The sequence below is a fragment of the Nerophis lumbriciformis genome, linkage group LG24 (assembly GCF_033978685.3).
Source record: "Nerophis lumbriciformis linkage group LG24, RoL_Nlum_v2.1, whole genome shotgun sequence".
In the NCBI taxonomy this organism is placed as follows: domain Eukaryota; kingdom Metazoa; phylum Chordata; class Actinopteri; order Syngnathiformes; family Syngnathidae; genus Nerophis; species Nerophis lumbriciformis.
The window spans coordinates 17,607,363-17,860,000 of NC_084571.2; the positions used below are offsets into that span (position 1 = coordinate 17,607,363).

General features: G+C 42.2%; 8 protein-coding genes across 23 annotated transcripts in view; 6 read left to right on the forward strand and 2 right to left on the reverse strand.

The window, feature by feature from the left end:
* The window catches only part of srp54 (signal recognition particle 54), an 11,705-nt gene extending 1,506 nt beyond the window's left edge, over positions 1-10,199 (reverse strand). Inside the window, exons 1-11 of one of the 2 annotated variants that reach the window (XM_061981713.1) lie at positions 10,071-10,199; positions 8,839-8,873; positions 8,682-8,780; positions 8,527-8,618; positions 8,380-8,464; positions 8,214-8,318; positions 8,087-8,153; positions 7,974-8,031; positions 422-572; positions 205-353; positions 48-148 (exon numbers count right to left, since the gene is read on the reverse strand). In XM_061981713.1, coding sequence (XP_061837697.1) covers positions 48-148; positions 205-353; positions 422-572; positions 7,974-8,031; positions 8,087-8,153; positions 8,214-8,318; positions 8,380-8,464; positions 8,527-8,618; positions 8,682-8,759 — 886 coding nt within the window. In that variant the 5' untranslated portion in view covers positions 8,760-8,780; positions 8,839-8,873; positions 10,071-10,199. The remainder of the gene's footprint in view (positions 1-47; positions 149-204; positions 354-421; positions 573-7,973; positions 8,032-8,086; positions 8,154-8,213; positions 8,319-8,379; positions 8,465-8,526; positions 8,619-8,681; positions 8,781-8,838; positions 8,874-10,070) is intronic. The other variant, XM_061981714.1, reaches the window with a different exon arrangement.
* An 885-nt stretch (positions 10,200-11,084) lies between these two features.
* On the forward strand, positions 11,085-28,785 carry lrrc57 (leucine rich repeat containing 57). The gene is made up of 6 exons (XM_061981727.1): positions 11,085-11,248; positions 17,388-17,492; positions 17,558-17,693; positions 17,763-18,031; positions 19,105-19,290; positions 28,399-28,785. The coding sequence occupies exons 2-6, from the start codon at positions 17,409-17,411 to the stop codon at positions 28,438-28,440; spliced, it is 717 nt and encodes a 238-aa protein (XP_061837711.1). The 5' UTR covers positions 11,085-11,248; positions 17,388-17,408; the 3' UTR covers positions 28,441-28,785.
* A 269-nt stretch (positions 28,786-29,054) lies between these two features.
* Positions 29,055-43,510, forward strand: tyro3 (TYRO3 protein tyrosine kinase). 4 transcript variants are annotated; one of them, XM_061981722.2, is made up of 19 exons: positions 29,055-29,194; positions 29,287-29,470; positions 29,613-29,713; positions 30,119-30,289; positions 30,348-30,434; positions 30,491-30,606; positions 30,683-30,953; positions 32,235-32,377; positions 34,713-34,851; positions 34,909-35,029; positions 35,089-35,180; positions 35,249-35,344; positions 35,407-35,487; positions 35,573-35,665; positions 35,730-35,851; positions 37,052-37,161; positions 37,243-37,402; positions 37,521-37,657; positions 42,678-43,510. In XM_061981722.2, the coding sequence occupies exons 1-19, from the start codon at positions 29,074-29,076 to the stop codon at positions 43,045-43,047; spliced, it is 2,715 nt and encodes a 904-aa protein (XP_061837706.2). In that variant the 5' UTR covers positions 29,055-29,073; the 3' UTR covers positions 43,048-43,510. The 4 variants fall into 4 exon arrangements, with proteins under 4 accessions (XP_061837706.2, XP_061837708.2, XP_061837709.2 ...); XM_061981724.2 differs by having other exon boundaries at positions 42,696-43,510; XM_061981725.2 differs by having other exon boundaries at positions 42,662-42,810.
* Positions 43,511-48,571: 5,061 nt separating this feature from the next.
* mgaa (MAX dimerization protein MGA a) lies at positions 48,572-95,750 on the forward strand. Of its 7 annotated transcripts, XM_061981720.2 has the most exons (26): positions 48,572-48,728; positions 49,437-50,543; positions 53,851-55,208; positions 55,299-55,516; positions 56,957-57,065; positions 57,159-57,248; positions 57,315-57,473; positions 66,774-66,896; positions 66,973-67,604; positions 73,084-73,357; positions 73,436-73,575; positions 73,643-73,705; positions 73,769-73,829; positions 73,903-74,156; positions 74,220-74,483; positions 74,552-74,723; positions 74,782-74,880; positions 74,940-75,161; positions 76,350-76,831; positions 76,889-77,011; positions 77,072-77,183; positions 77,514-77,631; positions 80,223-80,292; positions 80,362-80,437; positions 92,795-92,947; positions 94,997-95,750. In XM_061981720.2, exons 2-26 carry the CDS (start codon positions 49,510-49,512, stop codon positions 95,458-95,460), a joined length of 6,870 nt encoding a protein of 2,289 aa, XP_061837704.2. In that variant the 5' UTR covers positions 48,572-48,728; positions 49,437-49,509; the 3' UTR covers positions 95,461-95,750. The 7 variants fall into 7 exon arrangements, with proteins under 7 accessions (XP_061837704.2, XP_061837699.2, XP_061837703.2 ...); XM_061981715.2 differs by having other exon boundaries at positions 53,851-55,516; XM_061981719.2 differs by having other exon boundaries at positions 53,851-55,516; positions 74,582-74,723.
* A 1,672-nt stretch (positions 95,751-97,422) lies between these two features.
* mapkbp1 (mitogen-activated protein kinase binding protein 1) lies at positions 97,423-107,993 on the forward strand. Of its 3 annotated transcripts, XM_061981729.2 has the most exons (32): positions 97,427-97,503; positions 97,582-97,799; positions 98,699-98,790; positions 99,711-99,773; positions 99,829-99,886; positions 99,952-100,122; positions 100,179-100,316; positions 100,377-100,559; positions 100,628-100,788; positions 100,857-101,046; positions 101,106-101,249; positions 101,312-101,484; positions 102,236-102,327; positions 102,401-102,526; positions 102,605-102,675; positions 102,814-102,935; positions 102,991-103,066; positions 103,125-103,236; positions 103,410-103,473; positions 103,573-103,698; positions 103,770-103,861; positions 103,927-103,964; positions 104,996-105,112; positions 105,199-105,294; positions 105,367-105,479; positions 105,964-106,088; positions 106,157-106,282; positions 106,347-106,428; positions 106,491-106,702; positions 106,780-107,316; positions 107,497-107,582; positions 107,644-107,993. In XM_061981729.2, the coding sequence occupies exons 2-32, from the start codon at positions 97,698-97,700 to the stop codon at positions 107,872-107,874; spliced, it is 4,119 nt and encodes a 1,372-aa protein (XP_061837713.2). In that variant the 5' UTR covers positions 97,427-97,503; positions 97,582-97,697; the 3' UTR covers positions 107,875-107,993. The 3 variants fall into 3 exon arrangements, 2 of the variants coding, with proteins under 2 accessions (XP_061837712.2, XP_061837713.2); XR_009817503.2 differs by having other exon boundaries at positions 97,423-97,799; positions 106,780-107,408; positions 107,644-107,788; XM_061981728.2 differs by having other exon boundaries at positions 97,425-97,799.
* Positions 107,994-111,969: 3,976 nt separating this feature from the next.
* Positions 111,970-157,202, forward strand: mapk1 (mitogen-activated protein kinase 1). 2 transcript variants are annotated; one of them, XM_061981731.2, is made up of 9 exons: positions 111,985-112,412; positions 140,674-140,856; positions 140,926-141,115; positions 141,182-141,298; positions 141,378-141,492; positions 148,320-148,451; positions 151,529-151,638; positions 151,704-151,835; positions 156,980-157,202. In XM_061981731.2, the coding sequence occupies exons 1-8, from the start codon at positions 112,282-112,284 to the stop codon at positions 151,818-151,820; spliced, it is 1,095 nt and encodes a 364-aa protein (XP_061837715.1). In that variant the 5' UTR covers positions 111,985-112,281; the 3' UTR covers positions 151,821-151,835; positions 156,980-157,202. The 2 variants fall into 2 exon arrangements, with proteins under 2 accessions (XP_061837714.1, XP_061837715.1); XM_061981730.2 differs by having other exon boundaries at positions 111,970-112,412; positions 140,926-141,298.
* Positions 157,203-161,818: 4,616 nt separating this feature from the next.
* On the forward strand, positions 161,819-180,354 carry LOC133620327 (protein yippee-like 1). Of its 2 annotated transcripts, none has more exons than XM_061981734.2 (5): positions 161,819-161,945; positions 172,737-173,041; positions 177,040-177,083; positions 177,424-177,532; positions 179,738-180,354. In XM_061981734.2, the coding sequence occupies exons 2-5, from the start codon at positions 172,925-172,927 to the stop codon at positions 179,825-179,827; spliced, it is 360 nt and encodes a 119-aa protein (XP_061837718.1). In that variant the 5' UTR covers positions 161,819-161,945; positions 172,737-172,924; the 3' UTR covers positions 179,828-180,354. The 2 variants fall into 2 exon arrangements, with proteins under 2 accessions (XP_061837718.1, XP_061837717.1); XM_061981733.2 differs by lacking the exon at positions 161,819-161,945 and adding an exon at positions 162,106-162,933.
* A 5,343-nt stretch (positions 180,355-185,697) lies between these two features.
* ppil2 (peptidylprolyl isomerase (cyclophilin)-like 2) lies at positions 185,698-243,019 on the reverse strand. 2 transcript variants are annotated; one of them, XM_061981735.2, is made up of 21 exons: positions 242,857-243,019; positions 242,288-242,468; positions 242,005-242,054; positions 239,492-239,537; positions 238,858-238,920; positions 238,469-238,520; positions 238,350-238,401; positions 236,587-236,678; positions 236,264-236,353; positions 236,127-236,202; positions 235,908-236,068; positions 230,109-230,184; positions 226,198-226,304; positions 220,022-220,111; positions 219,840-219,873; positions 218,679-218,796; positions 215,971-216,027; positions 209,292-209,364; positions 208,734-208,796; positions 186,384-186,514; positions 185,698-185,827 (listed from the first exon to the last, which is right to left on the reverse strand). In XM_061981735.2, exons 2-21 carry the CDS (start codon positions 242,317-242,319, stop codon positions 185,743-185,745), a joined length of 1,548 nt encoding a protein of 515 aa, XP_061837719.1. In that variant the 5' UTR covers positions 242,320-242,468; positions 242,857-243,019; the 3' UTR covers positions 185,698-185,742. The 2 variants fall into 2 exon arrangements, with proteins under 2 accessions (XP_061837719.1, XP_061837720.1); XM_061981736.2 differs by having other exon boundaries at positions 242,288-242,471; positions 242,857-242,985.
* Between the last annotated feature and the right edge of the window lie 9,619 nt (positions 243,020-252,638).

Genomic DNA, 252,638 nt, shown 5'->3' on the forward strand with positions numbered 1-252,638 from the left:
AGAAAGTGAGGTCATGTGTTTGCATTGGTGAGCAGCAGGTGGCGTACCAAGAAGTTTACTGATGAAGGGCTGCGTCTTGAAGGGCTCGAAGTCATCGATGTGCTCGCCTGTTCCGATGAAGATGATTGGACTCCTGGTCGCCGCCACCCTGAAACGCAAGGCGGGTCAGATGTACGCCCATCATCCACCTGAGAGCAATCTTACGCGCTCAAAGCTCCGCCTCCTTTGGCGTGGCCGTCTAGCTTGGTGATGATGACCGACGCCACGTCCACTTTGTCTTTGAAGGCTTTGGCCTGCGATTCACAGGCCTGACCGATGGAGGCGTCCATCACGTAGACGATGTTGTCTGGTTGCTATGGAAACCCCTACAGCGTCATCCCAGGCAGAATCCAGTCAGAGGACGATGCGTTCAAGTACTCACCACAGCATTGGACACTTGCAACATCTCTTCAAACAGAGAGTCTTCCTGTTTGTGTCTCCCACTTGTGTCCACGATGATGATTTCAAAGTTCTCTCCTTTGAATTTCTCCACCCCCTCTGCTGCAATCACCACTGGGTCCATCTCCGTGTAACTAGTACACAACATAACCATGTAACTAGTACACAACATATATACATCACCATGTAACTAGTACACAACATATATACATCTCCGTGTAACTAGTACACAACATATATAAATCTCCGTGTAACTAGTACACAACATATATACATCTCAGTGTAACTAGTACACAACATATATACATCACCATGTAACTAGTACACAACATATATACATCTCTGTGTAACTAGTACACAACATATATACATCACCATGTAACTAGTACACAACATATATACATCTCTGTGTAACTAGTACACAACATATATACATGACCATGTAACTAGTACACAACATATATACATTTCTGTGTAACTAGTACACAACATATATACATCACAATGTACACAACATATATACATGACCATGTAACTCGTACACAACATATATACATCTCTGTGTAACTAGTACACAACATATACCGGTATACATAACATTGTACACAACATATATACATCACCATGTAACTAGTACACAACATTCTGTATATACATCACAATGTACACTACATATATACATCACCATGTAACTAGTACACAACTTCTCCACTCCCTCTGCTGCAATCACCACTGGGTCCATCTCCGTGTAACTAGTACACAACATATATACATCTCCGTGTAACTAGTACACAACATAAATACATCACCATGTATACAACATATATACATCCCCATGTAACTAGCACACAACTTCTCCACCCCCTCTGTTGCAATCACCACTGGGTCCATCTCTGTAACTAGTACACAACACAACCATGTAACTAGCACACAACATATATACATCACCATGTACACCTCATCTGCTGCAATCACCACTGGGTCCATCTCTGTGTAATTAGTACACAACATGACCATGTAACTAATACACAACATATATACATCACCATGTAACTAGTACACAACACATATACATCACCATGTACTAGGGGTGTAACGGTACACAAAAATTTCGGTTCGGTACGTACCTCGGTTTAGAGGTCACGGTTCGGTTCATTTTCGGTACAGTAAGAAAACAACAAAATATCAATTTTTGGGTTATCTATTTACCAAATTTGCAAAATCTTCCACCAAAAATATTTTTCTTAATGGAATATTTGATGTGAAGTTAATGGAACCTTGGATAGGTCAATAATTCATAATAACATTGATTTTGATTCAATATTATGTTTTGAACAATGACAGTTTGAAAGACAAAAAAAAAGAGCTTTGTTTTATTAGTCAACATTGCAACTTTTTCTAAATTACATTTAAACTTTAAGCTTTTTTATTTCACTTTTGTTATGTTTTTGTTTATTTTAATAGTATTTTTAGAATGTGCCGTGGGCCTTTAAAACATTAGCTGTGGGCCGCAAATGGCCTCCGGGGCACACTTTTGACACCCCAGCTATAGATAATAAATAATTAAATCTGATAAATCTATGGATAAAAAGCAGAGCCTGGCGACGCATGCGCGTTTATCATAACTCTCTCTGTCTCTTCCCCTCCCTCACCAATGCTGCTGCACGCACAATTTGTTTTGTTTTTAACCCCTTCTTAACCCTGAACGTACATTGAAAATACACGCAACCCTAACTCAAAATGCCGGACATTTGAGGCATTTAAGAAACTCCGTCCTGACAGCTCCGCAAAAGAGGACATGTCCGGTGATAAGAGGACATATGTTCAGTCTATCATAGCCCGTTAGCGGCATGCTAGCAGCTAACGGGCTACGATAGACTGACGTGTGTTGTGCCTCGGTGTGCAGTTTACACAACGTGCGTTACGCTACTTAATATGTCCGTGTGGAAACTCGTTCGGTTCACCTCCGAACCGAACCGGAATCCCGGTACCGAAACGGTTCAATACAAATACACGTACCGTTACACCCCTACCAGGTACACAACATATATACACCACCATGTGACTAGTACACAACATAACCATGTAACTAATACACAACATATATACATCACCATGTAACTAGTACACAACATATATACATCACCATGTAACTAGTACACACCATATATACATCTCGGTGTAACTAGTACACAACATATATACATCTCCGTGTAACTAGTACACAACATATATACATCTCCGTGTAACTAGTACAAAACATATATACATCACCATGTAACTAGTACACACCATATATACATCTCCGTGTAACTAGTACACACCATATATACATCTCCGTGTAACTAGTACACACCATATATACATCTCCGTGTAACTAGTACACAACATATATACATCTCCGTGTAACTAGTACACAACATATATACATCTCTGTGTAACTAGTACACACCATATATAAATCTCTGTGTAACTAGTACACACCATATATACATCTCTGTGTAACTAGTACACAACATATATACTACCATGAATTGATTAACCTGGACCCTGACTTAAACAAGTTGAAAAACGTATTCGGGTGTTACCATTTAGTGGTCAATTGTACGGAATATGTACTGTACTGTGCAATCTACTAATAAAAAGTTTCAATCAATCTCTGTGTAACTAGTACACAACATATATACATCTCTGTGTAACTACAAACCCCGTTTCCATATGAGTTGGGAAATTGTGTTGGATGTAAATATAAACGGAATACAATGATTTGCAAATCCTTTTCAACCCATATTCAATTGAATGCACTACAAAGACAAGATAATTGATGTTCAAACTCATAAACTTTTTTTTTTTTTTTGCAAATAATAAACTTAGAATTTCATGGCTGCAACACGTGCCAAAGTAGATGGGAAAGGGCATGTTCACCACTGTGTTACATGGCCTTTCCTTTTAACAACACTTAGTAAACGTTTGGGAACTGAGGAGACACATTTTTTAAGCTTCTCAGGTGGAATTATTTCCCATTCTTGCTTGATGTACAGCTTAAGTTGTTCAACAGTCCGGGGTCTCCGTTGTGGTATTTTAGGCTTCATAATGCGCCACACATTTTCAATGGGAGACAGGTCTGGACTACAGGCAGGCCAGTCTAGTACCCGCACTCTTTTACTATGAAGCCACGTTGATGTAACACGTGGCTTGGCATTGTCTTGCTGAAATAAGCAGGGGCGTCCATGGTAACATTGCTTGGATGGCAACATATGTTGCTCCAAAACCTGTATGTACCTTTCAGCATTAATGGCGCCTTCACAGATGTGTAAGTTACCCATGTCTTGGGCACTAATACACCCCCATAGTATCACAGATGCTGGCTTTTCAACTTTGCGCCTAGAACCATCCGGATGGTTCTTTTCCTCTTTGGTCCGGAGGACACGACGTCCACAGTTTCCAAAAACAATTTGAAATGTGGACTCATCAAACTACAGAACACTTTTCCACTTTGTATCAGTCCATCTTAGATGAGCTCAGGTCCAGCGAAGCCGACGGCGTTTCTGGGTGTTGTTGATAAACGGTTTTCGCCTTGCATAGGAGTTTTAACTTGCACTTACAGATGTAGCGACCGACTGTAGTTACTGACAGTGGGTTTCTGAAGTGTTCCTGAGCCCATGTGGTGATATCCTTTAAACACTGATGTCGCTTGTTGATGCAGTACAGCCTGAGGGATCGAATGTCACAGACTTAGCTGCTTACGTGCAGTGATTTCTCCAGATTCTCTGAACCCTTTGATGATATTACGGACCGCAGGTGGTGAAATCCCTAAATTCCTTGCAATAGCTGGTTGAGAAAGGTTTTTCTTAAACTGTTCAACAATTTGCTCACGCATTTGTTGACAAAGTGGTGACCCTCGCCCCATCCTTGTTTGTGAATGACTGAGCATTTCATAGAATCTACTTTTATACACAATCATGGCACCCACCTGTTCCCAATTTGCCTGTTCACCTGTGAGGTGTTCCAAATAAGTGTTTGATGAACATTCCTCAACTTTATCAGTATTTATTGCCACCTTTCCCAACTTCTTTGTCACGTGTTGCTGGCATCAAATTCTAAAGTTAATGATTATTTGCAACAACAAAAAAATGTTTATCAGTTTAAACATCAAATATGTTGTCTTTGTAGCATATTCAACTGAATATGGGTTGAAAATGATTTGCAAATCATTGTATTCCGCTTATATTTACATCTAACACAATTTCCCAACTCATATGGAAACAGGGTTTGTACTACAAAGAATATATACATCACCATGTAACTAATACACAACATCAACATATACAAATCACCATGATTCTAGTACACAACATATGTACATCTCCATGTAACTAGTACACAACATATATACATCTCTGTGTAACTAGTACGCAACATACAGTATATACATCTCTGTGTAACTAGTACGCAACATATATACATCACCATGTAACTAGTACACAACATCAACATATATACATCACCATGTAACTAGTACACAACATCAACATATATACATCACCATGTAACTAATATACAACATAATATATACATCACCATGTACCTAATACACAACAACATAATATATACATCCACATGTAACTATCCATCCATCCATTTTCTACCGCTTATTCCCTTCGGGGTCGCGGGGGCTGGAGCCTATCTCAGCTACAATCGGGCGGAAGGCAGGGTACACCCTGGACAAGTCGCCACCTCATCGCAGGGCCAACACAGATACAGACAACATTCACACTCACATTCACACACTAGGGCCAATTTAGTGTTGCCAATCAACCTATCCCCAGGTGCATGTCTTTGGAGGTGGGAGGAAGTCGGAGTACCCGGAGGGAACCCACGAAGTCACGGGGAGGACATGCAAACTCCACACAGAAAGATCCCGAGCCCGGGATTGAACTCAGGACTACTCAGGACCTTCGTATTGTGAGGCACATGCACTAACCCCTCTCCCACCCTACATGTAACTAATACACAACAATATATACATCAGCATGTAACTAATACACAACAATATAATATATACATCAGCATGTAACTAATACACAACAATATAATATATACATCAACATGTAACTAATACACAACAATATAATATATACATCTACATGTAACTAATACACAGCAACATAATATATACATCACCATGTAACTAATACACAACAATATATACATCCTATGTAACTAATACACAACATCAACATATATACATCACCATAGCTGAGATAGGCTCCAGCGCCCCCCGCGACCCCGAAGGGAATAAGCGGTAGAAAATGGATGGATGGATGGATGTAACTATTATACAACATCATAATACTGTATATACATCACCATGTAACTAATACACAACAATATAATATATACATCCACATGTAACTAATACACAACAATATAATATATACATCTACATGTAACTAATACACAACCATATAATATATACATCTCCATGTAACTAATACACAACAACAGCATATATACATCTACATGTAACTAGTACACAACATCAACATCATTATATATACACAAATGACTAAATGTCAGGAACCTGAACACAACACCTATGACTACACAGCAGGAACCTGAACGCAGAACACATGACTAGAGGCCAGGTACCTGAACGCAACACCTATGACTACACGGCAGGAACCTGAACGCAGCACACATGACTAGAGGGCAGGAACCTGAACGCAGCACACATGACTAGAGGGCAGGAACCTGTACGCAACACCTATGACTACACGGCAGGAACCTGAACGCAGTACACATGACTAGACGGCAGGAACCTGAACGCAGCACACATGACTAGACGGCAGGAACCTGAACGCAACACACATGACTAAAGGGAAGGAACCTGAACGCAACACACATGACTGGACGGTAGGAACCTGAACGCAGCACACACGACTAGAGGGAAGGAACCTGAATGAAACACCTATGACTACACGTCAGGAAACTGAATGCAGCACACCTGACGAGACGGCAGGAACCTAAAGGCAGCACACCTGACTAGAGGGCAGGAACCTGAATGCAGAACACCTGACTAGATGGCAGGAACCCAAAGGCAGCACACCTGACTAGAGGGCAGGAACCTGAACGCAGCACACATGACTAGAGGGCAGGAACCTGAACACAACACACATGACTAGATGGCAAGAACCTGAACGCAACACCTATGACTACACGGCAGGAACCTGAAGGCAGCACACATGACTAGAGGGCAGGAACCTGAAGGTAGCACACATGACTAGAGGGCAGGAACCCGAACACAACACACATGACTAGTTGGCAGGAACCTGAACGCAACACACATGACTAAAGGGCAGGAACCTGAACGCAGCACACATGACTAGAGGGCAGGAACCTGAACACAACACCTATGACTACACGGCAGGAACCTGAAGGCAGCACACATGACTAGAGGGCAGGAACCTGAAAACAGCACACATGACTAGAGGGCAGGAATCTGAAGGCAGCACACATGACTACAGGGCAGGAACCTGAAGGCAGCACACATGACTAGAGGACAGGAACCTGAAGGCAGCACACATGAGTAGAGGGCAGGAACCTGAAGACAGCACACATGACTAGAGGGCAGGAATCTGAAGGCAGCACACATGACTACAGGGCAGGAACCTGAAGGCAGCACATATGACTAGAGGGCAGGAATCTGAAGGCAGCACACATGACTAGAGGGCAGGAACCCGAACACAACACACATGACTAGTTGGCAGGAACCTGAACGTAACACACATGACTAGAGGGCAGGAACCTGAACGCAGCACACATGACTAGAGGGCAGGAACCTGAACGCAGCACACATGACTAGAGGGCAGGAACCTGAACACAACACCTATGACTACACGGCAGGAACCTGAAGGCAGCACACATGACTAGAGGGCAGGAACCTGAAAACAGCACACATGACTAGAGGGCAGGAATCTGAAGGCAGCACACATGACTACAGGGCAGGAACCTGAAGGCAGCACACATGACTAGAGGACAGGAACCTGAAGGCAGCACACATGAGTAGAGGGCAGGAACCTGAAGACAGCACACATGACTAGAGGGCAGGAATCTGAAGGCAGCACACATGACTAGAGGGCAGGAACCTGAAGGCAGCACATATGACTAGAGGGCAGGAATCTGAAGGCAGCACACATGACTAGAGGGCAGGAACCTGAAGGCAGCACACATGACTAGAGGGCAGGAACCTGAAGGCAGCACACATGACTAGAGGACAGGAACCTGAAGGCAGCACACATGAGTAGAGGGCAGGAACCTGAAGACAGCACACATGACTAGAGGGCAGGAATCTGAAGGCAGCACACATGACTAGAGGGCAGGAACCTGAAGGCAGCACACATGACTAGAGGGCAGGAATCTGAAGGCAGCACACATGACTAGAGGGCAGGAACCTGAAGGCAGCACACATGACTAGAGGGCAGGAACCTGAAGGCAGCACACATGACTAGAGGACAGGAACCTGAAGGCAGTACCTGCCATAGAACGGGATCCTGGCTTTGGTGGCGTTCTGTTTGAGCTGATCAAAGGCACCTGCAGACAACAGAGTTAGCAAGCATCCAGGTGTGTGTTACCTGCTGAGGTGTACCTGCTCTGAAGGTGTCAGCGCAGATCAAGCAGGTCTTCCAGCCTTTTCTCTGGTAGTAGTAGGCCAGCTGCATGGCGGACATCAATCAGTATGACGGTGTTGTTACGGTTGTGATGACGGGGCTCACCTTGGAGCAGGTGGTGGTTTTGCCGCTGCCCTGCAGACCCACAAACATGATGACGTTGTTCTTTCCTTTGACGGGGGTCCACGCCTTCACGCCGGGATCCACCAGCTAGGATGAGAGAAAAACAACAAGTGGGACTCGGGGAGGACTTTTGGCTCCCAGGTCAGACCTTGACCAGCTCCTTGAAGACGGAGTGCTGGATCATCCTCCTCTTGTTCAGACCCGACGCCATCTCCTCCAGGTCTATGGCTGCCCTGCGGGGACAAGCAGAGCGTTGCACGGTCCGAGGTTTCCGGTGGTCTTGGTGCGCACTCACTTGACGTTCTCCCTCAGCTGCTTGACCAGCTTGATGTTGACGTCGGCCTCCAGCAGGGCGGCGCACACCTCCTTCAACATGGCGTTGAGGACCTGATGGAAAAAAGGTCCTGTTAGGCAAGACCACGCCCCCTTGAGGAAGAAGTGTGGCGCTACCTCTTCATTGATGATGGTGGCATTGCTGAGCGACCTCAGCGCCGAGGTGATCTTGCGACCCAGATCCGCTAAGACCATGATGATGTCGTAGAACTTTCACTGTTGAGCACAAATGTCAGCACGTCCGGTTTGGAAGTTGTGGACGTCAATAACTCACATGTGGGCAGTACAGACCCCCCCTGGAGTCAGTTCCTGTTGGAATAATACAACACTTGTCACCATGGCAACAGCAGTGACGCTTAATGTTTGATAGCCTTATCAGTACTGATCAATGTAGTGTGCATGCTCAGTGACGCACCTCTACTCTTTTCACTTGACTTTTTTTTTGATTGATTGAAACTTTTAATAGTAGATTGCACAGTACAGTACATATTCCGTACAATTGATGACTAAATGGTAACACCCGAATAAGTTTTTCAAACTTGTTTAAGTCGGGGTCCATGTTAATCAATTCATGGTACAAATATATACTATCAGCATAATACAGTCATCACACAAGTTAATCATCAGAGTATATACATTGAATTATTTACATTATTTACAATCCGGGAGGTGGCATGCGGAGGGGGTTGGGACGGGAGGTTAGGTTGGATTGCTATCAGCATACTTCAGTCATCAACAATGATATCATCTGAGAAATGGACATTGTAACAGTGTAGGTCTCACTTGGTAGGATATGTACAGCGAGCGGTGAACATAGTGAGCTCAGAAAGCATAAGAACAAGTATATACATTTGATTATTTACAATCCGGGGAGGTGGGATGTGGTGGGGGGAGGGTGTTAGTCTAGGGTTGTAGTTGCCTGGAGGTGTTCTTTTAGTGCGCTTTTGAAGGAGGATAGAGATGCACTTTCTTTTACACCTGTTGAGAGTGCATTCCATATTGATGTGGCATAGAAGGAGAAGGAGTTAAGACCTTTGTTAGATCGGAATCTGGGTTTGACGTGGTTTGTGGTTTGTGGCGCCCCCCCTGGTGTTGTGGTTATGGCGGTCATTTACGTTCTGGAAGTAGTTTGACATGTACTTCGATATCAGGGAGGTGTAGCTGATTTTATAGACAAGGCTCAGTGCAAGTTGTTTTGCTCTGTCCTCCACCATGAGCCATCCCACTTTGACGTGGAACAGATTTACTACACAATATCAAACCTTGGCCCTCCAGGCACTTGATAACGACCGCTATAAATCGCTCAAGTCTATCAATCTGTAGAGTTTGACACGTTAATGATTCAAAGAGTTTGTAAACAAATCAATAGCTAACCATGCTAACATTAGCCTGTCGTTTGCTGCGCTCGAGTGCAACAAAGGTAAAAATAATGTGATTAAAGACACAGTGGTACGCGCCTTTAATTATTTAACGCCAATTTAAAGCACATAAAATGTTTCCACTTACCGAATCTCAGCGAGTTGAGCCCAAGTCGCAGTTGCTAATAAAATCTAGCCGTCATCAATCCATTCACCGGAAGTCGTATTTTGCTTCCGGGTGGCAGATTTTAAAGCTCACAATTCATCCACTGGAAGTTGTATTCTGCTTCCGGGTGGCAGACACGAACGTGCGCAGCACCGTAGTATGTTGCATGCAGCGCTAGATTGCACAGTTCCGTACATATTCCGTACATTTGACCACTAAATGGTAACACCCGAAGCTTTTCAACTTGTTTAAGTCGGGGTCCACGTAAATCAATTCATGGTATTATCTGTTGTTTTTTCTCAGAAACTCTATTATAACTTTTTACAAATTACATATTTAAAGAACAACATTTTCATAACGTGCTAACGAGTACGAACAGTAGTTTTTAAAAATGTGTTAATGAACAACCAACATATATCCACAATGTACATAAAAGTCAAGGCACTTTCAACGATTTTACATCCATTAGGTTGAGAAAATTATGACAGTAACAGCATGTCAAGGAAATAAAATAAAAGCAAATACAAATAATATTAAGCCCTGTGATGAGATGGCGACTTGTCCAGGGTGTACCCCGCCTTCCGCCCGAATGCAGCTGAGATGGGCTCCAACACCCCCAAGACACCGAACGGGACCAGCGGTACAAAATGGATGGATGGAATAAATTATATGCTAAAATACAAAATTCAGAAAGACAAAAAAAAAGGCTAATTTAAATCACTTAAAACAATGTTCAATAACGATATCAAATTTAAGGGCTTGTGTACTTTTCCAAGATTTAATTTATCATTTGAAACCATTAAGCCAATTAGAAAATGAAGGTTTTACTTTCAGAAATCGACATGTATGTATAAAAATTGTGCTTGTAGCATAATAATGTTGACAAAAAATGATATGTTGCCATCATTTGTAAATATGCCAAATGTGATCTCTTCTATTGTGAATGGGGAGTACGAACAGTAGGTGGTGGTGTGCTTTCCCATGTCATGGCAAACCAAAACGAAGAAGAACCGTCGCCGTGACGTCACTTCCGGGTATTTCCAGTCTGCACAACACTTGGGCGGCTCGCTTCTCTGAGCTCTTCTGAATCTTCTCAGCTTTTCCCCAGGAGCGTCACACGTTTTGTCGGCGCGGTGAAAACTGTGGGACCGCTTAGCAAGGTAACTATTGTGCTAATGTTAGCTGACATTATTAGCTCGACTTATGCCAGATAAATAGAACCACGATCAAGTTAAGTGCACCTCGTTGTAGAAATGTCACACGACTCCAACTCTACTCTTTCGCTTTTGTAATGACGACCGATATTAAACAAGCTAACATGGCTAGGAACTAATAGCGCCTCCCAGCTGGACGGTGACGTCACTCCATGACGTCAGCCCTCACGTGCCGTGTGATGACAGTACGACTTATTGTACTCTCCAGAATGAATACAATTCTCAAATGAATAATAGGAATATAGACTGACTGATACATTTTGTGTATGTCAATATTGTTCTATTGAATATTTCAGTTTTGCTTTATAGCTGAAAGAACAGAGTGAGTGAGGAGGAAAAACGTGACAAAAATATTGTCATTCCATTTTTATCAGAAGAACTTTGAACCAACACAACACCTCAGGGAGAAACTACTCCTTTGACAACAAAGTCTTCAGGTCTAGACTCAGATGTCTACCTGCACCTCAGGGAGAAACTACCACTTTGAAAACAAAGTCTTCAGGGCTAGACTCAGATGTCTACCTGCACCTCAGGGAGAAACTACTCCTTTGACAACAAAGTTTTCAGGTCTAGACTCAGATGTCTACCTGCACCTCAGGGAGAAACTACCACTTTGAAAACAAAGTATTCAGGGCTAGACTCAGATGTCTACCTGCACCTCAGGGAGAAACTACTCCTTTGACAACAAAGTCTTCAGGTCTAGACTCAGATGTGTACCTGCACCTCAGGGAGAAACTACTACTTTGAAAACAAAGTCTTCAGGTCTAGACTCAGATGTCTACCTGCGCCTCAGGGAGAAACTACTTCTTTGAAAACAAAGTCTTCAGGTCTAGATTCAGATGTCTACCTGTACCTCAGGGAGAAACTACTCTTTTGACAACAAAGTCTTCAGGTCTAGACTCAGATGTCTACCTGCACCTCAGGGAGAAACTACTCCTTTGACAACAAAGTTTTCAGGTCTAGACTCAGATGTCTACCCGCACCTCAGGGAGAAACTACCACTTTGAAAACAAAGTCTTCAGGGCTACACTCAGATGTCTACCTGCACCTCAGGGAGAAACCACTCCTTTGACAACAAAGTCTTCAGGTCTAGACTCAGATGTCTACCTGCACCTCAGGGAGAAACTACTTCTTTGAAAACAAAGTCTTCAGGTCTAGACTCAGATGTCTACCTGTACCTCAGGGAGAAACTACTCCTTTGACAACAAAGTCTTCAGGTCTAGACTCAGATGTCTACCTGCACCTCAGGGAGAAACTACTACTTTGACAACAAAGTCTTCAGGTCTAGACTCAGATGTCTACCTGCACCTCAGGGAGAAACTACCACTTTGAAAACAAAGTCTTCAGGGCTAGACTCAGATGTCTACCTGCACCTCAGGGAGAAACTACTCCTTTGACAACAAAGTTTTCAGGTCTAGACTCAGATGTCTACCTGCACCTCAGGGAGAAACTACCACTTTGAAAACAAAGTATTCAGGGCTAGACTCAGATGTCTACCTGCACCTCAGGGAGAAACTACTCCTTTGACAACAAAGTCTTCAGGTCTAGACTCAGATGTGTACCTGCACCTCAGGGAGAAACTACTACTTTGAAAACAAAGTCTTCAGGTCTAGACTCAGATGTCTACCTGCGCCTCAGGGAGAAACTACTTCTTTGAAAACAAAGTCTTCAGGTCTAGATTCAGCTGTCTACCTGTACCTCAGGGAGAAACTACTCTTTTGACAACAAAGTCTTCAGGTCTAGACTCAGATGTCTACCTGCACCTCAGGGAGAAACTACTCCTTTGACAACAAAGTTTTCAGGTCTAGACTCAGATGTCTACCCGCACCTCAGGGAGAAACTACCACTTTGAAAACAAAGTCTTCAGGGCTACACTCAGATGTCTACCTGCACCTCAGGGAGAAACCACTCCTTTGACAACAAAGTCTTCAGGTCTAGACTCAGATGTCTACCTGCACCTCAGGGAGAAACTACTTCTTTGAAAACAAAGTCTTCAGGTCTAGACTCAGATGTCTACCTGTACCTCAGGGAGAAACTACTCCTTTGACAACAAAGTCTTCAGGTCTAGACTCAGATGTCTACCTGCACCTCAGGGAGAAACTACTACCTTGAACAACAAAGTTTTCAGGTCTAGACTCAGATGTCTACCTGCACCTCAGGGAGAAACTACTCCTTTGACAACAAAGTCTTCAGGTCTAGACTCAGATGTCTACCTGCACCTCAGGGAGAAACTACTACTTTGACAACAAAGTCTTCAGGTCTAGACTCAGATGTCTACCTGCACCTCAGGAAGAAACTACTCCTTTGACAACAAAGTCTTCAGGTCTAGACTCAGATGTCTACCTGCACCTCAGGGAGAAACTACTCCTTTGACAACAAAGTCTTCAGGTCTAGACTCAGATGTCTACCTGCACCTCAGGGAGAAACTACTACTTTGAAAACAAAATCTTCAGGTCTAGACTCAAATGTCTACCTGCACCTCAGGGAGAAACTACTACTTTGACAACAAAGTCTTCAGGTCTAGACTCAGATGTCTACCTGCACCTCAGGAAGAAACTACTCCTTTGACAACAAAGTCTTCAGGTCTAGACTCAGATGTCTACCTGCGCCTCAGGGAGAAACTACTTCTTTGAAAACAAAGTCTTCAGGTCTAGATTCAGATGTCTACCTGTACCTCAAGGAGAAACTACTCCTTTGACAACAAAGTCTTCAGGTCTAGACTCAGATGTCTACCTGCACCTCAGGGAGAAACTACTACCTTGAACAACAAAGTTTTCAGGTCTAGACTCAGATGTCTACCTGCACCTCAGGAAGAAACTACTCCTTTGACAACAAAGTCTTCAGGTCTAGACTCAGATGTCTACCTGCGCCTCAGGGAGAAACTACTCCTTTGACAACAAAGTCTTCAGGTCTAGACTCAGATGTCTACCTGCACCTCAGGGAGAAACTACTACTTTGACAACAAAGTCTTCAGGTCTAGACTCAGATGTCTACCTGCACCTCAGGAAGAAACTACTCCTTTGACAACAAAGTCTTCAGGTCTAGACTGAGATGTCTACCTGCACCTCAGGGAGAAACTACTCCTTTGACAACAAAGTCTTCAGGTCTAGACTCAGATGTCTACCTGCACCTCAGGGAGAAACTACTACTTTGAAAACAAAATCTTCAGGTCTAGACTCAAATGTCTACCTGCACCTCAGGGAGAAACTACTACTTTGACAACAAAGTCTTCAGGTCTAGACTCAGATGTCTACCTGCACCTCAGGAAGAAACTACTCCTTTGACAACAAAGTCTTCAGGTCTAGACTCAGATGTCTACCTGCACCTCAGGGAGAAACTACTCCTTTGACAACAACGTTTTCAGGTCTAGACTCAGATGTCTACCTGCACCTCAGGGAGAAACAACACTCCTTTGACAACAAAGTCTTCAGGTCTAGACTCAGATGTCTACCAGCACCTCAGGGAGAAACTACTCCTTTGACAACAAAGTCTTCAGGCCTAGACTCAGATGTCTACTTGCACCTCAGGGAGAAACTACTCCTTTGACAACAAAGTCTTCAGGTCTAGACTCAGATGTCTACCTGCACCTCAGGGAGAAACTACTACTTTGAAAACAAAGTCTTCAGGTCTAGACTCAGATGTCTACCTGCACCTCAGGGAGAAACTACTCCTTTGACAACAAAGTCTCCAGGTCTAGACTCAGATGTCTACCTGCACCTCAGGGAGAAACTACTCCTTTGACAACAAAATCTTCAGGTCTAGACTCAGATGTCTACCTGCACCTTAGGGAGAAACAGTACTCAAACATGTACAGATTGTGGACAGGGAGGACAGATGGTACCAAAGAGGAGTGAGGGAAGCCATGTACGTCAAGATTAAAAAAACATCCCCGAACAGAAGAGATAGTCAGTCTTCCACATACAACACTGTCCTTTCAACCATTCCTAAAAGACTCTGCAATTTAGCCTCCAGCAAATAAGAGTTAGAAACAGTCTGCTCACAGAAGGTGAGCAGAATGACATTTGTTTACATCTGAATGGAATGTTTACATGGGGGATTCTGACTATTTTGGACTTGTAGTAGTGGATCCACAGTGATGGTTCTGCCACACAATACTTTAATACTAACCAGGGGGGGTTCTCACTACCACAGGGCGAAACAATCTAAGTCTAAGACTAGATCTGACCAATCTAGGTCTAAGACTAGAACTGACCAATCTAGGTCTAAGACTAAATGTGACCGATCTAAGTCTAAAACTAGATGTGACCAATCTAAGTCGAAGACTAGACGTGACCAGTCAAAGACTAGACGTGACCAATCTAAGTATAAGACTAGACGTGATCAATCTAAGTCTAAGACTAGACGTGACCAATCTAATTCAAAGACTGGATCTGAACAATCTAAGTCTAAAACTAGACGTGACCAATCTAAGTCTAAGACTAGGCGTGACCAATCCAAGTCTAAGACTAGATGTGACCAATCTAAGTCTAAGACGAGATGTGACCAATCTAAGTCTAAGAAGAGATGTGACCAATCTAAGTCTAAGACTAGATCTGACCAGTCTAAGACTAGATGTGAACAATCTAAGTCTAAGACTAGATGTGACTGATCTAAGTATAAGACTAGATGTGACCAGTCTAAGACTAGATGTGACCAGTCTAAGACTAGATGTGACCAATCTAAGTCTAAGACTAGATCGAACCGATCTAAGTCTAAGACTAGAACTGACCGATCTAAGTCTAAGACTAGATCTGACCAATCTAAGTCTAAGACTAGATCTGACCAAACTAAGTCTAAGACTAGATCTGACCATACTATGTCTAAGACTAGATCTGACCAATCTAAGTCTAAGACTAGCTCTGACCAGTCTAAGACTAGATGTGACCAATCTAAGTCTAAGACTAGATGTGACCAATCTAAGTCTAAGACTAGATGTGACCAATCTAAGTCTAAGACTATGTCTGACCAATCTAAGTCTAAGACTAGGTCTAACCAATCTAAGTCTAAGACTAGATCTGACCGATCTAAGTCTATGACTAGATCTGCCCGATCTAAGTCTAACACTAGATCTGACAGATCTAAGTCTAAGACTAGATCTGACCGAGCTAAGTCTAAGACTAGACGTGACTAATCTAAGTCTCAGACTAGACGTGACCAATCTAAGTCTAACACTAGATGTGACCAATCTAAGTCTAAGACAAGATGTGACCAATCTAAGTCTAAGACTAGATCTGACCAATCTAAGTCTAAGACTCGATCTGACCAATCTAAGTATAAGACTAGATCTGACCAATCTAAGTCCAAGACTAGATGTGACCAATCTAAGTCCAAGACTAGATCTGAACAATTTAAGTCTAAGACTAGATCTGACCAATCGAAGTCTAAGACTAGATCTGACCAGGCTATGTCTAAGACCAGATCTGACCGATCTAAGTCTAAGACTAGATGTGACCGATCTAAGTCTAAGACTAGACGTGACCAATCCAAGTCTAAGACTAAACGTGACCAATCCAAGTCTAAGACTAGACGTGATCAATCCAAGTCTAAGACTAGACGTGACCAGTCTGAGACTAGACGTGACCAATCTAAGTCTAAAACTAGACGTGACCAATCTAAGTCTAAGACTAGATGTGACCAATCTAAGTCTAAAACTAGATGTGACCAATCTATGTCTAAGACGAGATGTGACCAATCTAAGTCTAAAACGAGATGATATTTATTCGTGGAGCAGTCTCTCATTGGTCACACAAAGACACGCCCTCTTCCTCACACTTGTCCAATCAGAAAGGGTTGCATTTTAATTTTCCTGAGGGAACTCTCCTGAAGGAATCAATAAAGTATCTATCTATCTATCTATGAACATGGAGCGTGATCCGCAGGGACCCAGGATGTCATAGTCATGGACTGACGATTGGTTGATTGATTGATTGATTGATTGATTGATCGATTGATCCGCAGGGACCCAGGATGTCATAGTCATGGACTGACATGATTGATTGATTGATTGATTGATCGGCAGTGACCCAGGATGTCATAGTCATGGACTGACATGATTGATTGATTGATTGATTGATTGATTGATCAGGACTAGGGTTTTGGCGTCCAGATGGGGAACAGCGCGCTCAAGTCCCACCTGGAGATGTCCCAGAAGACGGGAGTGTTCCAACTGACTGGACGAAGCCTTCAGGAGGTGAGAGAACTTCAGAGAACGTAGTGGAAATGTCAAGTCTTGATTTGGGTCTTTGTGGACTTCAGTTTCCTGAGGAGCTTCAACGGCTCACCTCCAACCTGAGAACTCTTGACCTGTCAGACAACAAACTGGAATCACTTCCCCCTTTCATAGGAAACTTTGCACAGCTCAGAAGTTTGACACTCAACTCCAACCGACTGGGTCAGTCACTACCTCTTTGTGGTGTGGAACCATGGTCCGCCTTATGGTCCATGTGTTGTTTGTCCCCAGGTGGACTTCCCACCGAGATTGGGAATCTGAAGAAACTGGAGACTCTGAGTCTCAGCACCAACCGGATCCAGCAGCTGCCTCCAACCCTGGACCACCTCAAAGCCCTGCGGACCCTCATTCTGGCAGGGAACCGTATTTCGGAGTTCCCCAAGGGACTGGGGGGCCTGAGACAGCTGGACCTGCTAGATTTGTCCCGCAACCAAATTCAGAGTGTCCCATCATACGTGTCGGAGCTGCAGGCCATTGAAATCAACCTCAACCAGAATCAGGTACCAGTGCCACACCATCCAATCAGTCCAAGCTCAACCAGAACCAATCAAGCCACTTGGGTACTGGTCTAGTTCAGAGTTAGTCCGGAACACCAGTTTCACTTCCATTGTCCTCAAATCACATACACAAGGTGGTTCTAGTCACAAAAGGGAGAAGCAGGTAGCACACAATGAAGTCAAGAACCACAAGCAGTTAGCACACCATGAAGTCCAGAACCACACGCAGGTAGCACACAAGGAACTCCAGAACGACAAGCAGGTAGCACACCATGAAGTCCAGAACCACAAGCAGGTAGCACACAATGAAGTCCAGAACCACAAACAGGTAGCACACCATGAAGTCCAGAACCACAAGCAGGTAGCACGCAATGAAGTCCAGAACCACAAGCAGGTAGCACACCATGAAGTCCAGAACCACAAGCAGGTAGCACACAATGAAGTCCATCACAACCAGAACCACAAGCAGGTAGCATACCATGAAGTCCAGAACCACAAGCAGGTAGCACACCATAAAGTCCAGAACCACAAACAGGTAGCACACCATGAAGTCCAGAACCACAAGCAGGTAGCACACCATGAAGTCCAGAACCACAAGCAGGTAGCACACCATGAAGTCCAGAACCACAAGCAGGTAGCACACAATGAAGTCCAGAACCACAAGCAGGTAGCACACCATGAAGTCCAGAACCACAAGCAGGTAGCACACCATGAAGTCCAGAACCACAAGCAGGTAGCACACAATGAAGTCCATCACAACCAGAACCACAAGCAGGTAGCATACCATGAAGTCCAGAACCACAAGCAGGTAGCACACCATGAAGTCCAGAACCACAAGCAAGTAGCACACCATGAAGTCCAAAACCACAAGCAGGTAGCACACCATGAAGTCCAGAACCACGAGCAGGTAGCACACCATGAAGTCCAGAACCACAAGCAGGTAGCACACCATTAAGTCCAGAACCACAAGCAGGTAAGCACATCATTAAGTCCAGAACCACAAGCAGGAAGCACACCATGAAGTCCAGAACCACAAGTCAAGTGTTTCAGTTCTTGGGGTGTTGCTGGTCTTTCAGATCTCAGTGGTGGCAGAAGAAGTGTCGCGATGTCCTCGTCTTAAAGTCCTGCGAGTGGAAGAAAACTGTCTGGACTTGTCCTCCATTCCTTTGTCCATCCTCAGCCAGTCCCACGTGTCTCTCTTCTCTGTGGAGGGAAACCTCTTTGAGGTCAAGAGTCTGCGGGACCTGGACGGATACGACAAGGTGCTAATGTGCTAGTTAGGCTAACAAATATGGCAGATACCACAAGGTGATAATGTGATAGCTAAGCTAACAAATATTACGTATACCACAAGGTGCTAATGGGATAGCTAGGCTAACAAATATGGCAGATACCACAAGTTGCTGATGTGATAGCTAGGCTAACAAATATTACGTATACTACAAGGTGCTAATGTGATAGCTAAGCTAACAAATATGGCAGATACCACAAGGTGCTAATGTGATAGCTAGGCTAAGAAATATTACGTATACTACAAGGTGCTAATGTGATAGCTAGGCGAACAAATATTACGTATACCACAAGGTGCTAATGTGATAGCTAAGCTAACAAATATTACGCATACCACAAGGTGCTAATGTGATAGCTAGGCTAAGAAATATTACGTATACTACAAGGTGCTAATGCGCTAGCTAGGCGGACAAATATTACAAATACCACAAGGTGCTAATGTGATAGCTAGGCTAACAAATATTACGTATACCACAAGGTGCTAATGTGCTAGCTAGGCTAACAAATATTACATATACCACAAGGTGCTAATGTGACAGCTAGGCTAACAAATATTACGCATACCACAAGGTGCTAATGTGATAGTTAGGCTAACAAATATTACGTATACTACAAGGTGCTAATGTGATAGCTAATCTAACAAATATTACGTATACTACAAGGTGCTAATGTGATAGCTAGGCTAACAAATATTACATATACCACAAGGTGCTAATGTGACAGCTAGGCTAACAAATATTACGCATACCACAAGGTGCTAATGTGATAGTTAGGCTAACAAATATTACGTATACTACAAGGTGCTAATGTGATAGCTAATCTAACAAATATTACGTATACTACAAGGTGCTAATGTGATAGCTAGGCTAACAAATATTACAAATACCACAAGGTGCTAATGTGATAGCTAGGCTAACAAATATTACGTATACCACAAGGTGCTAATGTGATAGCTAGGCTAACAAATATTACAAATACCACAAGGTGCTAATTTGATAGCTAGGCTAACAAATATTACGTACACTACAAGGTGCTAATGCGCTAGCTAGGCGGACAAATATTACAAATACCACAAGGTGCTAATGTGATAGCTAGGCTAACAAATATTACACATACTACAAGGTGCTAATGTGATAGCTAGGCTAACAAATATTACGTGTACCACAAGGTGCTATTGTGATAGCTAGTCTGACAAATATTACAAATACGACAAGGGGCGAATAATTCCGGATTAGGGTTAGATTATAGGTTAGCTAATTTTCTAGCTAGGCTAGTAATTATTATATATAGCTAGAAATGTTGATGGGCCTGCTATCTGTGCTGTGAACGTTTGGTCTAGGGTTGATTGAAGCTAAAAAGCTGGTATAAGTGTTAACATAAAATGAGTTAGCGTCTTATAAGTTGGCGCCAAGATTCAAAAGCCATAAATTAAAAGACTAGCGTAAAGTGTTAGCATGCTAACACATGTTAGCATAAATTGAGTTAATATACTTGTAAGATGCCACCAAGTTTCAAACCCCATAAGTTAAAATGCGAGCATAAATTGTTAGCATGTTAACATCGGATACGTTAACATACTTCTAAGATGGTGCCAAGTATCAAAAGCTAAGATTTGTAGGTTTAAATCAAATGAGCAATAATGCTGGCATAAACGTTAGCAGATAAGTTAGCATATTTCTAAGATGGCACTGTCACGCCAAATTTCTTCCCCCTACAAAAACCTCTCCACCCCCATTTACTTCAGGGGTCATTTCCTCTTACGTCATTGACAGCGATCGATAACACTTCGGCTTTGACACAGGACAGCAGCACACACAATATTGTAGTGAAATGGTTTCAACAATAATGTTGATTTAAAGTACAGACATTTAACAGTATTATATTATTAATTAATATTAGTGAAATGGTTTCAACAATAATGTTGATTTAAAGTACAGACATTTAACAGTGTTATATATTAATTAATATTTTTTGCACATTACCACGAAGACAGAAGTTCCCAGCAGCGGCCCTAACACTCCGCCTGAAATTTTCCCTAACCCTCCGCCTGGAATTTTTCAAAGCCTGCTAGTGTTTGACATAAGTCCCCTGGGAAAGATAAAGACAAATGTCATTCAGTGACACCACCATTTTCAGGAGATTTGGATTCTATCGATCGCTGTCAATGACGTAAGAGGAAATGACGTAAGTAAGAGGAAATGACGTAAGAGGAAATGACCCCGGAAGTAAATGGGGGGGGGAAGGTTTTTGTAGGGGGAAGACATTTGGCGTGACAGCGCCAAGTATCAAAAGCCATGATTTTTAGGTTTAAATCAATTTAGCTATAATGCTGGCATACCTTAGCATACTTCTCAGATGGCGCTAAGTTTCAAAGTTATAATGCTAGCATAAAACATTAGCATGTTAATGTACTTCAAAGTATCAAAAGCTATGATTTTTAAGTTTGAATTAAATTACAAATAATGCTAGCATGAAATGTTAGCATGCTCAAGTTGACATGTAAACAATAGAGAAGTAAGCATTTGTCTAAGATGGTGCGAAGAATCAATTCCAAATCCATTGTTTTTATGTTTAAAGGAATACAATTGGTTCAAATCCAAGGATAAAATGTTAGCATGCTAACGTAGGAAAAGTTGGCACACTTCAAAGATGGCACCAATGATCAAAATCCATAGTTTTTTTGTTTAAACAAATACAATTAGTTCAAATCCTAGCATAAAACGTTAGCATGCTAACATGGGAAAGTTGGCACACTCTAAGATGTTTTTAGGTGTAATGTCATTGTGGGGACAGTATTGTCACACAGTATTATTCCAAAAAGTACACAAGTACAAGTACTACTGTAGTACATCATGGTGTGACAGGATGTCTTCTCTCCGAGGTACATGGAGTATTATTATTATTATGGGCCTGCAAGCAGCCCATATTGTTATTGCTCATACTTCAAGCTTTATTATGGGACTGCTGCAAGGCCAGCAGCCCATATTGTTATTGCTCATACTTCAAACTTTATTATGGGACTGCTGCAAGGCCAGCAGCCCATATTGTTATTGCTCATACTTCAAACTTTATTATGGGACTGCTGCAAGGCCAGCAGCCCATTCACTGCTAAACAGCAGTGAATGGGCTGCTTCCATGCAACCAGGCCCATATTGTTATTGCTCATACTTCAAACTTTATTATTCAACTTCTTGTTCCGCACGTTTCTCTTACCGCCACTACGAGATGAACCGGCCAAAGCACCCCCACATGTGTTATACCGTCGGAAAGGTCTCGTTCGCGCCAATGGCAGAAATTTAAATTGGGAACATTTCGTGTTACCATGGCAACGCTATTAACAAAAATACAACAACACCTTTTGTTTAATACAGGATGAACCGGCCAACGAACCGCCACATATGTTACACCGTTGGAAAGGTCTCGTTTGCGCCGATAGGCGTATCTTCAATTGGGCACATTTCAAGTTACCATGGTGACGCTATTCAAGAATAAACAAAAAAGTGGGCCAATTGAATAAGAACGTACCTTTATAATGGGTAATTTTCCAGCACATCTGCGAGATGACCTCCTCTCGTAGCTCAGCCATTCTTTCACGTAGCTCAGTGCTTAACGTCTCATTTTGTTCACACACTTGTCTACTCTAACCCTGGCTAAAAAGTTTTAATGTCCATTGTTTGGTTTTGGCTGGATGGCCATCGGAGTAAGGCGAGCGCCATCGGCTCAGCCTTTCCCTATTAAAGCGGATGGCTCACACTCTAATTTACTAGAGGCTGTAAACCCAGAATATTTGCTTTTTTTTGGGTGAACAAACTGTCGTCACGGCGACATTTTTTATGCCACTGTCATGTGTTTCGGTGAAGACGTTGACACACTTGTCCTCTCTCAGAAAATGTCACTTTTATGGAGCTCATGTGTCCCATGTGGCTTCTGCTGGGCCTCAAAGCCAAGAAAGTCAGCTAAATCTCTTATCGAGTCCTGATGTTAAAATTTCAGAACCAAACAACACAAAAATTCTTATTTTCCTACTCACTCTAACTCGGCCATTTCTCCACTTATCGGAAATCTGAGAACACCGGAACGTTCCTCAAAGCCTTGAGGCGCTCACGGTTTTTACGAAAAGTGGATAGCTCTAAGCGTTTGCCCACAAGCAGACATTGTTCGGCATGAAGTTTTTCTACAAATCCTCCATTACTTCCTGTCATTGCGTAATAGTAGCAGCCTCATCAAATTACATGAATTCCTTTGATGTCACGTAACAGCCCCTCCCCTCAGGTATCTTAGTCTGTTACAGTGTTAACAGATCATTTCATGTTACCATGGCAACACTATTCACCACAAAAAAACACCTTTTGTCTACTACGAGACTAAACGGCTAACGAACCCCCACATATGTTATACCGTCGGAAAGGTCTTGTTCGTGCCGACAGGCGTATCATAAATTGGGAACATTTCCTGTTACCATGGCGACGCTATTCACAAACAAAAACATGGGGTTAACAGTTCAATGGGCACACAACATCACTACACCAACAAATACTCCATCCATCCATCCATCTTCTTCCGCTTGGTATTTGTTCTTACCCAGTCATGTGCTAGCTTCTTAACGTTAGCCTGCTAGTATGCTAACATTAGCATGGCTACGTTTCCAGCTAATATTACACTTTTTTTGTGTAATTCTGCAGCCATACACCTTAGAGCAGGGGTCGGCAACCCGCGGCTCCGGAGCCGCATGCGGCTCTTTGATCACTCTGATGCGGCTCAGCTGCATATTTGCCGACCCCCCCCGATTTTCCCGGGAGACTTCCGGATTTCAGTGCCTCTCGCAGAAAACTCCCGGGATTAATATTCTCCGATTTTCACCCTTACAATAATAATAAGGGCGTGCCATGATGGTACAGCATTTAGCGCCCTCTACAATCTGTATAAACAGCGTGCCAGCCCAGCCTCTTGTTATATGCATCTGCTGCCTGCACACGTAAATGACAGCAAGGCATACTTGGTCAACAGCCACACAGGTTACACTGACCGTGGCCATATAAAACAACTTTAACACTCTTACTAATAATGCGCCACACTTTGAACCAAAACCAAACAAGAATGACAAACACATTTCGGGAGAACATCTGCACATTAACACAACAGAACAAATACCCAGAATCCCATGCAGCCCTGACTCTTCCGGGCTACATTATACACCCCTGCTACCACCAAACCCCGCACCCACCCCAACCCTGCTCCCTCACACATCACGCCTTTCTGCGCGCTCTCTGTGTACTCCTGGCATCTCTCCTCGCGCTCTCATGTTTCTTTTTGGCACTTTGGGGGCGGGTATGCTTAGACGGCCCCTCCTTTTTGGCACTTTGGGGGCGGGTATGCTTAGACGGCCCCTCCTTTCTGATTGGCTGTGAGCATTTTTCATATGACCAATCATTCTCCAGCGTAGCAACGTTGTATCCATCTTACCTCGGACAGCTAGCCTCAATCATTACATTGATGGCAATGGTACATGTACTAATTAAATTACCATAACTTGCTCGATTTTCGACCAATTAACAAACGGTTTGCCTTGTTACAAATCTTATTACATGTAGATATGACATAGGATGCTGTACCTGTTGAAATTAACTCTTTCGCTTTAAAAAAATATATACTTAATTGTGCAACATAGTTGTGTAGGGTCAGTGTTAGTCAGTTCTCTGATTATTTTAAACTGTTTCAGAATACATTATTAAAAGCTATTTTTAACATTTTAAAAACAAAATTCAAAGATTATTTCATTAATTTTATGGCTGAATCAAAAGAAATTCCATAAATTAGAAAACAAATGTTCAAGAAGAAGTGAAAATATAAAATAATGTTATGGTTGGATGTTATTACTGGTGGACCAGTTCTGGCTGAAAGATGTGATTATGGTGTTTGTTGTCTTATTATTTATTTGGGTCACATTTTGTATTACCCTGTATTGTGTTTATGTGGTATGAGATAACCTTCATCAGCGCGCAACATTTTTTTAATCCACTTCTTCCTCCGTAAATCTTGATACATATTGACGATGACCCGCCCTGCTATACTTCTGATTGGCTCTGAGCATTTGTCAGCATTTTTCGCCTGACCAATCAGAAAGAAGGGGCCGTCTAAGCATACCCGCCCCCAAAGTGCCAAAAAGAAACATGAGAGCGCGAGGAGAGATGCCAGGAGTACACAGAGAGCGCGCAGAAAGGCGTCGCGCGCGCGCAGAAAGGCACCGCACGCGCGCAAAAAGGCACCGCACGCGCGCAAAAAGGCACCGTGCGCGCACAGAAAGGCACCGCGCTCGCGCAAAAAGGCACCACGCGCGCGCAAAGGGGTGTCGCGCGCGCGCACGAAGTGGAGAATCAGCGCGCGATAACAGATTTTATGCGCTCGGATTTTTGGCACTAATGTGACGCCATAGTGGGCCGCGTGTCTGAGACCCTTGGTTAATACATAGCACGAAGCAAAAAAAAAACTTTGTATTCAGTGTTATTTCATTTTAAATTTCAAAAGATTTTTGTGGCTCCCATTGTTTTCTTTATTTTGTGAAACTGGTCAAAATGGCTCTTTGACTGGTAAAGGTTGCCGACCACTGCATTAGAGTAATATAACTTGTAATGTGACACACGCTAACATCAAAGTGCTAACTTTTTGTTTGCAAATTTTACAATTTTTTTTGTCTAATTCCGCAGCCATACACCTTACACTCATATAACTTGGTATTTGAAACATGCTAACTGTATGCATGATTACGTTAGCATGCTATCATTAACGTGCTCGCTTTTTGAGCTAATTTTGAATGAGCTAGTTTTGCAACTGTTTAGCCCAGAGTCATACAACTTGGTACGTGACACTTGTTAACTTTTAGCATGCTAGCATACTTGTGAGAACATTAGCATGCTAGCTTTTTTTGCTAGCGTATCTCATATTAGCATGCTAATGTTTTATGCTAGCTTATTTGCTACATTCTATGTCCATACTAACAAATACTGCATTTAGGTATTTCTTCTTTACCCAGTCATTTGCTAGCTTCTTAACGTTAGCATGCTAGTATGCTAACATTAGCAGTAGATCGTTCCCAGCTAATATAACACTTTTTTGTATATTTCCGTATCCATACACCTTAGAGTAATATAACTTGGAATGTGACACATGTTAAGAGTTAGCATTTTAGCACGCTAATATCAAAGTGCTAACTTTTTTTTGGGGCGGTATAGCTCGGTTGGTAGAGCGGCCGTGCCAGCAACTTGAGGGTTGCAGGTTCGATCCCCGCTTCCGCCATCCTAGTCACTGCCGTTGTGTCCTTGGGCAAGACACTTTACCCACCTGCTCCCAGTGCCACCCACACTGGTTTAAATGTAACTTAGATATTGGGTTTCACTATGTAAAGCGCTTTGAGTCACTAGAGAAAAGCGCTATATAAATATAATTCACTTCACTAATTCACTTCATTATGTCTTCTCTCCTCAGTACATGGAGTATTATTATTATTATTAGTATGTCTTCTCCTCAGTACATGGAGTATTATTATTATTATTATTATTATTATGTCTTCTCTCAGTACATGGAGTATTATTATTATTATGCCTTCTCCTCAGTACATGGAGTATTATTATTATTATTATGTCTTCTCCTCAGTACATGGAGTATTATTATTATTATTATGTCTTCTCCTCAGTACATGTAGTATTATTATTATTATTATGATGATGTCTTCTCTCCTCAGTAGATGGAGTGTTATTATTATTATCATTAGGATGATGATGATGTCTTATCTCCTCAGTACAAGGAGTGTTATTATTATAATTATTATTATGATGTCTTCTCTCCTCAGTACATGGAGTATTATTATTATTATTATTATTATTATGTCTTCTCTCCTCAGTACATGGAGTATTATTATTATTATTATGTCTTCTCCCCTCAGTACATGGAGTATTATTATTATTATGATGATGTCTTCTCTCCTCAGTACATGGAGTATTATTATTATGATGTCTTCTCTCCTCAGTACATGGAGTATTATTATTATTATTATTATTATGATGTCTTCTCTCCTCAGTACATGGAGTATTATTATTATTATTATTATCATCTCTTCTCCTCAGTACATGGAGTATTATTATTATTATTATTATGTCTTCTCTCCTCAGTACATGGAGTATTATTATTATTATGATGTCTTCTCCCCTCAGTACATGGAGTATTATTATTATTATGATGATGTCTTCTCTCCTCAGTACATGGAGTATTATTATTATGATGTCTTCTCTCCTCAGTACATGGAGTATTATTATTATTATTATTATTATTATTATTATGTCTTCTCTCCTCAGTACATGGAGTATTATTATTATTATTATTATCATCTCTTCTCCTCAGTACATGGAGTATTATTATTATTATTATTATTATGTCTTCTCTCCTCAGTACATGGAGTATTATTATTATTATGATGTCTTCTCTCCTCAGTACATGTAGTATTATTATTATTAAGATGTCTTCTCTCCTCAGTACATGGAGTATTATTATTATTATTATTATTATGTCTTCTCTCCTCAGTACATGGAGTATTATTATTATTATTATGTCTTCTCAGTACATGGAGTATTATTATTATTATTATTATGTCTTCTCAGTACATGGAGTATTATTATTATTATGTCTTCTCTCCTCAGTACATGGAGTATTATTATTATTATTATGATGATGATGTCTTCTCTCCTCAGTACATGGTATTATTATTATTATTATTATCATTATGATGATGTCTTCTCTCCTCAGTACGTGGAGTGTTATTATTATTATGATGATGTTTTCTCTCCTCAGTACATGGAGTATTATTATTATTATTATGATGTCTTCTCTCCTCAGTACATGGAGTATTATTATTATTATTATTATGTCCTCTCAGTATATGGAGCATTATTATTATTTTTGTCTTCTCAGTACATGGAGTATCATTATTATTTTTGTCTTCTCAGTACATGGAGTATTATTATTATTATGATGTCTTCTCTCCTCAGTACATGGAGTATTATTATTATGATGATGTCTTCTCTCCTCAGTACATGGAGCGTTTCACCGCCAACAGGAAGAAGTTTGCCTGAAAGCCACTTCCTGAGGACACAAGTGGGCGGGGCCAATGTTTTCCCAGCAGAAAGGAAACACTTAGACGTGTCATCAGCTGACCTGTCATGGCGGCCCACGTTGCCATAGCGATGCGCTTGTTGCAGCCGGCAAAAACAGGAAGTGAAGCGAGCAGCGATTAGACACTTCATGTGGAAGATGATGTCATCATGTGACGCCAATGACGTGAGAATGGAAGTAAGCCCCTCCCCTCCCCTCCCACGTGCTGGCTTTGTCTCCACTGTCAAGCTAGCCACATTAATAAATGAACTTTCGAAATAAAAGCATACATTTGAAGGAATAAAGTAGTTTATCTCCGACATAAAGGTTATTGCAAGTATTGTGTAGTTATTTTGGATATGAATATTAATGCATGAAACAAAGTATTTTATTCAACATGTGACAAAGTTTGAATAAACGTCAGTTATGATCCAAAGCATTTTGTTTTGAAGGCGCTGAATCGCGCATCCGGTGTGGTGTGACGTCATCAATCTCGGCAAACACTTGCCTGCTCTCGGAGTTGGTTGAAGTTTCTTCGAAGTAGCAACCTTTTGTTTTTCTTGCTTTTGCCTTTTTTGGACGGCCGAAAGTCGGAGCCCAGCAGGCGCGTGCACATGCGCGTGTTCCAAGTGCTCTTTGTCCCCCGCGCGCGACCTGCACGGAACAACAACAACAACATGCTCGCGCGCGTGCTGGTCCTGGTTCTGCTCGGCTCGGACGGCTTGTGTGCCGGCGGTGAGTCCAAATGCTCTTTGACCTGATTTCATGTGAAGTCATGGTCAGCTGTGAGCATGCGCACTGGAGTAAGTCAAGTGTCCGTCGGTCAGGTGTGACGTTCACCAAGCATCCCGCCAACCAGACGGTGTCGCAAGGCCACGGCGTGCGTGTGGGCTGCGCCGTGGAAGGTGTGGAGGAACCGGAAGTGGTGTGGATGAAGGACGGCCAGCAGCTGCTGGGCAGCGACCAGATGTTCATCTCGCTGGGAGACCAGCACTGGGAGACCTTCCACAGGTGTGTAGCAGCAAGTCATGTGACCACCTTCCACAGGTGTGTAGCGGCAAGTCATGTGACCACGGCCCACAATCCTTTGTGTAAGCTGCACTGATCCCACTGGAATCCAGGCGCACATGACCAGGTCTGTTGTCCCTTCCAGCCTGAAGGCGGTCCAGCAGCAGGATGCGGGTCAGTACTGGTGTGAGGTGGACTTCCACGGCACCACCTTCTCCTCCCAGCGGGCCTGGATCACAGTGGAAGGTGAGTGGGGGGAGGTGGTCACTTCCTGCTTAGTGAGTGGGGGGGGTGGTCACTTCCTGTTTAGTGCGTGGGGGGAGGTCGTCACTTCCTGTTTAGTGTGTGGGGGAGGTGGTCATTTCCTGCTAAGTGAGTGGGGGAGGTGGTCACTTCCCGCTAAGTGAGTGGGGGAGGTGGTCACTTCCTGTTCAGTGAGTGGGGGGAGGTGGTCACTTCCTGTTTAGTGAGTGGGGGAGGTGGTCACTTCCTGTTTAGTGAGTGAGGGGAGGTGGTCACTTCCTGTTTAGTGAGTGGGGGGAGGTGTTCACTTCCTGCTAAGTGAGTGGGGGGAGGTGTTCACTTCCTGTTTAGTGAGTGAGGGGAGGTGGTCACTTCCTGTTTAGTGAGCGCCGCCATCTTTGTCCTCAGGCGTCCCACACTTCATCCTGGAGCCCCAGGACGTGTCCACACGGCCCCACACGCCCTTCAACCTCAGCTGCGGCGCCGTGGGCCCGCCCGAGCCTGTGGAGGTTCTGTGGTGGCTGGGGGGGGTTCGCCAGGCCGAGGCCAGACCGTCCCCGTCCGTCCTGGTGGTCCCAGGTGAGAGCTCACCTGCCAAGTAGCTGTGGTGAGGACTCAGGTGTTGTGTGACCGCCAGGTGTCAACAACACCCTCAAGTTCTACTGCGAGGCCAAGAACGCACGCGGGATCTCCGTGTCCAGAACCGGGACTGTCTTCATCAAAGGTGAGTGGTCCTGGTCACACTTGACCTTCTCTGTCTAACACTAGCATGCTTGGCAGTGTTGCCCTCAGCTCCTGTTGGACTCACAGTGGACCTGACCCCGGCCAAAGAGGTAATGTTGTCATGGCAACCAGGATTCACTGGTCATTCCCAGCTGTCCACCTGTGTCATACAGGTAACGCACACACACACACGGATGCACTCGCGCACACACACAAAGGTTCCATGGACTTATGACTCCTCCTACACAGCTGCTATGGCGTGCTCCCAGGAGGCGGGACTTTCTGGACGAGGAGGTTGTGGTTGCTCCTCAGCGACACGAGGAGGTTGTGGTTGCTCCTCAGCGACACGAGGAGGTTGTGGTTGCTCCTCAGCGGCACGAGGAGGTTGTGGTTCCTCCTCACCAACATGTCCTCTCTGGACTCCGCCATCACGCCAACTACAGCGTGAGAGTTTCCTGTGTTAACGAGTTGGGGGCGTCGCCCTTCTCTTCCTGGACGCACTTCCTCACACCTGAGTCAGGTAAATATTCATTTGTGACCTCACAATAACATTGGTTGTAATTAAATTATACAGTATCGCTCCAGCATTACTACAGTATTGCTACAGTATCATGACAGTGTCACTACAGTATCATGACAGTGTCACTCAATGTCAATCAATCAATGTTTATTTATATAGCCCTAAATCACAAGTGTCTCAAAGGGCTGCACAAGCCACAACGACATCCTCGGTACAGAGCCCACATAAGGGCAAGCAAAAACTCACCCCAGTGGGACGTCAATGTGAATGACTATGAGAAACCTTGGAGAGGACCGCATATGTGTCGCTACAGTGTCACTAGTGTCCTTACAGTATCGCTCCAGTATTACTACAGTATCACTCCAATATCGCTCCAGCATTACTACAGTGTCTCTACAGTATCGCTCCAGTATTAATAGTGTCTCTACAGTATCGCTCCAGTATTACTAGTGTCTCTACAGTATCACCCCAGTATTACTACAGTGTCTCTACAGTGTCCCTACAGTATCGCTACAGTGTCTCTACCGTATCGCTGCAGTGTCACTACAGTGTCTCTACAGTATCGCTGCAGAGTCACTACAGTGTCTCTGCACAATGCTGTAGTGACACTGCAGCGATACTCCAGCGACACTGTAGTGACAGTGCAGCAATACTGTAGTGATACTGTAGAGACACTGCAGCGATACTGTAGACACTGCAGCGATACTGCAGCCTCTATACAGTATCGCTGCAGTGTCTCTACAGTATCAATACAGTATTGCTGCAGTGTCTACTGCATTGCGGCAGTGTCACTTCAGTATCGCTGCAGTGTCACAACAGTGTCGCTGCAGTATCGCTCCAGTATTAATAGTGTTTCTACAGTATCGCTCCAGTATTACTACAGTGTCTCTACAGTATTACTACAGTGTCACTGCAGTATCGCTACAGTGTCCTTACAGCATCGATGCAGTATCACTAGTGTTGCTGCAGTGTCACTACAGTATCGCTGCAGTGTCACTACAGTATTGCTGCAGTGTCACTACAGTGTCGCTGCAGTGTCACTACAGTGTCGCTGCAGTATCGCTGCAGTGTCACTACAGTATCGCTGCAGTGTCACAACAGTGTCGCTGCAGTGTCGCTGCAGTGTCGCTGCAGTATCGCTACAGTGTCGCTGCAGTGTCATTGCAGTGTCACTACAGTATCGCTGCAATGTCACTACAGTATCGCTGCAATGTTGCTGCAGTTTCACTACAGTATCGCTACAGTGTCGCAACAGTGTCACATGATCTTTTGTCTCAGCAGTGCCCACCACAGCACCCAGGAACCTGACCTTTGACCTCTCTGAGAAGCAGCTGACCCTGAGGTGGGCGGGGCTGGAGGAGGCGGAGCTTCAGGGTGAGCTGCTGGCCTACAAGGTGCAATGGACGGTGGGAGGAGAGCGACAGGTGAGGACCTTGCTGCGGAGGCTGGATGAGGTCTCATGCAGCACCTTGCTGAGGGGGCCGAATGAAGTCTCATGTAGCACCTTGCTGCGTGGGCTGGATGAGGTCTCATGCAGCACCTTGCTGCGTGGGCTGGATGAGGTCTCATGCAGCACCTTGCTGCATGGGCTGGATGAGGTCTCATGCAGCACCTGGCTGCGGGAGCTGGATGAGGTCTCATGAAGCACCTTGCTGCGGGGGCTGGATGAGGTCTCATGCAGCACCTTGCTGAGGGGGCCGAATGAAGTCTCATGTAGCACCTTGCTGCGTGGGCTGGATGAGGTCTCATGCAGCACCTTGCTGCGTGGGCTGGATGAGATCTCATGCAGCACCTTGCTGCGTGGGCTGGATGAGGTCTCATGCAGCACCTTGCTGCGTGGGCTGGATGAGGTCTCATGCAGCACCTGGCTGCGGGAGCTGGATGAGGTCTCATGAAGCACCTTGCTGCGGGGGCTGGATGAGGTCTCATGCAGCACCTGGCTGCGGGAGCTGGATGAGGTCTCATGAAGCACCTTGCTGCGGGGGCTGGATGAGGTCTCATGCAGCACCTTGCTGCGGGGGCTGGATGAGGTCTCATGCAGCACCTTGCTGCGTGGGCTGGATGAGGTCTCATGCAGCACCTGGCTGCGGGGGCCGGATGAGGTCTCATGCAGCACCTGGCTGCGGGGGCCGGATGAAGTCTCATGTAGCACCTTGCTGCGGGAGCTGGATGAGGTCTCATGAAGCACCTTGCTGCGGGGGATGGATGAGGTCTCATGCAGCACCTGGCTGCGGGGGCCGGATGAGGTCTCATGCAGCACCTGGCTGCGGGGGCCGGATGAAGTCTCATGTAGCACCATGCTGCGGGAGCTGGATGAGGTCTCATGAAGCACCTTGCTGCGGGGGCTGGATGAGGTCTCATGCAGCACCTGGCTGCGGGGGCTGGATGAGGTCTCATGCAGCACCTGGCTGCGGGGGCCGGATGAGGTCTCATGTAGCACCTTGCTGCGGGAGCTGGATGAGATCTCATGAAGCACCTTGCTGCGGGGGCTGGATGAGGTCTCATGCAGCACCTGGCTGCGGGGGCCGGATGAGGTTTCCTGTAACACCTCGCTGCGGGGGCTGGAAGAGGTCTCATGCAGCACCTTGCTGCGGGAGCTGGATGAGGTCTCATGCAGCACCTTACTGCGGGAGCTGGAGGAGGTCCCGTATAGCACCTTGCTGTGGGGGCTGGAGGAGATCTCGTCTAGCACCTTGCTGCGGGGGCCGGATGAGGTCTCATGCAGCACCTTGCTGCGGGGGCTGGAGGAGGTCCCATGTAGCACCTTGCTGCGGGAGCTGGATGAGGTCTCATGCAGCACCTTGCTGCGGGGGCTGGATGAGGTCTCATGCAGCACCTTGCTGCGTGGGCTGGATGAGGTCTCATGCAGCACCTGGCTGCGGGGGCCGGATGAGGTCTCATGCAGCACCTGGCTGCGGGGGCCGGATGAAGTCTCATGTAGCACCTTGCTGCGGGAGCTGGATGAGGTCTCATGAAGCACCTTGCTGCGGGGGATGGATGAGGTCTCATGCAGCACCTGGCTGCGGGGGCCGGATGAGGTCTCATGCAGCACCTGGCTGCGGGGGCCGGATGAAGTCTCATGTAGCACCTTGCTGCGGGAGCTGGATGAGGTCTCATGAAGCACCTGGCTGCGGGGGCCGGATGAGGTCTCATGCAGCACCTGGCTGCGGGGGCCGGATGAGGTCTCATGTAGCACCTTGCTGCGGGAGCTGGATGAGATCTCATGAAGCACCTTGCTGCGGGAGATGGATGAGGTCTCATGCAGCACCTGGCTGCGGGGGCCGGATGAGGTTTCCTGTAACACCTCGCTACGGGGGCTGGAAGAGGTCTCATGCAGCACCTTGCTGCGGGAGCTGGATGAGGTCTCATGCAGCACCTTGCTGCGGGAGCTGGAGGAGGTCCCGTATAGCACCTTGCTGTGGGGGCTGGAGGAGATCTCGTCTAGCACCTTGCTGCGGGGGCCGGATGAGGTCTCATGCAGCACCTTGCTGCGGGGGCTGGAGGAGGTCCCATGTAGCACCTTGCTGCGGGAGATGGATGAGGTCTCATGCAGCACCTTGCTGCGGGGGCTGGAGGAGGTCCCATGTAGCACTTTGCTGCGGGAGCTGGATGAGGTCTCATGCAGCACCTTGCTGTGGGGGCTGGAGGAGGTCTCGTGTAGCACCAGTCTTGCAGCGGGGGCTGGAGGAAGTCTTGTGTAGCACCTTGTTGTGGGGGCTGGAGGAGGTCTCATGTAGCACCAGCATGTCTTTGTTCCAGGAGCCTCTGCTGTTTAAGGACACCTGGGCTCACCTGTCCGGGGGCGGGCGTTTCTTTAACGCCTCGGTCCAGGTGTCAGCCTGCACGCTGATCGGATGTGGACCCTGGAGCCCCTTGGTTGTGGTGCTTCCTTCTGCAGGTAAGCGGTGAGCTGCTAACTGAGCGCCAGAGAAGACGTTAAAGACGGCGTCTGTAGGTGTTGGCGTGCAGCGGAACCACCTTTGGGTAGGCGTGCTCTTTGGACTGCTGGCGCTGAGCGTGCTGGCGCTGCTCTTCTCCGTGTTTGCTCGGCGGCGAGGGAAGGAGACACACTTTGGGTAGGAGAAGTCATAGAGCCTTCCCGGCAGCGGCCTGTCACCACTTTGTCTATCCTCAGGCGGGTTTTCCAGCCAGATAGAACCGACGCTTCCGTGTCCTTCACGGCCGCTCGCTCCTTCAACAGGAACGCTGGCGACATGCAGTCCACACGTGAGTCCGTAGGCTGCTACCACCTATCCGCCGAGATCCTGACCTGTGTGCACCGTGTCTCCCTCTAGTGGACACTCTGGGCATCAGCCAGGACCTGAAGAACAAACTGAAGGATGTTCTGATCCCAGAGAGGCAGCTGGTACTCGGTCACATGCTGGGAAAAGGTAACTTCCTGTGTTCAGGTGGTCCCTGACAAGAGCTTACGCAGGCCTTTACCTGCGTGCAGGTGAGTTCGGCTCCGTGCGTGAAGCCTTGCTGAAGGCGGACCACTCACCGGCCCAGAAGGTGGCAGTCAAAGTTCTGAAATGTGAGCAAATGTCCCCAGACCATGTATAGACAAGAGAGCGGAGCTAGTCTTGTTTGTGCCTCACTGTGTTTGTGGGCGTGTCCAGCCGACATCACCTCGTCAAGTGACATCGAGCAGTGTCTGAAGGAGGCGGCCCACATGAAGGACTTCCACCACGCCAACGTCATCCAGCTCATCGGTGACCTGCACGCTCTTTGGATCAAAGGTCAACAAGTTGATTGACCGCTCCTTTGATCCATCAGGAGTCAGCCTGCAGCCACGTCCTGGTCAACGTTTGCCCATCCCCATGGTGGTCCTCCCCTTCATGAAGCATGGAGACCTGCACACCTTCTTGCTCCTGTCCAGGCTGGGAGATCAGCCATTTGTAATACTTCGACCTTCACCACCTCCATCGCTTTGACCTTCACTACTTCCAACACTTTGACATTCACAACCTCCAACGCTTTGACCTTCACTACCTCCAACGCTTTGACCTTCACTACCTCCAACGCTTTGACTTTCACCACCTCCAACGCTTTGACTTTCACCACCTCCAACGCTTTGACTTTCACCACCTCCAACGCTTTGACCTTCACCACCTCCATCGCTTTGACCTTCACCACCTCCAACACTTTGACTTTCACCACCTCCAACGCTTTGACCTTCACCACCTCCAACGCTTTGACCTTCACAACCTCCAACGCTTTGACCTTCACCACCTCCAACACTTTGACTTTCACCACCTCCAACGCTTTGACCTTCACCACTTCCAACACTTTGACATTCACAACCTCCAACGCTTTGACCTTCACCACCTCCAACCATTTGACCTTCACCACTTCCAACACTTTGACCTTCACCACCTCCAACGCTTTGACCTTCACCACCTCCAACGCTTTGACCTTCACGACCTCCAATGCTTTGACCTTCACGACCTCCAACGCTTTGACCTTCACAACCTCCAACACTTTGACCTTCACTCCCTCAAACGTTTTGACCTTCATGACCTCCAACCATTTGACCTTCACTACCTCCAACCATTTGACCTTCACACCCTCCAATGCATTGACCTTCATGACCTCCAAGGCTTTGACCTTCACTACCTCCAATGCTTTGACCTTCACTCCCTCCAAAGCTTTGACCTTTATGACCTCCAACACTAACATTGACCTTCACTCCCTCCAAGGATTTGACTTTCATGACCTCTAACAGTAACATTGACCTTCACTCCCTCCAACGCTTTGACCTTTATGACCTGGAAGGCTTTGACCTTCATGACCTCCAACACTTTGACTTTCACTCCCTCCAACGCTTTGACCTTCATGACCTCCAAGGCTTTGAACTTCACTCCCTTTAACGCTTTGACCTTCATGACCTCCAATGCTTTGACCTTCATGACCTGGAAGGCTTTTACCTTCACTCCCTCCAACACTTTGACCTTCATGACCTCCAAGGCTTTGACCTTCACTCCCTTTAATGCTTTGACCTTCATTCCCTCCAAGGTTTTGACCTTCATGACCTCCAACACTAACATTGACCTTCACTCCCTCCAACACTGAGTCACTGAAGGTGTTGTGACCCACAGGACTTGTCCCTCCAAGTCCTGGTCCAGTTCATGGTGGACGTGTGTCGGGGGATGGACTACCTGAGCAGGAGGAACATCATCCACAGAGACCTGGCCGCTCGCAACTGCATGTCAGACATCTTGTCTTCCTGCTCTGTCCTCTCACAGGAAATACACTCCTTCTAATGTGTGTGTGTGTGTGTGTGTGTCAGGCTGGATGAGAAGATGGTGGTGTGTGTGGCAGACTTTGGTCTGTCCAAGAAGATCTACACAGGAGATTACTACAGACAAGGATCACTTTCTAAACTTCCAGTCAAATGGATCGCTTTGGAGAGTCTGGCTGACAACGTCTACACAACACAGAGTGATGTGGTACACACACACACACACTTTTTGTGACATCACTTCCTGTGCTCAGCAGTTCTTCGCTCTCTCAATCCATCACATTGAAATTTGTGTGTGTGTGTGTGTGTGTGTGTGTGTGTGTCAGTGGGCATTTGGTGTGACCATGTGGGAAATTATGACCCGGGGTCAGACTCCATATCCAGGCGTAGACAACTCTGAGATCTACGAGTATTTGATCCGAGGAGATCGTCTGAAGAAACCTGCTGAATGTAGACAAGACATGTGAGTCACACTCCAACACATCATGTGTGTCACACCTCAACACATCATGTGAGTCACACTCCAAAACATCATGTGAGTCACACTCCAACACATCATGTGTGTCACACTCCAACACATCATGTGTGTCACACTCCAACACATCATGTGTCACACTCCACATATGTCACTGTAGTTGTCATGTCACTCAGTTATGACATAATGTACTTACTGTAGTTGTCATGTGACTCAGTTATGACAATGTACTTACTGTAGTTGTCATGTGACTCAGTTATGACATAATGTACTTACTGTAGTTGTCATGTGACTCAGTTATGACATAATGTACTTACTGTAGTTGTCATGTGACTCAGTTATGACATAATGTACTTACTGTAGTTGTCATGTGACACAGCTATGACACCATGTACTTACTGTAGTTGTCATGTGACTCAGTTATGAATCATCTACTTACTGTAGTTGTCATGTGACTGTTATGACATGTATTTACTGTAGCTGTCATGTGACACAGCTATGACATCATGTACTTACTGTAGCTGTCATTTGACACAGCTATGACATCATGTACTTACTGTAGCTGTCATGTGACACAGTTATGACATGTACTTACTGTAATTGTCTTGTGACTCAGTTATGACATGTACTCACTGTAGTTGTCATGTGACACAACTACGACATGTACTCACTGTAGTTGTCGTGTGACACAGCTACGACATCATGTACTTTCTGTAGCTGTCATGTGACATAGTTATGACATCATGTACTTACTGTAGCTGTCATGTGACACTGCTATGTGTCACATAGGGCAGTGGTCCCCAACCTTTTTGTAACTGCAGACCGGTCAACGCTTGAAAATTTGTCCCACGGACAGCTATGACATCATGTACTTACTGTAGCTGTCATGTGATACAGCTATGACATCATGTACTCACTATAGCTGTCATGTGACTCAGTTATGACATCATGTACTTACTGTAACTGTCGTGTGATACAGCTATGACATCATGTACTCACTATAGCTGTCATGTGACTCAGTTATGACATGTACTTACTGTAGATGTCTTGTGACTCAGTTATGACATCATGTACTTACTGTAGTTGTCTTGTGACACAGCTATGACATGTACTTACTGTAGCTGTCATGTGACAAAGCTATGACATGTACTCACTGTAGCTGTCATGTGACACAACTATGACATCATGTACTCACTGTAGTTGTGATGTGACTCAGTTATGACATGTACTCACTGTAGCTGTCATGTGAAACAGCTATGACATCATGTACTCACTGTAGTTGCCATGTGAAACAGTTATGACATCATGTACTCACTGTAGCAGTCATGTGAAACAGCTATGACATCATGTACTCACTGTAGTTGTCATGTGACACAGCTATGACATCATGTACTCACTGTAGTTGTCATGTGACACAGCTATGACATCATGTACTTACTGTAGTTGTCATGTGATTCAGTTATGACATCATGTATTCACTGTAGTTGTGATGTGACACAGCTATGACATCATGTACTCACTGTAGTTGTCATGTGACACAGCTATGACATCATGTACTTACTGTAGTTGTCATGTGACTCAGCTATGACATGTACTCACTGTAGCTGTCATGTGACACAGCTATGACATTATGTACTTACTGTAGCTGTCATGTGACACAGCTATGACATCATGTACTTACTGTAGCTGTCATGTGACACAGCTGTGACATCATGTACTTACTGTAGCATTCATGTGACATAGCTATGACATCATGTACTCACTGTAGCTGTCATGTGACACAGCTATGACATCATTTACTCACTGTAGTTGTCATGTGACACAGCTATGACATGTACTCACTGTAGTTGTGATGTGACACAGCTATGACATGATGTACTCACTGTAGTTGTCATGTGACACAGCTATGACATGTACTTACTGTAGCTGTCATGTGACACAGCTTTGACATCATGTACTCATTGTAGCTGTCATGTGACTCAGTTATGACATGTACTTACTGTATTTGTCAGCTATGACATCATGTACTCACTGTAGCTGTCATGTGATACAGCTATGACAGCATGTACTTATTGTAGCTGTCATGTGATACAGCTATGACATCATGTACTCACTGTAGTTGTCATGTGACACAGCTATGACATGTACTCACTGTAGCTGTCATGTGACACAGCTATGACATCATTTACTCACTGTAGTTGTCATGTGACACAGCTATGACATGTACTCACTGTAGTTGTGATGTGACACAGCTATGACATGATATACTCACTGTAGTTGTCATGTGACACAGCTATGACATGTACTTACTGTAGCTGTCAGTTATGACATCATGTACTCACTGTAGCTGTCATGTGATACAGCTATGACAGCATGTACTTACTGTAGTTGTCATGTGACTCAGTTATGACATCATGTACTCACTGTACCAATGATTGTCACACTTACACACTTTGTGTGGCAAAATTATTCTCTGCATTTGACCCATCACCCTTGATCACCCCCTGGGAGGTGAGGGGAGCAGCGGGCAGCAGCGGTGGCCGCGCCCAGGAATCATTTTTGGTGATTTAACCCCCCAATTCCAACTCTTGATGCTGAGTGCCAAGCAGGGAGGTAATGGGTCCCATTTGTATAGTCTTTGTTATGACTCAACCTACCAATCTCAGGGCGGACACTCTAACCACTAGGCCTGACACAGCTATGACATCTTGTAGTCACTGTAGTTGTCATGTGACACAGTTATGACATCATGTACTCACTGTACTTATCATGTGACAGCTATGACATCATGTAGTCACTGTAGTTGTCATGTGACACAGCTGACATGTACTCACTGTAGTTGTCATGTGACACAGCTATGACATGTACTCACTGTAGTTGTCATGTGGCACAGCTATGACATCATGTACTCAGTCATGTGACACAGCTATGACATCATGTACTTACTGTAGTTGTCATGTGACTCAGCTATGACATGTACTCACTGTAGCTGTCATGTGACACAGCTATTACATCATGTACTTACTGTAGCTGTTATGTGACATAGCTATGACATGTACTCACTGTAGCTGTCATGTGTGACACAGCTATGACATGTACTCACTGTAGCTGTCATGTGACACAGCTATGCCATCATGTACTTACTGTAGTTGTCAGCTATGACATCATATACTCACTGTAGCTGTCATGAGACACAGATATGACATGTACTTACTGTAGCTGTCATGTGACACAGCTATGACATCATGTACTTACTGTAGCTGTCATGTGACATAGCTATGACATGTACTCACTGTAGCTGTCATGTGACACAGCTATGACATGTACTCACTGTAGCTGTCATGTGACACAGCTATGCCATGTACTTACTGTAGTTGTCAGCTATGACATCATATACTCACTGTAGCTGTCATGAGACACAGATATGACATGTACTTACTGTAGCTGTCATGTGACACAGCTACGACATCATGTACTTACTGTAGCTGTCATGTGACACAGCTATGACATCATGTGACTCAGTTATGACATCATGTACTCACTGTAGCTGTCATGTGATACAGCTATGACATGTACTCACTGTAGCTGTCATGTGACACAGCTATGACATAATGTACTCACTGTAGTTGTCATGTGACACAGCTATGACATGTACTCACTGTAGCTGTCATGTGACACAGCTATGACATAATGTACTCACTGTAGTTGTCATGTGACACAGCTATGACATGTACTCACTGTAGCTGTCATGTGACACAGCTATGACGTCATGTACTTACTGTAGCTGTCAAGTGACACAGCTATGACATCATGTACTCATTGTAGCTGTCATGTGACTCAGTTATGACATAATGTACTTACTGTAGTTGTCATGTGACACAGCTATGACATGTACTCACTGTAGCTGTCATGTGACACAGCTATGACATAATGTACTCACTGTAGTTGTCATGTGACACAGCTATGACATGTACTCACTGTAGCTGTCATGTGACACAGCTATGACGTCATGTACTTACTGTAGCTGTCAAGTGACACAGCTATGACATCATGTACTCATTGTAGCTGTCATGTGACTCAGTTATGACATAATGTACTTACTGTAGTTGTCATGTGACACAGCTATGACATGTACTCACTGTAGCTGTCATGTGACACAGCTATGACATAATGTACTCACTGTAGTTGTCATGTGACACAGCTATGACATGTATATATATATATATATATATATATATATATATATACCTACTCAGTGGCCTAGTGGTTAGAGTGTCCGCCCTGAGATCGGTAGGTTGTGAGTTCAAATCCCGGCCGAGTCATACCAAAGACTATAAAAATGGGACCCATTACCTCCCTGCTTGGCACTCAGCATCAAGGGTTGGAATTGGGGGTTAAATCACCAAAATGATTCCCGGGCGCGGCCACCGCTGCTGCCCACTGCTCCCCTCACCTCCCAGGGGGTGATCAAGGGTGATGGGTCAAATGCAGAGAATAATCTCGCCACACCTAGTGTGTGTGTGACAATCATTGGTACTTTAACTTTTACATGTACTCACTGTAGTTATGTGACACAGCTATGACATCATGTACTTACTGTAGCTGTCATGTGACACAGCTATGACATGTACTCATTGTTGCTGTAATGTGACTCAGTTATGACATCATATTCTTACTGTAGTTGTCAGCTATGACATCTCGTACTCACTGTAGCTGTCATGTGATACAGCTATGACAGCATGTACTTACTGTAGCTGTCATGTGACACAGCTATGACATGTACTCACTGTAGTTATGATGTGACACAGCTATGACATCATGTACTCATTGTAGTTATCATGTGACACAGCTATGACATTATGTACTTACTGTAGTTGTCATGTGACTGTTATGACATCATGTACTTACTGTAGCTGTCATGTGACACAGCTATAACAGCATGTACTTACTGTAGCTGTCATGTGACACCGCTATGACATGTACTCACTGTAGCTGTCATATGACACAGCTATGACATCATGCACAGCTGCTGGAGTCCAGTCCCCAAGTGCCGGCCCACTTTCCAACGCCTGGCGGTCCTGCTGGAGACACTGCGACTGGGCCTGTCCCCTTCTGAGCCTCCAGAGGACTTCTTCCATTATGTCAACGTGGAGGCGGAGCAAAAAGAGGGAGGTGGGGACCAGGACCCGCAGAAGGAGAACAGGTGCAGCGTTCCTTGGCGGCGTGGCGTGAAGGAGGGCGAGCGGGAGGAGGACTGGATGATGGCGGGGTCTGGCGCTGCGCTGGCCATCGCAGGAGGAGACTATAGGTACATGCAGGACCCCTGTGGGGGCGGGGCTGGACTGGAGGAGGACGACGACGTGGTTATTCACGTGTAAACGCACCCGGTTGGACCTGAGGTCAGCTGACAGGATGAACTTTGACCTGGATTGAGTTGTGACAACTTGTAGCTAGCATGCTAAATGCTCACGCTAACAGGAACGACTGTGTGAGCGCCCCGAATGAAAAAGCAGGAAGGACTTTCATTGTGAAGGCTGCTGCTAACACTGCTAACTGCTACATGCTAAGTGCTAGCATAAGAACAAACCTTTCTATCATAACACAACATTGATCAATTTGAAATAAACTGTCCATAAATTAGCTTGCTGCTACCATATGGACAACTCGCTTACCAAGTTAGCTTACGTTGTTATTGCTTGTGCTATTTATGCTAACTAAAGTCATGCTAGCACTTGTTGGCTGCATTTCATGCTACCCCGACGGCGATGTTAAGCTAGCAGTCCATGCTAACATACGCTAGAGAAGCTACATTTAAAGATTGATGACATAACAGTGTCAAGCCTTTTTGTCCCAACTACTACACATGTAGTACTACTATACTACACATGTAGTATTACTATACTACACATGTAGTACTACTATACTACACATGTAGTATTACTATACTACACATGTAGTACTACTATACTACACATGTAGTACTACTATACTACACATGTAGTACTACTATGACTACTACACATGTAGTACTACTATGTGACTACTACATATGTAGTACTCCTATACTACACATGTAGTACTACTATATGACTACTACACATGTAGTACTACTATATTACACATGTAGTACTACTATACTACACATGTAGTACTACTATACTACACATGTAGTACTACTATATGACTACTACACATGTAGTACTACTATACTACACATGTAGTACTACTATATGACTACTACACATGTAGTGCTACTATATGACTACTACACATGTAGTACTACTATACTACACATGTAGTACTACTATATGACTACCACACATGTAGTACCGCATAGATAGTAGTACTACTATTCAGACCAGGGAAATGTTACTCATGTAACTCTGGTGGTGTAGTAATAATAAAGTAGATGTAGTGTAGACATAGTACATGTAATAATAAAGTAGATGTAGTGTAGACATAGTACATGTAATAATAAAGTAGATGTAGTGTAGACATAGTACATGTAGTAATAAAGTAGATGTAGTGTAGACATAGTACATGTAATAATAAAGTAGTTGTAGTGTAGACATAGTACATGTAACAATAAAGTAGATGTAGTGTAGACATAGTACATGTAACAACAAAGTAGATGTAGTGTAGACATAGTACATGTAATAATAAAGTAGTTGTAGTGAAGACATAGTACATGTAATAAAAAAGTAGACATAGTACATGTAATAATAAAGTAGATGTAGTGGCCTAGTGGTTAGAGTGTCCGCCCTGAGATCGGTAGGTTGTGAGTTCATAGCCCGGCCGAGTCATACCAAAGACTATAAAAATGGGACCCATTACCTCCCTGCTTGGCACTCAGCATCAAGGGTTGGAATTGGGGGTTAAATCACCAAAAATGATTCCCGGGCGCGGCACCGCTGCTGCCCACTGCTCCCCTCACCTCCCAGGGGGTGAGCAAAGGGGATGGGTCAAATGCAGAGGACAAATTTCACCACACCTAGTGTGTGCGTGACAATCATTGGTACTTTAACTTTAACTTTAGTGTAGACATAGTACATGTAATAATAAAGTAGATGTAGTGAAGACATAGTACATGTAATAATAAAGTAGACATAGTACATGTAATAATAAAGTAGATGTAGCGGGAATCTTATCAAGGAGCTGTTTGCAATATTAGGTCCATCAGTGCTAAATAAATGATAAATAATGATAAATGGGTTGTACTTGTATAGCGCTTTTCTACCTTCAAGGTACTCAAAGCGCTTTGACACTACTTCCACATTTACCCATTCACACACACATTCACACACTGATGGAGGGAGCTGCCATGCAAGGCGCTAACCAGCACCCATCAGGAGCAAGGGTGAAGTGTCTTGCTCAGGACACAACGGACATGACGAGGTTGGTACTAGGTGGGGATTGAACCGGGGACCCTTGGGTTGCGCACGGCCACTCTTCCACTGCGCCACGCCATCCCTAAATATTATAAACTTATCACTTTCCTCTGGCACTGTTCCCCTAGCATTCAAAAAAGTGGTTATTCATCCTCTGCTCAAAAGACCTAACCTCGATCCTTACCTCATGGTAAACTACCGACCGGTGTCCTACCTTCCGTTTATTTCGAAAATCCTTGAAAAAATAGTTGCACAGCAGCTAAATGAACACTTAGCGTCTAACAATCTCTGTGAACCCTTTCAATCCAGTTTCAGGGCAAATCACTACAGAGACAGCCCTCGCAAAAATGACTAATGATCTATTGCTAACGATGGATTCTGATGCGTCATCTATGTTGCTGCTTCTTGATCTTAGCGCTGCTTTCGATACCGTCGATCATAACATTTTATTAGAGCGTATCAAAACATGTATTGGTATGTCAGACTTAGCCTTGTCTTGGTTTAACTCTTATCTTACTGACAGGATGCAGTGCGTCTCCCATAACAATGTGACCTCGGACTATGTTAAGGTAACGTGTGGAGTTCCCCAGGGTTCGGTTCTTGGCCCTGCACTCTTCAGCATTTACATGCTGCCGCTAGGCAACATCATACGCAAATACGGTGTTAGCTTTCACTGTTATGCTGATAACACCCAACTCTACATGCCCCTAAAGCTGACCAACACGCCGGATTGTAGTCAGCTGGAGGCGTGTCTTAATGAAATTAAACAATGGATGTCCGCTAAATTTTTGCAACTCAGCGCTAAGAAAACGGAAATGCTGATTATCGGTCCTGCTAGACACCGACATTTATTCATTAATACCACCTTAACATTTGACAATCAAACAATTACACAAGGCGACTCGGTAAAGAATCTGGGTATTATCTTCGACCCAACTCTCTCGTTTGAGTCACACATCAAGAGTGTTACTAAAACGGCCTTCTTTCATCTCCGTAATATCGCTAAAATTTGTTCCATTTTGTCCACTAGCAACGCTGAGATCATTATTCATACGTTCGTTACGTCTCGTCTCGATTACTGTAACGTATTATTTTCTTGTCTCCCTATGTCTAGCATTAAAATATTACAGTTGGTACAAAATGCGGCTGCTAGACTTTTGACAAGAACAAGAAAGTTTGATCATATTACGCCTATACTGTATATACCTTTATTTATATATATATATATATACCTATACTGGCTCACCTGCACTGGCTTCCTGTGCACTTAAGATGTGACCTTAAGGTTTTACTACTTAGGTATAAAATACTACACGGTCTTGCTCCATCCTATCTTGCTGATTGTATTGTACCATATGTCCCGGCAAGAAATCTGCGTTCAAAGAACTCCGGCTTATTAGCGTACTTGCCAACTTTGAGACCTCCGAATTCGGGAGATGTAGCATCCCGGAAGAGTTAGTGCTGCAAGGGGCTCTGGGTATTTGTTCTGTTGTGTTACAGTGCGGATGTTCTCCCGAAATGTGTTTGTCATTCTTGTTTGGTGTGGTTTCACAGTGTGTCGCATATTTGTAACAGTGTTAAAGTTGTTTATACGGCCACCCTCAGTGTGACTGTATGGCTGTTGATCAAGTATGCATTGCATTGACTAAGTGTGTGTGAAAGCCGCATATATTATGTGACTGGGCAGGCTTGCTGTTTGTATGGAGGAAAAGCGGACGTGACGACTGTTTGTAGAGGACGCTAAAGGCAGTGCCTTTAAGGCACGCCCCCAATATTGTTGTCCGGATGGATATCGGGAGAAATTCGGGGGAATGGTTGCCATGGGAGATTTTCGGCAGGGGCACTGAAATTCAGGAGTCTCCCGGGAAAATCGGGAGGGTTGGCAAGTATGCTTATTAGTGATTCCCAGAGCCCAAAAAAAGTCTGAGGGCTATAGAGCGTTTTCTATTCGGGCTCCAGTAATCTGGAATGCCCTCCCGGTAACAGTTAAGAGATGCTACCTCAGTAGAAGCATTTAAGTCCCATCTTAAAACTCATTTGTATGCTCTAGCCTTTAAATAGACCCCCCTTTTAGGCCAGTTGATCTGCCGTTTCTTTTCTTTTCTGCTCTTCCCCCCTCTCCCTCGTGTGTGTGTGTGTGGGGGGGGGGGCACAGGTTCTGTGGCCACGGATGAAGTGCTGGCTGTCCAGTCGGGACCCGGGGTGGACCGCTTGCCTGTGCATCAGTTGGGGACATCTCTGCGCTGCTGACCTGTCTCCGCTCGGGATAGTCCCCTGCTGGCCCCACTATGGACTGGACTCTCACTATTATGTTAGATCCACTATGGACTGGACTCTCACAATATTATGCTAGATCCACTCGACGTCCATGGCACCGGTCGCCCTGGGGGAGGGGGGTCACCTACATCTGCGGTCCTCTCCAAGGTTTCTTATTGTCATCCCACTGGGTTGAGTTTTTCCTTGCCCTGATGTGGGATCTGAACCGAGGATGTCGTTGTGGCTTGTGCAACCCTTTGAGACACTTGTGATTTAGGGCTATATAAATAAACATTGATTGATTGTGTAGACATGGTACATGTAATAATAAAGTAGCCATAGTACATGTAATAATAAAGTAGATGTAGTGTAGACATAGTACATGTAAAAATAAAGTAGATGTAGTGTAGACATAGTACATGTAATAATAAAGTAGATGTATTGTAGATATAGTACATGTAACAATAAAGTAGATGTAGTGTAGACATAGTACATGTAATAATAAAGTAGATGTAGTGTAGACATAGTACATGTAATAATAAAGTACATGTAGTGTAGACATAGTACATGTAATAATAAAGTAGATTGTAGTGTAGACATAGTACATGTAATAATAAAGTAGATGTATTGTAGATATAGTACATGTAACAATAAAGTAGATGTAGTGTAGACATAGTACATGTAATAATAAAGTAGATGTAGTGTACACATAGTACATGTAATTATAAAGTACATGTAGTGTAGACATAGTACATGTAATAATAAAGAACATGTAGTGTAGACATAGTATTATGTCTACACTACACTAGTAGTACATAGTAGTAGACATAATACATAAATGGCTGCACAAGTGTGTGTTCATTTCATAGACGTAACATGAACAAAAGAATGACCATTGTGCATTTACAAATCAAACAGGTCACACATGATGATGCAATATGCAGGTAATAAAGAAGCTTCTAGCAGGGTCGTAGACGCCATGTTGTTTGTGAGTGCTAGTACTTGTGGAAGAAGATACTTTATTATGTACAGTAAATATGGATAGAGTTGTTTGAGTAGCCAATAATATCAACAGTTTGCGTGACACACGCACACACCTTAGTCGTCAGGGCCGACGAAGAAGAAGAAGAAGACGGCAGGTGACGGCCAGGTGCGCTCCTGGACGTCGTCTAACTTTTGCTTGTCGACTCGCGGGCGGATGGCGGCGCCAAGATGGCGGCGGCGGAGGCTGCGCAGTACTAATTGAAAAAGGGCCGTGAACGCGCACGAGGCGTGACGTCATCGAACACGCGGGTTGCTAGCCGCGCTTGGACACAAGCAAGATGTCGACGAGGCGCCAATGACGGCGAACAAGCGCTAGCGTTCAGTTTGACGCGACATCGTCCAGACGCTAGAAGCCTTTAGCAGTGCCGGAGGTAATCCGCGTGACGTCATCAAACACGTGGTCGCTCGGACTGGGATTTAGTCCAAGGTTCTTCTTCAGGCCGTGCTAGCTAGCTAGTTAGCTAGCTAACTAGCTGTTGAGTTCAAAGAAGAAAGTCTTGGTTGTCAAGCAGCATATTGACTTGCATATGTTAGCATATGACTGATTATTGACTTGCATATGCTAGCATATGACTGATTATTGACTTGCATATGCTAGCATGTTAGCATATGATTGATTATTGACTTGCATATGTTAGCATATGACTGATTATTGACTTGCATATGCTAGCAGGTAATTCTTTTGACTACACACTTCTCTTCTTACTGAGTAACAGTTTACTGTCAAGCATCTTTGGCGTCAAAACAAGGCGTGTTACATGTTTACTTCAAATGTTTACATCGAAAGCCATGCAGTCACCGGCGTAAATTAGCGTCAAACTGAAGGATCTTTATAGAAAAATATTATTTTGTCTAGTTAATGTAACTCTGAAAGTAAGGAAGTATGGTTAACATGCGTTGATCTGCAAAGAATTGTTAGTCTTCCGGTTGGTTAGAACATGTAACAATCTTAGTTTGATGCTAGCATGCGACTTTGCTAATATGTAAGCATATTAGCGTGTTGTGTTGTATTAGCTTCCTGCTCATTGTCCAAGTGCAGAGCAAAACATCAAGGAGGTAAATATTGTTTCCCCCCACAGGTGATGTACTTGGCCCTGGTATGATGTACAAAAAGCTAAATGGTTCCATCCCTTAGATGTGTGCGATGCGTCCATGGCCTCTAGGACTCAGAAGAACGTGATGGTGTTTGATGGCGGCGTGGTGACCAGCCCTGCAGCCGCTCTTGCCGCAGACCATCTGCCCAATCACTTTGGTCAGGCGAGCCAAGGCAAACACGGGTCACACGGACGCCACAAGGAGACAGGAATAATGGTCCAAGCCGACGTTCAGCCCAAAGCATCCAGCTGGAAGCCCAGTGGATCATCCGCCATGAACGTGCTTAAGTGTGACCTCCTGGCACCCGACAGCACCTGCCGAGGCATCAGAGTGACTTTGGACAACAACAATATGTGGAACGAGTTCTTCAGGTGTAAAACAGAGATGATTGTCACCAAACAAGGCAGCAGGATGTTTCCATATTGTCGTTTCCGCATCTCAGGCTTGCAGCCGTCCAAGAAGTATGTTTTGATGATGGACGTTCAGCCTTTAGACCGTAGTCATTACACATGGACCGGCACCAGCTGGCAGGTGGCCGGAAAGGCAGAAAATCATGTCACAAGTCTGCCATTTTCACATCCCGAGTCACCTTCAACGGGTCAACAGTGGATGCAGAATCCGGTTTCTTTTTACAAACTGAAGCTTACGAGCAACACGGCCGACAAAGAGAGCAATACCATACTACACCTGATGCATCGCTACATACCACGCCTCCACGTGGTCCAAACGGAGAAAGCTGCTAAAGACATTAAACTAAACACCTCCAATGTTGCTACCTTCACTTTCCAACAAACAGAGTTCATGGCTGTTACTGCATACCAGAACTCCCAGTTTGTTCAGCTGAAAGTGGACTACAACCCATTCGCCAAAGGACTAAAGGAGGATCCTGTCAAGTCATGGGGCCTGAAGCTGAAATCCCACCAAGATGGAGTTGCAAAAACCAGTGAACAGCAACCTTTGAAGAAAAACTTGAAATCTTTGCTTGCAAATCATAAAAACAGAAGCTCGCTGGAGCCCAAGCATTCAGAGGCGACTTTAGTCCAAAAAGTTTCTTCTGGATTTGGACCCAAAGGTGTGAAGGACATGTCTTGGTAAGAGCTTCTTTACTCAGCATGTACATTTTGGGGTTTCTGTTAATTAAAGGTACCAATTAGAGTAGTGTGTGTTTCCATCAACATACTTTGTGTTTCTGCTTTGGAATTGCTTCGGTCTTGTTCTTTCTCCTGTTTGAGTGTTGTTGCACACCTTCATGTTCCAGTGGCTCATGGGTATTACATTTGCCAACCTCGGTGTGTTTAATCATGGGAAAGCTTATTTTGCTTAGGTTGCACTGATGTAGGTCAATGCCTGATAGAACTGTTAGCGCAGAAAGCAAATGTTGTCACAAAGAAGCATACATTACAATATTCCAACATCAGAGCTTCTGTCCTCAAAGCAAAGAAGTCCTGGGTAACAGAGAAATTGAGGATGTGGACTGTGCCAACAGTGCATCAGTCACTACGTTTCCATACACGCAATTAGTCTGATTTCTCAAATAGTTAGTTTTTTTGTATTGTTCACAGCGATGTGTGAAGTCCCAGTTGTCCATGCACACTCTCTAATACGACTACCGTATTTTCCGCACTATAAGGCGCACCGGATTATTAGCCGCACCTTCTATGAATTACATATTTCATAATTTTGTCCACCAATAAGCCGCCCCGGACTATAAGCCGCGCCTACGCTGCGCTAAAGTGAATGTCAAAAAAACGCTGCGCTAAAGTGAATGTCAAAAAAACAGTCAGATAGTTCAGTCAAACTTTAATAATATATTGAAAACCAGCGTTCTAACAACTCTGTCCCAAAATGTACGCAAATGTGCAATCACAAACATAGTAAAATTCAAAATGGTGTAGAGCAATAAATAGCAACATAATGTTGCTCGAACGTTAATGTCACAACACACAAAATAAACATAGCGCTCACCTTCTGAAGTTATTCTTCATTCGTAAATCCTTCGAATTCTTCGTCTTCGGTGTCCGAATTGAAAAGTTGCGCAAGCGTGGGATCCAAAAATGGCCGGCTCCGCCTCGTCGAAGTCATCGGATTCAGTGTCGCTGTTGTTGTGCAGCAGTTCTGTGAATCCTGCCTTCCGGAAAGCTCGGACCACAGTTGTGACCGAAACTATCTGCCCAGGCATTTACGATCCACTGGCAGATGTTGGCGTATGTCGACCGGCGCTATCTGCCCGTCTTAGTGAAGGTGTGTTCGCCTTCGGAGCTGTGTGAAAAAAGCCACCCGGCCTCTTCGCGTAAACTTCCCTTAACCACTCGCTCATCTTTTCTTCATCCATCCATCCCTTCGAGTTAGCTTTTATGATGACGCCGGCTGGAAAGGTCTCTTTTGGCAAGGTCTTCCTTTTGAATATCACCATGGGTGGAAGTTAGCATGGCAAGCTAGAACCACAGTGAAGGATGACTTCTCATTCCCTGTGGTGCGAATATTCACCGTACGTGCTCCCGTTCCACAGTGCGGTTCACAGGAATATCAGTTGCTGTGAAATACGGTAGTAATCCGTGTGCGGATGGAGGGATTGCGTCTTTTTATGAACCGGATCCTTGTCGCGTAGTAGGAGCCATTTTGTGGTCTTTACAGATGTAAACAGGAAATGAAACGTACGGTGATATCCGCGCGTTTTTTCTTCTTCTTCCGGGGGCGGGTGAAGCGCTTCCTGTTCTATGGGGGCGGGTGCTTTCCTTGGCGGTTGCTTGCGTAGAAGAAGAAGCGCTTCCTGTTCTACCGGGAAAAAAGATGGCGGCTGTTTACCGAAGTTGCGAGACCGAAACTTTATGAAAATGAATCGTAATAAAGCGCACCGGGTTATAAGGCGCACTGTCAGCTTTTGAGAAAAATTGTGGTTTTTAGGTGCGCCTTATAGTGCGGAAAATACGGTACTGGTCTTACTTCCTTTCAGCGCAGATAAATGTGTTGCTTCTCCGCTTGACCTATAGCGTCACACCAGCCAATTGCTCCTTACAAATCAACAGTTTAACTACTGTACCGGATGATGTTGATGTTGTGGTTTGTGCAGCCCTTTGAGGCATTTGTGATTACTGGCTATATAAATAGACTTTGATTGATTGATGTAATATTGACACAAATTAGATATATTACGTTTCTAATGACTATGCTGATGTTAAATAGCAGACAGCATCAAGAAGTGATCTTAGATTGCGCTACTACCAAGAAGGTCTTGGACCAGATGCAGGTCCGAAGCAATGACAGACCAACAAGAGTGAGTTTTTTTGAAGGAATTTTCGGACAGAGAATCATGGAAACAAAACTTCTGAATGTCTCAGAGTTCATTCATAAGGCTCTGTGGGTTGATGGAAGGGAAAGACCTGATAATGTTCCGGATGAAGGTTGTTATTGTTCTGGACTATCTTGTGCCCCGGCCGATACTGTTCCAGATAAAGGTTGTTATTGTTCTGGACTATCTTGCCAGTTGTGTGGAATATAGACTTGTTGCTAATCACTTTGGAGTGCACAAATACAGCGCGAAGAGGTTTGTGTACTTTATTATTTGCCTTGTAATATACCAGCTTCATTCTCTTTCATCTCCTTTGTATTTCGTTCAGGAGTCAGAATGAAGCCAGCTTTCTACGTTTCCTTGAGTACCTTCTTAAATAAATCTGTTTCTTTTTTCTACCATCGATGGACTTCAAAATGTTATGTTTTTTTCATTTGTCAAGCAATCTCCTCCATTACAAATGTTGTTTTGATTGAATGGCATCCGCTTCCGGTTTGTATCCCGTGTGTAGAGATCGGTACATGCGCGATACGAAGGGTCCCCTGCGGCGAAACACGCCCACTCGAGAGATCTGGTTTTCAGTCGCATAATCCAGGTGTGTTAGTCCGATATTTCACAACCGAACACGATTCAATTAAGGTGTTTCGTTGGGTTGTAGGATGCTTATTCAGAGCCAAACTATTTGAGAAATTGGACTAATTTAGTGCATGGACATGTACTGAGTCTTAGAAGTCTTTATTTGACAGTTATTCCAAAGAGGTCTCAAAAGACAATAAACCGTGTCAGGAAGCCATGAGTTGTCTTTACAAAGCGTTGGTGAAGACTCTGACCAAGGTTCTCCAACTGCAACACATTCGGAACAACAGCTTGGAGTATAACTTTTTTGTTCCGAAAAAGTCCACAATATGAAGTGATTGTTGATGCTTAGTTGAACATTTTGAAAAGTATTGTTGACTACTCTGATCGGCAGATGTGGAGGGATCAGGCAGGGTGATGCATTCCTGATCTCCTTAGTGTATTTAAAATGGGACTTAAAACAGTGGTCCTCTTTGTTCTTGTTATCTTGTAAAGTCTGAATGAATCACAAGTCGCTCTGTTGTTTCCTTCAGCAGCGACCCACAGCCAGCGCAGAAGTTAATTGCTGATCTCATTCGGGATGTTCATGTTCCCTTGAAAAGTTGTACTGTGGATTTGTCGGGTGCCTCACAAACATTTGAGCAAACCAAAACCGGAACCACACCAGGCAAGGGCTGCAGCAAATATGTTCCCAAAGCTGATAGGAAGACCATCCAATCGTGTGAGGAGATTTCACCACAGGAAAAGAGTGACACTTGCTCTGACAAAATCAGAACTGAAGTTGTTTCAGAGGGGCATAAATGTCCGTCCCAAGTGGGGCTAAATCAAAGTGTTAAACGTCCGGCACCGCTTACTCTGCCAGCCTTGGCTCTGTTTCTGAAACAACATTCAACTAAGACCAAGAAAGTCAAGAGCAGACTGGATTCCTCTCCCAGCCAAGCTCTTACTGAAGTCATAACAGGAACAGACGCAGCTTCTGCAAATCCACCTAGCATTGCTAGTAAGCCGAAGCCCAACAAACAGGATTTGACCACAAGCGAAGCAGACCAAATTACTGGGATTGTCCCAGAAAAAGTGATAGAATCCTTTCAACAGCCCTCCAGTCCCAGTCTGACATTTCAGGACACAGTGGTCTCTCCAGGAGCAAAAGAATCAATATATATTGACGGTGTTCTGGAAAGCTGTGCGCCAGAACCCAGAGTGTTGGAGGAAACAGAAGTATTAGCCAATGTTGAGCAGCCGCTGAGTAAAAACGGGGTTTTTAGTTGTTCATCTCTTACTACCTCATCTTCATCTTCCATGGTGTCGCCCCTGTTTGACACGTCAGTAGCACATGTTCCGCACGCCCTGTCCTTGGAGCCCAAGTCCGTCGGCCTACTTCCTGACTCACCCTGTTCACCCTTTGGCTTTGAACCTTTGTCTCCTGCAAGTTCACCTGAGACATTACCCCCTCTACCAGACTCCTTTACATTAGACCTGGACTCTGCCCCCTCTGAGTCTCCTGAGAGGTTGCCAGTCAGAGAGCATTCTTGTCCGTCTGTCTTTAAATGGCACACGGTGTTGCCTCCATCGGAGCCCTATGTGAACTCTCCATTCACAGAGTTCCGGCCCACATCACCGACTCTTTCACTGGAGTCGTCTTTGCTGCCTTCTGAAACTCCAACAAACATTTCATCCCAGCCTCCGTCAAACCCTCGAGACCCGACGACTCCTACTGACCTTCAGTCCCAGCCTTCTGTTGACTCACAGACTCTTACCCATTCTGATTCCCCAATTGTTCACACGCTTTCATTTCAAGAAAGCGAACAGCCCCTACCTTTCCCGGGAGAACTGTCACCCCTTGTCCTTCCGTTGGCTCTGTCTCCAACATTCTCCTCTTTGGATGGAGAAGGTTTGTCACCCACACCTTCAATTGCAGATCTTGTGCACTTTTTTTCCACCAATGATCACCTTGGAATGGGGATTGACTTTCCAAGCACAGATTCTCTGACACCTCCCTGCCCGCCTGATGCTTCAGGAGAGACCAACAGCCGCCAACCTCATCATTCTCCTAAAGAATTGAAGTGCAAGAAGAGGTCAAGACAGCAAAAACTTGCCAAGTCTGACTTGGATCAGAAGATAGACGACTTGGCCTACACAACCATGCAACCTAACCTGGAAGAAGTGGAGGAACAACTCTTTATCTCCTTCACATCCAAGGTATGGACTGCATTCACTCGTCCATGTTAGATGGTTTAGACTCTCTGACTACCTGGGGTTTTATACTCCCGACCTAATCTACCACCCTATTTTGGCTTGCCAGACCTGTGCATGTGAAAATGTAACCATGAAGCAAAAACACACGGAATTGGAATGCACATACAGTACAGGCATGTGATTGGACAGCCTCAACTTAGGGGTTTAATTGGTAGGCATGCCAGAAAAGATCCGTTCACATCTGTGTTGTGATTCTTATATTGCGCGATAATGAATGATTATAAGTTTTGAGGAATGGTTTTTGAAAACGTTTTTCAGTCCATCGCTGCGCGTACTTGCTGTGTACGTGCGTCTACGCCAGCCACCAAGAGTAGTTCTTTTTGCAAAAGGTTTTGTTATCATTTATATACCCAATATATTGCTTTGAATCAAGAATCATGTAGAATTCACAATCTGTTCTGATTTAAATCCTTAACCCAAAAATCGGAATCTATTAGTCAGTATGCTAGCTAGCTAGCTTTTTGGAAGTTATTTTTTTAGGTATACACCTCTGTGCCTTGATCCATGTTAACATTAGCATGCTAGCATTTTTCAGGTACAGTACACACTTCAGATTAATATATTTTGGTATTTGACGCATGTTACGGTTACACAACATAAACATGCTAGCCCTCAGTGTCATATATTTTGGTATTTCACTAATGCTAAATGTTAGCATTTAGCCCATATTTTTTGATAATTGACGCTATCTGGCCCGCGTGCTAACGGTTAACATTTTAGTTCGGCTTTGGCTCTTCAGCATTCACACGAAATTGCTACCTGGATGCCTTTTTGTAGTTCCTTATAAAATAATCTACATATTGGTTTTGAGAGTGAAAACTACCAAAAATGGCCCCCTGCATTCTTTGATTTGTTAGTCCGTGGCCCTCAGTGGAATAAGTTTGGGCACCCCTGATTTCGATAGTAAATATTGTATAAAATACTGCAGTAGAAACGAGTGCAGTAGTTTTATGAAGTAAGGTATTTACCTTGGAGAGTGGACTTCATCCAGCTGCTTCTCCATATTTTCATGAATAAATGTTTAGACTTTATTTAAAGATCTTTGGTTAGACTTGTTGTGCCTCAGTATGGTGCAGACTAGCAGTGCCATGCTCCAACCGCTTCACCCAATTAGCTAGCTGCACCTTTTGATGATTCCTTTTCTTAATGCAATAATTATCGGCCACTTCTTTCCTGTGCTTTTAAAAACAAACCTATGTCCATCTCTTGCTATAGGCTAAAGCTAATGCTAGCGAGTAAGAGTGGATGTTTTGGTCTTAGCTTCATATCTCCAAATACACTCTACTGAATTTTAGCAGGTGCTGTAAAAGTCCTGATTTGCAACAGCAGGAGGTGGCAGTCCATATCCAACATGCGGACTAAGAAAATAACTTTACGTTTCAGGAGGCCCTCCAACTTCACCTTGCAGATTGTGAAGACAAAGACACCAGCAGCTGTCCTATGGCGTCACCACAAGTCCAGCCGCCACAGCGGACTGAAGAACGCCTGGACGGTAAACTGCTGGAGCCCCTGGACCTGGGTCTAGTCTACCTGGTAGGTTTCAGTTTTTGGAGCACACGTTCATTTCCGGCCTCGGCTTTTTCAGAGGAGACAATCGCTACCTTTGAGGACGTCCTTGTAAGAGACATGAAGCTGATGAAGCACCAGCAGATCATCCACCCGGTGCTACAGGAGGGTTGGTATCAGAATCCTTGGGAAACCCCAAGCAAAGACCTGCTTTCATCACCTTTGTGTTGTTCAGTGGGACTGAAGATGAACATGCTGGATCCCACTCTGGCCATCGACCTGCAGTACTTGGGGGTCCGTCTTCCTCTCCCCCCGCCCGGAGCTTCTCAGGAGCCCCTAAGCCAAGATCTGCTGCCCTTACAAAGTCAGTCTCCCTCCGCCAGGGTTCAAAAAGGTATGGCCCCGTTTTCATCCAACTTTCAGAATTTCTGATTGGATCCTTTTCACTGAACCAGTGTGTATTACTGATTATTATTTCTATATATTAGATATATTATTGGTCATTTTGACCAGATACAGTATCTGCACCAGGGACACCAAAGTGGGGCCACCTTTATCATACTGACCTCTTTCAGGTCACATTGACTGTAAAAATAAATATATTTAATATTCATACTGACCTCTTTCAAGTCACATTAGACTGTAAAAATAAATATCATATTTAATATTCATACTGACCTCTTTAAAGTCACATTTTACTGTAAAAGTAAATATATTTAATATTCATACTGACATCTTTAAAGTCACATTGGACTGTAAAAATAAATATATTCATACCTGCCAACTACTCCGGTTTTCCCGTAATTAGTACGGTTTTCATCAACCTATTCCGGGTTACGGTTGCAGTGATAAAAAATACGGTTTTTCATTAATTAAATTTTTTTTTAATTTTTTTTTAAAGTTTTATTCACGAAATCGCGTAACAACAATGACAATCGACACTGCTTCCTAGGGCTGGGCGATAAAACAATAACAATATATATCGCGATAGACATGTGATCAATATCAATAGAAAATGGGGTCGATAGAACGTTCGATAATTTCACTGAGTTCTGTTAGAAAAAATAGGAAGAAATGCCGAGCCGGAACCGCACGGCATTCTGGGGGGTGTAGGCAGAGGAAGGGCTTTGGCCTCTCAACCTATCACGGCCGAGCCTGAACCGCAAGGCATTCTGGGAAATGCTAACAGGAAAAAAAAAAAAGCAACAACGGCGAGCTGACGACGAGGAGTGAAACAAAACGGGAATATGAGTGCGGCGGCACGAGAGGAAATTGTAAATAAAAAAGGAAACGTCACGTCACCAGTTTGGCAGTATTTTGGATTTTTTAAGTCCGATGCGAATCAGAGTAATACTGTCTGCAAACTTTGCAAGGTCGTCGTCCCGACCAAGTCTGGGGACACGACAAACTTATTTTACCACCTGAGCCGCTCTCACCCGCTGGAGTACAGCAGTAACAAACAACCACAACCATCTACATCAGCCGGTGCAAGTGGAACAGCACCGAAGCGGCAACAACAGACCACCATCGAGACATACTCGGCAGCAGTGCCATATGACAAAAATTCAAAACGTTATAAAGAAATAACGGATGCAGTGGTGGATCAATTAGCGAAGGACATGCTACCTACTTATATTTAAAATAAAATTATTTAAATTCAGCCTTTTTTCTCCTGGTCTTTATTTAGAATTTTTTTTTTTTTTAATCAATAATTATCGATATCGACTGATATGAAACACTTATATCGTGATACATTTTTTAGTCATATCGCCCAGCCCTACCAGTGCTTCCCGTAACTTCCTATCGAGCCATTCCGAATGCCATGCGCGAGGCTATTTATAGCACCGCTGCCAAGCCCGAGGCACCAGTTGCCATTGTTTCCAAACAAGCGAACGATCATGGAATCAGCCGGAGAAAAATCGCATACGAGTCTTAAACCGAAAAGGAAACTGCAGTCATTCCGTGAAGAATATTCAAAAGCCTATCCGGGAATAATTATCCGTTCCAAAAAGGGTGAAAACTACGCGAATTGCACCTTGTGCAGACAAGATGTTTCGATCGGACACGGAGGAATTAGCGATGTAAAAGACCACGTTGGGACAAAAAAACACAAGTCTAATGCCGTTGCTAGCGATACAAGTGGAAAACTTTCAACGTTTTTCGTCGCCCAAACAGATTCTTTGGATGTGATAAATGCCAAAGTTTTATTTACGGAGGCAATAATTGAGCAAACAAAAAGGTAATGACACCAATGTTATCTATTGGAATTGTTTAGTACTGTTATACTGTTAAAAGTGTTTATACTATTTATGCTTTCAAGTCCAAGTTGAAGAAATCTTGTTAAATGTTGACAGCATAACTACCAAAATACAGAAGTATGTCCTTAATATTTTTGCAGTGCTATTTCTGTTGAAAAGTTAAAATGATTACATTAGAGATGTGATGTGCCACTTTTCAAGTGTCTGATGGCTTAAATTAATTTTCATTAATTTTTCATATTTTGAATTCTTTTGAAAGGTTTACAAAAAAACTACATTTGAATTGTAATTCCATGCTATTGACAGGACTATTAATTTTAATGAAGTTAGCTTACCATGTTTACAGTATGATAATTGTGATAGAAATGTGAATTTTAGGCACAGAATATTTTTTACAATTGAACAAGGCAGTAGATTATACAAGCTTGGACAGAAAGTTAATAATGACACCAATTTTTTTTTTAATGGAATTGTTTAGTACTGTTTTACCATTTGTTTACTGTAAAAAGTGTTTATACTGTTTATACTTTCAATTAACAAATTGAAGTCTTGTGAAAGGTTGACAGGATAACTGGCATTAACTGTCAAAATAATTTCAAACTATTGAAGTTAGCTTACAGAATAAACATGTCAATCAACCCATATGATTTTTGCTGTAATATTTTTGTTTTGAAAAGTCACTGTGACTGATAGAAAAGTGATGGTTTTAGCAACATTTTAACCTGTCTGAATGCTAATAATCATTTTGCGTCGGGGGGCGAAGCCTGAACCACCCACCAGGACTTTGTCCTGGACCTACCGGGGCCTGCGGCCCCTGGACCCTGGCTACTAGGTTTTTCTGATTTCAAAAGTTGGCAGGTATGCCATTCCCATTCCCGGGGTGACCATTTGAGTCAGACTCCATTCTCGATTCAACACGATTCTCAATTCAACACGATTCTCGATTCAACACGGTTCTCGATTCAACACGATTCTCAATTCAACACAATTCTCAATTCAACACGATTCTCGATTCAAAGTAATTCTCGGTTCAAAGTGATTCTCAATTCAACACGATTCTTGATTCAAAGTGATTCTCGATTCAAAATGAATCTCGATTCTCAATTCAACACTGTTGTCAATTCAAAGTGATTCTCAATTCAACACAATTCTTGATTCAAAATGATTCTCAATTTAACACGGTTGTCAATTCAACATCGTTGTCAATTCAATGTGATTCTCGATTCAACGCAATTCTCAATTCAACACGAGTCTAGATTCAAAGTGATTCTCAATTCAACACGATTCTCGATTCAAAACGATTCTCAATTTAACACGGTTGTCAATTCAACACCGTTGTCAATTCAATGTGATTCTCAATTCAACATGATTCTCAATTCAATGTGATTCTCAATTCAACATGATTCTCAATTCAACACGGTTGTCAATTCAACACGGTTGTCAATTCAAAACGATTCTCAAGTCAACACGATTCTCGATTGAACACGATTCTCAATTCAACACGGTTGTCAATTCAAAGTGATTCTCAATTCAACACGATTCTCGATTCAACACGATTCTCAATTCAACACGGTTGTCAATTCAAAGTGATTCTCAATTCAACACGATTCTCGATTCAACACGATTCTCGATTCAACACCTTTGTCAATTGAATGTGATTCTCGATTCAACACGATTCTCGATTCAAAGTAATTCTCTATTCAACGCTGTTGTCTATTCAAAGTGATTCTCAATTCAACACGATTCTCAATTCAACACTGTTGTCAATTCAACACGATTCTCAATTCAACACGGTTGTCAATTCAAAGTGATTCTCAATTCAACACGATTCTCGATTCAAAGTGATTCTCAATTCAACCATCCATCCATCTTCTTCCGCTTATCCGAGGTCGGGTCGCGGGGGCAGCAGCCTAAGCAGGGAAGCCCAGACTTTCCTCTCCCCAGCCACTTCGTCCAGCTCTTCCCGGGGGATCCCGAGGCGTTCCCAGGCCAGCCGGGAGACATAGTCTGGGTCTTCCCCGTGGCCTCCTGCCGGTCGGACGTGCCCTAAACACCTCCCTAGGGAGGCGTTCGGGTGGCATCCTGACCAGATGCCCGAACCACCTCATCTGGCTCCTCTCGATGTGGAGGAGCAGCGGCTTTACTTTGAGCTCCCCCCGGATGACAGAGCTTCTCACCCTATCTCTAAGGGAGAGCCCCGCCACCCGGCGGAGGAAACTCATTTTGGCCGCTTGTACCCGTGATCTTGTCCTTTCGGTCATAACCCAAAGCTCATGACCATAGGTGAGGATGGGAACGTAGATCGACCGGTAAATTGAGAGCTTTGCCTTCCGGCTCAGCTCCTTCTTCACCACAACAAATCGATACAGCGTCCGCATTACTGAAGACGCCGCACCGATCCGCCTGTCGATCTCACGATCCACTCTTCCCTCACTCGTGAACAAGACTCCGAGGTACAAACACGGTTGTCAATTCAAAGGTATTCTCAATTCGACACGATTCTCAATTCAACACGATTCTCAATTCAACACGGTTGTCAATTCAACACGATTCTCAATTCAACACGATTCTCGATTCAAAGTGATTCTCAATTCAACACGGTTCTCAATTCAACACGGTTCTCGATTCAACACGATTCTCAATTCAAAGTGACTCTCAATTCAACACCATTCTCAATTCAACACAGCTGTCAATTCAACACCATTCTCAATTCAACACAGCTGTCAATTCAAAGTGATTCTCAATTCAACACGATTCTCAATTCAAAGTGATTCTCAATTCAACACCATTCAATTCAACACAGCTGTCAATTCAAAGTGATTCTCAATTCAACACGGTTGTCAATTCAAAGTGATTCTCAATTCAACATGATTCTCAATTCAACACGATTCTCAATTCAAAGTGATTCTCAATTCAACACGGTTGTCAATTCAACAAGATTCTCAATTCAACACAATTCTCAATTCAAAGTGATTCTCAATTCAACACGATTCTCAATTCAACACGGTTGTCAATTCAAAGTGATTCTCAATTCAACATGATTCTCAATTCAACACGATTATCAATTCAAAGTGATTCTCAATTCAAAGTGATTCTCAATTGAACACTGGTGTCAATTCAAAGTGATTCTCAATTCAACACGATTCTCAATTGGATTCACAGGAATTCTGGCAGTGTATTATTTGATGGAACTTTTCCAAACAGGTTGCAGATTAGAAAATATCCTTCTGGTTGCAAAGAGATGGCCTATAACCTCTTTTTAAAAATTGATTCTTAGAAATACAAAAAATATAATTTGAAAAATGTATTTTTATTTTTTTTATTAATTTTAAAAATGGGAAACCGGAATCAATAAGTATCGCAATTCAGATGCGAATGGAATTTTTTGTGCACCCCTCGTATGTATGTATGTACTGGTATGTACAAACCCCGTTTCCATATGAGTTGGGAAATTGTGTTAGATGTAAATATAAATGGAATACAATGATTTGCGAATCATTTTCAACTCATATTCAGTTGAATATGCTGCAAAGACAACATATTTGATGTTCAAACTGATAAACTTTTTTTTTTTTGCAAATAATCATTAATTTTAGAATTTGATGCCAGCAACACGTGACAAAGAAGTTGGGAAAGGTGGCAATAAATACTGATAAAGTTGAGGAATGCTCAGCAAACACTTATTTGGAACATCCCACAGGTGTGCAGGCTAATTGGGAACAGGTGGGTGCCATGATTGGGTATAAAAACAGCTTCCCAAAAAATGCTCAGTCTTTCACAAGAAAGGATGGGGCGAGGTACAACCCTTTGTCCACAACTGCGTGAGCAAATAGTCAAAGAGTTTAAGAACAACGTTTCTCAAAGTGCAATTGCAAGAAATTTAGGGATTTCAACATCTACGGTCCATAATATCATCAAAAGGTTCAGAGAATCTGGAGAAATCACTCCACGTAAGCGGCATGGCCGGAAACCAACATTGAATGACCGTGACCGTCGATCCCTCAGACGGCACTGTATCAAAAACCAACATCAATCTCTAAAGGATATCACCACATGGGCTCAGGAACACTTCAGAAAACCACTGTCACTAAATACAGTTTGTCGCTACATCTGTAAGTGCAAGTTAAAGCTCTACTATGCAAAGCGAAAGCCATTTATCAACAACGTCCAGAAACGCCGCCGGCTTCTCTGGGCCCGAGATCATCTAAGATGGACTCATGCAAAGTGGAAAAGTGTTATGTGGTCTGACGAGTCCACATTTCAAATTGTTTTTGGAAATATTCGACATTGTGTCATCCGGACCAAAGGGGAAGCGAACCATCCAAACTGTTATCGACGCAAAGTTGAAAAGCCAGCATCTGTGATGGTATGGGGGGGTATTAGTGCCCAAGGCATGGGTAACTTACACATCTGTGAAGGCACCATTAATGCTGAAAGGTACATACTGGTTTTGGAACAACATATGCTGCCATCTAAGCGGCGTCTTTTTCATGGACGCCGCTGCTTATTTCAGCAAGACAATGCCAAGCCACATTCAGCACGTGTTACAACAGCGTGGCTTCATAAAAAAGAGTGCGGGTACTTTCCTGGCCTGCCTGTAGTCCAGACCTGTCTCCCATCGAAAATGTGTGGCGCATTATGAAGTGTAAAATACGACAGCGGAGACCCCGGACTGTTGAACGACTGAAGGTCTACATAAAACAAGAATGGGAAAGAATTCCACTTTCAAAGCTTCAACAATTAGTTTCCTCAGCTCCCAATCGTTTATTGAGTGTTGTTAAAAGAAAAGGTGATGTAACACAGTGGTGAACATGCCCTTTCCCAACTACTTTGGCACATGTTGCAGCCATGAAATTCTAAGTTAATTATTATTTGCATAAAAAAATAAAGTTTATGAGTTTGAACATCAAATATCTTGTCTTTGTAGTGCATTCAACTGAATATGGGTTGAAAAGTATTTGCAAATCCTTGTATTCCGTTTATATTTACATCTAACACAATTTCCCAACTCATATGGAAACGGGGTTTGTATACTAATACTGGTATACTGTACAACCCTAGTCCCTATGCTTACATATTTGAGTGGTAAGTTGCTTTCTCGCTTCCTTGCTCCCTGTAAGTTTATTATAGATCATAAATCATGCATCTCCCCTGGACAGAGGAAGTCTGAGTAGGTATTCCGACAAGTTGGTACACTTTGACAGCCATTTGGGACCCGAAACTGGCGAGGACGACACAAAAAGACGCATGGTCCCCCCAGCCTCCCACCCCTTTGTGAGGATTGTGAGACATTCTCAACTAAATGGGAATTTATTACATACATACAAATTAATATATGTATGTATGTATGTATGCATATATGTATGTATGTATGCATATATATATGTATGTATGCATATATATATATGTATGTATGCATATATATATGTATGTATGCATATATATATATATATATGTATGCATATATATATGTATGTATGCATATATATATATATATATATATATATATATATATATATATATATATGTGTGTATGTATGTATGTGTATACCGTATTTTTCGGACTATAAGTCGCAGTTTTTTTCATAGTTTGGCCGGGCTCCAGTGCGACTTATATATGTTTTTTTTCCTTTTTTATTATGCATTTTGGGCAGGTGCGACTTATACTTCGGTGCGACTTATACTCCGAAAAATACGGTATATGTATGGATGCATGTATGTATATATATATGTATGTATGTATGTATGTATGTGTATACATGTATGTACGTATGTATATGTTTGTACAAAACTAGTGACGTTGCCACGTTGTGTAAATGGTAAATAAAAAGAGAATACAACAAATCCTTTTCAACTTATATTCAATTGAATAGACTGCAAAGACAAGATATTTCATGTTCACACTGAGAAACATATATATTTTTTGCAAATAATCATGAACTTAGAATTTAATGGCAGTAACACATTGCAAAAAAGGTATTTTTACCACTGTGTTACATGGCCTTTCCTTTTAACAACACTCAGTAAAGGAACTGAGAAGACATTTTTGAAGTGGAATTATTTCCCATTCTTGCTTGATGTACAGCTTAAGTTGTTAAACAGTCTCCCTTGTGATATTTTAGCCTTCATATTGCACCACACATTTTCAATGGGAGACAGGTCTGGACTACAGGCTGGCCAGTCTAGAAGCCACACAGTTGTAACACGTGACTTGGCATTGTCTTGCTGAAATAAGCAGGGGCGTCCATGAAAAAGACATTGCTTGGATGGCAACATATGTTGCTCCAAAAGCTGTATGTACCTTTCAGCATTAATGGGGCCTTCACAGATGTGGAAGTTACCCATGCCTTGGGCACTAATACACCCCCATACCATCACAGATGCTGCCTTTTACACTTTGCACCTAGAACTGGTTCTTTTCCTCTTTGGTCCGGAGGACACGATGTCCACAGTTTCTAAACACAATTTGAAATGTGGACTCATCAGACCACAGAACACTTTTTATACTTTGCATCAGTCCATCTTATTAGATGAGCTCGGGCCCAGCGAAGCGTTTCTGGGTGTTGTTGATAAATGACTTTGGCTTTACATAGTAGAGTTTTAACTTGCATTTACAGATGTAGCGACCATCTGTAGTTACTGACAGTGTTTTTCTGAAGTATTCCTGAGCCCATTTGGTGATATCCTTTGCACACTGATGTGGCTTTTTGATGCAGTACCACCTGAGGGATCCAAGGTGCGTAATATGGCTTACGTGCAGTGATTTCTCCAGATTCTCTGAACCTTTTGATGATATTACGGAGCGTTGATGGTGAAATCCTTAAATTCCTTGCAATAGCTGGTTGAGAAATGTTGTTCTTAAACAATATGCTCAGGCATTTGTTGACAAAGTGGTGACCCTAGCCCCGTCCTTGTTTGTGAATGACTGAGCATTTCATGGAAGCTGCTTTTATACCCAATCATGGCACCCACCTGTTCCCAATTAGCCTGTTCACGTGTGATGTTCCAAATAAGTCTTTCCTCAACTTTCTCAGTCTTTTTTGCCACTTGTGCCAGCTTTTTTGAAACATGTTACAGGCATCAAATTCCAAATGAGCTAATATTTGCAAAAAATAACGAAGTTTCTCAGTGTAAACATGAAATATCTTGTCTTTGCAGTCTATTCAATTGAATATAAGTTGAAAAGGATTTGCAAATCATTGTATTCTCTTTTTATTTACCGTTTACACAACGTGACAACTTCACTGCTTTTGGGGTTTGTATGTGTATACGTATGTATATATGAATGTATGTATGTATGTATGTATGAGGCTCAAGTTCTGCTTATTGGGTTAGGTGAGAATATTGCAGCCTGATGTCCACAGATGATAGTCTCTACTGAAGAAAGAACGAGTGTTTCTTGCATTAAAGAACAGTTGAATTTGTTGTGCTTGCAGGTGCTTCCACCTCATTCGTGTCCAGAACGGGGAAAACTACAGATCTGACCCAGATTAAAGGCTGGAGAGAGAAGTTCTCTTCCCCCGAGACTTCCACAGCTCCTCCAGCTTCCAACGACGAAGGTTCCAACTGGCCAGTCACATGACCACTTCCAATAGCTCTGTGGGGTTTCAGGGCTTTCATTTTGGGCTCTTGCAGGTCCGGCGGTGTGCGTGGCCCCGGAGCAGACCAAGAAGAACTTGTCTGCGTTCTGCAGCGACATGTTGGATCAGTACCTGGAGAGCGAGGCCAAGCTCATCCAGCAGTCTGCCAGCAGCTTCCCCGTAGAGCTGCCTCCAGTCTACCAGCTTCCTGCCGCCGGCAGCAGCAGCAACTACAACCTCAGCGCTGTTCTCAAGAAGCCCACCTCCGACCTCATCTCCGGGTTCATCCCGCCGTCCAAAAGAAGCAGAGTCCAGGGCAGGGAGCACAAAGCCACCAAGAAAGGAGAGCGGAAGCAGAAGAGTTCCAAAGTGGAAGCTGATCATCAAGCCACCCCGTCTCAGCCCCTCACAGAGACCAGTGACCCGGTCTCAGCCGCCCCTCTCCCTTCTGTCTTCCGGAGGAAAAGACTCCAATCTAAGACCTCCTCCCAGGCGGGGATGGCAGACATGCCCCCCCTGGAGTCTGACTCTGAAGTGGACGCTGCTGCTGCCCCCAGACCGTCTGTGACTCAAGGCTTGCTGAGGCAGAAAGACTTGGAGGATAGCGCCCAGTGGGCCGGTCGACCTCGCACTTTCATCACGGAGGAGCGAGCCGCCATCGCACTGACGTCCCTCTTCACCTTGATGGTAGGACCTCTCTTTAAAAGTATATTTCAACTAATTTTCAGCTTCTAAAACAGGGTGTCCAAAGTGCGACCTGGGGGCCATTTTTTAAAAGCCCAATTGTTAGCTTGCTAATATTAGCATGACAGTTTTTTTGGGGGGCAAATTTTGCAGGTACAGACTTTAGCATCAAATATTTTGTTACTTGATGAATGCTACTAGCTAGCGTGCTAACGTTAGTAGGCTAGCTTTTTTTTAGCTAATTTTATAGGTATACAGCAGAGTCCTATTATGTATGCTAACTTTAGCATGCAAGCATTTTTCTAACAAATATTTCAGGTTTACATCGCAAATTAATTAATTTTGGTACTTGACACGTTACAATTATTTATTTATATATATATATATATATTAGAGATGCGCGGTTTGCGGGCACAACCGCGGAGTCCGCGGATTATCCGCGAATCGGGCGGATTAAATTTTAAAAAATTAGATTTTATCAGCGGGTCGGGTCGGGCGATTGAAATTTAAAAAAATTAGATTTTAAATAGATTCAGGCGGGTGGCAGTTAAACCAATTCGGAAATATATATACATAGTTAAATGTTGTTACCCACATACGAAAAACGAGCAGGCACCTGCAGCATATGCCACAACAGAAGAAAAAAAAAAAAGAGATGGACACTTTTACGGAGCGGAGAAGGCCCCCGACGCCTCGCCGGGGTCCGGAACCGAGGCCCCTTCCCCCGAGAGGGCCCCACCGGGAGCCGTAGCTGAGGCGATCCGCGAGAAGGGCCCGACGCAAGTCCAGGGTCACCACCGCACCGACACCCCGCCTCGTCCGCCTTCGCCGCGGCCGGCGTCACGCGCAGCAGGTAAGCATCTTACCTGCCCGCCACCCCCGTGGCCGGGGGCTCGTAACAGGGGTCACTCCGCGCGCTCCGCCCGCGCAGCTTACCTGCCCGCCACCCCTGTTGCCGGAGGCGCGTAACAGGGGTCACTCCGCGCGCAGTGCGCTCACGAAAGGGGTGGGGCTCACCCTGGTTGATATAGACAGCAGCTAGGACGGTGGCCATGGAAGTTGGAACCCGCTAAGGAGTGTGTAACAACCCACCTGCCGAATCAACTAGCCCTGAAAATGGATGGCGCTGGAGCGTCGGGCCCATATACCCGGCTGTCGCCGGCAGCGAGACGCGCTTGGAGGTGCGCTCAGCGCGGCTCCCATATGATTGCGCACTGGTGTGCGTCTGGGTCGTGACAGCGTGGCACGCGAATGCTGCATTGGATCAGTCTCTTTTCTTTAACAGGCAAAAGCTTTATAACCTCACTAATGCCTTGCATCGTCTATATTAGATATATAACAACGGGCGGATGGCGGGCGGATGCGGTTCTGATCAAATGTTAGATCGAGTGGAGTGCGGATGGTTGACGACTTTCTGATGCGGTTGCGGATGAAATAATTGCCTATCCGCACATCTCTAATATATATATATATATATATATATATATATATATATACACACACACACACACACACACACACACACACACGTGTGTATATTATTAAACAGTGGTGGATGCTGGTCTCTCAAGGAGGGGAAGCTCGATTTCGGCCTACATCATAAAATGGGTTGGTTTATTTATACGTAAATTCTACCCTCCGTTCCTTTTTAAAAAAGTGATCTGTGACCCTGTCGTACAAAGTGTCCTCTCAATGGCCAGCAGAGCTAGGCTGCTTAAACGGCCTTGGCCCATGGTGTTGTGGGTGTAAGACTTGAGCAACTTTAAACAGGAGAAGCTCCTCTCTACACTTGCAGATGTAGCTCCAATCTTTGCCACTAATGACCATAGTTTGTACAGCCGTGTGCATTACAAATGTATGTTTGTTGTTCAATAAAAAAACAAAAAAACATTCAAATGATCTGCCTATAAGTGCAGCTTTTGGGACGAGCAATAGAAAATGGATGGATGGATGGATGCTACCTAGCTAGCTGGCTAGCTGGGACTGGCGCGAGGCTAGTGCGACGTGTGTCCGCCTGTGAGTGCTTTGAGACGGTGGAGGGGCTCAACAGACCACAGAATTTTCCTCCAGAAGGTCTTATCTTTGTCCATGTGATGTCAGATGGAACAAAAATGGAGCTGTTTGGCCACAGTACCCAGCAATATGTTTAGAGGAGAAAAGGTGAGGCCATTAATCCCAGGAATGCTCTGGGCCTGTTTTGCTGCCAATGGAACTGGTGCTTTAAATGGCACAATGAAAAAGGAGGATTACCTCCAAATTCTTCAGGACAACCTAAAATCCTCAGCCCGGAGGTTGGGTCTTGGGCACAGTTGGGTGTTCCAACAGGACAATGACCCCAAACACACCTCAAAAGTGGTAAATGAATGGCTAAATCAGGCTAGAATGAATGTTTTAGTATGGCCTTCCCAAAGTCCTGACTTAACTGTGTGGACAATGCTGAAGAAACAAGTCCATGTCAGAAAACCAACACATTTAGCTGAACTGCACCAATTTTGTCAAGAGGAGTGGTCAAAAATTCAAGCAGAAGCTTGTGGATGGCTATCAAAAGTGCCTTATTGCAGTGAAACTTGCCAAGGGATATGTAAGCAAATATTAACATTGCTATATGTATACTTTTGACCGAGCAGATATGCTCACATTTTCAGTAGACCCATAATACATTCATAAAAGAAGCAAACTTCATGAATGTTTTTTGTGACCAACAAGTATGTGCTCCAATCACTCTATCACAAAAAAATAAGAGTTGTAGAAATGATTGGAAACTCAAGACAGCCATGACATTGTTCTTTACAAGTGTATGTAAACTTTTGACCACGACTGTACATACCTGTACATATCTATATATGTATGTGTATATACATATATGTGTGTGTGTGTGTGTGTGTGTGCGTGTGTGTGTGTGTGTGCGTGTGTGTGTGTAAACATGTGCTGTACAGTATGTGTGCTTGGGTCCCTTTTTTAGGACGACTCATGCAAAAACTGGCAATAATGTCTGATTGAATGCTAAAAATGTGATGACAGACCAGCTCCAAAAAGGGAATGTAATTTTAGGTTGTTTTACTAAATGACACCCAGAATGTACATGAAGGTAAAGACTATGGGATTTACAATATTAAAACAATAAAGGATTGAATATATGAAGTAGGGCTGGGCTGGGCGATATGGCCTTTTATTAATTTGTGGATATGTTTAGGCCATGTCACAATACACCATATATATCTGGATATTTTGCCTTAGCCTTGAATGAACACTTGATGCATATAATCACAGCAGTATGATGATTCTATGTGTCTACATTAAAACATTCTTCTTCATACTGCATTAATATATGTTCATTTTAAACGTCCATGCAGAGAGGGAAATCACAACTAAGTCAATTTAGCAAAAGTGTATTTATTAAACAGTTATTAAGCAGTGGCACAAACATTCATGTCATTTCCAAAACAGAAAGTGCAGGATTGTCAAAGACATTTTAAAACAAGCTATTAGTGCACTTTTGTGCATGATGTCACTAAGATGACATATCAAAACAACATGCACTTTTTGTACAGAATGCCACTGCTATAGTTTAAAACAAATAAAGTGCACTTTTGTGCATGATGTCACACAAGATATTTCAATAACTGTCAAATAAAATTGAGCTGCATAATAGGAAATCAAATAGTGTATGTCCTTCGCTATGTGGTAGGTTCCTGCGGACGTTATCTCCTTCTGTTGTGGACTATTTTTTCATACGGTGTTGATGTGGAAATGATTGCTTGGGCATTTTGTTGATGTGAAGGCGAACGAAGATGTTGACATGCGGAGTTTCTTTTTTTAATTTTTTAATTTTATTTTTTTGTCCTGTCCAGCTTCTCAGGCAAATCATATAGTTGATGTAGATGCCCATATCGGCTGTTCAGATTTACTTTACAAAAGAGAAGTGTGGGATACTTCTCTTGTTGCCTTATTTGTATTTGAGTTTATTAAATGTATTTATATTATCATTTGGTGCAGCCGGGCCGGAGCAGGAGGGGATAGAAAGAGAAAAAAAGGAAGACAGAGGGGGAAGTCGTTGGGACAAGAGGGGGATAAGACAGAGAGACAAAAACAACAACAGCAAACACAACGATAACAACAATAGAGCAACATCAGCAAATAGGATATGTACAAATATGATGGTAAAAGTGATAGCAAAGAAGCAGTTAGTGAAATAAAGAATACAGAAATGACCATAAGCATTATTACACTACAAATGGATCAATACATATAGCAATAGAAATAGCGCTATTGATATTGAATAATAACAATTTACCTCTATTGTCAATAATACAATTGTTCAGATGCAACAATACATATATGTAATGATAACTAGAGATACAGAAAAATGGAGGGAAAGAAAGAGAAGCAACCTATATTGACCTTGTAGATTGTTATAGTAACAATAGGTTAAGCTTTGTCAGTGTGCCATGTGTTGCCCTGTTTCCCTTAGGGCGACAACGTTAATATATGTTTGATGCAGAGTTTCAAGCACTCCTTATGCTCTAGCGGGTGACTTTTCAAAAGCTACAAATTAGCAGTGCTGCTACTTTTTACAGCAAAGCTTTTGTCGCATACTTGACATATTACGGTTGTCTGTTCAACATCTTCCCGCTTGAAGCCAAACCACCGCCAGACGATGGACCCTGTGCTGTTTTTCTTGGGAATTAATTATTGTACCTTCATTTCTTACCAGATTGGCACCTTCTCTCTGTTGTATGACCACTCGCACCACCTGCCACTGCTAACTTTACCCATGCTGCTACCTCTCTGCTCGGTGAGGCCGTATGACGTTGCACGCGTGTATGTGACGTATGTAAGAAGGTGCGCTTGTTTTATGTCTCTGTGAGAAGGAGCGACAAGAAAGAGTGAGAAACGCCTGTAGTGTAATGCCCGCAGCTACAAACAATTGTGTGAGAACGTATACTCCAATACTCACCATATAGTAATTTTCTACATCGTACAGAGACAAACCCGCGATATATTCAGTATATTCCATATATCTCCCAACCCTAATATGAAGGTTGCTCCTCTTCTACTTCTCACATGGACATCTTTTTACAATCAAGTGCAACATAACAAACAAGGCGAAATATGATGACAAAAGATAAAAAGCCATCTAGAACCTGCAGAAGTTAGTTCCACATGACACCTGCTGCTCTGTGGAAACTAACCCCGCCCACTCTGCTTGCTGTTACTTTCAATGGTGAAGGTCTTGAGAAATGATTTAGAAAGGTCTGGTGGGCTGGATTGGAAATCTTCATTTGAGCAGGCACCTTTTTTCCCTTGAAGTAAGCTGGTTTGAAAAAAAGGTGTATGGGTGTGACATGTAGTTTAGTGACTGTCATGCAGATTGAAGTCCCAAAGCATGGACTTATGTGAACTCTCATCATGCTTGTTTCTTCATACATGCAGAGCTAGACCTGGTACCTGCTTCATATCTAAGATATGTTTTACTATGCAGGGTTTTGTCAGCGATAATCCCACGGCTCCCATCCGCCTGCCCCCCAGACCCACCACCCCCTGCTTCAACGACTTCTGCCGTCTGGGCTGCGTCTGCTCCAGCCTGGCCTACACGTCCCGCATCAGCCACTGCGGCCGGCCGCAGTGCATGCTGGGATGCAGCTGCCTCAAGCAGAAGGTGGTCCTGCTCAAGAACCTGGACGGCTCTGATTCCAGCCCCTCCCACCACGGCACCGGCAAGAGGAGAAAAAGGAAGCGGATGAAGATGGCCTACAGTAAGGCTATTTCCGTGTTAGGTGGTCTTCTCTAGTCATGTTGTCCAGTCATATTCCACTGTCTGCTTCCACTCGCAGTTCTGAAGGAAGCCGACAGCGTCTCCCAACCTGCTGAGCGGGTGCGGACTCTCTGGAAGATGGACAGCAGAGCCTTGGACCCGGAGCCCAGCCACATCCCGGAAGCTGCTAATCCGTCCTGCACTGGAATGTCTTCAAAGGTGCAAACAGGTCTCCTCCATTTTATTGGAGCTCAATTGTCACCTTGTTTTTGTTACGTTTTCTAAGGCGAGCAAGCCCGCTGGCAGCTGCGCCCGAGTGAGAAGATTTCTAGGAAAGACATTGCAGCAGGTCAGTAGCCAGTCACTTGTCCACCTCTCCAACCGTCCTGGTTCTGTCATGGTCTTCCTTCAGGAGCCTCCACCCGAAGCTGACAGGAGAACATTGCAGGGGAGAAAAAGCAAAGTGGCAGCAGGTGTGTGTTTTTACTTCAGTCTTACAAAGTCTCTTCAGGGATGGCCACTTTCACTCCTCTTTTCACACCCAAGCTGAGCCTGCTGCGACCCCCTCAAAGCCCTCCAGACGCCTGACCATCCTCACAGAGTGTGGCTGGAAGTTGGACGCCGACCGCGATTACGTGCTGAAGAAGCTGTGCGAGGCCATGGCCCGGCATAGCCTGGACAAACCCTTCTGGGCCAGGAAGTACCACATCTGTCCCATCAGTCAGACGGTGGAGGGGAGTGGCGCCGGACGCTGCATCCACTACAAAGTCCTCATCAGCAGAAGCAGCCATGCTCCGCAGGTTGGCAAGAAGCTCTCATGGGGTCTCTTCAGATCCCACATGATGACTCTCTTACCTCCTCAGGAGGACAACTCCACACTGGTGGTGGAGGAGGTGAAGGCTGGGCAGGGACCTGTGGAGGACTGGCAGAGGGCGCTGGTGGAGGAGGACCTGGTGGAAGACTTGCAGCGGGAAGTGAACAAAAGTGACCTGGAAGAGAAGGAGGTGCAGGTGTTGGAGAAGAGGAAGTCCAGCATCTGCATGGCTCTGCCTTTCCTCACAACAGCCTCCGCCGCCGGCTTCCTGTCAGCCAGCAAGAAGAAGCCGGGCCACAACAATTGTGTTCAGGTGAGCCCACTTGATGCCGAGTCAGCGCTAAGTGGAGTGATGAACTGATCAAAGACGTGTGCGTCCAGGTTAACGGAAAGTTGTATCCTCTGGCCAAGATCCAGCTGGGGGAGATGGGGGCGCTCCACCCCGCCAACCGCCTGGCGGCGTATGTGACGGGCCGCGTGCAGGCCAACAAGAAGCAGGAAGCTGACCCCAGTCAGTCTAAGCCCTGTGCCCCCACCCAGCCCCCACCCACAGGTGAAGACACTGCAGATGACATCACGCTCTGTTGGTGACCACATTGTGTGTGTTGCAGTGGCGCCCACCGTGACCATCATGACCACGGCCATCAACCCCCCCGTGGGATCCACTCAGGTCAGACCGCTGTCAGCAGGAAGCTCTGCCCCCCCCACAGGTAACGCAGGTGTGATTGTTGTGCACTTGGCTCGCCATGACTGTCAACCTTGTTTCCAGGCTTGGCGCCCCCCACCAATCCTCAGGTGGTGATGCTTACATACACCCCCTTCACACTCCCTGTCTTGCCCCCTCCCAAGAACCTGCGCTCCCCCTCCGTCAGGGTGGTTCTACGCCCAGTTCAATCCACTACAGGTGGACAATATTACTGCCGAGCGGATGGCAACCTGGTGCAGCTGATCCCAGTCAACCAGCTGAGACCCCCCACTGGGTTAGGGTTCGGTGAGTCACATGGCACCACATGGGGGAGGGGCTTCAAAGTGGCCAAGAGGGGTGTACAAACTGTTTCCACTGAACTAAAAACCAATACATTGTTTATTGTAACCATCAGGGCTCACCTCCATTTTGGTGAAGGTTAAAGGCCCCGGGGACCCAAAAGGGTCTCAGTATATAAGTTTAAAAAGTGTAAAACCATCCACAAATTTAAAAAAAACATTTGTTTTTAAAATAATTGTCTTCAATTTAAAAAAACGATACGCGGGTGTAAAAAACCTATTTTCTTAAATTTAAAAAAAAGTTTTTTATTCAATTAATAAAACAATTCGCAAGTTTAATAAAATTACTTGAATTAAAAATACGATTTGCTGTTAAAACAATTCACAAGCATAAAAATATTTTCTTCAATTAAAGACAAGATTGGCAAGCATAACAACAACAAAGTAATATTCCACAAGGACTTTTCCTCTCTCTGTCTCCCAACATAACACGCAGGCATGAAGAAATAACCAAGCAGGGGATAATCAAATAGATGTGGTAACGGTGCGGGGCGGTATAGCTCGGTTGGTAGAGTGGCCGTGCCAGCAACTTGAGGGTTCCAGGTTTGAGCCCCGCTTCCGCCATCCTAGTCACTGCTGTTGTGTCCTTGGGCAAGACACTTCACCCACCTGCTCCCAGTGCCACCCACACTGCTTAAAATGTAATTTAGATATTGGCTTTCACTTTGTAAAAGCGCTTTGAGTCACTAGAGAAAAGCGCTATATAAATATAATTCACTTCACCTCACAACTTACGAGTTGAGCTTGTTTCCCCTCTTTTCTGTCCACCAGTTTACTCCCCACCGAGCTTCTTTTTCTTTATTTTTAGCAGACGGCACTATGCGCAAATAACAGCAGCCTTAAATGGACTCAGCAGCACCACCTGTGAGTGCCACCTCCAGGTGCTCTGAGCGAGTGGAATGTTACTCCTGAAAATTTTTACTTGAATAAAGTTGTTTTTATATTTACAACGTGTTATTAATTGAAGAAAACATTTTTTTCTTTGCAGATCATTTATTTTACGAGCAGATCATAGTTTTTTTTACTTGCAAATGTTTGTTTAATTGAAGTAAATATACTTGCTCATCATTGGGTGTGAGTAAAAGATGTTTGTGGAGTTCTACCAATCACACTAAAACTGTATTTATGTCCTCAGGTTCCTCCTCGGTTCTTGTGGATTCTTCCCCTTTGCCCATGGCGAGTAGCAACGCCGGCGCTTTAGCGCCACCCAGCTCCGCTTCCAGCCAAAGCGGGACGTGCGCCATGAAGATTCTCCCCGTCACCTCCACAAGGGATCCCGTCCCACCTGCCAAGCCGCCCACGCCGCCAGCCCACAGCGTGACGCCGGGAACAAAGGCTGGCACTGTCCCTGAGGATTGTAAAGACGAAACCACTCCTTTGAGGTCCAAGGCCACACCTTCAGCCCCGCTAATTCACGCCGCAACCGAGCCCGCTCGGGGTCCGGTGAACCTGGACGTCATCTGCGTGGACGACGACATGGAGGCTGACCTGGGAGCCAAGTGCGGAATCCCGGAAATTCTCATTGATTCGTCCCCGGAAATTCTCATTGATTCGTCGAGCGGAGAGACGGAACACTCGTCTGACATGACGGAAGACTCCAGTGATGCCGATGAGAAGGTCAGGTTCCCTCACTTCCTGTCACATTCTATGGAAGCTCATGTCATGTTCCTGCAGAACCTCCTGGTCCAGGAGAGGAGGCGGCGGCACAGGATGTCGCCCTTTGACTTGCACATGGGCGCACTGAGGCGGGAAGTCCAAGTGGACGCCAACACGCCCACCAGCTTCACTCTGAAGAAGGTGAGTGCTTGATGTTGGATGCTGTTGGCAGCTTAAGAGCCATGGCCCACTTGGTTTCAGGCCCTCCACGTCATCCAGCAGCTCAGGACCAGTGAGACGCGTCTGAAGAGGAAGAAGAGGGTTCTGGAACGGAAAAGGGAACAGTTGTTGGACGTCATCCTTCCCCCAGCAGGTAGGAAGTTGTTGTACTTCCTGTGTGGTGTCGTGATGTCATCTGCGTCAGCTGTTGTACTTCCTGTGTGGCGCCGTGATGTCATCTGCTTCAACTGTTGTATTTCCTGTGTGGTGTCTTGATATCATCTGCATCAACTGTTGTACTTCCTGTGCGGCGTCGTGATGTCATCTGCTTCAACTGTTGTACTTCCTGTGTGGTGTTGTGATGTCATCTGCTTCAACTGTTGTACTTCCTGTGTAGTGTCGTGATGTCATCTGCTTCAACTGTTGTACTTCCTGTGTGGTGTCGTGATGTCATCTGCTTCAACTGTTGGTTCTTTGTCGACAGGTCACAGCCGCCATGTCAGTTCACCTGGGACAAGTTCATGCGGCCCGGAATCAGATTTGCCCAAATTGGTAGCACCGTACGTCACTGGAAAGAACGAACATGTGCCCAGAAATGCCGTGTAAGAAGTCTTTTTTTGGTAACCCAACAGGAAGAACAGATCATGTAACAACTAACATGTAACTAATATGTAACTACAATGTAGTAAACACAAAACTAACATGTAACTAATATTTAACTACCATGTAGAAAACACGAAACTAACACATAACTAATATTTAACTACCATGTAGCAAACACAGAACTAACATGTAACTAATATTTAACTACCATGTAGCAAACACGAAACTAACATGTAACTACCATGCAGCAAACACGAAACTAACATGTAACTAATATTTAACAACCATGTAGCAATCACGAAACTAAAATGTAACTAATATTTAACTACCATGTAGCAAACAGGAAACTGTCATGTAACTAATATTTAACTACCATGTAGCAAACATGAAACTAACATGTAACTAATATTTAACTACCATGTAGCAAACACGAAACTAACATGTCTCTGATATTTAACTACCATGTAGCAAACACGAAACTAACATGTAACTAATATTTAACTACCATTTAGCAAACACTAAACTAACGTAACTAATATGTAACTACCATGTAGCAAACACAAAACTACCATGTAGCAAACACAAAACTAACATGTAACTAATATGTAACTACCATGTAGCAAACACAAAACTAACATGTAACTAATATTTAACTACGATGTAGCAAACACAAACTAACATTTAACTAGTTTATAACTACCATGTAGCAAACACAAAACTAACATGTAACTACCATATAGCAAACACAAAACTAACATGTAACTACTATGTATCAAACACAACACTAACAGGTAACTACCATGTAGCAAACAAAACTAACATCTAACTACCATGTAGCAAACCCAAAACTGATATGTGACTTATATATAACTACCATGTTGCAAACACGAAACTAACATGTAACTAATATGTAACTACCATGTAGCAAACACAAAACTGACATGTAACTTGTATACAACTACCATGTAGCAAACATGAAACTAATATGTAACTACCATATAGCAAACATGAAACTAATATGTAACTACCAGATAGTAAACACAAAGCTAACATGTAACTAATATGTAACTACCATGTAGCAAACACAAAACTGACATGTAACTTGTATATAACTACCATGTAGAAAACATGAAACTAATATGTAACTACCAGGTAGCAAACACAAAGCTAGCATGTAACTAATATTTAACACAAACTAACATGTAACTAATACATAACTACCATGGAGCAAACACAAACTAACATGTAACTACCATGTAGCAAACACAAAACTAACATTTAACTAGTTTAACTACCATGTAGCAAACACAAAACTAACATGTAACTACCAAGTAGCAAACACAAAACTAACATGTAACTACCTTGTAGCAAACACAAAACTAACATGTAACTACCATGTAGCAAACACAAAACTAATATGTAACTACCATGTAGCAAACACAAAACTGACATGTAGCTTATATATATAACTACCATGTAGCAAACACTAAACTAACATTTTACTAATATGTAACTACCATGTAGCAAACATGAAACTAATATGTACTGTAACTACCATGTAGCAAACACAAAACTGACATGTAGCTTATATATATAACTACCATGTAGCAAACACAAAACTAACATGTTACTAATATGTAACTACCATGTAGCAAACATGAAACTAATATGTACTGTAACTACCATGTAGCAAACATGAAACTAATATGTAACTACCATGTAACAAACACAAAACTAACATGTAACTAATATGTAACTACAGTGTAGAAAACACGAAACTAATATGTAACTACCATGTAGCAAACATGTAACTAATATGTAACTTCCATGTAGCAAACACAAAACTAACATGTAACTAATATGTAACTACAGTGTAGAAAACACGAAACTAATATGTAACTACCATGTAGCAAACCCAAAACTAACTTGTAACTAATATGTAACTACCATGTAGCAAACACAAAACTAATATGTAACTACCATGTAGCAAACAAAACTAATATGTAACTACCATGTAGCAAACACAAAACTAACATGTAACTAATATGTAACTGCCATGTATAGAACGCGTACCTAACGGGTATAGAAAATATTAACATTTACAGAACATGTAACTAACATGTATACAACACGTAACTAAGACGTATAGAATATGTAACTAACACATATAGAACTCGTACCTAACGGGTATAGAACATGTAACTAACACGTTTAGAACACTTAACGAACGTGTATAGAACATGTAAATAACGCGTAAAGAACACATAACTAACAGGTATAGAACATGTAACTAACACGTATGGAACACATAACAGGTATAGAACGTGTAACTAACGCGTATAGAACACATAACTAACACGTATAGAACATGCAACTAACACGTATAGAACATGTGACTAACACGTATAGAACTCGTAACTAACATATAACTAACAGGTATAGAACATGTAACTAACAGGTATAGAACATGTAACAGGTATAGACTATGTAACTAACAGTTATAGTACACGTAACTAACAGGTATAGAACATGTAACTAACATAGGTAGAGTAAGAGGGGATGTAATTGTTGTGCTGACATCCAACAACAGGGCATCAAAGTCTGGGGGCGTGGTCAACAAAGTACCAGACCAGTGTGGACTGGGCCAACTGCACACTGCGGTAAAAAGCAAGAGGAAGTCACATGACATGCCTGGTGTGCTCCCACTGACCTGTCTTCTGCTTTTGCAGACTGCTAAGGATCTGGATTCTGAAGCCAGGACTGAAGGGGTCTGTGAGGACCTGCAGCCAGGACACCATCAGTCAGGTGACAGGATGTGACCAATCACTAATCACAAGCTAAGTCAGCTTGTGTCAGACTAATTCTAATAATAATAACAATAATTCTAATAATAACAATAATAATAGTAGTTAAAGCTACGAGCAGCGTTTAACGGGCCATCTTCTTTATTGTTTCCCTGGGTTCACATGAATTGGTAGGCACACATGATGTTCTTCTCCATGCCCTGACCACCACATAAAGATGTAAGAAGATCAGAGAATGTATAAGGAGATGATTTGTTGCATCACACCCAACACTCCACCTACCATTGAAACAATGACAGCCTGTGGAAGGAAGCCATGACTCTTAAAATGGAATCCCACCCACCATCAATATTTTAGCAAGATGGGTGCATGTATAAGGAAGGTTTGAAGTTATAATGTGCCACCACAAGATGGGTGCATGTATAAGGAAGGTTTGACGTTATAATGTTCCACCACAAGATGGGTGCATGTATAAGGAAGGTTTGAAGTTAGAATGTTCCATCACAAGATGGGTGCATGTATAAGGAAGGTATGAAGTTATAATGTTCCACCACAAGATGGGTGCATGTGTAAGGAAGGTTTGAAGTTACAATGTTCCACCACAAGATGGGTGCATGTATAAGGAAGGTATGAAGTTATAATGTTCCACCACAAGATGGGTGCATGTATAAGGAAGGTTTGAAGTTACAATGTTCCATCACAAGATGGGTGCATGTATAAGGAAGGTATGAAGTTATAATGTTCCACCACAAGATGGGTGCATGTATAAGGAAGGTATGAAGTTATAATGTTCCACCACAAGATGGGTGCATGTATAAGGAAGGTTTGAAGTTAGAATGTTCCACCACAAGATAGGTGCATGTATAAGGAAAGTTTGAAGTTAGAAAGTTCCACCACAAGATGAGTGCATGAATAAGGAAGGTATGAAGTTATAATGTTCCACCACAAGATGGGTGCATGTATAAGGAAGGTTTGAAGTTACAATGTTCCACCACAAAATGGGTGCATATATAAGGAAGGTATGAAGTTAGAATGTTCCACCACACGATGGGTGCATGTACGGTTTAAGGAAGGTATGAAGTTAGAATGTTCCACCACAAGATGGGTGCATGTATAAGGAAGGTATGAAGTTATAATGTTCCGGAAGGTTTGAAGTTATAATGTTCCACCACAAGATGGGTGCATGTATAAGGAAGGTATGAAGTTATAATGTTCCACCACAAGATGGGTGCATGTATAAGGAAGGTATGAAGTTATAATATTCCGGAAGGTTTGACGTTATAATGTTCCACCACAAGATGGGTGCATGTATAAGGAAGGTATGAAGTTATAATGTTCCGGAAGGTTTGAAGTTCTAATGTTCCACCACAAGATGGGTGCATGTATAAGGAAGGTATGAAGTTATATTCCGGAAGATTTGAGGTTATAATGTTCAACCACAAGATGGGTGCATGTATAAGGAAGGTATGTAGTTATAATATTCCACCACAAGATGGGTGCATGTATAAGGAAGGTTTGAAATTAGAATGTTCCACCACAAGATGGGTGCATGTATAAGGAAGGTTTGAAGTTCTAATGTTCCACCACAAGATGGGTGCATATATAAGGAAGGTATGAAGTTCTAATGTTCCACCACAAGATGGGTGCATGTATAAGGAAGGTATGAAGTTCTAATGTTCCGCCACAAGATGGGCGCATGTATAAGGAAGGTTTGAAGTTATAATGTTCCACCACAAGATGGGTGCATGTATAAGGAAGGTATGAAGTTATAATGTTCCACCACAAGATGGGTGCATGTATAAGGAAGGTATGAAGTTATAATGGTCCACCACAAGATGGGTGCATGTATAAGGAAGGTATGAAGTTATATTCCGGAAGGTTTGAAGTTATAATGTTCTACCACAAGATGGGTGCATGTTATAATGTTCCACCACAAGATGGGTGCATGTATAAGGAATGTTTGAAGTTATAATGTTCCACCACAAGATGGGTGCATGCATAAGGAAAGTTTGAAGTTATAATGTTCCACCACAAGATGGGTGCATATATAAGGAAGGTATGAAGTTATAATGTTCCACCACAAGATGGGTGCATATATAAGGAAGGTATGAAGTTATAATGTTCCACCACAAGATGGGTGCATATATAAGGAAGGTATGAAGTTCTAATGTTCCACCACAAGATGGGTGCATGTATAAGGAAGGTATGAAGTTTTAATGTTCCACCACAAGATGGGTGCATGTATAAGGAAGGTTTGAAGTTAGAATGTTTCACCACAAAATGGTTGCATAGAATGTTCCACCACACGATGGGTGCATGTACGGTATAAGGAAGGTATGAAGTTAGAATGTGCCACCACAAGATGGGTGCATGTATAAGGAAGGTATGAAGTTATAATATTCTGAAAGGTTTGACGTTATAATGTTCCACCACAAGATGGGTGCATGTATAAGGAAGGTATGAAGTTATAATGTTCCGGAAGGTTTGAAGTTATAATGTGCCACCACAAGATGGGTGCATGTATAAGGAAGGTTTGAAGTTATAATGTTCCACCACAAGATGGGTGCATGTATAAGGAAGGTATGAAGTTATAATGGTCCACCACAAGATGGGTGCATGTATAAGGAAGGTATGAAGTTATATTCCGGAAGGTTTGAAGTTATAATGTTCTACCACAAGATGGGTGCATGTATAAGGAAGGTATGTAGTTATAATGTTCCACCACAAGATGGGTGCATGTATAAGGAAGGTTTGAAGTTAGAATGTTCCACCACAAGATGGGTGCATGTATAAGGAAGGTATGAAGTTCTAATATTCCACCACAAGATGGTTGCATGTATAAGGAAGGTATGAAGTTCTAATGTTCCACCACAAGATGGGTGCATGTATAAGGAAGGTATGAAGTTCTAATGTTCCACCACAAGATGGGTGCATGTATAAGGAAGGTTTGAAGTTATAATGTTCCACTACAAGATGGGTACATGTATAAGGAAGGTATGAAGTTATATTCCGGAAGGTTTGAAGTTATAATGTTCTACCACAAGATGGTTGCATGTATAAGGAAGTATAATGTTCCACCACCAGATGGGTGCATGTATAAGGAAGGTATGAAGTTCTAATGTTCCACCACAAGATGGGTGCATGTATAAGGAAGGTTTGAAGTTAGAATGTTCCACCACAAAATGGGTGCATGTATAAGGAAGGTTTGAAGTTATAATGTTCCACCACAAAATGGGCATAGGTGGATTAATGAACGGGCCTACCGGGCCCAGGCCCAGGGGGCCAGGCCAACTTGGCCCCGCGGCCGCGACGCATGCAAAACTACTTTTGCAAAAATAATAATCTTAGGCCCCAAGGGGCCAGGCCAACTTGGCCCCGCGGCCATAATCCATAGAGGGTCAGAGGCCCCAAGGGGCCAGGTCAACTTGGCCCCGCGGCCGCGACCCACAGAGGGCCAGAGGCCCCAAGGGGCCAGGCCAACATGGCCCCGCGGCCATGATCCATAGACGGTCAGAGGCCCCAAGGGGCCAGGTCAACTTGGCCCCGCGGCCACGACCCACAGAGGGTCATAGGCCCCAAAGGGCCAGGCCAACTTGGCCCCGCGGCTGCGACCCACAGAAGGCCAGAGGCCCCAAGGGGCCAGGTCAACTTGGCCCCGCGGCCACGATCCATAGAGGGTAAGAGGCCCCAACGGGCCAGGTCAACTTGGCCCCGCGGCCGCGACCCACAGAGGGCCTGTGGCCCCAAGGGGTCAGGCCAACTTGGCCCCGCGGCCACGATCCATAGAGGGCCAGAGGCCCCGAGGGGTCATGCCAACTTGGCCCCGATCCATAGAGGGTCAGAGGCCCCAAGGGGCCAGGCCAACTTGGCCCCGCGGCCACGATCCACAGAGGGCCAGAGGCTCTCAATCATTATTATCAAAGCTAATTCTCAAATTGGATCACACAACCTCACTCACATATTCTTTATCAATTATTAAAGGTTGTTTCTGAATTTTGATCACAGAACTTAATGCAAATATTCTTGATTGATTGGCAAAGCTCATTCTCAAATTTTGATTACACAACCTTACTCTGACAAATTATCATTATCAAAAAGCTCTATCTCGAATTTGGATCACAGAATCTCACTCAAGTATTCTTAGCTGTGCCCCTCCCCCATCGAGTCTTTCATAAACCGGTCTGTTCTTTTAGAATCTCCTCATTTGGTACTTTGAACTCGTGAGTGACTGCTCAAAATTTGGTTTCCTTTCCTTCAGTTCAGACTCAGAGATAATTTGAAATCATTCCACAAGAAGTTTAACGCGCACACACACACGACACACACACACTTGAGTTGAGCATTACTTGGAAATTCTTATATTTTCCATTTTGCTGTTATTATCAGCATCTTCCCATTTTGTCCTTTTCTTTCAAAAAAGTTTACAGTCTGACATTTGTCACTGCTGTCAGTTAATAACTTTTTGGTCTTTGACCCATTTTGTCATTTTCTCGATTCGATCGTCACTGACCACTCTCTCCTGTCTGGCAGACATCGTTGCTGCCATCATAGCCAGCAAGCTGCCTGCAGATAGCAACATTTTGGTGTCCTTTGTGAAAATATTTAGAAAGTAGACAAAAGTACACAAAGTTGTACAACTATTATCTTTATGATCTTTTTTTTGTTTGTTTGTTTCTCTGTTACTGTGTGTGGCCAATTAAGCGACTTTTGGCCATACCTGGCTGGTGACATTTAGCGACTTTCTGGTTGTTGTTAAAATTAATAATAGCAACAGTTCTCTTCATCTTAATGCAATTTATTGTGTCTGTCTCTCCACATTTTGCCATTAGGTACTTTGAGCTCTTGTTGGTCAGTCACTCTAAGGTACATTGTTGCTGCCATCATAGCTAGCAAGCTGCCTGCAGATAGCGACATTTTGGTGTCCTTTGAGAAATATTAAGAAAGAAGACAAAAGTACAAGACATTGTACGATTACTATCTTTTTAAAAATTATTTGTTTCACTGTCAGTGTGATTGAGCGACTTTACCGCTAGATTTCGCGTCTTTTGGCCATACCTGGCTAGCGACTGAAAACATCATTTAGCGACTTTTTGGTTGTGAAGATAAGTGGTAAAAGCAGATCTGCCTGTTGGTCTTCCCACATTTTGCCATTTGGTACTTTGCACTCTTGTTGGTCACTCCAAGGCATTTGTCCCTGCCTTCAGCTAGTCACTTGGCTCTTTTGGAATTTATTTCACTGTAATTGGCTCTCTCTTTCTCCTCAGTACAAATCAGTCTGTTCCCTTGCCATTCATCACTGACCACTCCGCTCTCCTGTCTGTCAGACATTGTTGCTGCATGCAGATAGCTTGGGGTCCTTAGTGAAAATATCAGAAGAGAAAAGTACACAATTATCTTAATCATCTTTTTTTATTCACTGTCAGTCCTTCAGTGAGTCCCAGTGTGTTGGCGATTAAGCAACGTTGGCATTCGATTTAGAGACTTTTGGCCATACATGACTGGCGACTCAAAACGTCATCTAGTGACTTTCGCTGTCTGAGTTTAGCATTGATTGGAAATCTGTTATCAGTTCTTATAGAAATCAGCTGATTTCTGCTTTTGACTGTTAATGCTAGATTGCTAGTTTTGAAAATTGCATCACTCACACACACACACACACACACACACACACACACACACACACACATAGTTGGTTAAGCTGTTGTGATAGGCAAAGAGCCAATGTGCACAGAAAGAAGGGAAATATGGATCATAAACGTCTAAGTGGAGGAGCTAGAAAAAAAATTCAGCAAGAAAAGAAAAAAAAGGAATCAGTTTTACTTGAGAGTGTTCCAAATATCTCCAGCTTCTTCAGTACAAAGACATCTGCTGAAAGCAATTCTATAAATGCTACTGCAAATTCAGCTAAGGTTAGCAATGCACCTGAGCTAGCATGTAGCTCCCAAGATCCTGAGACCACTACAAGTGTACGCACTGAACCAAATGCTTCGGATGCTAATGATTCAACCAACTCAGCAGTAGCCAGTTGCTCGGATGAATGTGAGGTCACTGCACCTCTGGACAGCATAGAAAATGAGTTGAATCTTTCTTCAACACCATCTACAGTGACAGCTCTCCCTAGTGATCCCGCTAAATGGGCTGATACCCTCACTGAGTCAATGAAGGAAGTTCTTATTCAAAGAGGTGCAAAATCATTTCACAACCGTCACAGCCATTATCCAGCTTCTGTGAGGAACAGTGGGCTAGGAGGCAAAACCCGATGCCTAAACAATGAACATTTTACTTCACACCTGCTCAATGGACAACGAGTACAAAGAGAGTGGATGATGTACTCTCCCTCTACTGGTAATGTTTACTGCTTTGCATGCAAACTGTTTTCCCCAAAAACGCATTCTTTTGTGACAGGCTATTGTGATTGGAAACACTCAGAAAGATTTGGTGAACATGAGCGAAGTGCTGAGCACATAACCTGCATGCAAGCAGTCTTGAACCGCGCCACAGGTGCCACAGTTGATGCAGACCTGTTCAAACAGTTTCAGGCAGAGAGCAGCTATTGGAGGCAGGTGTTACAAAGAGTTGTTGCAGTCATTAAATTCCTTGCAGAAAGGGGCCTTGCATTTAGGGGTAAAAATGAATCGTTAGGGTCTCCTCTCAATGGGAACTACCTTGGTATTCTGGAGGTCCTGGCTGAATTTGATCCCTTTCTAAAGGATCACATCAGAAAGTTTGGGCAGATGGGTCGAGGTAATACCTCATATCTGTCCTCCACCATTTGTGAGGAATTCATTGAATTGATGGGTGCAAAAACCAAACAGGCTATAGCAGATGAACTGCAAGCAAGCAAATACTACTCTATCATTGTGGATTCAACCCCAGATTTATCTCATGTGGACCAATTGACATTCATATTCCGTTTTGTTAGCAAAGAGGGCAGTGTTGTTGAACGCTTTGTGGGTTTTGAGCCCATTACTAGCCATACAGGTAAAAGTTTGGCTAACTGTGTCATGTCTGTGTTGGAAAATCTAGGGTAACTTAGAGCTGTCAAATTGCAGGGGGCAGGCTTATGATAATGCTAGCAACATGTCAGGGAGGTATAATGGGTTGCAGGCTCACTTAAAGAAAAGCAACCCATTAATACACTATATTCCATGTGCAGCTCACTCTTTGAATTTGGTGGGAGTCAACAGCATTGCCAGATGTGGAAATGAAGTCTCTAAGTATTTTGACTTGATTCAGTCTATTTACAACTTCACAACTGCATCCACACACCGATGGGACAGGGTATTTGGCAATTCCAACATAGATCTCACACTTAAAGCTTTATCCAACACGCGTTGGAGTTGCCGTGCAGAATCTACCAAAGCACTGTGGCAGAACTACAGTAAAATAAGAGCAGCACTACAGGGTATTTCCACTGATGACACAGAGAAACGAGACACACAAACTGAAGCTGACAGTCTAGTGCGGAAGCTGGATTCACTTGAGATAGCCTTCATGGCAGGCTTTTGGGACACTGTTCTGTCCAGATTTCAGGCCACAAGTCTGCAACTTCAAAAAGCAGACATGGACCTTGGTACAGCAGTTAGATTGCTGGAATCTCTGTGCACCTTTGTTCTCTCCCAAAGAGATCTATTTGATCATTTTGAGCAGAAAGCCTTAAACATGTTGGGTGGCACCCCATCTTACAGGGCTGAACGGACGAAGAAACGTAAAAAGTTTGCTGATGAATCAGCATCCCCAGATGTTGTGCTTGAGGGAAGGCAGCTGTTTCAAATAGAGACATTTATTGCCTCTATTGATCAACTGAGTTCAAGCCTTAATCACCGTCTGGAGGCCTACAAACATCTGAACAATTTGTTCAGTGTCCTTTTCTCTTTGGATACAGAGTCCAATGCTTCAGTCCTTCACAAGGCCAAGATTCTCACTGAATCATACTCATCTGACCTCAATGAAAGTCTTGGACAGGAGCTTATACAGTTCAAATCTTTTATACAGCTCAACAACACTGATGAGGAGAGGACCCCTTCAGGACTGCTCAAAACAATAATACATTTTGGACTACAGCCTACGTTTCCTAATACATACACTGCGCTACAGATTTTTCTCACTCTACCGGTCAGTAACTGTGAGGGAGAACGCTCATTCTCTCTTTTGTCAAGAGTCAAAAATGAGCTGCGCACAAGAATGACTCAGAAAAGATTAAATGCGTTATCTCTAATGGCAATTGAGAGTGAGCTGACAAGAGAGTTGGACTTCAATGATGTGGTGGATGATTTTGCGAAATTGAAAGCACGAAAGAAACCCCTTGCTTAAAGGTGCACTGTGTAAGATTTTTAGGTTGTTATTTCCAGAATTCACCCATTCACTAATGTTAGGCTACCTGTTTTCATGAATACTTACCACCACCATAAAATTCTAAGTATCCATTATGACTGGGAGAATTGCACTTTCGCCATTTCTGGGAACTGTCTGTCACCTGGATTCTGAAGATAGGATTGACTTTAGGCAGAAGCTTGGTGCTTTCTCTGGCAAACTGAACCTCAAGCTTCATTCTCTGCAGCTTTGCATTCTTGTTCAGACTTTCATCGACAAGGAACTTTTCAACTTCCCCACTATCGTGAAGGGGCCACCAAAAGATTTCAGTGTGTCCAGCATGTCTAGTCTCTTCTTCTCCTGTCTTTGAGCCATCTCTTGTTTCTCGTCAGCCCAACTCTCGAATTTTGCCTTCATGAGTTTACTCCAGTTGAGTTCAACCTCTCTTTTTGCTTGTGCTGCTGCCTTGAAACCTCTGAAGCTCCTGGCTCTTCTGTAAAATTATTGACCTATTGACTGCGTTCAGTGTGCCCAACTTCTTCAGTCTGTAGTCCACCTTGCCACATTGTCTCTCCATCCCAATGTTGTGCACAGGGGTGCCATCAATGTTACTAGCCTGTTCACTGACAGGGTCCATTGGGAAGGTCTCCTCATGCATCCCATAGTCCATCCTCTGCCTGGCCAGGACAGTCTTCAGATGGGGCAGCATGAGATCTGTCAGCTGCTTCACTTCATCCAAGTATTCGGCAGCCACGTCTGACACTGAGTTCAGGACATGTCCAGTGCCTGTCCAGCCACTATAGCATTCTTGCTGTCTACATCCAGATCCACCATGAAACTCTGTAGCACTTGCTCCATCGTCATATCGGCCTCCGCCAACCGCATCACTTTATTCATGGCACTGCTGAAGCCCAGTGTAGTGTGGGTGCCACAAAAGATCTGCCCTGCTGGTTTTTCCAAGTTGTTCATCTCTGCCAACAGCTTTGAAAAGCCTTTGTTGTGCTCTGTGCTGTCAGTCATATGTGCATCTACAAGTTTATAAACATCCTCCACATTGACTCCTCTGACCGACGCCAGTATTTCGAACCCCATATCCACTTGCATTTCTATGTCCTCAGTGGTCTCTCGGTGAATGGGTAAGACAGGCAGAGGAAATGGGCTATCTTGACCTGCATGCAGCCCTTGTACCATGAACTGGCCTACACCTTTCTTTGTGGTGCTCTCCGATGCATGTGTTATCATTTTACCTTTCTCCTTCTCCTCCTCAAGCTTTCCCACAAAATAGATACAGACTTTGAGCCTCAATTTGCTGCACAGCTGCCGTTATGCCAAAGTGTTTTCCTAAGATATTATTTTATTTTTAATGATAGAAGGGAGGAAAAGGGGGCAAAATTCATGTCCAATTTAGTTTTTTGGGTGGGGTGGGGGGTTTATTTCATGATAGGTACCAACTTCCAATACATAATATCTCTCAAATGACCCAATGCACCATCACTGAAGTGGGCGTAATCATTTTCCAAAATTTTTATTTTTAGGCCATTTATCCCCTCCCCCTACCTGTGTCTGTGTGAAACCTGTGCTTGTCTGTGTGGTATACCTAATAGTGTGTGTGCAGTATGTGCACTCTTCTGTACAGTACAGTGTGCATGTCTGTTCACAGTATACAGTATTTCTTGCATAGTGCGTGCGTGTGTGTGCGCGTGCACGCGCGGGGTTGAGGGGCCAAGACCATGTCAGGCCCAGGGGCCCAAAATTTCTTAATCCGCCCCTGAAAATGGGTGCATGTATAAGGAAGGTTTGAAGTTATAATGTTCCACCACAAGATGGGTGCATGTATAAGGAAGGTTTGAAGTTAGAATGTTCCACCACAAAATGGGTGCATGTATAAGGAAGGTTTGAAGTTAGAATGTTCCACCACAAGATGGGTGCATGTATAAGGAAGGTTTGAAGTTAGAATGTTCCACCACAAGATGGGTGCATGTATAAGGAAGGTAAGAAGTTATAATGTTCCACCACAAGATGGGTGCATGTATAAGGAAGGTATGAAGTTATAATATTCCGTAGGGTTTGAAGTTATAATGTTCCACCACAAAATGGGTGCATGTATAAGGAAGGTATGAAGTTATAATGTTCCACCACAAGATGGGTGCATGTATAAGGAAGGTTTGAAGTTAGAATGTTCCACCACAAAATGGGTGCATGTATAAGGAAGGTTTGAAGTTAGAATGTTCCACCACAAAATGGGTGCATGTATAAGGAAGGTTTGAAGTTATAATGTTCCACCACAAGATGGGTGCATGTATAAGGAAGGTAAGAAGTTATAATGCTCCACCACAAGATGGGTGCATGTATAAAGAAGGTTTGAAGTTAGAATGTTCCACCACAAAATGGGTGCATGTATAAGGAAGGTTTGAAGTTATAATGTTCCACCACAAGATGGGTGCATGTATAAGGAAGGTTTGAAGTTATAATGTTCCACCACAAGATGGGTGCATGTATAAGGAAGGTATGAAGTTATAATATTCCGTAGGGTTTGAAGTTATAATGTTCCACCACAAAATGGGTGCATGTATAAGGAAGGTATGAAGTTATAATGTTCCACCACAAGATGGGTGCATGTATAAGGAAGGTATGAAGTTATAATGTTCCACCACAAGATGGGTGCATGTTTAAGGAAGGTATGAAGTTATATTGTTCCACCACAAGATGGGTGCATGTATAAGGAAGGTATGAAGTTAGAATGTTCCACCACAAGATGGGTGCATGTATAAGGAAGGTTTGAAGTTATAATATTCTGGAAGGTTTGAGGTTATAATGTTCCACCACAAGATGGGTGCATGTATAAGAAGGTATGAAGTTAGAATGTTCCACCACAAGATGGGTGCATGTATAAGGAAGGTTTGAAGCTATAATGTTCCACCACAAGATGGGTGCATGTATAAGGAAGGTATGAAGTTATAATATTCTGGAAGGTTTGAAGTTATAATGTTCCACCACAAGATGGGTGCATGTATAAGGAAGGTATAAAGTTAGAATGTTCCACCACAAGATGGGTGCATGTATAAGGAAGGTATGAAGTTATATTGTTCCACCACAAGGGGGCGATGGTAGTGTCTAGGCATGATGGGATCCCTAACGTCATTTTGGAAGAAGATCCCATCAGCTAAAGTGCAGAAATGACAGATTGGTGTGGAGCAATTAAGCTCCACTCACTGGGAGTAGATAGGAAGAGGTACTTCAAAGTGTCATCATCATTGTTTATACCAAATAAGATGTGGTAATAACGGTTAGTGTTTGGTGGCCATTATGGCGTGCAAGTGTTCACCACCACCTGCCGTGTCACTTGGCCTACTATGTCTTTAGGAGGACTTCCTTAAATCTACACCCCTTTTTTCCACCAAACATTGGCCAAAAACCACGCCCACCACTTATAGCGTAGGAAACATGTGTTGATCTCTCGTTTTAATCGCCACTCTTTGGGTCAAAGTCCAGAGGAGGTGTTCCTTAAAGTACCACCCCTTTTTGTCACCCAAAAATGGAAGGCCAAAACCAAGATGGACGACCTTCCTGAGACTTTTATGTGTGCCGTCATGATAGACGTCTCTGTGGAGGAGGGGCTCGTGAGGGGGTAGAACCAATTTTGACATTTTATTTTGAGGACCACAAAAATGTTAAATTTTTGTCCATACGTGTGGCGCCTGACAACATGGAGACCTTTCCTGCAGGTGAACAATGTGTCCACACCTTTAGAAGAAAGGTGCATCACCTTCTGCTGCTTGGGCCCCAATAATAATAATAACAGTATTAATATTATTAATAATAACTATATTGATATCAATAACATTTAGAAAAATAATATTAATAATGTTAATAATTGCAGTTTCAATTATAATAGCAATGTTAATATTAATAACAATATTCATAATAATATGAATAATAACATTAATATTATTAACATTAATAATAATAATATTCATATTAATAATGATTATGAGGGACTATTTAGAAGCAAGTAGTTTAGTGAGTCACACCTTTGTGCTTCCAGGTCCAAATGAGCGCAAATCAGCCAGTCATAAGCTTCACCATGAACAAGCTCCTCCCACTCCTTGTCGGCCCGCCTCCTCACCCGAGCATCATGTCCCCGCTGCCTCCAACCAGCCCAACATCTTGTGTCGCAGCAAGAGCCTCCCCTCGCCCGGTGAGACCCGCATGATTTGTGTGGCGTGGTGTACCGTGGCATGGTGTTCCATGGCATGGTGTACCGTGGCATGGTTTGGCGTGGTGTGCTGTGGCATGGCGTACCGTACCATGGCATGGTGTACCGTACCATGGCATGGTGTACTGTGGCATGGTGTACCGTACCACGGCATGGTGTACTGTGGCATGGTGTACCGTACCACGGCATGGTGTACTGTGGCATGGTGTACCGTACCATGGCATGGTGTACCAAGGTGTAGCGTGCTCTGAAACACTGACACGCCTTCCTGCCTCAGGTGACGCCGCAGCCCGCCAGGCCAGCACACCAAACAACCCTCTGTTTGTGGTGGCCACAACGTTGCCAGGGCAACCGGTCCTAATACAGCTGGCAGGACACATGGTGTCTTCTCCAGCAGATATCACTCTTTTTAAGTCTTGTCTTTCAGGCACATTATTATTATTAGAATATCATCATTATTATTACAATATCATTATTATTTTTATTGCAATATCATCATTATTATTATTACAATATCATCATCATTATTTTTGTTATCATTAGAATACCATCATTATTATTACAATATCATCATTATTATTACAATATCATTATTATATCATTATTATTAGTTATAATTACAATATCATCATTATTACAATATCATCGTTATTATTAGTTATTATAAGCAGTAGAAAATGGATGGATGGATGCATTATTAATATTATATCATTATTATTATCAGAATATCAGCATTATTATTATTAGAATATCAACATCATTATTATCAGAATATCATCACAATTATGAGAATTGACTTGATGAGGCTTGGTGAGAATTGATGGTGAGACTTGACGAGAATTGATGCTGACTTGATGAGAATTGAATATGTGACTTGATGATGAGAATTGATGAGAATTTATCATGGGAATTTATGAGACTTGATGACAATGAATAATGAGACTTGATGGTGAGAACTAATAAGACTTGATGAGAATTAATGATGAGACTTGATGAGAATTGATGCTGATACTTGATGAGAATTTATAATGAGACTTGATGGTGAGACTTAATGACTTTTGTTGAGACTTGAGAGTTAATTATGAGATTTGATGACTCTTGATGAGACTTGGTGAAACTTGATATGGCTTGATGAGACTTGATGTGAGACTTGATAATAATGAGACTTAATGATGAGAATTGATAAGTGATGAGAATAATGACACTTGATGATGAGAATTGATGAGACATTGATGATGTAAGTTGATGATGAAAGTTGATTGAGAATTGATGGTGAGAAATGAGAATTGATAAGAATTGATGGTGAGACTCGATGAGACTTGATGATGAGAAATGAGAATTGATGAGACTTGGTAAGACTTGGTGATGAGACTTGATGAGAATTGATGTGACTTAATGATGAGAAATGAGAATTGATGATGACATTTGATGTGACTTGATGAGAAATGGGAATTGATGAGACCTGATGATGACACTTGATGTGACTTGATGAGACCTGATGATGAGACTTGATGAGAATTGATGTGACTTCATGAGAAATAATTGATGAGACTTGAGACCTGATGATGTGACTTGATGAGAAAGGATAATTGATGAGACTTGATGAGAAATGAGACTTGATGAGACTTGAAGAGACTAGATGTGACTTGTTGATGAGAAATGAGAATTGATTATAAGACTTGATGGTGAGAAATGAGAATTGATGTGACTTGATGAGAAATTATAATTGATGATGAGACTAGATGTGACTTGATGAGAAATGAGACTTGATGATGAGACTAGATGTGACTTGATGAGAGTTGATGAGAAATAAAAATTGATGAGACTTGATAAGACTAGATGTGACTTGATGAGAAATGAGAATTGATGATGTGACTTGATGAGAGTTGATGATGAGAAATGAGAATTGATGATGAGACTGAATGTGACTTGATGATGAGAAATGAGAATTGATGATGAGATAAATGAGAAACAACAGATAAATGAAGCGTGATGGCATCCAAAAGTCTAAATAACGTTTGTTGTTTCCAGCTGACCACTCAAACAGCCTCGTCTACTTGGCTCCTCCCACAAACAAGCTACAGCCGCACACAGCCGAGGCCCAGCCTCCCGTTTCCATGGTGCTGTCTCTTAGCTCTGCCGGATCCCACCCGATCTCGGACAGCAAGCAGGAAGTGGCGTACCAGAAGGACGGCGGCGAGAGCGTCAACGAGATCCCCTCGCTTGAGAGCACCGCCGCCACGGACCAAACCTCGACGGTTGCCTACGAGGAGGTGGGGCTAAATGGCCACATGGCGTCTGACGAGAGCCTCAAAGGAGCCGTGTTGACTCCTCCCCCACTGTTGCACATGAAGGTGGGTGGGGCAAAGATGGAGGGCCCTCCTAACACAGTGATGTCATCAGGGCCAGGGGCGGAGCCACGGGGGGATGGGGTGTCATGGCGGCCAATGCCCAGGTTGGTTCCTCTGGGACTGAAAGGAGCCCCGCCCACCTGATTGCGTCATCACAGCAATGAGAAGATGACATCATCACAGCAATGAGATGACAGACAGGTGAGATGATGGCATCATCACGCAGGTGAGATGATGGCATCATCACGCAGGTGAGATGACGGCATCACCACACAGGTGAGATGACGTCATCATCACAAAGGTGAGATGACGTCCGCACACAGGTGAGATGACGTCATCATCACACAGGTGAGATGTGCTGGTTAGTTTGTTCTAAAGTTTTATTTTTCTACCTTGTAAATAATTATTTAAATAAAGTCTTCATTTGCATCAAATGGTTAGTTTTTCTGCAAAAAAAATCAAGTCTGTGATTGGTTCTTGAAAGGTGAATCAAATGTGATCAATTAGTAATCAATCAATTATCACTTTCTCTCTTTTGATTTCTGTAAATGTGATTTATTGTCAATTCTTGGTATGAGAAATATTTTATTTTCTCAAGTTGTCCTGTCAAAAACATTATTGATTAGATGTTGAAACATTATTATTGATCAGATGCTGTGTGGAGTTTGCATGTTCTCCTCGTGACTGTGTAGGTTCTACTCTGGCTTCCTCCCACCTCCAAAGACATGCACCTGTGGATAGGCTCCTCCCACTTCCAAAGACATGCACCTGTGGATAGGCTCCTCCCACCTTCAAAGCCATGCACCTGGGGATAGGTTGATAGACAACATTCACACACTAGGGCCCATTTAGTGATGAGGTGGTGACTTGTCCAGGGTGTATTCCGCCTTCCTTGTCCAGGGTGTACCCCGTCATTCCTTGTCCAGGGCGTACCCCGCCTTCCTTGTGCAGGGTGTACCCCGTCTTCCTTGGTCTTCCTTGTGCAGGGTGTACGCCGTCTTCCTTGGCCTTTCTTGTCCAGGGTGTACCCTGTCTTCCTTGGCCTTTCTTGTCCAGGGTGTACCCCGCCTTCTGCCCGAATGCAGCTGGGATAGGCTCCAGCACCCCCGCGACCCCGAAAGGGACACGCAATAGAAGATGGATGGATGGATGTTGAAATAATATTATTGATCAGATGTTGGACAAGAGACCAGCAGGTGGCAGCACTACATACAACAGACCAACAGGAGGCAGCACTACATACAGCAGACCAGCAGGTGGCAGCACTACATACAGCAGACCAGCAGGTGGCAGCACTACATACAGCAGGTGGCAACACTACACACAACAGACCAGCAGGTGGCAGCACTACATACAAGAGACCAGCAGGTGGCAGCACTACATACAAAAGATAATGTTTTCAACTTTAACTTTAGCAATACAACAATAACATGCATGCAGCCTCCTAACTCCTATACTGCTACTGAACAAAGATGTGATGCTAACAAAATGCTAGCTCAACGTGAAGGATAAGCTGCTAACGGTTCAAGTTGTCATCACACAGATAAAACACACATTTTTGCATTTTGGATGAACATAAATTGTAAACAGCACAAAATACAATTTTATGGCAATATTTTAATGACTATCAACCAGTTTGTGTATGTTTTAAAATCTAGCATGTATAATAAAAATCGAAAAACGGCCCAAATTGTGTTTTTTGATTTGCGTTTCAGAATTGGAAATAGAATGAACGGAAGGTACACGGACCAGTATCAAATATAAAAAGATAGACTTTCATTTTTATAAATAAAGTATCAAACATAAACGGTAGACTTTATTTTTTATAAATAAAGTACCAAATATAAAAGGTAAACTTTCATTTTTTAAATAAAGTATCAAATATAAAAGGTAAACTTTTCTTTGGATAGTAAAGCTGAATTTATTATTCCTCTTGTTGCTGTCGTGAGAACCTGAATAAAACAGGAAGTCGTTCGTCCCGTCAGCAAAGTAAAAGTGCAGAGTGTAATTGCAAATATTTATTTGAGACGAACACAAACAGGAAGTTACATATTAACCCGCAATGGAGAGAGGAGTGGACTTCAGAGCGAACCGACAACACAAACGTCACGACAAAGATCGTCCCAGTGCTAACTGTGACTTTACTTTGAAAGTCCCTGCCGGAAACGCGGGTGTCGTGGCCGCAGGGTAACCGAGACACTGCTTCTTCTGCTCCTTCTTCTTCTTCTCCTTCTTCTCCCAGCTAACCACCATGCGGACCCGCAGCCAACGACCGGAAGCGCTCTACCACACGTGCTGACGCCGCCGGTTCGGCTGAGCTGACGGCGGTTGGGCCGCAGTCGTCATGCGGGAGAAGGCTGCTCGCTAGCCGGGGAGCTAAGATGAGCACCGACGGAAGTGGCGCGATCAGCCGCCGCATCAAGAACCTGTCAATCAAGCTGAGGGGGCGGGGCCGAGACGCGCGTCAGCAGCTGGACGCCAAGGTGTGTCTGATTGTTTATTGTGTGCGTGCGCGCGCAGCTCAGGTGTGATAGGTAGCAAGGAGGCTAAACCTAACTGCTCACGTGACCAACAAGTCGTGGCATAGTCAACAATGATGACGTCATAGTTGATGTTGTGCTGACAACCAAGAGTACTTTCACAGCCGACAATGCTAACAACACGGCCGCACCTTCAACTCCTGCCTCGTCGATATCATTTCATTGTGAGACTCTTTGACATCAGCGATGCTAAAAGGACTATCTAATGCTAACTCGACCGCTATCAGCTAATAGTAGCGGTCACTCAATGCTAAGTGGAGAGCAACTCTCTTGATGCACTTCACCTTCAACCCCTGCCTCGTCGATAACGCATCGTTGTGAGACTCTGACGTGAGCGATGCTAAAAGATGAGAGATAGCAGGACAACTGAGAGCTAACTACACCGCTATCAGCTAATAGTATCCGATAAGGACGACAAGCAAGCAGAGGAACTTCCCTGAGATGGTTTCTCAGTTTGTGCAGAAATTCTTTGATTATGCAAAGCAGTTGTTGCTGGTCTCAGATGACCATGGAGGTGCACCTGCTGGATGTGGAGGTCCTGGGCTGGTGTGTTTACATGTGGTCTGCGGTTGTGAGGCCGGTTGGATGTACTGCCAAATCCTCTGAAAGGCCTTATGGTAGAGAAATGAACATTCAACAGCTGTGGTGGACATTCCTGCAGTCTGCACGCTCCCTCAGAACCTGGGACACCTGTGGCATCGTGCACACCTGTGCAACAATCCTGCTGTGTAATCAGCACCACCTGTGATCATGACTAGAAGCTAACCAGGACACGTGACATTTGTGACCATTGTGATGGAATGTTGGGAGCTGTCTTACAGGATTGGACTTCTCCCCTGCAGGTGACCCTGGAAAAGGTCCTGGGCATCACAGCACCTGGCAACCGAGCGCTGTCATGTGACCCTCGGACTGGACTATTGGCGTATCCCGCGGGGTGAGAAACTTGCATGCCATGTGACTTTTGTGGCAACATCTTTATCAATAACATTGATTGGTGGATCTATCAGAGGCCAGCCCCCGTAGACGGGTGAACTCTGGGGTCCGGTGCTGTGGTTGGCCAACAACCCAGGGCCATGTTTGATCGTTCAGTCTCAACTTGTACCCTAGACCTGTACCCTGGACAAGACTCACATTCACCTCAACTAGCCCCTCTGTCTCTGGAACCAAAGTCCTCCAGAGTAAAGTTGGCTATGGTTGAACTTCTTTTGATACGGTGCCACTTCTCAAACTGTGCCTGAAGTCCAGTTGCATATTCCCTAGGAATGACTCCTATTTTGTACCAGTCCAGAGATGTTAGCTCCTAAAGTGTCCTCTAACGTGTTAGCTTGTGAAACCTGTTAGCTTGTAACGTGTCCTCAAACTTGTTAACTTGTACACAGGTTAGCTTGTAAAGGGGCATTAAACTTGTTAACTTGTAAAACTTGTTAGCTTGTAAAACATGCTAGATTGTAAAGTGTCCTAAAACGTGTTAGCTTGTAAACATGTTAGCTTGTAAAACATGCCAGCTTGTAACACATGCTAGCTTGTAAAGAGGCATTAAACTTGTTAACTTGTTAGCTTGTAAAACATGCTAGCTTGTAAAACATGCTAGCTTGTAACACATGCTAGCTTGTAAAGTGTCCTAAAACATGTTAGCTTGTAAAACATGCTAGCTTGTAAAGTGTCCTAAAACATGCTAGCTTGTAAAACATGTTAGCTTGTAAAACATGCTAGCTTGTAAAGTGTCCTAAAACATGTTAGCTTGTAAAACATGCTAGCTTGTAAAGGGGCATTAAACCTGTTAGCTTGTAAAACATGTCAGCTTTTTGGGTGAGAACCAGTTGGACTCAATGAAAGGAGGGTCCTTGTGCACAGGTGTGTGGTGGTCCTGCTGCATCCTCGCAAGAACAAACAATTCCACATTTTCAACACGTGGAGGTAAGTCTATGGTGTGTCCCGCCGTTGCCACGGTTACCGACGTGTCGGCCCGCAGGAAGACCATCACCACGCTGGCGTTCTCCCCGGACGGCAAGCACGTGGTCACCGGCGAGGTGAGTGGCGTGATGTGTCCCCGTCCCCGTTTTTAGGCCCTCATGTGACACGTGGCGGTCCTCAGAGCGGCCACTTGCCAGCGGTGCGCGTGTGGGAGGTGGCGAGCGGTGCCCAGGTCACCAAGCTCCAGGAGCACAAATATGGCGTGGCCTGCGTGACCTTCTCCCCCAACGGCAAATATATCATCAGCGTGGGATACCAGCACGACATGATGGTCCACGTGTGGAACTGGAAGGTATCTGGCTCACATCACCTGTAGCCCAAGGTGTCTGACTTCCTGTGTGTGTGCAGAAAGACGTGGTGGTGGCCGCCAACAAGGTGTCCAGTAAGGTGACGGCCGTCTCCTTCTCACACGACAGCTCCTACTTTGTGACGGCAGGAAACCGTCACCTCAAGTTCTGGTACCTGGACCACAGTAAGACGTCCAAGGTGAGTCACGTCCGTGTCCGACAGGAAGTCACGTGACCATGTGAGCTTCCCCACACGTAGGTGAATGCCACCGTGCCTCTGCTGGGGCGTTCAGGGCTGCTGGGAGAACTCAGGAACAACTTCTTCTGTGACGTGGGCTGTGGGCGGGGCCAGCAGGCGTCCTTCACCTTCTGCATCACTACCTCGGGTCTGCTGGTCCAGTTCGACCAGCGCCGCCTGCTGGACAAGTGGGTGGAGCTCCGGGTGGGTCCCCTGTCCAAAGTGGATGAAGTTGTGTGAGGTTGTGTGACGCGGTACTGGTGCTTGTGTAGGCGGCACAGGCCACCTGTTTGTGCGTCACGGACCAGCTGATCTTCTGCGGCTGCTCCGACGGCGCCGTGCGCGCCTTCAGCCCCCTGACGCTGCACTTCATCTGCACTTTGCCCCGCCCACACTTCCTGGGCGTGGACGTTGCCGCAATGACCGACATCAGGTAACCCGCTCAGCCGTCCCACGGGGGAGGGACCTTGTCCCTCCGAGCTCATCCCGCTCTCCCCCCAGTCAGCTTTTCTCCTGCAGAGCGGATGCACGCTATCCCGACACGGTGGCCGTGACCTACGACCCCAGCAACCACTGGCTGTCGTGCATCTACAACGACCACAGCGTCTATGTGTGGGACGTGGGAGACCTCCGGCGGGTGGGCAAACTCTACTCGGCGCTCTACCACGCCTCGTGTGTGTGGAGTCTAGAGGTAAGGGTCTAAGGTCTTTGAGACCGCTGATGACTAGCACGTCCCCATCTGGCCTACAGGTGTTTCCCCAGGAGGGCGGGGTCACAGGAGCAGAAAAGCTGGTCTTGGCCCCGGGCTGCTTCCTGTCCTGCTCCTCGGACAACACCATCCGTGTGTGGACCGTAGACGGGCGCCACTCCATGCAGGCCAACATTTTGAGCCATGTAGGAACACGCACGTGCACGTGCACCAGTCTGCAAGTAACTCTGACCTCCGACCCCCTCAGGATCTACACACTGTCATCTATGTGGACACCAATGCGGCCAGCCTTCTGGACACGGACAGTGTCTCAGTCGCTGAGGGCCCACAGTGCGAGCAGAATCGCGGGGGAATCAGGACCTTGCGGATCAGTCCTGATGGGCGCCACCTGGCATCAGGAGATCGCATGGGTGTCCTCAGGTCTGTGACCACACCCCATAAAGAAGCAGGAAGTTCATCTTGTCATCTAATGTCTGTGTCTATACCTGTGTCCGTGTCCACGCCTGTGTTTGGTGTGGGTGTGTAACTACCTGTGTCTGTGCCTCTCCTTGGTGCACCTGTGTCTATACCTGTGTCCATGCCTGTGTCTGTGTGTGTCTCTGCCTCTACCTGGTGCACTTGTGTCCATGCATGTGTCTGGTGTGGGTGTGTAACTACCTGTGCCTGTGTGTGTCTGTGCGCCTGTGTCTATGCGTGTGTCTGTGCCTGTACATGGTGTGCCTGTGTCTATGCATGTGTCTGTGCCTGTACATGGTGTGCCTGTGTCTATGCGTGTGTCTGTGCCTCTACCTCTGCCTGTACATGGTGTGCCTGTGTCTATGCGTGTGTCTGTGCCACTACCTCTGCCTGTACATGGTGTGCCTGTGTCTTTGCCTCGTGTGGGTGTGTACCTGCCTGTGCGCTGTGTCTATGCGTGTGCCTCTGTCTGTACCTGTGCCTGTTACTGCGTGTCTGCCTATGCCTGTACCTCTACCTATGTCTGTACCTCTACCAATGCCTGCACCTCTACCTGTGCCTGTACCTCTACCTGTGCCTGTACCTATACCTCTACCTGTGCCGGGTGTGCCTCTACCTGTGTCGGGTGTCCCTCAACCTGTGCCGGGTGTGCCTGTACCTCTGCCTATGCCTGTACCTGTGCCTCTACTTGTGCCTGGGGCCATGCCCGTGTCAGGGTCCTGGACCTGCACGCCATGGAGGAGATCGTCAACGTTCAGGCGCATGACTCTGAGATTCTTAGTCTGGACTTCTCCCAGGCGGACACAGGTGAGTGTCAAGTGACCAAATCCAAGCCTGCGATTGGCCGATAGTAACCGTGTCACATGACCGCACCTGTCAGGCGTCAACTTTTTGGCCACGGCCGGTCGAGATCGCCTCATCCACGTGTTGGACGCGGCGGCGGACTACCGTCTGGTCCAAACGCTGGACGAACACTCCTCGTCCATCACCGCCGTCAGATTCGCCGGTCGGTGACTTCTGACCCTGCCAGCAGCCTCTCCTGTGTAAAGCGTGACATCATCACTTCCTGCTTCCTGCCTTGCAGCCAACGGGGGCAAAGTGCGACTGATCAGCTGCGGCGCGGACAAGAGCGTCTACTTCCGCAGCGGCCAGCAGGTGTGGTCCTCCCGCCAAGTTAGCACTTCCTGTTGCTAACCTTGTACTCCCCGGCCAAGTTAGCACTTTCTGTTGCTAACCTTGTACTCCCCGGCCAAGTTAGCATTTCCTGTTGCTAACCTTGGACTCCCCACGCAGACGGACCAAGGTCTGGAGTTCGCTCGGACGCACCACGTGGCGAGGAAGACCACGCTCTACGACATGGATGTGGAGCCCACCAGGAAATATGCCGCCATTGGCTGCCAGGACCGCAGCATCAGGTGAGACTCCGCCCCCTCTCTGAAGACCATGAGGATGAGGATGTCCGTCTTGCAGGATCTTCAACATCAGCAACAGCAAACAGAAGAAGATCTTCAAAGGCTCTCAGGGAGAAGATGGAACGCTCATCAAGGTGTGGCCTGTTGACATGGTAACAAACCAGGAAGTCTCATTCTCCGCCTCCTCTGCAGGTCACCATCGACCCCTCGGGTCTCTACATCGCCACTTCCTGTTCCGACAAGAGCATCAACATCTTCGACTTGTACTCCGGCCAGTCTGTGGCCACCGTCTTTGGACACTCGGGTGAGGCGCGCGCGCGTGTGTGTGTGTGTGTGTGTGTGTGTGTGTGTGTGTGTGTGTGTGTGTGTGTGTGTGTGTGTGTGTGTGTGTGTGTGTGTGTGTGTGTGTGTTTGGACACTCGGGTGGGTCCTGTGTGTGTGTTTTAACAGTCTGCTCTTTGTGTGTGTGTGTGTCAGAGGTGGTGACTGGCTTGAAGTTCAGCAACGACTGCACACGCCTCATCAGTGTGTCAGGAGACAGGTACGCTACACTGACCCTCATGTGGTCACACACCATGAGTCACACTTGTGTGTGTATGTGTGCGTGTGTGTGCATACATGTGTGTGTGTGTGTGTGTAGCTGCATCTTCGTGTGGCGTCTGAGCCCACAGATGACGCTGAAGATGCAGCAGCGGCTGGCTGACCTAAGACCCTCCCTCTCGGGTGGCGTGTCCCACAATGCACCTCAGCGGGCGGCAAGGTTCAGGTGAGGTAGATTACCGCCTGTGTGGTTCCCATGTAAACGGCGGATGACGTCATACGCTGTTGGCCCCGCAGGGAGGCGGAGTGTCCCCCCCATGCCATGTCTTCTGACAGCGAGGAGGAGGAGGAGGAGCCAGCGGGTCTCAGCAGGGTGGAGGAGGACGCAGGTGTGTTGCCATAGCAACGTGGAAAACAGTTGAAAGTTGAGGCAGTAACGGAACTTTGCTTGCAGCTGACACGTCACATGACAGGAAGTCAGGCTGCATGATGGTGAGTGACTTTTAACCCCACCAGTGCTATATTGACAGTATCTTTTTGTTAGCTTGTGGTGTTGTATATTGTTAGCATCTTTTTGTTAGCTTGTGGTGTTTTATATTGTTAGCATCTTTTTGTTAGCTTGTGGTGTTTTATATTGTTAGCATCTTTTTGTTAGCTTGTGGTGTTTTATATTGTTAGCATCTTTTTGTTAGCTTGTGGTGTTTTGTATTGTTAGCATATTTTTGTTAGCTTGTGGTGTTTTCTATTGTTAGCATCTTTTTGTTAGCTTGTGGTGTTTTATATTGTTAGCATATTTTTGTTAGCTTGTGGTGTTATATATTGTCAGCATCTTTTTGTTAGCTTGTGGTGTTATATATTCTTAGCATCTTTTGGTTAGCTTGTGGTGTTTTCTATTGTTAGCATCTTTTTGTTAGCTTGTGTTTTTTTTATAGTGTTAGCATCTTTTTGTTAGCTTGTGGTGTTTTATATTGTTAGCATCTTTTTGTTAGCTTGTGGTGTTATATATTGTTAGCATATTTTTGTTAGCTTGTGTTGTTTTATATTGTTAGCATATTTTTGGTAGCTTGTGGTGTTATATATTGTCAGCATCTTTTTGTTAGCTTGTGGTGTTATATATTGTTAGCATCTTTTTGTTAGCTTGAGGTGTTTTATATTGTTAGCATCTTTTTGTTAGCTTGTGGTGTTTTATATTGTTAGCGTCTTTTTGTTAGTTTGCAGTTTTAATATTGTTAGCATCTTTTTGTTAGCTTGTGGTGTTATATATTGTTAGCATCTTTTTGTTAGCTTGTGGTGTTTTATATTGTTAGCATCTTTTTGTTAGCTTGCGGTGTTTTATATTGTTAGCACCTTTTTGTTAGCTTGAGGTGTTTTATATTGTTAGCATCTTTTTGTTAGCTTGTCGTGTTTTATATTGTTAGCATCTTTTTGTTAGCTTGTGGTGTTTTCTATTGTTAGCATATTTTTGTTAGTTTGCTGTTTTAATATTGTTAGCATCTTTTTGTTAGCTTGCTATGTTTTTTCAGCCTCCTTCACAAGGACAACTCCCTCGGCGCCGCTGGTCCAGGAAGTCGGACGGCGCCAGCGATGTTCTGACAGTGAAGTCCATGTTGGACCTGAGACAACTGGACGCGGAGGCCGAGGTTGCGTCACACACTTCCATCCATCCATCCATACTTGCCAAAAAGGATTTCCTTAGTGAAATGTCCATCTGTCCCTCCTAATGAAGACGCTCTGCAGAGACGGCAGCCCGATGGGGACCTGGGTCTCAGGGGCGGGGCTTCACAAGACCAATCAGCTGAAAGGAAGTAGCATCAGTTTGCAGGTCAGTGGCTGAAACCGGTAACCCTGGTTCTGATTGGACCTTCAAGTTCTGACCCTGGTTCCACCCGCTCAGGTGGAGCATGTGGACGTAAGGACCAATCACAGACCGGACTTCATGTCCAAACAGAGCCCAGAGAAGGAAGAGACAGTGTTGTTTCCCGACCAGTGGGAGGAGAGCGTGAACAGGTAGACCGCCGTCCTCATGTCCTCCCGCCTGTCATGGCCATTACACGCTAGACTAAGTCCTCATGTCCTCCCGCCTGTCATGGCCATTACACGCTAGACTAAGTCCTCAGGTCCTCCCGCCTGTCATGGCCATTACACGCTAGACTAAGTCCTCATGTCCTCCCGCCTGTCATGGCCATTACACGCTAGACTAAGTCCTCAGGTCCTCCCGCCTGTCATGGCCATTGCACGCTAGACTAAGTCCTCAGTCCTCCCGCCTGTCATGGCCATTACACGCTTGACTAAGTCCTCATGTCCTCCCGCCTGTCATGGCCATTACACGCTAGACTAAGTCCTCATGTCCTCCCGCCTGTCATGGCCATTACACGCTAGACTAAGTCCTCAGGTCCTCCCGCCGGTCATGGCCATCACATGCTAGACTAAGTCCTCATGTCCTCCCGCCTGTCCTGGCCATTACACGCTAGACTAAGTCTGCTTTTTGCAGTGACTTTGAGGTGAAGGGGACGTGTAGTGTAGCTGCGGCTGGACAGCGGGACAAACCGAGTCCAGACAGTGGCTGCTCGCTAAGATTCAATTCCAGAACCTCAAGTCCATACCCGGGAGCAGAAGGTGTGGCCTCAGATCAGGACGTTGGCCCAGTACAGGTAAGTCAAGAAGTCTGTTTTGTCTCTCGTCAGACTCGGAACAGCTCAGTGAGGACGGCGACTCGCTGGACGATGAGGTGGACGCTGGACTCGTCCCTCAGACTCCGGACCAGGAAGCCTTCCTGAAGAAACACTTTGTCACGCTGGCCGACGTCGCAGGTGACGGGCGACTCTGCTCCGAGTCCAAAGGTGCACGTGACACATGTGTCTATTGTTTTGGCAGACGGACCGAGCAGAACCGCTCACAGCTCCAATGAAAGCCTCAGCATTTCGTCCAAGTTCCTCTCCCAGAACTCTGCTGCAAGGTACGAGCCGACCTCCTTTGGTTCTCCTTTCATTTGTGCTCCTGTCGGGTTCTGTTCCTCAGTCGGGCCGTACCTTGGTCTCAGACCGGGTCGGAAGCCAGGGAGAAGAAGTCCCGTCCTCTGGTCTCTGAGGTCCATCCTTTGAGGGACCAGAACAAGGACCAGAGTCAAAAGGAAAGTCGTCTTCTGGAGGATGAGGTGCAGGACCTCCACAGCAAGAAGGTGGTGGAGTCCAGAAAGGAAGTGGGCGTAGTCTTCCAGTCGGTGGAGCCAGGTAGCACCAGAACACACCCGCAGGCCCAAAGTGACGAATTGTGTTGTTTGTGTGTAAAAGGACTGGCTCTTTTTCAGACTGTGTCTCACCTTTGCCCTCTGGTCTGTGTGGAGGCGTGTCTCTTCAACGTCCCACTAGCCTCCCATCTGGCCCCCGCCGCCACTTCGCCTCTTCTCCCCACCAGGAAAGTGTTGCCATGACCACGCTCAGGAAGCCCTCCCCATGGGCAGGGGGGTCCCGCTCCTACATGAGCCCCACCACCAGCTCCATGGCCAAGATGTCCCGCTCCGTCTCGCTGGGCGACGCCCTGGACCGGGCCTCCTTGGACCCTTCGGTGGGGGCGACGGGGGCCGGGTTCTCCTGTCTGATTACCCCTCAAGCCACGCTCCCACAAGCGGCCCCCGCTCCAGTTCTAGTCAGCTGTCCTTTTTCCTCCCCGAGTTGGCAGGGAAACCAGCCCACCCCGCCCCCTCGCTTCCTCCACGCCCGTTTGCCAGCGGCGCCACTTCCCGACAAACCTTCCATCAAGACCGCCCCCACTGGGCCCCCTCTCGTCCCTGGCCCCACCCTGCTGGAGGAGGTTGGCGGCGGCACGAAGCCAAAGGACGACGCAGGTTTGGAACGTTCTACTTTTCCTCATCCCTTCATCCTGTCATCTTTCCGTCTGGCCTTCATCATTCCTCTTCTTCCTCTCTGTCACCGGCCGGTGAGACTCCTCCCCGTTTACCTTTCCGCCCTACCCACCTGTCACATGACCCGTGCGTATGGTCTGTTTGACTCCCCTCTCGCTGCAGACCGGCCAATGAGCGCGGAGGAGTGCCAGGCGCTGACCAATGAGCTGCTGAGCTGCTTCAAGCGAGCCACACACCTGTACAGGAAGGTACGCCCCTCAACTTCCTGTCCTGCTTTCTCAGCCACAATGACCACCTTGCTTCTCGCAGATGAGCGCCTCCTGTTCCGAAGACTCCACCCCCGAGCATAGTCACATGACGCAGCACCTATCAGAGGCCCTTCAGGCCATGAGGGCGGAGCTTGAGTCTCTGCCGCTGAGGTCCGGAGGGGGGCTTTTGGAGGCGGCGGGCCAAGAACGGACGGCGGCGCTGCTGGAGGAGTACTCGCTTCTGCTGCTTCAAGCGGTCAACAGGAAGCTCCGCCCCCTGGAGGACACCTAGACCCGCACCTTTTACACCTAACTTCCTGTGTGAAGAAGGCGCAAAAAACACTGTCTGCCGTTTGAACAAACTTAGGTGGAAACCGTTTTGAAATAAATGTGCTGCTTCCTGTTTACAAAGATTGTGTATTTGCAGGCACACACCTGCGCATGTTGAGGGTGATGGTGATGTCATCGCACACGTACAATTCTCAATTATTTACCAGTAACTCCACAAAAAGTAGGAGTATAACCTCCGTAGCCGCCATGTTTTGAAAGACGTCCAGGTTCAGACAAGAGCAATGATTGGTGTTAGCCCCGCCCACTGTCTTTAATATAATAGGAGTCACACGCTAGCACCACCTGCAGGGAGAGGCTTAGGGTGATCCAAAGTGTCTTTGGGGTAAATATAATTGAATGATTGAGGTGGTGCCTCACACCTACTGACCTGACATCCATGGATGGTGGACATGTCATGCAGGTAATCAGCTGCAGGTGTGGCACACCAACTTTTCACTGGAGTTACCCAAAAGGTGTCCTTGACACCCACCAAAAGTTTACTCAATACATCCAGTCGACGGTTTCCTTCTTCCTTGTCTTTTCCAGAAGATGGAGGTTTTGACTTGTGTGGTGACTGTCCTTCTGAAGTCACACTTGGGTGTGGTAGATCTTAACGATATCGTCTAGTTTGAGACCTTGGGTGTGGTAGATCTTAACGATATCGTCCAGTTTGAGACCTTGGGGGTGGATCTTAACAATATTGTCCAGTTTGAGACCTTGGGTGTGGTAGATCTTAACGATATCGTCCAGTTTGAGACCTTGGGTGTGATAGATCTTAACGATATCGTCCAGTTTGAGACCTTGGGTGTGGTAGATCTTAATGATATCGTCCAGTTTGAGACCTTGGGGGTAGATCTTAACAATATTGTCCAGTTTGAGACTTTGGGTGTGGTAGATCTTAACGATATCGTCCAGTTTGAGACCTTGGGTGTGGTAGATCTTAACGATATCGTCCAGTTTGAGACCTTGGGTGTGGTAGATCTTAATGATATCGTCCAGTTTGAGACTTTGGGTGTGGTAGATCTTAACGATATCGTCCAGTTTGAGACCTTGGGTGTGGTAGATCTTAACGATATCATCCAGTTTGAGACCGTGGGTGTGGTAGATCTTAACGATATCGCCCAGTTTGAGACTATGGGCACTGTGGTAGATCTTAACGATATCGTCCAGTTTGAGACCTTGGGTGTGGTAGATCTTAACGATGTCGTCCAGTTTGAGACCTTTGGTGTGGTACGTCTTAAAGATATCGTCCAGTTGGGTGAGCTTGGCGGGGAGATGTGACTTTCGTGAGGGAACCAAGTCTTTTGAACATCCATCCATCCATCCATCCATCCATTTTCTACCGCTTATTCCCTTTTGGGGTCGCGGGTGGCGCTGGAGCCTATCTCAGCTACAATCGGGCGGGAGGCGGGGTACACCCTGGACATGTCGCCACCTCAATGACAACCAATTGGCAGTTGCGAGTCATTTGTCTGAGAGCCTGTTGACACTGCAGTTTGTTCAGCAAGTCCTACCACATGAGGACCATAATAGATTTTATTCAGAAGATTTTGATGCAAGTCTTGTACTTGCAGCAGACTGGAAGTTCCTGCAGAAGATAACCTGGACAGTGGAGAAGATCATTGGCCACCCTCTGCCTTCCCTAAAGGACATTGCTCAATCTCGCTGCCTCGGCACAGCAAAGACAATCTGACTAGACACCTCTCACCCTGGTCAGCACATGTTCAACCTGCTGCCATCAGACATCGCACATCCTGGTCAGCACTTGTTTAACCTGCTGCCATCAGACATATCTAACCCTGGTCAGCACTTGTTCAACCTGCTGCCATCAGACATCTCTCACCCTGGTCAGCACTTGTTCAACCTGCTGCCATCAGACATATCTAACCCTGGTCAGCACTTGTTCAACCTGCTGCCATCAGACATCGCTCACCCTGGTCAGCACTTTTCAACCTGCTGCCATCAGACATTGCACATCCTGGTCAGCACTTGTTCAACCTGCTGCCATCAGACATATCTAACCCTAGTCAGAACTTGTTCAACCTGCTGCCATCAGACATCGCTCACCCTGGTCAGCACTTTTCAACCTGCTGCCATCAGACATATCTCACCCTGGTCAGCACTTGTTCAACCTGCTGCCATCAGACATCACTCACCCTGGTCAGCACTTTTCAACCTGCTGCCATCAGACAGCTGTAACTCTGGCCAGAACTTGTTCATCCTGCTGCCATCAGACATTTCTCACCCTGGTCAGCACCTGTTCAACCTGCTGCCATCAGACATCTCTAACCCTGGTCAGCACTTGTTCAACCTGCTACCATCAGACAGTTCTAACTCTGGTCAGCACTTGTTCAACCTGCTGCCATCAGACATCTCTAACCATGGTCATTACTTGTTCAACCTGCTGCCACCAGATGTTAAACCTGCTGCCATCAGACATCTCTCACCCTGGTCAGCACTTGTTCAACCTGCTGCCATCAGACATCTCTAACCCTGGTCAGCACTTGTTCAACCGGCTGCCATCAGACATCTCTAACCCTGGTCACTACTTGTTCAACCTGCTGCCATCAGACGTCTCTTACCCTGGTCAGCACTTGTTCAACCTGCTGCCATCAGACATCTGTAACCCTGGTCCGCACTGGTTCAACCTGCTGCCATCAGACATCTCTTACCCTTGTCAGCACTTATTCAACCTGCTGCCATCAGACATCTGTAACCCTGGTCAGCACTGGTTCAACCTGCTGCCATCAGACATCTCTAACCCTGGTCAGCACTTGTTCAACCTGCTGCCATCAGACATCTCTAACCCTGGTCAGTACTTGTTCAACCTGCTGCCATCAGTTGTTAAACCTGCTGCCATTAGACATCTCTAACCCTGGTCAGCACTTGTTCAACCTGCTGCCATCAGACATCTCTAACCCTGATCAGCACTTGTTCAACCTGCTGCCATCAGACCTCTCTAACCCTGGTCAGCACTTGTTCAACCTGCTGCCATCAGACATCTCTAACCCTGGTCAGCACTTTTCAACCTGCTGCCATCAGACATCTCTAACCGTGGTCATTACTTGTTCAACCTGCTGCCATCAGTTGTTAAACCTGCAGCCATCAGACATCTCTCACCCTGGTCAGCACTTGGTTCAACCGGCTGCCATCAGACATCTCTAACCCTGGTCAGCACTTGTTCAACCTGCTGCCATCAGACATCTCTAACCCTGGTCAGCACTTGTTCAACCGGCTGCCATCAGACATCTCTAACCTTGGTCACCACTTGTTCAACCTGCTGCCATCAGATGTCTCTCACCTTGGTCAGCACTTGTTCAAACTGCTGCCATCAGACAGCTTGATGATTCCAAAAAGGTAGATGTCTTCAATGTGCTCCACTGAAAGGATCTCCTGGCAAGAGTTAGTGGTGTGTCCAGCAACAAGTGTTCCATCGGGACGGGCAGGTTTCCCCCAACTTGAAATCTTGCCAGTTTCGTTGAGAGGGCAGATGATCAATTGTATTGTTTAGACTGCAGAGATCAGTGCAACAAGGAAGTGAAACAAGACAAAGGCAAGCATGGAGAGAGGAGGGGTGTGCGACCGCCTTTGCTTAGAGTCAAGAGAGAGAAAAAAGTGTAAAGTATCCAGTAACAAAGGTGTCCGCATTATTTAACTTGCTTTGTCAGGGTGTAACTTCATGTATTATTGAGGCCACTAGGTGTCCCCACAACACAAATTACTTCTACTTCAATCCATCATAATTAGTGTTTTCATATTGATCATTGGAATTTCATTTCTCTAACACTACAAAATAATAAATACTATGATTTGTGCTGATATAAATACTTTAATCAAAAGTTGGCACCCCTACTTGTATTGATGTTAAATGTGTTGTTTTGAAGTAAAGATAATTGATCAATTGATATGAAAACATGTTTGATTCCACATGCCTCAAACTACAATTGTACTTGTGGACACTTTGTGTCATCACAGGTTAAGAAGTCCCATTTGTAGTTGGAGTTAACACCTAATGTTTGCTCAAATGCCAAACACAAGTAAATATGTCCAAACACGAGCTTGTCGGTGATTAAAGCCAAATAAAAAGTGCAAGTTTGGTGAAGACGCAAAGCAGGAAAAAGAGGAAGAGAAAAGTGAAAGTGGATCACATGACCAGATGATTTCCTGCTGCCTGGCCGCCTCACAGCACCTCCTCCTCGGACTCACTGACTCGCTCTCACCGCAGACCTGCGCTGTCCCTTCCAAGCCGACCACCGCGGACTAAACTACTCCGCTGGCCGCCTCCCAGTCGTCCACCTCCTGGCCGACCACCGCGGACTAAACTACTCAAAAGTCGCCCGTTGTCCTGCCTTGTCCCCCGCTACTCACCATGGCCACAGCGGCTGGCAGCGGCCCCATCCCCGGCACGGGGACCGAGCTGGTCCGCGGACAGGCGTTCGACGTCGGGCCTCGCTACAGCAACCTGTCCTACATCGGGGAGGGAGCCTACGGGATGGTGTGGTAAGTGACGCCGGCCATCGCGCACCCCGCGGCCGCCAGACACCAACACACCTCCCGCTAGGACACTAGCTTAGCACGATAGCTTAGCAACATTGCTAGCAGTCGCGTACAAACCATCAATTATGTCGTTTATTTGACTGAAATAACGCAAATATCTCGTTTGTTTGACTGAAGTAACTCATATGTCGTTTATTTGACTGAAATAACCCAAATATGTCGTTTATTTGACTGAAACAACCCAAATATGTTGTTAATTTGACTGACATAATGTAAATATGTCATTTATTTGACTGAAATAACCCAAATATGTTGTTTATTTGACTGAAGTAACACAAATATGTTGTTTATTTGACTGAAATAACTCATGTCGTTAGTTGACTGAAATAACCCAAATATGCCGTTTATATGACTGAAATAACCCAAACATGTCATTTATTTGACTGAAACAACCCAAATATGTTGTTAATTTGACTGAAGCAACCCAAATATGTCGTTAATTTGACTGAAAGAACCCAAGTATGTTGTTTATTTGACTGAAGTAACACAAATATGTTGTTTATTTGACTGAAATAACGTAAATATTTTGTTTATTTGACTGAAATTACCCTAATATGTTGTTTATTTGACTGGCATAACGTAAATATGTTGCTTAAATAACTGAAACAACCAAAATATGTTGTTTATTTGACTGAAATAACGCAAATATATCGTTTTTGTGACTGAAATTATGTAAATATGTCGTTTATTTGACTGAAATAACCCAAATATGTCTTTTATTTGACTGAAATAATGCAAATATGTTGTTTTTTTGACTGAAATAACCCAAATATGTTATTTGACTGAAATAACGTAAATATGTTGTATATTTGACTGAAATAACCCAAATATGTTATTTGACTGAAATAACATAAACATGTTTATTTGACTGAGATGGCCTAAAAATGTTTATTTGACTGAAATAACGTAAATATTTTGTTCGACTGAAATAACCACATATGTTGTTTATTTGACTGAAACAACCCAAATATGTTGTTAATTTGACTGACATAATGTAAATATGTTGTTTATTTGACTGAAATAACCCAAAAATGTTGTTTATTTGACTGAAGTAACACAAATATGTTGTTTATTTGACTGAAATAACGTAAAAATGTTGTTAATTTGACTGAAATTACCCAAATATGTTGTTTATTTGACTGACATAACGTAAATATGTTGCTTAAATAACTGAAACAACCCAAATATGTTGTTTATTTGACTGAAATAACGCAAATATCTTGTTTTTTTTGACTGAAATTACGTAAATATGTTGTTTATTTGACTGAAATAACCCAAATATGTCTTTTATTTGACGGAAATAACGCAAATATGTTATTTGACTGAAATAACGTAAATATGTTCTTTATTTGACTGAAATAACGCAAATATCTCGTTTATTTGACTGAAATAACGTAAATATGCGATTAGGTGGCGACTTGTCTAGGGTGTACCCCGCCTTCCGCCCGATTGTAGCTGAGATAGCCTCCAGCGTCCCCCGCAATCCCGAAGGGAATAAGCGGTAGAAAATAGATGGATGGATGGATGTTGTTTATTTGACTGAAATAACCCAAATATGCAGTTTATTTGACTGAAATAAAGTAAATATGTTGTTTATTTGACTGAAATGGCCCAAATATGTTTGACTGAAATAACGTAAATATTAAGTTAAGTTAAAGTTAAAGTACCAATGATTGTCACACACACACTAGGCGTGGTGAAATTTGTCCTCTGCATTTGACCCATCCCCTTGATCACCCCCTGGGAGGTGAGGGGAGCAGTGGGCAGCAGCGGTGCCGCGCCCGGGAATCATTTTGGTGATTTAACCCCTAATGCCAAGCAGGGAGGTAATGGATCCCATTTTTATAGTCTTTGGTATGACTCGGCCGGGGTTTGAACTCACAACCTACCGATCTCAGGGCGGACACTCTAACCACTAGGCCACTGAGTACGGTAGGTTATATATAAATATGTTGTTCATTTGACTGAAATAACCACATATGTTGTTTATTTGACTGAAATAACCCAAATATGTTGTTTATTTGACTGAAGTATCCAAAAATGTGTTGTTTATTTGAGCTCAGTCACTAAATGAAGCCAAATTGTGATTTTATTCATCCCAACACATTTCCTTGTTGTTGACAAAGTGATTTAATGATTTTATTGCAGGAGCAAAAAGCAACACCTTGACTTCATTTCAACTAAAGTGACTTAATTTTTAGAAACAACTTTTATCTGCTGAAACCTTTCATCCAAACCACTTATTGCAGCTGTCAATGACGTCATAATAATCCATTTTGAGTTATTAACACATTAAAATGTGATTGTCAATGACGTCATAATAATCCACTTTGAGTTATTAACACATTAAAATGTGATTGATTGTCAATGACGTCTTAATAATCCACCTTGAGTTTTTGGCACATGAAAAAGTGATTGATTGGACATATAAAGACATTGTTAGGTTGTCATGTCCATCAAAAGGAAACATTTGTGTTGTCTTCAATATTTCCAGTAAATGTCTTGTGTTGTTTCTTGTCTTTGCACACCTGGGAAGCAAATACACATCTGTATGCTTTACACATGTGCTAACACCAATACACATCTGTATGCTTTACAAATGTGCTGCAGGTGTGTGTGTGTGTCTTTACGCTGGCAGGAAGTCTGCGTTTATGGCACAGGAAATGGTGCAAATAGAAATGGTGCAAATAGGTCAGTTCCCAGGTCGAACTGTGGTTGTGGAGTGTTTGAAACGTGTCATAAGCGTAAAAAGAAGTGAAGCAATGTGTACGTGCACTTTACCTCACTTCCTGTTTGTATTCTTCTTGGCATTGCACCTTGTTAGCTTATTTGCCTGTTTGAAAGACAAGAAGAGTTGGATGCTCACTGGAGTGAAGTTCTAGTTCCTAGAAACTTTTTTACTCTGTTTTCTCTAGGAGCACCTTTTACATTACATATTGTTATGAAATTGTCTGTTACTACATTATATATATACTTGCAGTGTGTATATTGTAAATATTACATATTATTATGAAGATGTCTGTTACTACATTATATAAATATATATATACTTGCAGTGTGTATATTGTACATATTACTTATTGTTATGAAGGTGTCTGTTACTACATGATGTATTTACTTGCAGTGTGTATATTGTACATATTACTCTTTGTTATGAAGGGGTCTGTTACTACATTATATATATACAAACCCCTGTTTCCATATGAGTTGGGAAATTCCATCCATCCATCCATCTTCTTCCGCTTATCCGAGGTCGGGTCGCGGGGTCAGCAGCCTAAGCAGGGAAGCCCAGACTTCCCTCTCCCCAGCCACTTCGTCCAGCTCCTCCCGGGGGATCCCGAGGCGTTCCCAGGCCAGCCGGGAGACATAGTCTTCCCAACGTGTCCTGGGTCTTCCCCGTGGCCTCCTACCGGTCGGACATGCCCTAAACACCTCCTTAGGGAGGCGCTCAGGTGGCATCCTGACCAGATGACCGAACCACCTCATCTGGCTCCTCTCGATGCGGAGGAGCAGCGGCTTTACTTTGAGCTCCCCCCGGATGACAGAGCTTCTCACCCTATCTCTAAGGGAGAGCCCCGCCACCCGGCGGAGGAAACTCATTTCGGCCGCTTGTACCCGTGATCTTGTCCTTTCGGTCATAACCCAAAGCTCATGACCATAGGTGAGGATGGGAACGTAGATCGACCGGTAAATTGAGAGCTTTGCCTTCCGGCTCAGCTCCTTCTTCACCACAACGGATCGATACAGCGTCCGCATTACTGAAGACGCCGCACCGATCCGCCTGTCGATCTCACGATCCACTCTTCCCTCACTCGTGAACAAGACTCCGAGGTACTTGAACTCCTCCACTTGGGGCAAGATCTCCTCCCCAACCCGGAGATGGCACTCCACCCTTTTCCGGGCGAGAACCATGGACTCGGACTTGGAGGTGCTGATTCTCATCCCAGTCGCTTCACACTCAGCTGCAAACCGATCCAGTGAGAGCTGAAGATCCTGGCCAGATGAAGCCATCAGGACCAAATCATCTGCAAAAAGCAGAGACCTAATCCTGAGTTGGGAAATTGTTAGATGTAAATATAAACGGAATACAATGATTTGCAAATCCTTTTCAACCCATATTCAATTGAATGCACTACAAAGACAAGATATTTGATGTTCAAACTCATAAACTTTATTTTTTTTTTGCAAATAATAATTAACTTAGAATTTCATGGCTGCAACACGTGCCAAAGTAGTTGGGAAAGGGCATGTTCACCACTGTGTTACATGGCCTTTCCTTTTAACAACACTCAGTAAACGTTTGGGAACTGAGGAGACACATTTTTTAAGCTTCTCAGGTGGAATTCTTTCCCATTCTTGCTTGATGTACAGCATAAGTTGTTGAACAGTCCGGGGGTCTCCGTTGTGGTATTTTAGGCTTCATAATGCGCCACACATTTTCAATGGGAGACAGGTCTGGACTACAGGCAGGCCAGTCTAGTACCTGCACTCTTTTACTATGAAGCCACGTTTATGTAACACGTGGCTTTGCATTGTCTTGCTGAAATAAGCAGGGGCGTCCATGGTAACGTTGCTTGGATGGCAACATATGTTGCTCCAAAACCTGTATGTACCTTTCAGCATTAATGGCGCCTTCACAGATGTGTAAGTTACCCCGTTTCCATATGAGTTGTGAAATTGTGTTAGATGTAAATATAAACGGAATACAATGATTTGCAAATCATTTTCAACCCTTATTCAGTTGAATATGCTACACAGACAACATATTTGATGTTCAAACTGATAAACTTTTTTTTTTTTGCAAATAATCATTAACTTTAGAATTTGATGCCAGCAACACATGACAAAGAAGTTGGGAAAGGTGGGAATAGATACTGATAAAGTTGAGGAATGCTCATCAAACACTTATTTGGAGCACCCCACAGGTGAACAGGCAAATTGGGAACAGGTGGGTGCCATGATTGGGTATAAAAGTAGATTCCATGAAATGCTCAGTCATTCACAAACAAGGATGGAGCGAGGGTCAACACTTTGTCAACAAATGTGTGAGCAAATTGTTGAACAGTTTAAGAAAAACCTTTCTCAACAAGCTATTGCAAGGAATTTAGGGATTTCACCATCTACGGTCCGTAATATCATCAAAGGGTTCAGAGAATCTGGAATAATCACTGCACGTAAGCAGCTAAGCCCGTGACCTTCGATCCCTCAGGCTGTACTGCATCAACAAGTGACATCAGTGTGAAAGGATATCACCACATGGGCTCAGGAACACTTCAGTAACCCACTGGCAGTAACTACAGTTGGTCGCTACATCTGTAAGTGCAAGTTAAAACTCTCCTATGCAAGGCGAAAATCGTTTATCAACAACACCCAGAAACGCAGTCGGCTTCGCTGGGCCTGAGCTCATCTAAGATGGACTGATACAAAGTGGAAAAGTGTTCTGTGGTCTGACGAGTCCACATTTCAAATTGTTTTTGGAAACTGTGGATGTCGTGTCCTCCGGACCAAAGAGGAAAAGAACCATCCGGATTGTTATAGGCGCAAAGTTGAAAAGCCAGCATCTGTGATGGTATGGGGGTGTATTAGTGCCCAAGACATGGGTAACTTACACATCTGTGAAGGCGCCATTAATGCTGAAAGGTACATACAGGTTTTGGAGCAACATATGTTGCCATCCAAGCAACGTTACCATGGACGCCCCTGCTTATTTCAGCAAGACAATGCCAAGCCACGTGTTACATCAACGTGGCTTCATAGTAAAAGAGTGCGGGTACTAGACTGGCCTGCCTGTAGTCCAGACCTGTCTCCCATTGAAAATGTGTGGCACATTATGAAGCCTAAAATACCACAACAGAGACCCCCGGACTGTTGAACAACTTAAGCTGTACATCAAGCAAGAATGGGAAAGAATTCCACCTGAGAAGCTTAAAAAATGTGTCTCCTCAGCTCCCAAACGTTTACTGAGTGTTGTTAAAAGGAAAGGCAATGTAACACAGTGGTGAACATGCCCTTTCCCAACTACTTTGGCATGTGTTGCAGCCATGAAATTCTAAGTTAATTATTATTTGCAAAAAGAAAATAAAGTTTAAGAGTTTGAACATCAAATATCTTGTCTTTGTAGTGCATTCAATTGAATATGGGTTGAAAAGGATTTGCAAATCATTGTATTCCGTTTATATTTACATCCAACACAATTTCCCAACTCATATGGAAACGGGGTTTGTAAGATAGTAGTATTGTAGTACTATCAGTGAAGTAGTAGGACTGTTGTGTAGTTCATGTAAGATAGTAGTATTGTAGTACTATCAGTGAAGTAGTAGTACTGTTGTGTAGTTCATGTAAGATATTAGTATTGTAGTACTATCACTGAAGTAGTAGTACTGTTGTGTAGTTCATGTAAGATATTAGTATTGTAGTACTATCAGTGAAGTAGTAGTACTGTTGTGTAGTTCATGTAAGATAGTAGTATTGTAGGACTATCAGTGAAGTAGTAGTACTGTTGTGTAGCTCATGTAAGATAGTAGGGCTGGGCGATATATGGAATATACTGGATATATTGCGGGTTTGTCTCTGTGCGATGTAGAAAAAGACTATATGTTGATATTGGACTATACCAGGGGTCGGCAACCTTTACCACTCAAAGAGCCATTTTGACCAGTTTTACAAATTAAAGAAAACAATGGGAGTCACAAAATTATTTTGAAATTTAAAATGAAATACAAAGTTTTTTTTTTTTGCTTTGTGCTATGTATAAACCAGGGGTCTCAGACACGCAGCCCGCACCTTAAAATGAAAATTGAATGTTAGTGTGGCCCGCAAGTTTTATATGAAAGGCGCTTGACAGCGTCATACTTGCCAACCCTCCCGATTTTTCCAGGCGACTACGAATTTCAGGGCAACTATTCTCTCGAACGTCTGCTGATTTTCACCCAAACAACATTAATAAGGGCGTGCCGTGATGGCACAGCATTTAACGCCCTTTACAACCTGTACATACAGCGTGCCGGCCCAGCCACACGTTGTATGAGGCTTCTGCAGACACACGTAAGTGACAGCAAGGCATACTTGGTCAACAGCCACACAGGTTACACTGACGGTGGCCGTATAAAACAACTTTAACACTCTTACTAATATGCGCCACACTGTGAATCCACACCAAACAAGAATGACAAACACATTTCGGGAGAACATCCGCACAGTAACACAACATAAACACAACAGAACAAATACCCAGAATCCCATGCAGCCCTAACTCTTCCGGGCTACATTATACACCCCAGCTACCACCAAACCCCACCCACCTCAACCGACGCACGGAGGGATGGGTGGGGGTGGGGTGGGGTGGGTGTTTAATCTAGCCCGGAAGAGTTAGGGCTGCATGGGATTCTGGGTATTTGTTCTGTTGTGTTTATGTTGTGTTACGGTGCAGATGTTCTCCCAAAATGTGTTTGTCATTCTTGTTTGGTTTTGGTTCACAGTGTGGCGCATATTAGTAAGAGTGTTAAAGTTGTTTATACGGCCACCGTCAGTGTAACCTGTGTGGCTGTTGACCAAGTATGCCTTGCTGTTACTTACGTGTGCAAGCAGAAGCTGCATACAACATGTGACTGGGCTGGCACGCTGTTTGTACAGGCTGTAGAGGGCGCTAAATGCTGTACCATCACGGCACGCCCTTAATATTATTGTTAGGGTGAAAATCGGAGAATATTTGCCCCGGAGAGAGGCACTGAAACCCGTAAGTCTCCCGGGAAAATCGGGAGGATCGGCAAGTATGCAGCTGAGCCGCATCAGAGTGATCAAAGAGCCGCATGCGGCTCCGGAGCCGCAGGTTGCCGACCCCTGGACTATACGTTCTCACACAGTTGTTTTTAGCTGCGGGCATTACACTACAGGCGTTTCTCACTCTTTCTTGTCTCGCCTTCTCACAGAGACGTAAAACAAGCGCACCTTCTTACATACTTCACATACTGTCGCACGTGCAACGTCATACGCCCTCACTGAGCAGAGAGGTAGCAGCATGCGTTAACTGTGATTCTAGTGGTAATACGAGAGAGAGATGGTGCGAATCTGGTAACAAATGAAGGAAGAATTAATTCCCAAGAAAAACAGCAGGGGGTCCATCGTCTGTCGGTGGTTTGGCTTCAAGCGGGAAGATGTTGAACAGACAACCGTAATATGTCAAGTATGCGGCAAAAGCGTTGCTACAAAAAGTAGCAGCACTACTAATTTGTAGCATCATTTGAAAAGTCACCCGCTAGAGAATGAGGAGTGCTTGAAACTCTGCATGTCAACATCTCCTTTCGGTGCCACACCCACAAAATGCCCAAGCAACCATTTCCACATCAACACCGTATGAAAGAAATAGTCCACAACAGAAGGAGATAACGTCCGCAGTAACCTACCACATAGCGAAGGACATACACTATTTGATTTCCTATTATGCAGCTCATTTTTATTTGACACTTATTGAAATATCTTGTGATATCATGCACAAAAGTGCATTTTATTTGTTTTAAACTATTGTAGTGGCGTTCTGTACAAAAAGTGCACTTTAGTGTTGTTTTGATATCGACATCCTCTGTACCGATGATGTCGTTGTGGCTTGTGCAGCCCTTTGAGACACTTGTGATTTAGGGCTATATAAATAAACATTGATTGATTGATTGATTGATATGTCATCTTAGTGACATCATGCACAAAAGTGCACTAATTGCTTGTTTTAAAATGTCTCTGACAATCTTGCACTTTCTGTTTTGAAATGACATGAATGTTTGTGCCACTGTTTAATAACTGTTTAATAAATACAGTTTTGCTAAATTGACTTAGTTGTGCATGAAAGTTTAAAAGTAGCATATATTAATGCAGTATGAAGAAGAATGTTTTAATGTATACACATAGAATCATCATATTGCTGTGATTACATGCATCAAGTGTTCATTCAAGGCTAAGGCAAAATAGCCAGATATATATGGTGTATCTCCACAGTGGCAAAGCTCCGGGGGTTGACGAGATCCGTCCAGAAATGCTGAAGGCTCTGGGTGTTGAGGGGCTGTCTTGGTTGATATGCCTTTACAACATTGTGTGGAAGTCTGGGACAGTGCCGAGGGAGTGGCAGACTGGGGTGGTGGTTCCCCTATTCAAAAAGGGGGACCAGAGGGTGTGTGCTAATTACAGGGGTATCACACTACTCAGCCTCCCTGGGAAAGTTTACGCCAAGGTACTGGAAAGGAGGGTCCGGCCGATAGTTGAACCTCAGATTCAAGAGGAGCAATGTGGATTCCGTCCTGGTCGTGGAACAACTGACCAGCTCTTTACTCTTGCGGGAATTCTGAAGAAGGCCTGGGAGTATGCCTATCCAGTCTACATGTGCTTTGTGGATTTGGAGAAGGCGTATGACCGGGTCCCGCGGGAGATCTTGTGGGAGGTGCTGAGGGAGTACGGGGTAAGGGGAACCCTGCTGAGGGCCATCCAATCTCTGTACAACCAAAGCGAGAGTTGTGTCCGGGTGCTTGGATGTAAGTCGGATCTGTTTCCAGTGGGGGTTGGTCTCCGCCAGGGCTGCGCTCTGTCACCTATCCTGTTTGTGATTTTCATGGACAGGATTTCTAGGCAGAGTCGTGACCATGGCGGAGAGGGTATACGTCTCTGGGGCTAAAGGTTGCGTCACCGCTGTTTGCAGATGATGTGGTCCTGATGGCACTTTCGGTTCGTGACCTTCAGCTCTCACTGGGTCGGTTCACAGCCGAGTGTTCAGCGGCTGGAATGAGGATCAGCATCTCCAAATCTGAGGCCATGGTTCTCAGCAGGAAACCGATGGTTTGTACAATCCAGGGAGAGAACGAGACTCTGTCCCAGGTGGAGGAGTTTAAGTATCTCGGGGTCTTGTTCATGAGTGAGGGAAAGATGGAGAAGGAAATCAACCGGATAATCGGAGCAGCTGGGGCAGTATTGCAGTCTCTGTGCCGCACTGTTGTGACGAAACGAGAGCTGAGCCAGAAGGCAAAGCTCTCGGTCTACCGAGCTATCTACATTCCTACTCTCACCTACGGTCATGAAGTGTGGGTCATGACCGAAAGAATAAGATCGCGGATACAAGCGGCCAAAATGAGTTTCCTCAGAAGGGTGGCTGGCATCTCCCTTAGAGATAGGGTGAGAAGTTCAGTCACCCGAGAGAGACTCGGAGTAGAGCTGCTGCTCCTTCGCTTGGAAAGGAACCAGCTTAGATGGTTCAGGCATCTCGTGCGGATGCCTCACGAGCGTCTCCCTAGGGAGGTCCTCGTTGCACGTCCCACAGGGAGGAGACCCCGCGCAGTCCAAGGACCAGATGGGGGGGATTACATCTCCTCTCTGGCCTGGGAACGCTTTGGGATTCCCCAGGAGGAAGTTGTTAATGTTGCTCTGGAGAGGGAAGTCTGGGGGTCTCTGCTGGAGCTGTTGTCCCCGCGACCTGATTCCGGATAAGTGGTTGAAGATGGATGGATGGATATGGTGTATCGTGACTTGACCTAAACATATCCACATATTAATAAAAGGCCATATCGCCCAGCCCAAAAGATAGCAGTATTGTAGTACTATCAGTGAAGTAGTAGTACTATAGTATAGTTCAGATGGTGTTGCATTCAAAGCCATGGCAGAGCGTCAGATTTTGCAAAGACGAAGACAGCCCCTTCCCCGACTGAGCGTGATGGAGGTCTTCTTCTGACCCTCCCCATTCTCTTGTGCGTCGTCACGACAACACGGCAGTTGCATAACACGGCGACGATGCCTTGTAATGCCGTCGCTGTGGAAACGTGGCCTCTCCGCCTCCTTTTCCACCTGCATCCCCAGTGCACCACCTTAACGCCTCCTCCCAGTTCTGTGACAAATATGGACCATACCTTCATTTGTCTTTGTCTGTGTGCGAAGCCCCGCTCCCAAGTGAATAATCATCAACATGACTGGAGGACGAGGGTCACATGGTACACGCAGAGTACCAACCAGCAGGAGCAGACAAGAAGGCCTGCTAGCTGCTAAACTAGCTTGTAAAAAAACAACTTTTTTTAGTGTGATTGATTCTTCATCTAAACGGAATGATGTGAGCATCCCAGCGAGAGTGAAACTATTACACTGTTGCTTTAGTATGGTTAGTTTGCATGTTTAGCAGCTAGCAATTCTCCTAATACTATAGTGTCACAATAAAGCTACATCCGTTTAGCACTTGGCTTCTAAAACTTATTGTCCATCCAATTTGTGTTCAGGCTCAAAAATATAAAGTCCTGGATTATCATTGTTCCCAAAGTAATCCTTGTTGTCTCTCACAAAGTCTGCTTGATTAGCATTGTTGTTGATGAGGAAGGGATCTGTGGTTCCTCCTCTACGCCCCACGATCACCTGACTGGCTTCCTCATTATCTCTCAAAATATCTCGGGAATCTCCGTGAGATTGATACTATTTTGATCATATCTATTTAGTGCATGAAAGAACGATTGATATGCTAACTTTAGCAGATGTGCACCCAAAATGTTGTCTTGGTAACTCCAAGTGCATGAAAGAACGATTGATATGCTAACTCAGTGGTTCTTAAGCTGGGTTCGATCGAACCCTAGGGGTTCGGTGAGTCGGGCTCAGGGGTTCGGCGGACGTCAATACACACCCGACTCATCGTGTAAATAAAAACTTTTCCCTATCGGCGTATTACGGATACGGCAACAGCAGAAGTCAGACTGATTTGCAGGTGTGTAATTTGTTGTGAGTTTATGTACTGTGTTGGTTTTGTTCTTTGAACAAGGTGATGTTCATGCACGGTTCATTTTGTGCACCAGTAAAAAAAACATGGTAACACTTTAGTATGGGGAACATATTCACCATTATTTAGTTGCTTATTAACATGCAAATTAGTAACATATTGGCTCTTAACTAGTCATTATTAGGTACTTATTAATGCCTTATTCGGCATGGTCTTATTTTAACCCTTACCCTCTAACCCTGGCCCTAACCCTCTAACCCTAACCAAATAACTCTAAATTAAGTCTTTGTTATTTAGAATATGTTCCCCTAGTGTCCAAAAAACTCTAAATTAAGTCTTTGTTACTTAGAATATGTTCCCTATACTAAAGTGTTACCAAAAACACATAACTTTGTCTTGAATTTGAATTTTTATTTTATTTTTTTCACTAAAGAAGGGTTCGGTGAATGCGCATATGAAACTGGTGGGGTTCCGTACCTCCAACAAGGTTAAGAACCACTGTGCTAACTTTAGCACATGTGCACCCAAAATGTTGTCTTGGTAGCTCCAAGTGCATGAAAGAACGATTGATATGTTAACTTTAGCACATGTGGACCCAAAATGTTGTCTTGGTAACTCCAAGTGCATGAAAGAACGATTGATATGCTAACTTTTGCACACATGGACCCAAAATGTTGTCTTGGTAACTCCAAGTGCATGAAAGAACGATTGGTATGCTAACTTTAGCACATGTGGACCCAAAATGTTGTCTTGGTAATTCCAAGTGAATGAAAGAACGATTGGTATGCTAACTTTAGCACATGTGGACCCAAAATGTTGTCTTGGTAATTCCAAGTGAATGAAAGAACGATTGGTATGCTAACTTTAGCACATATGAAAGAACGATTGATATGCTAACTTTAGCACATGTGGACCCGAAATGTTGTCTTGGTAATTCCAAGTGAATGAAAGAACGATTGGTATGCTAACTTTAGCACATGTGGACCCACAATGTTGTCTTGGTAATTCCAAGTGCATGAAAGAATGATTAATATGCTAACTTTAGCACATGTGGACCCAAAATTTTGTCTTGGTAACTCCACGTGAATGACAGAACGATTGGTATGCTAACTTTAGCACATGTGGACCCACAATGTTGTCTTGGTAACTCCAAGTGCATGAAAGAATGATACATTTTTTAACTTTAGCACATGTGGACCCAAAATGTTGTCTTGGTAACTCCAAGTGCATGAAAGAATGATTGATGTGCTAACTTTTGCACATGTGGACCCAAAATGTTGTCTTGGTAACTCCAAGTGCATGAAAGAACGATTGATCTGTTAACTTTAGCACATGTGGACCCAAAATGTTGTCTTGGTAACTCCAAGTGCATGAAAGAACGATTGATATGCTAACTTTTGCACACATGGACCCAAAATGTTGTCTTGGTAACTCCAAGTGCATGAAAGAACGATTGGTATTCTAACTTTAGCACATGTGGACCCAAAATGTTGTCTTGGTAATTCCAAGTGAATGAAAGAACGATTGGTATGCTAACTTTAGCACATGTGGACCCAAAATGTTGTCTTGGTAATTCCAAGTGAATGAAAGAACGATTGGTATGCTAACTTTAGCACATGTGGACCCGAAATGTTGTCTTGGTAATTCCAAGTGAATGAAAGAACGATTGATATGCTAACTTTAGCACATGTGGACCCAAAATTTTGTCTTGGTAACTCCACGTGAATAAAAGAACGATTGGTATGCTAACTTTAGCACATGTGGACCCACAATGTTGTCTTGGTAACTCCAAGTGTATGAAAGAATGATTAATTTTTTAACTTTAGCACATGTGGACCCAAAATATTGTCTTGGTAACTCCAAGTGCATGAAAGAATGATTGATGTGCTAACCTTTGCACATGTGTTCCCAAAATGTTGTCTTGGTAACTCCAAGGGCATAAAAGAACGATTGATATGCTAACTTTAGCACATGGGGAAGCTGACTACCAGTTTCCAGGAACCTGACTCACTTTTATTTCTACTCTTGCTGAACTAGTTGAGCCTGAAATAATGACGCACTGGGCTAGGTACTACTAATTGGTTGCCATAGCAACGAGGTGCACATGTGCCCTTTGCGCTCCTCTCCAAACAAAGCATGTTCATGTGGCGGTAAGATCTATGCTGCGTTCAAGTGACCTGGGAAGTTACAAGTCGGAGCCGAGTTGTGGGCGTTCCGGTTCCGATGTGGGAATCAAGATGTCCACATCCACAACTTATGTGAAAATAACCTTAACACACGAGTAGGAGCTAGCAAAGTGACTTCAGTCAAGTTACCATACATATAAACCTACAACACAGTCATGTTACCATACATATAAACCTACAACACAGTCATGTTACCATACATATAAACTTACAACACAGTCATGTTACCATACATATAAACCTACAACACAGTCATGTTACCATACATATAAACCTACAACACAGTCATGTTACCATACATATAAACCTACAACACAGTCATGTTACCATACATATAAACCTAAAACACAGTCATTTTACCATACATATAAACCTACAACACAGTCATGTTACCATATATATAAACCTACAACAAGGAATAGACATCATTGTTTACATCCAGAGCAGCCAGTGAGTAATCCAGTGTGTGTGATTTAGTGAGTGATCCAGTGTGTCATCAGCAGTGTTGGGTTAGTTACTGAAAAGCAGTAACTAGTTACAGTTACTAGTTACTTCATTTCAAAAGTAACTCAGTTACTAACTCAGTTACTTACACCAAAAAGTAATGCGTTACTGTGAAAAGTAACTATTTAGTTACTTTTTTTTTTTTTTTTTTTTTAAAGCTCCAGTTAATGCCCTTTTAGCCTTCATTTCAGTACTGTTATTGCACTGGAGAATAATACAATCTGTTGATCAACTTGACATGCATTTGCATCACTCAACTCTGCTAAGCCATGTGGTCTACATACAACACACAAAGACAAAGATATGTTACAAAGGCCAATTTGTTTCTCACCAGAACAAATTGACAAAACTATTTTAAATAGCTGCAACATAACATACATAAGTAACAAACAGCATAATAACAGCATAGCTGTAAAGCAAGAAAGGCACACACTACATACACAAAGTCTAACCAGGCATTTTCTTCCTCAAGTAATTCTGATACAAAATCATGTCTGAAGCCCAGAACACTCTACACATTTCCCCAGTTTTAGTTTAGAGATAAGGAAAGATTGGCCTGGCCCACTAGGATCCTTCTTTATGTTTGTGAACTTTATAGTCTATACATTTAGAGTGATGTGATAATCAAACACTCTAGAAGTCTAGAATGAAAGAGTATATAAGAGAATTGACAGCAATGTTCCCTCTCAGGAGCGCGCATGTGCAATTGCGCACTGCTCAAGCGTCCTCTGCGCACGGCAAATCTATGCCATGCACAAAATCAAATAAAAAAATAAGCGCATAATTTTCGACACGACACGGACACGACAGAGAAAACCGTTTTCGTCATCATTGTTCAAATATTGTAACGTCTGTCGAGACGCTTTGAGGACATGAATTCCATCCATCACTTTACTGAGCAAAACTCTTTACTGTCGGCCATAAACACATCACCAAAACATTAGTAAAAAAAATGATATCTAGCAAAACTGGTCATTTTCTGCAGTACAAACCAGACCAAAAGCAACTTTGTTATATCAACAGCAGCCGCTCGCTCTCTCACGTGCGCCAACACTTGCACATATGGCACTTAGCCAGTGATGCGTTTACAGCCACACAAAAAGTCGGACAACTCCAACACCACACATAAAGTGTCATTCCAGGTCGTTACACTATGATTTACCAATCAAATGTGTGCTTATTCTAGTGTCATTTATTAGGAATCTTAATTTATAAATATTAATCATTAAATGCTGTTAGTATATTAAATAAATACTAATAAAAATATATTTTTTACAAACAGGAAGTTGCAGGAATGTACACATGATCCCCTGCTTACATCTCATTGTGCAACATGTGAATGTTTTAATGGGAACTAAATGCAATGTCTGAAAGGGGTACAAATTATTTCCAAAGCAGGACCTCCACCCAGACAAACAATACAAGTACACAGTTCATGAAAAACAATATTTTTTGTTGTTGTCATTATAAGTGGGCCTAAACACTTATATTAGAAATGGAAATGACTGCTGTCATTTGATTCTAATAATAAGAGAATGTTGTCTGTCTATCTGTGTTGGCCCTGTGATGAGGTGGGGACTTGTCCAGGGTGTACCCTGCCTTCCGCCCGAATGCAGCTGAGATAGCGACCCCGAAAGGGACAAGCGGTAGAAAATGGATGGATGGATGGAGATGTAAGTTGTTATTTAGTGAGGTTTGGGACAGGTGTGCTGCTGGTGTAGCCACAGTGTGCACGTCTAAAGTTGCTCACATGGACTCCACTCAATGCTCAGGGACTTTTTGCATTTGCTCACACATGAACAATTAGAGGGAACATTGATTGACAGAGTGTGTACCTTCAGCGGTGAATGGTGGTGGTGGTGGAGGTGAAATGGCATCAGAGTCTCTGTCTCTCTTTACTAGCTTCGTCGAAGCATGTTGCTATGTAGCTTGTTTCAGCAGATTTGAATTGCTGTTTTGGGCAGTAGATGGCATCTTTGATCCAAAGCACAATTTACATTTAACTAAAATGTTATTTTCTTTGTGCTCGACAAAAGAAAAGTAGTGAAAATATCTCCATGTTAGCAAACTCGACTTCTGGCTCCGCCATGATCAGACACGCCTCCCCCCCCCTCGCTCCCCACACTCACACTCAGACACACCCACACAGAGCGCATGTCTCTCTCTCTTCTCCGGCTTGTGACACAAGAAGAATCAGAACGATGACAGAGTAGCGCTCCGATAAAACACACTTTATACTACATAAAAAGTAACGTAAAATAACGCGTTAGATTACTAGTTACCGCCGAAACTAACGTTACTTTGTAACGCGTTAGTCCCAACACTGGTCATCAGTGAGTGATCCAGTGAGTGATCCAGTCAGTCTATGAGTTGATCGGTTATCAGTCATGTTTTCTGCATGATTTTTATTCAAAGAGTAATACTGACAAGTTTGATCATTATTACTGTGTGGTTACATTCCTACACCCAGGGTCAGTGTGTGGTTACATTCCTACACCCAGGGTCAGTGTGTGGTTACATTCCTACATTTAGGGTCACTGTATGGTTACATTCCTACACCCAGGGTCAGTGTGTGGTTACATTCCTACACCCAGGGTCACTGTGTGGTTACATTCCTACACCCAGGGTCAGTGTGTGGTTACATTCCTATACCCAGGGTCAGTGTGTGGTTACATTCCTACACCCAGGGTCACTGTGTGGTTACATTCCTACACCCAGGGTCACTGTGTGGTTACATTCCTACACCCAGGGTCACTGTGTGGTTACATTCATACACCCAGGGTCAGTATGTGGTTACATTCCTACACCCAGAGTCACTGTGTGGTTACATTCCTACACCCAGGGTCACTGTGTGGTTACATTCCTACACCCAGGGTCAGTGTGTGGTTACATTCCTACACCCAGAGTCACTGTGTGGTTACATTCCTACACCCAGGGTCACTGTGTGGTTACATTCCTACACCCAGAGTCACTGTGTGGTTACATTCCTACATCCAGGGTCATTGTGTGGTTACATTCCTACACCCAGTGTCAGTGTGTGGTTACATTCCTACACCCAGTGTCAGTGTGTGGTTACATTCCTACATCCAGGGTCACTGTGTGGTTACATTCCTACACCCAGGGTCACTTTGTGGTTACATTCCTACACCCAGGGTCACTTTGTGGTTACATTCCTACACCCAGGGTCACTGTGTGGTTACATTCCTACACCCAGGGTCACTGTGTGGTTACATTCCTACACCCAGAGTCACTGTGTAGTTACATTCCTACACCCAGGGTCACTGTGTGGTTACATTCCTACACCCAGGGTCACTGTGTGGTTACATTCCTACACCCAGAGTCACTGTGTGGTTACATTCCTACACCCAGGGTCAGTGTGTGGTGACATTCCTACACCCAGGGTCAGTGTGTGGTTACATTCCTACACCCAGGGTTACTGTGTGGTTACATTCCTACACCCAGGATCACTGTGTGGTTACATTCCTACACCCACGGTGTCAAATATAATCACTGTGTGGTTACATTCCTACACCCACGGTGTCAAATATAGTCACTGTGTTGTTACATTCCTACACCCAGGGTGTCAAATATAGTCGCTGTGTGGTTACATTCCTACACCCACGGTGTCAAATATAGTCAGTGTGTGGTTACATTCCTACACCCAGGGTGTCACCATCTTTCTGAGTGGGCAACACTAATCCCGCCTGCTTTGCCTTCTTATTCTCTGGCAGAGCAGGTGTGTGTTGTTAGCAAGCATGTGTCATGTGGGTGTACATAATGAGGTGGTCTGATACACACTGTTGTGTGTCTAAACATTTTGTGTGTGATCCTTTATTTGTGTGCTCAAGATGGAGTGTTTGTGTTACACAACAGTCAGAGTCCACCATGCCTTTTCTTACAGGTCTGCCTCCACAACACACACACACACACACACACACACACACACACACACACACACACACACACACACACACACACACACACACACACACATAAAGGAAGGTCAGTCATATTTCCCTGGCAGAAGGCTGTTTACACTTCAGTCCCTGCCTCCCGTCGCTATAGCAACCATCTTCTTCTTCTCTCCCACAATGTGGGCGTCTTTCTGCCTTTGTCATCACATCTCTGCTCACTGACAAACCCCACAGTAGTACTGTGTGTGTGTGTGTGTGTGTGTGTGCGTGTGTGTGTGTGTGTGTGTGTGTGTGTGTTTTCTGGCAATGCTTACTTAAAGGCCTACTGAAATGCAATTTTCTTATTTAAACGGGGATAGCAGGTCCATTCTATGTGTCATACTTGATTATTTCCCGATATTACCATATTTTTGCTGAAAGGATTTAGTAGAGAACATCGATGATAAAGTTCGCAACTTTTGGTCGCTGATAAAAAAGCCTTGCCTGTACCGGAAATAGCAGACGAGTAGCGTGACGTCACAGGTTGTGGAGCTCCTCACATCTGCACATTGTTTACAATCATGGCCACCAGCAGCGAGAGTGATTCGGACCGAGAAAGCGACGATTTCCCCATTAATTTGAGCGAGGATGAAAGATTTGTGGATGAGGAAAGTGAGAGTGAAGGACTAGAGGGCAGTGGGAGCGATTCAGATAGAGAAGATGCTGTGAGAGGCGGGTGGGACCTGATATTCAGCTGGGAATGACTAAAACAGTAAATAAACACAAGACATATATATATACTCTATTAGCCACAACACAACCAGGCATATATTTAGTATGTCACAAATTAATACCGCATAACAAACACCTCCCCCCTCCCGTCCATATAACCCGCCAATACAACTCAAACACCTGCACAACACACTCAATCCCACAGCCCAAAGTACCGTTCACCTCCCCAAAGTTCATACAGCACATATACAGGTAAAAGCCAGTAAATTAGAATATTTTGAAAAACTTGATTTATTTCAGTAATTGCATTCAAAAGGTGTAACTTGTACATCATATTTATTCATTGCACACAGACTGATGCATTCAAATATTTATTTCATTTAATTTTGATGATTTGAAGTGGCAACAAATGAAAATCCAAAATTCCGTGTGTCACAAAATTAGAATATTGTGTAAGGATAATACAAAAAAGGGATTTTTAGAAATGTTGGCCAACTGAAAAGTATGAAAATGAAAAATATGAGCATGTACAATACTCAATACTTGGTTGGAGCTCCTTTTGCCTCAATTACTGCGTTAATGCGGCGTGGCATGAAGTCGATGAGTTTCTGGCACTGCTCAGGTGTTATGAGAGCCCAGGTTGCTCTGATAGTGGCCTTCAACTCTTCTGCGTTTTTGGGTCTGGCATTCTGCATCTTCCTTTTCACAATACCCCACAGATTTTCTATGGGGCTAAGGTCAGGGGAGTTGGCGGGCCAATTTAGAACAGAAATACCATGGTCCGTAAACCAGGCACGGGTAGATTTTGCGCTGTGTGCAGGCGCCAAGTCCTGTTGGAACTTGAAATCTCCATCTCCATAGAGCAGGTCAGCAGCAGGAAGCATGAAGTGCTCTAAAACTTGCTGGTAGACGGCTGCGTTGACCCTGAATCTCAGGAAACAGAGTGGACCGACACCAGCTGGACTGCTGCTTAGTGGTCCAAAGTCATGTTTTCTGACGAAAGCAAATTTTGCATTTCCTTTGGAAATCGAGGTCCCAGAGTCTGGAGGAAGACAGGAGAGGCACAGGATCCACGTTGCCTGAAGTCTAGTGTAAAGTTTCCACCATCAGTGATGGTTTGGGGTGCCATGTCATCTGCTGGTGTCGGTCCACTCTGTTTCCTGAGATTCAGGGTCAACGCAGCCGTCTACCAGCAAGTTTTAGAGCACTTCATGCTTCCTGCTGCTGACCTGCTCTATGGAGATGGAGATTTCAAGTTCCAACAGGACTTGGCGCCTGCACACAGCGCAAAATCTACCCGTGCCTGGTTTACGGACCATGGTATTTCTGTTCTAAATTGGCCCGCCAACTCCCCTGACCTTAGCCCCATAGAAAATCTGTGGGGTATTGTGAAAAGGAAGATGCAGAATGCCAGACCCAAAAACGCAGAAGAGTTGAAGGCCACTATCAGAGCAACCTGGGCTCTCATAACACCTGAGCAGTGCCAGAAACTCATCGACTCCATGCCACGCCGCATTAACGCAGTAATTGAGGCAAAAGGAGCTCCAACCAAGTATTGAGTATTGTACATGCTCATATTTTTCATTTTCATACTTTTCAGTTGGCCAACATTTCTAAAAATCCCTTTTTTGTATTAGCCTTAAGTAATATTCTAATTTTGTGACACACGGAATTTTGGATTTTCATTTGTTGCCACTTCAAATCATCAAAATTAAATGAAATAAACATTTGAATGCATCAGTCTGTGTGCAATGAATAAATATAATGTACAAGTTACACCTTTTGAATGCAATTACTGAAATAAATCAAGTTTTTCAAAATATTCTAATTTACTGGCTTTTACCTGTATTTCCCCAAAGTCCTCAAAGTTACGTACGTGACATGCACATAGCGGCACGCACGTACGGGCAAGCGATCAAATGTTTGGAAGCCGCAGCTGCATGCATACTCACAGTACCGCGTCTGCGTATCCAACTCAAAGTCCTCCTGGTAAGAGTCTCTGTTGTCCCAGTTCTCCACAGGCCAATGGTAAAGCTTGACTGTCATCTTCCGGGAATGTAAACAATGAAACACCGGCTGTGTTTGTGTTGCTGCAGTCGGCCGCAATACACAGCTTCCCACCTACAGCTTTCTTCTTTGCTGTCTCTATTGTTCATTGAACAAATTGCAAAAGATTCACCAACACAGATGTCCAGAATACTGTGGAATTTTGCGATGAAAACAGACGACTTAATAGCTGGCCACCATGCTGTCCCAAAATGTCCTCCACAAACCGTGACGTCACGCGCTGACGTCATCATACCGAGACGTTTTCAGCAGGATATTTCACGCGAAATTTAAAATTGCACTTTAGTAAGCTAACCGGCCGTATTGGCATGTGTTGCAATGTTAAGATTTCTTCATTGATATATAAACTATCAGACTGCGTGGTCGGTAGTAGTAGGTTTCAGTAGGCCTTTAATATATTCCATGGATGTACTTGAATATATTCCGTAGATGTACTTTAATATATTCCATAGATGTACTTTAATATATTCTATGGATGTACTTTAATATATTACATGGATGTACTTTAATATATTCCGTAGATGTACTTTAATATATTCCGTAGATGTGCTTTAATATATTCCATGGATGTACTTTAATATATTCCATGGATGTACTTTAATATATTCCATGGATGTACTTTAATATATTCCGTGGATGTACTTTAATATATTCCGTAGATGTACTTTAATATATTCCGTAGATGTACTTTAATATATTCCATGGATGTACTTTAATATATTCCATGGATGTACTTTAATATTGTCCATGTATGGACTTGAATTTATTCCATAGATGTACTTTAATATATTCCATGGATGTACTTTAATATATTCCATGGATGTACTTTAATATATTCCATAGATGTACTATATTCCATAGATGTACTTTAATATATTCCATGGATGTACTTTAATATATCCCATAGATGTACTTTAATATATTCCATAGATGTACTTTAATATATTCCATGGATGTACTTTAATATATTCCATAGATGTACTTTAATACATCCCAGATATACCTGCATGGATGTAGACACTTTTTTAAAGAAAAACATATTATGATAGCACATTATGCAAATGATACATTGATGTCATGGTGGCCACACCCCCACAGGTATCTTGGCAATGTCTGCAGATGAAAAAGATGATTAGTGATTAGCAGAGGTGGGACCAAGTCATTGTTTTGCAAGTCATAAGTAAGTCACAAGTCTTTGCCCTCAAGTCCCGAGTCAAGTCCCGAGTCAAAACAGGCAAGTACCGAGTCAAGTCCAAAGTCAAGACTGGAAAGTCTCAAGTCAAGTCCCAAGTCCTGCATTTTGAGTTTCGAGTCTTTTCAAGTCCTTTTAACCAAAGACTAATATATTTACACAGATTGTGTATGCCTTTAAAACGCTGTATTTATTTATTTGAACAAGTGTATTTGAAATTGCAGGAAAAAAATAGTGCTGACATTGCACTTCATAATAGCACTATTAACCAGTCATTTTAAGCATTTGACTCATTCCTTTACAGAATAAACACATTTGCAAAAACAAGTGCAACTGTACTTATTTGCACAAAAGTGTTAACATTGTTTTTCCATGGCATATTGGATTGTAACTAGTTCCACAGCAGTTTCTATCCTGTTCTTACCTCATCTCATTGATCTCATCTCATACTGTATGTGTGTTGATGTGTGCGTACACATGAAAAACATAACAAATACATGAACATAACAATGAACAGAGTTGTACTTTTTAGATGTCAGGGCCCTATGCAATATGTACACATATTCTTAATATAGTATACATTTTAACTGACCTTTATTTGACTATGTTTGTCTTTTTGTAGGTGGCTAAAATATGCGGTGCTGCTGACCGCCGTCTAACGTTACGTTACTGTGTGTGATACATTGACTAACGTAACGTTATGTATAGGTACCTCATGCAACCCTGCTTAAAAAAATTACTTGACAAAAAGTATGAATAAGGTAGCGAACTGCAGTGGACGCAACAGATTGCGTGTTTGCAATGACGTTATAACCATAGACGTCTTATAAGTAGACGCAGCATTGGCTGCTGTGACGCGAGAAATTCGGCCGCCATCTCGAAGTGGTGACGAGGAGCCGGCGAGCAGCCTAAATTGACAGGTAGAAAACAAAGATAGTGTTCAGCGTTTTCTTGCTCAAATAAGCGGACTGTTGAAAATAGGATTCGGGGGGTTACTTTTCACAAGTAAGATTTAACATTAACGTACCATTGGTTGAATTTTGTGAAAAGAATATTACCACAGAGTTGAGAAGGAGCAAAGATCTTCAATATTTGTATGTGAAAATCACAAAGAAATCTTCTGGGGGAGGATGACCCCCCTACAGGGGTTTGGTTTACAAACTTTCAGCCCCACCTAAAACAAAATTCACCGGCCGCCACTGATTATGATGCATTCTCATTTTAGGCAAAGTATAAGACAATACTTTCTTAACAGTATAATTGTAACCAGGAATAAGTCTTCAAGTAACAATATTTTATAATTGTAACCAGGAATAAGTCTTCAAGTAACAATATTCAAATACTAACATTGTTGGGTAAGACAGAATTTGGTTTTATTCTGAATCCAGTGAAACAGATTGGTGGTTTTAGCTGATATAAAGACTTTCAGCTGTTTATATATGTTTATGTTTAAGTATTTGGCAGACGCTTTTATCCAAAGCGACATACATAAAAAATACAAATAAAACAATCACTGTAAACATTATCATTTAAGGGAAGAATGTAATACAAAATATCAATACAAAGTGTCAAGACAGAATAAACTCTCTGCTGCTGCAGCAACAGAGATACAGTCTATAGATACTGTATATAGATATCTAATGTATCCATACATTGTTTATGTAGGATATACGCATGTACAAACCCCGTTTCTATATGAGTTGGGAAATTGTGTTAGATGTAAATATAAACGGAATACAATGATTTGCAAATCCTTTTCAACCCATATTCAATTGAATGCACTACAAAGACAAGATATTTGATGTTCAAACTCATAAACTTTTTTTTTTTTTGCAAATAATTAACTTAGAATTTCATGGCTGCAACACGTGTCAAAGTGGTTGGGAAAGAGCATGTTCACCACTGTGTTACATGGCCTTTCCTTTTAACAACACTCAATAAACGATTGGGAACTGAGGAAACTAGTTGTTGAAGCTTTGAAAGTGGAATTCTTTCCCATTCTTGTTTTATGTATAGCTTCAGTCGTTCAACAGTCCGGGGTCTCCGCTGTCATATTTTACGCTTCATAATGCGCCACACATTTTCGATGGGAGACAGGTCTGGACTGCAGGCAGGCCAGGGAAGTACCCGCACTCTTTTTACGAAGCCACGCTGTTGTAACACGTGCTGAATGTGGCTTGGCATTTTCTTGCTGAAATAAGCAGGGGCGTCCATGAAAAAGACGGCGTTTAGATGGCAGTATATGTTGTTCCAAAACCTGTATGTACCTTTCAGCATTAATGGTGCCTTCACAGATGTGTAAGTTACCCATGCCTTGGGCACTAATGCACCTCCATACCATCACAGATGCTGGCTTTTGAACTTTGCGTCGATAACAGTCTGGATGGTTCGCTTCCCCTTTGGTCCGGATGACACGATGTCGTATATTTCCCCAAAAAATTTGAAATGTGGACTCGTCAGACCACAGAACACTTTTCCACTTTGCATGAGTCCATCTTAGATGATCTCGGGCCCAGAGAAGCCGGCAGCGTTTCTGGATGTTGTTGATAAATGACTTTCGCTTTGCATAGTAGAGCTTTAACTTGCACTTACAGATGTAGCGACGAACTGTATTTAGTGACAGTGGTTTTCTGAAGTGTTCCTGAGCCCATGTGGTGATATCCTTTAGAGATTGATGTCGGTTTTTGATACAGTGCCGTCTAAGGGATCGAAGGTCACGGTCATTCAATGTTGGTTTCCGGCCATGCCGCTTACGTGGAGTGATTTCTCCAGATTCTCTGAACCTTTTGATGATATTATGGACCGTAGATGTTGAAATCCCTAAATTTCTTGCAATTGCAGTTTGAGAAACGTTGTTCTTAAACTGTTTGACTATTTGCTCACGCAGTTGTGGACAAAGGGGTGTACCTCGCCCCATCCTTTCTTGTGAAAGACTGAGCATTTTTTGGGAAGCTGTTTTTATACCCAATCATGGCACCCACCTGTTTCCAATTAGCCTGCACACCTGTGGGATGTTCCAAATAAGTGTTTGATGAGCATTCCTGAACTTTATCAGTATTTATTGCTACCTTTCCCAACTTCTTTGTCACGTGTTGCTAGGGATGATACTCGAAACCGATTTTCCCGGTTGTTCGATAAGAAAAGAACCGAGTCCTCAGACTCTAATCCCTTTTTGAGAACCGGTACCCGTTATCGAGACCACTATAGTAAAGAAAAACAGTTGGTTCTTTATTCGAATCCCTGGGAACTAATCCCGTCCCGACCAGAAATTACGTCACGTAGCTCAGTCATTAGGCGCAGGTAGGGAAAGCAGGAAAAACAGTGGACCGGAAAAAGCGCTCCAAGGTATAATAAAGTTAAAAACAAAAGGTATAATCCAATGAATAATTTTACTGAGAGATTTGAGCAGGGTACAAACACATGACGAACACTTTTACGACCAACCGGAAACCTAGTAACCAGGCTAGCAACGCACCTCCTTTACGGCAGCTGTCGCAACGTTCTTAAAGCAACCGCAGCACATACATATATTTACAACATATATGACATGATCTCCCTTTTTTAACTTTTGTTTTTTTTCCCTTGTAAACAAAACAAAATCACACTGTATATGTGTTGTCTGTCTAATTATAAATAATGCAGATGAGGCGTGTTGGCTGAGTTCTTGACGTTTACTTTCACAGCGTGCTCATAACCTCATTCTTAGCTGCCGGGTGGCAACATGCAACAACACTTTTCGCGGCTACCGCATGTTCGTCACTCCCGTTGCATGCTGGGTAGTGTAGTTGTTATATTTTCTAGCTCATGACATCACATCTTTCCCCCTATTAAGAAATAATGTTAACTCAATAAAGTGTATTTCTTTTTTTAGCTTTAACTTAATTTTTTAGCATTGTAACCACATTTGCAAGCAACTTTTCTCTTCATAGAATTTTCTTTCAATAAAGAAATAAAGTGCAAAAATGTCAAGCATCATATCAAACAGTTATGTCAAATAGCATCAGAAGTGCACTTTTTGGAGTGCTGTATTATTTTCAGTTTTGTGCCCAAGGGACTGATTTTATTTAACACTATATTATTATTTATACACCTATAGTGATCACAGAGACAGGTTGTTTTTGTGTTACTGTATATATTTGTTTTTCTGAAAAATACCACTTAATATACTTTGGGTAACAACAGTCAATATTTATTTATTTTATTTTATTTTTTTAGGGGGGTAACAGTCAATATTTATTGATTTATTAGATTAAACCAAATATTGTGTTTTTTTCCATATACAACAACCTATCTGGACTCGATAAGAGAATCGATAAGGAATCGGTTCGATAAGAGGATTCGATAATAGGCTAGAACTCGATAATTTCTTATCAAACATCATCCCTACGTGTTGCTGGCATCAAATTCTAAAGTTAATGATTATTTGCAAAAAAAAATTTTTTATCAGTTTGAACATCAAATATGTTGTCTTTGTAGCATATTCAACTGAATATGGGTTGAACATGATTTGCAAATCATTGTATTCCGTTTATATTTACATCTAACACAATTTCCCAACTCATATGGAAACGGGGTTTGTATATATAACCTAATCATATTGTTTCTTCAATTTAAAAATAGCTGACCGTTTTTTTCCCCCCTCTCTGGGATTATATTCCCAGTTTTGATCTCGGACGTCTGGTCACTTATAGCTAGAGATGATGTTTGATAAGAAATTATCGAGTTCGAGCTCATTATCGAATCCTCTTATTGAACCGATTCCTTATCAATTCTCTTATTGAATCCAGATAGGTTGTTGTATATGGAAAAAAACACAATATTTGGTTTAACAAAAGCTCACTTTTATTTTATAAAAATAAAATAAAAATAAAATAAATATTGACTGTTACCCCCCTAAAAAAAAAAAAATTAGGTATATTAAGTGGGATTTTTCAGGAAAAACAAATATATACAGTAACACAAAAACAACCTGTCTATGTGATCACTATAGGTGTATAAATAATATCCATCCATCCATTTTCTCCCGCTTATTCTCTTTGGGGTCGCGGGGGGCGCTGGAGCCTATCTCAGCTACAATTGGGCGGAAGGCGGGGTACACCCTGGACAAGTCGCCACCTCATCACAGGGCCAACACAGATAGACAGACAGCATTCACACTCACATTCACACACTAGGGCCAATTTAGTGTTGCCAATCAACCTATCCCCAGGTGCATGTCTTTGGAGGTGGGAGGAAGCCGGAGTACCCGGAGGGAACCCACGCAGTCACGGGGAGGACATGCAAACTCCACACAGAAAGATCCCGAGGCCGGGATTGAACTCACGACTACTCAGGACCTTCGTATTGTGAGGCAGACGCACTAACCCTTCTTCCACCGTGCTGCCCTATATATATATATATGTATAAATAATAATATAGTGTTAAATAAAATCAGTCTCTTGGCCACAAAACTGAAAATAATACAGCTCTCCAAAATGTGCACTTCTGCTGCTATTGGAACATACTAACTACACACACTATTACACTAAGAACACCACAGTCATCAATCAACAATTCTTCCCCCCTTACATGAGAGCGAAGCCTGGCATCCATCCATCCATCCATCTTTTTCCGCTTATCCGAGGTCCTTGTTTGTTTCCATGTGTGTGTGTATAGTCCTCCATGGTCCTTCAAAGATCCTTCTTTGTTTCCATGTGTGCGTGTATAGTCCTCCATGGTCCTTCTAAGATCCTTCTTTGTTTCCACGTGTGGGTGTATTGTCCTCCATGGTCCTTCTAAGGTCCTTGTTTGTTTCCATGTGTGCGTGTATAGTCCTCCATGGTCCTTCTAAGGTCCTTGTTTGTTTCCACGTGTGCGTGTATAGTCCTCCATGGTCCTTCTAAGGTCCTTGTCTGTGTCCCTCCAGCTCGGCCTACGAGCGCGACAAGAAGATCCGCGTGGCCATCAAGAAGATCAGCCCCTTCGAGCACCAGACCTACTGCCAGCGCACGCTGCGGGAGATCAAGATCCTGCTGCGCTTCAAACACGAGAACATCATCGGCATCAACGACATCATCCGCACGCCGACCATGGAGCAGATGAAGGACGTGTATCCTTGTTTGTAGGACCTGCTCTACTAGAGTCCGTGTATCAACTTTCTTTGACCCGCGCTCTGCAGCTACATAGTCCAGGACCTGATGGAGACAGACCTCTACAAGCTCCTGAAGACCCAGCACTTGAGCAATGATCACATCTGCTACTTCCTCTACCAGATCCTTCGAGGCCTCAAGTACATCCACTCCGCCAACGTCCTGCACCGGGACCTGAAGCCCTCCAACCTCCTGCTCAACACCACATGTGATCTCAAGGTCTTGCTAGTCGCTCGTTGCCGTGCTGCCACTTTCAGCTTCTCATCTGCCTTTTCTTTTCCTCAGATCTGTGACTTCGGTTTGGCTCGCGTGGCCGACCCGGACCACGACCACACCGGATTCCTAACGGAGTACGTGGCTACCCGCTGGTACCGAGCACCCGAAATCATGCTCAACTCCAAGGTGAGCTTCCTGTTCAAGATACCAGTCCTGATTGATCCCAGTTAGGAGTTCCTGAATGTTGCTGTGGGTTGACTTTCAGGGCTACACCAAGTCCATAGACATCTGGTCGGTGGGCTGCATCCTGGCAGAGATGTTGTCCAACAGGCCCATCTTTCCCGGGAAGCATTACTTGGACCAGCTCAACCACATTCTGGGTAATATTATCTTCATGCTAACTCCAAGACCTAACCATGCTCCTCCAGTAAGCTGACCAAAATAAGAACAGGAATCAATGACTCTGTTTCCATGTACTAAATTAGTATGATTTCACAAATAGTTGGGCTCTAAAGAAGCATCCTATAAGCCATGGAAACACCTTCATCCCATCAAGTTTGGCTTCTGAGAAGCCGGACTAACACATGTAGATGATTTCCAGTGGGGGTATCACCCGCAGGCAGAAGACCAGGCAATGAAATAGAAGGTCACATTTTGAAGGTCATCCATGGGGGAAAAGAAACAGATTTATTTAAGAAGGTAGCTAAGGAAATGGGGAATAGTGACTTCATCTCAAGGGAATAGGATTAAAATGAAAGAGAATGAAGCAGGTACATCACAAGTCAAAGTATCAAACTCTGTTGTCCACACAACTGCTCAGATGGTCCATCTGGAACAGTATCGCTCTTTAAAACAGCTGGCATCCATTTGTAAATGACTTCAATATACCCAAACATTTCATAAAGATCTGATATGACCATCAACAATATGATGTGTATCATCTACATCAACAATATGATGTGTATCATCTACATCAACAATATGATGTGTATCATCTACATCAACAATATGATGTGTATCATCTACATCAGCTAAATGATGTGTATCATCTACATCAACCATATAATGTGTATCATCTACATCAACAATATGATGTGTATCATCTACATCAACAATATGATGTGTATCATCTACATCAACAATATGATGTGTATCATCTACATCAACAATATCATGTGTATCATCTACATCAACAACATGATTTGTATCAACTGTATGATGTGTATCATCTACATCAACTATATGATGTGTATCATCTACATCAACATTATGATGTGTATCATCGACATCAACAATGTGATGTGTATCATCTACATCAACTATATGATGTGTATCATCTACATCAACAATATGATGTGTATCTACATCAACAATGTAATGTGAATCATCTACATCAACAATATTATGTGTATCATCTACATCAACTATATGATGTGTATCATCTACATCAACTACCGGTATATGATTTGTATCATCTACATCAACAATATGATGTGTATCATCTACATCAACAACATGATTTATTTAATATACCCAAACATTTCATAAAGATCTGATACGACCATCAACTGTATGATGTGTATCATCTACATCAGCTATATGATGTCTATCATCTACATCAACTATATGATGTGTATCATCTACATCAACAATATGATGTGTATCATCTACATCAACAATATCATGTGTATCATCTACATCAACAACATGATTTGTATCAACTATATGATGTGTATCATCTACATCAACAATATGATGTGTATCATCTACATCAGTGGTCCCCAACCTTTTTGCAGATGTGGACCGGTCAACGCTTGAAAATTTGTCCCGCGGACCGGGGGGGTGATTTTTTTTTTTTTTTTTTTTTTTAATAAAGAAATACAATCATGTGTGCTTACGGACTGTATCCCTGCAGACTGTATTGATATACATTGTTATATAGTGTATATATTGTGTATTTCTGTTGATTTAATTAAAAACTTTTTTTTTTTTTTTTTTTTTTTTTTTCCCTTGTGCGGCCCGGTGTTTGGGGACCACTGATCTACATCAACAATATGATGTGTATCATCTACATCAACAATGTGATGTGTATCATCTACATCAACTATATGATGTGTATCATCTACATCAACAATATGATGTGTATCTACATCAACAATGTAATGTGAATCATCTACATCAACAATATTATGTGTATCATCTACATCAACTATATGATGTGTATCATCTACATCAACTATATGATGTGTATCATCTACATCAACTATATGATTTGTATCTACATCAACAATATGATGTGTATCATCTACATCAACAACATGATTTGTATCATCTACATCAACTATATGATGTGTATCATCTACATCAACTATATGATTTGTATCATCTACATCAACAATATGATGTGTATCATCTACATCAACAACATGATTTGTATCTACATCAACTATATGATTTGTATCATCTACATCAACAATATGATGTGTATCTACATCAACAACATGATTTGTATCTACATCAACTATATGATGTGTATCATCTACATCAACTATATGATGTGTATCATCTACATCAACAATATGATGTGTATCATCTACATCAACAATATGATTTGTATAATAATATATAATCAAAGATGAAAAAAAGGTGATTTATAATTGAGTGGTAATGGAATTGTGAGGTATTCCCACCTCTGATTGTGTAGGTGGGTTACATGTGATTGTGTAGGTGGGTTGCATGTGATTGTGTAGGTGGGCTACATGTGATTGTGTAGGGGGGCTACATGTGATGGTGTAGGTGGGTTACATGTGATTGTGTAGGTGGTAGAGATGCGCGGTTTGCGGGCACAACCGCGGAGTCCGCGGATTATCCGCGAATCGGGCGGATTAAATTTAAAAAAAATTAGATTTTATCAGCGGGTCGGGTCGGGCGATTGAAATTTAAAAAAATTAGATTTTAAATAGATTCAGGCGGGTGGCAGTTAAACCAATTCGGAAATATATATACATAGTTAAATGTTGTTACCCACATACGAAAAACGAGCAGGCACCTGCAGCATATGCCACAACAGAAGAAAAAAAGAAAAAGAGATGGACACTTTTACGGAGCGGAGAAGGCCCCCGACGCCTCGCCGGGGTCCGGGACCGAGGCCCCTTCCCCCGAGAGGGCCCCACCGGGAGCCGTAGCTGAGGCGATCCGCGAGAAGGGCCCGACGCACGTCCAGGGTCACCACCGCGCCCACCGCACCGACACCCCGCCTCGTCCGCCTTCGCCGCGGCCGGCGTCACGCGCAGCAGGTAAGCCTCTTACCTGCCCGCCACCCCCGTGGCCGGGGGCTCGTAACAGGGGTCACTCCGCGCGCTCCGCCCGCGCAGCTTACCTGCCCGCCACCCCTGTTGCCGGGGGCGCGTAACAGGGGTCACTCCGCGCGCAGTGCGCTCACGAAAGGGGTGGGGCTCACCCTGGTTGATATAGACAGCAGCTAGGACGGTGGCCTTGGAAGTTGGAACCCGCTAAGGAGTGTGTAACAACCCACCTGCCGAATCAACTAGCCCTGAAAATGGATGGCGCTGGAGCGTCGGGCCCATATACCCGGCCGTCGCCGGCAGCGAGACGCGCTTGGAGGTGCGCTCAGCGCGGCTCCCATATGATTGCGCACTGGTGTGCGTCTGGGTCGTGACAGCGTGGCACGCGAATGCTGCATTGGATCAGTCTCTTTTCTTTAACAGGCAAAAGCTTTATAACCTCACTAATGCCTTGCATCGTCTATATTAGATATATAACAACGGGCGGGTGCGGGCGGATGGCGGGCGGATGGCGGGCGGATGCGGTTCTGATCAAATGTTAGATCGGGTGGATTGCGGATGGTTGACGACTTTCTGATGCGGTTGCGGATGAAATAATTGCCTATCCGCGCATCTCTAGTAGGTGGGTTACATGTGATTGTGTAGGTGGGCTACATGTGATGGTGTGGGTGGGCTACATGTGATTGTGTAGGTGGGCTACATGTGATTGTGTAGGTGGGCTACATGTGATAGTGTAGGTGGGCTACTGGTGATGGTGTGGGTGGGCTACATGTGATAGTGTAGGTGGGCTACATGTGATAGTGTGGGTGGGCTACATGTGATGGTGTGGGTGGGCTACATGTGATGGTGTGGCTGGGCTACATGTGATTGTGTAGGTTGGCTACATGTGATGGTGTGGGTGGGCTACATGTGATGGTGTGGGTGGGCTACATGTGATGGTGTAGGTGGGCTACATGTGATAGTGTAGATGGGCTACATGTGATGGTGTGGGTGGGCTACATGTGATGGTGTGGGTGGGCTACATGTGATTGTGTAGGTGGTCTACATGTGATGGTGTAGGTGGGCTACATGTGGGGGCTTGTCCAGGATTAATGTTAGTAACACTCTCCTGCGTCATTCTCCTTCCTCCGTCTTGATCCCGCCTTCCCATTCGCCAAAAGTGATCACCTCACCTGGCGCTGATTGGCCGATAGTCCAAATCGACACCTCAATCAATCAAAGTTGACTTGTATAGCCCTTTATTAAAAAACTAAATCTAATGGGAACAACCAGAAACCTTGGAAGGGACCGCAGATGTGCGGACCGGGGGGATGTGGACTAGATCTAGTTCGTAATGTGAGAGTCCAGTCCATAGTGGATCTAGTTTATAGTGTGAGAGTCCAGTCCATAGTGGATATAGTTAATATTGTGAGAGTCCAGTCCATAGTGGATCTAGTTAATAGTGTGAGAGTCCAGTCCATAGTGGATCTAATATAATAGTGTGAGAGTCCAGTCCATAGTGGATCTAGTTAATAGTGTGAGAGTCCAGTCTATAGTGGATCTAGTTAATAGTGTGAGAGTCCAGTCCATAGTGGATCTAGTTAATAGTGTGAGAGTCCAGTCCATAGTGGATCTAGTTACAGTAATAGTGTGAGAGTCCAGTCCATAGTGGGTCTAGTTAATAATGTGAGAGTCCAGTCCATAGTGGATCTAGTTAATAGTGTGAGTCCAGTCCATAGTGGATCTAGTTAGTAGTGTGAGAGTCCAGTCCATAGTGGATCTAAAATAATAGTGTGAGAGTCCAGTCCATAGTGGATCTAAAATAATAGTGTGAGAGTCCAGTCCATAGTGGATCTAAAATAATAGTGTGAGAGTCCAGTCCATAGTGGATCTAGTTAATAGTGTGAGAGTCCAGTCCATAGTGGGTCTAGTTAATAGTGTGAGAGTCCAGTCCATAGTGGATCTAAAATAATAGTGTGAGAGTCCAGTCCATAGTGGATCTAAAATAATAGTGTGAGAGTCCAGTCCATAGTGGATCTAAAATAATAGTGTGAGAGTCCAGTCCATAGTGGATCTAGTTAATAGTGTGAGAGTCCAGTCCATAGTGGGTCTAGTTAATAGTGTGAGAGTCCAGTCCATAGTGGATCTAGTTAATAGTGTGAGAGTCCAGTCCATAGTGGATCTAGTTAATGGTGTGAGAGTCCAGTTCATAGTGGATCTAGTTAATAGTGTGAGAGTCCAGTCTATAGTGGATCTAGTTAATAGTGTGAGAGTCCAGTCCATAGTGGATCTAGTTAATAGTGTGAGAGTCCAGTCCATAGTGGATCTAGTTACAGTAATAGTGTGAGAGTCCAGTCCATAGTGGGTCTAGTTAATAATGTGAGAGTCCAGTCCATAGTGGATCTAGTTAATAGTGTGAGTCCAGTCCATAGTGGATCTAGTTAGTAGTGTGAGAGTCCAGTCCATAGTGGATCTAAAATAATAGTGTGAGAGTCCAGTCCATAGTGGATCTAAAATAATAGTGTGAGAGTCCAGTCCATAGTGGATCTAAAATAATAGTGTGAGAGTCCAGTCCATAGTGGATCTAGTTAATAGTGTGAGAGTCCAGTCCATAGTGGGTCTAGTTAATAGTGTGAGAGTCCAGTCCATAGTGGATCTAAAATAATAGTGTGAGAGTCCAGTCCATAGTGGATCTAAAATAATAGTGTGAGAGTCCAGTCCATAGTGGATCTAAAATAATAGTGTGAGAGTCCAGTCCATAGTGGATCTAGTTAATAGTGTGAGAGTCCAGTCCATAGTGGGTCTAGTTAATAGTGTGAGAGTCCAGTCCATAGTGGATCTAGTTAATAGTGTGAGAGTCCAGTCCATAGTGGATCTAGTTAATGGTGTGAGAGTCCAGTTCATAGTGGATCTAGTTAATAGTGTGAGAGTCCAGTCCATTGTGGATCTAGTTAATAGTGTGAGAGTCCAGTCCATAGTGGATCTAGTTAATAGTGTGAGAGTCCAGTCCATAGTGGGTCTAGTTAATAGTGTGAGAGTCCAGTCCATAGTGGATCTAGTTAATAGTGTGAGAGTCCAGTCCATAGTGGATCTAACATAGTAGTGTCAGAGTCCAGTCCACAGTGGATCTAGTTAATAGTGTGAGAGTCCAGTCCATAGTGGATCTAACATAATAGTATGAGAGTCCAGTCCATAGTGGATCTAGTTAATAGTGTGAGAGTCCAGTCCATAGTGGATCTAGTTAATAGTGTGAGAGTCCAGTCCATACTGAGTCTAGTTAATAGTGTGAGTGTCCAGTCCATCGTGGATCTAGTTAATAGTGTGAGAGTCCAGTCCATAGTGGATCTAGTTAATAGTGAGAGAGTCCAGTCCATAGTGGGTCTAGTTAATAGTGTGAGAGTCCAGTCCATAGTGGATCTAGTTAATAGTGTGAAAGTCCAGTCCATAGTGGGACCAGCAGGAGATCATCTTGAGTGGAGACAAGTCAGCAGCGCAGAGACGTCACCAACTGATGCATAAGAAGTGGTACCTCCTGTGTCCTGACTTTGAACAGCTAGCGGGCATAAAAAGTGGTCAGTCCTGGGTCCTGACTTTGAACAGCTAGCACATCATCTGTGGGATAAGGAGAGGGGGGCAGAGCAGAAAAGAAAGACGGCAGATCAACTGATGTAAAAATGGGTGTATTTCAAGTACACAAATGAGTTTTAAGATGCTTCTACTGAGGTAGCATCTCTAACTGCTATTGCTAGAACATTCCAGAGTATCCAAACGTGTCCATTGAGACCAGAAGTAGTAGCTATGTTTTTGGCAATCTGAATACCTCCTGCTATGTCTTCTTATTCTCTGGCAGACTTGGGCCAAGCTCTGCCCAAATCAAGGTGTATTGTTGATGTATTTACGTGTCATGTGACTTTGCTCCTTAGGGATTCTGGGTTCTCCTTCTCAGGAGGATCTCAACTGCATCATCAACATCAAGGCCAGGAACTACCTGCTGTCACTTCCTGTTCGCTGCAAAGTGCCCTGGAACCGCCTCTTCCCCAACGCCGACACCAAAGGTCAGAACAAAAGCTGTAGTTGCTATGGTGACCAGCTACTGACATGACTGGTGTCATCTTTTCTTTCTTGGCTGGTGACCTCAGTCATTCCAGGAGTACAATCATCAACATCCTTTTGCTAGCTCAGTAGTAGTATGCTGCTCTCCAGTGGTGTGCCGTCAGGGCCAGCAAGACCTTCTCTGCTGGCCTAACATAACCACAAATCGTCATCATGATTAAAGATAAAAGTCATTTTTTATTGACTTTCCCTAAATATGTAAAAGTATTCATATTGTCTTCATGTCATATTATGCTCCTTCCAGTGCTGTTGTTTTTACTTTATAGAGTTTTTATCTAATCAGAATTCAGCTAGCTTATGTTGCCATGCTGTACCAAATCTGCCACAGGCCTTCAGATTTAACGATGTTGGCGTCTGTGCACTGTAAGTGAACACATACAGTGCACTGTAAGTGAACACATACAGTGCACTGTAAGTGAACACATACAGTGCACTGTAAGTGAACACATATAATGATACATACAGTGCACTGTAACTGAACACATACAGTGATACATACAGTGCACTGTAAGTGAACACATACAGTGATACATACAGTGCACTTTAAGTGGATGCATACAGTAATACATACAGTGCACTGTAAGTGAACACATACAGTGATACATACAGTGCACTGTAAGTGAACACATACAGTGATACATACAGTGCACTGTAAGTGAGCACATACAGTGCACTGTAAGTGAACACATACAGTGATACATACAGTGCACTGTAACTGAACACATACAGTGATACATACAGTGCACTGTAAGTGAACACATACAGTGATACATACAGTGCACTGTAAGTGAACACATACAGTGATACATACAGTGCACTGTAAGTGAACACATACAGTGATGCATACAGTGATACATACAGTGCACTGTAAGTGAACACATACTGTACAGTGCACTGTAAGTGAACACATACAGTGATACATAAAGTGCACTGTAAATGAACACATACAGTGATACATACAGTGAGCTGTAAGTGAACACATACAGTGATACATATGGTGCACTGTTAGTGAACAGGCACATACAGTTGATAGACAGTTGCAATAGCCAATCAGATCACACGTTGTTGTCAGTAAGGCCTTCTAGATGGCCTAAGGCAGATGTATATTGATGTTATGAGCCAGGTAAAATAAGAACTCCATCACCCAGCATGCTACAGTAGTGAAGAGCATGTGCAGTAGCCACGTTTAGGTTGTTTATGTAGACATGCCAGCAGCGGGATGTTTTTGATGAGCAGGCTGTGGAGTAAACTTGAAGAAGTCGGTCAACACGCCTGATCTGCATCTTTTATGATTAGACAAGACAACACATATATTTGCAAAGCCATTTTCAAGAAGGATATTTAAAGAGAAACTACATCTTGTCAGAACATGTCGGCCAACCCCGGAAGCTAGCTCAGCTGTCCATGAAATGTGAGTTCAGATATTTTATTTCTTTATTTTTTCACGTTTAAAATGTTTTTTGCAATTTTAATTTTGACAGTAGCACATAAGATATGTTTTAATTGCTGATGCGGGTTTAATGATCTTTAAATGCACCAGAAAATAACCTGTTTTGTACAATGGCCAGTAGTGCGTGATTGTGTTCCTGTATAGTATTTCTCCAGCAACATCATAATGCTATTTTGAGAGGTCATCTTTGAAGTGGGACATTGCTGAAGGCCGAGATGGGAAACTCACGGCCCACCACTGCTGGCCTCTCACACCACTGGGAGCAGTAGGAAGAAACCAGCAGCCCAGAGGGAGAGACTTTGTGATTGACAGCTGTCAACACCAATCATTGAAATGTTTTTAAAGGGGCGGTAAAACATTGAGTTAGATTTGCTGCAGTGTGTGAGATACTACATTGTTTTTACGCTGCGTTTAAGGGCCACCCAAAAGAGTAGGACGCCACAACACAGCCGGTGAAGCATAAGAAATACAAAAGAAAATGACAGTGTTTATTTATTTGAGGTACTTAGAATACTACATGATACACAATGTTCATATCGCTAATAATCACTTCTTAAGAGGCCAGCTGCTCTCTGGAAGTTTGTCATGGCGCCCTCTATTGGACGCTTGTGTACATCAAATACAAAGCCTTTGTTTCCACATGACATCACACATATTGACAACAATGATTGAAAGAGAGTGTTCATGTCAATATTTACACTAAACACATGGAGTCAAAGTCATGGTCTGTAGAATGTAGCAGTTTGAAGTACATCTTTGTATATACACTATATATGTCATAATGTGTATATATGGATGTATTTGACAGGGACAGTACAATAAACATAAGTAAGCCATGTCAAAGTACAAACCCTAAAAGCAGTGAAGTTGTCACGTTGTGTAAATGGTAAATAAAAACATAAATATGGCAAATAAAAACAATGATTTGCAAATCCTTTTCAACTTATATTCCATTGAATAGACTGCAAAGACCAAAAACAATTTGAAATGTGGACTCATCAGAACACTTTTCCACTTTGCTTCAGTCAATCTTAGATGAGCTCGGGCCCAGCGAAGCGTTTCTGGGTGTTGATAAATGACTTTGGCTTTGCATAGTAGAGTTTGAACCTGTTCCCAATTAGCCTGTTAACATGTGGGTTGTTCCAAATAAGTCTTTGATTAGCATTCCTCACCTTTCTCACAATTTTTTCCCACTTGTGCCAGCTTTTTTGAAACATGTTGCAGGCATCAAATTCCAAATGAGCTAATATTTGCAAAAAAAAATGTGAACATGAAATATCTTGTCTTTGCAGTCTATTCAATTGAATATAAGTTGAAAATGATTTGCAAATCATTGTATTCTCTTTTTATTTACCATTTACACAACGTGACAACTTCACTGCTTTTGGCTTTTGTATATTTGATATATAGTATGTTTTGGGGTTTGTATATTTGATATATAGTATGTTTTGGGGTTTGTATATTTGATGTATAGTATGTTTTGGGGTTTGTATATTTGATATATAGTATGTTTTGGGGTTTGTTTATTTGATATATAGTATGTTCAGTAATATTTGTGATGTTTGGCAGCTTTGGACCTGCTGGACAAGATGTTGACCTTTAACCCGCACAAGAGGATCGAGGTGGAGGAGGCCCTGGCGCACCCTTACCTGGAGCAGTACTACGACCCCACTGACGAGGTGAGCACCTGGGCCAGGTGCGGCTCAGCCGGCCAACAAATAAGAGCGTGTGTTGTGTTTTGCAGCCCGTCGCTGAGGCGCCCTTCAAGTTCGACATGGAGCTGGACGACCTGCCCAAAGAGACCCTGAAGGAGCTCATCTTTGAAGAGACGGCACGCTTCCAGCCACGCTTCCCGTCCTAATGTCTGGCATAGGTGGTACGTCAAGCCCCGCCCCCTCATGTCACAGCCACCCCTTGTGTTCAACAAGTCATGTGAGCATAGCATAGCTAACATTCACTTTTTATTTGGACTTTCTTAAAGCGGAACTGCACTCTTTTTCATTCACAATACTTATGTAAGACAAGAACACTAAAACATTCTAAATGGTGAATAAATGTTAGCAAGAGTCAGCTAACAATGGTTCTAATGAGAGTCACTCTATTCCGCCTATAAAGTGCTCTAAAACCTCCATCAAGGTTTCATATACACGCTGTAATATATATGTAATGCAACATTCATAGTAACATGTAATATATATATGATGTAAGTATATATATCATGTAGTAACATTCATAATAACATGCAATATATACATGATGTAAGTAGATATGTCATGTAGTAACATTCATAATAACATGTAATATATACATTATGTAAGTATATGACATGTAGTAACATTCATAATAACATGTAATATATAATAACATGTAATATATACATGATGTAATTATATATGTCATGTAGTAACATCCAGGAGTGATGGTGAATGTGAAGGAGTGAGTGTGAAGCAGTGATGGCGAGTGTGAAGGAGTGATGGCGAGTGTGAAGGAGGTATGGTGAGTGTGAAGGAGTGAGTGAAGGAGTGATAATGAGTGAAGGAGTGATGGTGAGTGTGAAGGAATGAGTGTGAAGGAGTGATGGTAAGTGTGAAGGAGTGATGGGGACTGTGAATGAGTGATTGTGAAGGAGTGATGATGACTGTGAAAGAGTGAGTGTGAAGGAGAGATGGCGAGTGTGAAGGAGTGAGTGTGAAGGAGTGATGGTGAGTGTGAAAGAGTGCGTGTGAAGGAGTGATGGCGAGTGTGAAGGAGTGAGTGTGAAAGAGTGATGACGAGTGTGAAATAGTGATGGTGAGCGTGAAGGAGTGATGTGAGTGTGAAGGAGTGATGTGACTGTGAATGAGTGATTGTGAAGGAGTGATGGTGAGTGTGAAAGAGTGAGTGTGAAGGAGTGATGGTGAGTGTGAAGGAGTTATAGTGAATGTAAAAGTGTGATGGTGAGTGTGAAAGAGTGATGGCGAGTGTGAAGGAGTGATGTGAGTGTGAAGGAGTGATGGTGAGTGTGAAAGAGTGATGGCGAGTGTGAAGGAGTGATGGTGAGTGTGAAAGAGTGATGGCGAGTGTGAAGGAGTGATGGTGAGTGTGAAAGAGTGCTGGTGAGTGTGAAGCAGTGATGATGGGTGTGAAGCAGTGATGATGGGCGTGAAGGAGTGATGTGAGTGTGAAAGGGTGATGGTGAGTGTGAAGGAGTGAATGAAGAGGAATAAAGAACAAGTATAAAGTGTAACATGTGAGTGTGAATGTTGTCTGTCTATCTGTGTTGGCCCTGCGATGAGGTGGCGACTTGTCCAGGGCGTACCCCGCCTTCCGCCCGATTGTAGCTGAGATAGGCTCCAGCGCCCCCCGCGACCCGAAGGGAATAAGCGGTAGAAAATGGATGGATGGATGGATGTTGCTAACTTCTTCCTGCAGATGATTCTGTGGACTTTGCTTCCACGTTACTGGCTTGCCACGTTGCCACACTGTTGCTGTTAAATTGTGGTGGTTGTTTGTCTCTTGTCACGCCCACTTTGTTAGACTGTCCTATTGTCTCTGTGGGCCGGGGTCCATCGCCAACATTGTTGTTCTTGTTGTCTTATTGTGTGGCGCTCTTTCTGCTGGAAGACCAGCACACAAGTGTCCGCAATCTTGGAGCGTCACCTGCTCACTTCCTGTCAGCCATGACCACGTCCAGGAAGGTGAAGATTTCCCAGAAGGGAGCTGGGGTCCTTCAACGCTGCTTTTGTTTGACTTGAGTTAGTCTTGGTGAGGGCGGGGCTTACCTCAGTGGGTGGAGCCAATTACCTGTCCTACTTAAACTGAGCCAGCAGCTAACGAGCTAGCTTGCATTTTAACCATTGAGTGGGCGTGGTCAACTTGACCTTTTTGTCCTCAACAGTCGATTATTGATGAGATCAATTATCACACTGATGAGGTCTTTAGCTTAGCACAAGCAATATTGTTAGCACTTGTACAGAAGACCCTGCATTAAACCAACTGTGATGTCTTAATGTTGCAGTCATGACACCAGCCAGCAGAGGGTGATGTTCCTGACAAGACAACCTGTACATTACTTGGTTTTAAATGTATAAATATGCAACATGAAGGTGGTAGATATTTAGTTGATGTGGTGTTGAAGGCAACATGAAGGTAGTAGATATTTAGTTGTGATGTTGAAGGCAACATGAAAGTGGTATCTATTTAGTTGATGTGATGTTGAAGGCAACATGAAGGTGGTAGATATTTAGTTGATGTGGTGTTGAAGGCAACATGAAGATGGTAGATATTTAGTTGATGTGGTGTTGAAGGCAACATGAAGGTGATAGATATTTAGTTGATGTGATGTTGAAGGCAACATGAAGATGGTAGATATTTAGTTGATGTGATGTTGAAAGCAACATGAATGTGGTAGATATTTATTTGATGCGATGTTGAAGACAACATGAAGGTGGTAGATATTTAGTTGTGATGTTGAAGGCAACATGAAGGTGGTAGATATTTAGTTGATGTGATGTTGTAGGCAACATGAAGATGGTAGTTATTTAGTTGATGTGGTGTTGAAGGCAACATGAAGGTGGTAGATATTTAGTTGATGTGATGTTGAAGGCAACATTAAGATGGTAGTTATTTAGTTGATGTGATGTTGACGGCAGCATGAAGGTGGTAGATATTTAGTTGATGTGGTGTTGAATGCAACCTGAAGGTGGTAGACATTTAGTTGATGTGGTGTTGAAGGGAACATGAAGGTGGTAGATATTTAGTTGATGTGATGTTGAAGGCAACATGAATATGGTAGATATTTAGTTGATGTGGTGTTGAAGGCAACATGAAGGTGGTAGAAATGGAGTTGATGTGAGGTTGAAGGCAATATGAAGGTGTTAGATATTTAGTTGATGTGGTGTTGAAGGCAACATGAAGGTGGTAGATATTTAGTAGATGTGGTGTTGAAGGCAACATGAAGGTGGTATATATTTAGTTGATGTGATGTTGTAGGCAACCTGAAGGTGGTAGATATTTAGTATATGTGGTGTTGAAGGCAACATGAAGATGGTAGATATTTAGTTGATGTGGTGTTGAAGGCAACATGAAGGTAGTAGATATTTAGTTGATGTGATGTTGAAAGCAACATGGTGGTAGATATTTAGTTGATGTAATGTTGAAGGCAACATGAAGGTGGTAGATATTTAGTTGATGGGGTGTTGAAGGCAACATGAAGGTGGTAGATATTTAGTTGATGTGGTGTTGAAGGCAACGTGAAGGTTGTAGATATTTAGTTGATGTGATGTTTAAGGCAACCTGAAGGTGGTAGATATTTATTTGATGTGATGTTGAAGGCAACATGAAGGTGGTAGATATTTAGTTGATGTGGTGTTGAAGGAAACATGAAGGTGGTAGATATTTAGTAAATGCTATGTTGAAGGCAGCATGAAGGTGGTAGATATTTAGTTGATGTGATGTTGAAAGCAATGTGTAGGTGGTAGATATTTAGTTGATGTGATGTTGAAGGTAACGTGAAGGTGGAAGATATTTATCCGGAAGGCGGCGGGATGGTAGCGTGTGCTGCGTGTGTTTATGCCTCCTCTGACATAAAGTTGTTGTGATGGCAGTAGTGCCGTGTACTCGTGAACACAATCAGGGTGTGGTAGAGTGGTAGGGGCCAGTGGTGGCAGGGGGCCAGGAGTGGTAGGAGGTTTTGGTGGTAGGAGAGTATGGTGGTAGAGGGTTAGGGTGGTAGGATGGTTGGGTGATAAGCTGGTAGGGAGTTAGGGTGGTAGGATGGTAGGGGGTTATCGGTGGTCGGGTGGTATGGGGTTAGGGTGGTAGAATGGTAGGGGATTAGGGTGGAAGGATGGTATGGTGGTAGGGGTTTAGGGTGGTATGGTGGTAGGATTGCAGGGTAGTAGGGGGATAGGGTGGTAGGAAGTTAGGGTGGCAGGGTTGTAGGGGGTTAGAATGGTAGGGGGTTAGGGTGGAAGGGTGGTCGGGGTTAAGGTGGCAGGGTGGTAGGGGGTTATGGTGGTAAGATGGTAGGGTGGAAGGGAGTTAAGGTGGTAGGATGGTAGGGGTTGAGGTGGTAGGGGGTTAAGGTGGTAGGACGGTAGGGTGGTCGGGGGTTAGGGTGGTAGGGGGTTAAGGTGGTAAGATGGTAGGGTAGAAGGGGGTTAAGGTGGTAGGATGGTTGGGGGTTGAGGTGGTAGGGGGTTAAGGTGTGGCAGGGTGGTTGGATGGTAGGGGTTAGGGTGGTAGGGGGTTAAGGTGGTAGGGTGGTCGGGGGTTAATGTGGCAGGGTGGTAGGGGGTTAAGGTGGTAAGATGGTAGGACGGTAGGGTGGTCGGGGGTTAGGGTGGTAGGGGGTTAAGGTAGTAAGATGGTAGGGTAGAAGGGGGTTAAGGTGGTAGGATGGTTGGGGGTTGAGGTGGTAGGGGGTTAAGGTGTGGCAGGGTGGTTGGATGGTAGGGGTTAGGGTGGTAGGGGTTGAGGTGGTAGGATGGTAGGGGGTTAAGGTGGTAGGATGGTTGGGGGTTGAGGTGGTAGGGGGTTAAGGTGTGGCAGGGTGGTTGGATGGTAGGGGTTAGGGTGGTAGGGGTTGAGGTGGTAGGATGGTAGGGGGTTAAGGTGGTAGGATGGTAGGGGGTTAAGGTGGTAGGATGGTAGGGGGTTAAGGTGGTAGGGGATTAGGGTGGAAGGGTGGTATAGGGTTAAGGTGGGGTAGGGTGGAAGGATGGTAGGGGGTTAATGTGGTAGGGTGGTAGAGGGTTAGGGTGGGAGGGGTTAGGGTGGTAAGGGGTTAAGGTGGTAGGATGGTAGGGGGTTAAGGTGGAAGGGTGGTAGGGGGTTAAGGTGGTAGGATGCAAGGAGGTTAAGGTGGTAGGGTGGTAGAGGGTTAAGGTGGCAGGGTGTCCAGGTGGTAGGATGGAAGTGTGGTAGGGTGGAAGGGGGTTAGGGTGGAGTGGTAGGATGGTAGGGGGTGTGGCTGTGTAGATTTGTGTTTATTGAAGAAAATGTGAAATTCCAACTTTGTGTTTTCCTTTTTGCTTATAGTGAGGATCTTGTGTGGCTGCCATGTTGTTGTCTTTGTGTGGACCTCAGTGCTCAACTTCCTGCCAGCAGAAGAAGAACAGGAAGTGGTGTTTGAAAGATTGTTGCAACTTTTGTGAAGAATTGGACTCTTATTGTGGAAGACTCTTTTCAAACATGCAAAATAAGTGGAGGACAAATCTTCTAATCAAGTGTACTTTGTCAATAAAAATGTTTTTCCCCAAAATCTGAGTCCAGTCAACAGGAACTTGTTCTTCTTCTGCGCTGCTCCTACAAAACCAAATTTCTTCAAACTAAAAGCTCCAACACTAAACCAACTTTTGCTATTGTTCTCCTCGTGTTGCCAGCAGAGGGCGCCATGTCCCATTAAACCCATTTTGAAATAGAAATATCTGACACTCATTTGATCAGTGTTGAAATGACCTCTTTTTAATAATAATAATAATACATTTTATTTGGTATAGCGCTTTTCAGAACACTCAAAGACGTTTTACAGGATAAAGAATTTAAATATAAAACAGTTTAAAGTAATAATATAAAATACAGGAAATATAAAAGCAGGACAATTACAAGACACAGAACACTAATTACTGGTTAAAAGCAGATCTGAATAGGTGTGTTTTAGGCAACAATCTTTTATTTTGAAGCAGAAGTAACGATGAATGACATGTTAATATATTGTATTGATAGTAATTAATACTTAATGTTCATGAATAGATTATTAATATATTGTATGATAGTAATTTATACTTAATGTTCATGAATAGATTATTAATATATTGTATGATAGTAATTTATACTTAATGTTCATGAATAGATTATTAATATCTTGTATTGATGGTAATGAATACTTAATGTTCATGAATAGATGATTAATATGTTGCATTGATAGTAATGAATACTTAATGTTCATTAATAGATTATTAATTGATAGTAATGATGTACATGAAAAACCTCCATCAGTGATTAAAGCGATGACGTCTGAGTTGTTTACCTGTGAGCCACCACGCATGCGAACTGGCCATCACTGACGTTTGGCACGTGTCTAGTCTCGGTCGCGCGCACAGTCAAAAACAAGATCCTCGCGGGCGCGCGGCCCTCTGTCTGATTGGCTGTCGCTGCCTAGCCCCGCCCCACGACGGGGCCTATTGGATGGACTAAGATTGGACTTGTCGCTGATTGGTCGCTATTTGTAGCAGCAGTTCAGTAGCTAGGCTCGTGCTGACTTCACGTTCACCGAGAAAAGCTCGGAGATCTTTTATTTGACCCCAAAGGAGCCCACTGGCGGGTCTTTTCTCGCACAAAGTGAACACAAGACGACACTTTCACGCCAACTTCATGCAAACAAATGTGCCACAAATATCTTCAAGCTAGTCTGTTGGCCAATTGGCAGCGTGTGTTCAAAAGTGACCCGGGTACGTTTTCATGTCGTGATTCGCATCAGTGTCAAGTGTTTGTGGACAACAGGTCACGTGATGTTCAACCAGGAAGTCTGCGCGTCATTGTGCGAGTGCATATTTCCCACGACACGCAAAGGCAGCAGCACTAAGAAGAAAAGCTGCTTTAGTTTGCAGCAGCACAACACCGATTATTGATCATTAATTATTGATCAACATGTTCCTTGCACCGATTATTGATCAACAACAAGTTCCTTGCACCGATTATTGATCAACAACAAGCTCCTCGCACTGATTAGTGATCATCAATTATTGATCAACGATCCTCGCACCGATTATTGATCAACAAAAAGTTATTCGCACCGATTATTGATAATTAATTATTGATCAACATGTTCCTCGTACTGATTATTGACCAACAACAAGTTCCTCGCACCGATTATTGATAATTAATTATTGATCAACAACAAGTTCCTCGCACCGATTATTGATCAACAACAAGTTCCTCGCACCGATTTTTGATCATTAATTATTGATCAACAACATGTTCCTCGCACCGATTATTGATCAACAACAAGTTCCGCGCACCGATTATTGATCAACAACAAGCTCCTCGCACTGATTAGTGATCATTAATTATTGATCAACAACATGTTCCTCACACCGATTATTGATCAACAAAAAGTTCCTCGCACCGATTATTGATCATTAATTATTGATCAATATGTTCCTCGTACCGATTATTGACCAACAACAATTTCCTCGCACCGATTATTGATAATTAATTATTGATCAACATGTTCCTCGCACCGATTATTGATCAACAACAAGTTCCTTGCACCGATTATTGATCATTAATTATTGATCAACATGTTCCTCGCACCGATTATTGATCAACAGAAAGTTCCTCGCACTGATTATTGATCATTAATTATTGATCAACAACAAGTTCCTCGTACCGATTATTGATCAACAACAAGTTCCTCGCACCGATTAGTGATCATTAATTATTGATCAACAACATGTTCCTCGCACCGATTAGTGATCAACAACATGTTCCTCGCACCGATTATTTATCATTAACTATTGATCAACAACATGTTCCTCGCACTGATTATTGATAATTAATTATTGATCAACATGTTCTTCATACCGATTATTGATCAACAAGTTCCTCGCACCGATTATTGATAATTAATTATTGATCAACATGTTCCTCGTACCGATTATTGATCAACAAGTTCCTCGCACCGATTATTGATCATTAATTATTGATCAACATGTTCCTCGTACCGATTATTGATCAACAAGTTCCTCGCACCGATTAGTGATCATTAATTATTGATCAACAACATGTTCTTCGCACCGATTATTTATCATTAATTATTGATCAACAACAAGTTCTTAGCACCGATTATTGATCATTAATTATTGATCAACATGTTCCTCGTACCGATTATTGATCAACAACAAGTTCCTCGCACCGATTATTGATCATTAATTATTGATCAACATGTTCCTCGCACCGATTATTGATCAATAACAAGTTCCTCGCACCGATTATTGATCATTAATTATTGATCAACATGTTCCTCCTACCGATTATTGATCAACAAGTTCCTCACACCGATTATTGATCATTAATTATTGATCAACATGTTCCTCCTACCGATTATTGATCAACAACAAGTTCCTCGCACCGATTAGTGATCATTAATTATTGATCAACATGTTCCTCGCACCGATTAGTGATCAACAAGTTCCTCACACCGATTATTGATCATTAATTATTGATCAACATGTTCCTCGTACCGATTATTGATCAACAAGTTCCTCGCACCGATTGTTGATCATTAATTATTGATCAACATGTTCCTCGTACCGATTATTGATCAACAACAAGTTCCTCGCACCGATTAGTGATCATTAATTATTGATCAACAACATGTTCCTCGCACCGATTAGTGATCAACAACATGTTCCTCGCACCGATTATTTATCATTAATTATTGATCAACAACAAGTTCCTCGCACCGATTATTGATAATTAATTATTGATCAACATGTTCCTCGTTACGATTATTGATCAACAACATGTTCCTCGCACAGATTATTGATAATTAATTATTGATCATAGCGGACAGAGAGGTACTCTTGTCCCGCCTGACGAGGGCCTCATGTCCGCTGTGCTCTGAACGAACGTTCCCGATGATCCACGCGGCTTTCCTGCACTCTAACGCAACGTGGCGGCGTGACTGTCCCCTCCGGAGACTTTTTCATGGGCCTCCGCTCCACAGAGAGAAGCGGCTGGTGCCTTCATGGGCGCTGTTTCCGCCCGCAGACACGTGTTGTTGGGGTGAGTGACCTGCCGCTGGTCCCTAAACGTCTCACCGCCACACTTGAAACACTTGAAACACTTGAAACATTTCTTCTTTTCAACAAATTAAACAATTCTTCTTTTCAACAAATTAAACAATTCTTCTTTTAAACAAATTAAACATTTCTTCTTTTCAACAAATTAAACATTTCTTCTTTTGAACTTTATCAGGAAAGTCCCTTTGAGATTAGGAATCTCTTCTCATTTTTAGTCGTGTTTTTATCACATTTAGTTGTCACATCTAGTCGTGTTTTTATCACATTTTGTTGTTTTTATCACCTTTAGTCTTGTTTTTATCACATTTATTGTTATTTTTTATCACCTTTAGTCGTGTTTTTATCACATCGAGTCGTGTTTTCATCACATTTAGTTGTGTTTTTATCACATCTAGTTGTGTTTTTATCATATTTAGTTGTGTTTTTATCACATTTAATTGTTTTTATCACTTTTAGTGGTGTTCTTGTCATATTTAGTGGTGTTTTTTAATCACATTTAGTTGTTTTGAGCACATCTGTAGTGTTTTATCACATGTATTTGTCTTTTATCACATTTAGTTGTTTTTATCACATCTAGTTGTGTTTTTATCACATTTAGTTGTGTTTCTATCACATCTAGTTGTTTTTATCACATCTAGTAGTGTTTTGATCACATCTAGTCGTGTTTTTATCACATTTAGTTGTTTTTATCACATTTAGTTGTGTTTGTATCAACTTTAGTTGTTTTTATCACATTTAGTTGTGTTTATATCACATTTAGTTGTTTTTAATCACATCTAGTTGTGTTTTTATCGCATCTAGTAGTGTTTTATCACATTTAGTTGTTTTTTATCACATCTAGTTGTGTGTTTATGACATCTAGTCGTGTTTTTATCACATTTAGTTGTGTTTTATCACATTTAGTTGTGTTTTATTGAAATCTAGTCGTGTTTTTATCACATTTAGTTGTATTTTTTGGTCTTAGCTGGCTGGGTGAGTTAGTAGTTGATGTTGTGCAACATGACGTCACTGAAAGGACGTTTTCTAAATAATTGAAGATATCAGCGAGCTCTGCGGTGATGCGTTCAGGTGCCCTCGTCACACGATTGCTGCTGTTGTTTTCATTGAGGCTGCCATTGCGTTACTGACGTCATCGCGGTGAGAGCAGCTGTTTTGTCTAAATCGAATCAGTCGAACCGAGTCCGAACATCTTCGTCCCGGTGAGACTCTGATGATTATTGATGACGTTCTAAAATGAGCTCATCTTCCTCTTTTAGCTTCTGTGTGTGCGCGCGCGTTGTGACCTAATGGCGGCTTGATTAAAAGGATCAATGTGGACAATAAAAAGCTTCAGTGAGGAAGCCAGGAAATCAAACACGACTCTATTTATTTACACATCCGGGGACTTGGCCGCGCTTGCTCGGCTCGTCTGGTGCGTTCAGGTCACATGGGAAATAATTATATTGTTAAATCAAGCGGGGGAGAGATCAACATTTTTCACAAATTAATTTTTAACGACTCTTTATTTGTGCAATTAAACACTCTGTAAAAGTTCTGACTGCGCATTTGGTCTGTTGATGGCACCGCGAGTTGATGACGTCATCTTCCTGTTGACGTGTGCGTATTATTATCGTGGGGTTTTGTTTTATCACTTCGGAATTGTTGACGTTGCTTTTCTTCCTTCAAGTCGTGAGTTATGTTACTGTTCATATTAACTTGAAGTCAAATATGTCTTTGTTCAGAGTGTGGGGTCATCAGGAAGTGATTGTTTTCAATCACTTCTAATGTTGACATGTGCGGCACAAAGGGCTTACAGGTGAAGTTAAAGGCACAAAAACAAGCCGCATCGACCGACGTGACACTTTATAGTCGTCCATGCGCATCAAATCTCCCACAATTAGCCTTTTCCAGACACAAAAACAACAATCACTCGCTCTTCCCAGCTTTCACGCGGGACGTGAAGGCAGCATCGTTCTGATTGGCCGATGCGGCTCTCAATCACGCCCCCGCGTATGACGTTTCCGAGCCAAAGCAGGCGGGCCAGTGCGAGACACAAAAGACACAACAAAAGCTCGCGTGGGGGAGAAAATGCCAGCCGTCCGCGGCCAAACGCTTCGCCACCGACACGTGGAGCAGGGCCGGACTCGAACCTGCTGACGTGACTGTCGAGAAGAAAAGCTCGTCGTCCTTTCATCGCGAGACGTTCAGGTGCGTGAGAACACTTTAGTGTTGTTGTCGTGAGGCCTTCACGGCCAGCTCGGACGAAACAACACAACAACAACACGCGTGCAGCTCACACGCACGCACGCACACACACACACACACACACACACACACACACACACACACACACACACACACACACACACACACACACACACACACACACACACACACACACACACACACACACACACACACACACACAACGTCGACAAGCTGTGCCAGCTGCAACTTGGACGAAAACACACATTTTCATGTTCAAAGTCTTGCTTTGGGCCATGAAGGCAACACGAAGCCTTTGTCTGCACTTCCTGTTGCTTCACGCGCACACGCGCGCGCCTTCTTTGTTGTCTCCTCACCTGTGCGATTGTCACTTGTCTCTCTTCCAAAACACTTATTTTGTTCTTAATTAGAAACAGACAAATGGTACAAAGTGTTATTTTGTTGTTAATTAGAATAAGACAAATGATACAAAGTGTTATTTTGTTTTTAATTAGAAACAGAAAAACAGTACAAAGTGTTATTTTGTTGTTAATTAAAATAAGACAAACGATACAAAGTGTTATTTTGTTGTTAATTAGAATAATACAAAGGATACAAAGTGTTATTTTGTTCTTAATTAGAAACAGACAAACAGTACAAAGTGTTATTTTGTTGTTATTAAAATAAGACAAACAATACAAAGTGTTATTTTGTTGTTAATTAAAATAACTCAAACAATACAAAGTGTTATTTTGTTGTTAATTAAAATCAGACAAACGATACAAAGTGTTATTTTGTTGTTAATTAAAATCAGACAAACAATACAAAGTGGTATTTTGTTGATAATTAAAATAAAACAAACAACATAAAGTGTTATTTTGTTGTTAATTGTTATGCTAATTAAAATAGCACAAACTATACAATGGGTTTTTGTTGAGACGCTAACGCTAGCAAGCACACTGCTACCTTTTGTTTGTTGTTATCCATGCGTTCATATTTATTATTATTATTATTATCATGTGTTCATATTTATTATTGTTATCCATGTGTTCATATTTATTATTATCCATGCGTTCATATTTATTATTATTATCCATTTGTTTATATTTATTATTATTATCCATGTGTTCATATTTGTTATTATCCATGCATTCATATTTATTATTAGTATTATTATCCATGTGTTCATATTATTATTATTATTATTCATGCGTTCATATTTATTATTATTATCCGTGCGTTCATATTTATTATTATTATTATTATCCATGCATTCATATTTAGTATTATTATGATCCATGTGTTCATATTTATTATTATTATTATCCATGCATTCATATTTATTGTTATCATTATCCATGCGTTCATATTTACTATTATTATTGTTATCCATGTGTTCCATCCATCCATCCATCTTCTTCCGCTTATCCGAGGTCGGGTCGCGGGGGCAGCAGCCTAAGCAGGGAAGCTCAGACTTTCCTCTCCCCAGCCACTTCGTCCAGCTCTTCCCGGGGGATCCCGAGGCGTTCCCAGGCCAGCCGGGAGACATAGTCTTCCCAGCGTGTCCTGGGTCTTCCCCGTGGCCTCCTACCGGTTGGACGTGCCCTAAACACCTCCCGAGGGAGGCGTTCGGGTGGCATCCTGACCAGATGCCCGAACCACCTCATCTGGCTCCTCTCGATGTGGAGGAGCAGTGGCTTTACTTTGAGCTCCCCTCGGATGGCAGAGCTTCTCACCCTATCTCTGACCAAGAGAGGAGTAGACTATGAATCAGAGGGAATCGTCCAGTTTGGACCACTTACTGTCAAATAAGTGTTCATATTTATTATTATCTATGCGTTCATATTTATTATTATTATTGTTATCCAAGTGTTTATATTATTATTATACATGCGTTCATATTGGGCAGCACAGTGGAAGAGGGGTTAGTGTGTCTGCCTCACAATACGAAGGTCCTGAGTAGTCCTGGGTTCAATCCCGGGCTCGGGATCTTTCTGTGTGGAGTTTGCATGTTCTCCCCGTGACTGCGTGGGTTCCTTCCGGGTACTCCGGCTTCCTCCCACCTCCAAAGACATGCACCTGGGGATAGGTTGATTGGCAACACTAAATTGGCCCTAGTGTGTGAATGTGAGTGTGAATGTTGTCTGTCTATCTGTGTTGGCCCTGCGATGAGGTGGCGACTTGTCCAGGGTGTACCCCGCCTTCTGCCCGATTGTAGCTGAGATAGGCTCCAGCGCACCCCGCGACCCCGAAGGGAATAAGCGGTAAAAAATGGATGGATGGATGCGTTCGTATTTATTAATATTATCCATACGTTCATATTTATTATTATTATTATCCATGCATTCAAATTTATTATTATTATTATCCACGTGTTCATATTATTATTATTATTATTATTAATGTGTTCATATTTATTATTCATGCGTTCATATTTATTATTATTGTTCATGCATTCATATGTATTATTATTCATGTGTTCATATTTATTATTATCCATGCGTTCATATTTATTATTATTATCCATGCGTTCATATTTATTATTATTATTGTTCTTGCGTTCATATTTAGTATTATTATTATTCTTGCGTTCGGATTTAGTATTATTATCCATGCACTCGTTATTATTATTATTATCCATGCGTTCATATTTATTATTATTATCCATGTGTTCATATTTATTATTATCCACGCGTTTATATTTATTATTATTATCCATGTGTTTATATTATTATTATTATTATTCATGCGTTAATATTTATTATTATCATCCATGCGTTCATATTTATTATTATTATCATCCGTGCGTTCATATTTATTATTATTATTATCCATGTGTTCATATTAATTATCATCCATGCGTTCATTTTTATTATTCATGTGTTCATATTTATTATTATTCATGCATTCATATTTATTATTATTATTGTTCATGCATTCATATTTATTATTATTATCCATTCGTTCACATTTATTATTTTTATCCATGCGTTCATATTTACTATTATTCTTGCATTCATATTTAGTATTATTATTATCCATGCATTCATATTTATTATTATCATTATCCATGCGTATATATCTATTATTATTCACATGTTCATATTTATTATTATTGTTCATGCGTTTATATTTATTATTATTCATGTGTTCATATTTATTATTATCCATGCGTTCATATTATTATTATCCATGCGTTCATATTTATTATTATCCATGCGTTCATATTTATTATTATTATTCATGTGTTCATATGTATTATTAATGTTCATGCGTTCATATGTAGTATTATTATTATTATTAATGTGTTCATATTTATTATTATTATCCATGCATTCATAATTATTATTATTGTTATCCATGCGTTCATATTTATTACTACTGTTATTATCCATGCGTTCATATCTAATATTATTATTAATTCGTTCATATTTAATAATTTTATTATCTATGCGTTAATTTTTAATATTATTACTGTTATCCATGCATTCATATTTATTATTCATCCGTTCATATTTATTATTATTCATGCGTTCATATGTAATATTATTATCCGTGCGTTCATATTTATTATTATTATTCCTGCGTTCATATTTATTATTATTATCCATGCGTTCAGTTATTATTATTATTATTATCCATGTGTTCATATTTATTAATATTATTATTATCCACGCGTTCATTTTTATTATTATTATAGAGAACAATAACAGAAATGAAAAACAATAACCTATTTATTATTAACCTACTTATTCTGTCTTTAAGAGGGAACTGCACTTTTAAAAATCTTGTCTATCATTCACAATCCTTACGTAAGACAAAAACAATGTAAATAAATGTTAGCAAGAGTCAGCTAACAAAGGAGCTAATGTGGTTGCTCTATTTCGCCTATAAAGCGCTTAAAAAACATCCAAACACCTCCATCAAGGTTTCATATACACGCTGTAATATATATGCAATGTAACATTCATAATAACATTTAATATATACATGATGTAAGTATATATATGTCATGTAGTAACATTCATAATAACATGTAATATGTACATGATGTAAGTATATATGTAATTAGTAACATTCATAATAACATGTAATATATACATGATGTAAGTATATACGTCATGTAGTAACATTTATAATATGTGATATATACATGATGTAAGTATATATATCATGTAGTAACATTTATAAAAACATGTAATATATATATGATGTAAGTATGTATGTAATGTAGTAACATTCATAATAACATGTAATATATACATGATGTAATAAATATGTAATGTAGTAACATTCATAATAACATGTAATATATACATGATGTAAGTATATATGTAATGTAGTAACATTCATAATAACATGTAATATTTACATATTTTATATACACACTGTAAGTATATATGTAATGTAGTAACATTCATAATAACATGTAATATATACATGATGTAAGTATATATGTTATGTAGTAACATTCATTAAATAACAAGTAATATATACATGACGTAAGTATATATGTCATGTAGTAACATTTATAATAACATGTAATATATACATGATGTAAGTAGATATGTCATGTAGTAACATTCATAATAACATGTAATATATACATGATGTAATATATATGTAATGTAGTAACATTCATAATAACATGTAATATTTACATATTTTATATACACACTGTAAGTATATATGTAATGTAGTAACATTCATAATAACATGTAATATATACATGATGTAAGTATATATGTTATGTAGTAACATTCATTAAATAACAAGTAATATATACATGACGTAAGTATATATGTCATGTAGTAACATTTATAATAACATGTAATATATACATGATGTAAGTAGATATGTCATGTAGTAACATTCATAATAACATGTAATATATACATGATGTAATATATATGTCATGTAGTAACATTCATAAAAAACATGTAATATATACATGATGTAATATATATGTAATGTCGTAACATTCATAATAACATGTACAAACCCTGTTTCCATATGAGTTGGGAAATTGTGTTAGATGTAAATATAAACATAATACAATGATTTGCAAATCATTTTCAACCCATATTCAGTTGAATATGCTACAGAGACAACATATTTGACGTTCAAACTGATAAACATTTTCTTTTTTTGCAAATAATCATTAACTTTAGAATTTGATGCCAGCAACACGTGACAAAGAAGTTGGGAAAGGGCATGTTCACCACTGTGTTACATGCCTTTCCTTTTAACAACACTCAGTAAACGTTTGGGAACTGAGGAGACACATTTTTTAAGCTTCTCAGGTGGAATTATTTCCCATTCTTGTTTGATGTACAGCTTAAGTTGTTCAACAGCCCGGGGGTCTCCGTTGTGGTATTTTCGGCTTCATAATGCGCCACACATTTTCAATAGGAGACAGGTCTGGACTACAGGCAGGCCAGTCTAGTACCCACAGTCTTTTACTATGAAGCCACGTTGATGTAACACGTGGCTTGGCATTGTCTTGCTGAAACAAGCAGGGGCGTCCATGGTAACGTTGCTTAGATGGCAACACATGTTGCTCCAAAACCTGTATGTACCTTTCAGCATTAATGGCGCCTTCACAGATGTGTAAGTTACCCATGTCTTGGGCACTAATACACCCCCATACCATCACAGATGCTGGCTTTTCAACTTTGCGCCTATAACAATCCGAATGGTCCTTTTCCTCTTTGGTCTGGAGGACACGACGTCCACAGTTTCCAAAAACAATTTGAAATGTGGACTTGTCAGACCACAGAACACTTTTCCGCTTTGTATCAGTCCATCTTAGATGAGCTCAGGCCCAGCGAAGCCGACGGCGTTTCTGGGTGTTGTTGATAAACGGTTTTCGCCTTGCCTAGGAGAGTTTTAACTTGCACTTACAGATGTAGCGACCAACTGTAGTTACTGACAGTGGGTTTCTGAAGTGTTCCTGAGCCCATGTGGTGATATCCTTTACACACTGATGTCGCTTGTTGATGCAGTACAGCCTGAGAGATCGAAGGTCACAGGCTTAGCTGCTTACGTGCAGTGATTTCTCCAGATTATCTGAACCCTTTGATGATATTACGGACCGTAGATGGTGAAATCCCTAAATTCCTTGCAATAGCTGGTTGAGAAAGGTTTTTCTTAAACTGTTCAACAATTTGCCCACGCATTTGTTGACAAAGTGGTGACTAGAGATGCGCGGTTTGCGGGCACAACCGCGGAGTCCGCGGATTATCCGCGAATCGGGCGGATTAAATTTAAAAAAATTAGATTTTATCAGCGGGTCGGGTCGGGTCGGGCGATTGAAATTTAAAAAAAATTAGATTTTAAATAGATTCAGGCGGGTGGCAGTTAAACCAATTCGGAAATATATATACATAGTTAAATGTTGTTACCCACATACGAAAAACGAGCAGGCACCTGCAGCATATGCCACAACAGAAGAAAAAAAGAAAAAGAGATGGACACTTTTACGGAGCGGAGAAGGCCCCCGACGCCTCGCCGGGGTCCGGGACCGAGGCCCCTTCCCCCGAGAGGGCCCCACCGGGAGCCGTAGCTGAGGCGATCCGCGAGAAGGGCCCGACGCACGTCCAGGGTCACCACCGCGCCCACCGCACCGACACCCCGCCTCGTCCGCCTTCGCCGCGGCCGGCGTCACGCGCAGCAGGTAAGCATCTTACCTGCCCGCCACCCCCGTGGCCGGGGGCTCGTAACAGGGGTCACTCCGCGCGCTCCGCCCGCGCAGCTTACCTGCCCGCCACCCCTGTTGCCGGGGGCGCGTAACAGGGGTCACTCCGCGCGCAGTGCGCTCACGAAAGGGGTGGGGCTCACCCTGGTTGATATAGACAGCAGCTAGGACGGTGGCCATGGAAGTTGGAACCCGCTAAGGAGTGTGTAACAACCCACCTGCCGAATCAACTAGCCCTGAAAATGGATGGCGCTGGAGCGTCGGGCCCATATACCCGGCCGTCGCCGGCAGCGAGACGCGCTTGGAGGTGCGCTCAGCGCGGCTCCCATATGATTGCGCACTGGTGTGCGTCTGGGTCGTGACAGCGTGGCACGCGAATGCTGCATTGGATCAGTCTCTTTTCTTTAACAGGCAAAAGCTTTATAACCTCACTAATGCCTTGCATCGTCTATATTAGATATATAACAACGGGCGGATGCGGTTCTGATCAAATGTTAGATCGGGTGGATTGCGGATGGTTGACGACTTTCTGATGCGGTTGCGGATGAAATAATTGCCTATCCGCGCATCTCTAGTGGTGACCCTCGCCCCATCCTTGTTTGTGAATGACTGAGCATTTCATGAAATCTACTTTTATACCCAATCATGGCACCCACCTGTTCCCAATTAGCCTGTTCACCTGTGGGATGTTCCAAATAAGTCTTTGATGAGCATTCCTCAACTTTACCAGTATTTATTGCCACCTTTCCCAACTTCTTTGTCATGTGTTGCTGGCATCAAATTCTAAAGTTAATGATTATTTGCAAAAAAAAAAAAAAAGTTTATCAGTTTGAACATCAAATATGTTGTCTTTGTAGCATATTCAACTGAATATGGGTTGAAAATGATTCGCAAATAATTGTATTCCGTTTATATTTACATCTAACACAATTTCCCACCTCATATGGAAACGGGGTTTGTAATATATACCTGATGTAATGTATATGTCATGTAGTAACATTCATAATAACATGTAATATATACATGATGTAAGTATATATGTCATGTAGTAACATTCATAATATTCACATATTTATTATTAACGGAGAACAATAATATATATAAAACAATAATAATATGTAATGTAGTAACATTTATAATAAAGGGTCCTGACATTTACCGCTTTGTAGTTATATCACTTGTGCAGCAGTGACATGAGAGTAATAAGGATGTTGGTTTTTTTTTTGGTTTTTTTGTGTCCTGTCCAGCTTTTCAGGCAAATCATATAGTTGATGTAGACGCCCATGTCGGCTGTTCAGATTTACTTTACAAAAGAGAAGTGTAGGATACTTCTCTTGTTGCCTTATTTGTATTTGACTTTATTAAATGTATTTATATTATCATTTAGTGCAGCCGTAATGAGGATGTTTGATGAGAAGTGATGAGGAGTTTGGATGACAAGTGATGGGGATGTTGGATGACAAGTGATGAGGATGTTGGATGACAAATGATGAGAATGTTAGATGACAAGTGATGAGGATGTTGGATGACAAATGATGAGGATGACAAGTGATGAGGATGTTGGATGACAAGTGATGAGAATGTTAGATGACAAGTGATGAGGATGTTGGATGAGAAGTGATGAGAATGTTAGATGACAAGTGATGAGGATGTTGGATGAGAAGTGATGAGGATGTTGGATGAGAAGTGATGAGAATGTTAGATGACAAGTGATGAGGATGTTGGATGACAAGTGATGAGGATGTTGGATGAGAAGTGATGAGAATGTTAGATGACAAGTGATGAGGATGTTGGATGAGAAGTATTGAGGATGTTGGATGACAAATGATGAGGATGTTGGATGACAAGTATTGAGGATGTTGGATCAGAAGTATTGAGGATGTTGGATGACAAATGATGAGGATGACAAGTGATGAGGATGTTGGATGACAAGTGATGAGGATGTTGGATGACAAGTGATGAGAATGTTAGATGACAAATGATGAGGATGACACGTGATGAGGATGTTGGATGACAAGTGATGAGGATGTTGGATGAGAAGTGATGAGGATGAGAAGTTATGTTGGATGAGAAGTGATGAGGATGAGAAGTGATGACAATGTTGGATGAGAAGTGATGAGGATGACACGTGATGAGGATGTTGGATGAGAAGTGATGAGGATGAGAAGTTATGAGGATGTTGGATGAAAAGTGATGAGGATGAGAAGTGATGTTGGATGAGAAGTGATGAGGATGAGAAGTGATGGCATTGTTGGATGAGCAATGATGAGGATGTTGGATGAGAATTGATGAGGATGAGAAGTGATGTTGGATAAGAAGTGATGACAATGTTGGATGAGAAGTGATGACATTGTTGGATGAGAAGTGATGAGGATGAGAAGTGATGTTGGATGAGAAGTGATGAGGATGAGAAGTGATGACATTGTTGGATGAGAAGTGATGTTGGATGAGAAGTGATGAGGATGAGAAGTGATGACAATGTTGGATGAGAAGTGATGAGGATGAGAAGTGATGAGGATGTTGGATGAGAAGTGATGAGGATGAGAAGTGATGTTGGATGAGAAGTGATGACAATGTTGGATGAGAAGTGATGAGGATGAGAAGTGATGAGGATGTTGGATGAGAAGTGATAAGGATGAGAAGTGATGTTGGATGAGAAGTGATGACAATGTTGGATGAGAAGTGATGAGAAGTGATGTTGGATGAGAAGTGATGACAATGTTGGATGAGAAGTGATGTTGGATGAGAAGTGATGACATTGTTGGATGAGAAGTGATGAGGATGAGAAGTGATGGGACGGCGTGGCTCAGTGCGAGAGTGGCCGTGCGCAACGCGAGGGTCCCTGGTTCAATCCCCACCTACTACCAACCTCGTCATGTCCGTTGTGTCCTGAGCAAGACACTTCACCCTTGCTCCTGATGGCTGCTGGTTAGCGCCTTGCATGGCAGCTCCCTCCATCAGTGTGTGAATGTGTGTGTAAATGTGGAAGTAGTGTCAAAGCGCTTTGAGTACCTTGAAGGTAGAAAAGCGCTATACAAGTACAACCCATTTATCATTATTATTTATGACATTGTTGGATGAGAAGTGATGTTGGATGTGTGCCCTGCAGGTGTGATTTCCCTGCGTGTCGTGGGTGTGGATCTGCCACACGAGACCCTCCACTACAACATTCCTTGCGTGTCGTGGGTGTGGATCTGCCACACGAGACCCTCCACTACAACGACGGCTTTTGCGTGCATCTTCCAGTGTTTGCTGTGTCAGCAAGTCCCGCCCAGCCAGGAGCTCCGCCCCTCGGACATGGTGAAGATGACCAAGTCCAAGACCTTCCAGGCCTACCTGCCCAGCTGCCACCGCACCTACAGCTGCATCCACTGTCGCGCTCACCTGGCCAACCATGACGAGCTCATCTCCAAGGTGACACACACACACACGCACACACACTCTGTTTCAAACATTGTATTTAAAAATGAACATAGGGAAATAAAGAAAATAGAAATAGTTCCAGGGTCAAACAGGGTTTCCCCTACATTGCTAAGATACTTGTGGGGGCGTGGCCATCGTATCATTTGCATAATATGCTATGACTGTACTGGTGTTTACACTCGAGTTCTGTCCTTTTCTGGTTTTACTTTAGACTGTACAGGTGTTAACACTTGACTTGTCCTTTTCTGGTGTTACTTTAGACTGTACAGGTGTTAACACTTGACTTGTCCTTTTCTGGTGTTACTTTAGACTGTACAGGTGTTAACACTTGACTTGTCCTTTTCTGGTGTTACTTTAGCCCCCCCCCCTCCTCTCTGAGCTGCCACCTTAACGTGGTAGAGGAGTTTGCGTGTCCCAATGATCCTAGGAGCTATGTTGTCCGGGGGCTTTATGCCCCCTGGTAGGGTCTCCCAAGACAAACTGGTCCTAGGTGAGGGATCAGACAAAGAGCAGCTCGAAGACCTCTATGAAGAAAACAAGCAAGGAACCCAGATTTCCCTTGCCCGGACGCGGGTCACCGGGGCCCCCCTCTGGAGCCAGGCCCGGAGGTGGGGCACGATGGCGAGCGCCTGGTGGCCGGGCCTGTCCCCATGGGGCCCGGCCGGGCACAGCCCGAAGAGGCAACGTGGGTCCCCCCTCTAATGGGCTCACCACCCATAGCAGGGGTCATAGAGGTCGGGTGCGATGTGAGCTGGGCGGAAGCCGAGGGCAGGGCACTTGGCGGTCCGATCCTCGGCTACAGAAGCTAGCTCTTGGGACGTGGAACGTCACCTCGCTGGGGGGGAAGGAGCCTGAGCTAGTGCGTGAGGTGGAGAAGTTCCGGCTAGATATAGTCGGACTCACTTCGACGCACAGCAAGGGCTCTGGAACCAGTTCTCTCGAGAGGGGCTGGACTCTCTTCCACTCTGGCGTTGCCGGCAGTGAGAGGCGACGGGCTGGGGTGGCAATTCTTGTTGCCCCCCAGCTCAGAGCCTGTACGTTGGAGTTCAACCCGGTGGACGAGAGGGTAGCTTCCCTCCGCCTTCGGGTGGGGGAACGGGTCCTGACTGTGGTTTGCGCTTACGCGCCAAACCGCAGCTCAGAGTACCCACCCTTTTTGGATTCACTCGAGGGAGTACTTGAGAGTGCTCCCCCGGGTGATTCCCTCGTTCTACTGGGGGACTTCAATGCTCATGTTGGCAGCGACAGTGAAACCTGGAGAGGCGTGATTGGGAAGAATGGCTGCCCGGATCTGAACCCGAGCGGTGTTATGTTATTGGACTTTTGTGCCCGTCACAGATTGTCCATAACGAACACCATGTTCAAACATAAGGGTGTCCATATGTGCACTTGGCACCAGGACACCCTAGGCCGCAGTTCCATGATCGACTTTGTAGTTGTGTCATCGGATTTGCGGCCTCATGTTTTGGACACTCGGGTGAAGAGAGGGGCGGAGCTTTCTACCGATCACCACCTGGTGGTGAGTTGGCTGCGATGGTGGGGGAGGATGCCGGACAGACCTGGCAGGCCCAAACGCATTGTGAGGGTTTGCTGGGAACGTCTGGCAGAGTCTCCTGTCAGAGAGAGTTTCAATTCCCACCTCCGGAAGAACTTTGAACATGTCACGAGGGAGGTGCTGGACATTGAGTCCGAATGGACCATGTTCCGCGCCTCTATTGTCGAGGCGGCTGATTGGAGCTGTGGCCGCAAGGTGGTTGGTGCTTGTCGTGGCGGTAATCCTAGAACCCGTTGGTGGACACCGGCGGTGAGGGATGCCGTCAAGCTGAAGAAGGAGTCCTATCGGGTTCTTTTGGCTCATAGGACTCCTGAGGCAGCGGACAAGTACCGACAGGCCAAGCGGTGTGCGGCTTCAGCGGTCGCAGAGGCAAAAACTCGGACATGGGAGGAGTTCGGTGAGGCCATGGAAAACGACTTCCGGACGGCTTCGAAGCAATTCTGGACCACCATCCGCCGCCTCAGGAAGGGGAAGCAGTGCACTATCAACACCGTGTATGGCGAGGATGGTGTTCTGCTGACCTCGACTGCGGATGTTGTGGATCGGTGGAGGGAATACTTTGAAGACCTCCTCAATCCCACCAACACGTCTTCCTATGAGGAAGCAGTGCCTGGGGAGTCTGTGGTGGGTTCTCCTATTTCTGGGGCTGAGGTTGCTGAGGTAGTTAAAAAGCTCCTCGGTGGCAAGGCCCCGGGGGTAGATGAGATCCGCCCGGAGTTCCTTAAGGCTCTGGATGCTGTGGGGCTGTCTTGGTTGACAAGACTCTGCAGCATCGCGTGGACATCGGGGGCGGTGCCACTGGATTGGCAGACCGGGGTGGTGGTTCCTCTCTTTAAGAAGGGGAACCGGAGGGTGTGTTCTAACTATCGTGGGATCACACTCCTCAGCCTTCCCGGTAAGGTCTATTCAGGTGTACTGGAGAGGAGGCTACGCCGGATAGTCGAACCTCGGATTCAGGAGGAACAGTGTGGTTTTCGTCCTGGTCGTGGAACTGTGGACCAGCTCTATACTCTCCGCAGGGTCCTTGAAGGTGCATGGGAGTTTGCCCAACCAGTCTACATGTGTTTTGTGGACTTGGAGAAGGCATTCGACCGTGTCCCTCGGGAAGTCCTGTGGGGAGTGCTCAGAGAGTACGGGGTGTCGGACTGTCTGATTGTGGCAGTCCGCTCCCTGTATGATCAGTGCCAGAGCTTGGTCCGCATTGCCGGTAGTAAGTCGGACACGTTTCCAGTGAGGGTTGGACTCCGCCAAGGCTGCCCTTTGTCACCGATTCTGTTCATAACTTTTATGGACAGAATTTCTAGGCGCAGTCAAGGCGTTGAGGGGATCTGGTTTGGTGGCTGCAGGATTAGGTCTCTGCTTTTTGCAGATGATGTGGTCCTGATGGCTTCATCTGGCCAGGATCTTCAGCTCTCACTGGATCGGTTCGCAGCTGAGTGTGAAGTGACTGGGATGAGAATCAGCACCTCCAAGTCCGAGTCCATGGTTCTCGCCCGGAAAAGGGTGGAGTGCCATCTCCGGGTTGGGGAGGAGATCTTGCCCCAAGTGGAGGAGTTCAAGTACCTCGGAGTCTTGTTCACGAGTGAGGGAAGAGTGGATCGTGAGATTGACAGGCGGATCGGTGCGGCGTCTTCAGTAATGCGGACGCTGTATCGATCCGTTGTGGTGAAGAAGGAGCTGAGCCGGAAGGCAAAGCTCTCAATTTACCGGTCGATCTACGTTCCCATCCTCACCTATGGTCATGAGCTTTGGGTTATGACCGAAAGGACAAGATCACGGGTACAAGCGGCCGAAATGAGTTTCCTCCGCCGGGTGGCGGGGCTCTCCCTTAGAGATAGGGTGAGAAGCTCTGCCATCCGGGAGGAGCTCAAAGTAAAGCCGCTGCTCCTCCACATCGAGAGGAGCCAGATGAGGTGGTTCGGGCATCTGGTTAGGATGCCACCCGAACGCCTCCCTAGGGAGGTGTTTAGGGCACGTCCGACCGGTAGGAGGCCGCGGGGAAGACCCAGGACACGTTGGGAAGACTATGTCTCTCGGCTGGCCTGGGAACGCCTCGGGGTCCCACAGGAAGAGCTGGACGAAGTGGCTGGGGAGAGGGAAGTCTGGGCTTCCCTGCTTAGGCTGCTGCCCCCGCGACCCGACCTCGGATAAGCGGAAGAAGATGGATGGATGGATGGATGGATACTTTAGCCCCCCGCAACCCCGAAGGGAATAAGCGGTAGAAAATGGATGGATGGACTTTAGACTGTAATGGTGTTTAAACTCAACTTCTGTCCTTTTCTGGTGTTACTATAGACTGTACTGGTATAATGATGATGATAATAATAATAATAATAATAATAATAATAATAATAATAATAATGATAATATTTCTATTAATAAACTTTTTTCCACCTGTGTTAATCTGACACACCTTCACCTCTCTCTCTTTCAGTCTTTTCAAGGCAGCCAAGGCAGAGCTTACCTCTTTAATTCTGTGTAAGTAGGACACACACACACACACACACACACACACACACACACACACACACACACACACACACACACACTCATTAATCATTACAAACACTCATGGGCCACTTCATTAGGTACACAGCATTATGTTTCCTATTTACTCCTTTTATATAATAATATAAACCAAATGTACCTAACATAACCGGTTATTTACTCCATTAATAAACAATACCTAACATGATAATCAGTTATTTACTACATTTGTGATAACCAATGATTAAATAGTGTGATAATATGAGTGGTTCTAACATGGATCCCTGTGGAACACCATGACTGATAGTGATCTGACCTGTGTGGCCTTCAGGGTGAACGTGGGCTGTGGGCCGGCGGAGGAGCGGGTTCTCCTCACGGGTTTACATGCCGTGGCCGACATCTACTGTGAAAACTGCAAAACCACGCTGGGCTGGAAATACGTGAGTGCCTGAAGAAAATCTCTACAAATGTTGAGCAGTCAAGCTTCTCTTTTGAACAGTCTCTTATTGATATCCCACTGCTAATGTTTGCACACCTTTTGTAAACCATAACCATAAATATTCATTTATAATTATATATAAATATTCATGTAAAAATAATGATGCATACATATTCATGTATAAATAATTATGTATAGACATTCATGTATGAATAATTATGTATAGATATTATGTATAAATAATTAGGTATGAATATTCATGTATACATAATTATGTATAAATAATTATGTATACATATTCATGTATGAGTTTTATAAATTATATATACATGCATAAATATTCGTGCATAAATAATTATGCATACATATTCATGTACAAGCAATTATGCGTGCATATTCATGTATAAATAATTATGTGTAAATATTCATGTATAAAAAAAAAATGAACACATATTCATGTATAAATAACAAAGTATACATATTCATGTATGAACAATTATGCATAAATAGTCACGTATAATTATGCATGTACAAATAATTATGTATGCATACTCATGTATAAACACTTATGTATAAATATTCATGTATAAATAACTATGTATGAATATTCATTTATAAATAATCATGTGTACATATTCATGTATGCATAATTATGTATAAATATGCACTCAAGATTTTGTGAGAAGAAATTAAATTAACAGTTCACCTCTGCCCAAAACTTAAACACACTTAACAAAAAATGGTTAGGTTAGGGGTTAACTCTAAGCCCATTTTGTCAAGTTAAACATAAACAATGAATCATTTTGTCAAATTGAACAAACAATGCATCATTTTGTCAAGTTAAACATAAACAATTAATCATTTTGTCTAGTTAAACATAAACAATGAATCATTTTGTCAAGTTATACAAACAATGAATCACTTTGTCAAGAAAACAAACAATTAATCATTTTGTCAAGTTAAACATAAACAATGAATCATTTTGTCAAGTTAAACATAAACAATGAATCATTTTGTCAAGTTATACAAACAATGAATCACTTTGTCAAGAAAACAAACAATGAATCATTTTGTCAAGTTAAACATAAACAATGAATCATTTTGTCAAATTGAACAAACAATGCATCATTTTGTCAAGTTAAACATAAACAATTAATCATTTTGTCAAGTTAAACATAAACAATTAATCATTTTGTCAAGTTAAACATAAACAATGAATCATTTTGTCAAGTTAAACATAAACAATGAATCATTTTGTCAAGTTAAACATAAACAATGAATCATTTTGTCAAGTTAAACATAAACAATGAATCATTTTGTCAAGTTATACAAACAATGAATCACTTTGTCAAGAAAACAAACAATTAATCATTTTGTCAAGTTAAACATAAACAATGAATAATTTTGTCAAGTTAAACATAAACAATTAATCATGTTGTCAAATTGAACAAACAATTAATCATTTTGTCAAGTTAAACATAAACAATGAATCATTTTGTCAAGTTATACAAACAATGAATCACTTTGTCAAGACAACAAACAATGAATCATTTTGTCAAGTTAAACATAAACAATGAATCATTTTGTCAAATTGAACAAACAATGCATCATTTTGTCAAGTTAAACATAAACAATTAATCATTTTGTCAAGTTAAACATAAACAATTAATCATTTTGTCAAGTTAAACATAAACAATGAATCATTTTGTCAAGTTAAACATAAACAATTAATCATTTTGTCAAATTGAACAAACAATGAATCATTTTGTCAAGTTAAACATAAACAATGAATCATTTTGTCAAGTTAAACAAACAATGAATCACTTTCTCAAGAAACAAACAATTTTGTCAAGTTAAACATATACAATGAATCACTTTGTCAAGTTAAACATAAACAGTGAATCATTTTGTCATCAAGTTTGAAGGTCTTTTCTTTCAAACTGTTGCCTCTAAACGCTTGCTCATCAGTTGTTTGGTCGCTGCAATTAACAACTTGGCAGCGTCCATAAATCTTCACCTGAGTCCATTTTAAGATGGCCGATCAGATTTGAAGCTGCTCTTTTTGAAAGGTCTACTTCCGGCACGATAGAGAAAGCCCACAGTGCTGCACACCACATATGATGACATCACAAATAAGCCACCGTTCTGCAGGAAAAAGCAAGGACTTAGATAATTGTTGCCGTGACAACCGTCCTATGTGTTCTAGGAGCACGCCTTCGAGAGCAGCCAGAAGTACAAGGAGGGCAAGTTCATCATCGAGCTGGCTCACATGATCAAAGACAACGGATGGGAGTGACCACGACCCCTCAAGCCCCGCCCCTTCACATCACGCCCCCACAAACGGCACGAGTCGTCACGTCCTCCTCGGCGATGGAGCGTCTGGGTTTGACTCCGCCTGACCCCTCCCACTGGAGCGTGCCTAGAAGTGAGAGTGGCACCATGGCAACAACGGGGAGGACCACGGCCTTCTGTGCCCGCCCCGCTAAACGGTTAGCATGGACTTCCTGTCGGCGTTTGTTTGTTTTTACATCTCCTAATGTGTCAATATTTTCTTTTTATTTGGACTTTTCTCTGACACGTCAACATCCACATCTTGAATATGAAAATTATGTATATATATATATATATATCGATCGGTATTGCGACCCCGAAAGGGACAAGCGGTAGAAAATGGATGAATGGATATATATATATATATAGATATGTATGTGTACATATTTATAGATAAATATACACATATTTATATATGTATATGTACACGTACATATTTATATATAAATGTACACATTTATATATGTATATATACATATTTATATATGTGTATATATACGTATTTATATATGTATTTTTACATATTTATATATGTATATATACATATATATGCATATATATATACATATTTATATATGTATATATACATATATATACATACATATGCGTGTATATACACACACATATATATATATATACACACACATATATATATATATATATATATATATATATACACATATACATACACATATATGTATGTATGTTATGTATGTATGTATATATATATATATATATGTGTGTGTATATATAAGTATATATATATATGTGTGTGTATATATATACACATATATATATATATATATCAGTGTTGATGCGAGTGTGGCTGGTCCCATCTTGCAGCATCATGAGAGATAAAAACTAGGATAGCAGATCCATATAGTTATTATAAAGAGTTATTAATACGCACATAAATACCTGGAGTACACACACAGTATGTGTGAAATACCTGGAGTACACACACAGTATGTGTGAAATGAGTAAAAAGACATGAATTTGTGCCGACAAAAGACACACTTGACTCCCATTCAACACATTATGACGGGACTGTCTGTGAATGTCCTCCCACCAATGGATGATGTCATAACTCATAAGGTTTGGAGGTCAAAGTTGACGCCCGCCTGTTGCACTTTATTATTATTAGCTGCTCACCTTTGTCCTCCCAAGCTGCACCAATCACGTGCCTCTTCAACAACCACATTGTTGTGCAGCGCATAACTCCGCCTCCTCCTTGAAACATAACTGTTGTGCAGTGCATAACTCCCCCCCCCCCCATGAAACCCTGACTTCTCCCACTGTGTCTTGAGACCATGACTTCCTTTGGCGTGAAAAAGTGATCCTACTTGAAGTCCAAACTCCTTTTTCTACGTCAACTTTGTCCTTTCCAGCTTTTCTACCTAGCGCCTTCCGTTACATTTCTACCTAGCTTCTGCACTTTTGTTCTCTGCGTGTTCACGTACAGGAAGTGAATGTTTGGCTTATGCCCCTCCCCCTGCTCTCTTCTTTGTTAGCGCAGCACGCTAGCTTGTTGGTTGAGCTGGAATCTCCCACTGCATTGCAGGGGGCGGGGCTTGGTAGGACCACGGTCTGTGTCTCCCCCCGCCAGCCACAGTGGAGGTCCTTGAGCTGTGGTTAGCACCGCTTGCCGCTCACTTGATTGTATTTCTGTCTGCTGGTTCTGACTGAAAGTTCACCTTTTAAAGCTGTTAATTTATTTTACAATCAGGCTCCTCCCCCTTTCTAAAGGGGACCTACTTTTTGTTCCCTCGTCAGCACGGACACAAGAAGCTTTTGTTTTCTTCACCTGGCGTCCCGTCACAGAAGTCACTTGACAACACTTTGTCGTCATGGCAACAAAGAATCTTCTGTGACAAGTTGAGTGCATCTTGGTGGACTTCATGTGTCATGTGACCTTGTTTTCTTCTTCAGCTTTGTCTCACAATCACATCGCAAATAAAAGTCTAAGATCATCACTTTGCTGTCAAGATTATTCATTATTACCTCCTCCAAGTCATTATTACAACCTTATATACCTATTTATTAATACCACCTTAACATGTGACAACCAAACAATTACACACCTATTTAATAATATCACCTTAACATTTGACAACCAAACAATTATACACTTATTTAATAATACCACCTTAAATACAACTAAGTGAACATTGAAGTGTCAAATACAATTAAGTGTACATTAAAGTGTCAAATACAATTAAGAGAACATTGAAGTGTCAAATACAACTAAGTGTACATTTAAGTGTCAAATACAATTAAGAGAACATTGAAGTGTCAAATACAACTAAGTGTACATTTAAGTGTCAAATACAACTAAACGTACATTAAAGTGTCAAATACAACTAAGTGTACATTTAAGTGTCAAATACAACTAAACGTACATTAAAGTGTCAAATACAACTAAGTGTACATTAATTGTGGAATACAACTAAGTGTACAATTAGAGTGTCAAATACAACTAAGTGTACATTAATACAACTAAGTGTACATTAAAGTGTCAAATACAACTAAGTATACATTAAATTGTTGAATACAACTCAGTGTACATTAAAGTGTCAAATACAACTAAGTAGAGATGTTATTAAAGCATTTATCGGCCGATAATATCGGCAGTCCGATATCGGCCGATAAATGCTTTAAAATGTAATATCGGGAAATTATCGATATCGGTTTCAAAAAGTAAAATTCAGGACTTTTTAAAACGCCGCTGTACGGAGTGGTACACGGACGTAGGGAAAAGTACAGAGCAGTTGCGTCTCCCAGTCATACTTGCCAACTAAGGCTGCAGCTAACGATTATTTTTCTATCGATTAATCTATAGATTATTTTTTTCGATTAATCGGTTAATCTATAGATTATTTTTTTCATTTAATCTATAGATTATTTTTCCTTTTACCGATTTTTTTTTTTATTTAAAATGAAGATGAAAAAATAAATGTAGGCCAGTTTTTTCAAAAGGCATGGCTTTTATTTACAAAAAAAAAAAAGTATGGCCACTCAGTCAACATTGACAACAACATGACAAAATATTCTGTAACAATGTAAACATTTAAAACTTTTAACATTTAACAAAATTAAAAGTAGCTTATTTGCTTTTTAATGTGCAATTATAAAAGTAAACATCCAGTGCAAATCTTAATATTCTACAATAGTATAAGCATTTCAAAAGTAAAAGTATTGTTTATTTTGCTTTAAAATGTGCAAAAATAAAGATAAACATCCAATACAAAAAAGTGCGTATTTCCTTGAATTGGCGCCGGGTATATAGTATTCGCATGCCTCGAATTACTGCCGGGTCAAACTCGTTTCGCAAAATAATTAGCGCATGCTTAGCATTACCGCCGGCTCAGGATTAACGCCAGGTCAAACTCGTTTCGCAAAATATTATTTTTATTAGCGCATGTCTAGAATTTCCGCCGGGCCAAACTCGTTTCGCAAAATAATTAGCATATGCCTAGAACTTCCGCCGGGTCAAACTCGTCACGTCACGAGTCATCATTTTTAAAATGGAGGAGGCTGATTTCAATAATTTGAAATCGCATAAAGGGAAGAAGATTAAGAGCTATTCAGTAGGATTTAAGGTCCAAGCTATTGAATATGCTAAAAAGAACAGTAAGCAGCTATGTTTTATTAATATACCGTAGCAGCGTGTGTCAAATATGAGTCATTAAATGACTCCCGCCTCCTGCTGGTAGAGGGCGCTAGTGATCCTTCTTGTGACTACCGGTACTGCAGAAGAAGACAACAAGCAACAAGAGTGAGCAGCGATCGTTTGCTTGCACTTTTAACATGGAGGATTACATATCTAAAATAAAACAGTTTTCTAAACTGGACTTTCAATCGAAGCAGGAGGTAATACTTAAATATCTCCATCGAGACAGAGAGACTTTTAAAACTGAAGAAAGATAAGGAAGACTTCTATAAACAAGTTATCGATGCTTTTGATCAGAATACTCATTTATAAGTAAATGTAAGACCATAATAACGTTTTTTTTTATTAAATGTGCTTTTCATGATGGTATCCTTACATCACTCAAATTTATAAGCGCAGGCCTAAATTTACCCCACGCCTTTTGGTAAGCGCAGGAGTGAGAAGAGGTTTTAAATTAATTAGCGCCCCGGAGGCTATTCAAGGAAATAAGGCATGCGACGCGTCGACGCACAAAAACGGCGTCGACGTATTTACGAAATCGATGACGTCGACTATGTTGACGCGTCGTTTCAGCCTTATTGCCAACCCTCCCGATTTTCCCGGTAGACTCCCGAATTTCAGTCCCCCTCCTGAAAATCTCCCGGGGCAACCATTCTCCCAAATTTCTCTCGATTTCCACCCAGACAACAATATTGGGGACATGCCTTAAAGGCACTGCATTTGCGTGCCGGCCCAATCACATGATATCTACGGCTTTTCACACACACAAGTGAATGCCATGCATACTTGGTCAACAGCCATACAGGTCACACTGAGGGTGGCCGTATAAACAACTTTAACACTGTTACAAATATGTGCCACACTGTGAACCCACACCAAACAAGAATGACAAACAAATTTCGGGAGAAAATCCACACCGTAACACAACAGAACAAATACCCAGAAACCCTTGCAGCACCAACTCTTCCGGGACGCTATAATATACACCCCCCGCTACCCCCTACCCTCCCCCCAACTCAACCCCGCCCCCCCCAACCCTGCCCACCTCAACCTCCTCATGCTCTCTCAGGGAGAGCATGTCCCAAATTCCAAGCTGCTGTTTTGAGGCATGTTAAAAAAAATAATGCACTTTGTGACTTCAATAATAAATATGGCAGTGACATGTGGGCATTTTTTTCCATAACTTGAGTTGATTTATTTTGGAAAACCTTGTTACATTGTTTAATGCATCCAGCGGGGCATCACAACAAAATTAGGTATAATATTGTGTTAATTCCACGACTGTATATATTGGTATCGGTTGATATCGGAATCGGTAATTAAGAGTTGGAGAATATCGGAATATCGGCAAAAAAGCCATTATCGGACATCTCTACAACTAAGTGTCCATTAAAGTGTCAAATACAAATAAGTGAACATTGAAGTGTCAAATACAACTAAGTGTCCATTAAAGTGTCAAATACAACTAAGTGTCCATTAAAGTGTCAAATACAACTAAGTGTACAGTAATGTGTCAAATACAATTAAGTGTACATTAAAGTGTCAAATACAACTAAATATACATTAAAGTGTCAAATACAACTAAGTGTACATGTGTACTTTATTCATGGTGATTGCTTTTAACGTTTACAAAATATCAACAAAGATTGTTACTGGTTGCTAATTCTTATTTCCTGTTAATATCCGCTTACTTTCTGTTAATATCTGCTTACTTCCTGTTACTACCCTTGGTACCAGCTTACGTGTGATGTACTGACACATCAACTGTTACTGTATATTATTATAATTATTAATATACATGCTAATTTCCTGTTAAAAACTGCTTACTTCCTGTTAATAACTGCTTACTTCCTGTTGTAACATAATTCCATCAACACGTCTTAAACTTTACCAATCACATTTCTTCTAACTATTAGCACGTCTGCTCCTGGCTTGTTTAACCTGATCCTCCACTGATAATAAAACTTCAAATAGTGAGAAATGTAGTTTATCTTCTGCAGTGTAGGTGATTATTTTCATGACCTTTTGGGAGCGGCTCTACACTGTGGATGGAGACACATCCCTACCTTCAGACACGCTGTCATGGCAACAGAATGTACACTTCCTGTGTAAGTGTAGTGTACTATAAAGATGTTTTGGAGGTGAAGGAGGAGTGAAGGCGGAGCTAAAAGAAAGGTATATTTATTGATAAAAAGTGAAAACGGTTGTTTCTACCAGGAGCTGAAGTCTCCCAAGCTGCTCTTGCCTTTGGTCTTCTTGGAAGGTCCACTCTCTTCTTCTGCAGCCTCACCTTTCCTGCAAGAGACACCCACACATTGTATTCTTCTTCTTCTTCTTGGTGAACATGATCTAAGTCACTTCCTGACTCTACAAGACACACCCACACATTTTATTCTTCTTCTTGGTGAAAATGTTCCAAGTCACTTCCTGACTCAAACCAACGCAAACACACAACTTCACTATCTTCAAAAACATCGATATCTTTCATAACATTGATATCTTCCATAACATCGATAACTTCCATAACACCGATAACTTCAGTCACTTCCTCAGTAACTTGAGTAATTCTAATAACTTCTGTAACTCCTTCAATAACAAGTTGATTAAGTTGAGTAATTTCAATGATTTGGGAAAGTTGAGTTAGTTAAGTAACTTCAGTAAGTAACTGCAATAAGTTGAGTAACTGCAATAAGTTGAGTAACTTTAAAGTAAGTGCAATAAGTTGAGTTACTTTAAAGTAAGTGCAATAAGTTGAGTAACTTTAAAGTAACTGTAATAAGTTGAGTAACTTTAAAGTAACTGCAAAAAGTTGAGTAACTTTAAAGTAACTGCAATAAGTTGAGTAACTTACGCTGCAGTAGGGTTGATATATTTGCCAACTCCTTGCTTGAAGGTCTTTGGTGCCTCCTTAGTCTTCTTCATGGAGACCTGCTGCTTCTCCTCATCCTCCTTCTGACGCTCCTTCACCCGCTCAGCAGCAATCTGACACACAACAAGTCATGTTCCATTGCCACAAGTCATGTTCCATTGCCAAAGTTGACACAAGTCATGTTCCATTGTCACAAATCATGTTCCATTGCCAAAGTTGACACAAGTCATGTTCCATTGTCACAAATCATGTTCCATTGCCAAAGTTGACACAAGTCATGTTCCATTGCCAAAGTTGACACAAGTCATGTTCCATTGTCACAAATCATGTTCCATTGCCAAAGTTGACACAAGTCATGTTCCATTGCCACAACAAGTCATATTCCATTGCCAAAGTTGACACAAGTCATGTTCCATTGCCACAACAAGTCATATTTGATTGCCAAAGTTGACAAGTCATGTTCCATTGCCACAACAAGTCATGTTCCATTGCCAAAGTTGACACAAGTAATGTTCCATTGTCACAAGTCATGTTCCATTGCCAAAGTTGACACAAGTCATGTTCCATTGCCACAACAAGTCATATTTGATTGCCAAAGTTGACACAAGTCATGTTCCATTGCCAAAGTTGACAAGTCATGTTCCATTGCCACAACAAGTCATGTTCCATTGCCAAAGTTGACACAAGTCATGTTCCATTGTCACAACAAGTCATGCTCCATTGCCAAAGTTGACACAACAAGTCATGTTCCATTGCCAAAGTTGACACAAGTCATGTTCCATTGTCACAACAAGTCATGTTCCATTGCCACAACAAGTCATGTTCCATTGCCACAAGTCATGTTCCATTGCCACAACAAGTCATATTCCATTGCCAAAGTTGACACAAGTAATGTTCCATTGCCACAAGTCATGTTCCATTGCCAAAGTTGACACAAGTCATGTTCCATTGCCACAACAAGTCATGTTCCATTGCCACAACAAGTCATGTTCCATTGCCAAAGTTGACACAAGTCATGTTCCATTGTCACAACAAGTCATGTTCCATTGTCACAACAAGTCATGTTCCATTGCCAAAGTTGACGCAAGTCATGTTCCATTGCCAAAGTTGACAAAACAAGTCATGTTCCATTGCCAAAGTTGAAACAACAAGTCATGTTCCATTGCCACAACAAGTCATGTTCCATTGCCAAAGTTGACACAAGTCATGTTCCATTGTCACAAAGAGTCATGTTCCATTGCCAAAGTTGACACAACAAGTCATGTTCCATTGCCAAAGTTGACAAAACAAGTCATGTTCCATTGCCAAAGTTGACAAAACAAGTCATGTTCCATTGCCAAAGTTGACACAAGTCATGTTCCATTGCCACAACAAGTCATGTTTCATTGCCACAACAAGTCATATTCCGTTGACAAGTCATGTTCCATTGCCAAAGTTGACACAAGGCATGTTCCATTGCCACAACAAGTCATGTTCAATTGCCAAAGTTGACACAAGTCATGTTCCATTGTCACAAGTCATGTTCCATTGCCAAAGTTGACACAACAAGTCATGTTCCATTGCCAAAGTTGACACAACAAGTCATGTTCCATTGCCACAACAAGTCATGTTCCATTGCCACAACAAGTCATGTTCCATTGCCAAAGTTGACACAAGTCATGTTCCATTGTCACAACAAGTCATGTTCCATTGTCACAACAAGTCATGTTCCATTGCCAAAGTTGACGCAAGTCATGTTCCATTGCCAAAGTTGACAAAACAAGTCATGTTCCATTGCCAAAGTTGAAACAACAAGTCATGTTCCATTGCCACAACAAGTCATGTTCCATTGCCAAAGTTGACACAAGTCATGTTCCATTGTCACAAAGAGTCATGTTCCATTGCCAAAGTTGACACAACAAGTCATGTTCCATTGCCAAAGTTGACAAAACAAGTCATGTTCCATTGCCAAAGTTGACAAAACAAGTCATGTTCCATTGCCAAAGTTGACACAAGTCATGTTCCATTGCCACAACAAGTCATGTTTCATTGCCACAACAAGTCATATTCCGTTGACAAGTCATGTTCCATTGCCAAAGTTGACACAAGGCATGTTCCATTGCCACAACAAGTCATGTTCAATTGCCAAAGTTGACACAAGTCATGTTCCATTGTCACAAGTCATGTTCCATTGCCAAAGTTGACAAAACAAGTCATGTTCCATTGCCAAAGTTGAAACAACAAGTCATGTTCCATTGCCACAACAAGTCATGTTCCATTGCCAAAGTTGACACAAGTCATGTTCCATTGTCACAAAGAGTCATGTTCCATTGCCAAAGTTGACACAACAAGTCATGTTCCATTGCCAAAGTTGACAAAACAAGTCATGTTCCATTGCCAAAGTTGACAAAACAAGTCATGTTCCATTGCCAAAGTTGACACAAGTCATGTTCCATTGCCACAACAAGTCATGTTTCATTGCCACAACAAGTCATATTCCGTTGACAAGTCATGTTCCATTGCCAAAGTTGACACAAGGCATGTTCCATTGCCACAACAAGTCATGTTCAATTGCCAAAGTTGACACAAGTCATGTTCCATTGTCACAAGTCATGTTCCATTGCCAAAGTTGACACAACAAGTCATGTTCCATTGCCAAAGTTGACACAACAAGTCATGTTCCATTGCCACAACAAGTCATGTTCCATTGCCACAACAAGTCATGTTCCATTGCCAAAGTTGACACAAGTCATGTTCCATTGTCACAACAAGTCATGTTCCATTGTCACAACAAGTCATGTTCCATTGCCAAAGTTGACGCAAGTCATGTTCCATTGCCAAAGTTGACAAAACAAGTCATGTTCCATTGCCAAAGTTGAAACAACAAGTCATGTTCCATTGCCACAACAAGTCATGTTCCATTGCCAAAGTTGACACAAGTCATGTTCCATTGTCACAAAGAGTCATGTTCCATTGCCAAAGTTGACACAACAAGTCATGTTCCATTGCCAAAGTTGACAAAACAAGTCATGTTCCATTGCCAAAGTTGACAAAACAAGTCATGTTCCATTGCCAAAGTTGACACAAGTCATGTTCCATTGCCACAACAAGTCATGTTTCATTGCCACAACAAGTCATATTCCGTTGACAAGTCATGTTCCATTGCCAAAGTTGACACAAGGCATGTTCCATTGCCACAACAAGTCATGTTCAATTGCCAAAGTTGACACAAGTCATGTTCCATTGTCACAAGTCATGTTCCATTGCCAAAGTTGACACAACAAGTCATGTTCCATTGCCAAAGTTGACACAACAAGTCATGTTCCATTGCCACAACAAGTCATGTTCCATTGCCAAACTTGACACAAGTCATGTTCCATTGTCACAAGTCATGTTCCATTGCCAAAGTTGACACAACAAGTCATGTTCCATTGCCACAACAAGTCATGTTCCATTGCCAAAGTTGACACAAGTCAGGTTCCATTGTCACAACAAGTCATGTTCCATTGCCAAAGTTGACACAACAAGTCATGTTCCATTGCCACAACAAGTCATATTCCATTGCCAAAGTTGACACAAGTCATGTTCCATTGCCAAAGTTGACAAGTCATGTTCCATTGCCACAACAAGTCATGTTCCATTGTCACAACAAGTCATGTTCCATTGCCAAAGTTGACACAAGTCATGTTCCATGGTCACAAGTCATGTTCCATTGCCAAAGTTGACACAAGTCATGTTCCATTGCCAAAGTTGACACAAGTCATGTTCCATTGCCAAAGTTGACACAAGTCATGTTCCATTGCCACAACAAGTCATGTTCCATTGCCAAAGTTGACATATGTCATGTTCCATTGTCACAACAAGTTATGTTCCATTGCCAAAGTTGACACAAGTCATGTTCCATTGCCACAACAAGTCATGTTCCATTGCCACAACAAGTCATGTTCCATTGCCAAAGTTGACACAAGTCATGTTCCTTTGTCACAACAAGTTATGTTCCATTGCCAAAGTTGACACAACAAGTCATGTTCCATTGCCACAACAAGTCATGTTCCATTGCCAAAGTTGACACAAGTCATGTTCCATTGTCACAACAAGTCATGTTCCATTGCCAAAGTTGACACGAGTCATGTTCCATTGTCACAAGTCATGTTCCATTGCCACAACAAGTCATGTTCCATTGCCACAACAAGTCATGTTCCATTGCCAAAGTTGACACAAGTCATGTTCCTTTGACACAACAAGTTATGTTCCATTGCCAAAGTTGACACAACAAGTCATGTTCCATTGCCACAACAAGTCATGTTCCATTGCCAAAGTTGACACAACAAGTCATGTTCCATTGCCACAACAAGTCATGTTCCATTGCCAAAGTTGACACAAGTCATGTTCCATTGCCAAAGTTGACACAAGTCATGTTCCATTGCCAAAGTTGACACAAGTCATGTTCCATTGTCACAACAAGTCATGTTCCATTGCCAAAGTTGACACAAGTCATGTTCCATTGTCACAAGTCATGTTCCATTGCCACAACAAGTCATGTTCCATTGCCACAACAAGTCATATTCCATTGCCAAAGTTGACACAAGTAATGTTCCATTGCCACAAGTCATGTTCCATTGCCAAAGTTGACACAAGTCATGTTCCATTGCCACAACAAGTCATGTTCCATTGCCACAACAAGTCATGTTCCATTGCCAAAGTTGACACAAGTCATGTTCCATTGTCACAAGTCATGTTCCATTGCCAAAGTTGACGCAAGTCATGTTCCATTGCCAAAGTTGACAAAACAAGTCATGTTCCATTGCCAAAGTTGAAACAACAAGTCATGTTCCATTGCCACAACAAGTCATGTTCCATTGCCAAAGTTGACACAAGTCATGTTCCATTGTCACAACAAGTCATGTTCCATTGCCAAAGTTGACACAAGTCATGTTCCATTGCCAAAGTTGACACAAGTCATGTTCCATTGTCACAACAAGTCATGTTCCATTGCCAAAGTTGACACAAGTCATGTTCCATTGTCACAAGTCATGTTCCATTGCCACAACAAGTCATGTTCCATTGCCACAACAAGTCATGTTCCATTGCCAAAGTTGACACAAGTCATGTTCCTTTGACACAACAAGTTATGTTCCATTGCCAAAGTTGACACAACAAGTCATGTTCCATTGCCACAACAAGTCATGTTCCATTGCCAAAGTTGACACAAGTCATGTTCCATTGCCAAAGTTGACACAAGTCATGTTCCATTGCCAAAGTTGACACAAGTCATGTTCCATTGTCACAACAAGTCATGTTCCATTGCCAAAGTTGACACAAGTCATGTTCCATTGTCACAAGTCATGTTCCATTGCCACAACAAGTCATGTTCCATTGCCACAACAAGTCATATTCCATTGCCAAAGTTGACACAAGTAATGTTCCATTGCCACAAGTCATGTTCCATTGCCAAAGTTGACACAAGTCATGTTCCATTGCCACAACAAGTCATGTTCCATTGCCAAAGTTGACAGAAGTCATGTTCCATTGTCACAAGTCATGTTCCATTGCCAAAGTTGACGCAAGTCATGTTCCATTGCCAAAGTTGACAAAACAAGTCATGTTCCATTGCCAAAGTTGAAACAACAAGTCATGTTCCATTGCCACAACAAGTCATGTTCCATTGCCAAAGTTGACACAAGTCATGTTCCATTGTCACAAAGAGTTATGTTCCATTGCCGAAGTTGACAAAACAAGTCATGTTCCATTGCCACAACAAGTCATGTTCCATTGCCAAAGTTGACACAAGTCATGTTCCATTGTCACAACAAGTCATGTTTCATTGCCACAACAAGTCATATTCCATTGCCAAAGTTGACAAGTCATGTTCCATTGCCAAAGTTGACACAAGGCATTTTCCATTGCCACAACAAGTCATGTTCCATTGTCACAACAAGTCATGTTCCATTGCCAAACTTGACACAAGTCATGTTCCATTGTCACAAGTCATGTTCCATTGCCAAAGTTGACACAACAAGTCATGTTCCATTGCCAAAGTTGACACAACAAGTCAGGTTCCATTGTCACAACAAGTCATGTTCCATTGCCAAAGTTGACACAACATGTCATGTTCCATTGCCAAAGTTGACACAACAAGTCAGGTTCCATTGTCGCAACAAGTCATGTTCCATTGCCAAAGTTGACACAACAAGTCAGGTTCCATTGTCACAAGTCATGTTCCATTGCCAAAGTTGACACAACAAGTCATGTTCCATAGCCACAAGTCATGTTCCATTGCCAAAGTTGACACAACAAGTCATGTTCCATTGCCAAAGTTGACACAAGTCATGTTCCATTGCCACAACAAGTCATGTTCCATTGCCACAACAAGTCATGTTCCATTGCCAAAGTTGACACAAGTCATGTTCCATTGCCACAAGTCATGTTCCATTGCCAAAGTTGACAAGTCATGTTCCATTGCCACAAGTCATGTTCCATTGTCACAACAAGTCATGTTCCATTGCCAAAGTTGACGCAAGTCATGTTCCATTGCCAAAGTTGACAAAACAAGTCATGTTCCATTGCCAAAGTTGAAACAACAAGTCATGTTCCATTGCCACAACAAGTCATGTTCCATTGCCAAAGTTGACACAAGTCATGTTCCATTGTCACAAAGAGTCATGTTCCATTGCCAAAGTTGACACAACAAGTCATGTTCCATTGCCAAAGTTGACAAAACAAGTCATGTTCCATTGCCAAAGTTGACAAAACAAGTCATGTTCCATTGCCAAAGTTGACACAAGTCATGTTCCATTGCCACAACAAGTCATGTTTCATTGCCACAACAAGTCATATTCCGTTGACAAGTCATGTTCCATTGCCAAAGTTGACACAAGGCATGTTCCATTGCCACAACAAGTCATGTTCAATTGCCAAAGTTGACACAAGTCATGTTCCATTGTCACAAGTCATGTTCCATTGCCAAAGTTGACACAACAAGTCATGTTCCATTGCCAAAGTTGACACAACAAGTCATGTTCCATTGCCACAACAAGTCATGTTCCATTGCCAAACTTGACACAAGTCATGTTCCATTGTCACAAGTCATGTTCCATTGCCAAAGTTGACACAACAAGTCATGTTCCATTGCCACAACAAGTCATGTTCCATTGCCAAAGTTGACACAAGTCAGGTTCCATTGTCACAACAAGTCATGTTCCATTGCCAAAGTTGACACAACAAGTCATGTTCCATTGCCACAACAAGTCATATTCCATTGCCAAAGTTGACACAAGTCATGTTCCATTGCCAAAGTTGACAAGTCATGTTCCATTGCCACAACAAGTCATGTTCCATTGTCACAACAAGTCATGTTCCATTGCCAAAGTTGACACAAGTCATGTTCCATGGTCACAAGTCATGTTCCATTGCCAAAGTTGACACAAGTCATGTTCCATTGCCAAAGTTGACACAAGTCATGTTCCATTGCCAAAGTTGACACAAGTCATGTTCCATTGCCACAACAAGTCATGTTCCATTGCCAAAGTTGACATATGTCATGTTCCATTGTCACAACAAGTTATGTTCCATTGCCAAAGTTGACACAAGTCATGTTCCATTGCCACAACAAGTCATGTTCCATTGCCACAACAAGTCATGTTCCATTGCCAAAGTTGACACAAGTCATGTTCCTTTGTCACAACAAGTTATGTTCCATTGCCAAAGTTGACACAAGTCATGTTCCATTGCCAAAGTTGACACAAGTCATGTTCCATTGCCAAAGTTGACACAAGTCATGTTCCATTGCCACAACAAGTCATGTTCCATTGCCAAAGTTGACATATGTCATGTTCCATTGTCACAACAAGTTATGTTCCATTGCCAAAGTTGACACAAGTCATGTTCCATTGCCACAACAAGTCATGTTCCATTGCCACAACAAGTCATGTTCCATTGCCAAAGTTGACACAAGTCATGTTCCTTTGTCACAACAAGTTATGTTCCATTGCCAAAGTTGACACAACAAGTCATGTTCCATTGCCACAACAAGTCATGTTCCATTGCCAAAGTTGACACAAGTCATGTTCCATTGCCAAAGTTGACACAAGTCATGTTCCATTGTCACAACAAGTCATGTTCCATTGCCAAAGTTGACACGAGTCATGTTCCATTGTCACAAGTCATGTTCCATTGCCACAACAAGTCATGTTCCATTGCCACAAGTCATGTTCCATTGCCAAAGTTGACACAAGTCATGTTCCTTTGACACAACAAGTTATGTTCCATTGCCAAAGTTGACACAACAAGTCATGTTCCATTGCCACAACAAGTCATGTTCCATTGCCAAAGTTGACACAACAAGTCATGTTCCATTGCCACAACAAGTCATGTTCCATTGCCAAAGTTGACACAAGTCATGTTCCATTGCCAAAGTTGACACAAGTCATGTTCCATTGCCAAAGTTGACACAAGTCATGTTCCATTGTCACAACAAGTCATGTTCCATTGCCAAAGTTGACACAAGTCATGTTCCATTGTCACAAGTCATGTTCCATTGCCACAACAAGTCATGTTCCATTGCCACAACAAGTCATATTCCATTGCCAAAGTTGACACAAGTAATGTTCCATTGCCACAAGTCATGTTCCATTGTCAAAGTTGACACAAGTCATGTTCCATTGCCACAACAAGTCATGTTCCATTGCCACAACAAGTCATGTTCCATTGCCAAAGTTGACACAAGTCATGTTCCATTGTCACAAGTCATGTTCCATTGCCAAAGTTGACGCAAGTCATGTTCCATTGCCAAAGTTGACAAAACAAGTCATGTTCCATTGCCAAAGTTGAAACAACAAGTCATGTTCCATTGCCACAACAAGTCATGTTCCATTGCCAAAGTTGACACAAGTCATGTTCCATTGTCACAACAAGTCATGTTCCATTGCCAAAGTTGACACAAGTCATGTTCCATTGCCAAAGTTGACACAAGTCATGTTCCATTGTCACAACAAGTCATGTTCCATTGCCAAAGTTGACACAAGTCATGTTCCATTGTCACAAGTCATGTTCCATTGCCACAACAAGTCATGTTCCATTGCCACAACAAGTCATGTTCCATTGCCAAAGTTGACACAAGTCATGTTCCTTTGACACAACAAGTTATGTTCCATTGCCAAAGTTGACACAACAAGTCATGTTCCATTGCCACAACAAGTCATGTTCCATTGCCAAAGTTGACACAAGTCATGTTCCATTGCCAAAGTTGACACAAGTCATGTTCCATTGCCAAAGTTGACACAAGTCATGTTCCATTGCCAAAGTTGACACAAGTCATGTTCCATTGTCACAAGTCATGTTCCATTGCCACAACAAGTCATGTTCCATTGCCACAACAAGTCATATTCCATTGCCAAAGTTGACACAAGTAATGTTCCATTGCCACAAGTCATGTTCCATTGCCAAAGTTGACACAAGTCATGTTCCATTGCCACAACAAGTCATGTTCCATTGCCAAAGTTGACAGAAGTCATGTTCCATTGTCACAAGTCATGTTCCATTGCCAAAGTTGACGCAAGTCATGTTCCATTGCCAAAGTTGACAAAACAAGTCATGTTCCATTGCCAAAGTTGAAACAACAAGTCATGTTCCATTGCCACAACAAGTCATGTTCCATTGCCAAAGTTGACACAAGTCATGTTCCATTGTCACAAAGAGTTATGTTCCATTGCCGAAGTTGACAAAACAAGTCATGTTCCATTGCCACAACAAGTCATGTTCCATTGCCAAAGTTGACACAAGTCATGTTCCATTGTCACAACAAGTCATGTTTCATTGCCACAACAAGTCATATTCCATTGCCAAAGTTGACAAGTCATGTTCCATTGCCAAAGTTGACACAAGGCATTTTCCATTGCCACAACAAGTCATGTTCCATTGTCACAACAAGTCATGTTCCATTGCCAAACTTGACACAAGTCATGTTCCATTGTCACAAGTCATGTTCCATTGCCAAAGTTGACACAACAAGTCATGTTCCATTGCCAAAGTTGACACAACAAGTCAGGTTCCATTGTCACAACAAGTCATGTTCCATTTCCAAAGTTGACACAACATGTCATGTTCCATTGCCAAAGTTGACACAACAAGTCAGGTTCCATTGTCGCAACAAGTCATGTTCCATTGCCAAAGTTGACACAACAAGTCAGGTTCCATTGTCACAAGTCATGTTCCATTGCCAAAGTTGACACAACAAGTCATGTTCCATAGCCACAAGTCATGTTCCATTGCCAAGGTTGACACAACAAGTCATGTTCCATTGCCAAAGTTGACACAACAAGTCATGTTCCATTGCCACAACAAGTCATGTTCCATTGCCAAAGTTGACACAAGTCATGTTCCATTGCCACAAGTCATGTTCCATTGCCAAAGTTGACAAGTCATGTTCCATTGCCACAAGTCATGTTCCATTGTCACAACAAGTCATGTTCCATTGCCAAAGTTGACGCAAGTCATGTTCCATTGCCAAAGTTGACAAAACAAGTCATGTTCCATTGCCAAAGTTGAAACAACAAGTCATGTTCCATTGCCACAACAAGTCATGTTCCATTGCCAAAGTTGACACAAGTCATGTTCCATTGTCACAAAGAGTCATGTTCCATTGCCAAAGTTGACACAAGTCATGTTCCATTGCCAAAGTTGACACAAGTCATGTTCCATTGTCACAAGTCATGTTCCATTGCCACAACAAGTCATGTTCCATTGCCACAACAAGTCATATTCCATTGCCAAAGTTGACACAAGTAATGTTCCATTGCCACAAGTCATGTTCCATTGCCAAAGTTGACACAAGTCATGTTCCATTGCCACAACAAGTCATGTTCCATTGCCAAAGTTGACAGAAGTCATGTTCCATTGTCACAAGTCATGTTCCATTGCCAAAGTTGACGCAAGTCATGTTCCATTGCCAAAGTTGACAAAACAAGTCATGTTCCATTGCCAAAGTTGAAACAACAAGTCATGTTCCATTGCCACAACAAGTCATGTTCCATTGCCAAAGTTGACACAAGTCATGTTCCATTGTCACAAAGAGTTATGTTCCATTGCCGAAGTTGACAAAACAAGTCATGTTCCATTGCCACAACAAGTCATGTTCCATTGCCAAAGTTGACACAAGTCATGTTCCATTGTCACAACAAGTCATGTTTCATTGCCACAACAAGTCATATTCCATTGCCAAAGTTGACAAGTCATGTTCCATTGCCAAAGTTGACACAAGGCATTTTCCATTGCCACAACAAGTCGTGTTCCATTGTCACAACAAGTCATGTTCCATTGCCAAACTTGACACAAGTCATGTTCCATTGTCACAAGTCATGTTCCATTGCCAAAGTTGACACAACAAGTCATGTTCCATTGCCAAAGTTGACACAACAAGTCAGGTTCCATTGTCACAACAAGTCATGTTCCATTGCCAAAGTTGACACAACATGTCATGTTCCATTGCCAAAGTTGACACAACAAGTCAGGTTCCATTGTCGCAACAAGTCATGTTCCATTGCCAAAGTTGACACAACAAGTCAGGTTCCATTGTCACAAGTCATGTTCCATTGCCAAAGTTGACACAACAAGTCATGTTCCATAGCCACAAGTCATGTTCCATTGCCAAGGTTGACACAACAAGTCATGTTCCATTGCCAAAGTTGACACAACAAGTCATGTTCCATTGCCACAACAAGTCATGTTCCATTGCCAAAGTTGACACAAGTCATGTTCCATTGCCACAAGTCATGTTCCATTGCCAAAGTTGACAAGTCATGTTCCATTGCCACAAGTCATGTTCCATTGTCACAACAAGTCATGTTCCATTGCCAAAGTTGACGCAAGTCATGTTCCATTGCCAAAGTTGACAAAACAAGTCATGTTCCATTGCCAAAGTTGAAACAACAAGTCATGTTCCATTGCCACAACAAGTCATGTTCCATTGCCAAAGTTGACACAAGTCATGTTCCATTGTCACAAAGAGTCATGTTCCATTGCCAAAGTTGACACAAGTCATGTTCCATTGCCAAAGTTGACAAAACAAGTCATGTTCCATTGCCAAAGTTGACACAACAAGTCATGTTCCATTGCCACAACAAGTCATGTTCCATTGCCAAAGTTGACACAAGTCATGTTCCATTGTCACAACAAGTCATGTTTCATTGCCACAACAAGTCATATTCCATTGCCAAAGTTGACAAGTCATGTTCCATTGCCAAAGTTGACACAAGGCATGTTCCATTGCCACAACAAGTCATGTTCCATTGCCACAAGTCATGTTCCATTGCCACAACAAGTCATGTTCCATTGCCAAAGTTGACACAAGTCATGTTCCATTGTCACAAGTCATGTTCCATTGCCAAAGTTGACACAACAAGTCATGTTCCATTGCCAAAGTTGACACATGTCATGTTCCATTGCCAAAGTTGACACAACAAGTCAGGTTCCATTGCCAAAGTTGACACAACATGTCATGTTCCATAGCCACAACAAGTCATGTTCCATTGCCAAAGTTGACACAACAAGTCATGTTCCATTGCCAAAGTTGACACAACAAGTCATGTTCCATTGCCACAACAAGTCATGTTCCATTGCCACAACAAGTCATGTTCCATTGCCACAACAAGTCATGTTCCATTGCCACAACAAGTCATATTCCATTGCCACAACAAGTCATATTCCATTGCCAAAGTTGACACAAGTCATGTTTCATTGCCACAAGTCATGTTCCATTGCCACAACAAGTCATGTTCCATTGTCACAACAAGTCATGTTCCATTGCCAAAGTTGACACAAGTCATGTTCCATTGCCAAAGTTGACACAAGTCATGTTCCATTGCCAAAGTTGACACAAGTCATGTTTCATTGCCAAAGTTGACACAAGTCATGTTCCATTGCCACAACAAGTCATGTTCCATTACCAAAGTTGACACAAGTCATGTTCCATTGTCACAACAAGTTATGTTCCATTGCCAAAGTTGACACAAGTCATGTTCCATTGCCACAACAAGTCATGTTCCATTGCCACAACAAGTCATGTTCCATTGCCACAAGTCATGTTCCATTGCCAAAGTTGACACAAGTCATGTTCCATTGCCAAAGTTGACACAAGTCATGTTCCTTTGTCACAACAAGTTATGTTCCATTGCCGAAGTTGACACAAGTCATGTTCCATTGCCAAAGTTGACACAAGTCATGTTCCTTTGTCACAACAAGTTATGTTCCATTGCCAAAGTTGACACAAGTCATGTTCCATTGCCAAAGTTGACACAAGTCATGTTCCATTGTCACAACAAGTCATGTTCCATTGCCAAAGTTGACACAAGTCATGTTCCATTGTCACAACAAGTTACGTTCCATTGCCAAAATTGACACAACAAGTCATGTTCCATTGTCACAACAAGTCATGTTCCATTGCCAAAGTTGACACAACAAGTCATGTTCCATTGCCAAAGTTGACACAAGTCATGTTCCATTGCTACAACAAGTCATGTTCCATTGCCAAAGTTGACACAAGTCATGTTCCATTGTCACAACAAGTCATGTTCCATTGCCAAAGTTGACACAAGTCATGTTCCATTGCCACAACAAGTTATGTTCTATTGCCAAAGTTGACACAAGTCATGTTCCATTGTCACAACAAGTCATGTTCCATTGCCACAAGTCATGTTCCATTGCCAAAGTTGACACAAGTCATGTTCCATTGTCACAACAAGTTATGTTCCATTGCCAAAGTTGACACAAGTCATGTTCCATTGCCACAACAAGTCATGTTCCATTGCCAAAGTTGACACAAGTCATGTTCCTTTGTCACAACAAGTTATGTTCCATTGCCAAAGTTGACACAACCAAGTCATGTTCCATTGCCACAACAAGTCATGTTCCATTGCCAAAGTTGACACAAGTCATGTTCCATTGTCACAACAAGTCATGTTCCATTGCCAAAGTTGACACAAGTCATGTTCCATTGTCACAACAAGTCATGTTCCATTGCCAAAGTTGACACAAGTCATGTTCCATTGTCACAACAAGTTATGTTCCATTGCCAAAATTGCCACAAGTCATGTTCCATTGCCACAACAAGTCATGTTCCATTACCAGAGTTGACACAAGTCATGTTCCATTGTCACAACAAGTTATGTTCCATTGCCAAAGTTGACACAAGTCATGTTCCATTGCCACAACAAGTCATGTTCCATTGCCACAACAAGTCATGTTCCATTGCCACAAGTCATGTTCCATTGCCAAAGTTGACACAAGTCATGTTCCTTTGTCACAACAAGTTATGTTCCATTGCCAAAGTTGACACAAGTCATGTTCCATTGCCAAAGTTGACACAAGTCATGTTCCTTTGTCACAACAAGTTATGTTCCATTGCCAAAGTTGACACAAGTCATGTTCCATTGCCAAAGTTGACACAAGTCATGTTCCATTGTCACAACAAGTCATGTTCCATTGCCAAAGTTGACACAAGTCATGTTCCATTGTCACAACAAGTTACGTTCCATTGCCAAAATTGACACAAGTCATGTTCCATTGCCACAACAAGTCATGTTCCTTTGCCAAAGTTGACAAGTCATGTTCCATTGTCACAATAAGTCATGTTCCATTGCCAAAGTTGACACAACAAGTCATGTTCCATTGCCAAAGTTGACACAAGTCATGTTCCATTGCTACAACAAGTCATGTTCCATTGCCAAAGTTGACACAAGTCATGTTCCATTGTCACAACAAGTCATGTTCCATTGCCAAAGTTGACACAAGTCATGTTCCATTGCCACAACAAGTTATGTTCTATTGCCAAAGTTGACACAAGTCATGTTCCATTGTCACAACAAGTCATGTTCCATTGCCACAAGTCATGTTCCATTGCCACAACAAGTCATGTTCCATTGCCAAAGTTGACACAAGTCATGTTCCATTGTCACAACAAGTTATGTTCCATTGCCAAAGTTGACACAAGTCATGTTCCATTGCCACAACAAGTCATGTTCCATTGCCAAAGTTGACACAAGTCATGTTCCATTGTCACAACAAGTTATGTTCCATTGCCAAAGTTGACACAAGTCATGTTCCATTGCCACAACAAGTCATGTTCCATTGCCAAAGTTGACACAAGTCATGTTCCTTTGTCACAACAAGTTATGTTCCATTGCCAAAGTTGACACAACCAAGTCATGTTCCATTGCCAAAGTTGACACAAGTCATGTTCCTTTGTCACAACAAGTTATGTTCCATTGCCAAAGTTGACACAACAAGTCATGTTCCATTGCCAAAGTTGACACAAGTCATGTTCCTTTGTCACAACAAGTTATGTTCCATTGCCAAAGTTGACACAACCAAGTTATGTTCCATTGCCAAAGTTGACACAACCAAGTCATGTTCCATTGCCAAAGTTGACACAAGTCATGTTCCATTGTCACAACAAGTCATGTTCCATTGCCAAAGTTGACACAAGTCATGTTCCATTGTCACAACAAGTCATGTTCCATTGCCAAAGTTGACACAAGTCATGTTCCATTGTCACAACAAGTTATGTTCCATTGCCAAAATTGCCACAAGTCATGTTCCATTGCCACAACAAGTCATGTTCCATTGCCAAAGTTGACACAAGTCATGTTCCATTGTCACAACAAGTCATGTTCCATTGCCAAAGTTGACACAAGTCATGTTCCATTGTCAGAACAAGTCATGTTCCATTGCCAAAGTTGACACAAGTCATGTTCCATTGCCAAAGTTGACACAAGTCATGTTCCTTTGTCACAACAAGTTATGTTCCATTGCCAAAGTTGACACAAGTCATGTTCCATTGCCAAAGTTGACACAAGTCATGTTCCTTTGTCACAACAAGTTATGTTCCATTGCCAAAGTTGACACAAGTCATGTTCCATTGCCAAAGTTGACACAAGTCATGTTCCATTGTCACAACAAGTCATGTTCCATTGCCAAAGTTGACACAAGTCATGTTCCATTGTCACAACAAGTTACGTTCCATTGCAAAAATTGACACAAGTCATGTTCCATTGCCACAACAAGTCATGTTCCTTTGCCAAAGTTGACACAAGTCATGTTCCATTGTCACAACAAGTCATGTTCCATTGCCAAAGTTGACACAACAAGTCATGTTCCATTGCCAAAGTTGACACAAGTCATGTTCCATTGCTACAACAAGTCATGTTCCATTGCCAAAGTTGACACAAGTCATGTTCCATTGTCACAACAAGTCATGTTCCATTGCCAAAGTTGACACAAGTCATGTTCCATTGCCACAACAAGTTATGTTCTATTGCCAAAGTTGACACAAGTCATGTTCCATTGTCACAACAAGTCATGTTCCATTGCCACAAGTCATGTTCCATTGCCACAACAAGTCATGTTCCATTGCCAAAGTTGACACAAGTCATGTTCCATTGTCACAACAAGTTATGTTCCATTGCCAAAGTTGACACAAGTCATGTTCCATTGCCACAACAAGTCATGTTCCATTGCCAAAGTTGACACAAGTCATGTTCCATTGTCACAACAAGTTATGTTCCATTGCCAAAGTTGACACAAGTCATGTTCCATTGCCACAACAAGTCATGTTCCATTGCCAAAGTTGACACAAGTCATGTTCCTTTGTCACAACAAGTTATGTTCCATTGCCAAAGTTGACACAACCAAGTCATGTTCCATTGCCAAAGTTGACACAAGTCATGTTCCTTTGTCACAACAAGTTATGTTCCATTGCCAAAGTTGACACAACAAGTCATGTTCCATTGCCAAAGTTGACACAAGTCATGTTCCTTTGTCACAACAAGTTATGTTCCATTGCCAAAGTTGACACAACCAAGTTATGTTCCATTGCCAAAGTTGACACAACCAAGTCATGTTCCATTGCCAAAGTTGACACAAGTCATGTTCCATTGTCACAACAAGTCATGTTCCATTGCCAAAGTTGACACAAGTCATGTTCCATTGTCACAACAAGTCATGTTCCATTGCCAAAGTTGACACAAGTCATGTTCCATTGTCACAACAAGTTATGTTCCATTGCCAAAATTGCCACAAGTCATGTTCCATTGCCACAACAAGTCATGTTCCATTGCCAAAGTTGACACAAGTCATGTTCCATTGTCACAACAAGTCATGTTCCATTGCCAAAGTTGACACAAGTCATGTTCCATTGTCAGAACAAGTCATGTTCCATTGCCAAAGTTGACACAAGTCATGTTCCATTGCCAAAGTTGACACAAGTCATGTTCCTTTGTCACAACAAGTTATGTTCCATTGCCAAAGTTGACACAAGTCATGTTCCATTGCCAAAGTTGACACAAGTCATGTTCCTTTGTCACAACAAGTTATGTTCCATTGCCAAAGTTGACACAACCAAGTTATGTTCCATTGCCAAAGTTGACACAACCAAGTCATGTTCCATTGCCAAAGTTGACACAAGTCATGTTCCATTGTCACAACAAGTCATGTTCCATTGCCAAAGTTGACACAAGTCATGTTCCATTGTCACAACAAGTCATGTTCCATTGCCAAAGTTGACACAAGTCATGTTCCATTGTCACAACAAGTTATGTTCCATTGCCAAAGTTGACACAACCAAGTTATGTTCCATTGCCAAAGTTGACACAACCAAGTCATGTTCCATTGCCAAAGTTGACACAAGTCATGTTCCATTGTCACAACAAGTCATGTTCCATTGCCAAAGTTGACACAAGTCATGTTCCATTGTCACAACAAGTCATGTTCCATTGCCAAAGTTGACACAAGTCATGTTCCATTGTCACAACAAGTTATGTTCCATTGCCAAAATTGCCACAAGTCATGTTCCATTGCCACAACAAGTCATGTTCCATTGCCAAAATTGCCACAAGTCATGTTCCATTGCCACAACAAGTCATGTTCCATTGCCAAAGTTGACACAAGTCATGTTCCATTGTCACAACAAGTCATGTTCCATTGCCAAAGTTGACACAAGTCATGTTCCATTGTCAGAACAAGTCATGTTCCATTGCCAAAGTTGACACAAGTCATGTTCCATTGCCAAAGTTGACACAAGTCATGTTCCTTTGTCACAACAAGTTATGTTCCATTGCCAAAGTTGACACAACCAAGTTATGTTCCATTGCCAAAGTTGACACAACCAAGTCATGTTCCATTGCCAAAGTTGACACAAGTCATGTTCCATTGTCACAACAAGTCATGTTCCATTGCCAAAGTTGACACAAGTCATGTTCCATTGTCACAACAAGTCATGTTCCATTGCCAAAGTTGACACAAGTCATGTTCCATTGTCACAACAAGTTATGTTCCATTGCCAAAATTGCCACAAGTCATGTTCCATTGCCACAACAAGTCATGTTCCATTGCCAAAGTTGACACAAGTCATGTTCCATTGTCACAACAAGTCATGTTCCATTGCCAAAGTTGACACAAGTCATGTTCCATTGTCAGAACAAGTCATGTTCCATTGCCAAAGTTGACACAAGTCATGTTCCATTGCCAAAGTTGACACAAGTCATGTTCCTTTGTCACAACAAGTTATGTTCCATTGCCAAAGTTGACACAAGTCATGTTCCATTGCCAAAGTTGACACAAGTCATGTTCCTTTGTCACAACAAGTTATGTTCCATTGCCAAAGTTGACACAAGTCATGTTCCATTGCCAAAGTTGACACAAGTCATGTTCCATTGTCACAACAAGTCATGTTCCATTGCCAAAGTTGACACAAGTCATGTTCCATTGTCACAACAAGTTACGTTCCATTGCAAAAATTGACACAAGTCATGTTCCATTGCCACAACAAGTCATGTTCCTTTGCCAAAGTTGACACAAGTCATGTTCCATTGTCACAACAAGTCATGTTCCATTGCCAAAGTTGACACAACAAGTCATGTTCCATTGCCAAAGTTGACACAAGTCATGTTCCATTGCTACAACAAGTCATGTTCCATTGCCAAAGTTGACACAAGTCATGTTCCATTGTCACAACAAGTCATGTTCCATTGCCAAAGTTGACACAAGTCATGTTCCATTGCCACAACAAGTTATGTTCTATTGCCAAAGTTGACACAAGTCATGTTCCATTGTCACAACAAGTCATGTTCCATTGCCACAAGTCATGTTCCATTGCCACAACAAGTCATGTTCCATTGCCAAAGTTGACACAAGTCATGTTCCATTGTCACAACAAGTTATGTTCCATTGCCAAAGTTGACACAAGTCATGTTCCATTGCCACAACAAGTCATGTTCCATTGCCAAAGTTGACACAAGTCATGTTCCATTGTCACAACAAGTTATGTTCCATTGCCAAAGTTGACACAAGTCATGTTCCATTGCCACAACAAGTCATGTTCCATTGCCAAAGTTGACACAAGTCATGTTCCTTTGTCACAACAAGTTATGTTCCATTGCCAAAGTTGACACAACCAAGTCATGTTCCATTGCCAAAGTTGACACAAGTCATGTTCCTTTGTCACAACAAGTTATGTTCCATTGCCAAAGTTGACACAACAAGTCATGTTCCATTGCCAAAGTTGACACAAGTCATGTTCCTTTGTCACAACAAGTTATGTTCCATTGCCAAAGTTGACACAACCAAGTTATGTTCCATTGCCAAAGTTGACACAACCAAGTCATGTTCCATTGCCAAAGTTGACACAAGTCATGTTCCATTGTCACAACAAGTCATGTTCCATTGCCAAAGTTGACACAAGTCATGTTCCATTGTCACAACAAGTCATGTTCCATTGCCAAAGTTGACACAAGTCATGTTCCATTGTCACAACAAGTTATGTTCCATTGCCAAAATTGCCACAAGTCATGTTCCATTGCCACAACAAGTCATGTTCCATTGCCAAAGTTGACACAAGTCATGTTCCATTGTCACAACAAGTCATGTTCCATTGCCAAAGTTGACACAAGTCATGTTCCATTGTCAGAACAAGTCATGTTCCATTGCCAAAGTTGACACAAGTCATGTTCCATTGCCAAAGTTGACACAAGTCATGTTCCTTTGTCACAACAAGTTATGTTCCATTGCCAAAGTTGACACAAGTCATGTTCCATTGCCAAAGTTGACACAAGTCATGTTCCTTTGTCACAACAAGTTATGTTCCATTGCCAAAGTTGACACAAGTCATGTTCCATTGCCAAAGTTGACACAAGTCATGTTCCATTGTCACAACAAGTCATGTTCCATTGCCAAAGTTGACACAAGTCATGTTCCATTGTCACAACAAGTTACGTTCCATTGCAAAAATTGACACAAGTCATGTTCCATTGCCACAACAAGTCATGTTCCTTTGCCAAAGTTGACACAAGTCATGTTCCATTGTCACAACAAGTCATGTTCCATTGCCAAAGTTGACACAACAAGTCATGTTCCATTGCCAAAGTTGACACAAGTCATGTTCCATTGCTACAACAAGTCATGTTCCATTGCCAAAGTTGACACAAGTCATGTTCCATTGTCACAACAAGTCATGTTCCATTGCCAAAGTTGACACAAGTCATGTTCCATTGCCACAACAAGTTATGTTCTATTGCCAAAGTTGACACAAGTCATGTTCCATTGTCACAACAAGTCATGTTCCATTGCCACAAGTCATGTTCCATTGCCACAACAAGTCATGTTCCATTGCCAAAGTTGACACAAGTCATGTTCCATTGTCACAACAAGTTATGTTCCATTGCCAAAGTTGACACAAGTCATGTTCCATTGCCACAACAAGTCATGTTCCATTGCCAAAGTTGACACAAGTCATGTTCCATTGCCACAAGTCATGTTCCATTGCCAAAGTTGACACAAGTCATGTTCCATTGTCACAACAAGTCATGTTCCATTGCCAAAGTTGACACAAGTCATGTTCCATTGTCACAACAAGTCATGTTCCATTGCCAAAGTTGACACAAGTCATGTTCCATTGTCACAACAAGTCATGTTCCATTGCCAAAGTTGACACAAGTCATGTTCCATTGTCACAACAAGTTATGTTCCATTGCCAAAATTGCCACAAGTCATGTTCCATTGCCACAACAAGTCATGTTCCATTGCCAAAGTTGACACAAGTCATGTTCCATTGTCACAACAAGTCATGTTCCATTGCCAAAGTTGACACAAGTCATGTTCCATTGTCAGAACAAGTCATGTTCCATTGCCAAAGTTGACACAAGTCATGTTCCATTGCCAAAGTTGACACAAGTCATGTTCCTTTGTCACAACAAGTTATGTTCCATTGCCAAAGTTGACACAAGTCATGTTCCATTGCCAAAGTTGACACAAGTCATGTTCCTTTGTCACAACAAGTTATGTTCCATTGCCAAAGTTGACACAAGTCATGTTCCATTGCCAAAGTTGACACAAGTCATGTTCCATTGTCACAACAAGTCATGTTCCATTGCCAAAGTTGACACAAGTCATGTTCCATTGTCACAACAAGTTACGTTCCATTGCCAAAATTGACACAAGTCATGTTCCATTGCCACAACAAGTCATGTTCCTTTGCCAAAGTTGACACAAGTCATGTTCCATTGTCACAACAAGTCATGTTCCATTGCCAAAGTTGACACAACAAGTCATGTTCCATTGCCAAAGTTGACACAAGTCATGTTCCATTGCTACAACAAGTCATGTTCCATTGCCAAAGTTGACACAAGTCATGTTCCATTGTCACAACAAGTCATGTTCCATTGCCAAAGTTGACACAAGTCATGTTCCATTGCCACAACAAGTTATGTTCTATTGCCAAAGTTGACACAAGTCATGTTCCATTGTCACAACAAGTCATGTTCCATTGCCACAAGTCATGTTCCATTGCCACAACAAGTCATGTTCCATTGCCAAAGTTGACACAAGTCATGTTCCATTGTCACAACAAGTTATGTTCCATTGCCAAAGTTGACACAAGTCATGTTCCATTGCCACAACAAGTCATGTTCCATTGCCAAAGTTGACACAAGTCATGTTCCTTTGTCACAACAAGTTATGTTCCATTGCCAAAGTTGACACAACCAAGTCATGTTCCATTGCCACAAGTCATGTTCCATTGCCAAAGTTGACACAAGTCATGTTCCATTGTCACAACAAGTCATGTTCCATTGCCAAAGTTGACACAAGTCATGTTCCATTGTCACAACAAGTCATGTTCCATTGCCAAAGTTGACACAAGTCATGTTCCATTGTCACAACAAGTTATGTTCCATTGCCAAAATTGCCACAAGTCATGTTCCATTGCCACAACAAGTCATGTTCCATTGCCAAAGTTGACACAAGTCATGTTCCATTGTCACAACAAGTCATGTTCCATTGCCAAAGTTGACACAAGTCATGACCACCCACCTGGGCGTCGGCCTCTTCGTAGGGGTCCACAAAGACGCTGGCACTGATGATCTTGATCTCGGACTGTAGGACGACAAAGGTGCAGGTTTAGGTTGTTAGACCATGACACACCTCCACTCCTTCAAAATAAATCAAAAGGTGCAGGTTTAGGTTGTTGGGTCTAGCTGGGTTTCATGTAAACCACCACGACACACCTCCACTCCTTCAAAATAAATCAAAGGTGCAGGTTTAGGTTGTTGGGAATAGTAGGGTTTTATGTAAACCACCATGACACACCTCCACTCCTTCAAAATAAATCAAAAAGGTGCAAGTTAGGGTGTTGGGACTAGTAGGGTTTCATGTAAACCACCATGACACAACGCCACTCTTTCAAAATAAGGGTGTTTTCCACATGAAAATACAAGGCAGAAGTTTAAAAAGTGGTTGTATGAATGATATCTACTATTCACATACTGGCAAAAAGTGGTAGAGCACCAAAGGAAAGGAAAGTAGAAACCCTGACTAACATTGGACTGCTGGCAGCTTGACTTTGGTGACAGCAGAGATGATCAAAGTTACCTTTGGTTTGTCTGTTTTAGTGTCGCTCTCCACGTTCTCCATGGCTGTCAGTGCTTCAAAGCCCCCCACCACTCTGTCAACCAATACACACATTTACACTCATTTACAACATTTTACACATATTTACACTCATTTACAACATAATTACACTCATTTACAATATATTTACACATATTTACAACATATTTACACTCATTTACAAAATATTTATACATAATTACATTTTTACACATACCGGTATTTACAACATATTTACACATTTGTACAACATTTTTACACATATTTACAACAGATTTACACATATTTACAACATATTAACAACATATTAACACATATTTATAACATAAGAGAAGGTGTCTCCACTGCTCTAGAGTCCAGTGGCGACGTGCTTTACACCACTGCATCCCACACTTTGCATTGGACTTGGTGATGTATGGCTTAGATTCAGCTGCTCGGCCATTGAAACCCATTCCATGAAGCTCTTTGCGTACTGTACGTGGGTTAATTGGAAGGTGACATGAAGTTTGGAGCTCTGTAGCAACTGACTGTGCAGAAAGTCTTTGCACTATGCTGACCTCTCTGTCAGTTTGCGTGGCCTACCACTTGGTGGCTGACTTGCTGTTGTTCCCAAACTCTTCACTTTTCTTATAATAAAAGTTGACTTTGGAATATTTAGGAGCAAGGAAATTTCATGACTGGACTTGTTGCACAGGTGGCATCCTATGACAGTTCTAAGGCTGCAGCTAACGATTATTTTTCTATCGATTAATCTATAGATTATTTTTTCGATTAATCGGTTAATCTATAGATTATTTTTCGATTAATCTATAGATTATTTTTCCTTTTACCGATTATTTTTTTATTTAAAATGAAGATGAAAAAATAAATGTTGGCCAGTTTTTTCAAAAGGCATGACTTTTATTTACAAAACAAAAAGTATGGCCACTCAGTCAACATTGACAACAACATGACAAAATATTCTGTAACAATGTAAACATTTAAAACTTTTAACATTTAACAAAATTAAAAGTAGCTTATTTGCTTTTTAATGTGCAAATATAAAAGTAAACATCCAGTGCAAATCTTAATATTCTGCAATAGTATAAGCATTTCTAAAGTAAAAGTATTGCTTATTTTGCTTTAAAATGTGCAAAAATAAAGATAAACATCCAATACAAAAAAGTGCAAAACGAAATATTCTGTAACAGTGTAAACATTTCAACAAAAGTAAAAGTATTGCTTATTTTGCTTAATAACACAACAATGATAGTATGATTAAAGTGAAAGTTAATTGTTCGTTTGTACATAGTATATGTAACTGTTAATGTTGTAAAAGGTATTTGCACAACTAATTAACGTTAGCGTTAAAGAGGAGCGCGTCTTTGTAAACACTGAACAGGCACGCCAAACGCGCCTCTCAGAGCGAAACAGTGTTTTAGTCTATGAATTTACAACGCAGATACAAATGACACATTCATGATTTTGTGTAATGATGACAACGTATACTCACGCGGACGATTGACTAGTTGATGGTGATGGCAAGAACGCTGTCGGGTGTTTTCTTTTCAAATGTTCGTTCATAGCCGTTGTGCTGCTATGATAGGCCATTTCCGCTCGACACAGTGTGCATACAACAACTGTCAAGTGTTTTGCTTTTTTCGCTGTGCTTATCCCACACTTGAAGGGATGTACCAATGCTGAATGTGGCTTCTGGATTTCACTCAAAAGACCAGACCGTAGTTACTTTTTCCTTTTATTTTCCTTAAGTTTGTAACAGTTTTTCCAACGAAGAAACAGCTTCTTTTTTCTTCTTTAGTCTTTTTAGCAGTCTTTAGCAGTGTTAATAGACTTTAGTTTCTTTAGCTGTCATTAGCTGTCTTTAGTAGCCTTTAGTAGCCTTTAGCTTCTTTAGTAGGTGAAAAACCTTTAAGGACAAAACACCACAAGATTAACATGCTGTAAAAAATCAATCAATTATCAATCCCATAATTTACAATTATTAATTAGGCTATCAAACTCTTAACCATTAAACAAGTGCAAGAAAATGGACACATCTTTTCCCTTTAAGTTAAAACAGATTTTAAATAAATTGTCTCAACATAAATGCACCAAGATACATATAAAATACATTTAAACCCAGAAACACAATAGATAAATGCAACAGAAAACCCAATATGCAAATACATAAATACCTAACCAATTAACCACCTATTTAGATACATATTTAAAATCCATATTCAATATAAATATATTATTAATTTAGCAGTGAAACACTCAATCTTAAACGCTGTCTACTGGTAGAAAAATGCCCCTTTTTCTATGCCCTCAACAGCAGCCAATGATCCAACACAGTTAAATCCAACACTTTAAATTGAGCGACTTCACCCTCCTGATGAAGCAAACTGCTCCAACATTTATCAAACTAAGCAAAGAATATCAACACTAAACAACAGTTACATAACACACTGTGTGTATTTAGCCTCCAGACTAAGCACGCTACATGCACACAACCCCCCCCCCCAATCTCACCAGCGCAACAAGTGCGCCACACCCACGAAGAGAAATATTAAATCTTACATACTTTTGGCACAACTCTGGGTTTTCTGTAATGAACTAAACCTTTTTCCACTCTGCGCTGGCGTCTTTTGTACACCTTGATTTGACAAAGCTGTCTAATTACCGGGCTCGCGCACCAGCAGATGAGACAGGAGCGCGCCGCGTTATACCTGCGCGTGAACGTAAACTGATCGGCTCTGATTTTATAAGCCGACTGGCCGAAATAATGCCGAATTATATACATTTCCTGGGGTTGCCTAGGTGAATAGGGATGCGGATGTGCTCTAAGATAAAATATAATTTTATTAAGTGGGGTTTGGCTGGTTGCTAAACAGCAGAGGTGTGGACTCGAGTCACATGACTTGGACTCGAGTCAGACTCGAGTCATGAATTTGATGACTTTAGACTCGACTTGACAAAATGTAAAGAGACTTGCAATTCGACTTAGACTTTAACATCAATGACTTGTGACTTCACTTGGACTTGAGCCTTTTGACTTGACATGACTTGACATGACTTGCTACTTTCCCCAAAATCCAAAGCTTAAAAAGTTATTTGGGAGCGCTCCGTAATTTTCATTTTCATTTTCTTCGTCTGTCTATCAGCGTGTTGTTCCTGTCAGCTGGTGTGCTGTCAGTACAACAGCCAATCAAATTAGATCTACGTTGTTTTCATCAGGCAGCATTCATCCAATCAAATTGCAGGACAACCAATGAACAAGTTGTCCAACAACGTGCCAGTGATAAACAATTATGTTAAAGTTGGTTTCGTTCGGGTATAAAAACTACGACTTGGTCAACAAAAAACTAATTGCCGTATGCAAATCACGCAGTTCGAATATTACAGACGGAGACGCAACAACTTCCAACTTCGTTCGACATTTGAAGTTGCACAAAGAAGGGTAAGTTTTGAATGTAAGATAACGTTTATTGGCTAAGTAACGTGACTTTTATTTGCTGCGTAGTTAAATCAGTGAGGCTGCAAACTCACTGCTAACGTTATAACCATAGACATCTTATAAGTAGACGCAGCATAGAGCGCTACTGCCTACTGGCGCAGACGAGGCGCGGGGCCGCCATCTTGGAGTGGTGATCCGCTCCACTCAGTGCACCTCATTTGGCAGGAGCGATGAACTGTCAGCGCATTTAATTCATCTTACCTCACTGAATACCACTGATTTTCACACGCCTTTTTGTCATACGTGTAGCTATGATAACAGACACATGTTTTATTATTCATAGTTTGCTTAACAGTAATATAATATTCTTATACGCTATAAGTGACCAGACGTCCGAGATCAAAACTGGGAATATAATCCCAGAGAAGGGGGAAAAAACGGTAAACTATTTTTAAGTTGAAGAAACAATATGATTAGGTTATATATACATGCGTGTATCCTACATAAACAATGTATGAATACATTAGATATCTATATATCTTAGGGACCTATAGACTGTATCTCTGTTGCTTCAGCAGCAGAGAGTTTATTCTGTCTTGACACTTTGTATTGATATTTTCTATTACATTCTTCCCTTAAATGATAATGTTTGCAGTGATTGTTTTATATGTATTATTTTATGTAAGTCGCTTTGGATAAAAGCGTCTGCCAAATACTTAAACATATATAAACACCTGAAAGTCTTCATATCAGCTAAAACCACCAATCTGTTTCACTGGATTCAGAATAAAACCAAATTCTGTTTAACCCAACAATGTTAGTATTTGAATATTGTTACTTGAAGACTTATTCCTGGTTACAATTATACTGTTAAGAAAGTATTGTCTTATACTTTGCCTAAAATGAGAATGCATCATAATCAGTGGCGGCTGGTGAATTTTGTTCTTGGTGGGGCTGAAAGTTTGTGAACCAAACCCCTGTAGGGGGGTTATCCTCCTCCAGAAGATTTCTTTGTGATTTTCACATACAAATATTGAAGATCTTTGATCCTTCTCAACTCTGTGGTAATATTATTTTCATAAAATACAACCAATAGTACGTTAATGTTAAATCTTACTTGTGAAAAGTAATCCCCCGATTCCTATTTTCAACAGTCCGCTCATTTGAGCAGGAAAACGCTGAACACCATCTTTGTTTTCTACCTGTCAACTGTCAATTTAGGCTGCTCGCCGGCTCAGCAGCACAGCGTATTTTAGCCACCTCCAAAAAGACAAACATAGTCAAATAAAGGTCAGTTAAAATGTATACTATATTAAGAATATGTGTACATATTGCATAGGGTCCTGACATCTAAAAAGTACAACTCTGTTCATTGTTATGTTCATATATTTATGTTTTTCATGTGTACGCACACATCAACACACATACAGTATGAGATGAGATCAATGAGATAAGGTAAGAACAGGATATAAACTGCTGTGGAACTAGTTACAATGCAATATGCCATGGAAATACAATGTTAACACTTGTGCAAATAAGTACAGTTGCACTTGTTTTTTTCAAATGTGTTTATTCTGTAAAGGAATGAGTTACATGGTTAATACTGGTTAATAGTGCTATTTTGAAGTGCAATGTCAGCACTATCTTTTTCCCTGCAATTTCAAATGCACTTGTTTTAATAAATAAATACAGCGTTTTAAAAGCATACACAATCTGTGTTAATATATTAGTCTGTGGGTAAAAGGACTTGAAATGACTCGAAACTCAAAGTGCAGGACTTGGGACTTGACTTGAGACTTTCCAGTCTTGACTTTGGACTTGACTCGGACTTGCCCTGTCTTGACTCGAGACTTGAGGGTAAAGACTTGAGACTTACTTGTGACTTGCAAAGAAATGACTTGGTCCCACCTCTGCTAAACAGCCACGGTTGCGAGCTCGCGCGTCAGCTGACGAGACAGCTGTTCACCGCTACAACATTATTAGGCCGTTTATTGAAATACTCCCACACTTTTGACGACTTTTGGCGTGCTTTTTTTCCCTCGCTCGCACCGCTCGCAACATCTGCTTTGCGCTCCACCATGACGGCAGTGTGACGTAAATATGCGACGCGTCGAAGCATAAAAATGGCGTCGACGTATTTACGTAACCGATGACGTCGACTACGTCGACGCGTCGTTTCAGCCTATCACAGTTCCACGCTGGAAATCACGGAGAGCGGCCCATTCTTTCACAAATGTTTGTAGAAACAGTCTCCATGCCTAAGTGCTTGATTTAACACACCAGTGATTAGTGATTCTCATCATTTGGTTGGCTGGACACCATACTTTTGGCAATATAGTGTATTTACAACATATTTACACCGTATTTACACATATCTACACCATATTTACAGATATCTACACCGTATTTACAACATATTTACACATATCTACACCGTATTTACAACATATTTACACATATCTACTCCGTATTTACAACATATTTACACCGTATTTACACATATCTACACCGTATTTACAACATATTTACACCGTATTTACAACATATTTACACATATCTACATTGTATTTACAACATATTTACACATATCTACACTGTATTTACAACATATTTACACATATCTACACCGTATTTACAACATATTTACACATATCTACACCTTATTTACAACATATTTACACATATCAACACCGTATTTACACATATCTACACCATATTTACATATATCTACACCGTATTTACACATATCTACACCGTATTTACACATATCTACTCCGTATTTACAACATATTTACACCGTATTTAAACATATCTACACCGTATTTACAACATATTTACACATACCTACACCATATTTACACACACCTACACCGTATTTACAACAAATTTACACACATCTACACCGTGTTTACAACATATTTACACATATCTACACCGTATTTACAACATATTTACACATATCTACACCGTATTTACAACATATTTACACATATCTACACCTTATTTACAACATATTTACACATATCAACACCGTATTTACACCATATTTAAAACACACTTACACATATCTAATTATTTATTCAAGGCTCCCCAGGTGCAGAGCGTTTGAAGACGTTACGCTCAGTTGGAGCTGAAACCTGCTAACCCTTTCACCAGCTGCTCCTTTGGGGCCTGCCACTCGGAAAAGATTTGGTCGCTAGCTAGCTAGCACGCCACTTGACTCACCTTCCAAACACGGTGTGCTTCCTGTCCAGGTAGGCGCATGAGCGGAATGTGATGAAGCTGGCAGAAACACAAGATTATCTGTCAGTTGTCATGTTGTTCTACAAGTCAATGCAAATACAAACAAGTACATTTATGTAAGTATTATTGGAGCAAACTATCTTAATCTGTGTATCTGTACTCTGATTAATGTGTTTGTGTACTAATGTGTGTGTCTGTTTCTCAATCTGTAAATCTGTACTCTGAATAATGTGTTTGTGTACTAATATGTGTGTCTGTATCTCAATCTGTGTATCTGTACTCTGATGTATGTGTTTGTGTACTAAAGTGTGTTTCTGTATCTCAATCAGTGTGTCTGTACTCTGATTTATGTGTTTGTATACTAATGTGTGTTTCTGTATCTCAATCTATGTGTCTGTAATCCAATTGTAGTGTTTGTGTACTAATGTTTGTGTCTGTATCTCAATCTGTGTGTCTGTACTCTGATTTACGTGTTTGTGTACTAATGCGTGTGTCCGTATCTCAATCTGATTTACGTGTTTGTGTACTAATGCGTGTGTCTGTATCTCAATCTGTGTTTGTGTAGTCTAAAAATGTGTTAGTGTACTAATTAGTGTGTATGTATCTCAATTTTTGTGTGTGTAATCTGATATCTGTGTTTGTGTACTAATGTATGTGTCTGTATCTCAATCTGTGTTTGTGTAATCTGATATAAGTGTTTGTGTACTAATTTGTGTGCCTGTATCTCAAATTGTGTGTAAAATTTGAATTTAACATGTCTGTGTACTAATTTGTGTGTGTACTCCAATTCATGTGTTTGTGTACTAATCTGTGTCTGTATCTCAAACTGTGTGTGTGTAATCAGATTTGTGTGTCCGTATTACAATTTGTGTGTGTGTGAAAATAAATGTGCTAATATTTCCACCTGTGTGTGTGTGTAAAAAAATGTGTGAGTGTGTATTATGTCGTTTTGCGAGGTTTCTGCAGTGTAAGATTTGTGTGTCTTGAACGTGTAAAAAGACTTGTGTGTCTGCAACTTTCCTATCCCTCTACTCAGCACTACTCGTGTTATTCTGTTGAAACAACAACAATGACTTGCTGCAAGTACAAGTCATTTATTGAAGTACTTTGGTCTTTTTCTAAGAAGTTATCTGTCAACAAGTTAGTTTTTTTAAAGTGTGTGTTGATGACAGTCTGATGTGGTGACTACAATACATGACTGGTGACTACAACACATTACTTTTTCCCACACACACACACACACACACACACACACACACACACACACACACACACACACACACACACACACACACACACACACACACACACATCAAAATACAGACACACTAAATAAAACACACAATTATTACACACACACACAGATTAAGATACACACACACACAAATCTGATTACACACACAAATCTGATTACACACAGTTTTAGGTACAGACCCACATTAGTATACTGGATTGTATACAGGATTACAGACACACACAGATTGAGATACAGACACACACATTAGTACAAAAACACTACAATTGGGTTACAAAAACACAGATTGAGATACAGGCACACACATTAGTACACAAACACTGAAATTGGATTACAGACACACACATATTGAGATAGACACACACACATTAGTACACAAACACTAGAATTGGATTATAGACACACATACATTAGTACACAAACACTACAAATTGATTACAGACACAGATTGAGATACAGACACACACATTAGTACACAAACACTAGAATCGAATTACAAACACACAGATTGAGATACAGACACACACATTAGTACACAAACACATTCATCTGATTACAGACACACATATTGAGATACAGACACACACAAAGTACACAAACACATACATCTGATTACAGACACACAGATTGAGATACAGACACACACATATTAGTACACAAACACATATATCAGAGTACAGACAAACAGATTGAGATACAGACACACACATTTATAGACAAACATACATCTGATTACAGACACACACATATTAGTACACTAACACATAATTCTGATTACAGACACACAGACTGAGATGCAGACACACACACATTAGTACACAAACACATACATCTGATTACAGACACACAGATTGAGATACAGACATACACATTAGTACACAAACACTAGAATTTGATTACAGACGCACATATATTGAGATACAGACACACACATTAGTACACAAACACACACATCTGATCACAGACAGACACAGATTGAGACAGACACACACATTAGTAAACAAACACACACATCTGATTACAGACACAGATTGAGATACAGACACACACATTAGTACACAAACACACACATCTGATTACAGACACAGATTGAGATACAGACACACACATTAGTACACAAACACATAAATCTGATTACAGACACACAGATTGAGATACACACGTATAAGTACAAAAACACAAATCAGATTACAGACACACACAGGTTGAGATACAGACACACACATTGGTACACAAACATCTGATTACAGACACACAGATTGAGATACACACACACACACACATTAGTACACAAACACAAATCTGATTACAGACACACACAGATTGAGATACAGACACACACAAACATATTAGTACACAAACACAAATGTGATTACAGACAGATTAAGATACACATTTTCAAATAGTTTAGTATAAATCTGCAGTTCTTTCTTACAACTGAGACTTGTTGGTGTTGGGACCAGAGTTGGCCATGCTGAGAACCCCTCGACCCGTGTGGGACAGGTTGGGTCGAAACTCGTCCTGGAAAGGTTTTCCCCAGAAAGATTCTCCCCCTGGAACAGGACACACACACACACACACACACACACACACACACACACACACACACACACACACACACACACACACACACACACACACACACACTCAATCATTAGATTCCAGTGTGCACTCCTTCCTGCGTACTTCAAGAGCACTGAAATTTCTCCTTCATGTCACAGACCTCAGATGGTCCTCACTAGTCCATAAAGACCTGCTAGATGTCCACCTCAAATGTTTTTGATCAATGTGAAGAGACAACATGTCCTGCATGTGGGAGACTAAGTGTGTCCCAGACCTCAGATGGTCCTCACTAGTCCATAAAGACCTGCTAGATGTCCACCTAGAATGTTCCTGATCAATGTGAGGAGACAACATGTCCTGCACGTGGGAGGCTAACTCACTAAGTGTGTCCCGGACCTCAGATGGTCCTCACTAGTCTTAAAGACCTGCTAGATGTCCACCTAGAATGTTCCTGACATATGGGAGAGAGAGAGGAGAGAGGGTTCCAGGTCTGACTCCAGCCTTTGCCTTCCTAGTCGCTGCCTTTGAGCAAGACACGTCACCAGACTGATATCTTCTGTCTCAACTAAAGAGTGCAGCAGATGTTCATCAGCACTCTGTAGGATCAAAGAAGTTTGCATAATTGGCCATGACGCGTGTGCAATCATTTTCATGGACGCATGGTTTTGGTTTGTTATCTGTTCCAAAAAGGTCTGATGAAAAACCAAATGAAGAGCAGACGATCAATACATGGGGGTGTGAATATAAGCACAAAGTCAACACTTGCAATGTCTTCTTATGCTCTGGCAGACCAGGAAGCAGAGTTACATCTACAGTCCCATTATAATGTGTTGACAAATAAATATGGAAGAGACTCTTCTTTGGCAGAAGTGTGACAGTAACCCTAGAGCAGCTCCTGTGTCCTGGCTGCTCAGTACAATGCAATGAGGGTGGAAGTCCCGCCTCCATCCAGCTGTTAGACATGACTTGTGATGCCCCTCCTGCTAACTGCCTTTGAAGAAGCCCCGCCCACCAGGTGAGGTTCTGCTATTACCTGTGCCGGTGCCTGTGGGGTCCCCTCCTTGTATCTGCAGGGGCCAAAAGCAGATGTTAGAGGTGTGGATGCTGTGAAGAACCATTCCCTCTAGAAGCACCACCACAGGTGTTCTTTTAGAAGCACCATCACCATCACAGGTGTTCTTCTAGAAGCACCACCACCATCACAGGTGTTCTCACCATGAAGTTGCGGATGGATCTGTGGAAGAGTGTGCCATCGTAGTAGCCCCTCTTACACAGACCCAGGAAGTTCTCCCCCGCCTTGGGAACCTGAGGAGCACAGTCCCACACAATTATTACACACAACTACAAACCCCCATTATTTACTTTTTACTTTTTAAATGAGATCTCAACTCTGTACACTGCTGCTGGAATTTTAATTTTCCTTAGGGAACTCTCCTGAAGGAATCAATAAAGTACTATCTATCTACAACACACAATGACAACAAACAACTACAACAACACATTATGACAACACACAACTACAACACAAGTACTACACACAACTACAACACACAATTTCAACACAACTACAACACACAATGACAACACAACTACAACACACAATGATAACACAACTGCAACACACAACACACAATGACAACACACAACTACTATACAAAATTACAACAGACAACTACTACACACAACTACTCTACACAACTACAACACACAATTACTTCACAACTACAACACACAATTACAATACACAGTGACTACACACAATTACAACATACAACTACAACAGACAATTACAACACACAACTACTTCACAAAATTACAACACATAACTACAACAGACAATTAAAACATTACTACACACAACTACAACACACAATGACAACACAACTGCAACACACAACTACTACACAAAATTACAACAGACAACTACTACACACAACAACTCTACACAACTACAACACACAATTACTTCACTACTACAACACGCAATTAGTACACACAATTACAATACACAGTTACTACACACAACTACAACAGAGAATTACAACAAACAATTTCAACACAACTACAACACACAATGACAACACAACTGCAACACACAACTACAACGACAACACACAACTACAACACACAACTACTACACAAAATTACAACAGACTACTACACACAACTACAACACACAATTACTTCACTACTACAACACGCAATTACCACACACAATTGCAACACACAATTACAACATACAACTACAACAGACAATTACTATACACAACGACAACACACAACAAATTACAACAGACAACTACAACAGACAATTAAAACACTACTACAACACACAATTAAAACAACGCGGCACAGGACACAGTTTTTTCAGAGACATTGATGTAGTCAGGGACGCAGACGAATATTATTATTAAACATGAATATTATTAAACATTAGTATTATTATTAAACTTGAATATTATTAAACATTATTATTATTATTAAACATTATTATTATTATTATTAAACATGATTATTAAACATGAATATTATTATCAAACATGATTATTATCAAACATGAATATTATTACTAAACATGAATATTATTATCAAACATGAATATTATCATTAAACATGTATATTATCAAACATGAATAATATTATCAAACATGAATATTATCAAATATGATTATTATTAGACATGAACATTATTATCAAACACAAATATTATTAAACATGAATATTATCAAATATGAATATTATTATCAAACAAATATTAAACATGAATATTATCATATATGAATATTATTATTAAACATTAATATTATTAAACACAAATATTATTATTAAACACAAATATTATTTTGTGTTTAATGACCGAAAGGACAAGATCACGGGTACAGGCGGCCGAAATGAGTTTCCTCCGCCGGGTGGCGGGGCTCTCCCTTAGAGATAGGGTGAGAAGCTCTGCCATCCGGGGGGAGCTCAAAGTAAAGCCACTGCTCCTCCACATCGAGAGGAGCCAGATGAGGTGGTTCGGGCATCTGGTCAGGATGCCACCCGAACGCCTCCCTCGGGAGGTGTTTAGGGCACGTCCAACCGGTAGGAGGCCACGGGGAAGACCCAGGACACGTTGGGAAGACTATGTCTCCCGGCTGGCCTGGGAACGCCTCGGGATCCCCCGGGAGGAGCTGGACGAAGTGGCTGGGGAGAGGAAAGTCTGGGCTTCCCTGCTTAAGCTGCTGCCCCCGCGACCCGACCTCGGATAAGTGGAAGAAGATGGATGGATGGATGGACAAATATTATTATTAAACATTATTATTATTATAAAACATGAATATTAAAAATGAATATTATGATCAAACATGGATATTAGTATTAAACATTAATATTATAAAACATTAATATTATTATAAAACATCCATCCATCCATTTTCCTTCGCTTATCCGAGGTCGGGTCGCGGAGGCAGCAGCCTAAGCAGAGAAGCCCAGACTTCCCTCTCCCCAGCCACTTGGCCCAGCTTCTTCCGGGGGATCCCGAGGCGTTCCCAGGCCAGCCGGGAGACATAGTCTTCCCAACATGTCCTGGGTCTTTCCCGTGGTCCTCTACGGGTTGGACGTGCCCTAAACACCTCCCTAGGGAGGCGTTCGGGTGGCATCCTGAGCAGATGCCCGAACCACCTCATCTGGGTCCTCTCCATGTGGAGGACCCAGATGTCAGAGCTTCTCACCCTAAGGGAGAGCCCCGCCACCCGGCGGAGGAAACTCATTTGGGCCGCTTGTACCCGTGATTTTGTCCTTTCGGTCATAACCCAAAGCTCATGACCATAGGTGAGGATGGGAACGTAGATCGACTGGTAAATTGAAAGCTTTGCCTTCTGGTTCAGCTCCTTCTTCACCACAACAGATCGATACAGCGTCTGCATTACTGAAGACGCCGCACCGATCCGCCTGTTGATCTCACGATCCACTCTTCTCTCACTTGTGAACAAGACTCCGAGGTACTTGAACTCTTCCACATGGGGCAAGATTTCTTCCCCTACCCAGAGATGGCACTCCACCCTTTTCCGGGCGAGAACCACAGACTCTGACTTGGAGGTGCTGATTCTCCTCCCAGTCGCTTCACACTCGGCTGCGAACCGATCTAGTGAGAGCTGAAGATCCTGACCAGATGAGGCCATCAGGACCACATCATCTGCAAAAAGCAGAGACCTAATCCTGCAGCCACCAAACTGGATCCCCTCAATGCCCTGAGTGCGCCTAGAAATTCTGTCCATAAAAGTTATGAACAGAATCGGTGACAAAGGGCAGCCTTGGCGAAGTCCAACCCTCACTGAAAACGGCTCCGACTTATTGCCGGCAATGCGGACCAAGCTCTGACACTGATCATACAAGGAGTGGACCGCCACAATCAGACAGTCCGATACCCCATACTTTCTGATCACTCCCCACATGACTTCCCGGGGTACACGGTCAAATGCCTTCTCCAAGTCCACAAAGCACATGTTAACTGTTTGGGCAAACTCCCATGCACCCTGCCGAGAGTATAGAGCTGGTCCACCGTTCCACGACCAGGACGAAAACCACACTGTCCTTCCTGAATCCGAGGTTCAACTATTCGGCGTAGCCTCCTCTCCAGTACACCTGAATAGACCTTACCGAGAAGGCTGGGGACTGTGATCCCACGATAGTTGGAACACACCCTCCGGTTCCCCTTCTTAAAGAGAGGAACCACCACCCCAGTCTGCCATTCCAGAAGTACCGCCCTCGATGTCCATGCAATATTGCAGAGTCTTGTCAACCAAGACAAACCCACAGCATCCAGAGCCTTAAGGAACTCTGGGCGAATCTCATTCACCCCCGGGGCCTTGCCACCGAGGAGCTTTTTCATCAATCAATCAATCAATCAATCAATGTTTATTTATACAGCCCTAAATCACAAGTGTCTCAAAGGGCTGCACAAGCCACAACGACATCCTCGGTACAAAGCCCACATAAGGGCAAGGAAAAACTCACCCCAACATTAAACTACCTCAGCCCCAGAAATAGGAGAGCCCACCACATATTCCCAAGGCACTGCTTCCTCAGTGGAAGACGTGTTGGGGGGATTGAGGTCTTCAAAGTATTCTCTCCTCCGATCCACTACATCCGCAGTCGAGGTCAGCAGAACACCATCCCTACCATACACTGTGTTGACAGTGCACTGCTTCCCCTTCCTGAGGTGGCGGATGGTGGTCCAGAATCCCTTCGAAGCAGTCCGGAAGTCGTTTTCCATGGCGACCGCCGAAGCCGCACACCGCTTGGCCTGTCGGTACCTGTCAGCTGCCTCTGGAGTCCCATGAGCCAAAAAGACCCAATAGGACTCTCTCTTCAGCTTGACGGCATCCCTCACCGCTGGGGTTCTAGGATTATCGCCACGACAGGCACCAACCACCTTGCGGCCACAGCTCCAATCGGCCACCTCGACACGGAACATGGTCCACTCGGACTCAATATCCAGTGCCTCCCTTATGACATGTTCAGAGTTCTTCTGGAGGTGGGAATTGAAACTCTCTCTGACAGTAGACTCTGCTAGACGTTGCCAGCAGACCCTCACAATGCGTTATGGCCTGCCAGGTCTGCCCGGCATCCTCCCCCACCATCGGAGCCAACTCACCACCAGGTGGTGATCGGTAGAAAGCTCCGCCCCTCTCTTCACCCAAGTGTCCAAAACATAAGACCGCAAATCCGATGACACAACTACAAAGTCGATTATGGAACTGCAGCCAAGGGTGTCCTGGTGCCAAGTGCACATATGGACACCCTTATGTTTGAACATGGTGTTTGTTATGGACAATTCTTGATGAGCACAAAAGTCCAATAACAAAACAGATCACTAGTCCATAAAGATCCGGGCGGCCATTCTTCCCAATCATGCCTCTCCAGGTTTCACGGTCGTTGCCAACATGAGCGATGAAGTCACCCAGCAGAACAAGGGAATTACCCGAGAGAGCACTCTCCAGTACTCCCTCAAGGGTATCCAAAAAGAGTGGGTACTCTGAGTTGCTGTTTGGTGCGTAAGCACAAACAACAGTCAGGACCTGTGCCCCCACCCTAAGGCGGCGGGAAGCTACCATATGTCTACTGGGTTTAAGTCCAACGTGCAGGCTTTGAGCCGGGGGGCCAACAAGAATTGCCGCCCCAGCCCGTTGCCTCTCATTGCTTGCAACGCCAAAGTGGAAGAGAGTCCAGCCCCTCTCGAGAGAACTGGTTCCTGAGCCCTTGCTGTGTGTCTAAGTGAGTCCGACTATATCTAGCCGGAACTTCTCCACCTCGCGCACTAGCTCTGGCTCCTTCCCCCCCAGCGAGGTGACGTTCCACGTCCCCAAGCGCTAGCTTGTGTAGCCGAGGATCGGACCGCCAAGTGCCCTGCCTTCGGCTGCCGCCCAGCTCTCATTGCACCCGACCTCTATGGCCCCTCCTATGAGTGGTGAGCCCATTGGAGGGAGAACCCACGTTGCCTCTTCGGGCTGTGCCACCAGGCGCTCGCCATCGTGCCCTTCCTCCGGGCCTGGCTCCAGAGGGGAGCCCCGGTGACCCACGTCCGGGCGAGGTAAATCCAAGTATTTGATCTTTATTCTTCATAAAAGGTCTTCGAGCTGCTCTTTGTCTGATCCCTCACCTAGGACCTGTTTGTCTTGGAAGACCCTACCAGGGGGCATAGAAACATAGCCCCTAGGATCATTGGGACATACAAACTCCTCTACCACCATAATGTGGCAGCTCAGAAAGGAGATTATAAAACATGATTATTATCAAAAATGAATATTATTATTAAACATGAATATTATTATAAAACATGAATTTTATAAAACATGAATATTCTTTTATTAAACATGAAGAATATTATAAAACATCCATCCATCCATTTTCAAACGCTTGTCCCTTACGGGGTGCTGGAGCCTATCTCAGCTGCACACGGGTGGAAGGCGGGGTACCCCCTGGACAAGTCGCTACCTCATCACAGGGCAAACACAGATGTACAACATTCACACACTAGGGACCATTTAGTGTTGTCAATCATCTGTATTATTAAACATGAATATTATTATTATTAAGCATGAATTTTATTGAACATGAATATTATTATTAAACATGAAGAAAATTATAAAACATGAATATTTTTCATTAAACATTAATATTTTTATTAACCATGAATAATATAATATAATAATATTAAACATGAACCTCGTGCAGCCCTTTGAGACACTTGTGATTTAGGGCTACATAAATACACTTTGATTGATTGAATATTATTATTAAAGATGAATATTACTATTAAAATGAATATTACTATTAAACATGTCACACTAACTCTAAAGATGGATGAAATAAAGATGGCTAAAAGAGAGCTAAGTGTTTGATGACAGTACCTTGTCACAGTGTAGTTCCAGGTTCAGGTCGCCTTTGTTGGTGTGGAGGCGGACGTAGCCTTTTTTCTTCACGTAGCTGTAACGCACCGTGTCGTCTGCGATGGCGTCTGCCTTTCAAACATGCAAGGTTGGCCATGACGCATGTGTGCAGAAAACACCACAAGCCAAATGTTGAAGAATAAATCAACTTGTGTTGCTTCAAAGGTCACAAGCATGAAGCTGTTCCCCTTTCATGACACACCATGTAAACATTCTGTTGAAGTAATTCCAAATATATTGTGATGACACCTACCTTCTATGTCCAAACTTCACCCCAACCTTGGTGTTACCAAAAACATTAGTGCTAATATAAAACTAGTGAAGTTGTCACGTTGTGTAAAAGGTAGGGGTGTAACGGTATGTGTATTTGTATTGAACCGTTTCGGTACGGGGGATTCGGTTCGGTTTGGAGGTGTACCGAACGAGTTTCCACACGAACATATAAAGTAGCCGCCTAAGCTAAGTCTTAACAAGCTGCTCCGCTTCCTTCTGCTTGTCTCTGTCAGTACTCCGCAGCACCCAGCATTGTTCCACCCACACAACCATCTGATTGGCTGTTACCGCTCTGTTTGTAACCAATCAGCAGTGCGTATTCAGAGCGCATGTAGTCACGGCTTAGCGTTTAGCAGGTAAGCATCAGGCAGCGGACTCTCCCCAAATGATAATAAACACCTCCCAGTCAACTACTAGTAACATCACTATGAGCCCGTTGACCTTCTAGAAATATAAACTGCAGCTCAGCTCGCTCGCAGTCCTGGCTTGAGGTGAAGGCTAATTCGCTTTTAGTGTAACGTTAGCTCATTTTGCGGTGTGCGTGTGTGTTACGGACAGCAAAGCTCTGTCTGTCTGTTATTTCACTTTACCTTTTTCTGTGTTGATTGAGCTGCGTTGAAGCAGCAAAAAAGGACATTATGTTAAATGAAGAGTTTCTGTCTCTGATAGTTGACATAATAATGTAACTGCATCATTAAGCCTACATGAACTCCATGGTGTTCAGGGATGAATAGTTTCTCCTATTGCTATTGCACTATTTTTTCAGCAATAATTACATTAACCATTAGTAATGTAGCAGCTTAGTTTTGAATTGCAGGGTCCCTGCTATCACATGTTGATAAAAATATAACATTTACATAATAAAAATCAACTACAGGCTTCCCAAATGCTGTAATAAATTAAGCATGATGAGTTGACTTGAAACTGTTTAATGTTGCACTTTTTATATGTAGAAGAAAAGTTTTTTCATTTTATTTAATCTGAGCAACAACTTGAGGCAATTTAATGTTGATTAACGTGGGCAGAATTATTATAGTGTTCCCAATGTTAAAAGAATAAAGCCATTGTTTACAAATTTGGTAAATACCTGTAAATAACCAAAAAAATTATATTTTGTTGTTTTCTTACTGTACCGAAAATGAACCGAACCGTGACCTCTAAACCGAGGTACGTACTGACCTAAAATTTTTGTGTACCGTTACACCCCCAGTAAATGGTAAATAAAGAGAATACAATGATTTGTAAATCCTTTTCAACTTATATTCAATTGAATAGACAACATATTTCATGTTCACACTGAGAAAACTTTATTTTTTGCAAATAATCATGAACTTAGAATTGAATGACAGCAACACATTGCAAAAAATAAATTTTTACCACTGTGTTACATGGCCTTTCCTTTTAACAACACTCAGTAAAGGTTTGGGAACTGAGGAGACACATTTTTGAAGTGGAATTATTTCCCATTCTTGCTTGATGTACAGCTTAAGTTGTTCAACAGTCTCCCTTCTGATATTTTAGCCTTCATATTGCACCACACATTTTCAATGGGATACAGGTCTAGACTACAGGCAGGCCAGGCTAGTACCCGCACTCTTTTACTATGAAGCCACGCTGTTGTAACACGTGGCTTGGCATTGTCTTGCTGAAATAAGCATGATAACGTTGCTTGGATGGCAACATATGTTGCTCCAAAACCTGTATGTACCTTTCAGCATTAATGGTGCCTTCACAGATGTGTAAGTTACCTATGCCTTGGGCACTAATACACCCCCATACCATCACAGATGCTGCCTTTTACACTTTGCACCTAGAACAGTCCGGATGGTTCTTTTCCTCTTTTTTCCGGAAGACACGACATCCACAGTTTCCAAAAACAATTTGAAATGTGGACTCGTCAGACCACAGAACATTTTTTATACTTTGCATCAGTCCATCTCAGATGAGCTCGGGCCCAGCGAAGCGTTTCTGGGTGTTGTTGATAAATGGCTTTGCTTTGCATAGTAGAGTTTTAACTTGCACTTACAGATGTAGAAACCAACTGCAGTTACTGACAGTGGTTTTCTGAAGTGTTCCTGAGCCCATGTGGTGATATCCTTTACAGACTGATGTCACTTTTTGATGCAGTACCGCCTGAGGGATCCAAGGTCACGGGCATTCAATGTTGGTTTTCGACCTTTCCGTGATTTCTCCAGATTCTCTGAACCTTATGATGATATTACAGAGCGTAGATGGTGAAATCCCTAAATTCCTTGCAATAGCTGGTTGAGAAATGTTGTTCTTAAACCATTTGCTCAGGCATTTGTTGACAAAGTGGTGACCCTGACCCCATCTTTGTTTGTGAATGACTGAGAATTTCATGGAAGCTGCTTTTATACCCAATCATGGCACCCGCCTGTTCCCAATTAGCCTGTTCACCTGTAGGATGTTTCAAATAAGTCTTTGATGAGCATTCCTCAACTTTCTCAGTCTTTTTTGCCACTTGTGCCAGCTTTTTTGAAACATGTTGCAGGCATCAAATTTCAAATGAGCTAATATTTGCAAAAAATAAAGTTTCTCAGTGTGAACATGAAATATCTTGTCTTTGCAGTCTATTCAACTGAATATAAGTTGAAAATGATTTGCAAATCATTGTATTCTTTTTTTATTTACCATTTACACAATGTGACAACTTCACTGCTTTTGGGTTTTGTAAATATGGTAGACTTAAGGCTACTAGGAGTTAACAGCTACACAACAGCTAAGCACACAAAAAGCCAGATGTACGTAATAAGTGTCCCTAGCATTTTTCAATAGGAAAAAGTATCAAATATGTAAAAAATGTATATTACTTATAGATACAAAGTATCTTAGACGGAAGTGGATCAGAAAGTGTTCAGTAACAAATGTTTCATCATCATTAAACTTATTGCATGCTTTTGGGGTTTGTATGTTGTTGACATGTTTGCGTCACAATTCATGTGTGCCATAGCTCCAGTGTCTTCTTTGCCACCACAAACCTTTGGTTAGGACAAGGTGGGGGTGGGATAAAGACTGATGGTATGTTTAGATCTTCCCATTTTACAACAACTATTCATCATAAAAAACAGCATATTTTTGTGTCTTTCTCGCCATCTCTGGGTCTAAGTTGGATGTCAAAGTTGACCAACTTGTCAGATTATGCTCACCTACCTTGTACTATCCAGGTGAGAGACATGATTTATCATCTAGAATTCACTTTCACCAACTCAGAGGCCATGCAGCAGCTCCATATAGCAGCATAAGCTAGTTAGCTGTCTAAAAGTAGTTCCTCTGTGTTAGTACTTATAATAACAATATCACTAATACTTGTTAATATTCAGCTCACCACATGTAAATGGAGTATTGTTTGTGTTTTATATGTTTTAGAAGTACGATAGTGTCCTCCCTTTAGCTGCATTGTAAGCAGACTTAGATGTTTATTTAGCATGACAAAATACATCTGTCTTCATGATTGTCAACCATTCAAAAAAGTGCAGTTCCCCTTTAAGTATGTGTCCTTATCCAATCAGGAGTCAGCTGGAACTAAGTCCATGATATCAATTGTTATTGTTGTTAACTTGATGTGAGTGTGCACTTGCCTGCTGAGTTTGTGGTGGCAGGTGTCATGGCCGTGGACGTGAAGGAGGCGGCCACCCTGCCTGTGGAGTAGTGCGCCTGGAGAGCAAGTTACAAGTTACTTCTGCAGGTGAAGTTACAAGTTACTTCTGGAGGTGAAGTTACAAGTTACTTTATGGAGAGGAAGTTACAAGTTACTTTATGGAGAAGACGTTACAAGTTACTTTATGGAGAGGACGTTACAAGTTACTTTATGGAGAGGACGTTACAAGTTACTTTATGGAGATTAAGTTACAAGTTACTTTCTGGAGATTAAGTTACAAGTTACTTTCTGGAGAGGAAGTTACAAGTTACTTTTTGGAGAGGACGTTACAAGTTACTTTATGAAGAGGACGTTACAAGTTACTTTATGAAGAGGACGTTACAAGTTACTCTCTGGAGATGAAGTTTCAAGTTACTTTCTGGAGATGAAGTTACAAGTTACTTTCTGAAGATGAAGTTACAAGTTACTTTCTGGAGATGAAGTTACAAGTTACTTTCTGAAGATTAAGTTACAAGTTACTTTCTGGAGATGAAGATACAAGTTACTTTCTGGAGATGAAGTTACAAGTTACTTTCTGGAGATGAAGTTACAAGTTACTTTATGGAGAGGACGTTACAAGTTACTTTATGGAGAGGACGTTACAAGTTACTCTCTGGAGATAAAGTTTCAAGTTACTTTCTGGAGATGAAGTTACAAGTTACTTTCTGGAGATTAAGTTACAAGTTACTTGCTGGAGATTAAGCTACAAATTACACATTCCCAACATGGAAAAAACCACAACAAGATTATTGCCGCCACACTTTCCAAATAAGTTTTTTTTTTCTTTTTACATGAAACAATTATTAACATGAAAATAAATTTAAGTGACAAATTGAATGGATGGATATACCAGTATCTTAGTAGTTTATGTACAATGTGAGTACTGTATCTTGGTAGATTATGTTCAATGTGAATACTGTATCTTAGTAGTTTATGTTCAATGTGAATACTGTATCTTAGTAGTTTGTGTTCAATGTGAATACTGTATCTTAGTAGTTTATGTTCAATGTGAATACTGTATCTTAGTAGTTTATGTTAAATGAGAATACTGTATCTTAGTAGTTTATGTTCAATGAGAATACTGTATCTTAGTAGTTTATGTTCAATGAGAATACTGTATCTTAGTAGTTTATGTGCAAACCCCGTTTCCATATGAGTTGGGAGATTGTGTAACATGTAAATATAAACGGAATACAATGATTTGCAAATCATTTTCAACCCATATTCAGTTGAATATGCTACAAAGACAACATATTTGATGTTCAAACTGATAAACATTTTTTTGTGTGCAAATAATCATTAACTTTAGAATTGGATGCCAGCAACACGTGACAAAGAAGTTGGGAAAGGTAGCAATAAATGCTGATATAGTTGAGGAATGCTCATCAAACACTTATTTGGAACATCCCACAGGTGTGCAGACTAATTGGGAACAGGTGCCATGATTGGGTATAAAAACAGCTTCCCAAAAAATGCTCAGTCTTTCACAAGAAAGGATGGGGCGAGGTACACCCCTTTGTCCACAACTGCGTGAGCAAATAGTCAAACAGTTTAAGAACAGCGTTTCTCAAAGTGCAATTGCAAGAAATTTAGGGATTTCAACATCTACGGTCCATATTATCATCAAAGGGTTCAGAGAATCTGGAGAAATCAATCCACGTAAGCGGCATGGCCGGAAACCAACATTGAATGACCGTGACCTTCGATCCCTCAGACGGCACTGTATCAAAAACCGACATCAATCTCTAAAGGATATCCCCACATGGGCTCAGGAACACTTCAGAAAACCACTGTCACTAAATACAGTTCGTCGCTACATCTGTAAGTGCAAGTTAAAGCTCTACTATGCAAAGCGAAAGCCATTTATCAACAACATCCAGAAACGCCGCCGGCTTCTCTGGGCCCGAGATCATCTAAGATGGACTCATGCAAAGTGTAAAAGTGTTATGTGGTCTGACGAGTCCACATTTCAAATTGTTTTTGCAAATATTCGACAACCAGCCATCCGGACCAAAGGGGAAGCGAACTATTCAGCGAACTATTCAGACTGTTAGACGCAAAGTTCAAAAGCCAGCATTTGTGATGGTATGGGGGTGCATTAGTGCCCAAGGCATGGGTAACTTACACATCTGTGAAGGCACCATTAATGCTGAAAGGTACATACAGGTTTTGGAACAACATATGCTGCCATCTAAGCGCCGTCTTTTTCATGGACGCCCCTGCTTATTTCAGCAAGACAATGCCAAGCCACATTCAGCACGTGTTACAACAGCGTGGCTTCGTAAAAAAAGAGTGCGGGTACTTTCCTGGCACGCCTGCAGTCCAGACCTGTCTCCCATCGAAAATGTGTGGCGCATTATGAAGCGTAAAATACAACAGCGGAGACCCCGGACTGTTGAACGACTGAAGCTCTACATAAAACAAGAATGGGAAATAATTCCACTTTCAAAGTTTCAACAATTAGTTTCCTCAGTTCCCAATCGTTTATGGAGTGTTGTTAAAAGAAAAGGTGATGTAACACAGTGGTGAACATGCCCTTTCCCAACTACTTTGGCACGTGTTGCAGCCATGAAATTCTAAGTTAATTATTATTTGCAAAAAAAAAATAAAGTTTATGAATATCTAAATATCTTGTCTTTGTAGTGCATTCAATTGAATATGGGTTGAAAAGGATTTGCAAATCATTGTATTCCGTTTATATTTACATCGAACACAATTTCCCAACTCATATGGAAATGGGGTTTGTAGAATGTGAATACTGTATCTTAGTAGTTTGTTTAATCTGAATACTGTATCTTAGTAGTTTATGTTCGATGTGAATACTGTATCTTAGTAGTTTCTCCAATATGAATATTGTATCTTAGTAGTTTATGTACAATGTGAATACTGTATCGTAGTAGTTTATGTACAATGTGAATACTGTATCTTAGTAGTTTATGTTCAATGTGAATACTGTATCTTCGTAGTTTGTGTACAATGTGAATACTGTATCTTTGTAGTTTGTGTACAATGTCAATAGTGTATCTTAATAGGTTTTGTACAATGTGAATACTGTATCTTAGTAGTTTGTGTACAATGTGAATACTGCATCTTAGTAGTTTGTGTTCAATGTGAATACTGTATCTTAGTAGTTTATGTTCAATGTGAATACTGTATCTTAGTAGTTTATGTACATTGTGAATACTGTATCTTAGTAGTTTACACAGTAATGTTTATATGGGGTATGGCGTTTCTTAACATTAATGTCGCTTGTTGTCATGTTAGCATTTAAGCTAGCTAGCAAGCTAATGCTAGTCAGTACATCAGTGTATTAAAGTGCATTATTTATCACAGTTTTCTGATGATACCGAGGATGTCGTTGTGGCTTGTGCAGCCCTTTGAGACACTTGTGATTTAGGGCTATATAAATAAACATTGATTGATTGATGACTTTCATTGAATACGCTAACAGTAACAGTGGGGAGTATAGCATGATGGTGTGCATATCGTACACACGCTGCTAAAATACATGCAAAGAGTGAAACCTGTGACAACACATTAGATGTCCATTATGAACGTTACTGACTACATTTGAATTTATCCTCCTAATTGACGTATGAACAGTGGATTTAAAGTTCACTAATAGAGGGGTTCTTAAATGCACTGTACTTGTTAAAGTTCACTAATAGGTGTTCTTAAATCCACTGTACTTGTTAAAGTTCACTAATAGAGGGGTTTCTAAATCTACTGTACTTGTTAAAGTTCACTAATAGGTGTTCTTAAATCCATTGTACTTGTTGAAGTTCACTAACAGAGGGGTTCATAAATCCAATTTACTTGTTAAAGTTCACTAATAGAGGTGTTCATGAATCCACTGGACTCGTTTAAGTTCACTAATATAGGGGTTGTTAAAACCACTGTACTTGTTAAAGTTCACTAATCGAGGGGTTCATAAATCCAATATACTTGTAAAAGTTCACTAATAGAGGTGTTCATGAATCCACTAGACTCGTTAAAGTTCACTAATAGAGGGGTTCTTAAATCCAGGTGTTGATGAATCCACTGTACTTGTAAAAGTTCACTAATAGAGGGGTTCTTAAATCCACTGTACGTGTTAAAGTTCACTAATAGAGGAGTTCATAAATCCACTGGACTCGCTAAAGTTCACTAATAGAGGGGTTCTTAAATCCACTGTACTTGTTAAAGTTCACGAATAGAGAGGTTCATAAATCCACTGTACTTGTTAAAGTTCACTAATAGAGGGGTTCTTAAATCCACTGTACTTGTTAAAGTTCACTAATAGGTGTTCTTAAATCCACTGTACTTGTTAAAGTTCACTAATAGAGGTGTTCTTAAATCCACTGGACTTGTTTAAGTTCACTAATAGAGGGGTTGTTAAAACCACTGTACTTGTTAAAGTTCACTAATAGAGGGGTTCATAAATCCAATATACTTGTAAAAGTTCACTAATAGAGGTGTTCATGAATCCACTGGACTCGTTAAAGTTCACTAATAGAGGGGTTCTTAAATCCAGGCGTTGATAAATCCACTGTACTTGTTAAAGTTCACTTATAGAGGGGTTCTTAAATCCACTGTACTTGTTAAAGTTCACTAATAGAGGGGTTCATAAATTCACTGGACTCGCTAAAGTTCAATAATAGAGGGGTTCTTGAATCCAGGTGTTGATAAATCCACTGTACTCGTTAAAGTGCACTAATAAAGAGGTTCATAAATCCACTGTACTTGTTAAAGTTCACTAATAGAGGGGTTCATAAATTCACTGGACTCGCTAAAGTTCAATAATAGAGGGGTTCTTGAATCCAGGTGTTGATAAATCCACTGTACTCGTTAAAGTGCACTAATAAAGAGGTTCATAAATCCACTGTACTTGTTAAAGTTCACTAATAGAGGGGTTCTTAAATCCAGGTGTTCATAAATCCAATGTACTTGTTAAAGTTCACTAATAGAGGGGTTCTTAAATCCAGGTGTTCATAAATCCACTGTACTTGTTAAAGTTCACTAAGAGGTGTTCTTAAATCCACTGTACTTGTTAAAGTTCACTAATAGAGGGGTTCTTAAATCCAGGTGTTCATAAATCCACTGTACTTGTTAAAGTTCACTAATAGAGGGGTTCTTAAATCCAGGTGTTCATAAATCAACTGTACTTGTTAAAGTTCACTAAGAGGTGTTCTTAAATCCACTGTACTTGTTAAAGTTCACTAATAGAGGGGTTCTTAAATCTACCTCTATTAGTGAACTTTAACAAGTCTGATGGAGCTACGTGTGCTAACATTGTCTTTGTGTAAGAACGCCTGGGCCCACCCAGTAGAGGAGGCGGAGCCTGCCACTGTGTGTGTGTGCTTTTGTCCATTCTGCTAATCAATATGGATGTTGAGAGTGGCGAGGTGGAGTCTGCTAATCAATATGGATGTTGAGAGTGGCGAGGTGGAGTCTGCTAATCAATATGGATGTTGAGAGTGGCGAGGTGGAGTCTGCTAATCAATATGGATGTTGAGAGTGGCAAGGTGGAGTCTGCTAATCAATATGGATGTTGAGAGTGGTGAGGTGGAGTCTTCTAATCAATATGGATGTTGAGAGTGGCAAGGTGGAGTCTGCTAATCAATATGGATGTTGAGAGTGGTGAGGTGGAGTCTGCTAATCAATATGGATGTTGAGAGTGGCGAGGCGGAGTCTTCTGCTTCACGGCACCAACCATGTTCAAGAAGACACTCAGCTGGAGGTTCCTAGAATTGTTCCTCACCATGTTGAGTTTGTCCGTCTTCATGGCTTCTGGCTCCTTCATGGTGGAGGCCAGGAGCTGGTCCCCCTTGTAGTCCTTGTAGAGCTCTGCTAAGGTCTCTCGGGTCTCCAGGTTGGTGGTCTTAAGGTGGTAGGAAGGGTCCTGCTTGGCCTTCTCCTCGCCTGGATCAGCAAACACACCTTTGTTATTGTGGACCAGAAGGCAGGTCAACCATCTCACCTGGATCCACAACTTTCAGATCGTTCTTCACGTGGAAGAAGTTGGCCACGTTGAACTTGTCCAGGTTGGTGGGATCCTTGAGGAACAAACACTGAAACATGAGGGAGCTCCAAGGAGGACCTCCAGCCAACAAGTACCTGAAGTGTGATCAGGTCTTTTCTGGTGAAAGGTTCATCTGTCAGCAGGTCTTTGAAGCTTTTGGTCTTGATGTTGAGTTGCTCTACAGCCTGAGGAACAACACACACCTGCTCAGACAACACACACCAGCTCAGACAACACACACCTGCTCAGACAACACATCTTCATCTCCTGTCATCGTCTCTGCTCGTAATGTCTGCTTATAAAGGGGTGTTTATGTGCGTGTGCATGTGTGTGCATGTGTGTGCGCGCGCGTGTGTGTGTCTGTGTATGTGTGCGTGTGTGTCTGTGCATGTGTGTGCGCACGTGTGTGTGTACCAACCTCATTACAGAAGACGTTGCCAGTGACCTTGTTGGCGATGATGTGAGAATTGTTGGTGAAAACCGAGTACAAAACAGGACAGTGATATTTTCCTGGGAACAAAGTAAATGTAAACAACAACTATCAGTGTGGTGTCTCAGCCCAGTAGTACCTCCATGTTTTACAGTAAACGACAACAACAACAACAATCAGTGTGGTGTCTCAGCACAGTAGTACCTCCATGTTTTACAGTAAACAACAACAATCACTGTGGTGTCTCAGCACAGTAGTACCTACATGTTTTACAGTAAACAACAACAATCAGTGTGGTGTCTCAGCACAGTAGTACCTCCATGTTTTACAGTAAACAACAACAATCACTGTGGTGTCTCAGCACAGTAGTACCTACATGTTTTACAGTAAACAACAACAATCAGTGTGGTGTCTCAGCACAGTAGTACCTCCATGTTTTACAGTAAACGACAACAACAACAATCAGTGTGGTGTCTCAGCACAGTAGTACCTCCATGTTTTACAGTAAACGACAACAACAACAACAATCAGTGTGGTGTCTCAGCACAGTAGTACCTCCATGTTTTACAGTAAACAACAACAACAATCAGTGTGGTGTCTCAGCACAGTAGTACCTCCATGTTTTACAGTAAACAACAACAACTATCAGTGTGGTGTCTCAACACAGTAGTACCTCCATGTTTTACAGTAAACAACAACAATCACTGTGGTGTCTCAGCACAGTAGTACCTACATGTTTTACAGTAAACAACAATCAGTGTGGTGTCTCAGCACAGTAGTACCTCCATGTTTTACAGTAAACAACAACAACTATCAGTGTGGTGTCTCAACACAGTAGTACCTCCATGTTTTACAGTAAACAACAATCACTGTGGTGTCTCAGCACAGTAGTACCTACATGTTTTACAGTAAACAACAATCAGTGTGGTGTCTCAGCACAGTAGTACCTCCATATTTTACAGTAAACGACAACAACAACAATCAGTGTGGTGTCTCAGCACAGTAGTACCTCCATGTTTTACAGTAAACGACAACAACAACAACAATCAGTGTGGTGTCTCAGCACAGTAGTACCTCCATGTTTTACAGTAAACAACAACAATCAGTGTGGTGTCTCAGCACAGTAGTACCTCCATGTTTTACAGTAAACAACAACAACTATCAGTGTGGTGTCTCAGCACAGTAGTACCTTCATGTTTTACAGTAAACAACAACAACTATCAGTGTGGTGTCTCAGCACAGTAGTACCTTCATGTTTTACAGTAAATAACAACTATCAGTGTGGTGTCTTAGCACAGTAGTACTTTCATGTTTTACAGTAAACAACAACTATCAGTGTGGTGTCTCAGCACAGTAGTACTTTCATGTTTTACAGTAAACAACAACTATCAGTGTGGTGTCTTAGCACAGTAGTACCTCCATATTTTACAGTAAACAACAACTATCAGCGTGGTGTCTCAGCACAGTAATACCTCCACGTTTTACAGTAAACAACAGCAACTATCAGTGTGGTGTTTTAGCACAGTAGTACCTTTATGTTTTACAGTAAACAACAACAACTATCAGTGTGGTGTCTCAACACAGTAGTACCTTCATGTTTACAGTAAACAACTATCAGTTGCCACACCAACAGCCAGGTACGACTGTAGTCATCACACTAAAGTGGGTGTGTCCAAACAGCCAGGTACGACTGTACTGTACTCAGGTGTTCCAGACTTTAGGGACACACAAAAGTGAAACATTCACGTTACCTTCGTTGTTCTTGGCAAAGTTGAGCTTGATGAGCGACTTGGCCTCCAGTTTCTGTGTGGGAGAAAATACAAGTCAAGAGGCGCAGATCATCAGCTAGAAAAGAGAACAAGCCTTTTACCTCTCCAGATATGGGATTAGTGCCGTACTTCTTGATCCATGGAACAATGCTCCTGAGAGAGATAGGAATATTAGGGCTGGGCAATACGGCTGAAGACTGGATCATGATATCAGTGTTTGATATCGATAACTATACTAACTACCAATAAATACAAAAGTATGGGAACTATCATGATTGTAATCATGATTAATAACAACGTTGTGGCTCGGAGAAAGAACGCAGGCGCTAACAAGTAAGCTAGCTAGACAGTTAGCTAATTATGCTAACTACTAATAAATACAAAAGTTTGGGAACTAACATGAATGTTAATGAAATAGTTCATTTTATTTGCAGTAATAGTTAAGTGAGATGTGCATGAAAACATTGGTAGAGTGTTGACATGTACTCACAGCAGGTCAAAGACCACACCCTCAGATGTGCAGACAGGATACAGGAAGGGCTGCAGTGACAAGCTGAACAGGTGTGGAGACAACAGGTAAGTCATCACATCATATATTGTCTGTATATTGTATTATATTAACTGTATATATTGTCTGTATATTGTATTATATTGACTGTGTATAATGCCTGTATATTATACATACAACTATTGACAGTGTATAATTATTGTATATTGTACATACAATTATTGACAGTATATAATTACTGTATATTATACATACAATTATTGACTGTATATACTGTCTATATATTGTATTATATTGACTGTTTATACTGCCTGTATATTGTATTATATTGACTGTATATACTGTCTATATATTGTTTTATATTGACTGTATATTGTATTATATTGACTGTATATAATTACTGTATATTGTATTATATTAACTGTATATACTGTCTGTATATTGTATTATATTGACTGCATATTGTATTATATTGACTGTATATTATACATACAATTGACAGTATAAAATTACTGTATATGATACATATTGACAGTATATAATTACTGCATATTATACATATTGACAGTATATAATTACTGTATATTATACATATTGACAGTATATATATTCTTACCTGCAGTGATCAAACGGAAGTCGTCTAAAGTTTGATCGTGGAATTTCTGACAAGCAAAACAAAGCAAAGATTCAACACGTGTGTATGTAGTAGTAGATGTATGTAGTTGTGTACGTGTATGTAGTTGTGTATTTAGTTGTGTACACGTATTCAGCTGTGTACGAGTATTCAGCTGTGTACGAGTATTCAGCTGTGTACGAGTAATCAGCTGTGTACGTGTATTCAGCTGTGTACGTGTATTCAGCTGTGTACGTGTATTCAGCTGTGTACGTGTATTCAGCTGTGTACGAGTATTCAGCTGTGTACGAGTATTCAGCTGTGTACGAGTATTCAGTTGTGTACGAGTATTCAGTTGTGTACGTGTATTCAGTTGTGTACGTGTATGTAGCTGTGTACGTGTATGTAGTTGTGTACGCGTATGTAGTTGTGTACGCGTATTTACTTGTGTACGCGTATTTACTTGTGTATGCGTATTTACTTGTGTATGAAGTTAGGTACCGGTACACGTATGTAGTTGTGTACACGTATGTAGTTGTGTATGAAGTTGTGTAAGTGTATTTATTTGTGTATGTGTATGTAGTTATGTACGTGTATATAGTTGTGTACGTTTATGTAAGTGTGTAGATGTATTCAGTTGTGTACATATATTCAGTTGTGTACATGTATGTAGTTGTGTACATGTATGTATTTGTCTATTTGTTGCTCGATGTGAATGGTGAATGAGGAGGTGATGACGTCCAGAGGTGGGACCAAGTCATTGTTTTGCAAGTCACAAGTAAGTCTCAAGTCTTTGCCCTCAAGTCCGAGTCAAGTCCCGAGTCAAGACAGGCAAGCCCCGAGTCAAGTCCAAAGTCAAGACTGGAAAGTCTCAAGTCAAGTCCTTAGTCCTGCATTTTGAGTTTCGAGTCCTTTCAAGTCCTTTTAACCACAGACTAATATATTAACACAGATTGTGTATGCTTTTCAAACGCTGTATTTATTTATTAAAACAAGTGCATTTTAAATTGCAGGAAAGAAAATTGTGCTGACATTGCACTTTATAATAGCACTATTAACCAGTCATTTTAAACATTAACTCATTCCTTTACAGAACAAACACATTGAAAAATAAAGTGCAAATGTACTTATTTGTACAAAAGTGTTAACATTGAAAAAACATGACATATACGTGAACATAACAAAAAAGTTGTACTTTTTATATGTCAGGGCCCTATGCTGCATTGCATTTGCAAAAGACTAAATTAGCCAAGAGTCTGTCAGTCATTTGTGCACGATGGGGGCGTAGTATGATGCCACCATGGCTGAAAACTCGCTCCACTGGAGCACTGGAGGCAGGCACTGCCAAGACTCTCATGGCCACTCGGAACAGTGAAGGAAGAGTCTTCATGTTCAATGCCCAGAACAAAAGGGGGGAGAGAGTTGTTTTGGGTTGGTGCACTACTTGTAAGTGTATCTTGTGTTTTTTATGTTGATTTAATTAAAAAAAGAAAAAAGAAAAAAAAATTATTTCTTGTGCGGCCCGATACCAATCGATCCACGGACCAGTACCGGGCCGCGGCCCGGTGGTTGGGGACCACTGAGGTAAACAACCAACAGTATGTCAGAAAGCTAGCTAAAACGGTACACATATTCATAATATAGTATACATTTTAACTGACCTTTATTTTACTATTTTTGTCTTTTTTTAGGTGGCTAAAATACGCGGTGCTGCTGACCGCCGTCTAACGTTACGTGTGATATGTTGACTAACGTAACCCTGCTTAAAAAAAAATCACTGAACAAAAAGTATGAATAAGGTAGTGAACTGCAACAGATTCCCGTGTTTGCAATAACGTTATAACGTTAGCAGTGAGTTTACAGCCTCACTGATTTAACTACACAGCAAATAAAAGTCACGTTACTTAGCCAATAAACGTTATCTTACATTCAAAACTTACCGTTCTTTGTGCAACTTCAAATGCCGGACGAAGTTGGAAGTTGTTGCCTCTCCATCAGTAATTTTCGAACCGCATGTGTTGCATACTGCAAACCGTTTTGTGTTGACCACCTCGTAATTTTTATACCCAAACAAAATTATTTTAGGTATCATTTTTTGTTCACTGGCGTGTGGTTTGGACATGTCTTCTTCGTTGGTTGTCCTGCAATTTGATTGGATGAATGCTGTGTGATGAAAACAAAGTAGATCTAATTTGATTGGCTGTTGTACTGAGACCACACCAGCTGACACACGCAACGCTGATAGACAAGTACACAATGAAAAATACGGAGCGCTCCCGAATAACTTTTTCATCTTTGGGTTTTGGGGAAAGTAGCAAGTCATGTCAATTCAAAAGGCTCAAGTCCAAGTGAAGTCACAAGTCATTGATGTTAAAGTCTAAGTCGAGTTGCAAGTCTTTTTACATTTTGTCAAGTCGAGTCTAAAGTCATCAAATTCATGACTCGAGTCTGACTCGAGTCCAAGTCATGTGACTCGAGTCCACACCTCTGATGACGTCACAATGTAGCGATCTTACCTGCCCGCTTGCCGCCATAGAAGTTGGTGTACTCCGTAGACGTGATGTACCTGCGCAGGTGAACAATGTGCTATAATGACATTACTTTAGCTATTGTTATTTAACAATGTGCTAAAAGTATTTTACGAGCACTAATTACATTACTTTAACTATTGATTTTAAATCAATGATTGAACAAGTCAGCCAGCCATACCGCGGAAGTTAGCATGCTAACATTAGCCGTCAAGAGAAGAACAACAACAACACAATGATGATTATTAGTCGCCATTATAGTCAAACTCACATTTTGTCTTTCTGATGCTGACGCTTGCCCATATTTGCGTCTTCTTGGCGCTCAACTGGAAGACTTTCTGCTTCTTTACACTTGCGACACCCTGTCGTTCATCTGCATCTGCATCTTCTTCTTCTTCTTCTTTGGTTTAATGGCGGTTTCCGAGCAACCGTCTGGTGTGCATTAGCGACATCTACTGACATAAAGATGGAACATACTCTATATTCTTTTATTTAACCATGTCTTTTTTTTAAATGTAAATAATTAAATTAGCGCTACCTACTGACATGGACGTGGAACCTACTCTATATTCTTTTATTTGTTATGTTATAGAAATTATGTAGGCTCTATTGATAACCTCACTAACAACTTTAATGACGCCCTGCGCGAAACCATTGATATAGTATAGCACCGCTAAAGCTAAAATAGGCCCCTAAAAGGCGTACCCCATGGTTTACAGAAGGAACTAGAGCTCTTAAATTATCATGTAAAAAGCTGGAACGCAAATGGCGCGCAACTAAACTTGAGGCTTTCCATCAAGCATGGAGTGATAGTTTAATAATTTATAAATGCATGCTTACCTTAGCTAAAGCTAAATACTACTCAAATCCCCACAACTGCGGTCCCCTCCAAGGTTTCTCATTGTCCCATTGGGTTGAGTTTTTCCTTGCCCTGATGTGGGATCTGAGCCGAGGATGTCGTTGTGGCTTGTGCAGCCCTTTGAGACACTCGTGATTTAGGGCTATATAAGTAAACATTGATTGATTGATTGATTGATTATTTAACCCTGTCTTTTTTAAATATGTAAATAATTAAATTAGCGCCACCTACTGACATGGAGGCGGAACCTACTCTAAATTCCTTTATTTAACCCTGTTTTTTTTAAATATGTAAACTACCTGCTAATTCAATGCCCACAACTGCTACATGAGAGCAATGTTAGCACACTTGATTTATTCTGCATATTGCCTTAACTATTTCATCAACTAAATCTTGTCTTGTTTCTGATGCTATGTTTTTTATGCTCATCAATGCACTGCTGGAGTCTGAACACACGACTGCTTTCCTTGCTTTATTTTCCTCTATCCAATGAACTGCCATATAAATTGTTTTTAATTCCCCCGTAAAAACAGATAACTTATCACTGATTTTTTAATTCAATATTATGTTTCCTTGTGGGATAACTGCTGCAGCTCCTACTTTATAATTTATACTTTTTGATAAATCTGAATATATTATGATGTTGTCTAAAAACGTTTCCTCAATCCATTGTTCTATCTGGTAACTATTTCAATTTCTATTCTTTAATAATTGCATATTTACATTTGGGTTATGGTACATCCACGGTGGTATTGCAGGGATTGGTACTGTAAGGCTAACTTTAATATTGTCAATTTGAGCTTTTTCACATATTTCTCCTATTATCCAACCCAAACTATTCATTTTTTTCTTCTCTTTTTCTTGGCACTGTAGTAACACTTGAGTAGGATGTCCTTGCTTGGACCCAGGGGCGTCACTAGCTTTTAAGGACAGGGGGGGCTTAGCCCCCAGGAGATGCACAGGATGTGAGCGAACGTAGCGCACAGCACAAAACCTCACAAACAGCTAACAAAGACTTAGAAATTATTCATTATTATTATTATTATTTCAGTCGGTTTATTTTCAATCTGTGTTCGGTACAACAACAAACATGGGTTTGCACAGTGACATTTTGTTTACAGCATCAACAAGAAACAATGACGTGCATGATCCTTCAAGATACACTGAAACACAATGAAAGTCATGGCATTAGCCTCTATGTTATTAATTCACAACATAGAGGCTAATGCCACGACTTTCACTCACAATACAATAATTGTTTGTTTCCAAATATTTTGAAGTTGCACAGATTACATTTTGGGCACATATGTGACTAAAATGATTGTAAATTCAAGCCCTGGAAATATTACTTAATTACTTGAATTAAAGTAATATCTGGATAGGGATAATTTGGCTTATATATAATATATTTATATATATATATTATGGCAAGTCGTTAAGGAAATTAAATATATATGGAAGTCTGAATAGCAATGAGAAACGTTTATATATACTGTAAATAAGAAAGACTGAGAGTCCGTCTGCTGATCTGAAAAAGAGCCAAAGCTGTCAAAGAGCTGAGGGACCATCTTCAAATTTCAATGCTGAAACAAATAATGCAAACAACAAAATGTAACTTCCAGGGCTTGAGATTAATGTAGTCCCGTCGTCCCGGGGACGGTAAAGAAAATGCACGGGACGAAATTAAATGCTCTCCGGGACCATGGCTTCTATCCATTTTTTTCTTTTTATGTATTTATTCATTTTACATTTTACATTAAATGTCTTGGTTTTTCCTCCCTCTGAAAATCCTATGAAATGTTTAACAAGCCATCCTATAACAATACAACAGCTATTAATGTAACAATACAGTAAAACAAATATATTTAATTATGTTTTTTTTCATTATTTTAACAATAGGCTAATGTATATTACTTTATATGGATTCTACAAGAAACACAAAACTTAAAAACTAAATTATTTACAATTACAGACACAAGGTTTCGTGCAGCTTCACTCATTGTAAAGGAAGACGGAAGTCCACGCAGGAGAAAAATGACTACAAAGATGGTGTCTGGGTTTTTCTTATATATATATATAAATACATATTAAGTCTTTCATACATATATATACTGTATATATATATATTGTATATATATATATATATATATATATATATATATGAAAGACTTAAAGGTATACGAGATAGGCTCCAGCTCCACCTGCGACCCCAATGGGGAATAAGCGGTAGAAAATGGATGGATGGATGGATAGAGGATGTTGTGGATCATGTTGACTATTGGTCCTCCTAATTGTCAATCATTCTGGTAATGTTACGTAAGGACATATATATATATATATATATATATATATATATATATATATATATATATATATATATATATATATATATGGGGGGGGGGGGCGTGGTTAAGAGGGGAGGAGTATATTTACAGCTAGAATTCACCAAGTCAAGTATTTTATATATATACATATAAGAAACACTTGACTTTCAGTGAATTCTAGCTATATATATATATATATATATATATATATATATATATATATATATATATATATATATATATATATATATATATATATATATATAAAAATAAATAAAAGAAATACTTGAATTTCAGTGTTCATTTATTTACATATATACACACACATAACACTCATCTACTCATTGTTGAGTTAAGGGTTGAATTGTCCATCCTTGACTTTCAGTGAATTCTAGCTATATATATATATATATATATATATATATATATATATATATATATATATATATATAAATAAAAGAAATACTTGAATTTCAGTGTTCATTTATTTACATATATACACACACATAACACTCATCATATATATATATATATATATATATATATATATATATATATATATATATATATATATATATATATATATATATATATATATATATATATCAAATAAAACAAATGGCTTTTCAATAAGCCATTTTTTATTTATTTATTTATTACAACGCCAAAATAGGCCTAACAACGCCAATGGTTGTAATTCTGTAGCACTTTGATATTTGGAATCAAATGTAAAGTAGATTACAAATACAATCTATTATATCAATAGATTATACATATATATATATATATATATATATATATATATATGTGTCCTTACGTAACATCACCAGAATGATTGACAATTAGGAGGACCAATAGTCAACATGATCCACCCAGAAATAAATAAAACAAATGGCTTATCGATAAGCCATTTAAAAAAAAAAAAAGTTTTAATATTTATTTAGATGTATCATTATTCTCCTACTCACCTTTCCAGTAGAGGCCTCTCCCCTCTCACTTTATGTGCTCCCCTGCTCTGACTCCTACAGGTCAATAGGGGTTGTGGAGTGATTATTATTATTATTATCTACTGATGATAGTCATACGTGAATGAGCTCAGCTCCTGTTCTCCTCCATGTGTAAAGTGAGAAACACAGCTGATGCGCCAGAAGGAAGTAACCCCAAAGATAGCAAATGGTAAAAAAGAGTGCACATTTAACTTTATAAATAACCAGGACCTTCATGATGCATTTCAGGCTAACTAGCTAACTAAGTAGCAGCATTGTTTTAGAGTGGGAATGTAACTTTTTGTCAAACACAGACCTGGTGTAAAGTGGACATACTTGCCAACCTTGAGACCTCCGATTTCGGAAGGTGTGTGTGTGTGTGTGTGTGTGTGTGTGTGTGTGTGTGTGGGGGGGGGGGGGGGGGGGCGTGGTTAAGAGGGGAGGAGTATATTTACAGCTAGAATTCACCAAGTCAAGTATTTTATATATATACATATAAGAAACACTTGACTTTCAGTGAATTCTAGCTATATATATATATATATATATATATATATATATATATATATCAAATAAAACAAATGGCTTTTCAATAAGCCATTTTTTATTTATTTATTTATTACAACGCCAAAATAGGCCTAACAACGCCAATGGTTGTAATTCTGTAGCACTTTGAGATTTGGAATCAAATGTAAAGTAGATTACAAATACAATCTATTATATCAATAGATTATATATATATATATATATATATATATATATATATATATATATATATATATGTCCTTACGTAACATCACCAGAATGATTGACAATTAGGAGGACCAATAGTCAACATGATCCACCCAGAAACAAATAAAACAAATGGCTTATCGATAAGCCATTTAAAAAAAAAAATGTTTTAATATTTATTTAGATGTATCATTATTCTCCTACTCACCTTTCCAGTAGAGGCCTCTCCCCTCTCACTTTATGTGCTCCCCTGCCCTGACTCCTACAGGTCAATAGGGGTTGTGGAGTGATTATTATTATTATTATCTACTGATGATAGTCATACGTGAATGAGCTCAGCTCCTGTTCTCCTCCATGTGTAAAGTGAGAAACACAGCTGATGCGCCAGAAGGAAGTAACCCCAAAGATAGCAAATGGTAAAAAAGAGTGCACATTTAACTTTATAAATAACCAGGACCTTCATGATGCATTTCAGGCTAACTAGCTAACTAAGTAGCAGCATTGTTTTAGAGTGGGAATGTAACTTTTTGTCAAACACAGACCTGGTGTAAAGTGGACATACTTGCCAACCTTGAGACCTCCGATTTCGGAAGGTGTGTGTGTGTGTGTGTGTGTGTGTGTGTGTGTGTGTGTGTGTGTGTGGGGGGGGGGCGTGGTTAAGAGGGGAGGAGTATATTTACAGCTAGAATTCACCAAGTCAAGTATTTTATATATATACATATAAGAAACACTTGACTTTCAGTGAATTATAGCTATATATATATATATATATATATATATATATATATATATATATATAAATAAAAGAAATACTTGAATTTCAGTGTTCATTTATTTACATATATACACACACACAAAACACTCATCTACTCATTGTTGAGTTAAGGGTTGAATTGTCCATCCTTGACTTTCAGTGAATTCTAGCTATATATATATATATATATATATATATATATATATATATATATATATATATATAAATAAAAGAAATACTTGAATTTCAGTGTTCATTTATTTACATATATACACACACATAACACTCATCTACTCATTGTTGAGTTAAGGGTTGAATTGTCCATCCTTGTTCTATTCTCTGTCACTATTTTTCTAACCATGCTGAACACCCTCTCTGATGATGCATTCTACTTCGTCTCCTTGTTGTGTGCGCAGTTGTGCACTGCACTCTCTAAAAGCCCTAGATGTTATTGTCACATATGCATTTACAGTAGATGGCAGTATTGTCCTGTTTAAGAGTGTCACAACATTGCTGTTTACGGCAGACGAACTGCTTTTCAGTAGACGAAAACATGACGCTGTAGTTGTGTGTTGTTGCCGCGCTGGGAGGACGTTAATGAAACTGCCTAACAATAAACCCACATAAGAAACCAAGAACTCACCCTCGATCATTCTACAGTTAACGTCATTGGGCAGGCACGCTGTTTATATTGTGGGAAAGCGGACGTGAAAACAGGCTGGACTCAGGTTCGCCTGAATTTCGGGAGAAAATTTGTCCCGGGAGGTTTTCGGGAGAGGCGCTGAATTTCGGGAGTCTCCTGGAAAATCCGGGAGGGTTGGCAAGTATGAAAGTGGAGCTAATACATTTTAATACAAGCAGTGATGAATACTTACTTTCTTGAAAAAGTTTCTTATGTCCATTTTGCATCCGTTCACGTTCTTGTTCTGCAGTGCCGTGTGCTAATGTGCTTCGTACACCTGCAGGACCGCAAGCAAGGTCGCAGAGAAAATGCGGACTGGATTTTGAGTGATGTGGGCATTTTCTATATGAACAAGTCCAAGGACCGCAAGCAAGGTCGCAGAGAAAATGCGGACTGGATTTGAGTGATGTCGGCATTTTCTATATGAACAAGTGGAATGGATTGGATACTGACGCACTAAAGGGGCTCTCTACCTTACGCTATGAAGTGAGGGGAAACTGAGTGAATAATGACAGGTTATATGATTATTTATTTAAACTCATATTCGGGCCACTTTATAATGAATATGTCGGCATTTCTGTGTGGAGTTTGCATGTTCTCCCCGTGACTGCGTGGGTTCCCTCCGGGTACTCCGGCTTCCTCCCACCTCCAAAAACATGCACCTGGGGATAGGTTGATTGGCAACACTAAATTGGCCCTAGTGTGTGAATGTGAGTGTGAATGTTGTCTATCTGTGTTGGCCCTGCGATGAGGTGGCGACTTGTCCAGGGTGTACCCCGCCTTCCGCCCGATTGTAGCTGAGATAGGCTCCAGCGACCCCAAAGAGAATAAGCGGTAGAAAATGGATGGATGTCGGCATGTATTTGTAAAAAAATTTTTTTTTTAACACCAAATTATTTAGGGGGGCTTAAGAATATTTTAGGGGGGCTTGAGCCCCCCTAAAGTAGGCCTAGCAACGCCAATGCTTGGACCCATTTAAGTTTGCCCAATAAACTGCTGACAGTTGATCTCTTCTCATGTCTGAAGGTTTTTCATTCATTTCTACTTGTAATGCTGCCACTGGGTGGATTTAGTAGTTCCACAACATGACCTTAGTGCCTGTGACTGGATCCTGTCTAGTTGATTTAGTAGTTCACAACATGACCTTAGTGCCTGTGACTGGATCCTGTCTAGTTGATTTAGTAGTTCCACAACATAACCTTTGTGCCTGTGACTGGATCCTGTCTAGTTGATTTAGTACAAACCCCGTTTCCATATGAGTATATAAATGGAATACAATGATTTGCAAATCATTTTATATCCATATTCAGTTGAATATGCTACAAAGACAACATATTTGATGTTCAAACTGATAAAAAACATTTTTTTTGCAAATAATCATTAACTTTAGAATTTGATGCCAGCAACACGTGACAAAGAAGTTGGGAAAGGTGGCAATAAATACTGATAAAGTTGAGGAATGCTCATCAAACACTTATTTGGAACATCCGACGGGTGTGCAGGCTAATTGGGAACAGGTGGGTGCCATGATTGGGTATAAAACAGCTTCCCAAAAAATGCTCAGTCTATCACAAGAAAGGCTGGGGTGAGGTACACCCCTTTGTCCACAACTGCGTGAGCAAATAGTTAAACAGTTTAAGAACAACGTTTCTCAAAGTGCAATTGCAAGAAATGTAGGGATTTCAACATCTACGGTCCATAACATCATCAAAAGGTTCAGAGAATCTGGAGAAATCACTCCACGTAAGCGACATGGCCGGAAACCAACATTGAATGACCGTGACCTTCGATCCCTCAGATGGCACTGTATCAAAAACCGACATCAATCTCTAAAGGATATCACCACATGGGCTCAGGAACACTTCAGAAAACCACTGTCACTAAATACAGTTCGTCGCTAGATCTGTAAGTGCAAGTTAAAGCTCTACTATGCAAAGCGAAAGCCATTTATCAACAACATCCAGAAACGCCGCCGGCTTCTCTGGGCCCGAGATCATCTAAGATGGACTGATGGAAATTGGAAAAGTGTTCTGTGGTCTGACGAGTCCACATTTCAAATTGTTTTTGGAAATATTCGACATCGTGTCATCCGGACCAAAGGGGAAGCGAACCATCCAGACTGCATACCTGCCAACTTTTGAAATCAGAAAAACCTAGTAGCCAGGGTCCAGGGGCCGCAGGCCCCGGTAGGTCCAGGACAAAGTCCTGGTGGGGGGTTCAGGCTTCGCCCCCCCGACGCAAAATGATTATTAGCATTCAGACAGGTTAAAATGTTGCTAAAACCATCACTTTTCTATCAGTCACAGTGACTTTTCAAAACAAAAATATTACAGCAAAAATCATATGGGTTGATTGACATGTTTATTCTGTAAGCTAACTTCAATAGTTTGAAATTATTTTGACAGTTAATGCCAGTTATCCTGTCAACCTTTCACAAGACTTCAATTTGTTCATTGAAAGTATAAACAGTATAAACACTTTTTACAGTAAACAAATGGTAAAACAGTATTAAACAATTCCATTAAAAAAAAATTGGTGTCATTATTAACTTTCTGTCCAAGCTTGTATAATCTACTGCCTTGTTCAATTGTAAAAAATATTCTGTGCCTAAAATTCACATTTCTATCACAATTATCATACTGTAAACATGGTAAGCTAACTTCATTAAAATTAATAGTCCTGTCAATAGCATGGAATTACAATTCAAATGTAGTTTTTTTGTAAGCCTTTCAAAAGAATTCAAAATATGAAAAATTAATGAAAATTAATTTAAGCCATCAGACACTTGAAAAGTGGCACATCACATCTCTAATGTAATCATTTTAACCTTTCAACAGAAATAGCACTGCAAAAATATTAAGGACATACTTCTGTATTTTGGTAGTTATGCTGTCAACATTTAACAAGATTTCTTCTACTTGGACTTGAAAGCATAAATAGTATAAACACTTTTAACAGTAAAACAGTACTAAACAATTCCAATAGATAACATTGGTGGCATTACCTTTTTGTGGCTAAAATCCAAATTTATTCTATCAGATTGATCATACTGCAAAAATGATATGGTAACTTTATGATAAGTTTACTTGAAGTGGCATAAAACACTGAAAGTGATTGTTCCTATAACCCCTTTGTTTTAAATGTTTTATGCCACTTCAAGTTGTCAAAGACGTGCTGTGAAATACAGCCGACAGGATTGCGCACCAAACACGAAGCAAGGCCAAAGGGCATGCATGGTGCAGGAGAACAAAGGACTTCTTTCATTTAAGGTTTGTGATAAACCATCAAACTCATTCGTTAAAAGGACTCTATAGTATTATAAAGCGAGTTTTTCTGGACATTATCATGCAAGAAAAGTTTATTTTTGGGACCGCGATCACCGCGTAATGATTTTTAAAGGTTGCATTACAAACATTTAACTGTCCCATGTGATCAGCCAGTGCGATTGGAAGTCCATGCTCAATTATTGCCTCCGTAAATAAAACTTCGGCATTTATCACATCCAAAGAATCTGTTTGGGCGACGAAAAACGTTGAAAGTTTTCCACTTTCCGCTAGCAACGGCATTAGACTTGTGTTTTTTTGTCCCAACGTGGTCTTTTACATCGCTAATTCCTCCGTGTCCGATCGAAAAATCTTGTCTGCACAAGGTGCAATTCGCGTAGTTTTCACCCTTTTTTTTTTTTTAATTAATGAAAAACCGTATTTTTTATCACTGCAACCGTAACCCGGAATAGGTTGATGAAAACCGTACGAATTACGGGAAAACCGGAGTAGTTGGCAGGTATGCAGACTGTTATCGACGCGAAGTGTAAAAGCCAGCATCTGTGATGGTATGGGTGTGCATTAGTGCCCAAGGCATGGGTAACTTACACATCTGTGAAGACACCATTAATGCTGAAAGGTACATACAGGTTTTGGAACAACATATGCTGCCATCTAAGCGCCGTCTTTTTCATGGACGCCCCTGCTTATTTCAGCAAGACAATGCCAAACCACATTCAGCAAGTGTTACAACAGCGTGGCTTCGTAAAAAAAAGAGTGCAGGGTACTCTCCTGGCGCGCCTGCAGTCCAGACCTGTCTCCCATCGAAAATGCGTGGCGCATTATGAAGCGTAAAATACGACAGCGGAGACCCCGGACTGTTGAACGACTGAAGCTATACATAAAACAAGAATGGGAAAGAATTCCACTTTCAAAGCTTCAACAATTAGTTTCCTCAGTTCCCAATCGTTTATTGAGTGTTGTTAAAAGAAAAGGTGATGTAACACAGAGGTGAACATGCC

Bases quoted from the DNA above. Each gene is read 5' to 3' on its own strand.
- lrrc57 (XM_061981727.1), top strand. From the start codon at position 17,409: ATGGGGAACAGCGCGCTCAAGTCCCACCTGGAGATGTCCCAGAAGACG. The intron at 17,493-17,557 runs GTGAGAGAACTT...TGTGGACTTCAG, and splicing joins CTGGACGAAGCCTTCAGGAG to TTTCCTGAGGAGCTTCAACG. The intron at 18,032-19,104 runs GTACCAGTGCCA...CTGGTCTTTCAG, and splicing joins TCAACCTCAACCAGAATCAG to ATCTCAGTGGTGGCAGAAGA.
- tyro3 (XM_061981722.2), top strand. From the start codon at position 29,074: ATGCGCGTGTTCCAAGTGCTCTTTGTCCCCCGCGCGCGACCTGCACGG. The intron at 29,471-29,612 runs GTGTGTAGCAGC...TGTCCCTTCCAG, and splicing joins CACTGGGAGACCTTCCACAG to CCTGAAGGCGGTCCAGCAGC. The intron at 35,345-35,406 runs GTAACTTCCTGT...ACCTGCGTGCAG, and splicing joins CGGTCACATGCTGGGAAAAG to GTGAGTTCGGCTCCGTGCGT.
- mgaa (XM_061981715.2), top strand. From the start codon at position 49,510: ATGGCCTCTAGGACTCAGAAGAACGTGATGGTGTTTGATGGCGGCGTG. The intron at 57,249-57,314 runs GTTGGTATCAGA...TGTGTTGTTCAG, and splicing joins CCACCCGGTGCTACAGGAGG to TGGGACTGAAGATGAACATG. The intron at 74,157-74,219 runs GTTGGCAAGAAG...TTACCTCCTCAG, and splicing joins GAAGCAGCCATGCTCCGCAG to GAGGACAACTCCACACTGGT.
- mapkbp1 (XM_061981728.2), top strand. From the start codon at position 97,698: ATGAGCACCGACGGAAGTGGCGCGATCAGCCGCCGCATCAAGAACCTG. The intron at 99,887-99,951 runs GTGAGTGGCGTG...GGCGGTCCTCAG, and splicing joins AGCACGTGGTCACCGGCGAG to AGCGGCCACTTGCCAGCGGT. The intron at 100,560-100,627 runs GTGGGTCCCCTG...GTGCTTGTGTAG, and splicing joins ACAAGTGGGTGGAGCTCCGG to GCGGCACAGGCCACCTGTTT.
- mapk1 (XM_061981730.2), top strand. From the start codon at position 112,282: ATGGCCACAGCGGCTGGCAGCGGCCCCATCCCCGGCACGGGGACCGAG. The intron at 140,857-140,925 runs GTATCCTTGTTT...CGCGCTCTGCAG, and splicing joins ATGGAGCAGATGAAGGACGT to CTACATAGTCCAGGACCTGA. The intron at 141,493-148,319 runs GTAATATTATCT...TTTGCTCCTTAG, and splicing joins CCAGCTCAACCACATTCTGG to GGATTCTGGGTTCTCCTTCT.
- LOC133620327 (XM_061981734.2), top strand. From the start codon at position 172,925: ATGGTGAAGATGACCAAGTCCAAGACCTTCCAGGCCTACCTGCCCAGC. The intron at 173,042-177,039 runs GTGACACACACA...TCTCTCTTTCAG, and splicing joins ATGACGAGCTCATCTCCAAG to TCTTTTCAAGGCAGCCAAGG. The intron at 177,533-179,737 runs GTGAGTGCCTGA...TATGTGTTCTAG, and splicing joins CCACGCTGGGCTGGAAATAC to GAGCACGCCTTCGAGAGCAG.
- ppil2 (XM_061981735.2), bottom strand. From the start codon at position 242,319: ATGGGCAAGCGTCAGCATCAGAAAGACAAAAT. The intron at 238,402-238,468 runs GTAAAAGGCTTG...TCTCCCACACAG, and splicing joins CTAATCCCATATCTGGAGAG to AAACTGGAGGCCAAGTCGCT. The intron at 209,365-215,970 runs GTGAGTCAAGTG...ATTGGTTGACAG, and splicing joins AAGCACACCGTGTTTGGAAG to AGTGGTGGGGGGCTTTGAAG.